This window comes from Lepidochelys kempii, chromosome 1 (genome assembly GCF_965140265.1).
Source record: "Lepidochelys kempii isolate rLepKem1 chromosome 1, rLepKem1.hap2, whole genome shotgun sequence".
Taxonomy (NCBI): domain Eukaryota; kingdom Metazoa; phylum Chordata; order Testudines; family Cheloniidae; genus Lepidochelys; species Lepidochelys kempii.
In genome coordinates this window covers 110,272,911-110,482,514 of record NC_133256.1, presented here as the reverse complement: position 1 = coordinate 110,482,514, position 209,604 = coordinate 110,272,911, and the positions used below count along the sequence as shown (strand labels likewise).

Genomic DNA, 209,604 nt, shown 5'->3' with positions numbered 1-209,604 from the left:
CCCTAATGCCATCTGTGGGATGTATGGCCTGCTTTATTTTTATTAGCAAGAACAAGGAAATATTCTATTACTCATACTTCCACATATAATATGAAACAAATATACTTACATCTTTTGCCATGTTACCTATGCCTAGAAATCAAGGCGCTTAAATGCTTGATGCCCACAGAAGAAAACAGGAACAGTGATGTTATTTTCTAAAAAGAAAGTCAAGACAACACCAGCTATAATAGTGAATTGCAGAAGTCTGTAAAAATGTAATTTATTAACTACAAGCATATATTCCTTTACTTTAGAACGTGTCTCGCAATATTTAAAAAGTTTTCTGGCATCATCAACTTACTCTCGGTGAACAGCCGCACAACCCCCACAGGGGAACGACCTCCCTGCAGCTCGGGGAAGCTGTCACAATTCGCCCCCTACCTCCAGGGGCTTCCCCACCCCATATATACACGGAGGAGCCCAGCAGGGCGGCAGGCGGCCTGCGCTGGCAGTCTAAGCCCACACCGGGCCGGTCACGGTCCAGCTGTGCCCTCTGCAACATTACTCCCACCCCCCAGGCCAGGCCTCTGCATAGGAGTGGGGGCGCCTCTATGCCGGACCTGTCAGCTTCGCCACAGACACTAGGCCTCTGCGGCCAGCCCCCTGACAGCCCCCCGTACCCGGCGGCGGGCGCAGGCAGACGGGCCGCAGCTGCGATGGGAGGCGAAGGAGGACGCGGCGCCCCTGAGGCTCCTCACAGACGGGCAGCCCCAACAGCGCCTCAGACCCCCCCTCCCCCCCCGCCGGGGGCCCGCCAGCCCGCCCAAGCTGGCGCGGGGCCGCGCGAGGCACTGGGCTCGCCTGACTCAGGGGCCGGAGGCACCATCTCCCCCACCCACCCCGGCAGATCCCGCGCCCCCTCCCCACGTCCCGCCCAAACCCATCCCCCGGCGCAGCAGCACCTCCCACCTGCCGAACGGTGCCTCCACCTGAGCGGCCGGCGGCGGACAGCAGCCTCCCTCCGCCCGCCCGCCCCCACAGCGCCGCTCTGCGGAGACACGGCGGGGGGCGCCGACTGCACATGTGCAGCTCACGGGCCTCCAATGTCGGGGGGGAGGGGGCTCCGGGGCTGTCATTGGCCCCAGGCCCAATCGTGGGGTCTCGCTCCCGGCCGCCCCCCCCCCCCACGTGTCAGTCTCACTCTTCCTTGTCCCCGCGTCCCTCCCTTCTAACCCACCCCCCCTGCCCCGCCAGCCGCCCGCTCCCCGCACACCTGCGCAGGCTCCCCCCTCCCCTCGGAGGGCTCCCTGTGTGGGGGCGGGGGCGCAGCCGCCCCTCCCCGGCTCCGACACGCGGATGCGGCCCTAGAAGAATTTTTCCGTTGGCACAAAAAAAAAATTGAAACTTACACTTTTGTACGTCCCACCCGCGTGATGCTGCGCGATGACGTCACAAGGTGTAACGTGCCTCGCACAGGGCACACGCGGAGAGACCAGTGGTCCCTCCACCCGCCGTCCGTGAAAAGCGCATGCGCGGCTTTTTCGCGCCCATGGGTTCCCCGCCCTCCTCTGGGAACAAGTGCGCGGGAAGCACGGGCGCGAGAGCTGGCGGTTAGTCAGTGAAAAGCAGCCGTTGCGCTGTGGCACGTGGCGTTACTCGAGGGGGTGGCTGGGCCCGGGCTGTGTAAGCGCTGAGCTGTCTGCCTCCCACCTGTGGGCGTCAAGCAAAGGGAGACGAGATCAAGACTGTACAGTGACCCACCTGTGCTGATTATGGCTGGGTTGGGGCACTCAGCCCATATCCCCTTCTTCCCTGGCTGCAGGCCAGGGCTTGTTGCCCAGGTGCTGGGTCTTCAGGTGTCTTAGCAGACCTAGCCCCAGGTTCACTAGCAGAACATTTCTGTTGCCCTAATGATATTGCTGGGCACACTAATGGCAGAGCTCACTGTCAAAACAAAGCATGAGGGTGTTGTCTCATGTACGGGCTCTGCATCCATTGCAACAGCATTTTAGTAACCAGCCCTAACCAACCTCTGAATAATGCTCATGTTACTTCCTCCTCACCCACTGCCTCATGATTATCAGGGCAGGAGCACTTAGAATGCCCCATTTTAAACATGTAATTTTAAAGTAGTTTAAATTAGAGGGCATATTTGCTCCTCTGCAAGCTCTGCTGGTTGAAGCAGACACAGTGAGATACTGTACTCATGACAGCTATGACAGAATTGTACTGCATAGTAAGTTCTATAGCATGGTTTGTCATCTTTTAAGACTCCTTTTTCTTCTCCACCATGCTAGGTTTTTAAAATTTAGAGAACTGTGATTTCATCAGAATAAACTATGACCTTTTTGCAAAATGGAGCATCCTTCGAATCTTCAAATCTAGAAGAATGAAGCAGTGACTGTAGAAAAAGGAGCTGGTACACAAATAAAACTGCTTTCAAAAATGTAAAAATCATGGTGTAAGGTTCAAAGACTTTGAAAAATGTTTTAGATTTTTGTGCAAGAGGAAGGCAGCAATTATTTAAGCAGCAAGTGACAGCTTAAAAGCAAAGAGGAAAAATATACGCTAGAGATTATTTTTGGACTGAGAATAACTGGTGACTGATTTATCCCCTTACAAAGAAAGAATAGGTAAGGAAAAAATATTTAGAGATAACATCTGTGCAGACTGGGAAAAGAGACCTAGCTCTAGAGGCTTTTAGATCATTGAGGGCAGCAGTAGTAGGATGTAGCATGAAACAGGTCTACTACCATGCCATCCTGCTTCTCTCCAAATGTTTGAGTCAGTTCTTTCTTGATCACAGTCAGCAAAGCAGTACCATCAAGAGAAAATATTTTTTGGTTGCTCAAATTCTTCTATTGCAGGGGTTCTCAAACTTCATTGCACCGCTACCCCCTTCTGACAGCAAAAATTACTACACAACCCCAGAAGGGGGGACTGAAGCCTGAGCCCCGCCACCCGAGGCAAGGAGAGGAGGGGGGCAAAGCCCAAAGGCTTCAGCCCAAGGCAGGCGTACTGTAACCTAGCCCTGACACCCAGTGTTGAAACCTGAGGCTGGGCTCAGGCGTGGGCTTGGGCTCCGGGCCCCAGCAACTCTAAGCCAGCCCTGGTGACCGCAGTGAAATGGGGTCCCGATCCACTTTGGGGTCCCGACCCAGAGTTTGAGAATCGCTGTTCTATTGACAGTTGTTATATAACCTTACCATATTAGTCATATCTTCCAGGCAGTCCAGTGCAGTTGCATAAACTACTTGTGAGGTAACTGGATTAACTATTCTAATGTGCTCTGAGGAGGTTTGGCACTTGTTTTATGTTGTGCTTTATGCCTGCTGCAGTGTTTAGGCAATGCTTTCCCCCCCTGAATTCTCCAGCTCCCATACTGGCATGTCCACACCTGAGTGGGCTTTTCTTTACCGCTATGGTATCTGCCCCAGAGCTCCAGTGCTTGCTTCAGAGCACGAGTCTTCAGTGTTTCTCAGCACACTAATGCCTGACTCAGAATGCTCCTGTGCTTTGTATTTCTCAGATATTTTGGAGCATCAGCACCTGGTTGTTCATGGTGCCAGAAATCTTTTAGTGTTGGCTTTTTCTATGCTCTGCCACTCAATTTTCTTTCAAGTATATTTTCAAAGGAGGAGAATAGGCCACTCAACGTCAAACTATGTCAGTGTGGCAAAACTATGTACAAAATAGCCTCTTTTCTTTGCATCATCTATCTCAAGAGTTGACCACAATATGCAGAAATGCCTGATTTGCCTGCAGAATGATGTCGCCTCATGCACTGAAGAAATATCCCAACTTGTGGCATTCCGATTAGACTGAAAGTCCAAGTGATGCAGGCACAGATTGCTTCAAAGGGTAAAGACTTGAAACTAAATTCTGTGGCAGCAAAGGATATTGAGTTCTCGAATTCAGTTATCACCCATATAAGAGCAGATCAAGACCCCCAATAAACCCAGTGGGGTAGCTTCATCACTGAAGTACCCTGTGCCAACATCAGCGAAGTTGATGACTCTGAGCCCAGGAGGGGCATGGGGCCAGGTGACACCTTCTGCCCAGGAAAGTGGACAGTGACTGGAGGAGGAGCTGGGTTGTGTGTCTGGCTAAGACTGCTGGAGGGGATTTCAGTTTTGGAGCTGGCTGGAGAAATGGAGGGAGACCCAGGACCGGGGTCTAGGCTCCCTGTCCCCCAAGATGGACCTGACTGAGGGGGTCCTGTTGTCTGTACCTACAAGCTCTGCTTTCAACTGTGTTCTTGTTGTCTAATAAACTTTCTGTTTTACTGGCTGACTGAGAGTCACAGTGAATCGCAGGAAGGGGAGAGTGCAGGGCCCTGACTCTCCCACATTCCATGACATGTGGATCTACAGCTAATTTGATGAAGTAAACCTTCCAAACAAGAGGCTGAAGTAAAAAGGACCTCAGTGCAGCTGGGAGCATTTTTTTTTATTTTTTTTTTTTTTTACTGGTGGATTCATCTGATGCCAAATAGATCTCCACAGAGGAGAAGCACCAAAACAGTGGCCCCACAGAGGATAATCCTATTTTCCATGGGCGGCAGGGTGACCCCCTGTCATAAATATAAGGGGAAGGGTAAACCCCTTTAAAATCCCTCCTGGCCAGAGGAAAAATCCTCTCACCTGTAAAGGGTTAAGAAGCTAAAGGTAACCTCGCTGGCACCTGACCAAAATGACTAATGAGGAGACAAGATACTTTCAAAAGCTGGGAGGAGGCAGAAAAACAAAGGGTCTGTGTGATGCTTTTGCTGGAGAGAGGACAGGAATAGAGTCTTAGAACTTTTAGTAAGTAATCTAGCTAGGTATGTGTTAGATTATAATTTCTTTAAATGGCTGAGAAAATAGCTGTGCTGAATAGAATGAATATTCCTGTCTGTGTGTCTTTTTTGTAACTTAAGGTTTTGCCTAGAGGGATTCTCTATGTTTTGAATCTAATTACCCTGTAAGGTATTTACCATCCTGATTTTACAGAGATGATTCTTTTTTACTTCTATTAAAAGTCTTCTTGTAAGAAAACTGAATGCTTTTTCATTGTTCTAAGATCCAAGGGTTTGGGTCTGTGGTCACCTATGCAAATTGGTGAGGATTTTTACCAAACCTTCCCCAGGAAGTGGGGTGCAAGGGTTGGGAGGATTTTGGGGGGAAAGAAGTTTCCAAACTATGTTTTTTCAGGAACCCAGAAAAAGTTTTGTGGTGGCAGTGGAAGTCCAAGGGTAAAATAGTTTGTACCTTGGGGAAGTATTAACCTAAGCTGGTAAAAGTAAGCTTAGGAGGTTTTCATGCAGGTCCCCACATCTGTACCCTAGAGTTCAGAGTGGGGAAGGAACCTTGACAACCCCGCTTTGTGGAAGCAAGCCTGCCGGCCCTGCGCTCCGCCCCACATGCTGGAGCCCCGAAACTCTCCTCTCTGTAAAAGGAAAAGCCCTGACTCTGAGGGGCCCTCGCAACAGGAGGAGCCCTGGCCCGCCCACCCCAGCCACACTGGGCAGAGCCGCTGGCACCCAGGAACCCAACGCCCCCCCGAGTGCCAGGCCAAGCTACTGGTCCCTCCGCCCTGACGTCTCTTCCCTCCCCCGAGCCGCACCGAGCCACTGGCCTCCCCCAGCACCAGGCTGGCCCAAGCTGCCGACCTCCACCAGCTCTGGGCCAAGCTGCCAGCCTCAGCACTGGGCCGAGCCACCGGCCTCAGCACTGGGCTGGGCTTAGCCAAGCTCCCAGCCCCCGAGTGCCTGCCGGGCTGAGCCACCGGCCCACTTGCCAGAGCCAGGCAGTGCCACCTACCACCAGCTCCTCCCGCCCCTGATGACCCCGCCCGCTGAGCCACTGGCCCCAGCACCCGGCCAAGCCTGCTCAGTCCACTGGCCCTCCACATTCCTCCTCACTCCCCCATCCGGAGGAGGAGGGACGCAGCGATCAGCGGGGATGGGAGGTGGTGTGGAATAGGAGGCGGCAGTGAGGGTCTCAGGGAAGGGCTAGGGCCACCACGGCCCAGGTATCCAGCAGCAGCTCCAAAGAAAGCAAGGCCTTCCCTGGTCTATTATACCCGCCGCCCATGCTATTTTCCCTAGTTCTTAGAGAAGTTAGCTAAGATAGCTGATTGAGTCAAGAATAGTCCAGGAATCTACAAGGTAAATAGTTGAGAGAGAGATCTGGGCTATTATAGGGTGTGTGTTCCCGATCCAAATATCTCTCAATTACCCTCTAGCCCCAAGAAATGTTTGCGAGGAAAATGGAAGATGTAGCTGATTCTTTGGGGAGATGTCTCAGGAAAGGATATACTTTTCACAACTGCTTTGGAAATTAGAGCAGCTATGTGAAGGAGTTGGCAAACCTTCCATTAACTGATCCAAGTTAGGAAATAAGGCTAAGATTTTTAAAGGAAATTAGACATTGCTGACCTTAGAGTTACAATGTCTAACTGATTTAGGAGCCTAAATATAATTTTCAAAAGTGCTTTTGACATTTTGGAGCCTAAAACTCATTGACAGTTAATAGGATTTTGGCTCCTATATGCCTAAATCCCTTTTGAAAATAAGATTTAGGCTCCTAAATGAGTTAGGCATTGCAACGCTGAGTAAAGTAACACCTTTTGGACCAGTTGGTGAAAGGTGGTGCAGCTCTGAAACACATTTGGACAATCTTTGAAAAGCCTGATGCTTTGATCTTTCAGCAAATGTCTTTGTTCTATCTAAATAAAAGTATAGCACTGTAAGGACATCTTGGTTCCCCTTCAGGAAGAATGTGGCTTGGGGGGAAAGAATGGTAAGTATATCATTTGATTTAGGTGAAAATCCTAAACTACTTTTGGGAGAAATTTAGGATGTGATCTAAGAGTGACCTCGTCTGTATGAAAAGTTTTATACAGTGGTCTAATCATGAGGGCTTGCAACTCCTTTATTCTGTGGATTGAGGTGATTACTACTAAGAATACTGTCTTCAAAGAGAGTTGCAGTAAAGAATTAGTAGTTAAGGGTTCAAACAGAGGACCCATTAATCCCTGGAGGACAGCATTTGTATCCTAGGGGGGATAAGGCTCTTATACTGATGAGAAGTTTGACTATTGTTGGATGAGAAAAAATATTGTAGTTTTGAATAGGTGTGTGATGTGCTGATATGGCTGCTAGGTGAACCTGGAGTACACTAATAGAGAGACCCAAATTCTTAAGTGATAATATGTAGTTGAGGATATAAAAAAATTGCAGTATGAGTTGGAAACAGGTTATGTTAAGACAACCAGACTGAAAAGCTTTTCCATTTGGTAGCATAAGTAGATCTTGCCAAATCCTTTCTACTTTGTATTCAGATGTACTGCAGCCCTCTGGAACATATCTCTTCCAAATCAGTCAACAAGACCGCATCTAGGTATTGAGTTGCGGGGATGCTGGATCTGGATGCACAGACTTCCCATTGTCCTGTGAAATCATGTCCAGGGATAGTGGTATCACTATTCGGGGAGGATGTGTGGAAAAATGGTTATTTACCTTTTCTGTGGTTCTTCAAGATGTGTTGCACACATCTATTCCATGTTAGGTGTGTTCACATCCAGTGTTTCAAAGCTGGAGATTTTCCCCATAGCAGTAGCTGTCAGGGCAATGCATGCACCTGGTGTCTGCAGAAGGTGGAGCCACTCTGACCCCCCCTTCAGTTCTTTTGCACTGGAATACAGAATGAATTAAACATAGAAGCAGATAAGGAAAGTGGATTGTGGAATGGACATGTGCAACACATGCTCATTCATTCTGTTCTCAAAGGAGACAAACAGCTGAAGAAATGCACAGAATGGCTTACTGCTACCTAAGATGAAGGCCAGGGCTCTACTCATCTAAAATATGGAGTCTCTCTTCATCCTCATGATTACGTGTCTTGAGGAAGAGAGATTGTAAGTACATTTTTTGGCTGAGGTGAAAGGTGGATAGAGTCTATCTATACCCTTTAAAAATCTAATAGTCATGGGATTAGAAAACACCAATCTACCCCCTATCAGAGGGTGGAAAACTGAAACTGCAGCCAGGTGAACCCTCAGGGAACTAACTGAGAGACCTTGTTTGTTCAGGGACAACAAATATTCCAGGATATCATGGAGTTAAGTCTGCAAGGAAAGGATGCCTCATTGCTAAGACTAGATGGAGAAACACGTTCATTTAATAAAGTAATGTATCCTGTAGAAGGTTTTCTGCTGTTTGTTACGAATTATTCCAGTTAGGACACGTACAGTTTGTTTCTAGGCTGAGGCAACCAAATAAAGACAAACTGCAGAGTATCTCAAAGTTTGTGGGTTTATTACGCTTGAGTGTCGTACCGCTCTGTTAAGCAGAACGGGACCCCGATTACAGGTTACACAAAGATTATATACTGTTGGCAAAATATCCTGCCTGTGTGCCTCGGGGGTCCTAAACCAATAAACAGGCCTTCTCCTTACCAATCCCCTGCAGCCACCTTCCCCATGCAAAAAAGCTGAAGTGGCAACTATTTCAGGCTTGTCAGCTGGTTCCTGTCTCCTTTGTTTCCCTTATCTTGAAACTGTCCTGCTGTCCACCTTGAAGGATCCTTCCTTGGTACGTGATGTGCTCGCTTCTAGTTAATGGCCGAGAGGAAACCCAAAACGGAGTCACATATGCTAACTAGGTTGATTTCCCCTAACATGTTCAGTAAAATATTTTGAACTACCACAGAGCAATCTGCTTCCTGAGGGAGGCAAACAAGCAACTCCACCACTTCAAGGAAGAAAGAAATCTTGCAGGTACATGAATTAGCATGTCCAGCAAGTGTCTTGATGAATGGTACACAGACTTCAACCACCCATACATGCACAAGAGGTCGAGGATGGCATGCTGAGTACATGCCTGCAAACCGCCATATGTTCTAGGAGTCTTAGGCAGTTTCTTACTTTCATCAGAGAGATGGGCCTGCAGGGCATTGCATAAGTCCAGAATCTCTTCCAACCTAGACTGGGGCAAATAAGTTGCTACTGTATTTGAACTGAGGACAATTCCAGTAAACTCGATCAGCTGAACAGGTTACAGGATTGACTTGCCCTTGTTGATTATCAGGCCTAAGGCACTGGATTTGTCTGATGATGTCCTCTGTCTGTTGCTTGGAGCAGCCTCAAATCAATCCTTCTGAGGTCAGCAACCACTATTGTCATGCATTTTGTGAAGACCCTGGCGGCTGATGACGGGCCAAAGGGGAGGACTATACATTGATAATGAGCATTTGCATCCGTGAAACTAGGGAATCTTTTGTGGCCTAGGTAGATAGTCACATGAAAATAAGCATCTTTCAACTTAAGGGAAACACACCCATCATTGTGATCCAGGGAAGTAATAACAGGAGCTAGGAAAACTATGCAAAACTTTATATTTTTTAATGTATTTGTTTGTTTTGTAGATCTAGGTAGGATAGGCCTCAGATCTCCTTTGGACTTTGGCATGAAGAAATTATGAGAGTAAAACCCCTTTCCCCAATGTTGCAGAGGCACCTCATCTATGGCTCTCAACTTGAGAAGACGCTGTATTTGTTGCTTGAGAACAGCCTTGTGAGATTGGCCCTTGAAAAACGGACAAAGAAGGGGTGGGTGGAAGGAAGGAATTCAGAGAAAGTGCAGAGTATAATCCAGTAGTGTTTAGAATCCATTGGTGTATTGTAACAAGGCTCCAAGCACTGAGAAACAACTGTTCCAAAAGGGAGGAGGAGGACAAGGTAGATCTGGATAGATTGATATGCTGATCTTGACCAAAGAATCAAATGGACTGCTTCAGGGTGGACGGTTGTTTAGACACAGCCAATGCAGGAGGAGGAGGTGGTGGTGGACTCCTTTGAGACTCATCCCACCTTTTAGCTTATTCAGGCTGTCTTGTGGGATAGAATGTCTGCTTCTGTTGGAATTGAGAATGGCATTGTTTTCTCTTTGAAGATGGAATGTAGATGCCCAAAGGTAGCCCTAGAATCCTTGAGGGAACGCAGGGCTTTGTCTGTCTTCCCAGAAAAGGGGTTAAGTTTTCTCAAAAAGTAGAGTTTTTTATTTATTTTATTTTTATTGTTTGTGGGACTTCCATAGACATACAGGAAAATTGCAACCAAGAGGAGTGGCACTTAGTGACTGCAATTGCCATCACTCTGGCTGCTGAATCTGCCACATCAAAGGCTACTTGGAAGGATGTTCTCTCCACCAGATGACCTATATGGACATTTCCTGGAACTCCTCCTTGGATTCCTCTGGTATTCTATCCAGGAAGTTGGATAGTGCATGCCAGTTGAAGAAATCATACCTAGCCAACAGTGCTTGATGGTTAGCTCTACAAATTTGTAGCCCTGAAGTTAAAATAAATCTTTCTACCAAATATGTCCAGCTTTTTCAAGTCTTTATCCTTGGGGTAGACTTTGAATGCCCCTCTTAAGTCTTTTCATTCACTGCAGTGAGCATCAAGGATCTTGGGAGTTGGGAGAGTAAAAATGTTCATGACCCTCTGATGAGACCTGGTATCTGCACTCTGTTCTCTTAGCCATACGAGGCATAACGAGGGAGTTTGCTGGAGAAACTTTATAGATTCCAGTATAATAAGGCTCATTAATGGGTAATGCTACGGTGACAATCAGAATCCAGCACCCCAAGCAGAGAACAGAAGGCCTGATCCCCAAAGAGTAAGCAATTGAATCAACTAGTTGTATGCAATGTTACTGTGTATAAAATATGTTGAGTAAAGGCTTTAATGAAAGATTGTAATGTTCTGAACTTGATGGTCATTATAAAATATTGTGACAAAGTTCCTCCTCTGCCTTGGTGTGTCCTGCGCTTATTGGTGGATTTGCTTACCTGCCGTTCACTCAGCTAACCTAATCACTGGCCAGCCTGGGGAAAAGGAAGGAGTCTCTGCTGGTCCACCTAGTGGGTCAGGGATCAGGCCAGGGACCTTCCCCTCTGGTGGGATCCACAGTCCAGGTCAACTCCTCCTGTATCTAATAGGGAGTTGGGAGGATGGGGGGAACCCAGGCCCGCCCTCTACTCCAGGTTCCAGCCCAGGGTCCCCTGTGGATCACAGCTGTCCACAGTGTTTCATGTAATGCCTGTGTGATAGCTACAACTCCCTGGGCTACTTCCCCATGGCCTCCTCCCAACACCTTCTGTATCCTCACCACAGGACCTTCCTCCTGATGCCAGATAGACTGTACTCCTCAGTCCTCCAGCAGCATGCCCTCTCACTCTCAGCTCCTTGCTCACCCCTCACTGACTGAAGTGAGGCCCTTTTAAAAAGAAGGTGCCCTGATTAGCCTGCCTGTCTTAATTGATTCTAACAGCTTCTTAATTGGCTCCAGGTGTCCTAATTAGCCTGTCTGCCTTAATTGGTTCCAGCAAGTTCCTCATTGTTCTGGAACTGCCCCTATTCCCTTACCCAGGGAAAAAGGACCTGATTAACTTGGGGCTAATATATCTGCCTTCTATCACTCTCCTGTAGCTATCTGGGCTAACCCTGTCACATATTCCTCCCCCCTCAACACCATGGGGTTCGGCAACTTGGGATGTCAGGCAGTGTACCTGTGATGAGCCATCTGCATTGTCATGGTGGCTTCCAGCCCAGTGTTGCATGGTGAATTGAAAAGGTTGTAGGGACAGGAACCATCTGGTCACCCTTGGGTTCTTCTCTTTATTTCGCTGCATCCACTGGAGGGGTGCATGGTTGGTCACAAGGGTAAACCATTGTCCCAGCAGGTAATAACGTAGTGTTTCCATGGCCCATTTCACAGCAAGTCACTCTCTCTCAACCACTGCATACTTCTGCTCTCTCGGGAGGAGTTTCCTGCTGAGGTAGAGTATCGGGTGTTCTTCGTTTCCAACCATCTGTGATAGGACAGCTCCCAATCCTACTTCAGAAGCATCTGTCTGTAAAATGAACTCTTTGTTGAAGTCTGGGGCTACAAGCACAGGGTTACTGCAGAAGGCTGTGTGTAGATCTATGAATGCTTTCTCTCCGGCATCTGTCGACTCTGCACTCTGGGCTTTTATCGGGTCCGTCAGGGGACTTGCTCTGGTGGCGAAATGGGGAATAAATCGCCAGTAGTATCCCACCACACCCAGGAATGCCCAGACTTGCTTTTTCCAGTTAATCTGGGGCCAATTTTGGATAGCCTCCAGTTTGTTTAGTTGGGGCTTGACCACGCCCCTTCCTACAATGTAGCCAAGGTATTTAGCCTCAGCTAGCCCTATAGCACACTTGGCTGGGTTGGCTGTGAGGCCGGCCCGTCTTAGCGTGTCCAGTACCGCTTCCACCTTTTCCAAGTGGGTCTCCCAGTCAGGGGTGTGAATAATCACATCATCCAGGTTCGCAGCTGCATAACTGGTATGGGGCTGCAGGAGCTTGTCCATAAGACGCTGGAAGGTGGCAGGTGCCCCATGCAGTCCAAAAGGAAGAACAGTATATTGAAACAGACCCTCGGATGTAGAGTATGCCATCTTTTCTTTCGCCTCTTTGACAAGGGGAATCTGCCAATATCCTTTTGTTAAATCAAGGGTGGTCAAAAATCGGGCATTGCCCAGGCAGTCAACTGACTTATCAATACAGGGTATGGGGTTTGCATCAAATTTGGATAGCTCGTTCAGCCAGCGAAAGTCATTACAAAACCTAGTGCTGCCATTGGGTTTGGGCACCAACACAATCGGGCTTGACCATTGACTATGGGACTCTTCAATGACTCCCAGAGCCAACATCTTTTTTACCTCTGCCTTGATCTCCTCCCTTTTTGCCACTAGGACCCAGAAGGGCCTTAAAGTTACCTTCGCCCCAGGGTCTGTGATAATGTGGTGATATGTTTTTGTGGTCTGGCCTGGTTTAGTTGAAAACACGTCTTGGTACTGGCTGATCATCTCCGAAACCGCCTTTTTCTGGTTCGGTGTCAGATCAGGGGATATCCTGATCTGCTCATGCAGGTTATTTCCCTGGTTTGGGGTCTCTTGGGCCACTACACACGCCACTCATGGGTGCCAAGGTTTTAAGAGGTTAATGTGATAAAGCTGTTCTTGTTTCCGGCGTCCGGGCTGCTGCACCTTGTAGGTTACTTCCGGCACAGTTTCAACCACCTCATAGGGCCCCTGCCAGTGAGCCAAAAGCTTGCTTTCTGCCGTAGGTACCAACATCATTACCCGATCCCCTGGTTGGAATTGTCGGACTTTTTCCTGGTGATTGTAATGGGTTTGCTGGGCCTCCTGCGCCTTTTCCAAATGTTCCCATACAATAGGGGTGACCCGGGCTATCCGGTCTCGCATCTACAACATATGTTCAGTTATATTTCTCCCCTCATTGGGTTCCTCTTCCCAGATCTCTTTGGCAATATCTAGTATGCCACGAGGGTGGCGCCCATATAATAACTCAAAGAGGGAAAACCCAGTTGAGGCCTGAGGTACCTCCCGGATGGCAAACATAAGGTAAGGTTGTAGGGTGTCCCAAAAGTCCAAAACAACAAGTATATATTAGTCGCCCTGAGCCATCTTCTCCAGGGATCCCACTAGCTCCATGGCTATTTGCTCAAAGGGGACCTCTATGATGGGAAGAGGTAATAAAGGTGCCCTCAGGTGGGGACAGGGACTGTGCAGCTGACACTCTGGGCAGGAGGCACAGTACTTCCGCACTTCTTCATGTACTCCAGGCCAGAAGGACCCATGCCAGGGTCTTCTCTACCCCGAAATGCCCCCCAGAAAGATGACTATGGGCCAGACTTAATACCGCATTCTGGTGTTTTTGAGGTACTAGGATCTGCTGTACCTTCTGCCCCTGTACTGGTGCAACCCGGTAGAAGAGATCCTTCTTCATTATGAAGTAGGGTCCTGGTCCCTGGGTTTTCCCTTCCAGGGCGACCCCAACTATTTTGGTCACCTCCTTCCTAATGTTGTCGTACCTTGGGTCTTCAGCCTGGTCCCATCCAAAATTTTCTCTCCCGGGGCTAATCTGCCCGAGATCTAGGGGACAAGTCTCGGTCACCGCTACTGTTTCAGAGACATTAGGGTGCGGGTCAGACTCAGGAGCTGCTCCCTCCTGGGCGGCCTCCTTTTCAGCTGCTCAGGTCTGCCTACCTATGAGAGCAACCATCTGGCTTTGGGTCAGAATTTGGGTTCCCAAGGCCTTAGCTGCCCTTCTTTCCCTTTTCGTCTTTCTATCCTGCCTGGGAGCGGAGAACAAATCTGGGAATATTTCAGAGAAGATTGGGGGTTGACAGTATTGTGGATGTCTCACTAACTCCAGGGTTTCCTCCTTTCTCCAATCTCCCTACCGGGAGTAAGTCTCCAAAGCCTGGAAAGTCCCTCCCTATAAGCACTGGGTATGGGAGTTTAGGGACTACACCTGCTGCTACTTCAGTAATGTTCCCCTGGATTTCAATTTTTATTGGGATGGTGGGGTAATAACTAACTGTCCCATGGACACATGTCACCCCTGTGTACTTTGCCTGCAGCAGCTGACTACGCTTCACAAACTTCCCTGAAATAAGCATGATAGCACTCCCCCAATCAACCAGTGCCGTGGTTTCTGCCCCATTTAGTTTTACTGGTCTGGTGTACATATGCGGAGTTAGTGTGCCCCCCACCAGGTGAATTAGGGAGCATGGGTCTGCCCAGTTCCCCAGGTTACTCTGCATAGGCTCCTCAGCTTTGGGACACTGTGCAGCTATGTGTCCCCACTCCCGGTAGGTGTAACATCTGTATGGGGCCCTAGGCATTCCCCAGTCTCTCAGTTTGGGCAGTCTAATGACACTATACTCTTCCCCCTCAGTGCTCCGACTCTTTGTGGCCTCCAATGGGCCTTCAGCCTCTCTCTTTTTCCACCTAGGCCCTCCAAGGGGCCCATTCGCCTGAGCTCTGGGGCTTGGTGCTGCTAGTTTAATCTGGGGTGCCTCTTCCTTCACTGGTTGCGTCAGTTCCCTTGCTGTCCTTCGCTTCTCTACCAGTGTGACAACCTCGTCGTAGGTGGAGGGTTGTTCTGGCTTACCCAGGCACGAAGGTCTGGCAGTAGTCCCCTCATGTATCAGTCGATGACCAGAACCTCTAGTATCTCTTCTGGACTCTGGGACTCAGTTCGTAACCATTTTCATGTGAGATGGATGAGGTCATATAATTGGGACCGCGGGGTTTTGTTTTCAAGGTACCTCCACTCATGATATTGTTGGGCCCGCACTGCAGTCGTTACCCCAGATCTGGCCAGGATCTCTGATATCAGCTTGGGGTAGTCTGCTGCAGCCTCTTCAGACGGGTCATTGTAGGCCTTCTGGGCCTCCCCACACAGGAATGGGGCGAGGATGCCAGACCACTGTTCTTGGGGCCAAGCCTCCCGCAGGGCTGTCCTCTCAAAGGCCAGGAGGTACGTCTCTACATCATCCTCCCGCATCATTTTCTGCAGCCAATTGCTGGCCTGTATTATATGCGTCCCATCATGTCAGCGGTTCAGTTCTGTAAGGGCCTCTATCTGGTTTACCAGTTCCCACAGCATAGCATGGTTTTGAGCAGTCTGGTCCATCAACAGGTGATTGGTCTCTTGCTGCAGACGCACTGCCTCCTGTTGGGCAGCTGCCTGGACAGGGGAAGCCTCCTGCTGGGCAGCCGTCGCTTGTATCAGTGTCCACACTACGTCATCCATTGTGGTGGAAAAAAATAAACCCTCTTCCCCCTACCCTTTTTTTAATATATAATAGCACCCTCCTTCTTCCGCCGCACTGTGTACTCCAAATCCCACCCCTAACACCAGTTGTGACAAAGTTCCTCCTCTTCCTTGGGGGGTCCTGTACTTATTGGTGGATTTGCTCACCTCAGCGATTCACGGTAGCCCTCAGTTTGGCCACTTTTGCAAGTGGCTCAAACCTGCCATTCACTCAGCTAACCTAATCACTGGCCAGCATGGGGAAAAGGAAGGACAACAATCCCCGCAGTCAATGCTGGTTGACCTTCCCCTCTGGTGGGATCCACAATCCAAGTCAACTCCTCCTGTATCTAATAGGGAATTTGGGGGATGGGGGAACCTGGGCCCGCCCTCTACTCCGGGTTCCAGCCCAGGGCCCTGTGGATCACAGCTGTCCACAGTGTTTCATGTAACACCTGTGTGATAGCTACAACTCCCTGAGCTACTTCCCCATGGCCTCCTCCCAATACCCTCTGTATCCTCACCACAGGACCTTCCTCCTGATGCCAGATAGCGTTTGTACTCCTCAGTCCTCCAGCAGCATGCCCTCTCACTCTCAGCTCCTTGCGCGCCCCTCACTGACTGAAGTGAGGTCCTTTTTAAACCAGGTGCCCTGATTAGCCTGCCTGTCTTAATAGATTCTAGCAACTTCTTAATTGGGTCCAGGTGCCCTAATTATCCTGTCTGCCTTAATTGGTTCCAGCAAGTTCCTCATTGTTCTGGAACTACCTATTACCTTACCCAGGGAACAGGGAACTGCTTAACCTGGGGCTAATATATCTGCCTTCTAACAATCTCCTGTAGGTTGGTCCTGGCAGAAGTCACAAGAGTCGGAGATCTCCTGGACTATGACTGGGGAGACTGGCTGGATCCCCTGATGCTTGCTCAGCGTATGGGGCTCTCCAGACCTTGTACTCCCCAGCACATACTTCAGGAGGTGAGGGCTGCTTTGCTGCCCGTGTTTACCTCGAACGGGTCCTGCACGAGGGCACACCCCTCCCACCCTCCACCCCAGGCCCACCAGACGTTTTGATCGGGCCCCTGCTCCGTGGACCCAACCAACTCCACTGCCCCTTCACCACGAGCTGGCTGCACCAGCTGCAGCCGGTCTGCTTCCAGACCGCGCCAAGGAAACATCTATACATGCTCGTGCTCCACTCCCTTCATGTCCTCACCCTCGCGTCCTGCCCCGATACAAAATGGCAAAATACCTTTATGCTTTTAGTTACACTTTTCCCCTCACCTTCTTATTTATGCACTCCCTATCCGTGGCCCCACAAAGTTACAGGATCTCCTGGTCAACCCCCTCCTGGCCCTAGATAAAATGGCCATCTATAAAACCAGAGTGAGGAGATTGGCCGATGGAGTCTCCTGTGATTGTGGGGCCTATTTCCAATCCTCTGTCCTTTAACGTATCCGGGCAGAGTTCCTCTAGGTGGCGTCCACTGACTCCCTTGATGCCTTTAAGGAGCAGTGGGCGCTGTCCGGGGTTCTCTGCTCAGTATCCCCGTCCGGTTCCCTTCGTTTGATCCTTTGACCACACTCCTGTCCCTCTTATTTCATTAGTTGTCCACTGTATTTATTTGGTGTCCAGATCCTGTGGATCCCCCTCTTCAGCTGGGGGGGATCCTTTAGCAGTGGGCGGGTGAAGCCATCTGGCCTGACCCTGTCACAATATGTATAGAGACTGTTGTGAATCTATATGTATTTATGTATATAGAATAAGATGCTCATTACTTGTACTACAATTTAAAATATACCTCACAGCAGGGAGGGACTACTCTCAGGCCAGGTGTTTACAGAAAACCAGACGCAACTAACAATCCATGAAAAGACAAATAATGTACCATTACAGTTAATGAGAAGACACTGAGACTCTGCTATCAAGTTGAGGGAATTTCCCACTTGCTCTGAATAACCATGAATTACTATAGTCTGAGAGAAAGGAAAATAAACTGCAAACCCTGTTAAAAGGGAAGGGTTTTGAAATGAAAGTCTTCCAAAAGTGAGGGACAGTCTCAAAGGCAGGGGACTGTTTGTGAATGCAATATCCCCTCTATGGCAGAGGGGTACGCTGCCAAACTGTTCAAAGGCAATAGGTAACTCGTATTAGAAAAGGGAATGTATCTAATGTATAAGTGTATAGCCTAAAGTTGCATCTTTATGTTTATTTTCTGTGTAAACTGTATGTGTTTGCTTCCCTTGCTATTTCATCTTTGAATCAGTGATTTTTCTGTTTGTGAGCAGGTGCCCGGATGGGCCACACTGAAAATGCCACACTCAGGGCAGACTGCAAGGAATAGGGTAGACAATTCTCAAAACTGTTGGTTTATTCTATTATTAGATTCACCAAGCCAGTAACAAAACAGATTCTGTAATACCACACCAGTAAACAAGAAGCCAAAATGCAGTTCCCTCTAAGTATTCCAGCCCTTGACTCCCATCTAGACAGCCAAATCTAATATAGTGAGGGGTTATTGAAAACCTGATTCACCATATGTGAGGTTCAGCAATCCCAAAGGACTGGACACTTATCACCAGGTCAATATGAGTCTCGGATCTTACCCAATAATCACACTGATACCAATTCTTTACTAACAAAAACTAAAGGTTTAATAGGAAAAAGAAAAGAGTTCCAAATGGTTAAAGATCGATATACATACAAATGTGTGTAAAGTTCTTAGGTGAGTTTCATAGCAGATGGCGAGGCTGCTGATTTGTAGAAGTCTTTCTGGAAACAATTTAAAGAGTTATAGTCCAATGGGCAGTCTAGGTGCAGAGTCTGTTCAAGGCTTTCCGTGCATTTTCCAGGTTATACCAAATCATTATATGGAAGATCTTCATCTTACAACTGGTATTTTCCCTGTTCAAAGTTTAGACTAGAGATGGCAGGATCAGGCCCAAGGCTTTCCTTTATAGCTCTCCAGCAAGCTGACAAGCCTCTTCTCACAGCAGGACCTTCCCCCAAGGAAGAATAGGCAGTGTATATTGTCTGTTAACTGTTGCTTTGAAGCTAATCTTCTATTTTCGATGCATGCACAGGTAAACTAGTTGCGTTCATTCACACAAGGCAATTAGCCAGCATTTCATTATAGCACAAATAGTTAAGCTGAAGACAATGTTAATATTATTAATTTCCTGCAGTATCTTACATCTTTGATCTTGAGGTTAACTGAAACATCTGGATGCATAATACAAGGCAATTAAGACATGAAAGAGAATTAGCATCTACAAGCTAATCTGGTTACATTGTTAAACGTCTAACAAGATACAGGTAAATATAGACAGCTACACTTTGCATCTACCCTTGATTTCTGTTACTACAAATAAATGGGTTAATGATTGCTGGTCTAGTACATCTCTTTGAAATTCACATATAAGTAGATTGCCTTGATTACATTTCCGTGCCTCTTGTTAAGTTATGGGTCATACCTAGGTTGGCTGGTCTGTCTGTGTCATACTATTAAATAAACCTTTTGTTTATTTTTACCCCAAGTGGTCTCTGTTGTGCAAACTGTATGGAGTGTATGTGCCAAAGTGAACTGGTAACTGGGGGCAGTTTCACACCTTTGGGGATGATGAACCAGAGGGGAAAAGTCCAAGTGTCTGGTAGTTAAGAAGTCAGGGTAGACGGGATTTGGAGAGACTGCAAGGAGTGACCAGGCTGGCAGAAGCCAGCATGAGACCTTTACGCTTGTGGGCTGGCTACTGGTGTCAGGATTCTGAACCATAACAGCATAGCATTAAGGCCACCCAAGGTTACAGGGCAGGGGGTGACAGAACCCTTTACTGGTCTGGGTTATCCCCAAAACATCACAGCTATCCTACCTAGAGCTGAGGTGTGGAAAATGTGGATTTTTGTGAATCCCCACTGGTTGAACACTGTCAGGGTGAGGGGGTGCTTTATTGACCATTAGTGGTTTAGCAGTCTAAGGTATTTTGTAACCCTGGTAGATGAAGGCTGAAATTGTTACTTGATAGGATATCCAATTCCACAGGATGGCCACTCTGGGGACACTAGGATGAAGGTGATGCTTCCCCCCCGTCCTGGTGGGCTTGGAGACAACTTCAGGGAGAAGCCAGCCAGAAACTTCAACGGGAAGAGCAGAAGCAGCCAAAGCAGAGATTTCAGACATTGAGAACTTTCCAGTTTTGATTGGATTTTCTCTGCCCTGTGCTGATCAGCTGTTTGCTCCATCTTCCCCACCATCACTGCTCTCCAACTTAGCTTCATTCCATACCTGTCCCTCTTACCCTCTCCTCTCCTGTTCCCCTTGCCCCTCCCCCCCCATTTAGCTTATCCCCTTCTAAGTAACCCCACCCATGTTACCCAAGAACACCTCTCTTGTACTCCCTCTTTCCCCTCCCCCCACCTAGCTCCAGAAAGTGCTGTTGCAGAGTGAATTGCTTCCCTCTGGGCTCTTGCAAATGGTGGGGACAGGGACTTTTGTGTGATGATATGGAAAAGCCACTCTGGGGGCAAGTGCCCCTGCATACTTCTCACTACACCCACCCATACCCTCTATTCCTCACCCCTTCCAAAAACAGTAGTACTCAGTGGAATTAAAGTAGCCCACTCAGTACAAAAAGAATTTAGAGGCAATTTTGTCAGACCTCTCAGGAAGGAAGGAATGACAGCAGGAGTAGCAGAGGAATGCTTCAGTAAAGAAGCAGGATCCCTAAAACTTGAGTCAGTGGCAATAGCTGCCAGGGCATTTTTTGTAGAGAACTGCTTTGAATCAGATGAATCCTGCCTATCCTGGTCTCAGGAAAGCCTCAGACTTATTTAAAAGAAAAACCTTTAAGCAAGTCTGTTTTAAAAACAAAATGTCAAAGTACATTCCTTGGTGATATGCTGCTCACCAAGATAAAATAAACATTGAGTGTCCATTATTGAAAGGAACAGCCACCTCACATAAACCGTATTTAAAAAATGAGGGATTTTTGATCAGCCATGAGACTGAAGACCCAGTACCCGGCAAAGAAAAAAAACAAGATCCACACGAATAAAGCTTACATAAATTTCCCCACACTAATTAACCCAAGCTAAAGATAACTATACAATTTCTCTTGAAGAAGCACAAGTACAACAGATGGGCACTGCTCTCTTACATCTCGCAGCCACAGGTGTAAAGGAACTGATGATCATTGGCCTTGTTCCACCTTTTATGCCCTCAGGTTGGTGGGATAGTGCAGGTGAGGCCCAATGGACACCACTAGCTAAAATTCCAATTTCAAGTGCAGGCACACCAGAAGTGGAATACTTATAGACAAATCACTCAAAGAACGGTAAATTATTTTAAACAAATGTACGGTAATGCTGCCAGTCTATTTCAATTACTTTTGTAATTAGAATGTCAAATGCTGATTTGCAGCTGAAAACTATAGCTGAAATTAATGAAAAAATTAAAATAAAGAGCCTTCAAAGTTATTTTCTGTTAAAGATGGTATGTTTATTAATTGAACAGTGCTTCAGTTGGTAGATTTTTTTAGATTTCACTAGCAAATTAAGAAATTCTACAATGCATATTTAATGTGCATTTTTCTATTTTTGACTCTCAAAAATGGTATTTCATATGGCAGTGTAATAATACTGGATCTAAAATGTTGACAAATTATATATCTTTCTATTTTAACAAAAACATTTTTTTTAAACAAAAATCACAAGCTAAATCTTCATAGTTTGTCAGAGTAAACTACATTCTGTTAGCTCATACTATGACATTTAAAGAGCGGCTTTCACAAGGTTTACTCTATTACACAGACTAAATTTTAAGAATTTGTTAAAACAGAAGCACATACGTATATCACAAATATGAATATAAAATGTTTTTAATATCACTTTAAAAAGCTTGCATTTTATTCAGTATAAATTTGAAGTTTTGAGTTATGCATGTTCTCAACACATCCAAATTGTCCCTCTTTTGTGAAACATAATTTATACAAAATCATTTTTAATGTAGAATAAGTTAACTACATTCATCCAAAAGCACTTTTAGAGAGTCATTGAAATGTTTTCACATCTATTTTCAATTCTGAAATATTTAGGCTTTCTTTTTGTACCATTTTATTTTGGTCACAATTAATTAAAAAAATGTAAACAATTAGTATAACAATAATCAGTAGCGGGAGATGTTGATAATTGGTGTCAGTCTTAAAAACAGTTTAAAAGTCAGGACACCATCTGATCACAGTTAACTTTTAGTCACAAATGTAGTCAATAAATATGTGAACAAATTAAAATGAATTAAAGTTACAACCCTAAGCAAATACATAATATCTGCTTTAAGAGGTATAACAAAAATCAAAAGTACAATATCATACAATATTGGCTGCATCATTTGGGGATATATATTTTAATGCTTAAAATAGCTGAAAGCTAGAGTTGTTAAACCTCATCTCTCCCTTAAAGGGCCAGAGTTTACACACTACTGGATATATATGTTTTGTGGCTGATGTCGGACCAGCATATTAACTCTTGAATGTTACATTTAACTTTCTCAAGAGTTATTTTAAGAAGGTACCATGGGCACGATAAAATAACTTGAATTTTCTTTGTCCTTCCCCCTCTTTTTTTTTTTTTTTTTAAAAACAAAATTTTGTGATGAATGAACAGTAGATGATGAAAATCAATGTAATAAAAAGGCACATCCAGGCAAAATATTCAAGGCGACTGCATGATGCAATATTTAAAAAAATAATTTCTACACTGTGTAACTGATTGGATCAAAATCAAAAGTTATTCTGGCAGATTCTAATATGTGACAAAGTTTCCTGTAAAAGCTGTGCCATCATTAAAATACCAACCTTTTTTATGTACTGTTTTGTTTCTTAAAATCAGTATAAGGCTCAGAACCAAGTGCATGTTTAGAGGAATATCAAAACCTCCTGTTTTCTAGCTGCATAGAAACACAATGAGCAATGAGGAGATTCTTTCCAAAGAAATTTATTATTTCCATACAAGTCTTGTCAGGTACTTGATCGTCTCTCTGGTCTTGGTACACATTTCATAAGTGCAGCTCTCCACAGTGCTGGAGCAAGCAAAAGGCTTAGAGTAGTTACACTCAAAATAAGGAGGTATACCTGAAAATTAGAGATCAGAATGCCATTACTTCTCTACAGTTCATATTCATAGTTATGCAATAAACTAAGGAAGGGTTGGGAAGGTTAATGAGATATGCCAATTAGGGAATTTCTGGACCACTTTTAATAGAGGCCTCAGACTGGCCTCCAACTCTGTGCCTGCAATTGCACATGCAAATGTATTCACAAATTAAGTAGTGAAATGCAAATAATTATTGGTATATTTTACAGGACAATTTTAAAACTGCAACCCACAGGATGCAATATTGGACAAGACCAAAAGCCAAGTATCAACTACATTTAAAACAAAAACGAACAAAAAAAAAACACCACAAACTATATTTGGTGTTAATTAACACCAAAATGTGCTAGCCATTTTACAGATAAAAATCAAGCCATAATCCATACCATAAGTGATTACATTCATTCTAAAGGCATAACTATATGACTGTACATCCTGAAGAGTTTAAAATCGTTACTTTTAATTAAAAAATTTAAAAACAAATAGTTTTTTTGGAAATTTAAGTGCTAGACCTTGACTTAAGTAAGGCTTTTGATTGTGCATGACCGTCTCATAAACAAACCACGGGAAATATAGCCTAGATGGAGCTACTCTAAAGGTGGGTGCATAACTGGTTGAAAAACCATTCTCACAGAAAAGGAGTACTTGTGCCACCTTAGAGATGAACAAATTTATTTGAGCATAAACTTTCGTGAGCTACAGCTCACTTCATCGGATGCACACACAATTGTGATCTCTGTTTGCACAGGCTGCAACTATTTTACAAAAGTGCAGTTTTTATAACTCTTCATGTTATGGAGGGGAGCATACTGCCATTAGTAAGAATGCCTATATAATACACTATGTTTTTATGTCTCCCTTATATGTAACTGGCCCCAACAACTATACAGCTTCCTGCTATCACAGAATAAAGGAGTTCTTTAGCTCAAGTAATAGATTTATTTATATTGTTTTTTGTGCTGAGACTGTGGGCTCAATTTTTATTGACAAATTTATTACAAGTTTAGAAGTGTGAGCAACAAGGGTGATGTCGTGGTGGGAGTCTGCTATAGACCACCAGACCAGGGGGACAAGGCGGACGAGGCTTTCTTCTGGCAACTCACGGAAGTTACTAGATCGCAGGCCCTGGTTCTCATGGGAGACTTCAATCACCCTGATATCTGCTGGGAGAGCAATACAGCGGTGCACAGAGAATCCAGGAAGTTTTTGGAAAGTTTAGGGGACAATTTCCTGGTGCAAGTGCTGGAGGAACCAACTAGGGGCAGAGCTCTTGACTTGCTGCTCACAAACCGGGAAGAATTAGTAGGGGAAGTAAAAGTGGATGGGAACCTGGGAGGCAGTGACCATGAGATGGTCGAGTTCAGGATCCTGACATAGGGAAGAAAGGAGAGCAGCAGAATACGGACCCTGGACTTCAGAAAAGCAGACTTTGACTCCCTCAGGGAACTGATAGGCAGGATCCCCTGGGAGAATAACATGAGGGGGAAAGGAATCCAGGAGAGCTGGCTGTATTTTAAAGAATCCTTATTGGAGGTTACAGGGACAAACCATCCCGATGTGTAGAAAGAATAGTAAATATAGCAAGCTTGGCTTAACAGTGAAATCCTTGCTGATCTTAAACACAAAAAAGAAGCTTACAAGAAGTGGAAGACTGGACAAATGACCAGGGAAGATATTGCTCGGGCATGCAGGAGTGAAATCAGGAAGGCCAAATCACATCTGGAGGTGCAGCTAGCAAGAGATGTTAAGAGTAACAAGAAGGGTTTCTTCAGGTATGTTAGCAACAAGAAGAAAGTCAAGGAAGGTGTGGGCCCCTTACTGAATGAGGGAAGCAACCTAGTGAGAGAGGATGTGGAAAAAGCTAATGTACTCAATGCTTTTTTTGCCTCTGTCTTCACAAACAAGGTCAGCTCCCAGACAACTGCACTGGGCAGCACAGCATGGGGAGGAGGTGACCAGCCCTCTGTGGAGAAAGAAGTGGTTCGGGACTATTTAGAAAAGCTGGACGAGCACAAGTCCATGGGGCCGGATGCGCTGCATCCGAGAGTGCTAAAGGAGTTGGCAGATGTGATTGCAGAGCCATTGTCCATTATCTTTGAAAACTCATGGCGATTGGGGGAAGTCCCAGACGACTGGAAAAAGGAACTACAGGCCAGTCAGCCTCACCTCAGTCCCTGGAAAAATCATGGAGCAGGTCCTCAAGGAATCAATTCTGAAACACTTAGAGGAGAGGAAAGTGATCAGGAACAGTCAGCATGGATTCACCAAGGGCAAATCATGCCTGACTAATCTAATTGTCTTTTATGACGAGATAAATGGCTCTGTGGATGAGGGGAAAGCAGTGGACGTGTTATTCCTTGACTTTAGCAAAGCTTTTGGCACGGTCTCCCAGAGTATTCTTGCCAGCAAGTTAAAGAAGTATGGGCTGGATGAATGGACTATAAAGGTGGATAGAAAGTTGGCTAGATTGTTGGGCTCAACGGGTAGTGATCAATGGGTCCATGTCTAGCTGGCAGCCGGTATCAAGTGGAGTGCCCCAAGGGTCGGTCCTCGGGCCGGTTTTGTTCAATATCTTCATAAATGATCTGGAGGATGGTGTGGATTGCACCCTCAGCAAGTTTGCAGATGACGCTAAACTGGGAGGAGAGGTAGATACGCTGGAGGGTAGGGATAGGATACAGAGGGACCTAGACAAATTAGAGGATTGGGCCAAAAGAAATCTGATGAGATTCAACAAGGACAAGTGCAGAGTCCTGCACTTAGGACTGAAGAATCCCATGCACCGCTACAGACTAGGGACCGAATGGCTAGGCAGCAGTTCTGCAGAAAAGGACCTAGGGGTTACAGTGGACGACAAAGTGGATATGAGTCATCAGCGTGCCCTTGTTGCCAAGAAGGCCAATGGCATTTTGGGATGTATAAGTAGGGGCATTGCCAGCAGATCGAGGGATGTGATCGTTCCCCTCTATTCGACATCGGTGAGGCCTCATCTGGAGTATTGTGTCCAGTTTTGGGCCCCACACTACAAGAAGGATATGGAAAAATTTGAAAACGTCCAGCGGAGGGCAACAAAAATGATTAGGGGACTGGAACACAAGACTTATGAGGAGAGGCTGAGGGAACTGGGATTGTTTAGTCTGCGGAAGACAAGAATGAGGGGGGATTTGATAGCTGCTTTCAACTACCTGAAAGGGGGTTCCAAAGAGGAGGGATCTAGACTGTTCTCAGTGGTACCAGATGACAGAACGAGGAGTAATGGTCTCAAGTTGCAGTGGGGGAGATTTAGGTTTGATATTAGGAAAAACTTTTTCACTAGGAGCGTGGTGAAACACTGGAATGCGTTACCTAGGGAGGTGGTAGAATCTCCTTCTTTACAAGTTTTTAAGGTCAGGCTTGACAAAGCCCTGGCTGGGATGATCTAGTTGGGGATTGGTCCTGCTTTGAGCAGGGGGTTGGACTAGATGACCTCCTGAGGTCCCTTTCAAGCCTGATATTCTATGATTCTATGTTTGCAGCCACAGTTCATTGCAATTCATACAACAAGCTTTCCCTCTAGAGAACAAGGTTGTAATAGCTTGAAAATGAAAATAAGTCTGATGGTCTCACTGTAGTGCATGTTTTCATAACTTATGGAAAAGCTGGCCATTTTTGCTTAAAACAATTTAAGTCAACAGGTTTTGGAAGTCAAGATTAAGGTATGCTGACAGATGTGTTTGGGAAACTAGTATGTCTCCTGTCCCCACACTCTGTAGCTGTAGGCCACTGTTATTTCATTAGTCGTTTTCAATAACTATCAGTTACATATAGATCTACGATATTTTAAAGGGTCTTCAATCTTAGCTTTAATAATTTGGGTGTCATCAGAAATTCTCCATCAAGTACAAAACTTTAGAGTTGTTATTCTTTATAGAATTAAAGACTGTGCTAAATTAAAAACAAGTTACCCAACAGGGAAACTGCATTTTAAAAATATGGAAGCCCAATATGAAATTATATGAATGATGCATAAATTATTTAGCGAAGTTACATTTATGAAAGACTTGCATGCATCAAATATCTTCTGATTTATGCAGGCCTATTTCATTTAGTTAGCATGTGCAAGATGATAGCAAAAGATTACCAATTTAGACTGTATGTTTCAGATACAATATAGTATACAAAACCCAATCAACTACTCAGTTTCTAAAAATGAAGTGGATATCTCTAAGGAGCTCACCTCTCGAGAAATGATCCCTGCTCTGCGTGCTCTACTTCCCAGAACAAAAGAAAACTCACTGACTTGAGCCAGCCCTGCTGAGACAATCCATTTGATATACTGGCTGCTCTTTGGAAGAATCAGAGAAAGGACAAGCACTGCCAAAACAAACTTTAAAAAACAAAGTTTGTTTTTAGAAGTATGGTAGATAAAACAGCATGCTCTCTGTAATCAATACAACAACAGTTACACCAGGTATTCTATTATCGTGTATTGAACAGCACAATGGTCTTCTGAACCAACAGTTACTGTGCATTTAAACACTTAAATCAGACTGTTCATTAGCAGCTGTCCTTTATACAGTCTACAAGTAGTACAGAATTGGTTTAGTGAAAACATTTGATAATGCTGGCATACATCCTGCAAAATCTAGACTCATGGATGTCAATCTAAATTTAACAGCCCCCTTTAATGTTAAAAAGTCCCATTAAATACTGGGAGTCTCACATCAAAATATAATACTAAGTAAAAATTACAGAATATATAGCAAAAACTGATATTAAACACATTCTTCAAAGTAATAACACTTTATATATTTCCCTAGTTCACAGAGGTGTTGCAAGGATAAATACATCAAATACTGTGAAGTGCTTTGAGATCTACTGATGAAAAGCACTAGGTATTAATTATTATTATTATTATATAAAACATTTACTATATTTCACAGACACTACTCACTGTATTCAGAAGAAATCTTTGCCAACATGACAATTCTATACTTACGCACTTCTTTTTAAATATTACATGTATTATATGGCATGCAGCACTTAAAATACTATGTTATCAAAAGATAAATAAAAAATACCTTCATTATTACCACTGATAATGTAAGAAATAGTAAGACTGTGAGTTCATATATTACAAAGGTGGGGAAAACATGAAGCCCTGTAAGAGAAACCGAGAATGGGTTAGAAATATTATTGCTTTACCATATCATTTTCCAGTAATAGTGAATATAACACAAGAACATTTACATGTACATTTCTAAACATACAAAGGATGATGAATTCCTGATTGGTTTTCTTTGTAATAGTTTCTCTTAAATACATCTGTGGAAATCACTGGAACAACATAGTTATGTTACAAGATAATTGTGATTTCTTTTGCTTTTGTTTAGTTGGTTCTGGGGGGAAGCTACAAGATTAGGAAAGATTTTTTAACTTGTAAAGTAACTGGAGTTCTTCAAATGTTTGTCCCTATGATTATTCCACTTTAGGTGTGTATGTGCCCCATGCCCCTTTGATGAGAGATTTTTGGTAGGTGATAGAAAAACCTGTTTGGTCCATGCACACACCCTAGCTATCCTCATGCTTTGTACCAAGGGTTACTCCTGGAGGAATTCTGTGCTACTGCACACGTGCATAATTAATGAGCTGCACATATTTTTATTTTTTTGTGCAGGGAAAAAAAAAAAGCTTCTGCCGAAATGTTGCTGCATTTCCACCTTTTACCCACCAGAAGGCGATGTGGTGATAGAACACAGCAGCAGTTCCTGGACAGCTAGGAAAGAGAAAGAACCTGCCTTCTTCACAGTGCCTGTCAGACCAGGTCAGGAGACAGGGGCTATGAGGAGACAGACAGCGTGGGGTGGTGGAGGGGGTCAGAGAGGGGCTCATAAGGGCTAGTGGGGGAGGACAGACTGGGGCAGGAGCTGAATGGGAGTGGAGGCACAGGGCCACATGGTGATGGGGGGGAAAGGATGCAGCGCCACATAGGGACGGGGGGTGGCTGAATGGGGGCACAAAAGATGCATGGGGATGGAGGTGCAGGGACACAGGGACAGGGGGTGGCTGGGTGGGGACACAGACATATAGGGACTGGAGGAAGCGCTACAGGGACACACAGGGATGGGGGAATGGGTGTGTGAGTGGGGGCTGAGGGACATGTGGACAGGAGGTGTTGTGACACTTAGGGGTGCAAGAACACATGGGGACAGGGGCAGATGTGCTTGACCGAATGGGAGAGGCTGGAGTCAGCAGGGTCTGCATGGGGGAAGCTCCCTAACAATCCCTCTCCACCCCCCAAAAAAACCTGTTCCATATTTTTCCCCCACACATACCCAACAACCCTCCAAGTTCACACCCCAGCTCCTTCCCAATAATTTACTTCCCTCTCCCTCAGCTCCTCCATTACCTCTGACTCCCCCAAGCCTTTGCACTGCTTCTGAGGGGTGTGGGAAATATGGTTCTGTATTATAGTTTAAATTAATTATTTCTCAGAGTTCTGTATTAATATGCCTTGTAAGGAATCTGTCAAAAAATATTTCCTGAATTTTTTTGTTGTCTGTATTGTTACAGACATACTTTCTGACAGGTATTTTGAAATTAATGACCAAAAATAATTGAAACTGGTGTGATTATATTGTGTTATTTTGACAAAATATGCAGAATTTGAAAATACTGTGCACAGAATTTAATTTTTTGGCACAGAATTCCCGCAGGAGGACAAGGGTATATAGGGTTGTGATGGACAAACAGCACTTGGTTCCTTCTCTATCCCATGTAAAAAAGATTTTGAAGTTGGGGGGAAGGAGTGCAGGTAATGGAGCATCCATATGAACAAACATCTTGAAGAACTCCAGGTACTGTACAAGGTAAGTAACCTTTCCTTTGAGTTATATTCTTACATGTGCTCCACTTCAGGTGCCTCATGAGCAGTACTCCTCAAATGGAGGTGGGTGTTTTGGAGCAGGGTCTAAGACTATCTGGAAAGCAGCAATTCCAAAGGCAGCATCTGCCTGAGATACATGCACTAAGGTATAGTACTTTGAGAAAGTGTGGATGGAGGCCCATGTGGCAGCTTTGTTAATTTTTACAATAGGTCATTTTTTTTTAGTAGGGGTACAGAAGTGGACTGAGATCTGGTAGAATGGGCTATAGCCCTAGGAGGACGCTGGACATTAGCAGCCTTGCAGCAGGAGAGAATTCAACTAGAAACCCATTTGGAATATCTTTGGGTGAACACAGGTATCCCTTTAACTCTGTCTGTGAAAGAGATAAATAATCTAGGAGAGGCACGAAAGGATCTAGTCCTGTCCAAATAAAAGGCTAATAAAAGGTGAAGAGTGGCTTCCTCCCTCCACCAATTAGGTTGAGGATGAAAAACTGGTACATTAAATATGAAAATACAAGGTCACCTGTGGTGAGAACAAGGGATGTGGTCAGAGAAATACTTTGCCTTTAAAGAAAACTCTGTAGGAAGGATCAGCCATCAATCCTCTTGCTCACCAACTATGTGAGCAGGGGGATAGCCACCAGGAAAGTTGTTTTCATGCATAACTAGAAAAGCAAGCAAATGGCCAGTGACTCAAAAGGGAGGTTTCAACTGAGTGTTGAAGATCAAATTCAAATCCCACGCGGTGGTGGGCTTCCTGACCTGCGGAAATATATTAAATAACCCTCTGAGGAACTTTGAAGTTGCAAGATGAGCTAACACCAAACACACTTCCACAGGAGAATGAAACCCACTGATGGCTGTTATGTGAACATTAACAGAACCCAGAGAAAGGTCTGTGTTCTTTAAAATGAAAAGGTTCTCTATAATCTCCAAGAGAGGAGAGCTGGTGGAAGAGAGTTGTTGTTGCATACCCCAGTGGTAAAAACCTCTTCATTTCTGCAGGTAAGTTTTTCTAGTTGATTCTTTTCTGGTATTCAACAGTACCTGTTGAACCTCTATAGAATAGGATAATTCTATTCCCAAGAAGCAACCAGCCGCCAAGCTTTGATTCATAGAATGTTCAGGTTGGGAAGTATTCTTCATCCCGAAGTCCTGAGTGAGAAGATCGGGCATTAACAGAAGATTGATAGCAGGGTGAGATGAGAGACAAATTAGGTATGGAAACCATGCCTGCCTCAGCCAAGTCGGCACAATCACAGTAACTTTGGCTTTGTCCTGTTTAATCTTGTGTAGGACTCTGAGGATGAGAGGTGTTGGAAGACAGCATAGAGCAAGTTCTTTGACCAGGAGATGTGAAAGGCATCTCCCAAGGAATGACAACCTAGACCTCCTCTTGAGCAAAACGGTCTCTTGGTGGTGGTGGCAAAAAGATCTATTTCTGGGAAAGCCCAAGAAAGATATATCTGTTTTATTATGGTGTTATTGAGTTCTCACTCATGATCTGGACAGAAGCGCCTGCTTAGATCATTGGCTATGGCATTCTGGAGGCCAGGTACACAAACAGTTGCAATAAGGATGTGATGGACTACACAGCAGTTCCATAGCTTTATTGCTTCTGCAGAAAGGGAAGAGGATCTCGCTTCCCCAAGAGAATGTATGTAATACATACTGATCCTATTGTCTGACATTCGGACAGATTGTCCTTAGATCATACAAAGGAAGTGTTGACAGGCAACTCTGATGGCCCTGAGTGCCAGAAGGTTAAAAGATCCCTGAGAGGTTCACGTGCCCTGAATAGTGTGCTCTTGAAGATGAGCCCCCCATCCTAGAAGGGAAGCATCAGAAACAATAGTGATGGTGGGGGGTGGATGGGTGAAGGGGACTTTGCTGGGATTCTTCCACCAGTCAAGAGACACTAGTACATGATGAGGAATGGATGATGAGGAATGGAGAGTAACTTGTTCAATCTTTGTTTGTTGGACAGGCCTGGAAGCAGCAGAGTTGTAACCTGGCATGTGATGTGGGGAAGGTACATGCTGCCATGTGGCTGAGGAGCTGCAGAGAAGTCCTGGCAGTTATCTGAGGACTCCTCTGTACTTGCATAACCAAATTTGTTAATATAGTAAATCTGACCTTTGGTAGGTAAGGTCTGGATTTGTAGCAACCAGAATGGTCCCTAAGAATTCTATTTGCTGAACTGGTGAGAGAGAGGACTTCTCAGTATTAAAATGAAGCTCTAGCATGTTGAACAGAGTCACAGCTTTCTCGATAGTGACTTGAACTTTGGTGTAGCCAAATCATCAAGCTAGGGGAAGACAACTACTCCCCATTACTGAAATTTGGTGGCAACTACCACCATAACCTTTGTAAATATCCTGAGGGCAGTAGGAAGCCTGAAGAGGAGCACTTGACATTTAAAGTGCTCCTCTGACTTACGACACAACATAGAAACATCTTACGAGAATGATGTATTGCAAATATGAAAGTATGTGTCTTGTATATCGAGGGTTGCGAACCAGTCATCCCGGATTTAGAAATGGTATAATAGCTTCAAGTATCACCATCCTAACCTTCTTCTCCTTGATGGAGGCATTTAGCATCCTGAGATCTAGACCAGTCTCCAACTGCCTTTCTTTTTGGGAACCAGAAAATATTTGGAATAGAACACTTTCCTTTTGTGCTCGGTGGGGTCTAGTTCCACCGTTCCTATATGCAGAAGGGACAAAACCTCTGGTCTCCACAGAGGTTTATGAGATGGGTTCCTGAAAGGGACAATGAAGGGGATGGGAAGAGGATATGGACTTGAAATGGATGGAGCAGCCTCATGTTATAACCTCCAAAACCTATCTATTGGAAGTAATCTACTCCCATGAGGTGAGAAAATGAGAGAGATGATTGCCAAAAGGTGGGCAGATCACAGTAGGATGATGCAATGTCAGATGCAAAAAGTGGGACAAAGGTATCAAAATGTATGGTTGGCTGACAAGGACAGCTGAGTTGTTGCTGTCAAAGTAGCCAACGCTTTTCTTTTCTGTAGTGTAAGTTTCTTTCTAGGAAGTTCTCAGGGTTCGCGGTAAGTAGAAAATTGAGCCCATTGTGACCTATCGAATATTCTCTTGCTTGCAGATGTACAGAACTCCAGTGAACAAAGGGTAGCCCTTGATTCCTTCAGAGAGTGTAAGGACTCATCTGTGGACTCATTGAGACCACCAAAGGGAAAGCCTTCCACTATATTACTCCCTTGAGATTCCTGAAGACTACAGCCATGAGGCTCACGACATGACAACAGCTGCGGAGATGGAGTGAGCTGCCATATCAGCTACTTTGAGGGAAACTTGTAAAAAAGTTATTGCTAGGAGCTGGTCTTCAGTGAAGATGGCCTTAAACTATCCTTGGAGGGGATGTTCAATAAAGGAGTTAAACTTGCTATACTTAATGTCGTTGTATTTAGCAAGGAGCACCTGATAATTCGCAATTCTGAACTGCACAGAGGCTGATGAGTAGCTCTTGCAATCAAAGTGGTCCAAATGCTTTAGATCTTTATCATGGGGTAGGGAGCGTCCTTTTTAATAATGTCTGTTGCATTCATTCACAGCATCTATAGCCAAAGAGTTGGGGGCTGGATGTGTGAAGAAAAATGCCATTCTCGAGCAGGAATGTAGTATTTTTGTATCCGCCCTCTTACAAGTTGGTGGCACTGTGGCAGGGATTTGCCAATTGTTTTTGTGGGCTCTAGAAAAGCCTCATTTATGGGTAAGGCTACTTGAGTAGAGAGGGAGTATGAAGAAAATCCAATAATCTATGTTGGAACTCTTGGACTTCTTCCAAGGTAATGTGGAGAGTGTCAGTGACAGTTCATCAGGTCCTGAAATTGTCTGAAATCATCTGTGCGGGTGTGGGGGTGAGATAAATGCTTCATCAGAGGACGACAAATATTTGTTTAAGGGGTTGCCTCATTAGCTCTTTTTTCTTGTTCTTCCAACAACTCCTCCTGTGGTGGGGACTGAGGTGGAGGGGTGGAAGGAACAGAAGAGCGCAGATTCTGGTGCTCAATCCGGGAGCTAGATGCCTTGGAGAGCTGCTGCTGATAGGCAGCCCAAAGATCCCAATATGGCCATTGAGGGGGGCAACAAGGGAAGTGTGGGGAGACACCCAAGCTTACTCATACTAAGGAGGATGTGGAACGGCTTGAGGCTGTCTGTGTCTTGAAATGTCCCTTGGTGGTTTAACAGTTCAGCCGAGAACTATTGGCTATGAATATTCCAACCCAGTCACTTGTACATAACCAACAGGTTTACACTAGCCTGCCAAATTCACCCTCCCCCTCCGTGTGTAAAACAGCTCCAATTTAATTGAGAGATTTAACAATTACTCAAGAATTGGCATTTAAAAATGCCAGTAAGAGGCCAGAGTTATTACAGATTTAATTTACACATCAATAAATAAATCAATACTGTATTTAAAAATAAAACATTAATAAGTTAATGTAGTTAGTGAATACATTTCTTAATATTTTTACAAAATAAAAATCCCATAAAACTCCCCCCCCACTTGCAGTCTGACACTTAATGAACTTCCTAAAAAAGTTACCTATAGATGCAAAGAAAATGATGGCAAGAAAGTCACGTATTGGTTCAATACAGGACATAATCTCTTCAGTAACCATGTGACCCTGAGAAGAGATCAGTGCTCCAGCTAAGAAGCATCCCAATTCCATTGAAACATCCAATAGCTCTGTGATCTGTTAAAGAAGAATGGAAAGTTTATTCCTATTCTCTGGCTGTCATCAATTATTATAATAGTTTACAGATATAGACTACAAAAATACTGCTTTGGGATTTAACATATTACTTATTGCATCTCAATACAATTTCAACAATGAAAGGAATTTACAAGATTTCAATATATTATTCTACAGTAATGTATTTACTGTGGTAATCTAGATTATTAATAAACTAGACACCCTCTAGAAACATAATTGTAAATTTTCTATCCCACACTTTAAGACTTCTTGTATGATGTTCCAGGAATAATATCTAGTCCCACTGACTCCCATTGATATTAACAGAGATAGGATTTCACCTAATTTAACTAATTTAAACCAGCAAATTTCCTGCCAATTGTTAAACAAGGATAAATACTCTGAATTTATAATCTAGGACAAGATTATGGTCTTGATTTAACAAAGGATTTGAGCATGTGCTTAAATTCTGTTAATGGGATTTAAGAACATGCTTAAGTGCTTTGCTGAATAGGGATGAATTTAAGCACATACACAAGTGCTCTGCTGAAGTGGAGCCTATCATACTTGAAAGATGTTACACATTGCTCTTCTGTTGCTGCTTGTCCGTTTATGATCCATGGCATTAAAAAGGAAAGAAAATGGTTGTCAAGAGTTCAATTTAAGCTTACAAAATCAAGGAAATTGCACCATGCAAAATGAAGACAATGCTCTGAGTGTTCAAATAGTGAGTAGCACTTTTTATCACGTATAAAAGTATTCAAAAATAATATATATAAATATAACTGGTATTTAAAATCCTGCTGCTGCAGGCAGACATCTTACTGAAAGACAATGTCATAAATATTGAGGGAACGCAGTAAACTGACAATTTCCATCCTAATTTAGATTAAGCAATAACACGTTACACAGTACATTTATGCCTTGGATGGTGTTGCAGTATAAAGTAAGAGGCCTAAACCCAAGAAACTACAATCAAAGGAGGAAAGCATTAATCCCCGAGATATGCACTGCCTAGAATGTCTTATTTACTATGAACTGGAATCAACAAATAAAATAATAATAATAAAAAAAACCAAAAAACCAGACCTGGGTATTTGTCAGTATTAATTAATTGACTGCTGATTAAACAACTCCATTTGTCCACAGTTTTGAAGCAATTCCAAAACATTGAATCATATGGATTGGTCTATCAAACAATATAGTTATTTATCAGTAATCAAACTAATAAAAGAAAATTATAGCCCATGTAGGCTGCCATATCACATCTGGATACCCCATATGTTAAGAATTAAATTAAATTTTATTTTCTAAGTATGGACTGCTCTTATCAGGAATTTAAAATTATTAGAGAAGTTTTAAAGCTTCAAACCACTTTGGCAGAGAAAAACAAACAAAAAAACCCAACACATGATGGTGGATGTGATGGAAGATATGAGTCAAAGAAATTTTACAGAATTTTTTAAAATTATTTATAAAAGAAACAGCACTGTAGGGAATAATCATACTTTAAAAACAGCATTTTCAGCACACAACTGAAATATGCTTTTGCTACTAAGATATAACACATGCTCATGCGTCAAGTTATTAAAAGAGCTGTGTGTCAAAATAATTAATGTTTACATTTTAATTATTTGCATTTGGGATGGTTAATTCAGTGTTTAAGAAAGAATTTACAATCTCTTCAACTGGATTGTCACGCTACTGTGGTGTCATGAGAATCACTGTTCAGCAAGGTAACAACTTAAAATAAAATGAGAGACATACCATCCACAAGTCAACAATGCATAAACACGATAACCAACTAGAAGTTATATACACCAAACAATACCGTGATTTTCCCCTCCAACATAAAAGCCTCAATCTATCCACTTGCTGCAGAAGTTAAAACAGAGCATAAAACACGTGTCACTGAAAATGGTAGCTTTGTCTTTCTTTTGTCCACTCTCCAGACCAGTGGTTCTCAACCAGGGGTACACATATCTCAGAGGGTACTCAGAGGTCTTCCCGGGGGGACATTAACTCATCTAGATATTTGTCTAGTTTTACAAAAAAACTTTTGTAGTTTGTAGTAAAGTATCCTCACACCTTCCTGTCAACTATCTAAATGGGCCATACTGATTATCACTACAAAAGTTTTTTTCTACTGCTGCTAATAGCTCATCTTAACTAATTAGCCTCTCACAGTTTGTATGGCAACTTCCAACTTATCTGTATGTATATATATATTTCTTCTTACTATATGTTCCACTCTATGCATCCGATGAAGTGGGCTGTAGTCCACAAAAGCTTATGCTCTAATAAATTTGTTAGTCTCTTAAGTTGCCACAAGTACTCCTGTTCTTTTTGCGCATACAGACTAACACGGCTGCTACTCAAACTTGTTTATACTGCTCTATATATTACATACTGAAATGTAAGTACAACATTTATATTCCAATTTATTTATTTTATAATTGTATGGTAAAAATGAGAAAGTAAGTAATTTTTCAGTAATAGTGTACTGCGACACTTTGTATTTTTATGTCTGATTTTGTAAGCAAGTAGTTTTTAAGTGAGGTGAAACTTGAGGTAAGCAAGACAAATCAAACTCCTGAAAGGGGTACAGTAGTCTGGAAAGTTTGAGAACCACTGCACCAGAATGAAAGCAGTATTATAAAACCCCCAGCCACACAAAATATTTACTACTATTCTACCTGGGGAAAACCTACAGTATTAGTATCACACATAAAGTAGCTAATACTGCAGGAAAAAATACAAGACAAATGGGATTTAACCAGACCACAACTTTATTACGTAATGCATCTGGTATCTATCTGGTAATAACTAATCCAGTCCAGATCATCCTTCTTTTGTAACCCATAGCACCTGGTGGAGAGTCACTGTTTGTGCCCCCACCCCATTAATCTGATCCCAGCAATGCTGCTGGGACTCCATCACCCCCACTTCCTCCATCAGAGAGCTAAGCAGTAGGAAGGTCTCCTTGCTTTATCAGTCATTAGGAGCCCCATCCCCATTTCCCGCCTTCTTGTAATCCACTTCCAATTCCAGTTCATCAGGAAATTAGATCCCCACTGAACGATAACCTGAACTGAACGCCTGCCAAACTGCAACAAAAATGAATTTTGCCACCTAATCTACACACAAGATCCCTGGGCTCCTGAGAGGAAAGTGACAAAAACACACACTGCGTAGGCCAATTGGAGGGAATTTTTCCCCCCAGCCTCAAAAAGGCAACCAGTATTATGCCCATAACAAGGTCCAAAAAACCTGATCCTATATTAATCCCAAATTGGGGTGGAGAAGGGGGAGAGCTTTTCTTCCTGCTGGCCCAAACTATCCCTCCCACATCTGAGGCTGCAGTGGAATGGTGAGGGAGGAATGGGACTGTTCTGTTTTGCTTGCAGTCACAACTGTGGCATTTGCAATGTGTTTTCTGCAATGCCAACCTCCCACCATCAAGGATTGCTACAGTGAGCCCAAACCTTTTAAGGTTTTCAGTATTACTGGAAAAAATACATATCACAAAACAGAGTTTAAGTTTTGAACTCCTGATGATAATCTATTCTAAAAAACTAAAATTCACCAGAATATCTATACAACTTTATGGCAGATGAAGGCCCAGCAGCTTCCAGACTCCCAGTTTATTTGGGGACTTGCCCTTGGAAAAGTTTTCAAACCTTGACAATTGTAATGTCACGAAACAACCTTATAAAACCGTAATAAACCAGGATTCTTCATTTGAGCAAAACTACCCCACTGAAAGTGTTTATACTAAAGCACTCATTTCACTCATGCCTTCAGACAAAAACATGCAACTGTCAAATATGACACAAATCAACGTCCCAGTATGAATGGCCAGGACGGGTTAAAGGAAAGAGAAAAGAAAATGCAAGAATGAGGATTATTTAAATACCACCGTTAGATTCCTAGCCAGAAACCTTGTATTCTTCTTTGTTCAACTGCGCCTACCAGTTCTCCTGTATCCCAAATATGTACCAATAAGGTAATGAGTTTCTTCAATTAAATCTACAGCATACTTATTTAAGTAACATATATGAGATGAAAGCTCTTTCTTAATCTCTTTAATTAAAGAATTGAGAAAGCTCCCAAAACAACACAGTTATTCAAGAAGTCCTACAGCAAAAAGGGGTTGATAAGATTTGACAATGCTAATATTTTTAATCCAATTTCCAATCCAATTGATGCTACTTCCTGTTCTACCTCTGATGTAAGGGTAATCATTCTGTTCCACATCTTATTTGGTAAAGTAATGTCACTGGCAAAGTTAAGGTTGTGTAACTCGTATCCGTTAACTCATTTTGTACCCTCTGCAGTGCTTTTTGTTGCCTCCATCATTATCCAGTGTAGTGCTAATGCAAAGAGTGTTGATGATAACACACACCCTTGTCTAACACCAACCACAATACTGAACCACTTACCCAAGCCTGTAACCAATCTTACAGTGCATCTACTTTCATCATAAAAACTCATTATTTTAATCAGCTTGCCTAGTATCCTGTAGCTTCCAGCAATATTCCACGGGGTCTCTGTGGATGCTATCAATCACTTTCTTAAAGTCAGTGAAGTTGATTAAGATGGGTTTCTGCCAAGAGGTAGCTTTTTTCGATGATCTGGCAAAGAGTGAATGTTTGTTCACAATATGATCTACCCACATGGACCCCTGCCTGTTGTAGTAATATTTCATCCACTGCCTTCTACATTCTACTCAGCCTAACAGTAGCTGATACTTTGCCCAGGATTGATAGCAATACAGCATCTCCCCCATTTGTGCATTGAGTAAGATCACTCTTTGTTGGCAATGCCACAATACCCCCATCTTTCCAGTCTTGTGGCACTGGTTCTTTCACTCATATTTCATTAAAGTTTTGTTAGCTGCTCAATCAGAATTTCACCTCCCACCTGTGCTACTTCTGTTTGAATTCAGTCAAACCCAGAAGCTTTCCCTTGTTTGAAGCCTTTGATGGTTGCTTAATTTCATCGGGTGTTATTGGTCCCTCTTTCGTTTTTAATTTAGCATTGGCATTTCTCTTGAACCTGTGGATGATCGTCAGCTCTGGACAGTAATATAGAAAGGAAATATTCTTTCCATAATTTGGCTTGCTCTTCATATGTTTTCAGTATCTGTCCACAGGAGTCCCTGATGGGCATGAGCTGTGATAGTCTGATTCTTTCTGAGAGGTCTTTTATATAGCAAGCAGCAAAAATTGGATTGAAAGTAAATGCAGAGAAAACCAAGATTATAAAGGTAGGACACTGGACAACAGATACAAAAGTGTACATGGATGGAAAAGAAATCAGATGGGTAGATGCGTTCTGCTATCTGGGGAGTGTGATGACATTTGAAGGTAACTGCAATGCAGATATTTATGTGAGATTAGGAAAACAGACACCACTACTGGAAGGATGAACAACATCTGGACAGAGGTCTTACACCAAGGCCAAATTTGATCTGTTGGGCCTTTATTAGTGGTGATAATATGCATGGCGGAAAGATTCCAGACTGAGATTGTGAGGCTGTCAGTTTACAAGTAAAAGGATGTTTTTTCCCCTAACTTGAGTACATTTAGTGGGGAGATAATTAAGAAAACAATAAAGACAGATATTCACACAATGCCATTTTCACAGCCATTTTTCAGAACAGACCTGAATTTTGAGGTACACCTGTCATCTCCCTCCAGCCTCAAACCTGACTCGTCAATATGATACATCTGATATATTTCTGTAACGACTTTTTTATACATTAATAAAATATTTGAAATAAAACTAACAGTTTTCATTCAAAAGTATTCAAAGCAATAGTATACATTTGCTTTCTCCACTTTAAGTGCTGAAAAAGGACTCCACTTTCTTTTATGGCTTAAATCCACTAATATACATCCTTGTGTATACATAGTGCTACTCCTCTTTTACTAACACTTCAGATAGGCACAATTTCTGTTAATGTTTCTAATGGAGGTCCATTTCGAATAAAATATGACCCCTTATTATAGACATCAGTGTATGTTTGTGTGATTAAGCAGATTTCTAAAGTCACCACTGCACACTTTGTTTTAAGTTTCTCTATTGCCTTTCCATTAAGAGTGCTTCACAGAAATTATGTCTGCTTGTTAATGGAAATCTACAAGAAACTACGAATAAATTCTTTTCTTACTTATGACCTAACAATCTGCTGTGCTTGTTTAGAAAAGGATTAGAATCTCAAGCACTTCTACAACAATGACATTTTTCTAAATTACACAGAAGTCTGTGAGTTGTGAAATGGTTCTCCTGTTAACCTCTTCCATGACCTAAATTATAAAGATTAAAAGATGTTCTCCCTTAGCAAAAAGTGCCGTGCATACCTAAGTCCTTTCCCAAGATACATCTACGCTTAGGGTGGTGTGTACAATACAGACAATGCATGCCCAGCAAGCAGTGTAGATGGTGAGGCATGGTTAGGCAAATCGAGTAGAGTACCCTACATGGCTCTCTACATGGCTAAGCAGCGCCTCCCACGTCTACACTGCTATATTTGGCAATGTAGTGTCCTACTGCCTCCACCCTGCTGGAACCTTTCCACACAGCAGGGAAGACTCTAGCAGTAGAGAGCTACCTGAGCCCTTCACTGCCACATGTAGATACACACCACACTTACAAACGTGGACACAACCTGCCTTGCCTTTTACTATGGCACATAACTACATGTATCCCACACCACACCGCAAGTGTAGACAAAATCCTAATGACAAGATTTTCTTAGGATGTATCTGAAAGCTTCTGTGCACATTTTGCTGAACTTAATTGTTTTCATTACTCCATCTTGATCCTGCTTCTGCTCCCTATAAAATGTCTTAGTGCCAACATTTTGCTTTAAAAAGCTCACTATATTTTCTAAATTAATACAAACAGCACGTCTACAAGCTCCTCTCACTTTTATGGTCAGTTTCATACTCTGCTTCTGTCTTACACTATTAGTTCTCAAGAATAAACTTGGAGAACTGAAACAACAATCTAAAGCGTGGTAACACCAGTAGAAATTCAAAGAGCATGAACAGATTCCGCAAATCCATATCAATACTACTTCAAACGCACCGTTCATAAAAGATTATGGGTGATAGCCACTTTCTGTTCTCCAACAGTCTGCTCTACTCAATGAGTAGAATATGAAACACTAAATTAATGGACGGGACACTGAGACAAGAGAAATATACTTCTAAGATCTATCAAGAACTTATTAAAATTTAATGTGTGTATGTGTCCTAAGAAACTACAGTGTCTTCAAGGATCCATTATAGCCTTTAAAGAAAAAAGTATGGTTAAAAAAGTCCCACCCACAAAAAAAACAAACAAACAATTTGTAGTAAAGACTAAATTTGGTCAGCCAATAATGTTAAAAACAAACAGAAAAAAAGCTGACTTTATTTCAGTAACTCAAAACCCCTCCTCAAATTATTTTTCAAATTTGTTAAAAAAAAATAAAAATAAGAACACTGCAAAGAACCCAAACAAACAAGAGCAGTTTTCAGCACTGGAAAATAGGATTTTAGACTTTTAGAAAATTGGGGCACACAATGAGGATTAACAGACCTTTAGTTGCAATACAAGCTAATATGATAATTTACACAAGCAGTTTTACTTTAAAATTATCTGTTGAAGTTCAACCTGATTTTATTTAGGTTAAATAAAATTAAAATTATTGTCCCTTAACTCCTAATCAATTACTACTTATCACTTATATTGCAGTAGAACTTAAAATGTGCTAGATGCTTTGATCCTCCATGCACTTGAGTTTTGGCTTTAATTCTTGGTTTTAAAATACCAATTACAGAACTGTGAAAATATGTAATAAAGGTTAAATGTGTCAGCGTTTTTGGTATTGATGTCATATTAATCTGTATATCAAAGATATGCAAAAATGTTTTATTATTTTAAAAGATTACCGTTAACATAAGAAAGATGAAAGCAGATATTCCTAAAACGAGGATTTCTTTATTCCCTTTACTCTCCACATGCAACTTGCGATAATATGGTCCTATGAGATAAGTCTTTATAACAAGACATATAAGAAAAACAGCAGCCAGAGAAAAGAGAATTTGGCCAATCAGTATCAGTATTCTCAGTATTTCCATGACAGTGCTAGAAAAGAAAAAAAGAAAAAAAAATGTTATTTTACCTGTTCTCTTGCCTTTAAACCAGTTTTCCTCAAGTGAAAAATCTAATGACAAAAGTTTTCAAAAAGGGTTGCTAGTTAGCTTCCCAGATTCATATTTAGGAAACTCAATACAGGTCTTAATTATCAAAACTGCAACGCACCCAGTAATTCCTGCTAAAGTCTAGAATCTACTCCCATTATGGTCCAACACAGCCTGTATTGGCTGACCTTCAGGGCACAGCATATGGCTCAATAATTTACTCAGGCTTATATTTCAACAGGATGATTATGGGATATAATGAGATGGTATGGAAGGCATTTAATTTCATGACACAAATAACTTTTTCCCCATCATTTGTTTTTACGTGAAGTATTGGGGTGAGGTGTTCTGATTTAATATTATACATATAAATAATATAAGGGTGCACATAGCATTGGATGACCATGTTTTGAGAAACCTGTAGGGACAGGAATTTATAATTGTACTGTAAGAATTGATGTAAACTTTGATTTCATTCTGCCATCCACTCTTTTTGAATAACAGAAAGGAATGACTGTCTGAGACTGAGATCCTGTTTCCCATATGCATTACAATTAGGACCTGTTATAAATTTTAGTTAGTAAAAAGACCGGATTTTGTATTGTGTCTATGATAAATAGATTAGAATTGTTGAGAGCTTGAAGCCAGTGTGAATCATTTTAGTTATAAGATTTAGCAAGGCTTAGTTTACAATGTATTCTGCTACCTTTGAAGGTTTCTGTGAAAGACTGTGTGAATGAGCAAAAAGAAAAGGGAGTACTTGTGGCACCGTAGCTCACGACAGCTTATGCTCAAATAAATTGGTTAGTCTCTAAGGTGCCACAAGTACTCCTTTTCTTTTTGCTAATACAGACTAACACAGCTGCTACTCTGAAACCTGTGTGAATGAGGAATGCATGCATCAGGAAAAGATAAAGTGTGAAGGCCATTGTTAACCAGATGGTCAAGAAAGGGGGAGTGAAGACACTTATCGAGATTTGTTGAAGCCAAAGAACCATCAATGCGTACCCATGATTGAGGAAGGGCAAATTGACAAACCTGAGGTGAAGGCTGGCCCCCTAAAGACAATTGATTAAATCGAAACCAGGACAGGATGACCCTTTCAGAGGTGTTTTGGAATGTTAACACCCATCAAGGAGTAACCGGTCAGAAACTGACACAGCAAAATCTATAGACTTCAACAGAGAAAAAGGACTATAAGAACAGGGTCCTTTGTCATGGGACTTTGGGTTCATCTTGCCACACTCCAGGAGCATCAGATTGTGACCGACAGAGCCCTGCTCCCTTCTGCGACCAATCTGTCTGGACACTAGATTGATCCAGACTCTGGACTGGTAATTATAAACATCAACTGGCAGAGGGTGTGTGTGTGTGATTAAAAAGCATACGCTAACTGTTGTATTCTCAATACATATGGCATATTTGCCTTCTCTCTTATAAAAAGATCCTGTGTGCTTTGTACAGCATAACAGACATTAAAAATTCTAAATATAGTTTTGTCATAGCCATACACAGATCCTTAAGCTTATGGGTGGTCAAATTCTATAAGCCACAAAACAATGAGGCTCTCTTCAGAGACAAATAAAGTACAAAAATAAATACATTTTTAAAACCCCTTTACCTGGAGTATGTGCTGGCTCCTGCTTGAATAAGGGTCGGCATAACAGCTATAAACAAACCAAGTTGTACATCCTGCATTACCAGCATACCAAGTAGTACACTACTGTAATCAATATCACCTGTTTGTCAGAAAAAGAAGCTGATAAAAATATAGCTTGATGCAGACAAAACATTTAATGGCATCTGTAACAATGTTAGTAGTAACCATATATCGAGAGACTTCTTCATTGACTGAAGATATAGAATACAGTGTTATATTTTTTAAATCAACTATGGCAATCTAATTACGGAAATAATTATAAGCCATTTACAGGAAGCTTTTATCATGGATTAAAAATAAGATTTTGCTAAAGCCAGCTGATCAGTTGTTGGGTATATCATTTCTATTCTGTAAACTAACTAAGATGCTGTAGAATGATAGACACAGAAGCCTGATGAATAGGCATAGCATGCATAAAATATTTATTTTAAGTTTCATGCAATGGGATGTGAATAAATCTAAGTCGATGTCCATTAAGGAGATATGCAGTTTCTTTCTTAATTAAAATAGACCTGTGGGGAAGAAGAAAGGAGGTGCTCAAAAAGCTTATGAGGGGAAAATTTTGGGAATCATTGGGAAAATAAGCAGCCATTATGCAAGGTACATTTCTCCTCTGAAATGTGTTCAGGTAAAACTCTTCTGACTTTCCATATCTATTCCATATGTGCATTCAGAATCATATCTGCTTCTTTAGAGATAAAAATAAGTTTGCTTTTCAGTCCTGTTAGCACTGTGGAGTCAAAACAATTAAGAGATTGAGCTGCATTCTATTACTTCTTTGTATCAGAATTGTTTGTTAATTTCCGATCAGTTACATCTACACAAACCCATTGATAAACAACAGTTACGAACCTTTCTGTAACGGTTGTTCTTCCAGATATGTTGCACATGACCATTCCAATGTAGGCATGTGCATGCCCTGAGCACAGCTGCTGGAATTTTTCCCCCTACTGGTATCTGCCAGGTTGGCTCCAGAACCCTCTGGTGCCACACACTCATAGCGCCAGTAAAAGGACCCTGCTCCACCTCAGTTTCTTCTTATCGACGGACTCTGACAGAGGGGTAGGAGAGTGCGTTTTGGAATGGACATGTGCAACATATCTTGAAGAACAACAGTTGCAGGAAGGTTAGTAACTGTTTTTCCTTCCAATCGAATATAGATAATTCACAAGAGGGATAGCTCAGTGGTTTGAGCATTGGCCTGCGAAACCCAGGGTTATGAGTTCAATCCTTGAGGTGGCCATTGAGGAATCTAGGCCAAAAATTGGGGATTGGTCCTGCTTTGAGCTGGGGGTTGGACTAGATGACCTAATGAGGTCCCTTCCAACCCTGATATTCTATGACAAGCAGTTGTACAGGAAGTGGGTTTGGAGTTCCAAGTCAGACCGACTGCAAGGCTGCCTGGCTGACGTTGGCATCGTCTCTAGCCTGCTCGGTGATAACACAGTACATTGAGAACATGTGCACCGACGACCATGTTGCTGCTCTGTAGATGTCCTGAATAGGGACTTGTGCTAAGAAGGCAGCAGAGGAGGCCTGTGATCTTGTGGAATGAGCAGTCAGATTATCTGGGGGTGAGATGCCTGGATACATGAAATAATCCAGGATGAAATTCTCTGAGCAGAAATGGAAAGACCCTTCATTCTCTCTGCTATTGCTATGAACAGCAGAGTTGATCTGTGGAATCGTTTGGTTCCTTTGTATGTAGGAAGCCAGAGCCCATCTAACATCCAAGGACTGTAGGCACTGTTCCTTTCTGTTCACATGACATTTAGAGTAGAATACTGGTAGGAAGATTATTTGACTGCAAGGGAATTGCAAAACCACCTTTGGGAGGAATGACAGGTGTGGACGCAGCTGAACCTTATCCTTGAAGAAGATAGTATATGGGGATTCCAATGTAAGGGCACAGATCTCTGAAACTCTTCTGGCCAAAGTGATGGCCACTAAGACAACCACTTTCCAGGAGAGATGCAACAGCAAGCAGGTTGTTAGTGGCTCAAATGGTGAACCCATGAGTTTCGACAAGACAAGGTTTAGATCTCAGAGGAATGGGTTTTCTAACCTGGGGGCATGCCATCTCCAGGCCTTTGAGAAAATGGATAACCATCTCGAGTGAAAAAATGGATTGGTTGTTGACCTTAGGATGAAAGGCTGAAATGGCTGCTAGGTGAACCTTGAACTGAAGAGAGGGACAGGCCTGGTTTCAGCAGCAGAAGGTACTCCTAAACGAGTTGCAGAGAGGACTGCGTAGGTAGAATTCCCTGTTGGGAGGACGAGCTGGAGAACAGCTTCCATTTTGCAAGGTAGGTGGCCCTAGTGGAGGGTTTTCTACAGCCAAGTAGGACTCTATGGACCTGCTCCGAGCAAGCTTGCTCCTCAGGATTCAGCCATAGAGTTTCCAGGCCATCAGATGAAGAGAGCTTAGGTTCAGATGGAGCAGGCAACCATGGTCTTGGAAGATCAGGTCTGAGTGGAGAGGAAGCAGTCGCAGGGTCTCCACCGAAAGGCCTCCGAGTGGGGTGAGCTAATGTTGCCTGGGCCATGCTGGGTCTAGGAGAATGACTTGCGCTCAGTCCCGCTTGATCTTCATCAGAACCTTCTGAATGAGCGGGGTAGGAGGGAAAGCATAAAACAAGTGATTTATCCATAACAGGAATGTGTCTGTGAGAGACCCTGGGCTGTGGCCTCCCAGGGAGCAGAACTGATGGCATTTCTTGTTGTTGTGGGTAGCAAACAGATCTATAAGGGGAGTTCCCCATGCTTGGAAGATGTCCTTTGTGATGTCCAGTTGGAGGGGACCACTCATGTTGAGAGAAGATAGATCACCTCAGCAGGTCTGCCAGCTGGTTCTGCATTCCTGGAAGGTAGGACGCTTCTAAACTGATTGAGTGTGCGATGCAGAGCTCCCACAGCCGGATTGCTTCCTGACACAAGGTGGAAGGGTGCGCTCTGCCCTGTCTGTTGATGTATAACATGGCCATCATGTCTGTGAGAACCAAAATTGTCTTGTTTGTAATGTGGGGTAGGAACACCTGACAGGCTAGGCAGACTGCCTGGAGCTCCCTGACATTGATATGGAGGAAAAGCTCTTCTTGAGACCAGAGGCCATGAGTCCTGAGGGGAGGGCTCCCCAGCTGAGGTCTGATGCATCGGATGCTAGAGACATGGACAGTTGAGGCAGAAAAAAAGGGTACCCTCACACATACCACACAGTGGTTCAGCCACCATGTCAGTGAATCGAGGACCTGAGTGGGAACAGTGAGCACCAAGTCCAGGTGAGGTCATGAGGGAGAGCATACTGCAGCCAACCAGGCTTGGAGAGGTCTGAGACGTACCCTCACGTGTTGCACTACATATGTGCATGAAGCCATGTGGCCCAGAAGACTCAGACTCTTTCATGTAGTCCTGATCAGATAAGCCTGGAGGGATCTTATCAGGGCTGTAAATTGAACAAAAGTGATCATCTGGAAGAAGGGCCCTTGCCTGCACGAAGTCGAGAACTGCACCAATTAACTCTATCCTTTGGACAGGAATAAGAGTGGATTTCTGGTCATTTACCAGAAAGCCTAGTGGCTGGAAGGTCGATTGGATGAGACGGATGTCAGCTCTGGACCGGCCTCTAACCAGCCAGTTGTCGAGATATGGGAATACGAATATGATATGAAAGGGATATGAACTCCCTTTTTTCTGAGAAAAGCTGGCACCACTGCCACACATTTAGTGAAGACCCATGGGGTGATGGACAGGCCGAACGGAAGAACTGCAAACTGGTAATGAACGTGGTTCACGACAAATCTTAGGAATCGTCTGTGGCCTCAGAAAATCAATACATGGAAGTATGCGTCCTTGAGATCGAGAGCAGCATACCAATCCCTTGGATCCAGAGAAGGAATGATGGAAGCCAAGGAGACCATGTGGAACTAAGTTCTTGAGATAGCGGTTGAGACAACGCAGATCTAGGATTGGTCTGAAACCACCCTTGGCTTTCAGGATTAGAAAGTAACAGGAATAGAACACCTTTCCTCTTAGGTTGAACAGAATCTTCCACGGCTCTGACTGAAAGGAGGATTTGGACTTCTTGTTCCAACAGTTGCTCATGAGAAGGGTCCCTGAAGATGGACAGGGAAAGGGGGTGAGACGGTGGGGTAGACAAAAACTGGATGATGTATCCCACTTCAATTGTTCTTAGAACCCAATGATCCGAGGTGATGTGGGTCCAGGCATAGAGGAAGCATGAGAGTCGGTTGGAAAACAAAGGGGAAGCTGGATCCTGTGTTGAGGGGATTGTAATGTTGACCTTGAGCGTCTCATCAAAATGAGTGCTTCAAGGTCCCCGAGTGTCTGGGGTCAATCTGTATTGGTCCTGCTGAGGAGATTGATGGAGGGAGCCCTTCATCTGAATCTCCTGCTCTTCCTCCTCTGTTGATCTTGTCTTGCTGACTGGGCAAAGCAGAAGCCAGTCTGTTGGGGCCTCTGGTGCTTTCTGGATACAGCCAGGATATCATCATCAGACAATCCCTTGATTCTCTACCACAAATTTACATATGGGTCCTGAGATGACTCAGGAGCCCTATCCTGGAACCACAGATCTGCCTGCAGTAGGTAGACATTTCCTGGTAGGTCAGCTGCCTGCTGGGAGAAAGTTTTTTTTTCCCCTTCCTTCTTTCTCTTTTCAGCTTCGAGGGCAAGGTATACAGATCAAAGATTTCAAGGTCACCTTAGAGTCTTTAAGGTTATCTAGTCTAGCATCCATTTGCTCTGAAAAGAGTAATGAGCCTTCAAAGGGGAGGTCTTGAAGTATTTGTTGCACCTCATATAGAAACCCTGAGGACTGCAACCACAAGCTCCTGTACCCGGTTACAGCTGTGGCCGTTGATCTGGCTGCAAAATCAGCAGCATCCAAAGCTGCTTGAAGGTAAGTCAGTGCCACTGTCTTCCCTTCCTTGACTAAGGATGAGAACTCTTGTCTAGACACCTGGGGGAGCAAGTCCTTAAATGTTAGCATGGACTCCCATATATTAAAATTACAGCAGCCTAGCAAGGCTTGCTATGCTGAGCTGTAGAAGTCTGTGGAGTAGGCCTTCTGAACAAAAAGGTCCAATTTCTTTGGGTCTTTCACCTTCAGCATGGACCCTGCTTGACCTTGTTGATTCCTTCTGTTGGCAGTCGCCATAACCAGGGACCCTGGGGGTGATGCAAGGAAAGGAACTTGTACCCTTTAGCTGGTACAAAATATTTACATTCTGTATGGTTCACTGTAGGAGGGATAGAGGGAGGGATTTGTCACAGTGCCCTGACTGGGTCCATAATGGCCTCGTTAAGTGGTAGAGCCACTCTAGAGGGGCCTGCTGCAGACAAAATATCTAAGAAACTATGTGTTGTCTCCTTGACCACCTCTGCTTGTATTCAAAGTTTGAGGCTTCCCACTTTAACAAATCCTGGAATGCTTGTGGTCATCTTGTGGTGGGGACACCCCTGCTGCCACCACTGCCTTGTCTGGGGAGGACGATAAAGAGGCTATGACCAGCCAAGCAGCCTCCGTCACTTCCTCAATGTCAGCAAAGACCTGTGGTACTTCTTCCTTCCTAAGAAGGAAGTGGGCGGAGTGGTGTCAGCAGGGCCCTTTAGACCAGTGCTATGAGCGCACAGCACCAGAGGGCGCTCGAGCTGACCAGACAGTTACTAATAGGGGAAAAAATTCCAGCAACTGTGCTCAGGGCACGCACACACCTACACTGGAATGGACATGTGCAAGCACTCGAAAAAGAACAACAAGTTGCACAGTTGTCTGAGGTTCTGCACCAAAAAATTAAAATTTTCTGCACACAGTATTTTAAAATTCTGCAAATTTTATTTGTCAATAAATAAATATGGAGGCTCCAAAATGGCAATGGGGAGCACGGGCCACTGGCTGCATGGAGGTGGGAGATCACCCCCAACCATCCCAGGACATGGACTCAGCAGTGAGGCTGCACCTGACCTTGACACAGCGCAAGGCCTGGACCTGCCCCCTGCGCAAGCTGCACCACGTGCGGGCAGGCAGGCTCAGCCCAGCAGATACAAGTGTGGAGTGGCTTAGTGTGGGTGGGATCCAGTGTGTGGTGAGAGGGTTTTGTGTGGGCCAGTTTGGGGTCCAGGTATAGGGGGTCTGAATGCACAGAGGCTTGTTGAGGGTTCCAGGTGCAGGGGCAATAGGACTCTTCAGGGGCTCCAGGTGAAGTTGGTTGCAGATCAGAAGGAGGGGTCTGAGTGTGTAGGGTTCAGAGGGGGGTCCAGGTGTAGGGGACTCATTGGGGTGGTCCAGGTGCAGGGGGATGCGGTTCATCAGGATAGGGGTTCGAGTGTGGGGAGCTCAGGGGGAAGGGAGGTGGTCCAGATACAGGGTAATAGGGCCAGGTGTAGGGCCCGGGTGCAGGGGGGTGTTGAATGCAGGAAGTGAGACTCGGTACGGGGGATTCAGGTGGAGGGCTCGGTATGGGGGTTCTGGGTGTGGAGGGGTGACACTTGGCAGGGGGACTGGATGTACAGGAGTTGGATGGACGGGGGGTAGAACTCCCCATACAGTGACCCTTCCCCCAGGGCGGAAGAACTATGGGGGCAGGAATCAGAGTGTGTGTGTGCAGAGTTTCCTGCAGCCCAGGGAGGTTTCTGAGGGGGGTCTGACCCAGCCCCAGCCGCTCCTTGCAAGGAAGAGGAAGTCCCATCCTCCCCTAACCCCAGCCTAGACAGGATTAACAGCTGAGTTAGGCATAGGGTAGGAGCTACTGGCTAGGGCATCCCTAGCCCTGCCACTCCCCCCGCTATAGTGATTTACTTCAAGTACCTGAAGCAGCCAGCAGTGAAGTGACGTGCCTGTGCTGCTGGGGAGAGGTACATGACCACTCTTGCAGCTTCCCTTTGCTTCCCTGTTAGAAAGTCATTTTTCTGCGGGGGAGAAAAAAAATCTTTGGGGGACATGAATTCTGTGGACACACAGTGGCGCAGAATTCCCCTAGGAGTAATCATTTGACTTGAATAACCTTTATTACTGGTCATGATTAAGGCAAAGATTTTATCATGGTTATTTTTAGTAAAAGACATGGACAGGTTATGGGCCATGAACAAAATATCACGGAAGCCGTGACCCGTCATCTGTGACTTTTGCTGATGTGGCTCCATTGTTTCCCCTGCCACTGTGGTGGCTAGGAGCTGCTGGGTTTTCACCTCCACCCCACCTCACCCCACAAGGCTGTCCCCAGTTGCTGGAACCTGAGGCGGCTGTCGCCTGTTGCTGGAACCCTGCCGGGGCCGCACTGGCTGCCAGCTCCAGTCCCACAGACCCAGGGGCTGAAGCAGAAAATGTCATGGAGTTCTCTGGAAGTCTCTGCTTCCATGACCTCTGTGACGTTAAAGTAGCCTTAGTAATGATAAATGAGAAGTAAACAACAAATTTTGATTAATAGAATCCAGGTTGACTTGTAGGGCTGACAGTTTGAAAACAAAACAAAAATCTTTTCACCTGTAAACTGAGCAAATAATTAAACATGGAATTCACACACTGGAATTTTTACAGTCACATGGAGTAGAATTACACTAAGTGAAGTGTGTAGGAATGGGAGTACATTTCTTCTAAAAGGAAAAAACTAGCAAATGCAGAACAAGTGCATAATTTAAGGAAAACGTTCAGATTCAGAGCCCTGAAATTTCCATTCATAATTTTCTTAGATATTTATTTAACCAAAAACTATTAATTGAGAATGCTGTCTTAACTTTCCATGTAGGTGGATGTGCTACAGAAGCTAAAAGCATTTGGGGGATAGACTAATTAGCAGGCCTCAGACTGCAGAAAGAAGGTGCAAGTTATTGGGTCAGGCCTTTCTGCCCTCATGGCAGATTGGTAGTAGCAGTCTTAAACTGGCGATTTAGCACAAACATGAAAATCACCTGTGGCCGAAAGGGTTAAAAATCAGTGTGGGACTCCATTACAGAGGGATGTCATAAAAGAGAACATGACACCTTATAAGTAAATGATGTTATTATCTATTCAGATATTTCTATTGATATTTTAGAGGAAGTGAGCCTGTGCAAACCATACAAAAACAAGCAAGCACCAATGCTTGGTATTATCAAATAATACTCCAGGCTCCCCATCAAGTTAGTACATTAAATAGTAATGGCAATGTTCTTTTTTCTATTTTGTGTCAGGTCATTAGTATGATGCTCAACCATTTTGAGAATTTATTACAGACATTTTTAATCAGTGCTGTCATTGGGACAATCCATATGTAAATTGCACCTACCTTCTTTATCTCCTCGAGCACTCCCTACAAGGAATCTGGATACTAAGGGTGTGCTGGATAAGGATAAACAAGTAGAAATGAAGACACTCTGTGTTGGTCTAATCTGTAGTAAATGTCCCCATAGTAAGCCAAAAGCAATCATCAGAAGTGTCATGTAACAGGGTCCTTGCAAAGATATCTTCCACACCTTGAGGATAACACAGTTAGATTTGTATTGTATAACCCGAGGGCTATTCTCTCATTGATGAATGTTACATTGGTTTTCAATGCAAGTGAGTAGTAAAATAGATCCATGTGATTTTGGGCTGCAGAACTATGCCATACAAGTAATAGCCCCCCACTACACAGCTCTGCTGAGACTATGTCCAGTGTTGGGTACCTCATTAGATGTATTAGACAAACTGGAGGGAGTTCAGAGAAGAGAAATGAAAATAATTAAAGGGCTAGATGGCCTGACATGGTAATTGTTGACAAATTGAACTATACAAACACCACATAGGCAGAGGAATTATTTAGCATGATGCAAGGAGTATAACTAGGAGTAATGGGATAAAATAAGGAAAAAAAGTTACATATCAGGAAAAACCTCCCAAATATGAGCACTACCATGCTATGGAACAGCTTTTAAGAAAAGCCCCACCCCCCAAAATTATTTAAAACTAGACAGGACAAAACACTAGAAAATATATTGTAGCAGGTACAACTTAATCCAGCAATGGCAAGGTATGGATTAGTATACGGTTTAATAGGTCTTCATCTTGAAGAGCTGTAATTTATGAGTGTCTAGTGAATATAATTTACATAATTAAACTTAGATACCCATATAATTGTCCACATATCAATAAAATAGACCTCCTTTTATGAGCTGACTTTTAACCATCAATTTAAAACAAACATAAGCCATGCAAAATGTGTCTTTTAAACTATTACTGTTATTTGTATTATTGTGCTAGTTTTAATAATTTATTTTGCAACAATATATTTTCAGTTAAAAATAATGTATCTTAACCTTGCATCATAAAACTAGCTGCAGTTTCTGACTCTCTACATTAACAAGTCAACTTTTCTTTAACATATTTGTCTCTTTTTTGCTGTAGTCTGACTGTCTCAATATATAAATTAGGTTATACTATGGTACATGTCTAATCAAGGGCCAACAGGCTCTTACAACACATTTCATCCAGTACACTTTATGTTGTAAATCCATCATATGGTGTTTAATCCGTTAACTGTGCCTTGCAGGACACATGCCTGCATCACAACATTGTGATGTCTACACCTCTACAACTGGATTCAACACCACAGTGTAATATAGTTGGATTGCCCTGCAGTAAGTGTGTGTCTTAATTTCCTAGAAATCATGAACTGTTCTGGGAAAATCAAGAGGGATATTAAAATAGGCACTAGGATAACATTTTTTGCATTCTTTCTCCTCCACCTATCTCCCCCTTCACTCTCAGTATCTGTGGAAAGAACCAGAGATATTTCTCTTACTTTTAAAGATCATGGTCAAACTACATTAAGATATATTGTAGACAGGCTTTTAAATGCTGAAATATAATTGATAACTTCATCACGACCAATCAAATCCTGAAATGCAGAAGTTTTATACAAAAATACCTTTCTCAGCCTTTCAGGGGAAAACTCCAGACCAACTAGAAACAAGGTGAAGAACACACCAAACTCTCCTAATGTCTCCACTTGTACAATAGACTGCAAAATAAGAATATAAAATGTTCAGTGTACTAGTCTGCTTACGAGAATATAATCACATCTACATTACTATTTTAGCTATGCAGTGCTATGGGACATAGGATGGTACATGTACAAATTTCTAGACAGGCAGTACCCAAATTGTGGTCTGTGGAGCACTTACTGGTAGTCATATGGTGCTGGCTCTCTTTGTTCACAACTATTTTTGAAGGTGGCCAGGCTCTCTTTTACAAAGATGACTTACAAACAAGAAGGAACCTGCCTACCTGCCTCTTTTTAGGGGCTGTTGCTACATAAGGAGTGGTGAAAACAGAACAAGAGCTGCCTTCAGGAACTGGCGCCACCAATCACCAATAGGAGACAAATGTCCCAAAGAGTGGAAAAAAATAATGAAGCAGCTGGGCAACATTTCCAGAGGAGAAGGAAACCAACCAGCAGGGAAGTAGGTGCAGGACAAAGACAAGGGGACCAGGTGGCAGAGAAGCATGTACAGGTGCAGCAAGGGGAGAGAATAATAGAACAGATTAAATGAAGAGCAAAAGTAGGTATTAGTTTTTTTCACAAGTGACTGAACACTTCACATTAGACAGCTAAAAATACATAAATACTTCCTTGCAGCAGCTACAGCAGTTACTTTGAAAAGTGATATTGGCATGTTATGTGACTGGAAACAAAAGGGTGATGGCCTGTGCAATCGCACAGAGGTGGTGTCCTGCAAGACAACCTCTCTATTAACATGTGGTGCACACTATGAAAATTATAACGAACCCCTGATCTGTTCTAAAACATCTTTATCACTAAACAGTCAAATTTTTAAAGCATGTGTCTACTGTAAGTACACAGAATTTTTTGTAATTACATATTCATTAACTACCTTCTCTCCAATTTTCAATCCCTCACTTATTGGGCAAATCTCTCTCTTGGAAACTAAAGCTTTGCGTGCTTACTCTGGAAGTGGACTTTTGCTAAGATTGGCTGAAATGAGTTTTGCCATTTTTGTTTGTATTCTTCTAGGAATGCATGAAGGAAGTTGAAAATTTGAGTTTAAGAGAAGTTTATTCTTCCTCCAACAGATTATTTTATCTATGTTTTAAGTCCCACCAAACTAATCTTCTGTTCTCCATTATTGCTACAATAGTCCCTAAACTCCCTCCCCTGCTTCGTCCTCACAGTTTACAGATTACCTGTGACAGATGAAGCAAGACAGAGATAACTAGAGAGTCAGTGACAAATCTTATGTTGAGTCAGATTACAAAATACATTTTTTTTAAAAGATTTTATTCTGTGGCTATGCAGAAAGCAAAGAAAGTTTTCAAAGCACTCAAGTTTGCAGAGGCCAATGCTGAGCATTGCTGAAAATCCCACCCATAACATTATCATCCTTCAGTATTTGACAGTGATTATAAATAAATGCACTAATATAATTTTGTAAGAACCTGACAAGTGCATGACTAACTGCATTAAAATTAATGTAAAGGTGAAGAGACCAGTGCCATTATTTAGTGGAAACATTGTGTTCTGAAAATGTAAATGGTCACTGAAGTCAGTGGGAGCAGAGTTAAGCCAATGCCAAGTACTTTTGAAAATACCATCTATAAGTTTATTTTCAGCTGTAAAGATTTGAATTCTAAAAATGTTCAATGTATTTTGTCTACAAAAGGAATTCATAACAATCCTCATGTGGTTTGCATTAAATACTTCTTCAGTGTTTGTAAAGCACTTTGAGATCTTTTGATTACAATTCCATAGATCAATTTTTACTCATCTCATTTCCCATTTTATAGCAGGGGAGACAGGCCTAGAACTCCTGTTTACACAGACAAGAATTTCACAGTGTTTATTTCTCTTGTGTTTTTGGCAATAATTCTGACAGAATTAAATTTAAAATTAGAGATTCTAAAAGGGCTGAACTTGGTAAATTTGTAAATAAATGCCTATTAATTGCACTTACTGAATATGGATTGATGTCTCCTGAGCTAAATGTACATGAAGCCAAAGGTAGTCCTAAATCACACCTCAGGGGACACATGTCTCTGATGTCTTCATAAGGGAGGGAGCCTCTGCCTAGCTACTATATTGCTTTGCAGGGTTGAATATTTTCTCGACCTATAATTCATTCCAATAGACTGAAGTTGGTGCTCTTCTCTCTGCTATTCAGAAGCCCTGTGGTTGTATCTCTGATCACTCTGCCACCTCTTTGCTTTTCATTGCAGGGAGAAAATGACACAGTGACAGCAAAGTGGAAAAGGCAGATGCCTCTCTTCCCATAGCAACAGCATCACCACCTAATACTTCTCAACAGTTAGAAGATTCAAAGCAAGAGAGGTAGATAGAAAACGGGATAAAGAACACCATTGATTATGGGGAAGTGAGAGATGTTCTCTGTACCTCCCAGACTAGAATCCGGCCTGCCTCTCCCTTCCTCCTACAGGCCGCATCCTTCTAAAACTCAGAGGCGATAGTGTGAAACAATTCTTAGGTTAGTGAATTTTATTTATTTACTCATGAGAAACATGACAGATCATAGGAGAAGACTTGAAGAGCTCTTTGTAAGCTCAAAAGCTTGTCTCTCTCACCAACAGAAGCTGGTCCAATAAAATATATTACCTCACGCATCCTGTCTTTTTAATATCCTGGAACCAACATGGCTACAACAACACAGCACAGATCACAGCAGAGCCCCTGAGTAGGAACAACTATAATACGGAAAAGTAGGGTTTTATTCCAACTCCACAGGAAAACAATTTCTCACTGTAATTAGCCTAGAGAAAACTCACTTGCTTTCATTTAAAAAAAGTAAGTTTTTACCCTTCCTGGGGCTGGAGAAAAACTCGAAAACATGAATGAATGCTAAAGGATCTGAAATCAGAAGGCAAATAAAAAGAACACCAGACGTAGTCTCCTTAAAATCCTACGATTTTCTGGGGCCTGTCTCATGATTTTCAAACAATGGAAGTTGGCAATACTGTAAATCTTTAAAAAAATTATTAAAGCAACCCTAAAAATGAAGACAGGTATTAAAAAAAAAGTCATTCTCTTACCTTAATGCTGTTTAACCCTGATGGTCCCAAGAGTACTCCACAGATGATGTACCCAAACATGGTTGGCAATCCTATCATTGTGCACAACCAGCCACACGGCAAAGATAACATTCCTATGGTCACAATATCCTAGTGTATAAAATTGATTAATATATGAATATAAAAGTCATGAGGAAGTTGTGGTGAAATTAAGGGCTATTTCCAACCCTTAAAGTTTAGTGGCAATGTAAAAATAAATTTAGACAATATCTTCCATCTGCAGAGTTCAAAGAACGTTACAGATATGAATGAACTGAGCCTCAAAACTCTTATGTGGTAAGCATCACTACTGCCACTTACAGATTAAGAAACTGAGGAACAGAGTTGTGTTTTTGTAAATGTAATATACCTTGCCCGTTTTTGCAGCTGAGAGGATTAAAAAAGTAATTTTTTTAACCTGTAATTGATGTTTCTGTATATTAGACACACAGCTCTGGAAAGCTGCTCTCAGCACACAAGTCAGACAAAAAAATCTGACACAGATCAGACAGTGATATTATGCCAAAAGTTTTGGCTCTGAGGACTTTGAATCCTGCCATGTCTCTCTTGACCTTCCCAAATGAAGCTTCCATAAGAGAGAAATACAAGGAAATATTAAAGGAAGAGCTAAATCCATAATATTAAAAAGTATCAGCCAGAAGTAGCTCATATTCCCAAATGAAAAACAAACCAACTGTCGCAAAAAAATTCAAAATGAACAACAAGAATGCTAATGAACCACGTATATCAAAGCATTAATATCTGTAATACTAATGAGAGACCTTCCAAACTGGTGTATCCAAAATACAGAAACATCATTTACATATAAAACATTCTAATTTCTGGATTCATCAGTCTGGAATTAGTCCCTTACAGAAGAGAATGGCGGGGGTGCATGCAGCAAAGTCTTTCGATAACTGATCTCAAAACTGGCCAAAAATGTGGCAAAAACATGGCCAAAAATGTCTCAGTAGTTACATAAAGTGTTGGTCTGGTGAAAAAGTATAAACTACAGGTTTGCATCTCTAATTCTATCCAGATCTATCCCCTCTCACATCCCAAAAAGGAGGCGGCCCCAGGCTTTCATACTACAAGCTCAAAATCAGATAACCTTTGCATTTTTCTTTGCCCATTTCTTTCTTCTAATATTTTAGCTAGAGAAAAACAAAGGAAGTGTTATGTCTCCTACCGGAAAGTGAATAGACAGAACAGAGTTTCTTACTTCTTGCAAAAGATTCTGCACCACCACCACCACCGATTCATTGGAACTGCAAACTGATCTGAAGATTGAGGGTCCTGGAACAAGAGGATGCTCTATGACCCTTTTAGGCAATGGTTCACAGTCCTGATGAAGGGGAAATGACTCACTACGAGGGAGGAAACACAAGAAATGTGTGTTTGGGAGAGACAGGGCAAGACCAAGGATCCTTTACACCAAAACATCTGGTACATGTTGACTGGTGCTTCTGCTAGAAGCTCACATGATGAGAACAACTGATACAAGTTTTCCAGACTGGTGGTATCAGATTGCAGAATTTTTTTTATTTTAAACTACAGTCTTAGTATGTACAGTTCAAAGGGCTGAAAGAAGACGAGTGCTTTTGCCTTGTCTGAAGAAATTTGTTTTAAAAATGTTTAAAAGATTTGTTTTTTAAAAGTTAAGGGCTGATAATAGTGTTCTGAACATGTAAACTACATTCTTTTCCTTATCTTCAGGAAGATCAAGGTAAGTGCAACACTAAGTTTTTGATAAGGGAACAAGGGTGGAATTTGAGAACTTTTCCATCTACTAGATCAAGATAGACAATACTCTAAATAAATGTATAACAATTTACCTTTATGAAATGGCGATCAGCACGAGGGATGGTTGAATCCCTGGGCTTGGTAAGTATATACTGATTGTTTTGGGAATCAATAAGCATGCTAAGACCTAAGTCATCTTCCACTTTTCTTTTTGAAATATTTCTCTTGGAGTCTGCTTCATCTTCTTCCACCCTTAAAACTGCTTCAAAGTTGACACCTCTCACCTGGCAGAAAGCAAGCATTTCTCAGTAGAAAAGTAGATATTCAAGTCTCAGACTGATATTTTTTACACAATCTGCTTTTTATAACAAACATATAAACAAGTTCAAATACTGATTAGATATTGAGGGTTTGTTACTATAAAGATAACACAATTAGGAATTTAGGGAATGAAGACACTGATGGGGACAGGCATGAATGGCACTAGAGTGATGTCAGTGTTGGAAGGGAGGCAGTATGGCCTAGTGTATAATACACCAGACTGGAATTCAGGAGACAGGGTTCTATTCCTGGCTCTGCCATTGATCTGCTGAGTGACCTTGGGCAAGTAACTTCACCTCCCTATACCTCAGTTTCCCCGTATGTAAAATGGGTCTTTCCAAAGCGCTTTGAGATTTACAGATGAAAGGCGCTATATAAGCACTAGGTGTTACTAATTAACAATGAGTGTTGAAGACTCTGAACATCTAATGGGCCAATATGAACACTTCTGGAGTCTGTCTCCTAAAAGGAGTATTTATTGTATGTGGATTGCACATGACAAGTCCTGTTTGCCTGTTTTATGTGCGATTGCTATTATCTTGCATAGGAGGCTTAATAGAATTATTTTCCTTTCCTTTTTATAAGGACATAAAAATGGCCATACTGGGTCAGACCACAAGTCCATATAGCCCAGTATCCTGTCTTCCAACAGTGACCAATGCCAGATGCTCCAGAGGGAATGAACAGAACATTCATCAAGTAATCCATCCCCTGTCGCCCATTCCCAGCTTCTGGCAAACAGAGGCTAGGGATACCATCCCTATTGTGTTATCCTAGTTGGCTATATTTTTGATGAAAACTTATGTTTAGATTACTGATTCTCTGTTAATAGTGCTCTTTTCCTTACAAAAGTCTGGTTTGTAGCCCAGGTTTGGTATTAGTTACATGTTTTGCTTTGGTTCAAGAAAAATTACAAGAAAATACTGAATGCTTCTTGCTAAACTGAAGTGGGGACCTGAGAAGGCCTCTGACTGATACTTTATTCCTTCTCCCCCACCAGCAGAAGCAGAGGGAGGAAGAGAGAAAAGAAATATATTGGAGAAAAAGGAACCATTCAACCTCTTGCCAATTAGCAGGAAATGCAGCATGAAAGGGGTCTGCAGACACACCTGGCCTCCTTCCACACAGCCTGACACCATTAGGCTGTACCACTACTAGCAGGGGTAACAGAACACAGTGCTATTGCCAACTACTCCCTGGTCACTGGTGCTCCTGCTAACCATGACCCCCCCATCTACAAGGATGGGCCAGCTTAGAGTAGAAAAAACATAACAGCTAGTTGTTTCCCAGCAGGAGGCCACCACAAAAGGGGCCTAGAGAGGCCCCGGCTCCCTCCTAAAGGACAACTTCCTGTCCCCCGTAACACAACTCATGAACTGCACAGACCTTGCACCAGGTACTGCAAGCCAACAAAAACCTTTCCCACCAGAACTTCCAAGAGTAGAAGCCAAGGCCAAAGAGCTGCGACCTTATGTTCAGATAACAGGACTGACTGGAGAGGCTCTAAGGAAGGCTGATGGAGAAGGCATGGAGAAATGGATGTGTTCCTTACTCCAACACACTCACAAGGTTAACCTGGGGATTGTTTCTTTCCCCGAGTCTCCCACACCCACAGAGCCATTGCAATTAGTCCAAGATACTGAAAACAGATGAAGTCCATGGAAAAAAGCCACTGCAAATGCAACAGAGGTGTTTCATGCCCTTACCTTGTACACTATTCCTTTTTTCAGACTGTGAAACCTAATTTCAAGGGTTCTCCTTCTCCCATTATATTCTCAACAAAAAAGGAGGAAGAAAAAAAATCAGAAATAAAAATGGAGGCTAATTTTAACAGGGTGAGCCTGTATTTTGAGAGCCTAGACACTCCAAATATCATTGGGCTAGAGGACCCTGAACGGTTATGTCAACATCACGATGTGCAAGTCTGTTCCACAACCTAATAGTTAAAAGTGGCAATCATATTTAAGACTTCCAGACCATAAGAGACAAAACACACTAGTGATATGGGAGATGACAGAGTACCTGCTTCCTGGCAAGCAGTCATAATAGCTCTAAACAAACAATTTCTTCTGTGGGAATCAAGGGACAAGAAAGATATGTAATAAGGTCAAATATTTTAAAGTTGTCACTAAAATTACCACCACCATTTATTACATCTGACATAAAAGTAGCATCAATGCAATGCTTAGTTCGATCTAAAAATGAAAGTATATGAATTAAAAAGCAGAACGATTTCTACATCACTTACTGATTTGTTGTCATCAAAGGCATGTTCTTCTATTTCCTCTTCCAGCCTATCGGCCGCTTTCCTAACATCTTCAAGAATTTCATCTAGCATGGACAGGCTTTTATTTTGATGCTGCATGTTCTTAAGGGCTTCAACCTGATGTTTTTCTGCTGCTAAAAGTTCAACATATTCTGTTTCCTCCTGTTGGATTTTACAGCAAATACGAATGAAGTTTTTATTTGATCTTTGAACAGGACAACATTCCACCTTATTAACATTTATTTATACTATTTTTGAAACAAACCATTTTACAAGAATTAGAACTTCATAGCAAATTTTATGCAAATAATTCTACTGAGACTTCAGTTATTTTTCTACCTTTTATTTATTACTTGAGAAAACTCATCTTACAGGTGGATTCCTCTGTTCTTTTATAACATTTAAAAGCAGTTGGAAAGCTGAGGACCAGGAAGTATCACAGAGGGGACACCCTAATATATCTTCTAGAGAGTTTCTTAATTCCAAAGCCAAGTACAATTGAAAAATATATATTTTAGCAAGGAAATTAGAGCATAGTGAACTAAAAAGTATGACTTCACTAGCTATTACTAAGCAAACAAATATAATGGAAAATATGCTCAAAGTTTTATAAACCTCTATATAAAATCAGGATTTTTTTTTTTTAAAAGGCCACAATTGTGCAACCATAAACAGAAAAAACATGAACATGTCAAGTGAACTCAGAAAAGGGAAGGTGAGATTTATAAGCATGCTTTCCAACAACAGAAATTAGCAGGTAAGAAAATATTTCTTTTTCAAAGATGCATCCGCTAACCCTTACAAATGGGATGTAGATAATCAGAAAAAGTGTTTACACTGAGAAAAAGCATTCTAAATAGAGAACAAGATGAAACAAAAAGGTAAGCCTGTGTTTGGTTTGGCTGTGACCTAGAGATCGCTCTGGTAAATAAAGCTTCAGATACCAGAGATCTAATTCGTAGCACGTGGAAAAAGTAGAGATCAACAATCAAGTAGCTGTGTTGCATAAAATGGTTGAGGTTCCTGCTCACTCTGTATAAAAAGACACTGCTGCATTATATGTCCTGATGTCAGAAGGCAATTAAATGCCTGATTTCTTGTGCACCTTTCCAAGTCAATGTCTTATGCTTTTAGTCTGAAGTGTTTTGGTCCCTGCACTTCAGATGTAAGGAAGAACAAAGTGCTGACATCTGGTGATTCAGTACATTACAAATATACTGTTATGGCTTCACTATCAAATTTTAGCTGTTTCTCCTCCTCTGGAATTTCAGGTGCAGAAAGATTTCAGAGTAGCAGCCGTGTTAGTCTGTATTCGCAAAAAGAAAAGGAGTACTTGTGGCACCTTAGAGACTAACCAATTTATTTGAGCATAAGCTTTCGTGAGCTATAGCTCAAGTGAGCTGTAGCTCACGAAAGCTTATGCTCAAACAAATTGGTTAGTCCCTAAGGTGCCACAAGTACTTCTTTTCTAGGTGCAGAAAGGATAGCAGAACAATGGAAGGTGCAATATTATCTATTGACAATGTACCAGCTCAAATAGGCTACTGGTCAAGGTTACAACTACTAAGATTGCAACCTTTAACTAGTAAGTAGTTACTGAAGCAAGAGATTCATAGAATGCTCTGTCAACAGGGTGGAGTGATTTAAATCAAGGCTATTTAAATCATGATTTAAACCACCAACTGGAAAGCCTTGAATTAAATAATTGATTTTAAATCAACTTTTCTATTTGTACTTGTTCTTTTCTAAAGAAAGGTGCATTCTCATTGGCTGACAACCATTAAAACACCTTAATTTACAACTAGAGTCTTTGTACCAAATCTAGTGCATCTTTTTGCTACCTAGGAGGGTACGTTATAACTATATCTGTTTTATTTAAGCAATTACATAATAAGAATATGAAAATATTAAGCTAACTGTACATTTTAGTATGTTAGAAAATGGTGAATGATATATTGCTTATTAACTAATTAACTCTCTCATGATTTGTGTCAAGGTGCCTTAGGATCATAGAATATCAGGGTTGGAAGGGACCTCAGGAGGTCATCTAGTCCAACCCCCTGCTCAAAAGCAGGACCAATCCCCAATTAAATCATCCCAGCCAGGGCTTTGTCAAGCCTGACCTTAAAAACTTCTAAGGAAGGAGATTCCACCACCTCCTTAGGCAACGCATTCCAGTGTTTCACCACCCTCCTAGTGAAAAAGTTTTTCCTAATATCCAACCTAAATCTCCCCCACTGCAACTTGAGACCATTACTCCTTGTCCTGTCCTCTTCCACCACTGAGAATAGTCTAGAACCATCCTCTCTGGAACTACCTCTCAGGTAGCTGAAAGCAGCTATCAAATCCCCCCTCATTCTTCTCTTCTGCAGACTAAACAATCCCAGTTCCCTCAGCCTCTCCTCATAAGTCATGTGTTCCAGACCCCTAATCATTTTTGTTGCCCTTCGCTGGACTCTTTCCAATTTATCCACATCCTTCTTGTAGTGTGGGGCCCAAAACTGGACACAGTACTCCAGATGAGCCTCACCAATCTAAGGATGGTAACTGGAATTTAATTAAAAACACAAAACCGTATATCCAATTTATTTTTATTAAACAAAACAACTTTAAATGTTTTGGATAAATCTCTTATCACAACATGCATCACATTTACAACTAAATGATTTATTAAAACAGCAGGATTAACAATAGCCAGTGAATTAATATTTCAAGTCAGCCTTGGGAAAAATTTCAAATATGCCTAAGTGAAAATGACTGAAGCTTAAGTTCCTACTCACCTAAGTCTATTCAAAATGAGAGTCTCCTAAAATTACTTAGGCTGACCTATTGTTCCAGATTTATAAAGCTTGACTTCAAACGCTAGATGTTTTCCCCGATTCTTCATATAGAAAAGCAGCCTTTAACTCAATGTTTTTGATAAAGGCTCATGGAACCAGCATATTTATTTTAAAATTAATGTTTTAAAACATTTTAATAAGTTTAGGCCTTAACATATTTTGTATTAAGTTTTCTTTTTAAAAATAAACCTGTTTAAAATGAAATCTGAATTTATTATAATTTAAATAAAATTAAAAAAAAATCTGATTTTTTCCAAAAGAATTGTTGATTTTAAATCCACTCTCTCGGTCAGAGCACAAAACATTACCATGAGTTTCTTTGGAATAGGGAAGAGAATGAAGGTGGTAGAGAGAAACATTTTTAAAAGACTGAGATGCATTAACTTAGTGAGAGCATGTAAGAATTTGGAAAATAGAATGTGATGCCAGGCTTCTGCTTTTGTTTGGATCCAAAACACTAGTAACAGCCACTATCTGGACCTTAATGGATCTAACACCAACACCAAGCATAAAAAATTGTATTGCATGTAGCAGAAGACATGAGCAGTTTTCTTTTATAAATGACATTGTTCTCCCTTTACACAGAGAACAAGTCCATCCCATTTAGTGACAAATCATTAATAGCTTCTTTGATGTTAATGTTGTGACAACAATCTGTTCAGAACAACCCTGTCACTTCAGATTACCCCTTTAAAAAACTCTTTCCAGTCACAGACTCCAGGTTGTGACGAAAACCCTGGCCTTGGTGTACAGATTTGTTTATTGTCATGTTTAGAATTGCCAGAACCCACAGTCTCACTGGCACGATGAAAATTACCCTTTGCCAGACAGATCTTTGACAATGTTCCTAGAATAAGTGGTGTTGGGGGAAAAATTAACAGCAAATGTGGCCAGGCCAAATGTCAATAGCTTTAGCTTTTCTATCTAGTCCCCTGGTAAAGACTATTTGCACTTTCATACTTTTCTGGGAGGCTGTATGCTTCCCAACCCTTTATAGCTCTCTGCTAGAAAGCACTGTTTGAAGGGTAAAAACGTCTCCCAGCAGCTCTGGATCTGATGCACAGACAGACACTCTCCTTGTACTGTGAGAGAAATATAGGATGCCTTTAGAATCCTGGTGGTTTTTCCTTACAAGAGGAGCAATTCATGCCAGCTCCTCCCCTAGGTCAGGACTGTGACAGGTTCGGCCACAGAGACCCCCTTGGGACTGTCACCTGATGCATTGAGACTACCGCTGAGCCCTTTTTCCCTGCCAGCTTTGGTCTTCAGAATCCTGCCTTGTTGAGCCAGACACACTAGCCTGCTGCAAACACAGACTCAGGTCTGAACCATGTCCCCCAAAGCTGCAAACTTAACTGAGAATGTCTTAGCAAGTGTTCCTGTCTCTAGCACCCAGACACCCAGCTCCCAATGGGATCCAAACCCCAGATAAATCCGTTTTAAACTGTATAAAGCTTACACAGGGTTAACTCAAATTGTCCGCCCTCTATAACACTGATAGAGAGCTATGCACAGCTGTTTGCTCCCCCAGATATTAGTCACTAACTCTGGTTCAATAATAAGCAAAAGTGATTTTATTAAATATAAAAGTAGGATTTAAGTGGTTCCAAGTAATAACACACAGAACAAAGTAAGTTACCAAACAAAATAAAACAAAACCACGCAAGTCTTAGCCTAATACATTAAGAAACTGATTACAGATAAAATCTCACCCTCAGAGATGTTCCAGTAAGCTTCTTTCACAGACTGGACTCCTTCCTAATCTGGGCCCAATCCTTTTTCCTGGTACAGTTCTTATTTGCTCCAGCTCAGGTGGTAACTAGGGGATTTCTCATGACTCGAATCCCCTTTGTTCTGTTCCACCCCCTTTTATAGCTTTGGCACAAGGTGGGAATCCTTTGTGTCTCTGTGCGTTCCCTCCCCTCCTTATAAATGGAAAAGCACCAGGTTAAAGATGGAGTCCAGTAACAGGTGACATGGTCACATGTCCTGTGAGCCCCGGCTCCTTTCCTCCAGGACTGGCCTGCATGTGTGCAGTGGAGGCTTGCAAGTAAACAGAGCCATTTACCACCAATTATCCTTCTTGATGGGAGCCATCAAGATTCCAAGCCACCATTAATGGCCCACACTTTGCATAGTTACAATTGGAGTTCAGAGTAACACTTTATATTTCTAGCTTCCGATACATTCATACGAACAGGATGAACACGCTCAGTACATGATGAGCTTTGTAATGATTCTTTACAAGAGACCTTTTGCATAAAGCATATTCCATTTACATTATATTTACACTCAAGCATATTTCTATAAACATATGGAGTGCAACATCACAAGGACAAACTGTAGAAAAAACAAGTTAGAGATCAACTGTGGTAAAGTAAATAAGGCTATAAACTGAAAACAGATTAGCTACATCTGAACAGTAACACAAAAGATCTCTGATCACTTGAAGGACAGTTGGAGGCAGAACTTCTGTAATATTTATCCAGAGAGTCCTTTACTATTCCACCCTTGCCAGAGCTTTGCAAATGCCCCAATCCTGCAATGGAGTAGAAGGAGCCATCTGCAAGGAATGGCAGGTGGGTCCATGAAAACAGGGCTGGCCCACACCATTTTGGCACCTGAGGCGGGGAGCTCAAATGATGCCCCCATGACTTGACTTGCTTGGGCCAAAACTTTGAAACGTCTCAATTCTGCCTTCTTCCTGTTCTACTCCTCTCATGGTACTGCTCTGCTACCTACCCCAATAAAGGAGAACAACTTAAAATGCCTTGTTCAAAAATTAAGTAACATTTAACTTTTAAACGCCTGAACAGTAAATGTAACTTTTCTTGTCTGCATACTAAACACTGGCATTTTTATCTGTTTGAATAATCAAAGTGGTCCTTTCCATGCCTTCTTGCTTGCAAAGATTTGAACTGCTTCCTGAAGGTCCCCAGTCTGGGCCAGCTCATGATCTATGGAGATGGTTGCAGGCCAACCAGCCTCTCCTGTGTCATTATGGAGCATAGATGTGTTTTGATTAACTTCAGCTTGGAGAAGCTGCATTCTCCACTGGCAATTGTTACAAGAAATGTTAGAAGTATGCGCAGAGCGACAAAAGCATTTGGAAAGAGGGTGGTCATCTTCTTTGTGCACATATATTCCAGAAAAGCCTTTGGAGTTGATCCTGCTGAAATGTATCTTGAAAGGGCTTTCAGTTCATCACCTAAATCACTCGCATCAATATCGCGCATGTCATCATGTGTCAACGCTGTCTCTAGTGCCTTGCTGGTGTAGGTCTTCTTCAGGTATAGCGAGGAGTTTTGGAATATCATACAACACCCCAAATACACTACTGTGTTCCTTGAGCTGCATGAAATGTTGTGCCTTACAGTCAGTTGGAGAATCTAGCACCTGGTTAAAGAATTCAACTTTGAATTGTTGTTTGGAGTCTCTTATGGGATTATCTCGTGCCGCGTAATCAAAATGCCTCCTTCTTCAGTTACTCTTATATTCTTGAATGGGTAGGAAAATAGCTTCAGTGTGAAGTTCCTCTGCCAACTTCTGTGCCCTCTTCAGAAAGTTTTGAAATCCCTCTTTTGACCGGTAAGACCGTACGTATGACTTCGCTTTGCCCAGTTGTTCCGTTGCTCCAGATATATCAAGGTCAACACCTTGGATTCTCTTGCTTACAACATTTATTTCAAACAGTATGTCATGCCACAATACTAAGCTACACAGAAATCTGAAGTTATATATGTTTCTGGTGATTCTATTTCCCTTTGCCACTGTTCTCCCACAAACAGTTCCTGTCATTGCCATTATGGAGGATAATGCTAATTATGGCATCATCTATCTTCCCAATTTGGTGTTTGATAGGCTTTATCGCCTCCACTTGACTTTCCTGTCGTGTGGCACTCAGTGGTTTCAGTGTCAGAGAGGATGTTCCCAGATGTTTCTTCAAAATTTGCCATCGACGAGTTGATGCAGAGAAAAATACATAGACGCTTTGAATTACATTAAAAAATTCAGCAGCCTCACTGGAAGCTGATGCTGCATCACTGACCACCAAGTTCAAAGAATGAGAACTGCATGGGACAAAAAAGCTCGACTGTTAAACTCTCGGATCCGTGTCTGCACTCCTCTGTTCTTTCCTCTAATGTGGCACCATTATCGTAGCCCTGACCTCTCATGTCAGCTATCGCAATTCCCATACCTTCCAGCTTTTTAAGAAGCACATTTGTCATACCAGCTCCTGTAGTATCATCAATGTTAATAAATTCTAGGAAATGCTCTCTGACAGTCACCATTGCAGGGACATTTTCACTAGGTTCTGTTGTTGTTACAGAACACACCCATTAAAGTCATTTGTTCCGTATGGCTGATGTGAGGTGTGCAGTCCAGAATAAAGTAATATCTTGCTGACTTCAGATCTGCCACAATCTTCTGTTTGACTTTTGTTGCCAGTAACTGTATGAGCTCATTTTGAATTGTTTTTCCAAGGTAGTGGTGTGTGTACATTTCTTGGGTAGGGACTCTTTTTAGATGCTCCTGGTGTACACCATCAAACTCAGCCATCAGCTCCACAATTGTAAGGAAGTGTCCATTGTTTGGCACATACAGCTGATCTGAAGTGCCACGCAGTGCTAGGTTTTGGGTAGCAAGCATTCTCACAATGGCAATGAGCCTTTTCAGAACATTTTGCCAGTAAAGAGACTCTGATGCAATCTTCTCTTGATGCTGATCATCTATGGTAGCCTTTAACCTTAGTCTCATCTCAAGCTCTTTCCACCTATGGAATGCTCTCTGGTGATTTGCTGCCTTCTCATGGCATGTCAGATTTCTAGCCAGATTTTTCCAGTCCTTTGTTCCTGTAGAACCCAATGTGGCTGGAACATTAGACTGGAAGAGTCTGCAACAAAAACAGTAGGCAGCATTTTGAGTTTTTGAGTACATAAGCCATGGCCTCTCCACTTTGTCACCATTGGGGATTTCACGCCAGTAATGTGTTGGATGGAAACTTCTATTTTCATTGTCTTTGGGGAACATGAAGTTTTTCACTTGCTGTGGTCCATGCAGTACAAGGAAGTCCCCCAGGCTACTGCTCAAGTGGGTCCACAGTCCTGAATCATCTAGACTTAAGGAACTAAACTCAGCAGCAGCTGTTTCTTGTGCCTCCACCACACTCTTCTCTGATCTACATGCAAATTCCTGAAGAAAAGTGGTTACATCCATTTGAGATGGAGATATGGATGCTGCAGTAGCTGCCAGGTCACCTGCACTCTGACTAACTGGAAGATCAGGCATTTCCTCACCACCCACTGGGGCCGGAAGGCTCACCATAAACATTTGTGTCTATGTATCTCAGGAGAGCTCCTTCCTGCTTAGATAGAAAAACTTCCTTTGCTTTCTTTCTTTTTCTGAATGCTGCTCCAGAGTGATGTATTCTTCTTTCACTCATGACTGCTGTTCTGTGCCAGCTATAGTGGCTCTCACTCAGTTGAAGGGGACAAATAAGCAGGCTGGTAGCAGGGCCTGAGTAAGGGAAGATATCAGCGACTTAAGGGCCTAACTGGCTCCTACTACTTCAGTTGGCTGCCTGTTCTCCTCAGGTGAGTTCAGGGAAGCAGCAGGAAACAGGAAGCTCCCTGAGAAGCTGGTGTTAATCAGTCCAGGCACCAGGGGTGCTAGAGAGGTACATAAGAGGCTCCTCCTCCTCTCTCTCCCTGCAGCTCCTGCTGCTTTCTGTTATTCTCTCACCTTTTCTCCTTCCTCCAGCACAGCACTCCACCATCTCTGTGCATCTAGAGCAGAGAGAATACATATGCACCAGCAGTAGACAATTTTCTACACTCTGGGTTCTAGTGGTGCCCCCGAACAGTCTGGCACCTGAGGTGGCTGCCTCAGGTCACCTCATAGTAAGGCCAGCCCTGCATGAAAAGCAAGTGCTGCTTCAAAGCTGCTGCTCTGACCAGACCTAGTCAAAAGCATAGGACAGTACACACTGCACGGTGCCTCACATTGGCTAGAATGAGACACCAGACCACAAAATGGCAGAATCTGCACCAGTATTATCTGCACTTGAAAAATTTACACCACCTACTAGCCACAGGACTGAACACCTAGAGATAGATATGCAAAATGAGGATGTAAGGTCTGAGGCATTTTTCTGAAGTCATATTAGGAGAGGAGCAGCCATAAGCCAAGAAGCACAAAGTCACATCCTCACATTCCTTCCAAATTAGAACGATAAAATCATAGAATATTAGGGTTAGAAGAGACCTCAGGAGATCTAGTCCAATGCCCTGCTCAAAGCAGGACTAACACTCACTAAATCATCCCAGCCAGGGCTTTGTCAAGCTGGGCCTTAAAAACCTCTAAGGATGGAGATTCCACCACCTCCCTAGGTAACCCATTCCAGTGCTTCACCACCCTCCTAGTGAAACAGTGTTTCCAAATATCCAACCTAGACCTCCCCCACTGTAACTTGAGACCATTGCTCCTTGTTCTGTCATCTGCCACCACTGAGAACAGCTGAGCTCCATCCTCTTTGGAACCTCCCTTCAGGTAGTTGAAGGCTGCTATCAAATCATAGAATCATAGAATATCAGGATTGGAAGGGACCTCAGGAGGTCATCTAGTCCAACCCCCTGCTCAAAGCAGGACCAATCCCCAATTAAATCATCCCAGCCAGGGCTTTGTCAAGCCTGACCTTAAAAACTTCTAAGGAAGGAGATTCCACCACCTCCCTAGGTAACGCATTCCAGTGTTTCACCACCCTCCTAGTGAAAAAGTTTTTCCTAATATCCAACCTAAATCTCCCCCACTGCAACTTGAGACCATTACTCCTTGTCCTGTCCTCTTCCACCACTGAGAATAGTCTAGAACCATCCTCTCTGGAACTACCTCTCAGGTAGTTGAAAGCAGCTATCAAATCCCCCCTCATTCTTCTCTTCTGCAGACTAAACAATCCCAGTTCCCTCAGCCTCTCCTCATAAATCATGTGTTCCAGACCCCTAATCATTTTTGTTGCCCTTCGCTGGACTCTCTCCAATTTGTCCACATCCCTTCTGTAGTGGGGGACCAAAACTGGACACAATACTCCAGGTGTGGCCTCACCAGTGCCAAATAGAGAAGAATAATCACTTCCCTTAATCTGCTGGCAATGCTCCTACTAATACAGCCCAATATACCGTTGGCCTTCTTGGCAATGAGGGCACACTGCTGACTCTCATCCAGCTTCTCGTACACTGTAATCCCCAGGTCCTTTTCTGCAGAACTGCTGCTTAGCCAGTTGGTCCCCAACCTGTAGCGGTGCATGGGATTCTTTCTTCCTAAATGCAGGACTCTGCATTTGTCCTTGTTGAACCTCATCAGATTTCTTTTGGCCAATCCTCCAATTTGTCTAGATCACTCTGGACCCTATCCCTACCCTCCAGTGTATCTACCTCCCCCCCAAGCTTGGTGTCATCTACGAACTTGCGGAAGGTGCAATTAATCCCATCATCCAGATCATTGATAAAGATGTTGAACAAAACTGGCCCCAGGACCGACCCCTGGGGCATTCTGCTTGATACCAGCTGCCAACTAGACATTGAGCCATTGAGCACTACCCATTGAGCCTGACAATCTAGCCAGCTTTCTATCCACCTTATAGTCCATTCATCCAATCCATAATTCCTAACTTGCTGGCAAGAATACTGTGGGAGACCGTATCAAAAGCTTTGCTAAAGTCAAGATATCTCTCATCCACCGCTTCCCCATATCCACAGAGCCAGTCATCTCATCATAGAAGGCAATCAGGTTAGTCAGGCATGATTTGCCCTTGGTGAATCCATGTTGACTATTCCTGATCACCTTCCTCTCCTCCAAGTGCTTCAAAATGGATTCCTTGAGGACCTGCTCCACGATTCTGGTGGGGACTGAAGTGAGGCTGACCAGTCTGTAGCTTCCTGGATTCTCTTTCTTCCCTTTTTTTAAAATATGGGCACTATTTTTGCCTTTTTCCAATTGTCCAGGACCTCCGCCAAACGCCATGAATTTTCAAAGATAATGGCTGATGTGATTGCAGAGCCACTTGCCAACTCCCTCAGCACCCTTGGATGCATTAGATCTGGACCCATTGAGTTGTGCACGTCCAGCTTCTCTAAATAGCCCTTAACCTGTTCTTTCACCACTGAGGGCTGCTCACCTCCTCCCCATCCTGTGTTGCCCAGTGCAGCAGACTGGGAGCTGACCTTGTCTGGGAAGACTGAGGCAAAAAAAGCATTGAGTACTTCAGCTTTTTCCACATCATCTGTCACTATGTTGCCTCCCGCATTCAGTAAGGGTCCCACACTTTCCCTGACCTTTTCCTTGTTGCTAACATGCCTGTAGAAACGCTTCTTGTTACCCTTCACATGCCTTGCTAGCTGCAACTCCAATTGTGCCTTGGCCTTCCTGATTACACCCATGCATGCTCTAGCAATATTTTTATACTCCTCCCTAGTCAGCTGTGCTAATTTCCACTTCTTTTTGAGTTTAAGCTCAACGAACATTTCACCGTTAAGCCAAGCTGGTCGCCTGCCATATTTGCTATTCTTTCTGCACTTCTGGATGGTTTGTTCCTGTGCCCTCAAGAAGGCTTCTTTAAAATACAGCCAGCTCTCCTGGACTCCTTGCCCCCTCATATTAGCTTCCCAGGGTATCCTGCCCATCAGTTCCCAAAGGGAGTCTAAGTCTGCTTTTCTGAAGTCCAGGGTCCATATTGTGCTAATCTCCTTTCTTCCTTTTGTGAGGATCCTGAACTCAACAAATTTCATGGTCACTGCTGCCTAGGTTGTCACCCACTTCTACTTCCCCTAACAATTCTTCCCTGTTTGTAAGCAGCAGGTCAAGAGGAACACTGCCTCTAGTCGGTTGCTCCAGGACTTGTACCAGGAAGTTGTCCCCAACACTCTCCAAATACTTCCTGGATTATCAAAACAATGTAATATTGGGCTGTTAAGAAGGACCCCTCCTAATAGTACCAACCATCATCAGATAAGCAAGGAATCTCTTAAAATGTTTAAAGAAAACTTTGTTTGATAGCATTCTAATCTGGCAAAGAATCACTTAACAACAGTGGTGGGTGTGAAATCTCTACTTCTTTATTGTTTTGCTTTTATGGTCCCCACTTCTCTATTGTTTATCTGTATGGTTTCTGTCTGGTTCTTTGATTGTTTCTGTCTGTTGCATAATTAATTTTACAAGATTTAAATAAACTGAAGTGGTGGGGTATGATTGGGTAAAGAATTATTTCACAATATGTTAGGATTGGTCAAAGAATTCTTTTGTAATATCTTAGTAAACTGATTTGTTAAGGTATAGCTAAGCAGGACTCAAGTTTCACTACATAAACAGGCTGAAGAAAGAGACCAGCTTGGAAGGAAAAAGAAAGGAAAAGGGAAGGAGGAGGAAAGACCTAAAAGAAGAAGATCTCACCCCACCCCTCCACCAAGAGGCAGCCTAAAATCAGAGCTGCTAAGAATCCTTTGCACAACCACTTTGACATGCAGCAACCAGAACTGAGATGAGATGGACCTTGCCGGGCCAACAGGGAAAGTCTGCCTACATGATCAGGATTGGTGAGCATAGCACTTTATGCTTAGCATGTGTATTTTGCTTGGTAATTGTTAATAAATAGATTATAAGGCTATTACTGCGTAAGGCTCTTTCACTGGTAAAAAGATCCTGCAAACCCATAGACAGGGCCATTCCAAGCTATTCTGGGGCCCTACACAGCTCCCCCGAACGGGGGAGGAGAAGGAGAAGACCTCTGGGGGGAAGTGGGGAGAGACGGACTGGCCCCAGGCCTCCGCTGGGGGAGGGGGCGGGGCTGGCTTGGGGGGCAGGGGGGGAACCGCCCCCCAGCACTCAGCAGCAGTGCAGCAGGGGCTGGGTTGCTGTACTTCCTGCCGCCAGTGAGTGTGGGCCCAGCCCTGCTGCAGTCCTCAGGGGCGGGGCTGGGGCACGGGCAGAGCAGGGGCAGGAAGAGGTGGGGCTAAGGCGGAGCAGGGGCAGGGGCCATGGGAAGAGGCATGGCAGGGGCTGGAGCAGCATGCAGCTGCACAGGGCACCAGAAAATTTGGTGCCCCAAATTTCCTGGTGACCTACGCAGCTGCGTACGGGTAGGGACGGCTCTGCCCACAGAAGAGTATGCCCTGAGCCCTAGGAAGTAGGTAAGGGTGTGTGCCTTTTGCCTAGAGCCCTACGAACTGAGAAAGGGTAGGGGTGCCTAAATCAACTGGGGTACTCCTTGAGCCTTAGGAACTGGGTAAAGGTGAGTGCCCTAGAGTGTGTGCGTAACAAGAATGGGACCCATAGGTGCCAACTTTTCCTGGCACCAGTGGGTGCTCAACCCCTCCCACCCCGACGCCACTCCCACCCCGCCCCCATTCCAACCCCTTCCCCAAAGTCCCCACCCCCTCTCTGACCCTATTGGACTCCTTCCCCAAATACCCGCCCTGGCCCTGCCTCTTCCCCAAGCATGCCGCATTCCCCCTCCTCCCCCCCAGTGCTTTCGCAGTGACAAGCGCTGGGAGCTAGGGGGAGAAGAGGAGCCATGGCGCACTCAGGGGAGGAGGTAGAGGCGGAGCGGAGACAGAGGTGAGCTGGGTCGCGGGGGGCAGGGAGCTGCCAGTGGGCGCAGAGCACCCACCAATTTTTCCCCATGGGTGCTCCAGCCCCGGAGCACCCACGGACTTGGAACCTATGATGGGACCCATCAGCAAGATTTAAGGGCAATCCCCTGCTGAGAACCCACCCTCTGCTGTTAGGGAAAGGGGAGAGTGGTAGAATTACTATTAGTATATGTCCCTGGACCCTGCTTGGCAGCTTTATCTTTTGTATCAGCATCTGGCTAGTAGGTGCCTGGTAAAACTGAAGTTACTGAAAGATAGAAGGACCTTTCAGTCACTTCTCTGTCCTCCATAGTTTTCTGCTGTAAGAAAGAGTCAAAGGCAGAAGAATGGAAGACATAAGAAGCCTCCAGTACTGCACCCTGTCCCAGCCTTCTCTTTTGGCTCGCCTCTGTGAATAACAAACTTTTTTTCAATTAACAACAATATGAAACTGACATGACACTCAGGAGCTAGAAGCTATATGCTTCAGCCTACTAAGAGTAAGAGGTGAAGACAGTAGGCCACAGACACCCAGAAGTTTGGCTTTTGCAGCTAACATCCCACTGGGAAAGTGAAAAAGTGCTTTCTAGAACAAATCAATATTAACCAAGGAATTCACACATTTAATACAAATAAACTAGAACAAAACCGGAATAATGTGCAAACAAGTAACCTTAAACCTACCTCATGTAAACTTTGCTCTCTTTTCAACCACCATTTTCCAGAGTCATCTCTCATTATTCTGCTTTATAAAAGATTGTTAAATCACCATACTAATATTTTACAAATATAAGAAAAGGGAGGGTTTAAAATAATCTACTTGTCCCAAGTGAGTAGTAAGCTTGACATGACACACAAGGGGAACACCTTCCACTTCAGCAGAATCTAAGCTTTCTTAAAAACAAAAAAAACACGCTTCTAGATTTGATAGTTCTAAAGAATCTTCAAAATGTGACTAAAATGTAATATAATGCAGTGATTTATTCCCAAGCCTGCAGACAGATCTCTCCAGTACCTCTTTAGCTACTAGTACCTTTGCCAAGCAGCAGGAGAGTGAAATGTGTAAGATTCTTATTAGCTTCACAGTTGCTATTTAAAACTAGATCCGAAGGGAAAACTGATGTTTTAGTTTGTTGACAGTTCCAAATAACTTTAAAAAAATCTTTTAGAGTCAGACGAAAGGTGTCATTTTAACTGAGCTTTTTAAAAAAAAAAAAAAAAAATTTTTAGGGTTTTTTGTAATTAAACTTGAGACAATTTCTAGATAAAAAGTCATTTTGAATCAAAAAATAAAAAGTTTAATTTTTAAAATGTCAGAGAAACATTTTGATTTTTCATTTTTTTAAAAAACTAGAACAGTTCACGAAATGGTTTGGTTGATGTGAATGTGCATTTTTTCACCTAAAGATGTTTTGTACAGCAGTGAAATTGTCAAAAATCATGTTAATTTCATAACGATTACCACAGCTTCAGAAAGCTATATGCTGCAGAGGCCATCTCCTGCACTTCCATTAAGCACTGGCATAGAGACATGCTAAGGGCTTGGTTGGAGAACACTGTGTTCAAGGTACTCTCTGCCAAACTTTCCATACCCCTCATTCTTCGTGTTTAGAGAACAGACTCTCTATGAGTGTCTCAGCTTGCATCCTACCCTGTGTTCACATCACCCCTTGCACCTCCTTCTTGGATACCTCAGTCTCTTGCATCATCTATGCCAGTGGTCCTCAACCTTTTTGGGCTCAGGGCCTATTTATAAATGTTTATTGCCTGTTGTGAGCCATCAAATAGTCTGGGGATAGAGGCCCTGGGGCAGAGCCATAACTAGGCATTTTAGCGCCCAGGGCAAGCAAGCATATTTGCACCTCCTACTAGAGGTGATGATAGGGGATGGGGGGCGGGTACACGGGGTCATGTGCTCACCCCACCCCCAGGTTTTTTGGTTGTGACCCCCCGCAACCCAGTCAGGCTGGGTGGCCCGCTAAGGTGAGTCGGGGATGGAGGTTGTGATGCAGGCAAACCAGCTTAGATTAAAGGCAATAGGCAGTTCACCTGTCTGTGAACCTCAGAGGAACGTCAAGAGGTATTGTAACGTGCAAAGCAACTCACTCATAACATCTGTAAAAATATTGTAAAATTTGATCTGTTAATTTTGGCAATATCCTGTTGCTTATTTGTTATTAAGCATGCCCTATAGTGAATAACCCTAGATCATAAGAAATACTAATGTTATTGTATCCACTTGGCTATGAACCTATTGGTTGCTAAGGTTATTGTATCCACTTGTTCGACTAGAACAAAGCCACACTGTGTTTACATGGCACAGGTAAACTTAGTGTAGGTGTAAACTTACACTAAGTTTACCTGTGATTGTTGTCTGTATACTTAATTAATCCTGGAGCAATATTGTGTGTTAGTGATTAGTTGTGAATTCATTTGATGCGTAAAACTGCATGAAAGCTAAATGTTTTTGGCTATCACATTGTTCCCGTTTATCTATATCCATTTGTCTAAAGTTGCTCAGCAAGGAGGAACATTGTTGAGCACACAACACCTATGCTTTGAAGTCAAAGGGAAATCTAGGGACACATGCTGTGCTAAAAACACTTCACAGGCTATATTCTACTATAAATACTGGATGCTGGGAATGATCCTGACATCTTTGATCTTTTTGGATGCTGTCTGGTAGCTTTCTAGATACAGACAGAGTTCCGCAAATCCGCTTTGGAAAAACCCTGAGAGAATTTGTGAAAAGACCCTATGAGACTGGCAGATTGCTACATCACTGCTTTTATTTTGAACCTAAAACCCCTAATTCACCTGAAATGTATTTTATTTGCTTTAAACTTGCTATGACTCTCATTGCTTTTTCCCAACTAATAAATCTTTAGTTTTAGTTTATTAAAGGATTGGCTACGGCAGAGGTCGGCAACCTATGGCATGCGTGCCAAAGGTGGCACGCGAGCCAATTTTTAATGGCACACTGCTGTCTGCCAGGGACAGCAGCTTACAATTAAAAATCCTGCCCGCCCCCTCCCACCACTCTCTCCTTACAGGGAAGGCAAGCTCCCGCCCTCAGCGTGCTGGGTTCTTGCCCCTCCTCCCCCCTGCGGCCAATCAGCTGACGGCCCTTGCTATGGAGGGGAGAGGGAAAAGCAGAGCCGCGGTGCTCTCTGCTCCGGGACGTTGGGGAAAAGGGTGGAATTGGTATATCCCCTCCAGCCCCCAGCCTTGAGCCGCTCAGGGCAGGGGGCTGGGAGCACCCCCACCACCCCAGCCCTCTGCCCTGACCCCTGCACCCCCACACACCCTAGCCCCGTGCCCTGACCCCTGCACCCCACACATCCCCACCCTGAGCACCATATGGGAGCTCCTGCACACACACACACGCACACCCCCAGCCCTCTGCCCTGATCCCTGCACACCCCAGCCCCGTGCCCTGATCCCTGCACCCCGCCCCCCAAACCCAGCCCTGACTCCGGCACCCCCCACACATACCCAGCCCCCCATCCTGACTCCTGCCCCCCCACAGCCCGTGCCCTGACTCTTGCACCCCCACATCCCTACCCCCACCCTGAACATCAAACAGGAGCTCCTGCACGCACACACACACACACACACAATCCCACCTGCACCCCTCGCACCAAATGGGAGCTGCCCAGGTAAGTGCTCTACACCCAAACCTCGTGCCCCAACCATGAGCCCCCTCCCTCATTCTAGCTCCTGGCCAGACCCTGCATCCCAATCCCCAGCCTGCTCCTTCACCCCCAGCCCTGTTCTCAGTGCACTCCCACCCTCAGCTCAGTGCAGAGAGAGGAAGAGAATGGGCCAGAACCAGGGAGAAAGTAGGTACCTACTCTGTATGGACAGGGCCAGGACCCCAGACCGGCAGCGGGCTGAGCGGGACCGGCAGCTGGGACCCTGGATGGCAGGAGCCGGCGGACGGAACCCCAGACTGGCAGCGAGCTGACTTGCTCAGGGGTCCTGGCCACCGGCCCCACTCAGCCTGCTGCAGGCCCTGGGTTCTGGCTGCCGGCCCCTTGCCAGCCAGGGTCCCAGCCACAGGCCCCGCTCAGCCCGCTGCCGGCCTAGGTGAACAGAAACCCAGGCCAGCAGTGAACTTAGCGTGCCAGCGGTGTAAGATCAGCATTTTAATTTAATTTTAAAGGAAGCTTCTTAAACATTTTGAAAACCTTGTTTACATACAATAGTTTAGTTATAGAATATACAGACTTATAGACAGAGACCTTCTAAAAAGCGTTAAAATTTAGTATTGGCACGCAAAACCTTAAATTAAAGTGAATAAATGAAGACTCGGCACACCACTTCTAAAAGGCTTCCGACCCCCGGGCTGCAGCATTGCCTTTGGTGAGATCTAGAGCATATTCTAACCTGGGGAAAGTGACTGGCCTTTTGGGGCTGGAAGTAACCAAATGTGGCTCCACAGTAAAACTAATATAGTGATCCTGGAGGACTATACCACCAATCTGGGGTGTCCGCCCTGATTTCTGACAGTCAGACCTGAGTTTGGCACTCTTAGCAGTGAGCCACTCCAGACACCAACACAGAGGTGATGCTCCCTTTCCAAGCCTTGGCCCCACCGAGCCCCACCACACACCCTGGATGGCTGCCCCGCTCTGGTTGCAGTCCTGCCCTAGAGTGGTTTCAGTCGGATCCTGTTGAGTTCTGCCTGACACACCCCACAGTACTGGCTCCTGCAGCTCCTGTGCTGTGGGGCTGACTGGACTTGGCTCTTTGCTCTGGGTATTGCAACCTCCAGGGTTGCAGCACTGCTCAGGTTTGGCCCTGCCACCCTCAACTGGACCAAAATTTGTGAGAGTGAAGTTGTGACCTGGCTCACAGGGTTGTTTTCCTTGCCCCCTCTCCAACCATTATTGTAGAAAATATAATCAGAAATGTTCTGATGTTTACAAGATAGGAGGGAAGAAAATGGGAGTGAGTTGTCGTGGAAGGGAGCAGACGAGAGGAAGAGTATCTAGTTCACAAGAGAATTAGATAAATTCACGGAAACTAGGTCAATCAATGGTGGGCAAACTACAGCCCAGGGGCCACATGCAGCCCTTCAGAAGTTTTAACCTGGCCCTTGAGCTCTAGCCGGGGAGCGGGATTCGGGGCTTGCCCCGCTCCATGAGTGCCGTGGCCAGGAACTGCGGCCAATGGGAGCTGCAGGGGCGGTGCCTGCGAACAGGGCAGCGTGCAGAGCCACCTGGCCCTGCCTCCGCATAGCAGCTGGAAGAGGGATATGCTGCTGCTTTTGGGAGCTGCTTGAGGTAAGTGCCCCCCTCCCGCACCCTGACCCCTTGCCCCAACCCTGATCCTCCTCCCATCCTCCGAACCCCCCTGCTCCAGCCCGGAACCCCCTCCTGCACCCTGAACTCATTTCTGGCCCCACCTCAGAGCCTGCACCCCCAGCCAGAGCCCTCATCCCGTCCTGCACTCCAACCCCCAATTTCATGAGCATTCATGGCCCGCCATATAATTTCCATACCCAGATGTGGCCCTCAGGCCAAAAAAAGTTTGCCCACCCTAGCCTCTATTTGCCAGAAGCTGGGAATGAGCGACAGAGAATGGATCACTTTATGATTACCTGTTTTGTTCATTCCCTCTGAGACACCTGGCATTGCCCACTGTTGGAAGACAGGATACTGGGCTAGATGGACCTTTGGTCTGACCCAGTATGGCCGTTCTTATGTGGTTGAAGTGCCATTCATTCAAATTTGCCTACCCAGGCTCCGATCATCATGACAGCTGGGCCAAAGCTGAATGGTGCTGAGACCCCAGAGGTTGCAGTGCCTGGAGCAAGGAGGTGAGCCCAGCCAGCACTGTGGGACTGGAACCGCTTTGAAACATTCTGGTGACTCAATTTTGGGTTCTGACCTATGGGCTGAGAAACCCTGATCTATGCCCCTGTTCTGCCTCCAGGTCTCCAGCACTTACATCCCCTGCAAGGATTGCCCAGTCACATAAGCCATGTCCTCCTCACACTCTTCCCCTCTTCTCCGCCTTCCACAACAACTCACTTCCATTTCCTTCCCTCCTATCTTGTAAACATCAGAACATTTCTGATTAGATGGAGAGGGGGCAAGGAAAACAAGAGGATTACAGTGAATGTGCCCAAGGAAGCACGGCATGTAACTCCACTATAATGGCACTTTCTCTGGATGGGAGACTGTGACAGGGTCAGTGGGGTATAAGCTGACCTGTAGGACTGCTGAGCCCTCCAAACTCACCAACCTGGGCTGGCTGCCTCTCACACAGTGATGCTGATGTCAAGCTACAACCCTCTGACTGATTCTGCATTCACACCGCCGTCCACAGGCAGAGACGCACCCAACTGAGTTACATAAATGATCTCCCTGCCACTTATGAACCATCAATAAAGGATCCAGCCAATTCCCCCAGGTCTCCAGCACTGCACCCCAGAAATACACCATCTTGCACTGCTCAAGGTTCTCTTGAGCAATGCAAACCCATTAATAAGTTTGCCACTTCCTCATAGAAAAGTGGACATGCACCAGCCTTTGTAATCTGAGCTGAGATTCCCCTAGCATTTCAACCAAAAACACACTGTTTTAGGTAAATTATAAAACAGATGTATTAAGTACAGAGAGATAGATTTTAAGTGATCATCAGTAACAGGCATAGAGAGCAAACTTGGTTACTTAAACAAAAATAAACTCTCAGTCTAAATTCTAAGTTAAAGAAACTAAGCAAGATTTGAATCAAGCAGTGTCTCACCCTGACAGCTGGTACAAGCAACTGACAGTTCCTCAATACCCAGACTGAGCCCTTTTCCAGACTGGGACCAAATTTCACAGTTCAAAAAGTCTTTTCCTTCCAGAAGATTTTCCAGGTGTTGAGATGGGGGCCGGGGCGGGGGGGCAGAGGCCCAGTGATGATGTCACTGTCTTTTTACACCTTCTTCTAGCTGCTAGAAAGATCCTTGCAGTGGCATTGGGGTCAGTCAGTTCCCATTGGTCAAGCAGTCTCCATTGTGTACGTGCCTTCTGTAAGGAGCCTCTGGGATAGTCGCAAAAAGAAAAGGAGTACTTGTGGCACCTTAGAGACTAACCAAATTATTTGAGCATGAGCTTTCGTGAGCTACAGCTCACTTCATCGGATGCATGCCGTGGAAACTGCAGCAGACTTTATTTATACACAGAGAATATGAAACAATACCTCCTCCCACCCCACTGTCCTGCTGGTAATAGCTTATCTAAAGTGATCATCAGGTGGGCCATTTCCAGCACAAATCCAGGTTCTCTCACCCTCCACCCCCCCACACAGCAGGAGAGTGAATTTGTGTGGGGGGGTGGAGGGTGAGAGAACCTGGATTTGTGCTGGAAATGGCCCACCTGATGATCACTTTAGATAAGCTATTACCAGCAGGACAGTGGGGTGGGAGGAGGTATTGTTTCATATTCTCTGTGTATAAATAAAGTCTGCTGCAGTTTCCACGGCATGCATCCGATGAAGTGAGCTGTAGCTCACGAAAGCTCATGCTCAAATAAATTGGTTAGTCTCTAAGGTGCCACAAGTACTCCTTTTCTTTTTGCGAATACAGACTAACACGGCTGTTACTCTGAAATCTGGGATAGTCGATTGTTTTCTTAATGGGCCATCAACGTCCATCTGGCCAGTGATGGGTGCTCCTTTGTCCTTACTGAAAGTTTCATTGTCAGTCTCCCCCAACCTCACAACATATTTCAATAGCACATATTGCAATACTTCATAATTCCACAAACACTGATAGTACATACAACCCAACAGGTTATTAATGTTCAATAGATTAAGACTTTTAAAATGATACCTCGCCAGGCATGCATTTGAACCAAACATATCCTAATCATATCACAGTAGTGAATATGGGGTTCCAGGGTGCTACTTTGAGGTAGAGTGTCACAGAGACCTGCTTTGGCTCCCCAGAGAGCAGCCCTGCTCCGACAAACTTTTCCCACAATCTGAGTAAGTTTCCGAGACCTGAAGAAGAGCTCTGTATAAGCGTGAAAGCTTGTCTCTCACCAATAGAAGTTGGTCCAATAAAAGATATTACCTCACCCACCTTGTCTCTCTAAATTTTGCCAGGTCTGTTGGACTGGGGCTCTCTTTGGTAAACCTTAAGAGATCAAGGTGAGGCTGGAGAGCCACAATAGTCAGTGAAACACTCATGCTTCACTATCACACTTCTGTGCTTTAAAGTGATTATTTTATAAAGAAGGCAATCTCAGTTGCCTTGTCTTGACACAAAGAAGTGCAGTTACGACACAGAATGCTATATTACTGCCAAAGTATATGAATAGTCTCACCTCTCATATTCCTTTGCCTTCTAAAGTAATGCTCGGGTTGGGAGTTACAGGGGTTCTCAGACTGTTTTTTATAACTAATTATTAACCTTCTCTAAATTTCAATAATGAATATTTTTAACTCCCTGTAACTACTACATTACTTCTAACTTATCTGAGAACAGATTTACTGCTAGCTTTGCTCAAAATTCCATCTTTACACTAGGAATAAGTGTTGAAAGTTTGGTATAGATCCATATTTTTCATACAAAACAAAAGAATTTAAACCTCTTTTTAATCATTAGAAATCCCTATGAAACCTTCACCATATTACCCTCCATAATGCATTAGTAAAATTGGAAAGTACTACCTTTATTGCAGCTTCTCTCAAGGCCTCCAATCGCTGTCTACTACTTTCTTTCATGTTTACAACATCTTTGTAGTCACCTTGAAGGGCTCTTTGGAGTCCATGGATTGCTTGAAAGACTGAATTTTCACTTTCATTCAGCTCCTTCTGGAAAATTTCAAATGTGTGCACCTGAAAAAGTTTCTCTTCATCTGACAGCCCCAAGTCCTTCTCCACTGATCTTATTGCATTTTTTAGTTTGTTGAGAACCACATTCTTTTGACGAAGGAGCCCAGATAGCTTTCTGCAGTTTTCTAAGACCCATTGTTTTCTCTGTGTGACAGCAGCACCTTTCCCACGATGCAGCTTTATTGCATGCTTTACTACATCTTCATGCTCCGCAGTGTTCAATAACTGGCAGCAAAGCAGTGAAATCAATATCCATAGAGAATTTAATTCAGTTGCCTTCATTGTATTACTGTATACAACCAGGAACAGTCCAAAGCCTTCTATAACATGCTTTTTGCATTTCGAATATACATGTTGTGCTGAAAGATAATACACATTAGCTGTCAAACATGGTTCAGTATTGGGCCACTGGATCAAATCCAATTTAAAAAAAAAGTCTCAAATGAAGTGTGAGTTCTCCCTGATCAATAGATAGTCAAAACCACCAAATCTTTCTGGTTTAGCAACATTTTTATTTTCCTGGGCTACCGGTTCTCCAAAACATAATACCTTGCTTTAAATCCATCAAGCTGTAAAGCTTAGCAGTACCACACTGGTCACTCATGCTTCTTTTGGATGAGATGCGGACTGTTTCTTTAAACTTATTTGTTAAGCTAAGGGTTGGACTTAGTTACTAGTATGTAAGTTTGCTCTTTTTACAATATCCATGAACCATCTGTGGTTTTCAAGCCTACATTTTAAAAAAATATGCCATTGTCAAATTACGGATACCACCTCAACATATAATAGCTGCTCTATAGAAGATACAGAAAAACAAATTCTTTGCCTCAAAGAGACTACAAATAAGTCATATAAGACTACATGCTTGCAAAATTCTCATTTCACATAGGACACATAGCAATGAGATTTTCCTGACGTTTTGTCATTTCCAGCTTGAGACAGACTTGGACCAATTTCCCTAAGCTATCCCAGTATCTCTCAACATCATTTTTCAGTGCCTTTCTGAGGAAAACATTGTAAAATGTCAGTCAATATCATTTATAAACCAAACTCCTAGTGCTGATAATAAATAATTCAAAATAAACATTTAAAAAGATAGTCAAAGTTATGTGTCTTTAGCACTAACTATGGTAGGATTTCAAATAATGGACAAAGGACGTGCACAGTCTGCATTAGTTCAGAAATTATGTGCAAACATGGTACCCAATAAAGGCCTTAGATTTCCTTAAAAAAAAAAAAAGTATTTGCCATCTAAACATGCCATTCTAGAATTGCAGAATTTAAATTTTAGCAAATTTCAGTAGAACAGGTAAATACCTGCCTTAATATTTAGCTGCAATTTTGAACTTTGGTGCAATAACCATAGTCAAGAAAGATTACAAGTACAAATAACTTGATCAGTCCAACTGAGACACCACCTCTCTACTCATGATACACTGCCAATTACAATGAGCACATTAATGATGCTAGCAGGGCTGTCCTTAGGCATACGCAGCATACTTGGCTGTGTAGGGCACCCGAAAATTTGAGGCACCATTCCCCTCACTGGCCATGGCTGGAATCCTCTCTTCTCTGGCTCCTCCTGCATACTGGGCCAATGGGCTTCCCCCCGCCCCCAATCCTGCCACCTCCCTCACTTGGTCCTCAGCTGGCCGGCAGAGGGCTCCAGTCTCCGGCTCTGCTACCCCAGCCCCGAGGAGTCCAGAGTGGCACAGCTGGTCACTGGCAGCCCAGCCCACCACCGCCCAGAGCAGAGTCCCTCCCTGGACCCTGCCTTCCTGCGCTGCTTGCTCTCTGGCGGAGACCAGGCCAGGAGAAGCGAAACGTCCAGGTGAGTCAGGGGGCGGTAGCTGGGTCAAGGAGAGGAGGGAACTTAGTGACAGTGCACTCACTGTCTCTCATGCTTCCCACACACACACACACACACTCTGTCTCTCATGAGTCACAGTTCCCCAATACAGATTGTCACACAGTCACACACACACCGTCAAGGTTCCTTCCCGACTCTGGACTCTAGGGTACAGATGTGGGGACCTGCATGAAAACCCCCTAAGCTTATTTTTACCAGCTTAGGTTAAAACTTCCCCAAGGTACAAACTATTTTACCTTTTGCCCTTGGACTTTATTGCTGCCACCATCAAGCGTCTAACAGATATATAACCGGTAAAGAGCCCGCTTGGAAATGTCTTTCCCCCCAAAGTCCTCCCCAAACCCTACACTCCCTTTCCTGGGGAAGGCTTGATAAAAATCCTCACCAATTTGCATAGGTGAACACAGACCCAAACCTTGGATCTTAAGAAAAATGAAAAAGCAATCAGCTTCTTAAAAGGAGAATTTTAATAGATGAAAAAGTAAAAGAATCACCTCTGTAAACTCAGGATGGTAAATACCTTACAGGGTAATCAGATTCAGAACATAGAGAACCCCTCTAGGCAAAACCTTAAGTTACAAAAAGACACAAAAACAGGAATCTACATTCCATTCAGCACAGCTTATTTTCCTCAGCCGTTTAAACAAAACAGAATCTAACGCATATCTAGCTAGATTACTTACTAAGTTCTAAGACTCCATTCCTTTCTGTTCCCAGCAAAAGGATCACACAGACAGAGAGAGCCTTTGTTTCTCCCCCCCTCCAGCTTTGAAAATATCTTGTCTCCTCATTGGTCATTTTGGTCAGGTGCCAGCGAGGTTATCCTAGCTTCTGAACCCTTTACAGGTGAAAGGGTTTTTCCTCTGGCCAGGAGGGATTTTAAAGGTGTTTACCCTTCCCTTTATATTTATCTCACACACACACACACAGAATCTGAAACACACTCTTTCATACAGTCCCCCAACACACACACACAGGCTCTCTCTCTGGCTCTCTCTCATACACACTCTCACGCATGCACACGCATACACACGTATTATTGTTATTACTGCTTGGTACTTCCTGTTAAAATGCTTGTGGTGAGCCAGGAGTGGCAAGGGGCTGCAGGCTCTGGCAAGATGCAGCCCTCACGTGACAGTGTGAGGCCTGCCGTAAGCCACTGCCACAGCATCTGCTGTGTACAAAGCTCGGGGTGTGTCAGCAATGGGGAGAGGTTCTGTGGGTCTGCGGGCAGGTGTGATGGCTGTGCCCCCTCGACACACTGGGGTCAGTGGCGGCGACTGGGGACCGCCTTCAGTGGAGCACAGGGTCACCAGTTTAATGCTGCGTAGGGCCCCATAAATCCTAAGGACGGCCCTGGATGCTAGGTCACTAGATATAAGAGAGGAGGAAGGGCTGGCACAGTGCTCTTCATAAGGGCCCTAAGCTTCTGGAATTCACTCCTATCCCCGTTCTAAATAGCTTAGATTTGTCAACTTTCAGGTCATGCCACAGGGACCTTTGCTTCAACTGGCCTATAGAAGAAAGATGGGGGATTGAGATATAAGCCAATGTATACATTTGACTGAGAGATTTACTACTCAGCAGATTGGTTTAACAAATTTTTATTAGGCAAAACACTTAGTAAGAAATTCTTATTTACTTACAAGTGGGAAGCTCATTAGGATAGTTTCACCACAAAGTCACCCCCAACACAGGAGCATATACAATTTCTGCTTTCCATTGTTTAGACTAACTTCTTTATATTTTGGAGGAAGGAAGGCGGGGAGGGTATGTTTATGTATTAGTTTATTTTTATGACAGGTTTCAGAGTAGCAGCTGTGTTAGTCTGTATTCGCAAAAAGAAAAGGAGGACTTGTGGCACCTTCAAGACGAACAAATTTGAGCATAAGCTTTTGTGAGCTACAGCTCATTCATCGGGTGCGTTCAGTGTATGCACTCGAATGCATCTGATGAAATGAGCTGTAGCTCACGAAAGCTTATGCTCAAATAAATTTGTTAGTCTCTAAGGTGCCAGAAGTACTCCTGTTCTTTTTATTTTTTTTTGTTAACTCTTTTGTCCTGTCAGCACAGGTTTTGTGCTAGTGCAAACCAATTTTTTCTAGCTTTGTGGCTACACTTTTTTTTAAACAAACTATTACTCTGCGTTTTTCTTACACAGGCACAATACTAAACATAATTAGTCTGCAATGTCTTTACACATGCACAGTTCTACTTAAGCTTAAGCTGTTAAAGGTTATCAAAACAGAGTCTTAAAAATCACAGCAGGCTTCAATCAGGCCTAAAGCATGCCTTCACTCACAACAATATAAATGTGCTAATATCTGACGCTGACCTTGTGTGCGGCAGAAGAGGTGTGAGGATTTAAAAAAAAAAAAAAAAAATCACAAAACCAGAATTGTTGTTCAAATAATTAATGTGCTCAGAGCCCGTGAAATGAATGTTTCTTTATTATTCTAAATATTATATATACACACAAAGAGTGAAAAATATATACACACAGTGAAAAATATCTGCGTTTGTCATTTTTTAAAATTCTGTTTTTAAACCAGAGAAAAATTGCCAATAAGGCTAGAGTTTAAAGACCATTTGGAAGACAAATGTTTTTTAAGGAGCTTGAAAGATTTATACTTGTGGACGTAATATAGTGAGTGAGGGATTGGGGGCTCCAGGTAGCAGCATCATAGAATATGGCACAAATAGGAGTTTGAGAGTAAGAGGACATGAAGAGCATAGGTAGACATGGGTCTTGAGTGAGTGAACAGAGATGACTGGAAATATACGAAGGACCTGAGCTGTGGAGCACTTTGAAAACAAGGATGAGAAACTTGATTTGATTAATAGGGAGAGAAGAAGCCAATGAAGGGTCTTAAAATTGGTGGGTGGACCTGGGTATTATATTCCAAAATTAAAAACAAAACAAAAAAATAGTGGAAAGAATTACTATGGCTAAGGCTACACTACAGCTTAACTCAACATAAATTATGTAACTCAGGGGTGTGAATGAGCCACCCTCCCCATCGACATCACTTATGCCAACTTAAGCACTGGTGTGAACAGCGCTATGTCAGTGGGAGAGCTTGTCCTACTGACACAGCTACCACCACTCGCAGGGGCTGGAGCAATTAAGCTGTGCAGCTGTAAGCTCTTTAGTGTAGCCATAACCTATGAAAGTAATGGAGTCCAGCTAACACCTCTCCAAAATGTATACTTAAAAAAAAAAAAGCTATACATTTAAAATGACGTTGTTGCAGCTGTGTCAGTCCAAGGATATTAGAGAGACACGGTGGGGGAGGTAATATCTTTTATTGGTGAGAGACAAGCTTTCGAGCCACACAGAGCTTTTCTTCAGGTCAGAAGAAAAGCTCTGTGTGACTCGAAAGTTTGTATCTCTCACCAACAGAAGTTGTTCCAATAAAGGATATTACTTCCCCACCGTGTCTCTCTAATACATTTAAAATGTTACTCTGGAATTGAACAGTTAAGAGATCCAAGCATTTAACACTGCATACATTCCTTAATTGCTCACTATAAACCAGTGCTTAAGATCTGGTCCAAAGAATAAAGAGCAGAACAGCAAACAAAGGGTGATTTGCTTAAGTCAAGAAAAAGAGAGGGACAAAACCCCAACTCCTTAACTTAGGAGACACTAGTAGGCAGAAAGACCTTCTATGTAAGCAAAATGATCGGTTTCCCAGGGTCTATTGCTTTTCAGTTTGGGAGCTTCCAAATTCTTTTTCTCTGAACTGGAAAGGAGTGGCCCAGCAACCTCTCGGGGTCAACTGGCAGAGGGCACAGGAGGTGCATAGGGTTTTACAGAGATCCCCTGGGTCAGATATATTCATAATAGCTAGGGCCCTACCAAATTCACAGTCCATTTTGGTCAATTTCACGGTCATAAGATTTTAATATAGTAAATTTCACAATTTCAGCTATTTTAATCTGAAATATCATGGTGTTATAATTGAAGGAGTCCTGAACCAAAAAGGAGTAGGGGGAGGGGTGGGTGTCACAGAGTTACGGTAGGGGGAGTAGCGGTACTGCTACCCTTACTTCTGTGCTGCTACTGGCAGCAGTGCTGCCTTCAGAGCTGGGCAGCCGGAGAGCGGAGGCTGCTGGCCAGGAGCCCAGCTCTGAAGGCAGAGTCGCTGCCAGCAGCAGCGCAGAAGTAAGGATGGCACAGTATGGTATTTCTACCCTTACTTCTGCGCTTCTGCTGGCTGGGCACTGCCTTCAGAGCTGGGCACCCGGCCAACTACGGCTGCTCTCCAGCCATCCAGCTTTGAAAGCAGTGTAGAAGTAAGGTGGTAATACCATGACCCCCTGCAATTCCCTTTGGGTTCAGGACCCCCAGTTTGAGAAACACTGGTCTCCCCTGTGAAATCTGTACAGTTTTGGGTAAAAGCACTCAGAAGCCCAGATTTCACAAGGGGAGACCAGATTTCACAGTCCGTGATATGTTTTTCATGGCCGTGAATTTGGTAGGACCCTAATAATAGCTCACCAAACGGTGACAGGTAAGGTCTCCACCAAAAGCAACCCTGTGCTCTGAGTGTCCCTAGCCTCTGACTGCCACAACCTGGGAGTGGACAACAAGGGATGGATCTTTTAATGATTACCTGTTCTGCTCATTCCTTCTGAAGCACCTGGCATTGGTCACTGTCAGAAGACAGGATACTGGGCTAGATGGACAATTGGTCTGACCCAGTATGGCCATTCTCGTCGCAATCATTGTGAAATGTATGTACAGATAAAATTTAAAGTTATGTATCTATTCTGAAAATTATGCTCCTAAAGCCTTGAAGTTATGGCAGGTCACCAGGAGGTGACAAAGCTCGGAAATGTCCCTTTCAGGCAGGAGGTTACAGATACAATACACAAATGGCCAGATGGAGGATAGGTATGCCTTACAGACTATGCCAGGGGCTAAATAAGAGACTGTGAAATCTACAAGAGAGGAAACCTACAGGAACAGCAGCAGGATGCCCTGTTTATGAGTAAAGATGAAGGATTGTTTTGGCATATCTGACAATGAAAGAGACACAGTGGGTCTTTCACCTAGGAGACAGAGTGTTTGTGTCATGAAAGGAGGGTCACAGCCATCCTAGCTATAATGATTTTGAGTGAGCAATACTTTACAAGACACGAAAGTACCTTGTTTATGAAATCTAGGCTCTAGCATGTGTGTTATGATTTTATACGTAACCATTTGTTTCCAGTACTTCCATTTGCTACTATTTGACTCTGTGCTTTGTTAAATAAACTTAATACTTGATTTCATTATAACACACAGCACTTAAATGTGTTTAAGCAGAAATGTAATCTGAGGTGGAACTGGATAGCTGGGGTGTACCGGTACTTTGGAAGCAGCAAATCTGTGAATACTAACGTGTTCAGTGGACCAGGGACTGGACACTCTAAGGAGATGCTTGGGTGGGGGCTCAAAGGTTGAAGTGTGCCAATCACTAACCTGTAAAACAGTGGTCCCCAGACTTTTGAGGGTCACACCGCCTTCCTCCTGTCTGTGCCTTCCCTCCGTTACCCCCCAAGCCAGGGCCAGGAGCGGGACTATGATGGGGGGGCAGGGGGAGACACAGACAGGGGGAAGGGGACCAAGGCTAGGGCTATAGTTGGGGGTGGGTCTGGGCTGCGGCTGGGGGCTGGAGCAGAGGCGCAGCTGGGCTGTGGTGGGGGCTGATAGCTGGGCCCGTGGCCAGGTGCAACTCCACTCCCGGCCTTGCCCCCAACTTCTGCCCCACACCACAACAGAACTGGTGGCGGGGAGGGGCTGGGTGGCGCTCCCTCCCTGCCCCTGTGTTGGCTGGCCTGAGTCCCGCTGTGCCCCCCAGATGGTCCTCCATGCCCCTCACTTTGGGGGCCTCTGCAGTAAAGTTGACTGTGGGGACTGCTAGGACTAGAGGCGAGTGCTTATGTTGCCCATAGCCACTGGAATTGCGGAGCTGACCCATTGCAGGAACAGACAAGGCTTCCCCATGCTAAAGGCACGTGATAGGGAGGTGCCTTCCAATCCCAAAAAGTGTCACAGCCACCTCTCCCCCAAAAGACCTTGCCCACTAGTCCACGGCCTTCTCTTTATAACATTGTTTCAGGAAAGCATGCAAGCATTAAGTCAAGGGGACTTGTGCACAGGCTAAAAGTTAAGCCTGTGCTTAAGTGCTATCCTGAATAGGAATTCTTTTCTGAACAGGGACTTACATCACTGCTCTAAAGAGACCTTCACTAGTCCTTTCCCTTTCTACTTAATATATCTTTGTAGTATACTTCCACTAACCCCTCAAACACAAAACACACCAAAACAAAACCAAACAAAAATACCAAGCCACACACATTAATGGGGCATCACAGGCAACTAAATGGATTTGCAATTCATAGGCCAACCTACCATGGAGATAGGATGAACCAAATATGTTAAAAGATTTTTCAAAGAGTTAATGAGAGGGATTTTTTTTAAAAACCATAATAGTGTATTAAATGATAAGCAATTTATAGAGTGGAATGATAGTAGCTACTCCATAGTTAAGGTTCAGTTTATCATCCAGTTATAAGCTTAATTCTCAACAGTCCATACTACTAAAAGAAAAGGAGTACTTGTGGCATCTTAGAGACTAACCAATTTATTTGAGCATAAGCTTTCGTGAGCTACAGCTCACTTCATCGGATGCATACCGTGGAAACTGCAGCAGACTTTATATATACACAGAGAATATGAAGCAATACCTCCTCCCACCCCACTGTCCTGCTGGTAATAGCTTATCTAAAGTGATCATCAGGTGGGCCATTTCCAGCACAAATCCAGGTTTTCTCACCCTCCACCCCCCCACACAAATTCACTCTCCTGCTGGTGATAGCCCATCCAAAGTGACAACTCTTTACACAATGTGCATGATCATCAAGTTGGGCTATTTCCTGCACAAATCCAGGTTTTCTCACATCCCCCCCACCCCCATACACACACAAACTCACTCTCCTGCTGGTAATAGCTCATCCAAACTGACCACTCTCCAAGTTTAAATCCAAGTTAAACCAGAACATCGGGGGGGGGGGGGGGGGGGGGAGGAAAAAACAAGAGAAGCTACTCTGAAATTTCATGTTATAATTCACTGCAGGGTAGTCTTCCCCTCAAAAATTTGGAAAACATCAGAAAAGTAGCTTTAAAAATATGAAGAAATCCTATATTTTGAGGCATAAGCAAAGGGAATGGAATAAGCATTCAAACTTTACTCTGCCTTTCATGATTTCAGTTTAAATTTTCAAAACTAAAGTTACATTAACCATAGCCCTTGTATGGCATTCCCTTGCTTTATTTAAAAAATGAAAAATATATATTACCAACTGAATTTGTAAATTTTATTATACTGAGACATCATATTTTAAGTCATATGAAAAAAGGAGGATTGCCTTAATTTTGAATATTTAATTCGTTAACTGTAATGTCTGAACTGTAGCACATAGTGTGGAATTTAAATTACTAGTTTTATTTGAATGTAAGTAATGAAAGACTAGGGTAGGACAGAGAAGTGCTGAGAAGATCCTATACCAATACAGCTAAAATTATAATAAGAAACTGTTGATGTTCAGTCAAGAAAATAAGAACAACCACACTGCAAACAGTCCAGCTAGTCCAGTATCCTGTCTCCAACAGTGGCCACATTGTCAATGGGACTACTCACAATAGTAAAATTAAACACATGCATAAGTGTTTGCAAGGTCATGGTCCAAGTTGCCCATATGGGAATGAGGTGCAGAAATCATCCCATTAAGGAATGTGAACTTCTAAAGAGACAAAGCTATCAAGTCTCACTAATTTTGGAGGAGACTGGGGGACATACGGGAATAGGTAGTGTAACAAACTGTCTCACTGGGAACAGATTTTAAACCAGTGTTTGACCAGGATTTGGCTGGTTTTGTCATAAATCTATTTCCGCACATGTGTGAAGGGGACAACTTTTGCTTCTGGATGTATCTGAAAGAGATTTTACCATGTTCTATACAGTTTCAATCCCTCTAGAGATAAGGAAAGGAGCAAAAGTTTGTAGTTTTCCATTACAGCAGTGGTTTCCAACCTTTTTATGCCCAAGATCACTTTTTGAACCTAAGAGCAACCCAGGATCTACCCTGCCCCTTCCCCAAAGCCCCACCCACGCCCATCATCACTTGCTCTCCCCCATCCTCACTCATTTTCACCCAGCTGGGACAGAGATTTGGGGTTTGGGAGGGGGTGCAAGCTATGGGCTGGGACCTAGAGGTTCACAGTGTGGGAGGGGGCTGGGACACAGTGTTGGGGGTGCAGGATGGGGTATGGGGGGTGGTTCTGAGAGGGCTGGGGCAGGGGGTGTCAGAGGGAGTGAGGAGTGCAAGCTCTGGAAGGGCGCTCAGGGCTGGGGTGCAGGAGGGGGTACAGGGCGCTGGCTCTGGAAGGGGGTTCAGGGCGGGGGGGGTGACCTCCCGCCGGGCAGCACTTACCTCGGAGGAGGGGGAAGAGCTGTGCATCTCACAGTCTCTCCGGAGGAGGGGGGAGCTGTGCTGTGTGTCTCACGGTCTCTCCGGAGCGGACCCCGGAGGGGGTGGGCTGTGCGTGTCGGAGTCTCTCCAGGGCGGGCTGTCCCGGCCCTGCAGCCCCGCTTTTCGCTGTCACTTGCGAGTGACCCGGCCCGGCCCGGCGCCCGGAACCCGCTCGCAGCTGTAGGGTCCGGGTCCCGCCCTCCCGGCGCAGGGGTAACCGGCCCGGCCCGCTCCTACCTCAGGGCGGCGGCCAGTCCGGGTGCCGCGGGCTCTCGCGTCCGGGTTGGGGCGAGGTGGCCGCTCTAGGCTCCGGCTGCCGTTGCCTGCATCCGCCCGGCTCACCTGCAGCGGGAGGCGCCGCGTGCCGTTATCCCTGCTCCTATTGGGCGCCCGACCCAACCGCCTCGACGGCCCCCCTGGTGAGAAATGACGACACCGCTGGCTGCCAAGCCGCTACCACCCTTAGCGCTGGTTGCTGAGTGCAGATGCGGCTCCTTTAAGCACAATGTCACACGGGATTTGTAGTTCCTCGCTCGGCCTGCGATCAAACTGCCGCCCGTTTCGCGCGCAGTGCCCTCTGGGAGATGTAGTCCCGACTCGCCGGCGCAGCCCATGGTGGGTAACAGTCTCCGGCTCGTCGGCCCGGTGCATCATGGGAGATGTAGTCCCCTGTGCCCCTCCAGTCGGGCGCTGAGTTTCCAGCGCCTGTGGCGCGGCGACGAGGCGGGGACTCGCTGCTCCCAGGGAGGCGGCCGGGGCCTAGGGCCCGCTCGCCGCTCAGCGATAGGTGGCTAAGGAGAACCGGTGCGCGCCTGCGCAGGAGGCGGCGGCGCTGGGCAGTGAAGTTGGTCAAAGCGCCGGGGATAAGATGGTAGGTGGGAAAATACCTCCCAGCCCCTCCCCGCTTCTCCCGATCCCAGCGCCCCGGCCCTGCCCGGAGTGGGCGCCGCGCCCGCCGCCCCTGCCAGCGCGGGAGCCGTGTTTCCTGCTGCCGGGGTCGGCGGAGGGAAGGTCACCGGGCGGGGGGCCGGAGCGAGAGGGACGGAGCAGCGCGGGGGGCCCCGCCAGGGCCGGGGGGGGGGGGTAGTGAGGGTCCAGCGGAGCTGGGGGGCCGAGCCCGCGGCGTGAGGCGCCCGGCCGGCAGGGTCCCGCAGAGGGCGGGGAGGAGCGAGGCTGTGGGTATTTTGAGAGCTGAGCCTGGCAGCGGCGGCACGTACTTGCCCTTCTTTGGGCTTCGGGCTTCCAGGGCAGGTAGCTGGAGCCGAGTCCCTCCCTCTCCCGGTGTCCGTCTGTTGGGGGTGGGGCCTGGAGTTCGCAGGGCCTTGGGAAGCACCGAGGAGCTCCCTGCTAGAGGGGGCGATTTAAGTCGGCTTGTGGGGTGTCTCTGCGTTTGTGCTGCACGTGTCTGTGCTGAGCGTGGGGGAGGTGGTTGAGGGAGCTCCAGGGGAACTCCCTCCGTCCCCCAAATCTCTTGGAGTGGTTCCGCCACCCTCGTTCCTCGCTGACTTGCTCGGTGTTGTTGTTTTGTTAGGAAAGAAAGTTAGACGAGAATGAAAAATCATCCATGATATGGAAACCCTCTTTCAGCCCTCACTGTGAAATCACAACTGTGACTCCATAAACTGCTGTCAAAGAAGGGTATTGTCACTCTCCTCAGGAAAGGCTGCCGTAGTTGAGCTAGCAAGTTTTCTTCCAGCCCACCACAGTCCCCAGAGAAAGTGAGCCTAGCCAGTACAAATCCACTGCACTGGAAACAGTTCTAGCAGGATAATACCAACGCTTAAATTGTATTTGGGCACCTAGATGTGACTATAATTGGCAAAATGGAAATGCATGTATAGATTGTTATTGGAATAAACATTTGATTGAGTATAGGGGGAATATATATTTGCACATGCAAAAGAAAGCAGGTTTATGTCCCACTGAGCAACATTCCAAGGCCATCACCGCTGTGCAAGTGCATAATTGGAAAGCCCAGAAAAGCAATAGGAATTTACAATTAATAAAAAGGTGATCAAAGCTATTTTACAAAGAGTCCAAATTAGGCCTTATCTTGCAACATCTGTTTTTAATAGATGATATATTTTAACAATTTGTAAAGTGGTGGTGATGAGGCAGATTGCAGTTTTCAAGTCAGAGTACATAAAGCATGTCACCTCATTGTGACCTATTACAAAATATACGTACTATGTTGCGATCATTTAGAAAGAAGACATGCTAGAAAAAATGATTTCTATATATCTTTTTTAAAAATAAAGACTCTGTTCACGTATGTAATTTAAACTGTATTTTGGAGAACGATTCTGCATTGGCAGAGAGGTAAAGTGAATGATCTTTTTCCATCTCTGTCCTTTTGAAGCAGAAAAGAGACACAGGTTACTTGAAGTTTGTAGAACTTATATATATGACATAACTTTTAGTTTGCAGTGTTGTAGCCATGTTGTCCCAGGATATTAGAGAGACAAGGTGGGTGAGGTAATATCTTTTATTGGACCAACTTCTAGTGGTGAAAGCTTGTATCTTTCACCACCAGAAGTTGGTCTAATAAAAGATACTACCTCACCCACCTTGTCTCTAAAAACTTTTAGTTGTCATGGTTGTATCACAGATTCCTATTGTGAAGTGACCCAACACTAAATTAATTGTAACTTAGAAAGACACTTGTTTAAATGTGTACACAAGATTTTATTGTAGTAAGATTTGATATATTTCCACTTCAAGGAAAATTTAGGATTTTTAAAAATATAAATAGATGTACACAGTATCTCCAGTAGGGAAACAACAAAGATAATTTAACGTTTCCTTTGAAAAATCAATTGCAATTATTTCTGTGGCTATCAAGGTGTTCCCATTTTATGAGTATCCTTTTCTGTAGTTTTTCAGTATTTAGAAAATAACTTTATGAAGGAAAGAATGAAGTCTGTATCTTCTGCATATGATGCACTTCTTGTCTTATATGACCATCTGCAATAATTTTTTAATGATATGACTATATGTAGAGTGTGTAAAAGAGATAAGGGTGGACTAGAAGATGTATGAATGTTTATACTGTAGTGTCACATTGAACATGAAACAGTGATGTGCAGTAGAATACATCATAACAGCTTGTTCTAGTACTCAGGGATCAGCAAGTCAATGCGTCGCTTTACACTGTTGACTTAAATACTAGGGTGAGCAGATGATGAAGTGCTTACCCAGATAACTTAGTTATCTACCCAGAAACATAACTTGTACTAACTATGATGAGTAAAACAGATGTATTGAAACCCAAAGAGAGTTTGGTTTTTAAAAAGTTACTTTAAGTACAGCAGAGAATAATGGTAAAACACATTGGTAGCAGATTTTTGCTCTCTTTCAAACCTCTTTCCCCTCATTCCTGTATTCTCCAGAAGTATACTCTGGGAATGTAGAGCTATGGTTTGCCGCAACTCATTGCCATTGAGAAAAACATTTCATGTTTCGTATAAGCCCTATTTTCTACTGAATAACAAAGTAACCAATTGCATTGGTTGATATAAACATCTCTTCTATTGTCAGAACATATTAAAGCTTTTGATTAGATTTACAATAACTTTTTGGAAACTCGTAATAATGAGTAAATTTCTTGCTTGGCTTCTTTACCCGTTTTATTTTCTTTTGAGTTCACTTTTTCTGAAAGCAACAATGAACAGTTCCCAGTGTTAAAATTGAAAAGTGCTTTGTAACTTTAACTGTCTTAAATAATTAACTGGAAAACACTATTGTTCATTAGCACTAGAAATTAATTAGGAAAACTCTTAAGTCAACTGTTAAACTTTTCAGATATTTCTCAAGGCCTTTATTTACAGAATCTCTGATTTTTGTATGATTCATACCTTTGAAATGTATTTTATCATTAATGGTAGACTTATTTTCAGCAAATAGACCCGATTGTCATAACAATAGTATTTTAGAGTTTATAACCAAATAAATTCTGAATTTAATGGGAAATATCTGGAGATCAAACGGTTTTCGTACAAAACAATTGTGTGTACGTGAGCAGTAACACAAATTTGAATTTATTTTTGCCAGAATATTTGCTACTAAAATGTACATACAGATGCTGTCATTTCAGTTTCCAGAAGTGCTGCCTTTTTAACTGCAGAAGAGCAAGGCTTTGTCTTCCTTTAATTCTGAAGTGAAAGTTGTCACACACGGAGAAAACTAAACCCCTTTAAAAGATAGGCATTAGTAGTAGAATGCTGAAACAAACTTCTGGATTAGCTTCATTGGCTTTCCTGCTTCTTTTGCATCCCAAAGCATAAGCTTAAATCGTCTCAGAAGGACAAGGTCCGCCAGTTTATGGCATTTACCCAGGCTGGTGAAAGGACTGCTATATATTGCTTAATGCAGAATGAGTGGAAACTAGAAGTGGCAACAGACAACTACTTCCAGAACCCAGACTTGTACTACAAAGAATCCATGAAAAATTCAGTAGACAGAAAGAAATTAGAACAATTGTATAACAGGTACAAAGGTAAGGATCACTTTTTTTTTTCACTATTTCATTTGAATTACGTTTCTACTTTACATTTTTGCCACTGATGACATCTTTTAAGACTGCTAATGCAATATCCTACTTTTAATTGTCTATCTGTATGAAGCTGTAATAGGAGGTTCTCTGGAATGTAAGGCTGGTTTTTCTTCTTCTTCTTGCATGTCTTATAACGTTCACTACGGAAGTCCAAAATTTTATTTTATAAACTATAGAACACCTTAACAATAGGAACTACTGCATATGAAGTTAGGAAAAAATGGACTAAAATCAGTTACTTTTGGACTTGACCATGGCTCTGTACAAGCACATTATGCATTGTATTTGATCTCTTGTCCATGACATTTGTTAAGGAATTTTGGTATGTGATGTTACTTTGCATGGTAAAATTATGGCTATAATTTCTCTATTAAATGTTTAAGTATAGTTCAGATAAAAGGGGGTAATCTTTTATTTTAAACCACAAGAACACTGTCAGCTACAAGAAAGGGTCTGATAACACTATCAAGCAAGGAAACTCAGAATTAAGGTTGAAACTCCATCCTTAATTTACCCTTTGTGCTTGCATATTCCATCATAAACGATATGCCAGACCACCTGCTGTTTAGATATGCTAGGAAAAACATACTCACAAGGAAGTGAATTAAAGGTGGAGTTGTGTTTTATTTTCCATTTCTTTTTTATTTTATGGTAGTGTTTAAAAGAAGAGGAAAAATAAAAGGGGAAAAAATGGCCATGGAAGTGTAAGAATTGACGTGATCCAGTGTAAGAGCTCCTTTTGAAATGTTAATATTTTATATTAATGCATGTAAATGTTTAATAAATAGAATGAAGCAGCTCTGATCATTACTATCTGTTGCTTAAAATCTAAATCTTCATCTAGAAATTCTTTTAAATGGATATTTGACCAGACTTTTGTCTAGTCTAAATCCTTTGTAAACCTATGTATGGTTATGCTTTTTGCCAGAATTACTTTGTATGTACATTAGTCTCTTTCATATTAATAAATACACTATTTTGAAAGGTTTTAAACACCATAAAGTCTTGTTCCATATTACAGACAGATGATCTTCAAAATTTCATTTTAAAAACATAAGGTTGCATTGAGTTGTAGGAGCACAGAGATTCCGGCAAAACTGGAACATTTGTGTGTACTTGGTTTAATTTTGCTTTTATTTATATCAGTCCTTTTCTTGGCTTTTGTTTGCCAATTTTAAAGGATGCTGAGGTTAAATATAATATATATGAAAAAATCCTGAACGGTTACCTATAGTTGAATACTGAAGGAATTTTATGAATCTTATTTAGCTTTCATTATTTGTGCTGTTTACTTTTCTACTTCATTTCACTTTGGTGAAAGAAAATAGTCTAGTCAGTTTTGTTGTTTTCATGCATCAGCACAATATTGCAATGTTGTTAGGACTGAAAATGCTGTTAGGGCATATGTAAATCTAAACAAATTTTCAGATAAATTAATAAGGAAAAAATTCATCATGAAAGCGTTTCTATTCATATTAGTATTTTTAAACACCTTTTTATTTTGTTAAACAGAAACTAAACTTTGTATGTTAACTGCCTGGCCAGGGTTCCTTTTTAAGCCCTTAGAAAGGGTTTGCTTATAGAACCTGAAGAAAAATGTGTAGATGCCATCATGTTTGAAATGTGAGATGACACATCTTTCATTGTCCAACTGTACTATCCTTTCTTAAGTGTTTTTTGCTTATTTAATTAATAACATCCAAATCAAATCAATGCATGTTCATTTTTATTATTCCCTCAGTTGCCCAGATATGTGAATAATAACGCTAAGAGTGGGATCTTGTCTTCTTTGAAACCAGTGGGAGTTTTATCATTGACTTCACTGGAGACACAATTTCACTAAAATATTTTAAGAATAATTTTAAAACTTAATAAATCAAGATATTCTCTTGGAGCCTGATCCTTAAAACAGACTAGATAGCTTTACTCTTTCCTTCAACGCTCAGTTCCATCGATTTCAATGGAATTACACCCGGGAGAAAGATAAGCAAGTAGCAACTGTTTGTTGCATCAAGTCCTTATTTAATTATTGGCTACTTTTAATTTTTAGTCATTCAGAAACCTCTGTGTGATGCTAAAATGAAGCTGCATTTTAAAGCCCTGATCTTGCAGTCTGATCGGATTGCAAGATCAGGGTCTAATAAAGAATAGAACAGTTGAAGTCTTTACCAGTTAGTTATCCAAAATATGAAACTTAAAAGAATATTTAAGTTGCATTTTAATTGTAGCTGCAATATAGTAAGCTATTGTAATTATAGAAAGACATAGGACTTGTTGCATCTAAATTTGGGGGAAACAGTTATGTATTTTGAGTAGTACATATTGTATATGAAAAATAGAAGGGTAAGTTTGAGGATACTACTTATGTGTTTGTAACCATAGTACATTTTTAAGAGACTCCTGTATTATAGTCGAATTCAGGGGTTCTCAAACTTTTGTACTGGTGACCCTTTTCATATAGCTAGCCTCTGAGTGCAACTCCCTCCCCCCACCCTTTATAAATTAAAAACACTTTTTTATATATTTAGCACCATAGTAAATGCTGGATACAAGGCAGGGTTTGGGGTGGAGGTTGACAGCTCGCAACCCCCCATATAATAACCTTGTGACTCCCTGAGGACTCCTGACCCCCAGTTTGAGAACCCCTGGTCTAATTGATATTCTATAGCAAAATAAAATAGCTGCCATGCCTCTATAGTACAGTAACTGCTTTTTAATAATTTCTTAGGGTCAGACTAATTAAAAATCCAATATAATTTTCATGAAGGATTTGTTTGGGGGGTTTGTTTGTTTGGGGTTTTTTGTTGGATTTAGTTTTCCGTATTTAAATGTTTATAATTATGGTAGTGACATAAACTGACACTGGCAATTACAATGTGTGGCTCTATCCTAATTAGTAACCACTTCTTATTAAACAGTTATGTATGTCACAGTGCTGCTGAATGGCCTCATCGAGGTTGAGGCCTATTGTGCTAGGCACTAAATAAATATCGTGTCTCACTGATTTGGTCACTCTGCAAGTATTAGAAAAACAAACAAAAAACAAAAAAACAACCCCTCACTTCCTGCCTCCTAAATTAACCCTGGGCTCTGACATTTAGATAAATTCTTCCCTTCTCATACATCACTACCAGGATAACGAATCTGTAGGCCAAATTTGGTGTTTCTCCTTCACCTGTTGCAGTGTTCTAACCTGTAAATGCCTTATCTTCTTGTGCATTTTATAGCACTTTGAGTATAATCAATTTCAGTATTTCCTCCCTATAGTTAGGCAGTTCCACCTGTTGTTTTTGTGGGTCTTTCACAAAGCAATGGGGAGAAGGGAAAAATATCTAAGGGGTAATCGTTATTTTTAAAAAACTAATAAAAAACCCACAAAAATTGGCAGGGGGTCTTTGGAAGATATAACTTTTAACTCACTTTTTGAACTAGACTAGATTTCAAATTGATGTCCTAATTAAGAATGAATATATTTGAGAAGTACTCATACAATAGCTTCTGCACTGCAGCATATCAAAACTGTTCAGATCATTAGTCTGAAGGGAAGTTTTTAATATGTATTGTAATACTTTTTATATTTTTGACTGCAGACCCACAGGATGAAAATAAAATTGGTATTGATGGAATTCAGCAGTTTTGTGATGATTTAAGCCTGGACCCTGCCAGTATCAGCGTCTTGGTCATAGCATGGAAATTCAGGGCAGCCACTCAATGTGAATTCAGTAAAAAGGAATTTGTAGATGGCATGGCAGAGTTGGGGTGAGTGTATCAGTTTTCTGTGTAGTTCAAAACTTTAGGGCCTGAGCCAACTCCCACTGAAGTCAATGGAAAGCTGGATCAGACGTCAAGCTTTTAAAACATTCCATGGATTTGCTCCGTGCTACCCTTAATTTAGACTGAATTGACTTGCTCTCCAGTCTCCCCTTCTCCAGTCTACATCCTCCCTGTCACCTTCCTCTAAGTTTGTTTGTTCATTTTTGTTCACTTGTTCTGGGTATTTATCTTAATAACATCTTTTTTTCACATCTCATCTTAAGTCTAATTTTTCTGCTTCTTTGCCATTTCCTCACTCACTCACTGTAGCTAGTAGGAAAATACTTCTATATGTCAGCTTCATCTTATTTTTTCCTTCCCCATACGTCTTTCCCTTTTATTTGTATGATAGTTGCTGTACCCAGTTCTGTGAAGTGTTCTCTCTTAATTCCACCTTTATGGACCATGGATCTCAGATGTTAGTATTTTTGCTAAAATGCTGCAATAGCAACATTCTAAACAGCTGCTAATGGTCTAATTAGATTAAAATAAATATTTCCATGATATTAAACTTAAGAACTCCAGCTGTAGTTATTTGTATAAGGTAGCACTAGCACCCTAGGAACTCCAGTCATGGACCAGAGCACTAATGTGCTAGGCACTGCACAAACGCATAATAAAAAGGCAATGCCTGTCCCCAGAGAGCGTACAGCGTAAGCAAAATGTAAACAGAAACAGAGGTGAAATGACTTGCTGAAAATTACATAGCAGGTCATTGGCATGGCGGGGAATAGAATCCAGTCTTTTGACTCCCAGTTCAGTGACATTTCCACTCTACTATATTGCCACTCCAATTAGGTAAATTTCTTATGCAGTCTGAAAAATGATTTTGTGAAAAGTGGTATTGTGTGGTTCGTATTCATTTTTTATTCAGTGGCTTACATTGCTGATTTGCTCAAACTGCAAATTTAAAAGATGATTTGTCTAACTAAACCTGGAATTTTAAATTGAGCTGCATTCCTGCAGTTTCTCTCAGCACTACTTGTAACTCTCTTCATTTCAGCAGCATCTGTCACTGTAATAGCTGAGTGTTCCAGTGGGATGAAATTTCTACAGCTCAAATTTAGCTGACAATTTTGAAGATAAATAAGCTACAGTAGACTCCAGCTCATGCTTTCATGACTGTGTTGCCTCTGCAAAGCTAACAATAGTAAAATAAGTGAAGAGTTTTAAGAAGCTAAACTTCTGAATGTGACTGTAGCTCATTTGTATAATGTGTACATCTGAGTTTTACCAGAATTTCACTGAAGCATCATGTGTTTTTTCTTGATTTCCTTTCCTATGATTACTGACTTAGATAGTCATGTCAGTAGTGGCCCTTTCTAATTAGCCTGCTCTTCCTGTCTGATTGATTTAGGGATGCCCAGTAATACTAGTCACTTACATGGAAATGAATAGTTCAGGAATTGAAATCTCATCTCTGCTAACTGTTGTTTAAAGCCCCTTATTATTGATTGAAAGTACGAACCCCAGCCTGGGAGAAAGGGAAGAGCTACTAAACAGTCGTCGTCTTACCTCTCCCCTTTCAAGTTAGTAGGGCTTATGCAAAGTCATTACAGGCATAGAACCTAGGTCTCCAACATGACAAAACCGAGTCTTATTCACTGCCTTTCACAGTGACTAAACCAGTTTTTGTTATCCTATCTGTATCGCTATACACCACACGCCTCCCAGAACCAATTATAGAATCCAGGATTCATGTGACCACTTTACCACCAATTTTGTACTTTGAAAACTATGATTTGTAAACTATGGCGTGAATTGCTGAAATATACATTTCACATTTCAGTAATTTGTTACACATTTTGCTTGTGTCACCCGTTAGTCAGTGTGTATGTTGACCTGTGGATGCAAGTCAGTGACAGCTCTGAGAGCCTCGCTCTTTAACACAAGAATGCTTTTAGTTCTGGAGGTCACCTGTTCAATGCCTGGTTTTGGCCAAGATGGCAGCCATCACACTTTCAGGTTCACCAAAATATTTGCCCAGACTTCGAACTGGCACTTTAATGCAAAACCTTAACATTGACCTCAGTAGGGCTGAGGCAAAATAATTTCCCAAATGCATAGAGTGTGTGATAGTCAGATGTTTTAATCTGTTGATATAAAAACATATGAGGTCATTGTTAAGGTTTTGTGTTGAGTGCATATTTGATGAAGTAGAGGGTATGTATTGCTTTTGGCTGTCAGTTGGAAAGTGGAAGTGAAAGCCTTACGGAAATTGTTGTAGCAATATAAAGGTGGAAAAGAATGTATGAGTTTTTTCCATTTTTCTAAGCAGGAAGGATTGATTTAAATCAAAACGATTTAAATCATCAAGTAGGAACCTTGGTTTAAATAATCTAATTTAATTGTGTTTTGCATTTTTACTTCAGTTATAAACCTTAAAGAAAGGTTTATTCTTATTTGTTGTTAACCATTAAAACAAGTGAATTTGGAGCTAAATAGGGCCTTTTCACTAAATTTGTGCTGCTTTTTGCTAACCAGGAAGATACACTATATCTGTGCACATTTATTTAAACAGTTGTATAGTTTAACTTGCATTTATTCAGATTCTTAATGTTTACTTTTTTATTCTATTGGAAAATGGTGAATGATGTATTTCTTATTTACTAGATGACTAATTTTTTTACTTGTGATTTGTCTCAGCCTCTATTTGGATGGATATTCAAATTCAATTAAAAATGCACAAAAACAGGATTTTAAAAAAATTAAATAAAACTACCTTAAATGTGCTAGATCAGTGGTTTTCAATTTTTTTTTCTGGCGACCCAGTTGAAGAAAATTGATGCCCGCGACCCAGCGGAGCTGGGGATGAGGGGTTTGTGGTATGAGAGGGGCTCACAGCTGGGGCAGAGGGTTGGAGTGCAGGTTGGGGCTGGGAATGAGGGTTTCAGGGAGTGGGAGGGGGTTAGGGTGCAGGACAGGTTTAGGACTCTGGCTGGGGATGCAGGCTCTGGGGTGGGGCCGGGGATGAGGGATTTGGGGTGCAGGACTGAGCTCCAGGTTTGGGGGGGGGGCTCAGGGCCGGGGATTGGGGCACGGGATTACCTCAGGAAGCAGTGCAGGGGGGTGCTAAGTCAGGCTGCCTGCCTGTCCTGGCACTGCAGATCGCTCTGCACCCCGGAAGCGGCCAGCAGCAGGTCCAGCAGGGTGTGGAGGCACACAAGGCACTGCAGGCACTCTTCCGCCCCCCCCCGCCCCCCTCTGGCTCCCATTGACTGGTTCTCAGGGCGGGGTCAGCACACGGAGCCCTGTGGCCCCTCCCACCTAGGAGCTGGACCTACTGCTGTCTGCTTCTGGGGCACATTGCAGTGTCAGAACAGGTAGGAAGTAGCCTGCCTTAGCCGGGCAGCATTGCCAATGGGACTTTTAACAGCCTGGTCGGCGGTGCTGACCAGAGCCGCCACAATTCAGTGCCTTACATTCTACGACCCACAGTTTGAAAACCACTGTGCTAGATACAAAGTTTTTTTTCTTAGACATGTTTTGCATTTAAAACATACTGATTTATGAAAGAAGGGAAGTATTATCTGTAGTTAATGAATTGAACTGATTGTTTCTGGCCACCATGTCCTTCAAAATTTTAGAGCTAGTAGATCTCATCCTCTTACACCTAGCTTTTATTCATAGATTGGAAGAGGATAGCAAGCTTTCCTTCTTTTTCAACTCCCAATTGGTTTCTCAACTTTAAATGAACTTGTCATTGAACTGAACTAGCTGAATAAACTGAAATAGAGAAAATATTCTCTCTGCACTTGCAAATAGGCTACTGCTGTCAAAAGCTACTTTAGCACTTCAGCAAACTCTGATTCCAGAGGCTTAGCCCGTGACTTCCACCATTTCAGTGGACTAACTTTCTTTAAAATATGGCAGCAAAAATGCTTAATATTATTTTTGTATTTAATGTAAATAATTTTAATCATTTGTTAAAAGGTTAGGCCTTAACATAAGGTATCTATTTTAAATGGTTTACTTTAAAAAAATCTGTATGTAATTTAAACAAAAAAAATTGGATTCTTTTTTATCACTAATTTTTAGCCATCCTACTTTTAAGGTTTTATATGGGTGGGGTTTATCCTACTGCAACCTTAGCTGTCTTTAAATGTTTGTTTGCTAACTGTGCAGTACATAAGCTCCATCTTTCTAGATGTTCTCTGTACTGGTCATTTTAGTATTCTGAGAACCTGTGAGAGATGAGGTATCTGGGGTTGAAGTTAGGGCAAGAGTAGTGGAAATAGTTAGAGCCCTGCAAAACCATGGGTATCCGCTTTATATCTGTGGATCATTTCTGCAGATAGCACAGATTCAGATACAAATTTTGTATTCACGCAGGGCTCTGATGGTAAGAGCCGGGCGGGCAGCTGTGAGGAACCGCAGCATGGATCCTCCACCTGCCCTGGGCAGGAGGTCTGGGGGCAGGGACACTGGGTGGGGGACTGCTTGGGCCCCATGCCCAGGGCAGGTGGAGGATCCACTGTGGCTCCCCACAGCTGCCTACCTGGCTCTTACCATGGCAAGGCTGCACCTCCAAGCTGCCCCAGCCAGAGCTGCACTGGGGAAAGCCGCACTGGCAGCTGTGGGGAGCCTGGGGCACCCTGGGCGGAGGGGCTGGGGGGCAGGGACACTAGGCAGAGTGGCTGGGACATTTGGCTAGGGGGACAGGGACACGGGTCGGGGGCTGCTCGGGCCCCCAGCCCAGGACAGGTGGAGGGTCTGCTGCGGCACCTCACAGCTGTCCGCCTGGCTCTTGTTGTGGCTGGGCTCTGGCTTTGAGCTGCCCACCCTGGCCGGAGTCGGGTCAGGGAGAACCACGCTGGCAGCTGTGGGGAGCCTGGATCCCTCCTCCTGCCCTGGGTGGGGGACTGGGACACTGGGCATCGAGTTGCTTGGGCCCATCAGCCAAGGCAGGTGGAGGGTCTGCTGCGGCTCCCCACAGCTGCCAGCATGGTTCTTCCGACCCAGCTCGGAGCTACAGCCCAGCCACAGTAAGAGCAGGGTGGGCAGCTGTGGGGAGCCATGGCAGACTCTCTACCTGCCCTGAGCGGGGGGCCCTAGCAGCCCCTGGGCAGCTCCACAAGTCTCCCCCCAGCCAGGCCAGTGTGGAGCCCAGCCAGGGAGCCATGGGGAGCCACAGCGGATCTGCCCATGGTGCGGGGGAACGAGGGGGCTGCGAATAGCCCGCAACCGTGTCCCCAAGATCCCTGCCTGGCCGAGGGCAGGTGGAGGGTCCGCATCTTTGCGCGGGCTCCCCACAGCTGCCCACGTGGCTCTCCCCAACTGGGCTCCGGTGGGGGTATACCTCGGAGCCTCAGCCCAGCCCTCAGAGTAGAGCCCTGCATTTATCACTGAAAGGAATTATATATTAGGGCTGTTGATTAATTGCAGTTAACTCACGCGATTAACTCAAAAAAAATAATTGTGATTAGTTGCACTGTTAAATAATAGAATACCAATTGAAATTTATTAAATATTTTGGTTGTTTTTCTACATTTTCAAATATATTGATTTCTATTACAACACAGAACACAAAGTGTACAGTGCTCACTTTATATTATTTTTATTTGATTACAAATATTTGCACTGTAAAATGATAAAAGAAATAGTATTTTTCAATTCATCTCATACAAGTACTGTAGTGCAATCTTTTTATCATGAAAGTGTAACTTACAAATGTAGATATTTTTGTGCATAGCTGCACTCAAAAACAGAACAATGTAAAACTTTAGAGCCTACAAGTCCATTCAGTCCTACTTTTTGTTGAGCCAATCACTAAGACAAACAAGTTTCTTTACATTTATAGGAGATACTGCTGCCTGCTTCTCACTTTCAGGTGACGTAAATAAGAACAAGCGTTCGCATGGGACTTTTGTAGCCTGCGTTGCAAGGTATTTATGTACCAGATATTCTAAACATTTTTATGCCCCTTCATGCTTCGGCCACCATTCCAGAGGACATGCTTCCATGATGATGATGCTCATTAAAAATATAATGCGTTAATTAAATTTGTGACTGAACTAAATGTTGGTTGAAGCACGAAGGAACATAGGAATCTTTAGCTCATCTGGCATGGAAATGTCTCGCGATGCTGGCTACAACAGTGCCATGTGAACGCCTGTTCTCGCTTTCAGGTGACAATGTAAACAAGAAGTGGGCAGCATTATCTCCTGCAAAGTGTAACCAAACTTGTTTGTCTGAGTGATTGGCTGAAGTAGGACTGAGTGGACTTCTAGGCTCTAAAGTTTTACATTGTATTATTTTTGAATGCAGTTATTTTCTGTATATAATTCTACATTTATAAGTTCAACTTTTCTGATAAGATTGCACTACAGTACTTGTATCGGGTGAACGGAAAAATACTATTTCTTTTGTTTTTTACAGTGCAAATATTTGTAATAAAAAATAAATATAAAGGGACACTATATTCTGCATTGTAATTGAAATCAATATATTTTAAAATGTAGAAAACATCCCAAAACATTTAAACAAAACATTTATTGCTGAACAGCGCGATTCATTGCAATTAATTTTTTTAATTGCACGCTTGACAGCCCATACACATGCGCGCACACACACACATATACACCTGTTTCATGGAAAAGATGTATCAAATACATTCTTCTCATATTGACTGATCCACTCCCAGAAGGGTCACATTGAGTTTCATTAATTGAGTTTGTTGTAGAGGTGCATGAAGAGCTTTGGCCTGTGACTTGACCCCATACCTCTTGTTGCTAATAAAATTTAGGTTGGTTTGAGATTGTTGTACTGCAGGAAGATACTAATAAGGTGCCAACTTCTGTAAAACACAAGTGGTTATTAGGCCCCTGCTCAAGAAACCATCTGTTGCTTGTGATCTCATCAATTCCAACCTCTTTCTAAGTTTTCCTTTTTGGGTAAGTAATAGATGTGGGGGAAAAAGGGAGTGAAAAAACTTTGATGTTATATGAAGTCCTCTGATTTATTTTATCCCTTTCATTCTTGCTTTTGGCTAGAGACTGTTAGGATAATTGCTTGATCATCTAACACTGGGCAGCAGTAGGTGTTCATGCTGATTCTTTTTAAACCTGCCAGCAGACTTCAGTGGTTTCACCTCTTCCTGATAGTATTGCTCTTCTGCGCTGAGAACTGTTTTAGACAGAATTCTGCTCAACATGTATGTGAGGCTTTGTGTGTGTAAGTGGCCAATAATCTCATGGTCTGGACTGCAGTGCCATTGATATGCTGATCATAGGTGGTTTGACACCTTTCTTGTTGAACGCAGGTTCTGCAGGCTCTTTGCTTTCCTAGCAGTAGGCATAGATTGGGATATAGATGAAAGGAAGCTTACTGAGGCTTAATCCAGACAAAATGATACTGCCAGAAAGTTTCTAGAGTATGGCACCTGTCTCCATTATTTAGGGAGTTGACCTACCCTTCAGACAAGAAGTTTTTGATGTAAAGAAGTGTTTGAATCCCTGATTGCTCACTATCAGAGGGTATTGGAAGTCAAAGATGTTATTTTAGCTGCACTACATAACGCAGTTGTGACCATTTCTCCATAACGTGATCTTTGCCATGACTATCCATGTCTTTCACCTCCAAAATAGATTTCAGCAATATGCTCTAATACACCATTAAAAATCCTTTAAAACTTTTATTAAAGAAAAAAGGAAAAACAGTTCAAGCATTTTAAATCTAAAGTATTAAATAAGGCTTTCATTTTTACAATATCTCTTGTTTCCTTTCCCTTTAGCTGGAGAAAGCATTAGAAGGAAAACCCGTGTTGTTTAACAGTCTCTTAGAAGGTATCAAAGATGGTAATAACTATCCTTTTGGGGGAAAAAGAAGAGGTTAGTTGAGATGAGCTGGAGCTGTTGTTAGTCTGATCCCATTTCATCCCAGGTGGTGTTTGGAATTCAGCTGGAGCCGGTTGAGCTGGCAATGTCATTTGGGTCCCTCTCTCTGACCTCTGGTCAGGACATCTCTCAAGATCGGATGACAAAGCGTAGGATCCCAGAAGATGGTAGGGGTGGCAGCCATGATAATGAGGCTCGCTCTAGTTGCCTGTTTTTCTCCCCATAGTCTCGTTCTTTACGGACCCAGAAACGGAGTGATGGGCAATATAGCCTGTCCCATCATTTTGTCCACCAGTCAGACCTAATTTCTGACATACCAATTTTGGTTCACTGATTTCTGGTTCCACACTTTCTTGTTTATCAAGCATGATCTTAACACAGTCCTTGAGTTATATCTGTAGCCTTTTTGTTTGGACTAATTCTCTGTCTCTCTTTCATACCTTTTCTCGTTGTTATAAGTTATTATGACATCTTCTGAACTCCTATGTACTTTTTACATTGAGTTCTCAATTAAGGCAATTTTGTAGGCTGAATTATCACAACAGTTCCTGCAATAGAAATGTTGTGGGGGATTATCTATGTTTCTGTCCTTGCTCAGCTCTGCTTCCCCCCTGACTTTGCCCGGTGCCATCCAGCTCCAGTGGCTCCCTCCCTATTGGCTGATTGACTCTCAGCTCCCAAGCAATCAGATTGTGGCCAGCACCCCCGCAATGGCTGGGGGCAGGGCACACCTCCACCAGTGGGGAGGTAGTAATTGTGTGCACACATGGGGAGACGGAGGTGACGGTAGGACCCAGATCGGCTGCAGCAGTGCCTAGGATTGGGATGGGGAGCAGGTAGGAGCTGGGGTGATCTCTTCCCCTCCTATCCGTCTATTTCCCCTCTCCGATTCAAGATGTGCTTCCAGCTCCTCTGTTGTTCTTCATTTGTTTCCAGGTTCAATTCATAGTATTGGCTACATCCAATAATCTGTCTTTTGGTTTGTGTTCTCGCTACCTGAGAAACCCTTATTCTTCCTATATGATACTGAGTCAGTTGAGGTCAAATTGGGTAATGTAACTGGCAATGCCTCAATACTATTGTCTTTAAGCAGAAGGGTCTCAATTCTGAAATTTGCTTCCACCTTGGTCTGCCAGTACCAATCTGTCAGTCTTCAGGTCACAGTGGAGGACTCGTCTTTTTCCTGGTTTTTGATTGAAGAACGTGACTGTGTGGATGATACAGTGTAGTGGTTGAAAAGTCTTCTGAAGTTAACATTGGTCACAAGCTTAACATGTAGTACAAATTCCCATATGGTGTACGTAGACTACAGTGGGTGGTTTCGTAAATTTAAAAAACCACAAATTTAGGGTAACAGCAATAAAAGTAATAAAGAAACAGTACATCACAGTTCAATAGGATTGCAATTAGTTATATTTAAATTTTACTTGATTCTGGTGGTGTCTTTAAGATAGAAGAATATTCATTAGTCCATCAGCTCAACCAATTAAGAAAGTTTTCTGATCAGCTCTAATCTGCAGTCTGAGGGGTGCGCACATGCACACATTCACATACCCATCAGTTCACACTAATGCACACACGTGCAGAAACAAACATGTTCACAAAAGTAGTCTTAAATATTAACAACAGCCAAGAAATACAATAAACAACAACTTGTAACTTACGATAGCCACAGCAACACAGTTGGGAAAGCTGTTACTTATTCCCATACATTACATCACCCTACAAGGGCATTTTGAGATCCAGTGGCTGGAAGTTGAAGCTAGACAAATTCAGACTAGAAATAAGGTGTAAAATTTTTACAGTCAGGGTAATCAACCATTGAAACAACTTACCTAGGGATGTGGGAGATTCTCCCTCATTTGGAGTCTTTAAAACGACGATGGGACATCTTTCTAAAAGCTGTACTCTTAGCTCAACCAGCAGCTCTGGGCTGGATACAAGGATTGCTGGGTGAGAATTTCTGCACTGTTATGCAGGAGATCAGACTAGATGATGATGGTCCATTCTGCTGTTGAAATCTATGGGGGGAAAAGTACCTGAACTAAATGGCTCAATCTTATTCAATCTGTATACTTTTGGTGCTTGTGTATAATATTACCCCTTGTTTCTGCTTAGGGCTTTTAAATGTTTAGTAAAGTAAACGAAAGTGATACTTTGTAGTTGAATCTTACAATAATGTTACTCATTTGTGTGTTTATAATAAATATTTGTAAGCTTCTTTTCTAAAATGGTTTATGTTTGGTTTATATACAAATATTGTCATCTCTTCTGCGGCAGGTGTGACACCACAGACAAGCTAAAAGCTCTATTGCCAAGATTGGAACAAGAGCTAAAGGATCCAATAAAGTTCAAAGATTTTTATCAGTTTACCTTTACCTTTGCTAAAAACCCTGGACAAAAAGGTTTAGGTGAGTATAAAAACCAAGAAGAGAAGGGTAAAACAACAAGCTTGATTCATGTGCTTTCAATAATATACTAGTCACAAATTGCAAATGATAACTATAGTAAAGTTCACTTAAAGAGTTCTTTGCCTCCCCCCCCCCCCCCATTTAATCTTTTCTTTAGTACTGCCTTGGGTGAGGTAAGTTAACTAGGTTTCCTACCACGTTTGACATCCTATCTACTCTATGAATTTAAATAAATTCAATGTAGAAGTGCACAGGGCAAGAAGGTCCTTAGAAAAATTAACGCAAGCCTATAACTAGTATTAAAGGTGATACTTAGACTGTAAGCTGCCCTGGTGTGAATACCACATTGTCTTCCTTGGTTTGTTCAGCACTAACTAAACTTTTGCTGCATTATTAATCCCAGAGTGGAGGCAAAACCTTGGAAACCCCACTATTCTGAACAAAAACTTTACACAAAGGTGAAATTGTAGGCTGACACTAAAGTAGGCCTGCTTTGGTATTACATTTTATTTTGATCCAATTTGGCATAAGACATTGTAGGATCAGCTCCAAATTAGTAGGTTGATATCAGCATACAGTATCAGGTTTTTTTTACTGTTCTCTTAACGAGACTCTGTCTGAGAGTTCATCCCAACCCATACCTTGCTGTTGCTCTCAGAATAACAACTGGTATTCTTTACTCACTGCCTGATGCAGTACTGTAAAGATATCTTTTCTCACCTGCTGTTTCATTATGACTTTTGTGAAGTCAAGGGTGTTTACCAAATTTATAAGTAGATAAATCTAAAAGTATCAAATCTTTGGTATTAAATAAATTCATAAGTCTTTGTCCAACACATACCAAAGGAATTTATCCATGGAACAGACAACAGCTTGGAAAAAAACAGATAACATGAGGGCTAATAAAACATTTATTGTATTGTCATCAATTTAACAATATTGTCATCATTCTCTTTTGCCATATGCACAGTATTTGGGAGAAAGTAATCACTTATTCCGGCCATTTTAATTGTGTATCACTTTGAAATTGGCGTGGATGTTAACAGACATTTTTTCGTAGTAAAAATAGCTTGAAGGGAAGGAGAGTGAAGATGGACAAGAATAGGAGCAAAAACTGTTTCAGAGAATCTTGGCTGAGGGGTTTGTTCATTTTTTCCTTGGTTTTACTTTGAGTGTATGGTTCTTGCCTTCCCCACTGGCTTTGGAGGTTTTATTCAACTATGATGTGTTTTATCAGCTTTATTTTCCTTTAGGTATTCTCCCTCTTACCAGATATTTTTTTCATGCCATGTGCTACTGTCATACAGACCAGATACCATCATGCAGCTTAAGTGTTTGGCAAAGCCCTGCAGCCAACATCATATCATGAGGGCTCCTAAGCAACTTGAATCAGTCCACTTTAAAATTGACAAAGAGTAAAGCATTGGTATGTGACTTTTACTAGAGCTAGAGATCAACAGTTAAAAGTTAATGTTCTAAAATGCATGAAGTCTTGCACACCATTTATTAAAAATCGTAGTGCTTTGAGACAGAGCAAAACTTATCAAACATAAGTTTAGTTTGCATAATATCTGACTTCTTGGAATACCTAAAGAAAGAGTATATTGCTGTTTCAGTTGGCTTAAATGCAAAAGAGGAACCAATATATTTAATATATATTACAGAAGACGTTTACCTAAATCTGTACCAAGAAATAGGAAAGTCACCACAATCAGAATTACAGCAATGGATATACTTGTGTATGTGGCACAAAAGAAAAAAGGAATTGAGCAGTTTTCTCATACCCCAATTTATCTGGTCTGAGGAGAAAGGAGTTAGCTACTGACCCTGGATAAACCCATAGGTGTATGGTATCTCTCTATCCTGAAAAATGGTATTTTTGGTAAGGAACACCCGAATGTCTTGAAATACTTATGTGACAAAGCTTAGAAGAGCAGAAATAAAAATTAATCTAAAGAGGACTCTAGAAACTGATGACTATATTGTTGCTAACTTGAGGTCTTGGGAGCTTTAACAATTCTAGTAATGGTTGATATTACTTGAATGGGGTAGTGTTGGGTTTTTTGAAAGCTGGTAGGTTTTTCAGCCTTTGGAAAATTAACTTTTTAGTATTTTTAAGAAAAGGATCAATTCAGGCAGATTTAAGCAGGTGTAATTCTTTTGATTTTAGTGGAGATACACCCACTTTCAACAGGTCTGAACTTGGTCCACTGTTGGTTTAATTGGGAGGAAGTCCAGAATCAGCATGTATATTAGAATGCACACTTTTATGTCTTTATGAAAGTCAGTGAATTCCATGATGCCAAGTGCTTCAGACAAGCAGTAATCTTCAAGAGTCAGGCTAGTTTGCAAATTGCTTTTTCTGTTAGTCTGTTATGCCTTGGGGAAATTCTTATAGCTTGTCTTCGCTGCAGTGTTAGCTCGAGTTGTAGCTTGAGTGTTGCCCCTAATTTTATTCCCCTGTACGCATACAAGTCTTGAGTTCAAGTTAAGTGGTTCTTTAAATTCAGATAGCTGGCCCATCAGAGTTGAAGCTTGAGTGCTGCTGACTCGAGAGCTTATAATGTAGTGGGGACTCAGCTACTCTGTTCTGTAGAGCTGGCAGTTTCTCAGAGGCAGTTTTAAAGGCACAGCGGCAAACTATCCTGATGGGAAGGAAAGACAGAGCCATAATGATCTCTTACTATTTTTCGTATCAGGAGCTCTTTAATGACTTGCAAATCAAAAAGTAATCGTACAAAAATGGAAACATGGACAAATTGTATGGATGAATACAAAACAATAGCATAAGTGTGTAGGGACAAAATCAGAAAGGCTAAAGCACAAAATGAGTAACACCTAGCAAGGGACATAAAAAGCAATAAGAAGAGGGTCTATAAATACATTAGGAGCAAGAGAAAGACAAAGGAAAGTGTAGGTCCACTACTTACCGGGAAATGTGGGCTAATAATGGATAACATCAAGAAGGCTGAGATGTTTAACATCTATTTTTGCTTCTGTCCTCACTGAAAAGGTTAATTGTGACCAGATATTTAACACAATTAACATTGAGTGAAAGAATAGATTAAGGAATATTTAGATAAACTGGCTGTATTCAAGAACCCAGGGCCTGATGAAATTCATCATAGGGTACCTAAGAAACTAGCTGAAGCAATTGCAGAACCATTAGCAATTATCTTCAAGAAGTCATGGAGGACAGGTGAGGTCCTGGAGGACTGAAGAAGGGCAAATATAGTACCTATCTTTAAAAAGAGGAATAAAGAAGACCCGAGGAGTTATAAACTAGTCAGCCTAACTTTGATACCTGGAAAGATACTGAAACAAATTTTACAAACTGGCTGTTTACTATACCTAGAGGACAGTAGGGTATGATCAATAGCCAATATGGATTTGTCAGGAACAAATTATGCCTAACCAACCTAATTTCCTTCTTGCACAGGGTCACTGGCCTAGTGGATGGGGGGAAGCAGTGAATGTGAAATATCTTGATTTTTAGTAAGGCATTGACACAGTCTCACATTACATTCTGAGAAGCGAACTAGGGAAATATGTTCTAGATTAAAGTACTCTAAGGTGGGAGCATACCCAGTTGAAAGACCATACTCAGAGTAATTTTCAATGGTTTGGTGTTAAACTGGGAGGGCATATCTAGTGGGGTCCCTCAAGGGTCTGTCCTGATACTTTTCAACACTTCCACTAATGACTTCTATAATGGAGTGGATAGTATGCTTATAAATAGGGCTGTCAAGCGATTAAAAAAATTAATTGCAATTAATCACACTGTTAAACAATAATAGAATACCATTTATTTAAATATTTTGGATGTCTTCTACATTTTCAAATATATTGATTTCAATTACAACACAGAATACAAAGTGTATAGTGCTCACTTTATATTTATTTTTGATTACAAGCATTTGCACTGTAAAAAAAAAAATTGTATTTTTCAATTCACCTAATACAAGTACTGTAAGGTTTCAGAGTAACAGCCGTGTTAGTCTGTATTCGCAAAAAGAAAAGGAGTACTTGTGGCACCTTAGAGACTAACCAATTTATTTGAGCATAAGCTTTCGTGAGCTACAGCTCACTTCATCGGATGCATACTGTGGAAAGTGTAGAAGATCTTTTTATGTACACACAAAGCATGAAAAAATGTGTAAGGAGAGTGATCACTTTAGATAAGCTATTACCAGCAGGAGAGTGGGGTGGGAGTAGGTATTTTTTCATGCTTTGTGTGTATATAAAAAGATCTTCTACACTTTCCACAGTATGCATCCGATGAAGTGAGCTGTAGCTCACGAAAGCTTATGCTCAAATAAATTGGTTAGTCTCTAAGGTGCCACAAGTACTCCTTTTCTTTTTACAAGTACTGTAATTCAATCTCTTTATCATGAAAGTTGAACTTACAAATATAGAATTATGTACAAAAATACTGCATTCAAAAATAAAACCATGTAAAATTTTAGAGCTTGCAAGTCCACTCAGTTCTACTTCTTGGTCAGCCAAATCGCTCAGACAAACAAGTTTGTTTACATTTGCAGGAGATAATGCTGCCCACTTCTTGTTTACAATGTCACCTGAAAGTGAGAACAGGTGTTTTCATGGCACTGTTGTAGCCCACGTCGCAAGAAGAGACCATTATGATCTAGTTTGACCTCCTGCATAACACAAGCCAAAGAACCTCACTCAGAAAATTCTACATCAATCCCATAACTTCTATTTAATTAAACTGTAGAGGTTTTGGTACAGGTGAAGATACTGTACATGAAGGGAGCTTATTTCCCTTTTGGTACAACAGGTGCTATTTTTTTTTTCCTGGTCACTAAGGAGAAGTATACTATGCCACCCAAATTCAAGAAAACACTACTACCTGTGTAGCAGTGCAGTGTTCCTGTCTTTCTTAGAGGCAGACACCAAAGTTGTCCTCTGCCTAAAATGGGGCTGAACTAGCATCTACTTCACCCACGTAACATACTCTTCATAAGACATATAACTGATCCATAAAAGACAACACCCAGGTCGTTCTTCTTGAGCCTAAGATTTCCTTTTGGGGTCAGTACTTTGGGAATTGAATCTCTTAAAGTTCTTTCTGGGATTATAAGGGAACAGACCGACTTTCTCAGGCTCAGATTTCAGTATATTTGCTAAGTCTTGAGCCTTCTGTCTTGGGGCAGGTGTTGGAGAGGCTTTACCTATAGATGTTTCTCTACGTAAAGGAGTCATGGGGAAAGGGGAGGGACCCATCCCTCCCTTCTCCCAGTGGCAGTAAAGGTTTTCCCACATGTGGGTCAATGTGATATTTTGGACCACTGAAGGGAAGTAGGGAAGACAGAGCAGAGGCACAATGACTGAGTTCTGCATTCTGTGAGCTGGGGGGAAAAAAATCATTATCTTTCTCTCACTGATTCATATTACTGGGGACCTGAACACCAAATCTATCAAATTTGCCCTGGAGAATGGAACTTCTTTAGGAGGTCTGCAAGAAATGGAGCACTCTCAAGTAGACCTGGTGATTGCCTGGGAGAGCAAAGATCAGGGACTACTATATCAGCTTCAGGGACTTTTTGGCCCTTAGAGCTGATGCCCTCTCTCAGCTGTAGGCAGGTTTCTGTAAAGGGTCGCCATAGCCATCTTAATGGCTCCAGCCTAGACCTGGCAGCTGTGGTGTTTAGAATTGTTAAATTTCATTTGAATGCTTCCTATACCTTTCAGGTGGGATTTGTTTTGTCAAGGTCTAGTTTACCCGTAGGACTTGGCAAGACCTTTTTTTTAGAGTGATTTTTCAGACTTTGGGATTCACCATAGTTCTGCCTATGTTTAATCTACACCTCATGATCTTGTTACTGAGTCTGGAACTTGGAGTATCTTTAAGGTTTGCTTGGTATAGGACTAGAGAGGTTAATCTCACCTGTGCTTCATGCCTTCTGGCTCTTGTCAAGGGCGGTCTGAATAAAGGTTTGAGTCTTAGCTCTTAGATGACACAGTTGTTCAAAGGGACAGGCTTAATTGTTCCTTGGTCAGTTTATACCCAAAGATGGTCAGGATCATAGAGACAGCAGCCAGGATCAGAATGAGGTCTTGGCCCCCTCTTTCTTCCTTGGACCTGAAGCTTGTCCTGAACATCCTAATGGATCCTACTTTTGAGCTCTAAGCAGTAACGTTTGAGAGTTTGCCTGTGCTCAGGACTATTTTCCTATGGATAGTTTATGTTTCAGAAGAATGGAGGAACTTTCAATCATTTCCTCTAGAAGTCCCTCCATTACCCACCAGGAAACAGTGATCAGATTGGTCTTCGTGGCTCTGCTGAAATCTCTTCACCCATACACCTGGTTCAAGGGGGGGTCCTTTCTTCACTCTGCCACTTTACCAGGAATGAGCAAGAGAACTTTGATTGTGAGAAGGACATTCAGGTTTGTGTTTCAGAAGTATCCTTGATCAGGAGATAGATCATCTTTGGATGAGGACTCCAACGAGGTTGCATCCTCCATAAGTAGATGGTATTATGTGCTCTTCTTTTTAATTGCAGCAGCATCTTTACCTTCCATAGTAGTAATCTCTGAGTAGACTGTTTGGGTCTGCAGCTCTCCGAAAGATTACTTCAACATTGGTGTGTGTGGGAGTCATCTCTCTACAATTAGTGACCAAGATTTTGAATTACTGACCAAGATTTTGAATTACTAGTATTGAAAAAGTGACAGCATATATGTTTTCTACTATCTTTGTCTTTTACAATGTTTGCCAGAATAACAAGACAAATGCTTGCTCTATCTAGGCACTCTGTGCACCTCCCAAGTATTTAAAAATAGAAATAACAATCTTCCTTACAAACCTATAGGAGAATTAGCTTAGAGGTTGTTTGTGAGAAGAGGCTGAGTATGTTCTGTATGTGGGTGAAGAAATTATTGAGGGAAAAGCTAAATTGAAGCAATATATTCTTTATTTAGTCCTGAAAGTGGGTAGTTCCATGATTGTTCATTTCTCTTATGTGTGAGAGTTTTGGTTATGTCTACACTGCACTTTTGTTAAAACTTTTGTCACTTGGGGGTGTGAAAAAACCACACCCTGAATGACAAAAGTTTTAATGACGAAAAGCACTGGTATGGACATTGCTTCATCAGAGGGAGATTCATAGATACTAAGGTCAGAAGGGACCATTATGATCATCTAGTCCAACCTCCCGCACAACGCAGGCCACAGAATCTTACCCACCCACTCCTGTGAAAAACCTCTCACCTATATCTGAGCTATTGAAGTCCTCAAATCGTGATTTAAAGACTTCAAGGAGCAGAGAATCCTCCAGCAAGTGACCCGCGCCCCATGCTACAGCGGAAGGCGAAAAACCTCCAGGGCCTCTTCCAATCTGACCTGGAGGAAAATTCCTTCCGAACCCCAAATATGGTGATCAGCTAAACCCCAAGCATATGGGCAAGATTCACCAGCCAGATACCCAGGAAAGAATTTTTTGTAGTAACTCAGATCCCACCCCATCTAACATCCCATCACAGGCCATTGGGCCTATTTACCATGAATATTTAAAGATCAGTTAATTGCCAAAATCATGTTATCCCATCATACCATCTCCTCCATAAACTTATCGAGTCTAATCTTAAAACCAGATAGGTCTTTTGCCCCCACTGCTTCCCTTGGAAGGATATTCCAAAACTTCACTCCTCTGATGGTTAGAAACATTTGTCTAATTTCAAGTCTAAACTTCCCAATGACCAGTTTATATCCATTTATTCTTGTCCACATTGGTACTGAGCTTAAATAATTCCTCTCCCTCTCTGGTATTTATCCCTCTGATATATTTATAGAGAGCAATCATATCTCCCCTCAACCTTCTTTTAGTTAGGCTAAACAAGCCAAGCTCCTTAAGTCTCCTTTCATAAGACAAGTTTTCCATTCCTCGGATTGTCCTAGTAGCCCTTCTCTGTACCTGTTCCAGTTTGAATTCATCTTTCTTAAACATGGGAGACCAGGACTGCACACAGTATTCCAGGTGAGATCTCACCAGTGCCTTGTATAATGGTACTAAAACCTCCTTATCTCTACTGGAAATACCTCACCTGATGCATCCCAAGACCGCATTAGCTTTTCTCACTGTCATATCACATTGGCGGCTCATAGTCATCCTATGATCAACCAATACTCCAAGATCCTTCTCCTCCTGCGTTACTTCTAATTGATGCGTCTCCAGCTTATAACTAAAATTCTTGTTATTAATCCCTAAATGCATGACCTTACACCTTTCACTATTAAATTTCATCCTATTACTATTACTCCAGTTTACAAGGTCAGCCAAATCTTCCTGTGTGATATCCCGGTCTCTCTCTAAATTGACAATACCTCCCAGCTTTGTATCATCCGCTAACTTTATTAGCACACTCCCACTTTTTGTGCTGAGGTGAATAATAAAAAGATTAAATAAGATTGGCCCCAAAACTGATCCCTGAGGAACTCCACTGGTAACCTCCCTCCAACCTGACAGTTCACCTTTCAGTAGGACCCGCTGTAGTCTCCCTGTTAACCAATTCCTTATCCACCTTTCAATTTTCATATTGATCCCCATCTTTTCCAATTTAACTAATAATTCCCCATGTGGCACAGTATCAAACGCCTTACTGAAATCTAGGTAAATTATATCTACTGCATTTCCTTTGTCTAAAAAATCTGTTACTTCCTCAAAGAAGGAGATCAGGTTGGTTTGGCACAATCTACCTTTTGTAAAACCATGTTGTATTTTGTCCCATTTAGCATGGACCTCAATGTCCTTAACTACTTTCTCCTTCAAAATTTTTTCCAAGATACTACAGATGTCAAACTAACAGGCCTGTAGTTACCCAGATCACTTCTTTTCCCTTTCTTAAAAATAGGAACTATGTTAGCAATTCTCCCATCATATGGTACAACCCCTGAGTTTACAGATTCATTAAAAATTCTTGGTAATGGACTTGCAATTTCGGGTGCCAATTCCTTTAATATTCTTGGATGAAAATTATCTGGGCCCCCCGATTTAGTCCCATTAAGCTGTATGAGTTTCGCTTCTACCTCAGATATGGTAATATCTACCTCCATATCCTCATTCACATTTGTCATCCTACTATTATCCCTAAGATCCTCTCTAGCCTTATTAAAGACTGAGGCAAACTATTTGTTTAGATATTGGGCCATGCCTAGATTATCCTTGACCTCCACTCCATCCTCAGTGTTTAGCGGTCCCACTTCTTCTTTCTTTGATTTCTTCTTATTTATATGGCTATAGAACCTTTTACTATTGGTTTTAATTCCCTTTGCAAGGTCCAACTCTACTTGACTTTAACCTGTCTCACTTTATCCCTACATGTTCTGACCTCAGTAAGGTAGCTTTCCTTGCTGATCCCTCCCATGTTCCACTCCCTGTATGCTTTCTGCTTTTTCTTAATCACCTCTCTGAGATGCTTGCTCATCCAGCTTGCTCTACAACTCCCGCCTATGAATTTTTTCCCCTTTCTTGGGATGCAGGCTTCCGATAGCTTCTGCAGCTTACATTTAAAGTAATGCTCTCCTGGCTGATGAAGCTACTGCACCCATTCGGGGTGTTTTTATTTTGTCGTAAGGAGAGCTCTCTCCGGGCACCAAAGAGCGGCTACCTTACAACGGCCCGGCTGCAGCAGCACAGCTGCGCCATTGTAAGATAAGCACTGTAGACATAGCCTCAGTCTGTTTTCTTCCATTTCACATTTTTCTTGCTGGTATTCTGAAAAGCATGGCAATCTGTGGAAGCACTGGTGTAGGACACAGTTCTTTGATACTAGATTCTGTCACAGTAATTAGGGAATGGCTTACTAATACTAGTAATGCCTCAGGTTCTGCTTCTTTGGTCGTTTGTTTATGTAAATCTTTCTATTAGTCTTTGAGAATCTGGCAGACAGGTTTCCAGAGTGGACCATACTTGTGGTGAATCTTGCCTGGCAATATGCAGAGTTTTATTTCTGCCTAGAAGATGGAGCAAAGGGTTCTTTTTTCCACATCCATCATGAGCAAGCTTGTAGTTTAAAGTCAAGTATTATGATTAATCAAAAGGGGAAGGGCGAAGGAGGGATTCAATAGCTCATCACATCTTGCACATAATCAGTTGACTTATTCTGAGAAAATCCTTTTCTTTACAGGCACATGAGCCAGATTTTACTGCAGTTTGTCAGAAAGACTAATTGAAGCAAAAAATAGATGTGACTATGCTGTGAAGCTCTTGTTTGAGCTGTAGGAGAAAGAAATGTCATCTCACATGAAGTTATAGTCATGGAACAAGAGGAAAAAGACCAAATTAGACCAATCCAGGGTACCTTGAAGAAAAAATTAACACCCAACAGTTTGAATACTTTGCAAGCTTAAGGTACATTTACGCAGGGGGGAAAAAAAACCCCGAAAAACATGGCAGCAAGTCTCAGACCCTGGTCAACTGACTCAAGCTCACCCTGCGAGGCTAAAAATAGCAGTGTAGATGTTTGGCCTCAGGCTGGATCCTGGACTCGGAAATCTGGTGAGGGAGGAGGGTCTTGGGTCCACCTAATGTCTACGCTGTTATTTTTAGCTCCCTGCTACCATGAACCCAAGTTAGTTGATCCAGGCTCTGAGACTTGCTGTTGCAGGGTTTTGGTTGGATTTTTTTTTTTTTTTTTTTTGATGTGGAGACGTACTCTGGCTCTTATGTGTGCAGACCCTTTACATGTAAGGATACTGAATGGTGCAGTATGCTTCCGTGTATGACACTTAGCCATAGGAGTCACTGTCTGACTCTACTGTTTTGAGGTTGAGGGTGTTGTGAAGGGGGATATGTTGCATGATATGATTGTTACTCTCTTTCTTTCATAGTCCTAGAATAAGTTCAGAAGTAGAGGGAAAAGACAGTCCAGAATGAAGATGCTAACATTCTCTCCTCTTCCCTGCTTCTTTCTCAAACCAGCTAAATCTATGCTATAGTCATTTTCTTAATGAAGTTGTAGCTTCTCGGGAATACATCTTTAGAATTTTCTGATAAGGTTGAGGAAATCCCATGCTGCCCTTTATTTTGTAGGTGTAAAAATAATATGTGATCATGTAATAAAGATTGAATCATATTGCACAAGCTACTCCTGAGGGCATTCTGTGTCTCCCCCCCCCCCCCCCCAAAAAAAAAATTCTGCGCCCAATATTTTAAAATTCTGCAAGTTTTATTTGTCAGTATATAAATGCAGAAGCTCCAGCATGGCAGTGGGGAGCACAGGTCACTGACTGCACGAAGGTGGGAGATCACCCTGCAGTCCTCCCCCCAACCCCCTCACCCTGGGAACATGGACTCAGTGGTGATGCTGCACCAAACCCTGACACAGCACAAGGCCTGGGCCTGCCCCACAGACACCCTGGGGCCTTGCTCCTCTGCACCAGGAGTGGGGCAGGCAGGTTCATCCGGGCAGGATCCAAGTGTGGAGGGGCTCATTGTGGGGGGATCCAGGTGTGGGGTGAGAGGGTTCTGTGTGGGACAATCTGGCTGAAGGCAGCTCAGTGCGGGGGTCTAGGTGTGGGGGGATCTAGATGCACAGAGGCTTGTTGGGGAGGTTCCAGGTGCAGGGGCAATGGGACTTTGCAGGGGCTTTCAGATTAAAGTGGTTGGGGCTCAGCAGAGGGGTCTGCGTGTGGAGGTCTCAGCAGGGGTGTCTGGGTGCTGGGGGAGTGGAGCATGGTGGGGTGGGGGTCTGAGCACAGCTAATTGGGGGTCAGTGGCGTGGGGGTCTGGATGTAGGGGCTCAGGGTGGTGCCAGGGGGTGGGGCATCAGGGTAGGGGTTTGAGTGCAGGGAGCTTAGAGGGTGGTGATCTGGGTGCAGGAGTGGGAGTCCAGAGGCAGGAGGTCTGGGTGCAGGGGGCTCCAGATGCAGGCGTTGAGGTTCAATGGGGTGGGGTTTGGGTATGGAGGGCTAGGGTGGCTCTGGGTGTACAGGATGAGGCTTGGCAGGGGTGTCTGGGTATGGGAGGTCAAGATGCACAGGGGTCCCCATATAGTGACCCCTCCCCCTGCAGCTGAGGAGCGTTGGGGGCAGGAAGCAGAGGAGGATGCTGAGCTTCCTGCAGCTGGGGGAGGTTTCTGGGGGTGGGTCTGACACATCCCCAGCCACTCCTTGCAAGGGAAAAGGAAGTCCCATCCTCTTCTGCCTCCAGCCCAGCCAGGATTAGCATCTGATCCCAGCTCAGCGTAGGATCCACTAGCAGGAGTGTCCCCAGCCCTGCGGTGATTTACCTCTCCGCCGGCTGCTCTGGGTGCCTGAAACGATGTACCTGCACAGCTAGGGAGTGGTGTGTGACTGCTTTTGCAGCTTCCTTTTGCTTCCCTGTCAGAAAGTGATTTTTCTGCAGGGAAGCAAACAAATCTGCGGGGGACATGAATTCTGCGCATGTGCAGTGGCGCAGAATTCCTCCAGGAATAATAAGCAGAAGGGGACTGAATTAAGGTTGCACAAGCAACCTAAGGAACATAAGAATGGCCACACTAGGTCTTACAAATGATCCATTTAGCCCAGTGTTGTGTCTTCTGACAATGGCAGGTGCTAGAGGCTTCAGAGGGAATGAACAGAATAGGACAGTTTATTGAGTGATCCATCCCCTGTCTTCCAGGCCTAGCTTCTGGTAGTCAGAGGTTTGGGAACACCCAGAGCATGGGTTGCATCCCTGATCATGTTGGCTTGGATGGACCTATCCTTCATGAACTTATCTAATTATTTTTTGAATCCACTTAAACTTTTGGCCTTCACAATATCCACTGACAATGAGTTCCACAAGTTGACTGTGTATTTTGTGATGAAGTACTTCCTTTTGTTTGTTTTTAAACCTGCTGCCTGTTAATTTCATTGGGTGACCCCTGGTTCATGTGTTATGTGAGGGAGGTAAATAACACTTCCTTATTCACTTTTTCCACACCATTCATGATTTTACAGACCTCTACCATATTCCCCCTTAGCCTCTTTTCTAAGATGAACAGTCCCAGTCTTTTTAATCTTTCCTCACATGAAAGCTGTTCCATGGCCCTAATAATTTTTGTTGCTGTTCTCTGTACTTTTTCCAATTCTAATATATCTTTTTGAGATAACATGACCAGAACTGTACACAATATTCAAGTTGTTGGGTATACCATGGATTTATGTAGTGGTCACTGTTCCCTCTAAGCTGTGCACGTGTGCACACGGCGAAACACCGCACGCACAAAAAATGAAATACTACATCAGAGCTAGGCTGAAATATCATTTACGGGCAACTTTTGACATTGTTCGCCCGCCATCTATCAACACAGCCAGATTCTACTAGCTGGCAAGGGGGGGAGAGGAGGGCAGTGAATCATACCCCTGCCCACCAGCATTTCGAACATGGAACGTTGATCACGTCGGAAGCGACACATCTCCATTTTCCCTTGTTTTTTGCCGCAGATGCATGGACGAGATTGGAGCTATGCATAAACTTCTGATATCCTGATATGAATGATCTCTCGTTTGCCCTTTGTCGAGTCACGCTGTTAAGCGTATTGAAATAGTAGCCATATAATAAAAATATTAATTTTATATGAACCAATCTGGTAAAAAATCAATCCCAAAATGTCACTGTCTAGAAGTCTAAAGCATAAAAGAACAGCGACTTTATTTAAATCTGGATGAGACTATAGAGACAGTTACACCGAAGTCACATAGTGTAATGCTTGTTAAACTTCGTAAAATATTCTCATATGATGAGGACAACAGAATGGTTTGTGTATATTGTCGAGATGCCAGAGCTTCGGGAGAATTTTCAACAGGAAGAATGTGGAACGATATATGGAAGTTGGATTTCTTAAAGCATCATCTGTCAAATCCCTATGTTCAGAATACAAAGACTTTCTTGCTGAACAGATTGTTATAGTCAGTCAGTACAATGACTTCAAGTTTGCAGTAGCTGAAAGAATCAAAAGCCAATTAGTTTTAAGTTTCCTGGATATGGTGACATTTGCTCACCAGAACGAACAGTTTCAGGATCTTGCAAAGTTGATGGATATTGGAGGAACATTCCTAGCATCAAGTGCAGGCTATGAGCATGGCTTTAGCTTAATGAACACTCTAAAAAACAAACTACGGAATCGTTTAAAAGTAGATCATTTGGACATGCTGATGTGTATTAAGAGTTACCAGCTGGATGGAGGACTGATAGATCTGGACAGAGTTTATATTGAATGGGCAAATGAAAAAGATCGCAGGGAAAAACAGTAAGGTTAGTTTAGCAGTCTTTGACATTTTGACCAATAAGGAAATTAAAATGCATTTGTAATTACATATCTTATTCTTGGCTAATGATCATTTATTGATATTTTTTAGGAAAATTTTCATTTAAAACACAAACTCTTGTTTTTCTTTTTTTACTTATGTTGTCTCTATCTGAAAACCCATATAAATTGACATAATGGCATATTTATTAAATTGTCTTTATTATATGTTTATCAAAATCTTTTCGGACATGTGTATAGAATGAAAGGTGAAAGTGGACACCAACGGGCATAAGTCTATGGACTGTTAATGATCATGATTAATATGTGCTTGATATATGCTCATAATTGTCTATAAAAAAAATCATAAAGTGTAATGCTTAAAACTAACTTCTGCTTCATGAAGAATGGTTAAATTTCCTTTTTCTAAGTATTTTAAAATGACATTTCTAAAATAAAATGGTGTAAAACAGGGGTCTCAAACACGCGGCCCGCATGTGGGCCGCATGTGGCCCGCAGGGCTATTTCCTGCGGCCTGCCAAGCAGCCCGGCCACGGCCTACCTCCATGCCAGCGGTGGGCAAACTACAGCCCATGGGCCGGATCCAGCCTGCAGGATTTCTCCCCGTGGACCCGTGAGCCCCATGCCACTCCCTGAAGCGACCGGCACAATGTCCCTGCAGCCGGGGGCGGGCTCCGTGCATTGCAATGGCTTCTAGGCACCGCCCCCTGCTTCTCCCATTGGCCGGGAATAGGGAACCGCGGCCAAAGGGAGCTTCGGGGGAGGTACCTGGACGAGCAGCAAGGCAGTGTCACCCCAGAGCCCACACCCCGAACCCCTCCTGCACCCCACATCCCAACCCCCTGCCCTGAGCCCCCGCCGCATCCCTCCTGCACCCCCTGGGAGCAGGGAGGAGGCAGAGTTGGGGTGGGGACTTCGGGGAAGGGGTTGGAATGGGGGCGGGGAAGGGGTGGGTGTACCATGGATTTGTATAGTGGCATTAGGATATTTTCTGTGTTTTTATCTATCCTTTTCCTAAAGTGGTTCCTAAAGTAATTTCATCTTATTTATGAAGATGCTTTTATGTCTGTACAATGTTAAAATAAATAGTCCCAAGACCTACACACTGAATCTAAGCCCACACAGGGAATGCTCTTGCAGGACATAAAACACCCATGGCCTAAGGAGTCTCATAACTTCTAAGTACTCCAAATTCATTGTAGTGGTTGTATGACCTCCCCCTGCAGCTTTTGGCAACTTTGTATTCCATTAGGAGGTATGGATTTTTTAAGTAGCCAAACATGTTTGAGGAAATAGGGAGATATTGAGTTAGGCCTAACTTCATAAGCAGGTAGTGTATGCATGGTATGTGTATTATTGAAGGTATGGGTAGCAGCTGTTATCACTGAAGTTGAGCTCCAAATTCCATTCCTATCCCCATGTTTCAGTTGCTCATAACTTTATCCAATAAATCCCTTTTTGATGTGAAGTTTTTTCCATGCTTCGATTCTCAGCCCAAAGGAGAAAAATCAGGTCAGCCAATTTTGAGTTATTCAAGTACGAAAAGACTTTTTTCCAAATTTTCTGATTAAAAATTTTTGCATACTAAAAACTTTTTTAAATATCTGAAACTACAAAATGCAAAGTTCTTTTGTCTTGTAGGTTTCACTGAGACTTCAAAAAAGCTGTTATTTCAGTGGTTTTAAAATTATGAGCATGTAAATGACCAATTTTGCTTATTTGCTGTGGAGTTTTTCTTTAAGGAGTTTTGCAGTGCATTAAAGAAAAATGCTGATGATGCCTAGTAGTCCTTTAGTTTACTGGCACAGTTAAACTGAAAGCTACGTCCATCGAGTTTAGAAGCTCTGATGAGGCTGGAAGAATGTAAAATTCCCAAATAACTTCATATCTCACTTCTACCTTTTTTTTTTTTAGGTGTGGGGGGGAAAGAGTAGATTAAATGCCACAAAAAAAAAAGCATTAATGCAACATTAAGTTTGAAAAATCAGACATTTAAGTGAGGAAAGTCCTAAGATTTACATTTCTCCCCCATGAATTTGATTTTTTAGATCTCTCCATGCATAGTATATTTTCTAGTCCTGTGTTCTCTCTTAATGTAATTTTAATGTAATTATTACTATATAGCATAAAATGTATAGGATATGCAATGTGACCAGTTAACACTGCAGGAACAAACTTAACTTTTGGAATGTTATGACTTTTGGAGAGCTTGATTTTTGCAGTGTTAGGGCTGAGGAATCTTAGAAATGTAGGGCTGGAAGGGACCTTGAGAAGTCATCAAGTCCAGCCCCCTGCGCTGTGGCAGGGCCAAGTAAACCTAGATCATCCCTGACAGTTGCTTATTCTTACTGTTGTTAAAAACTTCCAATGATGAGGATTATACAACCTCACTGGGAAGTCTATTCCAGAGTTTAACTACCCTTTTTTATATTTTCCTAATATCTAACCTAAATCTCCCTTGCTGGAGATTAAGCCAGCTACTTCTTGTCCTATCTTCAGTGAACATGGAAAACAATTAATCACCATTCTCTTTATAACAACCCTTAGCATATTTGAAGACTGTGATGAGTTCTCAGTCATCTTTTCTCAAGACTAAATATGCCCAGTTTTTTTAACCTTTCCTGATAGGTCAGGGTTTCTAAATCTTTTATCATTTTTGTTGCTCTCCTCTGGACTCTTTCTAATCTGTCCACATCTTTCCTAATGGGTGGTGCCCAGAACTGGATACAGGGACAACTGCCTCCTGTGTCTTACATACAACACCCCTGATAATCATTAATGCTAACTTTACTACCCATTATGAATTTTTCTCTTTGCTATCTGTCTCAGAAATCACTACATAAAAGAGAATTTAGAAATATGAATGTGTAGTTCCACCTTCTGCATGAGAAGTATGCTTATTGTACATTGTTATATCAAGCCTGTCCTATATTTTTGTTGCCTACTTTGCAAGAGATTGCTTGCCACATACACACAGAGAATTCCCCTCAAAGTATAGTATTAATGTTAGAATAACATTTAACATTCCCCAAAGCTTTATTTTCACCATATTAAACTAAATACAATCTTGAAATAATCAGGTTCACTTTAATTAACAATAAACATATTCATAAATGAGACATTCTATTTAAATATAGATGCTATAATCAATAAAATCACAAAGAACTTCTACCCCTGCGTCCTTTTAACTTCCTTTGCACCCCTTCCTTCGTAATAGGTGTATTTAATCTAATATTTTAAAACTTTTGTCTCATAAAAGTAGTGCTTTCCTACAATGTGCATTTCAATGTAACATGTCATATGGTTGTGTTGGAAGGTTGATTTCTCTGTTAGATGGGATAACATTTCATAATTATGAGCTGACTGACCATTGCCAAAACCAGTCAACTCATAATGAATCATTGAAACTATAATGTTGTTCACATTAGTTCCTTCCTGTTTCCATCTCTATTCATTCAACATTAAGTATACATGAGTAGTGGAATAAAATAGTTGTGTATAATATCCCCTTGCATGTACTAATGTAATTTTTGTTCTGACTATATTATATGTTAACTCTTTCCAAATAAATGTCTGTCTTGGTGCATTTTAAACACATTCATAATTTTTCTTACAATAAGTTCATGTATTGCATGATTGTGGACCATCATGTCCATAAAATGAGGAGATGAGTGCCAGATCATCACACGGCGAAGGTTGGAAATGCTCTATCAGAGTTTATGCTTTTTCTTTAAAACTTTTGTTTTATTAAATGTTACCTTAATCTCTAAGGAACATAAGATATTCAATATGTTATGTTGCAAACAAAATGCCTTGGGAAAAGAAGGCACCTTACCTAGCAAGACTTTTTTTTTCTTCTCTAAAGCCAGTCAGAGTTATAGGCTGAACCAGCTCAGTCTTAACTTAGTCTCCTCTTATGAATGTATGACAATAGTTTTTTATGACAAACTTTCTCTCCTGCCACCTCCTCGCACAGGTCCCTGTACTCATTCATTGTGTATGTCAGATAACTAAGCAGGATTCTTTGGTGTATGGGCCTTGGGTCTATAGCACCTCAGCCTTAGAGATTGTCATAGCATGATGTGTAGCAAATGAGAGGAGTCTGCTGGAAGAGGAAGAATAGCTTTGTGATCAGAGCACTGGACTGAGATGTAGGAAATACGGGCTCTGCCACAGATTTTTCTATCTGGAAATATAGTAGTTCCAGGTTTGAAAATGGGGGATAATAACAGTAAGGATGGCAAAAAATACTGAACCAGCTGTTTCATTCGTTGAGCACTTGTCTTCTACTGCACTGAACAAGGCAGGAATCTTGCAGAAAACAGTGTATGATGATATAATCTAACTGTTATGCATACAGTCAAGAGGACAGAGATGAAGGTGGTCGGGCACCTTTATCTTTGTCAATTTCTGACCTTTTAATGCTTCTGTCATAAACATACAGCTAACGGTAGCATAAAATCCCTCCTTTACCTGTAAAGGGTTAAGAAGCTCAGATAACTTGGTTGGCACCTGACCAAAAGGACCAATAAGAGGAGAAGATACTTTCAGATTTGTGGGGGAAGGTTTTTGTTCTGTGTTTCTTTGTGTTCTCTCTGGGACAGCAAGGAACCAGGGCAGGGAAAATACATCTCCTAAAGCCATACCTGAACTAAGCATCTAAGATTACAAATTTTAAGTAATAGGAAGGAAATGCTTTAGATTATCTTTTATTTTAGCTTGTGAATTTTCCCGAGGCTAAGAGGGAGGTTTATTTCTGGTGGGGTTTTTTTTGTAACTTTAAAGTTTTGCCCAGAGGGGACTCCTCTGTGTTTTGAATCTGATTACCCTGTAAAATTACATTCCATCCTGATTTCACAGAGGTGCTTCTTTTTCTTTATAATAAAGTTCTGTTTTTAAGAACCTGATGGGTTTTTAGTGTCCTGAAAACCCAAGGGCCTGGTCTGTGCTCACCTTGTTTACTCTCAAGTCTCCCCAGGAAAGGGGGTGAAGGGGCTTGGGGGGATATTTTGGGGAAACAGGAACTCCAAGTGGTCCTTTTCCTAAATCTTTCTCTAATTCACTTGGTGGTGGCAGCGATACTGTTCCAAGGACAAGGAAGAATTTGTGCCTTGGGGAAGTTTTTAACCTAAGCTGGTAGAGATAAGCTTAGGGGGGTCTTTCATGTGGGTCCTCACATCTGTACCCTAGAGTTCAGAGTGCGGAGGGAACCCTGACAGCTTCACTTCACAACTTTAATGCAGTTGTTTGTCTATTAATATACACACACATGCATATTTCAGAGTAGCAGCTGTGTTAGTCTGTATCCGCAAAAAGAAAAGGATTAAGTATACTGTAGAATAGAGGGGTGTGGGCAAGGTGACACTTCTATCATAAACCTATGTTTTCAGCCAGAACTTCTGGATAATTCCTTATGGACTAGGACTCCTGGACAAGTACGCTGTAATTCATTATTAAAACCAATCTCTCTCACAGTAGATATTTGAAAAGACGGCACTACTACTAATAAAAGTTAGTGAAATGTCTCTTAACTTAACAAACAGAACTACTTTAGCATCCAAAAATCCCCTGTTCAGGTTCCATCTGAATGTGTCATCCCCCCACCCCCAGTGAACTAAGCAAAGGACTATCACTCATTTAACACTGTGGTTACTTTGCTAAATTCTGAACTCTAGTATCCATGATATTAAAATTTGTTTTATTCTTGCCATGATTCACTTAAGCAACTAACTACTGTAGTCCACAGCCCAGAATTTCAAAAGCGTTCTTTTATTTTAGATACCTCACCTTTTTTGGGTACCCAAATACCTTAAAACATTTATACCCAACTTTGAAGGTATCTTAAGTTGAGTACTCCAAAAGTGAGGCACCCAAAATCATTAGTTGCTTTTGATAAATTGTGGCATAGGTCTTTAATATTGGGCATAGGCCTTCTTGTTATAAGTGACTTGTAGAAAAGCTATACTGTCATGAGGGTTGCTGCAGAAATATTGTGCTCCAGATGACTGAAAGCTTTTTTTTTTTTCTTTTCCTTAAAAGCCCTAAGAAATGCCTATCTAACACACAAAATGGGCAAGGAGACAAGGCATCCAGCATCTTTCAAGCTGAATATCTTGATTTTTGTGGATTTAAATCCAAACATTAATGTTAAGTCAATACCATTTTCTTCATGTGAATTGCTTTATGCATGTCTAGATGGATACTATATCAATACTTTTTATAAACTGGGGTTTAGCCAGGATTACTGATAATCACTGAGTGCTAGCTATATAGGTAAAGATACATTAGCGTGCTCAATGATAGCTTCAATGTTTTGTTCCGTCTTTTATCCTTCTCTGTATGTAATTGTGATTCCTTTTATGCCTACATTGTTCCATATGCCATTATTACTGTTGAATTGCTATCTTCAGTGGTAATCAAACCAGGCTGCTTTGATTATATATAACTTCACAGTGAACCAGTACTTCAAAATGTGAGTTTTTGAAAAGGCTTTCGTTACAAGTTAAAGGAAATTGAGCAAAGTCGCACGCAGTAGTATGACCTGTTTAACAGTTGAGTACTCCAGATCTACACTTAACAAATACATCTTTGTCACTGTGTACCATGGAGACATATCCTAGGCTTCTACATCTCAACATGCAGGCAGCTTTTTAACTGGGTCTTAAGACCATTCATCATAAAAAGAGGTTTAAAAACTGGCCAATAAATTTGTATAGTGAGATGTATGGGTAAAATCAAAACTGTGTATAAAGCACTGTAATATGTGATTTTTGTCTTGTTTTTTGCAGATTTAGAAATGGCAATTGCATATTGGAATTTAGTCTTATCGGGAAGGTTTAAATTTTTAGATCTTTGGAATAAATTTTTGTTGGTAAGTATATTTTTCTATTCCTGTATGTGTTAATGCACAATAGTCAGGTGAACCCCACAGCTTGTAAGATTGTGTTTCCACTGCACGCGCACACCAAAAAAAAAAAAGATGAGAGTACAGTGAATGACAGCAGTTTCCTTTTCAGCATCTTTGCTTTATGAGAACTGATCCGGAACATTGTTAATGGACCCTAAATGAATCCTCTCTATAATTTCTCTCACTAGGGAAAGTGAAATGGTACCTAGAGGCAGTCCCATGAGGTATGCCTGCCTCGCAGCACCCCCCCTGCTAGCTGAGCATGATGCTGCAAACACACTGGCTCAGTTTCCCCTTACTAAGGTTTTCTGTCTCCCAGGAATTCATGTGGCTCAGAGCTCCTCTTCATAACAACTTCTGGGCTCCCTTTACATCTCTTTGCTCTGGGATAGAGTGTTGACTCCCAGGGTGTTTCTTATGACTCTCAGCCTCAGCCCCTTTGGGCCACCTTTCCTCTTCTATGCTCTGGGATATAGATCTGACCCTTCTTCCCTGGAGTCCTACCAGAATCTACTTTAGGGTCTTACACAGGAGACCAACTTGCTTCTTGTAGTTCTTCCTTCAAACTGAGTTCTCTCTGCCCTTTTATGGGGTCCTGATATTTATCAGTCTGTCAAGTGACTCCAATTAGTTCAGCCGCCTTACTCTGGGAGGTAGCTAATTATGGCAAAGGGATGGGGGGAGCTGATTGAACAGGCCTCTTGGCCCTTAAGGAGCAGGCCTCCCTAGTCTGGGAACCACTTGACCTTGTGCCCTCTACTTGTAAAGGCTGAAGATACAATCTGACACCCTAAATTGTAGATTGAGCCCTCATCCTGTCTATCCTCAGGAACATATGATTCTTCTTCGAGTATTGTCCGTATGGGTGCTCCACTATACATGTATCTGCATCTCTGCGCTGTTGATCGGAGAACTTTGGTGGTAGTCCTGCCCATGCATGCATACTGGCTGGTGGGGAACAAGGCTAGCCATGGGCAGGCAATCCCTCCTCAGTTCCTTCTCAACTCCCCCTGGCTAGAGACTGAGCTAGAGCTGTCCATTTGCAGATCGTTAGTTCTCTTAGAATTGTTAATTTTAGCTTCTTTTGAAGCCCCTTTTATCTTTCTTTGCTTTGTTTACATTTTATTTTGGCTGTTGCCTTTAAAAAAAGAAAGAAGAAAAGAAAGGGACTTCATCAACTCCCTGTGGTGGGATCCCCCTCACCCCACAGGGATATGCCTGGCTCTCCGGGCTTCAAAAAGGAAGCCTTTGCAAGGAATCTATCCCAGTGACTGACAGACACTCCTAGTGCATCCGCTAGGTGGGAGAGAAATAGAAGTGTGGCCTGTGTAAGCAACTGAAGCCCAGATCCAGGAAGGAGAGAAAACTGAGGCTCAGACTCCTACTTGTGGAGTCAGCCCTTCAACCTCCGGAGTCCTCGTGGGAGCCCTCGCCACAGCCCTCCACTCTGAAAGGAGGTAAACTCAGAGAGACACCTGTGAGCCACTCACATAAGGCATCTAAGAAAAGGTCCGTGCCTCCCCATAGCAAGCCCCAATGAAGCGAAAAACAATCCTCGGCTCAATCAGTATAATCAGTACTAACAGCACCGAAGCCACTGAAATCTGGTATCCAGGGCATGTGCTTTACCGAACCGACAGGGCAAGTTGGAATGCCTGAAGACTCGATGGGCACAAGGAAAGAAGCATCAATAGCGGGGGTACATGAGAAACGTAGAATATCTGCCGCGGGGAAGGCTCCATCTGTGTGGTCATCAACATCACTACCGCTGGCGATACACCAGGCACTGACGGACCCTGCTGTCAGATCTGCATTTCCGACACTGTAGGTGCAAGCGTCTTTGGCACCAACAGCCTCTGCCAGTACCAATGCCCTCCACGCTGACAGATTTCCGGTGCATGACGGATCTTTTAGTGTCCAACACACTGGACTCTCCTCTGCTCAGTAATGGGGGCCCGGTACCAAATTCACACAGAGCCCTTGACTCACTAATGACCTCCTGCCACACACTGCTTTTTTGGTTGTCAGAATCAGAATGTGAGCCAGCTTCCCTCACTCTTCTCACCCACCATATGGAGCCCAGTTTCATTATGGACACTGGGCATATCACCCCTCTGACCTGCAGCCTCCCTGGTTTGGGCAACTGTGGTACCAATCACTGAGCCCCTTCCCATCTCAATGGCTGTACTGGGACCCCTGGCAGGCCCAAAGGTAACAGGCCTCCATCACTGCTAGTGTGGCCTACCCACAGCCAAGGAAGTACCCTCCTTCAGCCATTGCCTCAAGGACCTCTGAACTCCCTGAACAGGCAAGAAAGGAAGGCCAAAGTTGAGGAGGAAGTCATTTCTTCAGCCCACTTCTTGTCATTATCATCAGATGAGATGGTGATGCCTCCTCCGCCATGTATAGAGGATGACTTTAAACTGTTCTTGGGCTTGGCACAGAGGATGGCAGAGACACTCCAAATATTTTTACAAGAGGTGTCTGAGTCAAATTACAAACTGGTGGAAATTCTGCATTTCTCCACCTCCTCCAGAGTGGCCCTCCCTATTAATAAGGCTCTACTGGATCCCGTCAGGGTGATGTGGCAGACCCCCACATCCATCCCACCAACTTATAAGAGGGAGGAGAAGACATGTGCCAGCAAAGAACATGGAGTTCCTGTTCTCACACCTGCCTCCCAATTCAATCATTGTGGATGAGGTTTACTCTTGAAGCCACCAACACCACTTTAAGTCCACCACTTATGACTGGGATTGGAAGCACCTGGACCTACTCCTCGGCCACCCTCCAATTCATAATGGCGAACTATCAAGCCTTGTGGGCTAAACACAATTATCAGAAGTATGTTAAGCTTAGCTCTCTTATTGAACAACTCCCCAGTTCTCACAAGGACCAATTTAAAGCCTGGATTAATGAAGGCCAGCTGGTGGCAAAAAGGTCTCTCCAGTCTGCACTTGATGCAGCTGACACGGCAGCATGTTCTATTTCAAATGCCATTGTGATGTGACGGGCCTCCTGGCTTCATTGTTTGGCTTCCCCAAGGAGGTTCAAATGATGGTGAAGGACCTTCCCTTTGAGGGGATGAAATTATTTGCTGAAAAGACTGTTTCCTCCCTCCACACACTAAAAGATTCGAGGGCCCCTCTTCGATCCCCGGTATCTATACACCTGGGTACAAAAGAAGGCACAGCACTCAGTGACCACTCAAGCGCTGCTCACAATACTCCTCTCAATACTCATCCTAGTTTCCATCTCAATATACACAGAGATTGTATGAACCTCAGAGGGAGAAGCCCAGGTTCTCCAGATGAAAGACATCGGGATCTCAGCAAACTTCCTCTTAGCCCTCCACCTCAAAGAGATAGCTTTGACGGGATGGTCGAGGTACCTGTAGAACACTCTTCTCATTTCATACTGGAAAACCCCACCCATCCGTTCGGAGATAGTCTCACCCCGTTCCACAGCACTGGGAATGGATAACCTTTGACAAATGCGTGTTGGAGATCATCCGAGATGGATACTCCATCCATTTCTCCCCCATCCCAAATACCTTTCCCAGTCCCTCTTCAAGGACCCCTATCACAAGAGCCTGCTGCCTAGGAGATAAACCACCTTCTCAGCATATGAGCCATAGAGCCAGTGCCTGCACATCTAAGGGACAGAGGCTTCTATTCTCATTACTCCCTGATACTGGAGGAAAAAAGGGGGTTGAAGACCTATATTGGACCTCAGAGTGCTCAACAAGTTTATCAGGGCTCAGAAGTTCAAGATGGTCATATTATCTACAATCATTCCAGCGTTAGAAAAAGAAGACTAGTTCTCAGCCCTCAACCTCCAAGATGCTTATTTTCACATCTCAGTTATACCGAGCCACAGACGTTACCTCAGGTTCGCGCTGGACCAAGACCACTACCAATACAGAGAACTCCCCTTTGGCCTCTCCTTGACCCCCAGAGTATTCTCCCAAAGTCCTCTCGGTGGTGGCAGCCCACTTATGCTCTCAAGACTTCATGATTTATCCCGACATGGACGATTGCCTTTTAAGGGCATGGTCCTTTGCAAAAGCCCAGCAAGTCACTCAGACCACACTGGATCTGTTTCAGAATCTGGGCCTACAGATCAATGAACAAAAATTGACATTAACACCAGAACAGAGGCTAGAATTCATAGGAGCCGACCTCAGCTCCATTCAGGCGAAGGCACTCATCCCACATTACAGATTTCTTAGTCTCTCCTCGTTGATGGAGACAGTACAATCCAGTCCCCATATTTCAGCCAGACAGTGCCTCCAACTCTTGGGACACATGGCTATGGGCACATTGGTTATAGCTCATGCCAGACTACGCATGAAATGCCTCCAAGAATGGTTTGGTTTGGTTTGGTTTACAGGCTGAACAGACAACATAAGGAAACTGCTACTGATGCCCACCAGGGGCAAGCAATCCTTGGAGTGGTGGAAGGACCCAGTGAACGTCTATACAGGAATCCCATTTGTTCGGTCTTCCCCATCTCTGCTTCTGACCACCGATGCATCCCTCAGAGGATGGGGTGCACATCTCAGTGGTCGCACAATACAGGACAAATAGTTTCCAGCCGAGAGATGTCTTCACCTCAACCTACTAGAACTCAGAGAGGTCAGAAACGTGTGCACTCACTTCCTCCCACGGTCAAAGATACGCACACAAGAGTCATGATGGACAATATGGCCTGTATGTATTACATAAACGATCAGGGAAGTACCAGGTCTCATTCCCTGTGTGTAGAAGCACTAAAACTATGGAACTGGTGCATCTCCCACAATATCTTAATATCAGTGGCCTACTTACTGGCAATTCACAACACAATGGGGGACAGTCTCAGCCACCAATTCCCACATGACCACAAATGGGAGATAGATTTGGTGGTACTCCATAACATATTCCAACAATGGGGGACACTGATGTTAGAGCTGTTCACTACTTACCAGAACAAGAAATGACCACAGTACTGCTCCAGACCGGAGATCAGACAACACTCCATGGGAGATGCCCTCCTCCCTCCATTGGACAAGGGCCTTCTTTACACCTTTCCCCCATTCCCTCTAATACTGAAATACTAATATTGACAGTGAAAAGAGAGAGAGTGAACATCATACTGATTGCTCCCACCTGGCCCAGACAGATGTGGTACCCTTACCTGTCACAGCTGACACTAAGTCCACCGATGATTCTTCCAGTCACTCCTTACTGTCTGTCGCAGAATGAGAGGTGTATTTTGCATCCTGACCTGCAGATTTTACATCTCAAAGCCTGGGTCTTTCACATAGAGACATCTTGCTCTGAGGAGGTACAGGAGGTGTTATTCCATAGTAGGAAAGGAGCTACTCACTGTACCTATCTACAAAAATGGAAGAGATTCCAAATCTGATTCCAGCCCAAAGGTTTCATCCCTAATACATCCACCCTACCGGTGATCCTAGACTACCTGTTGACTCTCAAGACGTCAGGGCTCTATCAGTTCACTAAAGGCTCATCTAGCATTGCAAATAGGTCAAAAAGTACAGTGATTTCAGCTCAGAGACTCTCCAAGTGTGTCTCAGACTGTATTAAACTCTCTTACCGATTGGGTAATGTAATACCCCTGTCTTTAATACAGACGCATCCTAGGAGGTCGGTCTCCTCCATCACGTTCTCCAAGGGTATCCCTATATCAGAAATCTGCAGAGCAGCTACCTGGGCATCTGCACATACCTTTGCAGAATACTGTGCCATCCTGGGGGATTTGGCTGCAGATGCCAAATTCAGTGCCACAGTACTATCATCCATATCAGACTCAACTCCAAAGTCCCAGCCTCCAGTGGTGGGCACTGTTCGGGAGTCACTTACAGTGGAGCACACATAGGGACATTACTTGAAGAGAAGATTACTCACCTTGTGCAATAATGATGTGTCTCTCTGTGGGTGCTCCACGAACCACCCTCCTCCCCTCTACTTCAGAGTTCTAGTTGCTGACTGTGCAGTAGAGAAGGAACTGAGGAAGGATTGCCTGTGCACACTGGCTAGCCTTGTGGCACGCAGGGAGCAGCGCATGCGTGGCTGGGACGACTGCTACCAAAGTTCTCCGATCAACAGTGCAGGAAAGCTGCTGTTATTTTATTAATAAAACTTTAAAACTTAGTCACTTGGTGTGCTCCTTCATCTCCTCCCCTAATGATCCTGCGGCCTCAGCCTAATCACCTGATGCCTCAGGCATATTGGTAACATAAATCTGTCATGTTATTAATAAAATAACAGCAGTGAGCGCGGGGGCTCCCCCCATCACTCAAAGGAAGGAAGAAAGTGTTAGTGCCCGTGCCCTAACCCACTTTCATACTCACACACGCTCAACCCAAGGCTGGCCAAGCCTGGTTGTAACATAAGAAGAAGAGGGGGAAGGGTGGACGAGAATTCTGTCCTGTGCACAGGCCGTCCAGGATCCGCTGTTGATCTCTGACTTGCTTTGACTCTTGAGAGGATTTTTAAGTCCTGGGTTCTTCCAGGGGCATTTCGTTAAGGGACCTCTGTCCCCCGTGTTCTTTGTACCAGTCCAAACTGGCTTTCTGTGGCTTCCTCGGCTTCAGGGACGCAAAACCGTTGTTTTTCCCCCTCGCTGGCCTTCACCGTCTCACTAGTTTTTGCAATCCCCTGCAGTCTTGTTCAGCTTACTTCTCTTTTCTCACGGCTGGTCGGGGTTGGAATCCAGGCTCCCGTCTTTCTTGGCATTAGAGAGTCTGCTTGTGTGCATTGGCCTTGGGCAGCTGGAGTCAGCTTCTTATTTTCAGACCTAGCTGGATCGTTGAGTTAACCCGTTCCTTTCTCCCTTCCTCCCCCTTTGGCCTCTCGCAACCTGCAAAGGAATCTTTCGCTCCACACTCACACCTTCAACCCCTCCCAAAATCCTTTCCCATGCATATGTGTATATAGGCGCTAGCAATATACAATGCTGGTGCTTACCCGGGGGAGCAATTTTACTGTGCCTGGGACAGGGCCTGCTCCCCTAGGGGGGAACGGCGGGTCTTTTGGGGGTGGGGGGTACGCGGCGGATCCAGGCCAGCCCCCGAAGGGGCAGGGAGGGAGCGCCACCCAGTCCCTCCCTGCCCCCAGCTCTGTTCCAGTCCTGCCCCCAACCGTGGCCCCATCCCCAGCCTTGGTGCAGCTTTGCGCCTGGCTGTGGGCCTGGCGGCGGCTCTGCTCCCACCCCAGCCTTAGCCCCTGGCCACGGCTCCATTCCCGCCTGGGGCCGAGGCTGGGGCCAGAAGCGGGGCCAGGAGCTGAGCAGCAGTTCGGTCCCTGGCCCCGCTCTTGGCCCCCTTACCCATGTCTGCTTCGTCTCTCCCCCGCTCCCCCAGCCATGCCCGGCTCCGGGGGCGGAGGCAGCATGGCCCTCAAAAATTTGGGGACTGCTGGCTTAAATCTTGAGGTGCTCTGACCTGTGAGTCCCAGTGCAAAACCCGAAGAATACTCTTGTTTTTAAAACATATTTGTTATAGATATTTCTCTGCTGCTACTCCACTAAAAGCTGTGTGAGGCAGTGGAAAGGGGTAGTATTTTTTGAAATGCTTATGATCTAATAGGGACTCACATACATATGGAAGCACCAGAGGTTTGTTTTGGTTCCATTATAGCACCTCCCTAGTTTTTTTTGGTGGTATATCTAGCCTGCTGCCCACCCGTGACTGGGTTTCTCCCCTTTGCCATTGACTGTTTTCATCCACAATCTCCTGGCCTCTCTCCAGCAACCTTATGCCTGTCTCAGCCTGTACCCTCTGTACCCACCCACCCACATACCAGTTTTTTGATTCCTCATGCCATCTGGTGACACTATTTTTCCCCTGCTGGGCAGAAGTGGAGCTGATCTTGCAGCTTTCCAAATTGGGGAGGAAGTTAGGAAATATAGTCTGATCTCCTGCTGAAGCAACCAGAATTGTAAATGGGGAGTAGGGATCTGGACTTTGGCTGGTTGCTTGTCTGAGTGCTTGATCCTAACAGTCACTGTTCTTAAAATAATAATAATAATAATTAATTGATGTGAGTGGATCAGGAGAAATAAATCAGTACTATTAAATGTGCTCTATACAGTTACCTTTTTTAGAAATATTTTATTTAGTAGTTTTCTTAGAAAGCTTTCAGTGTTAGTAAAGAGGATTCTACAAGATGGTGTTAGTATATAACAATGTAAGTTTTTTTTTGTTTTTTTTTTTTAGTGAAATCTGGATTTAAGGTAACTGCAGAATTTGAAAATAACTTGTATCTTAAACAATATAATTTGTTTCCATATTGCATAGGAACACCATAAAAGATCAATCCCAAAAGATACTTGGAATCTTCTGTTAGACTTTGGAAATATGATTGCAGATGATATGTCAAACTATGATGAAGAAGGTAATTAATATGAATTTTAATATTTTTAAAAATTGGATTTAGCAAAATTGAAATAATGCTGTGAATAAACGCCAAAACACAATTTACACCCAATGTTTTAAAATGTCTACTATCGGGAGCAGAGCTACAAATATACTAGATCATATTTGCTGCCGAGAATGTTGCCTGTAAGTAGGCTGAACAGGATCTTGCTTTAATATGCAGATGAAGGTAAGCAGTCCTGGACAGCACCGGGATAGTATGTGCTATCTAACATGTTATGTTACAGAAGCCAAAATAATACTGTGTATTTTCATACAAAAATCTTTATTAGCTTTAAATTAAGCTAATTTAATTAAAGCTAAGCTGGTGCGGGGGAGGGATAGCTCAGTGGTTTGAGCATTGGCCTGCTAAACCCAGGGTTGTGAGTTCAATCCTTGAGGGGGCTGTTTAGGGATCTGGGGCAAAAATTGGGGATTGGTCCTGCTTTGAGCATGGGGTTGGACTAGATGACCTCCTGAGGTCCCTTCCAACCCTGATATTCTATGATTCTAAGGCTACTAAACTTAGAAAAATATCTACACAAAAATAGCTTTTTAATAGCATATAGAAGTCTGGAAGTGAAAATTAAGTTTATGAAAATATTCATTAGTTCATAATCGATGTAAATGTCTAATAATAAAAACTAAACATTATCTCCTCTAGTAAAAAAATATTAAGGACAAATATCTTTCTGCATTTTGATATTCTCACGAACATATGTTATGCTGTGGTCCCAAATCTACAAACGTGTACACATGTTGAGTATCCTTATGCATGTGAATAGTTCCCATTATATGAATGTCTCTAATAGGAGTACCATGATCTTGCTTTGAACTCAAGTTTATTATAAACATCTCATAATATGAATTATGATACAACTTGCAAATAGTTTTCGCTATGAAGTATAGCTCAGAGAGAACATGCTTTAATGTTTTCTTTTATTAGTTAGGCACGTTTTTTTTTGTGCAGATTGCCCATGCCATCACCTTGTTATATCCAGTCCAATGACTAAGATATAGGTCATGCTGCGAAGTTGATATCCCTTGTGTTTAAAAACTAAATAGATTTATTTTAAGTTTTATGACTTTTTACATTGTTTGACTTCTCTTTAGGAGCATGGCCTGTTCTCATAGATGATTTTGTGGAATATGCACGACCAGTAGTCACAGGAGTAAAGCGTAAAACCTCCTAACCACAGACACTTCCAAATGGACTAAGTTTGCAGTCTGAACTCTATCAGGTAATGAAGACCTTTTCTCCAATAACTGCACACCGTCACTGGTTTTAATAGTCGTGGCAAGATGCCACTGACAAAACTTGAAATTGCGCCTTTCTGCCTAAAGAAAATGATGGCTGACTCATGGACACAGCAAGAAGAAACTCAAGATAGCCCAGGCTGTTCATAGGATATTGGCTTCAATTATTGTGCTGGTTGTATCATATAGGATGTAGATTTTGCATGATTTTATACTTTGGAGAAGTTTAACTAGAAGCCATTTTAAAGTTTTGACAGCACGGCATGCCATTCAGTTCATGATCCAAGATGAACACCAGCAGTTACATAATTAAAACTGTATTATATTGTACTTATATTAAAAGCAGTATTTGTGGTATATAAATTAAATCCCTAAATAAAACTTATGTAGTATGGTGTATTTTTATACAAGTCAGCTCTGTGTAAGTATCTGCCCTAATATAAACTTGTAACAAAACACTTACTGACACTTTTTTCTTGGTGCCAGGATTCTAGATTTATATTTTTACGCTCTCAGAAATGTACAGACCATGACTGATTTTTTCCCCTTGTAAGATCAACTTCTTCATCACAGTGTTCACCTGATGTGTGTGTGGTTATGTTAGCTATCAATAGCATTGCTGCACAAGGACTGCTCTACATTGTTTTGACTCCAAGAATGGTTTGAATATGATTATTTACACTGTTGATTGATTAGTCTTTTTTAAATAGACCCTAAAACAACCAAAGACACATTTTTATAATTCATAATTGATAAACATAATTCAGTTTTTCTTCATCTTTACATTTTCCATTTACTTTTTTGTGAATAATGAATTGGTGGGATTTGAGGATTTTAGTAGCCTTCAATTTACCGTAAAATAGCTAGGTTCCATTTAAATGCAATATTCTGTGCATGCAGTTCCTGATATGATCTCAACCCCAAAAAGGAAGGGGGAAAATAAACACACAACCACACTATGGACAGTATATCTTAACTCCCCTTCTCAAAAACCTTTGGCAGGGGGGTGATTTTTTTTCTCTACATTATGAAGCCTCTTGCTTCTTGTTCTAAATATTCTGTAAAACAAATAATAGTTCTTCTTTGAATAGTGTCCCTGTGGGTGCTCCACTTCAGGTGCGAATGTGCCTTAAACCCTTGATCAGAGATTTTCCATTAGCCGTGTTCATTTGGCCCACACAAGCATCCTAAATATCTTTAAAACTCACACCAAGGCTACATAGGGTTGTGCAGGCAATCCACCCTCAGTTCGTTCTCAGTTCCTCCTTGGCCTGAGCTAGACCCCTAATGCGTCTGCCTGGAACGTGCCTTGGCTAACTTCTTGTTTATAGTTTAGTGTTAGCATTAAATAGTTGTTAGTAGATAAGTAGCGTGAGGATTAACTTTTTGCCTCTCCCTCCCTCTGGGAAGCCTTTCTCTCCTGGCATGGTGTACTTAGCTCTACAGGATTCAAACATCTCCCAGTCAGCGGCAGCCACTCTTAAGTCCACCGCTTGGGAGACTCGCATGTCTACTAGAAGGAGACTTCTGCCTGGCCCTTAAATCCAGGGCAAGGAAGAACCAGGAGATCAAGTTGAGGCTGCTGCTGATGGAGCACTCCCTTCGACCTGCTTTAGAGAGTCATGTCAGGATATCCCTGCTTTGGACATCTGTCTCCGAACAGATCCAATGCCCCTTTGACCTCAGCACAGATCTCCTCTAATAAGGGGAAGACTTGTGAGGCCACAGTGAAGTCTCCCAAAAAGAGGAGCACTGGATCCCATCATAAGGAGACTGTTCTCAAAAGATCTTGGTCCCCCACTAAGTCCATGGTATCAGAAGCCTCAACCTCTCTGCTTCATACCATAGAGGTGAAAGACTCTTCCAATACCAGTGAGTCCAAATAGTCCCAGAGTTCTGACAGAGCCCCGGTACTGACTATAGGGGACAAGGAGGACAAGGATAAGCGCTTCTCCAGCCCATTACCACTGAGCATGGTTTTATTGTTGGCACCTCCCCAGTTGGGACAACCCAATATCGCACAACCGAAGTGTGTGACACCACCGGTACCTACTTTGGTATGCTCAAAATCTATAGTACTGTCTGCTTCCATTGCCAAGCACGCTACCATGGCGGTACCGATCCTTCGCTTGGTACCACAGGAATTCAGATACTCAAATGACTTATCATTGGCTGATGGACCAGAATCTCTACTGCTCATGGGTACTAAATGCTTCTTGGTATCAAGAGCCCAGTCTCTGGACTACCATCGCTCTCTGGTACTGCTGGACTCTCCACCCTTTTCCACTTGTGCTCCGCCATTGGAGGATACCCAAGGAGGAGGAAGACTTCCTTCAGTCTCATCCAGGGTTCTCTTGCACATCCACATAGAAATCTGTTATTTGACTCCCATAGGGAAGATCCTCAGGCTTGACACCAAGGATGGTGGGACCAACCCTAGATGCCACTTTCTCTCCCATTTGGTTCCTCCCAATGGCCATACTGGGATCCCTGGGCTGAGTACTGATAGCAACTTGTCAGATAACCAGTTCTGACACATTGGAAGGTTAGAGATGTTCAATCCTCTACTCCCCAACCAGGTCCCCAATACAAGGAAACGTTTGAAGAACAGAAATCTAGGGCAGATGAAGAAGCCAGCCCTCACTCCTATCTCTTTATCATCTCCAGATATGGCAGTTATACCTCCACCACCGATGGTTGATGATTTCCTACAATTTCAGGACCTTATAAAGTGAGTAGCCAGTACTCTTCAGATACCACTCAAAGAGGTCAAGGATTTGCAACACAAATTGCTTGACCTTTTGCAATCTGCAACACTCACTAGAGTTGCACTACTCATTAATGAGGCGTTCCTGGACCGAGCAAAGACAGTTTGACAAACATCTTGTAACATTCCACTAACTTGAAAACAGGTGGATAAAAGGATTCTGAATTTTTATTCTCGCATCATTTACCTAATTCTCGGGTGGTAGATGTGGTGAATGAGTTGCAACACTACTATAAGCAACACTACTCAGTCTACCCCATATGACAAGGGCCAAAAGCATTTAGACCTCTTTGGATGGAAGTCCTATTCTTCCTCAACTCTGCAGTTTCAGATTGCAAACTATCAGGCAGTTATGGCCAAATAATAATTTCACAAACTCATGCATTTACAATCTTTTTATTGATTTTCTACAGGAACAGAGGAACCAATTTCATGCCATTATTGCCGAGGGTCAGTTATTAGCTAGAACTTCTCAAGCGTTCTTGGATGCTACATACACCAACGCCAGCTCCATCTGTGTGGTAGTAGTTATGCGCAGGGTGCCATGGCTCCAACTCTCAGGGTTTCCGAGAGAGGTTCAGAACACTGTTGAATGTATCCCCTTTGATGGTTGAAAGCTGTTTGCAGAAACCACAGATGAGTCTCTTCACACATTGACAGACTCCATGGCCGTTTTAAGATCTCTGGATGCACCAAACCCCCCATGAAGAGGCATATGTTCCAGAGAAAAAAAGCAGCTCCTCCTTCTTCCAAAAGTTCCAAATCATCATTGAAACAACAATTTTGACCAGTTGGTCAAGGGTTTGAATCCTCCCACACCTCTGATTCAGCAGCTTGTAACCCTTTGCCCATCTCTCCCCTTTTGAAGACTGCTTTTCCCTTTCCAGCATGCTTGGAGGTGGATCACTACAGCCAAGTGGGTCATAAAGGTCATAACATCAGGCTACCCTGTCCATTTTTTATCCATCCCTCCCTCTCTCTCTCAAGCCTTTACTGAAGCAAGAAATAGATTCTCTTTCCATTAAGAGCAATAGAGCCAGTCCCAGCTCCTCACAGGGATAGGGGACTCTATTTGAGATATTTCCTTGTGCCAAAGAAGGATGGAGGGTGGAGACCAGATTTTGGATCTTAGGCTATTAAACAAGTTTGTAAAGTCTCAGAAATTCAGGATGGCGACTCTGACTCTGATATAATCCGTATATCAGAGGCAGCGGAGAGGTGTCTTGTAGGTCCAGGGCTGAAAACCAACTTCCATATAGTGAGACACCCATTTAACAGAAAATATCTACGTTCTACTATAGCCCAGGAACTTTTTTAATACAGAATACTTCCCTCTGGCCTTTCCTTGATCCTATGGGTGTTCTCAAAGGTCCTTGCGGTAGTGGCTGTTTATCTTCGTCAAGAAGCGATTTTAGTTTTCCCATACCTCAACAACTGGCTGCTCAAGGGTCAGTCTTACCAAGTAGTGCTGTCATCTGCTCAGACATCACTCTCTCTTTTCCAGGAATTGGGTCTTCAGCTCAATGTAAGAAAATCCACACTGATCCCTGTACAGAGAATACAGTTCATACAGTGTATTTGAATTCAATGACAGCCATAGCATACCTTCCCATGGAAAGATTCTTAACTTTATTACATCTAATCAGGACCATTGAAGGGAGACTTTAATCCTCAGAAAGAAACTGTCTACAGCTTCTGGGTCATATGGCAGCTTGCGCCTTCATGACCAATCATGCAAGACTATGACTGCTGCTCCCAGGGCTGGCTCAGAACATTCTGTTCACAAACCAGACACAGTTTGGACAAGCAGGTCACAGTCCCTCTCCATATAAAGAAGTCCCTAGACTGGTGAAAAGATCAACTCAACGTTTATGTAGGCACTCCTGTTGTTCACCCAACTCCAACAATAATTGTGACAACAGATACGTCTTTGCTGGAATGGGGAGCTCACCACAGTGCCATCACAGCTCAGGGCAGAGGGAAACCAGTCTCCACATCAACCTGTTGGAACTCAGGGCAATCAGGAATGCTTGTCTTCATTTCCTACCCGTCATCAGGGCAAATGCATTAAGATCATGACAGACAATTTGGCCTGCCTGTTCTATGTCAACAAACAAGGGGGAGAGCAAGATCCCACTCCTTGTGCACTGAAGCAATAAAGCTGTGGAACTGTTGTACAGCCCATCAGATCCAAATTTCAACCGTTTACCTCCCTGGAGTTCAGTACACCAAAGCTAACAAGAAGTATTGTATGTTTTTTCTCAAGAGGGTGTCTAAGCTATCAGTCTCTGGGAGACACCTTTCTCCTATCTTGCACGAAGAGTCTATTCTATGCATTTCCTCCAACAGTGCGAATACGGAGACTAATGAACAGGATCAGACATGATACGGTCAGCGTTATGCTTATAGTACCGACCAGGCCGAGACAAACTTGGTATCCTTACCTGTTTCAGCTGTACATCCACACAGCAACCAAACTTCTTATCATTCCTCATCTCCTCTCCCCAGACAAGGGTCATTTACTTCATCCCAACTTACGGATCCTCCATCTCAGGGCATGGTTCCTTAATGGTTCGTGTGATTAGAATCTACCTGTTCTGTGGAACTACAATAAATGTTACTGAATAGTAGAAAGCAGTCAACCCAAATTATTAACCTGCAGAAGTGGAATAGAGTCAGCCATTGGTGTCGGCGCCACCGACTCGTGTCTGAATCCTTGTTGCTTTCAGCTATTTTGGACTACCTGTTGGACTTAAGTTTGATTTCTTTATCAGTTAGCTTGAATTAAGGTTTATTTGGCTGCAATATCAGCTTTTCATCCTCCAGTAGAAGGAGTTTCTGTATTTGCTCACCCCGTGTCTTTAGATTTATTAAGGTTTTGGGAAAACTCTTCCCCAAGTTAGGGACCCCACTCCAACTGGGAACTTCAACTTTGTACTTAGATGTCTCTCAAGACCTCCATTCAAACCAAGGACAATCTGCTCTTTGCTTCACTTATCCAGGGAGGACTTCCTGTTTAGTAGCTATTATGTTGGCCGGTATGGACAGAGAAATTGGGGCCTTGATGGCAGACCCTCCTTCCCACTTTATGGAGTTATTCAAGGACAAGGTCTCTTTACATCCACACCATAAGTTCTTACCTAAGGTACTATCAGAATTTCATCTTAACCAGTCCAGTTATCTTCTGGCTTTTTCCAAAACCACAAAAGTCTCAACAGAAGAGTTCTTTTCATACCTTAGAGATTAGGATGACAATGCCCTTCTATCTAGACAGGACCAATCAATTTCAGAAGTCACCTAGACTGTTTGTTTCCATTGCGGTCCATGACTTCTGCCAAGAGATTGTCGAGGTGGATCTCCGTGTGCATTGTCACTTGTTATGGTGCAGCTGGTGCTCAAATCCTTCCTTCCCCCCCCCCCCCCGGTGACTGCATATTCTACCAGATCACAACATCCAGGGCATGACTCAAAAACATTCCAGTATCTTCAGTACATACGTTTAGTACATACTACACGAAGTCTTGTTCCATGCCTCCAGTTCAGGAGCAGCACTTGGTACTGTGGTCCTGTCTTCAGTTCTGGACTCAATTCTGAAGCTCCCTGCTCCAGGTGACTCCCAAGTAGTATCTCCACAAGAAGCGCAGCACCCATAGGGACACTACTCGAAGAAGAAGAGGTTACTCACCCTGTGCAGTAACTGGTTCTCTGAAATGTGTGTTGCTCTGTGTGCTCCACTACCTGCCCTCCTTCCCCTCTGCTTCAGACTGTTCTCTGTGCAACGTTTGGATGGAGAAGGAACCGAGGGATTCACACAGCCCTACATAGCCTCAGTGCGAGGTGCAAGGATACATAAGACACATTCATAGGCCAAATGGACCATGATAATGGAAAATGTCGGATCCAGGGCTCAAGAGGAGCATGAGCACCTGAAATGGAGCACCCATTGGGATGCATGTCTCAAAGAAGCATAGTTACTCCACAGGGTGACTAACATCTTCTTATGGTGTAAATCCATGCAATATCACTGACTTCAGTGGAGTTGCATCTGTTTATACCAAGTCTGAATCTGGTCAATCATCTCTGTTTTCCTATGATCTGCACCTTTCCGCAGGTGACTGCTGTGGTTTAGCACAAGGGATTAATCTTGTCTTTCTCAACAGTGTCTTCCTATCCATAAGCACAAAAAGTGCATATGATAGAGAGGTTTCATTGGAAAGTATTCAACATATTACTTTAACATACAGGGCTCTTGTAAACACTACCTCATCCTGCTGAGTATGTCGTCATCATTGTAAAAGTTTTTGTTAAAGCAAAGAGCTGTAAGTTACTTACAACTATGATTGATCTTTCCTTTAGTCAGAGTTGAATTGTCACAAGACCCTTAAAGGCATTAGCTAATCTTCTGAGCTATGTAATTTATTGATTGATTGATCTTTAGATCATATTCTATATCAATAATGTAAACATTTCATAACCTGTTGTACCATTTTGCTTCATCAGTCATGAAGATCTGCAGGACTCATCATATTTAAAAAAAACTCTTAACATTTTGACTTATTAATAAGTACTTGACTTCTAATATGTCAAGACAACCTCCAGTAATAAAGCATCTCTCCATAAATATCATGTTGACAAGGGAAATATTACCCCATTCTTTCTTCCACTTGTATGAATTTAAATTGTGCATGCTGGTAAAAAGTGAGGATGGGAATCTGTATTTGTCTGAATCCTGAAATGTCCTGTAATAAGTTCCATAGCAGAAGTGTTCTAACTAAACCATTGGCATTTTTTTTATTGTTCTTAGTCTAGTTCTACCCGTATTGAGCATTTGTAAACACATCTTGCTTGACAGTTTATCCACTAGATGTCAGTATCTCTGTCCTTAGACAACTTTCTCCTATCTGTATGGGCAATTAGTATATAATATTTATAGTAACTAAGAAATAAAACTATTTTACTTTAACTAACCTCTGAAGCTTCTGCTTAGAAATACATTTGTATGCATAATTTAAATTATTCTACAGAAATCAAATGCAGCTAAAGCAAGAAAAGCAAAAAAGGATTGCATTGTTTTTACAAAACCAAACAGGTGAATAGTCTGTAGCTATTAGATATGAAATGTTTAACACTTTCCAATATCCTCAACTATATTTATCCAACCAAATGCAATAGCATAGTCCTTTATCAAACAATGTTGACCTGAAATATAGTTATGTACGTTACAAACTAAGCATGAATTGCGTTCATCTATAGTTCTGTTATAGGCAACTGGGTAGCTTCCGTTACAGGAGAGCTTGTGAAACATTTGGTCATGCTGAACACTTGCTAGAATCAATCTAATTGACACCCCTTCCTCTTTTTTTAAATTTATGTACTATATAAAATTCATCTGTATTAAAGGAAAACATTTTAAAAATACAGAGGTTACCATTCAGCTGAGTCTTGCAACCAGGTTGGGCTGGTCTGCTTTTGCCCTTCTGACTCTGAGAGGAAGGGGTTGCTCAGTGCTCCAGAGGATCTATAGTTTCCCTGGACACACGCACCTTTATCCACCCACTTTTAAGCCTTACTTCTATTAGGGCTCTTTCTGGAAAACAGATTCCATGTAAGGAAGACTGGACAGGAGTTCCACAGTGCAGTTTGTGAAATTAGCTGGCCAGTAGGCACTTCATTATTGCTTAGGTGGAGTATCCCACTTCCTTGTTGCTACTGGTCTTCTGCACCTCTGAGGCTGTGTCTGGAATTTAGCCTAGATCCTCTTACATAATAGCACAGAACAATACCTCTTGGCTGTTAAGCCAGACACATATTAAATATAAATACCTTGCTTTCACATAATTACTTTACTGGTTGCTTTTGTCCTTTGTTCAAACTTATTCAAAGGGGACTAGCTATGATTTGGCATTTAGGTAAAACGGTATATTGATAACATCTAAGCTGACCTGTTTATAACAGAAAAATTATACAAAAATCTGTCATCAGGTTGTTCACTGCATACAATATTAGTGCCTAGACACACTGTGTATTTTTTTTAAAGTTGGTGCCAATTTGTTTGGTTTGACTTGTTAGAATATCTTAAATTAATCATGGAGTTTGTACTTGATAGTTCTAAATCAATGTGATTTATCATGTGTCATGTTAAGGAGAACAAGCCTGCAGGCATTCACTCATGCAATGCACCTCATGAGAGTCTTGCTGCTAAGTAAGCTGTACATCTGTAAATTTTGTGATAATGGAAAAAGAATAAATAGACTTTCAATATAATGCATCAAAAACAATAAATGGTTTGGTGTTTGGTTTTCGTCTCTTTTCTCATTTGGAAATCTTGTGGTTTTACAGTTCAGCGTATTTGTTAGATCCTTGCATTCTTATTAAGTCATTCAGCAGATTACAAAGATCTAACAAAAATGAGGTTTTTAGTATTTAAGCTTAAAAGAAAATTGTCCATTTTGCTTAGCTGGGCAGTCTTATATTTCAAAAAGTTTAGAAATCCTTCTTGCGCTGTTTAACTGCAGTGATGGAATCATTAAGATACAATGTAGTTGACCAAACATCTGTCTCAGGTCCAGGCTGCAAACTCCCAAATAAACTTCCTAGCATCAACTCCTTCCGCCTCAATTCTCTATCCGCTCATAGATCTTGATTTCCAATGGCATTCTTTCCAGCACACCACCTGTACTCCTTAGGGAGCAGTTCTAGGCCCCTATCTCTTTTTATTGATCTCACATATATCTAGCCTTAAATCATGTGGACATGTTATGCTATGGTTTTTAATAATTGATATGAAAGTGCACTAATGGGAGGTGGCAGACAACTTCTTTAAAAAAGCAAGGTATGTAACTTATGACAATGGGCATATGGAGCTCCATGGTTTTAATAAGTAAACCAGGTAGTTGTTCTTTGTCACTGAAGCAGTCTTGGAGCAAGGTAGAAAATGTAATCAAGTGCCTGTAGCATCAAAGTTAGGGTGGACACTCTATTAAAGCTGGTGCTAAGGCAACACTAGAATACTAGGGAGATGGGTCTGGTATAGAAATCTGACTAGAATAATGCAGTAGCACGTGCTGCCCCTTTGCCATGGGAGCCCTTCTTGCTCATAGTGAAATGAGGAGGGTGTGAGGAGAAAACCAAGATGCTCTTTTTTTTTTAAATAGGAAGACTATTGAAGGAGTGAGAACAGTGGATGTCTCAGGAACAGTACAAGAGCCTCCTGAGAGGAGGGGAATGAGACACTGATGTGTGGACCCCTTCCTCAGCTGCTACTTGCACCTTCTCTGTAAATATGTAAGAGTGATTCCATACTCCATCCATGCTTCCACTTGTTTCACCTCTAGCACCATGGTGGGAAAAGACTCTCCCTTAAAAGTGACCTGCACAAAGCTTTTAAAATCAGATAAGGCATGTGGGAGGGAGTCACTCAACACAGAGCCTGCTCACCAGCCCCCTCTTACGGTTTACTGCCCCCATTTCATGTTGTTCACCCTTTGCAGTTTGCTGCCTCTCCTTCCCCTTCATTTCGTATTGTTCCCATTTGCAGTTTGCTGCCTTCCTTCCCCCTTCACTCCTGCACGGTTCCCCCTTGTGGTTTGCCCTTCTCCTCTCCGCCCCATGGCTTTTTTCCCCTTTGCAGTTTGCTGCCCCCTCCCTGACTTTTATGATTTCCCCCCTCCCCACACCCTGCAGTACTCTATCCCCCTGTTTTGTAGGCCCTCCTTCCCTTTCTTTTCCTTCCTTCCCCCCATCTTGGGTGGTCCCCCTTGTGATTCCCTCTCCCCTGTGATTTGTTGCCGGCCTCTGAGTCCTGTTGCTGCTGCACCTGGCCCACCTCCCCTTGCTGTTTGCCTGCCTCGCCCAATCCCACTTGCCCTGTGCACCCACTTGTACCCAGGTGTGTGTTCTTCTCCCTCCCCCCACCCCGCACTTTGATTCTCACTCAGTGCATTCTCCTCGTTTATATACACCCCCAAACTCCCAATGCAGCTGGAGAAGTCAATTTTCCTTGCCGTGCACACTGCTGCATTCCCCTCTCCCCTGTCCTCCAGCTCCCATGTGGCTTCATGTGGAGGAGTGGTTAGCGGCCTTCCCATTCACTTTGTCCCTTTATTATTGACATCCTCTTCCCCCCTGCACCCTCCCCCCAGATGTTCCTATCACTTGCCCTCAATGGCAGATACTCCAGAGGCTTCATCTGTGGGGGGAAGACTGAGGGAGGGGGATTTCCAACCACTGTCATTGCCCCACCTCAGCTTTTTCCCCATCCACTCCCACGGCCATCCCCATCATGTCTTCTGGCAGCAGAAGGCACAGGCAGGGACTTCACTGCCAAAATCACTATCAGTGGAACCCCCTCAGTCAGCAAGCAGGAGCAGAGCAGGAAAAGGGGAAGAAATTCCCCTCCTCTTTTGCTGCTGGGTCTGACTATAACATGGTGAAAATGGGCATTTTGGTTGGTGGGGGGAGTCTTTATTCCCCTCAAGCCCTTACAGGCCTATGGGTGTTTCTCACTTCCGTTCTGCCCCAGTGCTGCTCATCTGCTTCCCTTTGTGTCCCTGGGGAAACCATCAGCCATCTCCTACAGGGCTTCAGAGGCCCCACACACATTCAGGTGCTCGCATTCCACTGGAAGTTACCATCTAGCTGCTGGAGATGGCATATGGCAGGGGGAGCTTGGAAGGGTCCTTTGTGGTGCCCTTTCAGGGCCTTTCGTCATATGCATTATTCACTGGGGAGGCTGCAGGGTGGATAAAAATCAATGATTTTTTTTTATCAGATTTTTTTTTATTTAAATAGGATTTTTTGATAGAATGCTTTTTGAGGAAAAGATTATAGCTCAAAGATATCTCATCATGGAATAGGGATTATAAATTATAATTCTATAGTATAAGACAATATATTCATATAATATTTAAGAAAAGTTTTGTAAATGAGTTCCAATAGTTCATGGATTAGGGACCCAATCTTATAGTATTCCAGGGGCTTCTGTATAGATTATTTAGGTTAATCTTTCTATCTATCCAATGGGACTCAGTGCTCAGTCTAGAAGATACCATCAGAGATGCTTAGTTTTGCAGTTCTCAGACTGTGGATTTGTGTCTCCAGAGATAACATGTTTGTTTAACAGCAAAAATGTGTTTAAAAATAAATAATATATAGAGGTGAGAAATAAGAGACCTCAACCCTATTGTCCCTCTGCAAATTTGTGTACACAGGGTCAATCCCTTACCTCTTTCTAAAAGTGCAAAGTTTCAAAAAGTTCAATGAATAGAAGATTGTTGGGGGCAAGGACAAGGAGAAGAAGTCTGGAGATAATTGTGAGAAGGGAGGGACAGGCAGTAGAAACAAAAGTGAAACTGTTTGAGCAGCATGTTCCAGAAGTCTTGAGGTCTTTCTGAGTGTATCCTTCATTGATTTGAGATCTACCATACCATTCTCTCACTAGAAGGGAAAACCTATAATGGCAGCAGGCTGTAAAAGAGACCCAGTTTGGGAATATTTTAATGAAGTTCCTCTACCTGTAGGTAAGACAGGCATGCGTGCAAAATGCAAACGGTGTAACAAAGAAATGCAAGGCCTGGTTGCCCAAATGAAACAACATCATAAGAAATGTTCCTTCTCAGGAGGAAGTTGCGTTGAAGATGGTGAAAGGAACATGTCTGAACATGCAGGATCTTCAGCTTGGTAAACTTTTTTATTTTGTACTTTTTTCTTAAGGACTGTCTATCTCCCTTCTGAATTATTCTTGAATTGTCACGTTTGAGCAAAAAATAGTTTGTTACTCTATGGTACTATCATTTTAGATGCAATTGTGATAAAAAATAAATAGCTGAAATAGGCAGATCTTCCTTTTACAATTTCATCTTTAAAGTAGTTCTGAGTGTCAGTAAATGCAATGAGTAATACTAAAGGAGTAGTATGGGAATAATAATTAAATAACTGCATTGACTTGTTTTGTTTAGGAGAATCCATCCTCGACGTATAGGATTCTGAAGACTATCCACCTTCAAGATCACCATCATTTTCTCTAATTTCAGAGTTATCTGCCAATGACAGTGTTTCAGTCACATCATGTATGTCACATAGCCATAGTATATCACCTGTAGCAAAAAGAAAAAAAAATCCCCATCATCCAGAAACAACCACAGATAAGTTTTGTGATAAGAACCAGCAGATTACAAAAAGAGATGATTGATGAAAAAATTGCCCGGTTTGTTTATGGAACAAACTCTCCTTTCCATATGATTGGGAACCCACACTTCATTAACATGGTTCAGTCATTAAGACCAGGATACAGTCCTCCCAACAGCGCAGATGTTGCAGTCAAATTGCTGGATAAAGTGTATGAAAGAGAAATTGAGCAGTGTCGAAAAGGTCTAGAGCAGGAATGTCCAATCTGAGCCTGAGAAGGAGCCAAAATTTACCAATGTCCATTTCCAAACAGCCACAGTAATATGTCAGCAGCACCACCCGCTCCTAGAGCCTCCCACCCACTGGCAGCCCAACGGATCAGTGCCTCCCTGTCATTCCCCGCACCTCCCAATCAGCTGTTCCGTGGCATGCAGGAGGCTCTGGGGGTGGGGGATGAGCGAGGGCACAGCAGGGTCAGGGGAGGGAAGGGGTGGAGTGGGGACAGGGCCTGTGGCAGAGCCAGGGGTTGAGCAGTGAGCACCCCCTGGCACGTTGGAAAGTTGGCGCCCGTAGCTCCAGCCCCGGAGTTGGTGCCTATCCAAGGAGCTGCATATTAACTTCTGAAGAGCTGCATGTGGCTCCAGAGCCACAGGTTGGCCACCCCTGGTCTAGAGGGTAAAATTGTTTACCTGAGTCTTGATGGGTGGAGCAATGTCCACAATGATCCCGTTGTATGTGCTTCTGTGACAACAGAAGAAGGGAATGTCTTCCTTACAGAAACAATTGATACATCAGGAAATGCACAAACAGCAAAATACTTAAAAGAAGTAGCAGTAAAAGTTTTAACAAACTGAAAAAAATCCAAATGTCTAGTAGGCAGCTTGGTCACAGACAATGCTGCAAATGTATCCAAGATGAGAAGAAATTATTTAGAAGAGAGTGAAGAGAGTCCCAAGGTAATAACATACGGTTGCAGTGCTCATTTGATGCACCTCCTAGCCAGAGACTTCAGTGTTCCAGAAATAAAGGCTAATGTTGTTAAAATTGCAATATACTTCTGTAACAACCACTTTGCAGCAGCTGCTCTGAAAAAAGTGGGAGGAACCAAGCTAACTCTCCCACAAGACGTGTGATGGATCTCAGTAGTGGACGGTTTTGAGCACTATCTCAAGAACTGACCTAATCCGATGACAATCTGTGAACAAAATCATGAAAAAATAGATGGCACTGTCACAGCCAAAGTTCTCAACGTTGGGCTAAGAGAAATGTTGAACACATGCTGAGTCCCCTGAAGCCTATTGCTGTAGCCTTGAACAAAATGCAGGGAAATAGCGGTTTTATTGCTGACGCTGTTGAAATTGGAAGGAACTGAATGAGATCTTAAAAAGAGAAATATGCCATGTCAGAGTTAAATTATAAGCATTAAAAAAACAAATGGGACAAGAACTGTCTCCAGCTCATTTTCTTCTAAATATTCTCAATACTCGGTACCAGGGTCAAACCTTAACTGCTGAAAAGGAAGAATTGGCTATGACATAGACATCCAGCAATCATCCCTCCATAATGCCAATTATAATAAACTTCAGAGCTAAGGGTGCATCATTCAAGAAATATATGTTTGCTGATGATGTTTTAAAGAAAGTCACACCAGTGAACTGGTGGAAGTCACTTAAGCACTTGAATTCAGAGACTATTGAAGTGATAATCCCCCTTTTAACAGCAGTAGCTTCTTCTGCCGGTGTCGAAAGAATATTTTCTTCCTTTGGACTAATTCATTCCAAATTGAGAAATCGTTTGGGACCTGAAAAAGGAGGAAAGCTTGTTTTTCTTTTCCAGATTATGAACAAACAGGAAGATGAAGTTAGCAGCAGAACTGAGTTAGCAGCAAAAGCCAATATTTTAAGTTTCTCATGTTGACCTGGCTGACATAGTCAATTTAATTTTTGTTGTTGCTTTTTTAAATACTTCATTTAACTATTTTAGTTTAAAATAATTTTAACAAAAACAAACCTGATTTTAAAAAACTTGAATATTTAAATTAGAAAATGTATATGCTTGTTTTGTTGAAATATTCTATGTTTGCTGTTGAAGAAAAAAATCCAGAATACTTAACGTTGTTATTTTAGTTAAATAAAACAATTTAAATGTCTGTCTGGTGATGTTCTCCTCCTAATACAGCTTGGCAAGAAAATCCTCCAAATATTAATGATTAACCTGTTGAATTGGAGATAGTTCACCTCCCAATAGCTTCATAAATATCTGCTTCAATTACCTTTGGTAAATGAAATAACCAAACAATCATTCATTTTCTGATATAGCTGTAAAACTAATCTGAAAAGTTTTCTAAATAAATCACTTAAAAATGTCTAGTGTGTACCTTCTAAAAATGAAACCTACATCTATCTCTGAGTTGTGAAGGATATGTATTAAGGTTATAACAACTAACAAGAATGCACTTTTATGTAGAAATCCATGATTAAATCGAGTCTTCCTGACTAGTGATTTAAATCAAGTCCAACCTGGGAGGCTTGGTGCTTCCTCTTGCAGGCTCTGAGGCACCTCCAGAAGGACTGTTGCTTGGTCTGGCAAGGAGCAGTGCAAGGCACTCCCTGTGTCCTGGGAGAGTGCCAGCCCCGCCAGCACCAGTGACTGCCCACCTGGTCCCTGCTCCTCCCCAGCTAACAACCCCGCTCGGGTTCCTGGGGCAGCGCCACCGCCAGCCATCAGGGTGGGGTCCATGGCGGGGAGTTGAGGCAATGTCAGGGAGCATGAGAGTGGGTCCATCCAAGGTGGAGACTGTCCCTCGTGCAGTTGTCCCATCTGTGCTTCCTCTAATCCCCATCCTATCAGTCCTGCCTGCTGAGCCTACCCCTGCTGGCCCACCCTCAGACAATACCAATGAGGACTGGGTACTGGTAATGGGGGGGTGGGGTGGTCAGCACAACAGACGTAAGCTGTAAGCCCAGCACCTCATTGGTGACCTGAAAGGGGGGAAAGAGGCCTCCCACACAGCATCTGGGGGTGGGCACTGCTGAGCCACCTTGGTCCAGCGGGAGGAGCTGACCGGGGATGCTCTGGCAGCGGAGGGGGGACGACTCTGCTCCTGTCGCTCTTCTCCTGGCCCTCCAGTCAGTGCTGAGGTGGAGCTTACCTTGGTGGCTGATGGGGAGGATGCCTTCTTGGCGGTGTTGAGGAGGGCCTTGGGGCCATCTGAGGCCATGAGTCTGACCTCTGTAGCCCCAGGGGAAGACAACTGTCTGCCAGCAGGCCTTGATCTAGGTGCCAAGTCCCTTGCAGTGCCCCCTTCTCCTTCTTCTCTATCATGGCACCTCAGACCAGTGTCACCCTGTCCCTTTAACCCCTGTATCTGGTATGGTGCTACCAATGCCTCAGTGGCATGGCTGTTAGGGTCCCCAATCCTACTCCCACAGATGACCCTCCCTCATTGCTGCCACCTCTGGGGTTGCCATCCTCCCTTCCTTGAGAGTTCACCTTCAATAGATGGTATTTGTGTTCCCTCTGCCCACTCCACCAGGAGCTGCTGTGCTCCCTCCGCTGCTCAGTATTGTCAGGGGACAAGATGGGCCCTCTGAGCTGGGTGGTGCTGTGCTGGTGATGAGCCACTATTAAGGGAGGGGTAGCTGTGCCAGGGGCCACAGGGACATTGACAGAGGCCAGCTGGATGACAAGCAGGGGTCCCTGGGCTTCTTTGAGTCTGTGGACCTCCTGACTGCTGTCATGCTGTGGGATGGGACTCAGTGTTGTGTTTTTTCATTGCAGTGTAGACAGAGTGGACAGGGATAGTTGTGCTCAGGTGCAAGGTATTGGGTACAAAGACTGGAGTCTCCCTCCCCAAATTATGCCACAGAAGGGCTGGTCATATATATATAGCCACAGAGTGAACCAAACACTGAGTACAAGAGTGTTTATCAAAATATAAGATTATCCATCAAGTTGGACATTTTCTGGATAAACAATTTTCCTAGGGCCCCATGATCATCACTTAATATTGATTCCAAAACATATGATGCTAATCTCCTGTCACATCTAAAATGCAGCCTGTGGACATGCTGGTATGAAAAGTACATTCCTTTCTAGAGAGGAGAATACTCGTAGGTGTGGTATAAGTCATTTTGCTTGCTTTTATCCAAGGACCCAGTCCACGGTGTGGTATAAATTATTATTTTACTTGATTTTATCCAAGGACACAATGAATTAGTTAATCATTCCTACTGTAAAGGGGAAGAGCAAAAGTGTGTGTGTGTGTGTGTGTGTGTGTGTGTGTGTGTGTGTGTGTGGTGTTTTGTTTTTTTTAATGGATCAGGCAGCTTAATTTGGAGCCAGTGTTTTCTGGGTCACCTGTCTAAATTCAGTAACAAACCCAGCTGTGCCTCCAGATAATAAAACTTTGCCATTGGATATAGTTAGAAATGTGAAAGCGCTACTGAATTTTATTTTCTTTCTACCTAATTTTCCACCCTTGAATCTATTGCATTTGAGGGGCTCTGTACATCCTTTTGTAACAGCAGACTGTGCTTCTGTTTCTTAATCAGTTCCACAAAGAGAAACTAATTCTAAAATATTACAGAACTAAAGAAAAACATGTTCATTTACAAGCCATTAAAAAAATTAACACCCCACCACACATTTGTTTATCTGGGTGTAGAGTTACTTAAAGTGGATCGTCAAAGTATTTCTGGCTTGCTTTATGCTGCATTGCAGGAATGATTTTGATCTTTGCATTTCACTTCTTGCATGTTGTACACACATGTTTTTACAATTAACTAACCCCCTGTAAAATATACTTGGATTAAGAAATATTTTCTCTTCATTGGATTTGGGACAAGAGGTGGCACCTGCAAAGCCAGAAAAGGCAAGCCTTGCCTTATACAGCGAGATCTGTGCAGTGACACAATGTCTAATATAAAGTGTCAGTTGAACTCAGCTGAAGGCAAAGGAACAAAGAAAGATCCAGACTCAGTGGCTGCTTTAGACAAAAGGAAAGTGAGAAGTGTCAAAGTCCCTTGTGATGGAGAAATTTAAGGCTGCTGTCTTGCTGGCAGGGGTAGGGGATGCTCTTGGTTATCGAAATTTCACCCGAGAAAACAGTGCTTTAGGTGCAAAGATCCAAGAGGAACTAAAGGAAATTGGAGGACTTGAGAACCTGGTGCTGTCTGGAGACAAATGGCCAGTGAGTGACAATACCCTCATGCACATGGCTACAGCAGAGGCTGTCATCACAGGTAAGTAATGGCTGACTAGCAAACCTAGATTGGGAGGGAATAAAGCTGTGGAGCTGCTAGCTTTCTTAAAATAGGCACTAAATGATATGGGAGCAGTGAGCTTGGGAGAACCTATTCAGAGTCTAAAGACACAGCTTTACTGAATAACAGTATAAGCCCACAACTTGTCTCCCAGGGGAAAGTAATGTTCTGATAGCCACAAAAAATAACAAGGTTTGATTTCTTAGGTTTAGAGTGTCTCCCTATATTTTTTCTAAGGTTCAAAGCTAATAAAAATTAAATACTAATACAGTGGGGCACTTGGTACCTATCAAAGTGAAAAGTTGGTTAAATAAGTATTTTCTGTGCCCTAAGTTTCAGGGAACAGTACTGCCCTCTGGGAATAAACGTATTTAAAAGAATGACGCTCTTGTGCAGAAAAAATGCATATAGACTAATCATTAATACAGTACATCATGATGTCACTGGGCCATCTTAAATTCATTAAGGAGTAACCTGGTTAGAAAAATGTGTATCTTTGATCTACAGAGAGCCATTTTAAATTACTATATTTTCACCTAAAATATATTACAACAGTCACTGCTATTTATATGCATCGTTCTCTAAAATCACACAAGTTTGAACAAGTACTTCTGCATTTTCTTAAGTTATTACTTTTCTTCTTTAGGAAGCAATGGTTTTTATGTCTACTCTCTGCCCATTGAGCTAAAGTTTTTAAGATTAGCAAGTCCTTGTCATCAAAAACTCACCATTAAGCACATAGTAACAGTGTTTAGCGAGATCTTTTTATTCAAAATGAAGCAAATATTTATACCTCTCTTAAAATTAGTCTGTTTCTCTTAACATTAAGTAATAATATATATAATAATATAATAACATATAACTAAGTATTAGCATGTATAGATACATGTATGTATCGTCTAAGTTAATGCAATTTCACTTGTGCTCATATTTCATGTTTTATCTGCCTGCTGCTGAACTGTTCTAAATTTAGTGTCCAGAGATCAGTTGAAGAGAATGTTGGATACTTCATGTTTGGCTACTGGCTAACCAATGGTTTGAGGGATAGCTAATACACTAAAGATAAGGACAAGATGTCAGTCTAACATATTTCTGAATATGGTCAATGATTAAATGCACATCACGTTTCCTGCTTCTTAAGCTCTATAAAAGTCTAAATGATATCTGCTAGGCCTGACAAGTCCTGCTTGTAATCCTTTCATTATGCTGTAGTGTAATAGTAAATTGTATTATTAAAATACAACAGAAGCACAGCTATTCCTAAAAAACAACAACAACAACAAATCACCACAAGCACAGTATAACTTCCCCAAAATAATTCCCAGACCAGATCTTTTAGAAAAACATCCAATCTTGGTTTAAAATTTGGCAGTGATGGAAAATCCACCTCAATGTTGGGTAAATTGTTCTAAGGGTTAATCACCCTCACGGTTAAAAATGTATGCCTTATTTCCAGTATGAATTTGTCTAGCTTTAACTTCCAGCATTGGATGGTGTCATATCTTCCTCTGCTAGACTGAAGAGCCCATTATCAAATATTTGTTCCCCATGTAGGTACTTTTAGACGGTAATTAAGTCACTCCTTAACCGTCTCTTTGTTAAGCTACTTAGATTGAGCTCCTTGAGTCTATCACTATAAAATATACTTTCTAATCATTTAACCACTCTGATGGCTCTTCTACAAACTCTCTCCAATTTAATCAACATTCTTCTTGAATTGTGAACGCTAGAACTGGAAGCAATATTCCAGCATTTGTTGCATGAGTGCCAAATACAGAGGTAAAATTAACCTCTCTACTCCTACTCAATATTCCCCTGTTTATGCTTCCATGGATTGTATTAACCTTTTTGGCCACAATGTCGCACTGGGAGCTCATGTTCAGCTGATTATCCATCATGACCCCCCAAATCTTTTTCAGTCACTGCTTCCCATGCAAGTATGGCCTACATTTTTTGTTCCTAAATGGCCAATTAGAACGGTCAAGGCACAAAATGAGATGAAACTAGCTAGGGACATAAAGGGTTAAAAAAAAAAATCTACAAATACATGAGCAAGAGGAAGACCAAGGAGACGGTAGGCCTATTACTCAAGGGGAAATACAACAATAGAAAATGCAGCAATGACCGAGATGTTAAATGCCTTTTTTGTTTCAGTTTTTACCAAAAAGGTTAACAGTGGTCAGATTACTAACACAGCAAACTTCAGTGTAAATGGGGTAGGATCTGAGACTAAAATAGGAAAAGAACAACTTAAGAACTAGACAAATTAGGACTTAAGGACTTAAGAACTAGTCTTCAGGTTGGCAGGGCCTGACTAAATACATCCTAGAATACTTAAGGAACTGGCTGAAGAGATCTCTGAGCCATCAGCGATTATCTTTGTGAACTCGTGGAGGACAGGATCGGTACCCAAGAACTGGACAGGACAAATAAAATACCTATATATAAAAAGGGGAATAAGGACAACACAAGGAATTATTCACCAGTCAGCTTAACCTCAGTACTTTGAAAGATAATGGAGTAAATAATCAAACAATCAGTTTGTAAGCACCTAGAAAATAGTAAGGTGAAAAGTAAAAGTCAACATGGATTTGTCAAGAACAAATCATGTCAAACCAACCTTGTATCCTTCTTTGACAGGGGATAGGGGGACTTGTGGATAGGGGGAAGTAATAAATGTGATATATCTCAACTTTAGTAAGGCTTTTGGTACTGTCTCACGTGGTCTTCTCATAAGAAAACTAGAGAAACAGCCTAGATGAACCTACTATAAGGTGGGTGAACAACTGGTTGGAAAACCTATTCAGAGAATAGTTATCGGTAGTTTTCAATCAAAGTGGAAGAGAAGTGAGATCCCACAGGGACCTGTCCTGGGTCTGGTTCTGTTCAATATCTTTGTAAATGATTTGGATAATGGTATGGAGAGTACACTTATAAAGTCTGTGGATGATACCAAGTTGGGAGGGATTGCAAGCACTTTGGAGGAAGGGATTAGAATTCAAAATGATCTTGACAAACTGGAGGAATGGTCTGAAATAAACAGGATAAAATTCAATTTGGACAAATGCAAAGATCTACAGTTAAGAAGGAGTAATTAATTGCACAAGTACAAAATGAAAAATGACTGCCTAGGAAGAAGTACTGCAGAAAAGGATCTAGGGGTTATAGTGGCTCACAAACTAAATATGAATCAACAATGTAATACTGTTGCAAAAAAAGCAAACATAATTCTGGGATGTATTAGCAGGAATGTTGGAAGTAAAACAGAAGTCTTTCTTCCACTCTGAGTATTCACCCATGAAAGCTTATGCTCCAATACATCTGTTAGTCTATAAGGTGCCACAGGACTCTTAGTCTGGATCTGTAAAAGCAGCAAACACAGCTACCCTTCTGATAATTTCCTAGGGAGCTTGTGGAATCTCCATCACTGGAGGTTTTTAAGAACAGGTTAGATAAATATCTGTCTAGGATGGCTTAGAGAGATAATACTTAGTCCTGTCTCAGTGCAGGAGATGATCAGATGACCTACTGAGGTCCCTTCCAGACCTACAGTCTATTATATGTATATAGCTACATGTAATTTTATTAAAATACATATTGTGTGTCTACACCCAGCTTATGAAGCAACCCAGTTTGCTCTGTATCAGTGAGCTGTCTTCTTCCTTACTTACCACTCCCCCAATTTTTGTGTCATCTGCAAACTTTATCAGTGATGATTTTATGTTTTCTTCTAGGTCATTGACAAAAATGTTAAAAAGCGTAGGCCAAGAACCAATCCCTGTGGGACCCCACTAGAAACACCCGTTCAATGACAACTTCCCATTTACAATTACATTTTGAGACCTATCAGTTAGCCAGCTTTTAATCCATTTAATATGTGCCATGTTAATTGTCTATCATTCTAGTTTTTTAACCACAATGTCGCGTGGTTCCAGGTCAAATGCCTTACAGAAGTCTAAGTATGTGACATTAACACTATTACCTTTATCAACCAAACTTGTAATCTCATCCAAAAACATACTGAGTTAATTTGACAGGATCTATTTCCTATAAAGCCATATTGCTTGGCTTTAATTACATTACCCTCCTTTAATTTATTGATTAATTGAGGTTCATATCATCCACTCAACTCATTTGCCCAGGATCAATGTCCGACTGTGTTTATCCTGCACTTTGAATGCCGTACACACTGCCTGGAGAAACTATAACAAAATGCGTGACTGGACTACTGAGACAGTTGCAAATTGGAGACGGGAATTTTAGTGAAGACTCTTCAGCCCACAGCCACATGCCTGGAAAGAACACAAGCATAATGAATGAACTTTTATCGTATGACCTGAAGAAAAACAGAACTAGAGCAGTCCATAACACCATGGTGGGCTGAAAGCAAATAAAAGATATTGGACCCGATTCTCATTTCAGAGTTGTGTCAAAGCATTGAAGTCAATGGAATAAAACTCAAGTCAGTGGAACCAGGTCTATTGGGCCTATTCAGCTACTACTTGTACCTGTGACTTTGTGAAGCTGCTGCTAAATGGATTGTTTTCTCTCATTTGAAGCTTAAGGAGCAGCATTGTCAGCATCTGAAGGCTCCTGCCTTCCTCATCCAAGATGGTGGCCTTGATGCAGACTGAGGAGCATAAGGCTGAATGTACATAGAAGGGGGAAACTTCATCAGAGATTTGGAAGACCCCTGATCCCAAAAAAGTAAAAACGGGGAAAAAATCCTATTAGCTGTATTGGTTAATAACACACTTAGTGATCCTTTGTTGCAGCTGCAAGAACATTTCATTATTTCCTCTTCTTTCACCTCACCTTTTGTGTATGTGTTTTGTTATTAGTAGCATCCAGAGGTTCCAACTGGGAGTCTGCCCCATTCCTCTAAGCACTGTATAAACACAAGAGCAGACATGATCTGTGTTGTGAAAACCTTACAATGGAAGGACCTGTCAGCTTCTCAGTGCTGGTGGTCTTTTGTTCCCACACAGCCACACTGAAGTTAGGGTCTCCCATGAGAGTCAGTTGGCAGGATAGGGCCTAGAGTTTGTAGTGTGATTCTAAAAGCTGAAAGATTTGTATCAAATGGACACAAAACCAGTACTGAAGTTGAATGGCTTTTCCATTATAATGGCAGTATTCATTCAAGCATCTATGTTGATGACATAGAGCAAGTGAGTGGGGAATGAGGAATCATGAAGAATGGTAACTGTTATCAGTTATGTTACTGTATTATTCTTATACTCCTTCACATCTTCTCCAACAAAGCAATGTGTAAGTGTGATTTTTTCCCAGAGAGATTATACCAGGAAGTCAGGATTTTAATAAAGACTGGGAAGTGACAGACAAGTGCCTTTTCTTCTGTAATGTATTCACCACAACAGTCATCAGCACTTTACCTTTCAGTTGTTCCTTAAACAGGACCTTTTTTGGTGTTTAAAATCTTGATTTTTTTTCTTCTGGTAACATCCCTCTAAGGAAAAAAATCACAATGATTCTTTTTTACTCTTCACTTTGTTAAGGCAAAGCATAGAGTTTCAACATTCAAGTGCTATTTGAGTCCCATTAATTACTGCTGTCAAAAGCATAGATGGTAAAACCACAATTCAAATCTACATTTCCTACAGCAGTCAGCCTCTCCATTTGCATGACCACAGAACTGCAATCTTGCCAGCCAGAGCACCTGAGAAAGGATATGCAACAAGCAGCAATGGCAGCTGATACTCATACCGACTCAGCTAAAGCCTAGGTCCCATGAATCTGGCCAAACATCCAAGCAGAAAGTCTCATCCAGGAACAAAGGTTGAAGCAATCCCAGGAGCTCTTTCAGTGCATGCTTTATTGCATGGAAGGAAGATCAAGATACCTCTTGATATTACCAAGAGCAGGAGAAACCATACAGATATGACTGAAACCAGTCATGTCCTTCCTGACATGAACAAGCACTTAAATAATCAGGCTTCAGTTTTGAAGAAAAACAAGCTTCTATCTCTAGTGGGCTTAATTGCTGAGATAACAACTTGAAAACTTCCCCTGTGAGTCTGCAGATACAGGACCCGTCAAGATACTACTACTGAGGCGGTCCCAGGATGTTCTAGACCAGAGTATTGAAGATAGATTTGGTATTGAAGACAGCTTTTATAGTAGTAGGCAAATATTTGCCAATCTCTGTGATTTCATCTCCAAGCAGTTTATGCTACCATGTTCTTTTTAAAAGGATACAAGAACAGGCCTGGTTCTTAATCCACCTTCTGGTGGCAAAAGCCCTTCCATTAGCTCCAGGTAGCTGATGTGCAAGGAAGCATGTGCCTACCCAACTGATACATTTCTGCCTCTTGTTTCCCACCTACATAAAATGGCATCTGGCTAAGTCTGAAATGGGGGGCAGGGGGTGGCTTGAAGATGTCCTTGCTCCTCTGGGATTCCATGTGGGTTGAGGGATATGTTTTATATGATACGCTACAGATGGAAGAAGGGAAACTGCTGTTTTTAACCTTGTTTTACTGCATATATGGTCATTTAAAGAACATCCCTGGATTATGAGCCTGCATTCCTTGCCTTAAATTGACTCTCTTCCATTATTCTGAAGAACTGGACAGTGACTGAAATAGAGGTGTTATTAGATGAGCTTTCCCCACAGGATGCCTGAGGCATGTGATTTTCACTATTTGTTCCTGTCATAGAGCACCATCCTGCAGCCCAACAGGTACTCCTGCCTCAGTTTCCCCATTCAGAGTTCCCAGTAACTCAATTTCAGGTTGTCTTGCTTGAATAACAGCCCTCCTTGGGGCCAGTTTATTACCAAAACATCATTCAAAAAATCCCCAACAAAAGTCCCAAACATAATCAGTTTCCTACACCCAGTGTATACTGTCCTTAACACCCCACTCTTCCCAGTGGGCAGCCCACCAGCATCTCTGCTGTGAGTCTTTCCATACAACACTCTGGTATCTTCCACCACACTGAGGCTCCCAGTCAGTAATTTTCCGTCCCTCTGCTCTGGCCGGATGGAGTGCAACCCCTCTCTTCCCAGCAGGAATCCCCACAGCCTCTCTGCTGGAAGTGCATCTTCACCAGGAGAGCATCCCTCTGTCCCCCTAGCTCTCTCACAGTTCCCCTGGATCCAGCTCTCCAGTGTGGAGATGTCAGTGAGTAAGCGCATCAGCTGCTCCCTGCCTTCAGCCCTCTTTGGCTCTCCGCTTCAGCTCTCCAGCATAGAGCCAGCAGGTACTTCCCTCTGCTGCTTTCTGGTCTCCAGCCCTGATTCTCTGGCTTGAGGAAGTTAGCCAGCAAACCCCCCCTTGTTGCTCTCCAGCCTTCCCCAGGAACCATCTGCAGCTTCCTAAAGGGACCTCCTGCCCCTGCCCCGGTCTCTGGCAGATCTCATCAGCCCTTTCCTAACTGACCCAGGCAGCCCTGACTCACCAGGTCTCTCTTCCCTCAAGGGTCCAGGTGCATTCTTTTAAGCCCAATTGGAATGAGCTGATGAGGTGTTGGTGTACTTAGTAATTTAGTCCAACAGGTAGCCCTACTGAAGAAGCAATGTATTATTCAACATGACTAAGGGCTCTCAGTGAAGACCTCAGGTTTCAGCACAGTAGAAATAACCAACAAGTAAATGTAGTTAATGACCATATTTCAGAGAATCATTTCAGGGTGGTCCATCCATATAGGTGAACTAGGTGGTCACCTAGGGTGCCAAGTTAAATTGGGTGCCAAATTCGAGGGGAGAAAAATCAAATGAAAAAAAAAAAGAAAATGAAAAAAAAAGAAAAAGATGAAAAAAAATACAAATAAAATAATGATGTCATTATTTCAATTCCTGTGCGCGTACGGAGGAAATATGAATTATAATTCATTTCTCTACATTTCTGAGAATTTATTAATATGTCAGATCCTTTATTTACTGCAAAAATAAATAATATTTTAGTGAAATTTTTTTTAAATTTGCGACATAGGGTCAAGATGACCCACTCTGCAATTTTGATAAGCAATAACTCAGCCACAATGAAACACATCTGCCAGCAGCAAGAGCTGCAATGCTAGTGACACCTAACTCAAATATACATCAAGATCGCATAGCCGGAAATTCATGTAGAGCGGAGATGTTGTGAGTTGATACACGTCAAATGGTCATTTTAACACACGTCACAGGTAGATGGTTAAGAATCAAGCGAATACTGTGGAAAATTGTGTTTCTTAGTGCCAAAGAATAAAGAATAACATCTTTCAGTGTTATAAATCCAAAATGTGAGTATCTTTAAGAGTTATTAAACCTTAGTGTTATTATCGGGCTGTATAATTATGAACTTTTCTTTGTTATAACTGGTTCACATGTAATAAATAAGGTCAATAAAAGAAAAGTAACAGTATTAATGCTTAATAGACTACAAAAGTGATGACGTCACACTCCAAGCGGGTAACCGCGAGGAAGCGGATTACTTTCCAAACAACCGGTGTCAGGTTATAACGTCAAAAAAGGTCATTTTATTTCCATGTAAATGCTGTAACTGACTGTTTTAATAGGTAAGTGAGTGTATGTTACTAATCACTGAACCTTTAAGCAGTGAAAAGACATGTTGGGATGGCTGCAATGTGCTTTAAATTGCCAGTTATGTGGTGGGTGTGCCAGCCATCCTTAAAGCTATAATGCTTGCTGTCAGGAGCACAGTACATTACAATATTCAAATGCCCCATGTCAGAAAGAGGAAAAGAAAACCCTCAGGAGCTGAGTATCGTAAATGAAAGGCTGAGAAAGAAAAGGACCAAGCAAAACAGTAGGGATCCTTCCTGAAGTATCGTCACTTTAATCCAAATAAAGATGGAAGCAGTTCACAGCATCCAGATGAGGGAATTTTACTTGGAGAGGAGGTTAGCTCACATCCGCATGGAAGCAGTTTGGAACATCAAGATGAAGGTATATTACTTCGAGATGAGGGTAGCTCACATCCACAAAAAAACAGTTTGGAAACTCAAGATGATAGAAACTTATTTCTAGATGAAGGCAGCTCACAGCATCAGACTGATATGGAAGTTGGAGAAAATTTATTCACCTTAAGAGACACATGCAGAAATTGAAGTAAATAAAGTAGAAGGAAGAAAGGATGAGGAAGTTACAAACAAGTTACCATATGGGGACCCAGCTTCATGGCCCAGATGTGATGACAGTGTGCAGCAAATTCTCGTGGAACATGGACCCAAACCAGTTCATGATTTTCCCTTCCCTAAGGATGGAAATAAAAGAAAATTCTCTGCTCGGCATTACAAGAGGAAACTCATTAATGGGGAAGAAATTCATTGAAACTGGTTACAATATTCAGTGTCAAAGGACTCTGTGTTTTGCTTTTGCTGCAAGTTGTTTAGAAATCAAGCAATTGGTACATCACTTACTGAAAATGGTTCGAAGGACTGGAAAAACATATCTTCAATTCTCTCTTCACGTGAAAGAGTACAGAACATGTGGAATGTTTTCAAAATTGGAAAGAACTTGAATTATGATTGAAAAAAGGAAAAACTACTGATGAAGAAAATGTATGTGTGATCAAGGAAAAAAGAAGAATATTGGCAACAAGTATTAGAGTGTCTGTTTAGTGAGTATTCTCAGTGGGCAAAATTTAGCATTCCACGGCTGCAGTAGAAATGAAAAATTACACTCCAGGTAATGGAAACTTTTTAAAATTTGTTGAATACCTAGCTTTGGTTGATCCAGTCATGAAGGAGTACCTACGTAAAATAACTGATCATGAAACACAGATTCATTACTTAGGAAAAAATATGCAGAATGAACTGATTCAAATCCTAGCAAATGCCATTAAAAAGAAAATTGTAGAAGCTGCCCATTCTGCAAAATACTTTTCAATAATACTGGACTGTACATCAGATGTGAGTCATATTGAACAAATGATGATGATCATTCGTTTTGTGGCTATGGAAAAGTCTGCTGACAAAGATAATGTTAAAGTGCTCATAGGGAACATTTTTTGGGTTTCGTACCACTGAAGGAGACAACTGAAGCATTTATGACTGAAACTATTCTACAAGAGCTTGAAACAATGTCGTTATCTGTTGAAAATTTATATGGCCAAGGCTATGATAATGGGAGTAATATGAAGGGTAAAGACAAAGGTGTGCAAAGGAGAATGATGGAAATCAATCCTAGGGCCTTTTTTGTTCCTTGCAGTGTGCATTCTCTGAATTTGGTTGTCAATTATGCTGCTAGATGCTGTTTGGAGGCAAGCAGTTTCTTTGACCTGGTGTAACATGTTTATGTGTTTTTCTCGGGCTCAACACGCCGTTGGGAGATTCTGACTTGCCATGTGAATTCTCTAACTGTGAAACCACGTAGTCAGACAAGATGGGAGGGTTGCATTGATGCTTTGAAGCCTCTTTGCTATGAACTTGGAAACATTTATGATGCCCTAATTGAAATTTCTGGATCATCTGACAATGTGGTATGTTCAGATGCAGAAGCTCTTGCAAATGGCCTTTCCAAGTTCAAATTTGTGACTTCACTCATTTTGTGATATAATATCCTTTTCAAAATTAACCTCACTAGTAAGCAGCTTCAGGAAAAGAACTTGAACATACATTCTGCTATTCAAAAATTGTAGCAAACTAAAAATATTCTGGAGAAATTCAGAAGTGATGAAGGGTTCGAAAGAACACTGATAGATTCTCTTGAGCTTGCTGAAGAAATAGACTTTCCGACAGAATTTGAACCAGAGCCAGTTCGCATTCGGCAAAAGAAACCGCAGTTTTCATATGAAGGACGAGACACACCCATTCAGAACCCAAAACAAAGGTTCAAAGTGAATTTCTACTTCACAGTCCTTGATACTGCTATTCACTCGGTTGACGAAAGATTTCAACAGATGCAGCAGTCAGTATTTGGCTGTCTGTATGATATCCACAGCTTGCAAAAGAAAACAGCAAAACAGATAAGAGAATTTTGTATAAAACTGGAGTTGGCATTGACTCGTGAAAATTCAAAAGACATTGATGCTACAGATTTGTGTAGTAAGCTTCAGGCTTTTACAAGGTGACTTAAGACACATTCCACTCCTGAAGAAGTACTGAAGTTTGTTTGTGAAAATAAACTCACAGACAATTTTCCAAACATTTTTTTAACTCTTCGCATCCTTTTAACTTTGCCAGTTTCTGTAGCTAGTGGGGAACGTAGCTTCTCAAGTTAAAATTGATAAAAACTTATCTGCGTTCAACAATGGTGCAAGAGAGACTTGTTGGACTTGCGACAATGTCAATAGAGCATGAAATAGCTGGAAAATTGGATCTAAAAGAACTAGTGACTGAATTTTCAAAACTTAAACCAAGAAAAGTCATGTTTTAAGAGCCCAGAGCATTTTTTATTCGGAGTGTTTTTTAAATACAGGTTAAAATTCATTGAAGAGTTTTCTTATTTCTTTCTATATTGGATGTGGTGGTAATGGCAGTTAAAGCAGGATAGCGTAATGGATAGTTTTGGATTTGTAATAAAAAATTATAATTAACATTTTAATGCATTTCTATTTGAAATCGGACTGAAATATCATCTAGCTGTTGTGTACAAATCTATTCTGAAAATTTCGTGTCTCTATTTTATCGGATCTCAGAAACATTGGTTGGACCTACGGACAAACCGAATAATTAAGCCAATGTTTAAAAAAAAATGCTTAAAAAACATTAAAAGGAAAAAAGGGGCAAAATGTTTCCCAGTTTACCAAAAACCTCAGCCTAGATCTGCCCTTGGGGCTTGGGGGTGGGGAGACATGACTGCATGGTTCGCCTATGGCACCAGTTGCAGGCAGCTAGTCTAGGGCCGCCCCTGCATTTGCTAAGAAAATCACAAAGAGTATAGAGATTCACTATTATTATTAACCATCCTCATCATCATAATTTATATCATGGTAACACCCACCAAGGATCAAGAGTTCATTGTGTTGGACACTGAAGAAATATAGGAAGACATGGACCTCTGCACCAAAAAGTCCGCAAATCTAAATAAATGATCAATAATTATATAAAATTTACAATTAATAAAAATATATTAAAAACCACTAATTTGCCCCTGTGCTTAATTACGCATGAACCAGTAGAATTGAAAACTAGCGAGTGGCAATTTTTTAAACAGGGTAATTCAGTCTTGAACTGGACTAGTGTCCACATATAAACTCAGAGGCTCTGGTTTGTCAAGGTATTAAAGCATGTACATAATTTTAAGCACTTGAATAGCCATATTAAAGTCAAAGGGACTTCTCACGGCCTTAAAGTGAGGCACATGTTTAAGTACCTTGTTCAATGAGGGCCTAAATGGGTGCTGAAGCAACAGTCACTGGAGGGAATTAAAATAATAACTAACTAACTAAATGAAAATATGTCTCTCTAGTGTTTTCTGCTTTTGCTTGTTTATATTATTTATTGCAATTTGGACGGAGATGCAGATGTACCCTCTCCAGGACTGTTTTAATGGTTTGTATAAACGGGTTTGTATTCATTTATGTTTAACAAATCTTCACATAAATTAGAAATGAAAAATAGTAGTATTTGAAAAATGCATGATTGGGTTGCATGATTCCCCTCTTCTTTTTACCACTAATAATGGTCCTTTATTCTTTATTCTGAACAGATTACTGGTGTTTAGAAGACCTGTATCGTGACTTGGTAAAACGCTATGTTGAGATTATTGACAAACTTCCAGGGAAATGGTCAGACCCCGCTACCATTGAAGGTTGCTCACAGTTAAAACCAGATAACTATCTCCTAGCTTGGCACACACCATTTAATGAAAAGGGTACAGTATTTTCTATCTGTTATATATTGATAGTTAATAACACATTTATTTTAAAGTTAAATATCTAGAAATAGATTATTTTTCCCCTCCACAAATAAGATATTACTACTGTAACAATGCTAGGTTTGTCCAAAAATGGCAAGTGATATGCAAGAAATTCCTTTTGTAGGGCACTATGTCCTTTTGTAAATCAACTCTGGCCTGCTTAACATCTATTTAAAGAAACTTTATTCCCGGCTGTATGCTTCTGGGTCCAGAATTTTGTCACTGAATTTCATGTTTATTTTAAAGACTATTTTCCACCATGTTTCCATTTTTGTTTCTCTAGTTTTTGATCTTTTTAATGATCCCACTGAAAAAGACAAATTGTTGAGCTTGCAGTTGAGATAGATAGATAGGGTGATCATATTTCCCTATGCTGAATACGGGACACCTGGTAAAATTACTTGTATTCAAGCGAGTTCAATGGCAATCAATCACAACTATGCAGTACAAACGTTCAAATTAACATCAAGTTGACTGAGCCCCTGTTAAAATAAATGCAGCGTAGTTGGATTCTTTTTATTTACCTTCTTACCCCTAAGGCTTTAGGGTTCACACAGGGAGAGGTGACACACACACATTCCCGTACACCTCTCTCACATGAGGGGGGTGACTGACCAACCCAACCCCTTCCTGCCTGGCACTCTCCATGCTCCATGCCTGGCTGGACCCCCAGGATGGACCCGCCTCTCCTGATAACTGGCGCTGCATCTTCCCAAGGCAACACATGGGTGGGGCAAGCAGGGTCACATGCCTCCCCTCTCTAGATTTCTGCCAGGGTTCACACCAGAATGTGGCCAGCGGCAGCCTTTTGGCACTGTGTGGGAGGGAAAGGATGGGAGCTGCTTCCAGCCACAGGGGAGGTGGGGAGAAGGGATGACCTGGCTCATGTCTTTGAAGAGCTCATCTCTTCCCTCCCTCCCTGCTCTCCTGTGGCTGAAAGTAGCTTGTCTCTTCCTGCCCTCACAGTGTTGAGAGGCAGCTAACACCTCCAGGCTGCTGCTGACCACCGATATAACCCAGCTGCCTCCTGTCCCCCGTCTACAGCATGGGCAAGAAGTGGCTACGCCCTTTAGGATGCATTGTGCACCAGGGCTCGGCTCCTCCGGGCCAGTGCTGAGGGCTGGAGGGTCTTGGGCTTTCCTGGGGCGCCAGCCCAGCCAGAGGCAGTGGGGGACAGAAGGAGCCTGCCAGCCAGGCTGCTGATGAGCTGAGCGCTCTGTCCAGGGGCTGGTTCTCAGCACACCGCTGGGAATGGGACACGTCCTGCCAAGGGAGATATGGAGGAGCAGCGGGGCTGGGGCAGGTGGGGAGGGTGAAGGGGCAAAGCAGGGAGAGGACAGTGAGAAGGGGAGCATGTAAAGGGCCAATGGGTGGGCAGCAGAGGCAACATGTAGCCAGCCACTACCTGGTGCCTGCCCTCACTCCCAAGCCACCAGAGCTCGCAGTGCCCAGCCAGTGCCATCCAGAAACAGGTTGGGGGATGGGACCCTGCTGGTCAAGAGCCAACACGCAGTGGGGGCTGCACTGAGGGCCTTGCAGTGGGAGCGGCCACCCCCATATACTGCAGCTTTGCCCCGCCAACAGCCTTGCACACCCACCCCTATTGTTGGCCACTTGACCCCCCACACACAAACACACTCACCGGTGGTGGGCAGGCAGCTGGCAATCAGGGATCTGGCCAGCAACAGGACCTGCCAGTACTGATGGGGGTGAGACAGAAAATACCGGACAATTTGCCTGTTTTTAAGAAAAAGTCAGGACACCTGCAGGAGGACTTAAATACCGGACTGTCCCTTTAAAATGGGATGTCTGGTCACCCTATAGATAGATAATCTTTTCAGTGTAACTCTTCAGTGGCGGAAAACGAAAGATCTGATTATATTATCTTCGTTCAGATAGCTACAGCATTAAACTCCCAAGACCAATTTTTTCTTCACTGATAACCCTACCATCCTTTAGCACTGTTCTCTGTCACATAGTGAGAGATTGGTGTATATACATAATATATATTTGAGGGTCTCTCTGACTATTTAATTTGTGACTCTCCAGGTCTTCAAGGTTAAATAAGCTATACATTTAGTAATATATACACACATATACATACAGTTTAACCTTGAAGAACCGGAGAGCCACTTTATCAACAAATGAAATAGTCACAGTCACTAAAATATAGTAATGTAAATCTCACTGGGTTGATATGATACTGTATCGCTGTGATATGACACTGCATCAACACCACTCAACAGCATCAAATATTGATGCAATATCAGGACCAAAACACTGCAGTGCATGCCATCATTGTTTATTTTTGCCCTTCTGCAGCCAACTCTCTTCAACATGAATAGGTCTGCTCTCACATGCTCAGTTCCTCAACACAGCTTCTGGGAGGGAAGGAAAGTAATCCTGGCAACTCCAGTCCATTTACTCCTCCTGTGTGTCAGGGACTGGGCAATGCCCCTGTGATGGGCACTATGCATGCTCTAGCTGATTTTAAGTCGAGGCTGAGGAAATTCAAGCAGACGGAGACTGCATGGGTGACCCTGAGAAAGCTATATATACCTCTAGAAACAGAGTATCACCGTTACATAGTTTAATTAGCTCTTCGGGTTCCTATCTATTCTTCTCAGCCTTCTCCTTCTTCTTCTTCTCATGCTGGAGGTATGGTTCTTAGGATGCCTTAAGCTAGAATTCTCTAAAATGAAAACTTATAGATTTTAAGGTCAGAAGGGACCATCCTGATCATCTAGTCTGACCTCCTGCATATTGCAGGCCACAGGACCTTGCCCACCCACTCCTGTAATAGACCCCTAACCTCTGGCTGAGTTACTGAAGTCCTCAAATCATGGTTTAAAGACTTCAAGTTACAGAGAATCAACCATTACACTAGTGTAAACCTGCAAGTGACCCATGCCCCATGCTGCAGAGGAAGGCAAAACACCTCCAGGGTCTCTGCCAATCTGACACAGACGAAAATTCTTTTCCAACTTCAAATATGGTGATCAGTTAGACCCTGAGAAGGTGGGCAAGATGCACCAGTCAGACACCTACGAAAGAATTCTCTGTAGTAACTCAGAGCCCAATCTATCTAGTGTCCCATCACTAGCCATTGGAAATATTTGCTGTTAACAGTCACAGATCAACTACATACCATTGTAGGCAGTCTCATCATACCATCCCTTCCATAACTTATCAAGCTCGGTCTTGAAGCCAGTTAAGTTTTTTGCCCCCACTGCTTCATCTTGTGTTTTGCCAAACTATTCTGCAGATAAAAAATGCAGATCTGTATATTTCAAGAAGGATTTTTTTAAATCTTGAGAGCAGAGCACAATTTAATTGAGGTGAGGGATTCCCTATACCCAAGCATCTAAATGTCTTCACGAGATTAGAAGATTCCAGTAGAACTGAAAGTCTGGTGATGAGATTAATCTTTCAGATGAGGTTAGAACCAAATTCTTGGTTTCTTGTGGTCATTCTAGAGTGTCTCACTTTTGCAAAAGTTGCTATGTTGGCCTCCATGTCCTGGAGAAAATTGCAGAGCGGGTAACTACATATTGCCTACATAAATTTTGTGTGCTCAATTTCCTCTGGATACAGTGATCCTAGTCACTTCTTGTGATAAACTGTTGTGTGCTGTTTCTGTACACTGTCAAATAATGGCCATATTCTGTTTCAGAAGTAGCTGAATTACATTAAAGGATGAAGTGAGCTATAGCTCACGAAAGCTTATGCTCAAATAAATTTGTTAGTCTCTAAGGTGCCACACGTACTCCTTTTCTTTTTATTAAAGGATGAAGTGATTCTAGTATTATAGGCTGAACTGGCAGTGATTGTAGTTAATGTTGCCTAATGTTTTCCATTGTAAGACCCTGTTTTCAGTGACTCAGAACCTTGCTAAACTTTAATCGTTCAGGCTGAAATTTTCCATGCTGGGCATTTGCCTTGGGCTGAATTTTTTTTAAGACTTCAACAAACATGGTTTAGCTGTTTCTAAGAGATTATGGGGAAATATGTTGTTTTGCCAGTGTTAAAAAAAATTCTCCTAACCATTTAATTGAGTAGCTTTGGGCCCTCCATGCTCTAGACCAAAGACTTGAAATTTGACAGGTGGGTCACCCTGGTATCAGAGATGTACCTTTTGCTGTAACTCTGCCAATACACCTAAATGGAGAGTCTTGTTAGGGTTTGGCAGCTAAATTCTCCAAGTTTCTCTCTGCACTGAGCATGCTGTAGGCCAGGGCTACAGGCACTGAGGGGGTCTTTTCCTGCAGTTACACCACTCAGCTGCTAGAGGCCATCATGGCACTAGGGAATGGAAGTGAGATGAGGAAGACTCTCTCCCCCGTGGTCTCAATGTTCCCCCCACTGGTGCCCATGTCAGCTTGAAGGAGAAGAAGAAAACAGCCTGACTTGAATGTAGAAGAATGAAAAACAGAGGGGGACCAGAAATGGTGGGCAAAGTGGGACTGGAACAAAAGGGTGCAACCCTATGGGACAGAGCAAAAGAGTCTAAAACCACTACAGCAGTGGTTCTCAAAGTCCACTGCTTGTTCAGGGAAAGCCCCTGGCGGGCCAAGCTGGTTTGTTTACCTGCCGCGTCCACAGGTTCGGCCAATCGCTGCTCCCACTGGGAAATAAGGGAAAAGGGAGAACACTTATTTTTGTGCACCTACAGTGTTCCTTACAGGACTTTTAATGACAATTGTAATGAGGTTTCCACATGTGGAGGCACGGATCCATGTGTGAGGCTATGAAAACTGCGGTACAGTTTGACTGATAGCTTGCTGTTCCCTAAATGTTATTTGAATTAGCAAAATATGCTTGTTTCCAATGGCATTCTACATTTTGTGTATAATTATTTCCTTTTTAAAGCCTGTAACATTTTTTAACGTAGGTTCTGGATTTGGAGCTGCTACAAAAGCCATGTGTTTAGGGATGAAATACTGGAAGCCTGAGAGGCTAGAAACTCTTATTGAAGTGAGCATCGAATGTGGACGAATGACTCATAATCACCCTACAGGTAACATCCACTGAAATAAAATTATTTGCCTGTGATATGTATGACTAATAATCAATTTGGAACAGACTAGCACAGCTCCTGTTAGCTCACTTGGTTGAACTACTGCCGTATCTGGAGACCCCTAGGTTCTGACTTGAGCCATGCCATCCATGAGGTATTTGTTCAATACATAGCAACTCCAGCTGTAGGGTGGAAAACCCCCTTAAACATCACTTGTAATGACTGAAGAATTTGCATGTTACTATCCTGCTCAAATTACTGTGTAACAATTTCACTTTTATCCAGAAGACCCTGTGAACACGCAGGTTTATCCTTCAGAAGATACTGTTTTTCTGTTATGGGGTCTTACCTCATCAGATTATGTTAGCTATAGATGTGAAGAGAGCAAATTGGATATCAAGATGTTTCCAAATCCACATGTTTTAGGAAGAAATCCAAATATGTCATTTGTTTGTGTTCTGAAGGTTCATTTTTATATTTCTGTGCCACTTAAACAGTAGTAGAGAAACACACAATGAACTATGACATGGAGCAGGTGTAATGGTTTCATTTGGAGATGTAACTTTGTAAAATACTCCTGACAATTTTTACTCCTGACAATTCCTTGAAGACCAGCATTACTCTATCAGCAAACTTTTTCCCTATAGCACAGTTTCATATTTAATAAATCTAGTGCCACCAACAAAATATCAAATCAAATCACATATGAGGGCTTTATGATTGTATTCCTAACTTAATGCAACTAGTTGCATTCTGTACTGTTTTATTTCGATGTTTCATGTTGACCATGTCTTTAACAAACACACAATCTGCACCAGTGAGTGGCATGCTTCTTATTGCACCTTTGCTCTTTGACCATGCTCTCAGGAAAATGCATTCTGTGGGGAGAAGCAGAATTATGGCATAGTCTGACACCTTGAGGTGCTAAAAAGATTGAATGGCCCAAAAGGTGGGGATGTTCTTATAAGGAATAAGGCCCTGATCCAGCAAGACACTTAGGTCAGTGCTTAACTTTAAATATGTGAGCAGTACCATTGACTCATATGCTTGAAGTTAAGCACATGTTCCAGTGCTGTGCATTGGGGCTTTAGTGTCTACAATTACCGAGCTGGTTTCTTAGCTTTATTTTCAAGTTTACACTCAGTATTTTTGGCTGTGTTTGAAAAAAAGCTCAAAAATTTCACAAGTAGATATAAGAAAACAAGCAAGTCATTTTCTGACTCAGCCAACATTGCGAGTGTCTCTTAAAAGACAATATTATCTTGAACACAGTGAAATTCCATGATCCGCAACCTGCAGATATACACCATAGACTACTTGCACAGCTTCCTATTGAGGGCAGTTAGATCCCAAAACAAAATAGGAAGAACCCTGAAGTACAGAACATAGTAGCATGCACAATGTCTATGAAGAAATGACTTAGTTACTCAGAGTAAAATGAGCAAGAAACAGTATTACATCTAAAATCGTAATCAGTCTGCAAGCTGAATGATTTTGTAAACAAGTGATTTCGAGTATAACTGAATTACTTGGTCCATGTCAGTTGTTCCATGTGACTTGAGTTAAAAGATTTTTAAGTATCATATGAACACATGATATTTATTTTGGATGTCTGCATTATTTGCTGTCATGTTGTACCACTGACACCAGAATCTCCCTGATATGTCAAATAAGTCGTCATCCAGTGAGCAGCATGCTTCAGCCAAGAGTCCTGACAGACTAAGTGTCAACCTGTTAAACAGAAAGACATAGGTCAGATGGATTTGTTAAACCATCCTAAAGATATGACACAGCTAGTAATGATTTTACTGAGGCTATGTTAAAGATGTCTTTATTATTACTATTACAGTAGAAATGTAGATCACATGTTAGTAATTATTAATATTATATGTTAATTCTAGGCTTTTTAGGGTCCTTTTGTACAGCTCTATTTGTATCATATGCAATACAAGGAAAACCACTTGTGCAGTGGGGAAGGGAAATGATGAAGGTGGTCCCAATGGCTGAAGAATATTGCAAAAAGACCATTCGACACATGGCAGGTAACACTCCTAAACTAAAACTATTTTTTAAAAAAACCAGTCACCTATAAAGACACCCATTAAACTTCACTGCTCAATTGCGCCACTTTTGTTAGTTCACATCATCTCCTGTGCTAACATGTTGTCTTTCCACATTGTCTGCACATTAGACTGCAAGCTGTTCAGGGTAGGGGCCTTGTTTTCATATGGCTTGCAAGTTGCCTAGCACACTAATGGCACTATATAAACAGACAAAACAATAATGATAATGCTAAACTGCACAGATTTATTTTTTAAGGAGTCTTCCGATGTCATTACAAGGTAGGAAGAATGTTGGTCAGCAAATCATTTGCAAAGCATGTGTGCTGAGATTTAAGCTGTTTCAGCTGCATTCCATCAAATGGTATAGTAGAAGAGACCCAAGTGATCAGTACAACTTTTTCCATTAGAAATTCAATAGACACTCCTCATTTTGCCAGTGGAAGCCATAACGCATTTGGAGATGCATATATTTAGAGAACAGTTAATTCATCCTTTGTCTGCATGTTCAAATCTGGCTGTTGCTATTCCGTGCAAACATTTGGAATATGTTCTGTTGTACTCATTGTTCAAAACAGCTGAGTGAAACAGGACTCCTGTGATAAATAATGTTAATGCATCTTATACATAACAGCTTTTTAGTGCCTGTTTGCCTAGGATCACCGTATTGTAGTATTGTTGTCCTAATGTGAACAAATGTCTATAGGAGCTTGTCTACAGGAGGACGCTTCGGAAAGTTAATTGTAAGTAGCTCAATGAGTGAATTTAAAGTGGATTAGTTAAACCAAATTAAATTCCTGTGTAGATGCTTTTGCTCAGAATTAAAGGGTCCTTAATTTGATTTAACTTAATACACTTCCAAAGTCACTTTGATGTAAAAGTGTTACCTATGAAATGTTTTTTCCATCTGTTCTAAAAGGTTACAGGGGCCTGGGGAATGCTGGGGAATGATTAGACTACATATAAATCTTTACTTGGAGCGTCCAAGAACTAAGATTTATTTGCGAGATAAAGTTGCAGCTCAAAAAATTGTGGACAAACAAGAAGCTTTTCTGGAACACACTGAATTCTTTTACTGTAGCCTCTTCTGCTCTAAGGTTGTTGTTGTTCTTTTTTTTATAGACTAGACCTAACAGCAGCAGGTGCAGGATTAGTATATAGAGGTCTCTCTTTGACTGACCTTACAGAAGGGTCCTGTCACTCCACCAGGGTGAACCCACAGATGTGTAAAGATATGTGGGACTCCTGAAGAATGCATTGTATAATAATGGCATTGTGGAGCTTGGGGCTATTTTGGAAGGGGAAAAATATCTCCCACCTCAGGCGCGAGTCCCTTGGCTGCTGAGATGCACTGAAGAGAATTTCTGCTGAACAGAGCCCTACATTTTTAGAAAACCATTTCTGAGAAGCCTTTTTTTGTTTCAGTCACAAGACAATGAGACCCATTTAATCACAAAAGGTCTATTGCTCTCACTAAGTTACACTTACTCTCATGTGTACTCCATTGACTTCAGTATGACTACTCATGGCATGCAAGTAAGTACTCAACACCCGTAAGGGTTGAAAAATTGGGCCGAAAGACAGGAAGGATGGTTTTGTGGTTCAGGCCCAGGACTCTGGGAGGTCTGGGTTTAATTTCTGGCTTTGCTACAGATTTTCCATCGGACTAGGAAAATCACTTAACTTTGTTCCTCACGTCTTCCATCTGTAAAATGGGGATAATAATACTTCCCTACCTTACAGCAGTGTTGCGGAGGGGGCGGGGGAGGAGAATCATTTATGTTTTTAGCACCAGGGTACTATGCTGATGAGTGCAACAGAAAAGCAGAGATAATTGCTAGGTCTTTTGAGTTTTTAGGCCAGTTTTAAAATCACATGATGATCAAATCAATTGTGTGTGGTGGTTTATTTAAACCAGAACTATTTTTCTCTTAAAATACTCTCCTGTTTTTTAAGGGGCAGGTAGACATTTTCACTCTGCTTTTTCAAACATAGAATTTCTTTTAAGATATTAATCAACTGCTGCTTGGGCTTCCTGTAACAGAATGAAAGTACCTCATGGTATGTTCGGCATGACACCACCAGGGTCAGCAAATGCCAACAGGACCCTCTCTGTGTTGGACTCCTCCAGGTCCTGCGCCTTGGCAAAATCCTTCCCTTTGCAGCAACCCTGGGTCCTGGTGTGGGTGCAAGGGAACTCTGTGGGGGGGTTGGATTCCCTCCTGCCACCCAGCGATCTGTGGCAACTGCTGCAGCATCAGGAGTGCTGTAGTCTCTACTATCATTATACTTTCACCCCCTCTGCTGGGAAGTGCGGGGTGGGAGAGTTACCAGCAGGTAGAAAATACCAGAGTATACAAAAATAGCTTTTGTTTTTTGATATATGAAGATGAAGTGTTTTCAGGATATTAATCCCTAATGAGGAGCACTTGCTTAGCCTTTTTGGAAGAGGAAAAAAAGAAAAGAAAAAGAAACAACCAAATTGCTTCATTTAGAAAAGTGACTACTATGTGTGCACAGTTGCTAATTTTCTGTCAGGTCTGAGTGTTTGTGACACTCTCCTCAAGGAACCTAGAGCCGGAAGCCACTGTGTTACCCCTCTTGCCTCAGCAAGAGTGAGCTTTGCTGGAGATCAGATTGTGTGTCAGCTCCCTGCCACACCAGTCTCTCTTCCTCACCAGCAAACTCCTCAAGACTCTGCCAGTCTGAACCTCGCCTTGCAGGTAACAATCAGTGAACCCCAGTTCCCAACTTCCCCCCAAGATGTCTCTCTGCAGCGTCCAGTCCCTCTCACTGGACGCTTACAGAAATTACTAAGTTCGCTGCCTCCAAAGAGACAGTGCACACACCAGCCTGTTAAGTTCACCAAGCACTCACTCTACTTCAAAATAACAGCACTGAGATGGTTTATAGTAAAATTAAGAATACGTTTATAAATAAAGAACAGAGATTTAGGTGATACTAAGCAAGAGAAAAGGGAGACAGGTGTGGTTGCAAACAAAACAAAATAAAACATGCTTTCTAGTGATTAAAACTTAATTTTAGCAGGTTATCTTTGCCTAACCAATTTTCTCACTTAAATCAGGTTACCAGCAACTCTAGCCCTCCAGGTCAGAGGACCCCACTTTCACAGAATCTTAGGGTGCTGTCCTCTTTGTTCCCTAAGTGATGGATAACTAGAATGTCTTTTTGTGCTCCTTTTATATTTCCCCAAAGTCTAATGTCTTTACCTCAAGAGCCAGGAAAAATTCCGAGGGGTGCAGACTCTGTTTCCCAGTGTGCTCACTAGGCTGTTTTCCGCTAGTTAGCTGGGTGGCTTTGTTTATCTTACATGTAAATGTACTTTCATTGTCCTCTGGCTTACAACGCTTGATCCAGACATGTAAAGCCACATTCCTTTGTCTAAGGCAGGCTTGCTTATCAACTCTCTCCACAACATATTTTAGGAACATATTTCCAGAGCATGTACTTATCTCTTTACACACCATTGGTACATACATCACACAGGGATATTCATGACCAGCATGTCATCAGTTTGTATATGATATCTTACTTGATACACTTTCATAATACAATAACATCATATACAGTCATTTGATTCAGTTGCTTATTGGTTTGGGTTCCGACCCTCTGATCTCCCCCTGGGAAGTCTGTACCCTGATTGTCACCATGGTTGAAAGGGAAGGCATTAAAAAACAGAAGGTCAGACTTGGTTCGTATTTAATTTGGAGCAGCAGTGATGCTGAACACACCTGCAGTCATACTCCTATACAGAAGTGCCAACTTTCCAATGGCTTGTTTCATGGCTTTCTCCATCTCCCTGCTTTTTGAATTCTTAATTCTAGTCGTCTTTGCCTCCTATCCCTTTTTTCCACCTTTCCCCTCATGGTCGCAATCCTGCGAATAAATATGCATGTGCTTGACTTTACACATGAGTACAGTACGCCCATTGATATCAATAAGACTTAATTGCATGTTTAAGTGTTTTAGTTAATAGGACTGGATTTAAGCACTTGCTTAAAAGGTAAGCAGACACTTAAGTGCTTTGCTGAATCAAGGACATCAGTAGTCCAATTGAAGATAATGGGGCTACTCATACGCAGAAAGTTAAGCATGTGTTTGCAGTTTTCAAGACTCACTGTATTTTCTCACTGACCAGAGCAAAAAGTAGGTGATATATAAAGATGGGCTGAAGGTTTTCTCCTCCTGTTTTGTTTGTAGTGCAAGTTCTGGTCTTTGTTTACCCAGTTTTTAATGGAAGATTCTATGGATGACTGAAGAACTAGTAGGTTCATTACACTAGAGAAATCATACATATAAAATCTGAATAATTGAGATGGAAAGTGATTTATATTCAGGCTGTGTAAAAGATTTTGTATTTTGTTTGGTATCTTCAACACCTGTTTAATTCAAACAATTGGGAGAAAAGCTCTCTATTCCACACCTCTGAGTCCCCCAGCAAAACCAGGGAAGGTAAGCCTTGACAGTCCTCATATTTCTAAGGTAAAAAAGCACATTCCCACCTCCCACCCAATTATTTCATTTTAAAGAAACTCAAGCAAACAAAAATAAATGTTTTAGGTATTCGTGATTTGCCATAAAGGAACACCAGCAAACAAAGGCACAGACTAATTTTTCTCCCGTGTAATTCACATTTATCTTTTTTCTTTATAGTGTTTCAGAAGAAGGTTGCACTGTCTCAATGTCATATCATGTTGTATTTCTAGTTTGTTGGATGTTTTTAAGATAATTCTACAGTTCTTACCATTTTTAATTTTCTTTCTTTCTTTTCATGTTAATTTTTCTTGCCTTTCTGTTACCTGTTCCACTGATATAATCAAATAGAACATGCAGTTTGATCCTGCTTGAGTGTGTGAATTGTTAAAGTTATATTCCTGTAGAATACAAAGTTTTACTGGGAAAACCCTGTTTTGTTCTTTCTTTAAAAGCTATTTAAGTGCACCTGAAAGTCTTGTCAAGATGAAATATTACACCATTAGTTTGTTTTGCATTCAGAGTATCAGGAGCACTGGTTTTACTTTGAAGCCAAATGGCAGTTTTATTTGGAGGAGAGAGAAATCACTGAAGATAATCAGAATAAACCCGTCTTTCCTGATAATTATGATGCTGAGGAGAGAGAAAAGGTAAAAATCTGTAAATGTAACTTCAAGAAGAGCTCAGAAAATCTCATTACTAATAGACACATTTCCAGAGAGATAATCTGAGATGGTTGTTAAATGTCTTTTCTGCCCCATAGGATGGGGGTTCTTCTGAAAAGGTTTTTTGCTTATTTACTAACAAGAAAAATTATTCCATCTTTACTTAATATGTGAGTTAATACAAGAAATGGTTACAACTGAATCAGGAATAAGGTTCTAAGCGACAGTCATGGAATGGGAGTGAAACAGCATATACTGGCACTTTAAGGAAAAGAGGAATCAGGGCGAAAGGGGAACAGAGTAGCCTGGACCCTGCTCTCCCATCCCCCAACATGATTTCTCTTTTCTTTAAAGACAGTATAAACCATTACAGGGAGAAATACAATAATCAGGGAAGTCAAACTGGCCAGATGTTTAAACATCTAGAGAAGGGGTGAAATTGAGAAGTAAATTGCAATGAATCATGGCTATTAAAGATGGAAAAGACATACTCAGAGATCTAGGCTGGAATTTTTAAGGGTCCCTAAAGGAAATGGGTGACCAGCTCTCATAGAAATTCCCATGGGAGTTTGGCACATAACTCTCTCAAGGCTCTTTGAAAATCCCCATCCTAGTCCATTCCTTGATCAATACAGAGTCGATTCCTACACTGGTTTTGTCCAGTCTTGTTTTAAGTATCTCAAGAGATGGTGTTTCATCACTTCCCAGGGTACTTTGTTTTGTAGTCTACACTGTTTTTAATTTAATCCCATTACTTTTAGTTATTGCTTCTTGAACCAAGCTAAATAAATTCCTCTTCTTCTTTGGTGTTTATGACTTTCCAGTATTTGAAGATAGTTCTCATGTTTCCAATTTACTTAGCAGCCTGGCAATAAATATGAAATTCTTTTCAACTTTCCCCATATGTCAGTTCTTCCAGTCCCTTGGAGCATAGTTCTGTTCTGAAAAGTGACTAACATGGGGTGCTCCGTAAACTTTTCCATGCTCTGAAATATGATAGAGGGCACCCATGGATGATAATGAATAGTAGATTCATTAGTAGATAATAAGACGGCACCGGCTCACTTAACAGCTCTGTTCCCTGTGTGTATTCAGTCATATTTTCTTACTTTAGTGACAATAAGTTTTTACTAGTTTTATCTCCTACTAGTGTAAATACAACTACTATATGGGAGGCTGAGCTGAATAACATTCCTCCTCATTCATTATCAACAGAATAGTTGACTAAATTCCAGTTACAAGGACAGGAGTACTTGTGGCACCTTAGAGACTAACAAATTTATTTGAGCATAAGCTTTCATGGGCTACAGCTCACTTCATCGGATGCATAGAATGGAACACAGAGGAAGAAGATATATATAGACATACAGAGAACATGAAAAAGTGGAGTAAGAGGCTAATTAATTATGAGCTATTATCAGCAGGAGAAAAAAACTTTTGTAGTGATAATCAAGATGGCCCATTTAGACAGTTGACAAGACCAAATTCTACTTACACCTGTGTGACCACTTTGGCAGGTTGAGCTTTTGTTATTGATGATGCACAGGAAGGAAAGACCCTTGCTTGACTTGCAGCGCCTTGGCTGTCTGCAGGACTGACAGTTGGAAACTACATCTTTTTACTTGTAAACTGAGCACATTGGATCTGCATTCCCTGAATGTGAAATACATGGAACCCTCACTGTGCCACTTTCACAGCCTCTTTTCAAAGTAGAACTGCACTTTGATCCTCTTTGGTGCTTTTCCCTGCATTCCTTTCAGTTTATCAGTTGCGCGTGGAACTCCTTTTGTATTGCAACAATAAAGAGAAATGTCCGGGGCTAAATTTTCAAACAGGTCTCTAAAATCATGAGTGCATCTCCAGTCCATGCAAAGCCCCCATTTAAGCATGCACACAAAAACTGCAGAAGCTTTTAATATTAGGCAGACATAGCCAGATTTTATTTATTGGAATATATTTGAAAAGACCATTTTTATTTGTAAAAATAAATACTCTTCAGATTAACAAGGAATATACAGTAGTTTCTATAAAATTGGCTGCCATGTCTAGATACCCAGAAATTTGGGGCAATGAAAGATAAGTTAACTCTGCCTGACTGTATGGACAAGAAGCAGGCAGTGGGCACAATCAGAACAAATCATCTTGCAGTAAATATGAGTTTGATTCTTCAACTGTGTATTAAGTAAACTGCACAAATAGACAGACACTGTAGCTCACTCTCATTTTAAGACTTGATTCTTCAATCATCGCTCTCAAGCTATGGACTCAAATGTTGGAAGCAATGTGTGATAAAGACCCAAAATGAGAGCGACTGAAAAAGCGGTCATACAGGAAGCTTAAAATGTTGGAGTTTCATTCCTTGAGTGTCAATAACTTTCTATAGCCTGAGTTTCAAGATTCTTTATTTCTGAGATAAACAATTTTCAACAAAGCTCGGAGACACCAAATCTGGAGGTATCATCAGGAGTAAAATGAGTGACAACTCTCAAAGTAAAGGATACTTGAGACATATGTCTGCAGCCCTGATCCAGAATAGCACTGATGTAAGTAATCCCAATGGGACTTTATGTGTAAATCAATGCTACTTCACATGAATAAGGGATGCAGAACTAAGGCCTTAGAGTCTACTTGTGTAAGATGACAGCAGAAGCAGATAGGCACTGCCTATTGTTTGCAAACATGAAAGTAAGGAGAAAGTGATGCTACAGTCTAGCTGGATACCCCTCCCACTTTGGTATATGTGTGGGTGCACAGTATATAAATATATAAAGCTTAAGTGAAAGTTATTTTCATAGCATACAAACAGAGAAATTAGATAAAATGTATAATAGTCCTGCTGGAAGGCTGCAATGTGACACTACTTTATTTCTCAGAACACACAAGAACTCCAAAACAGAGAGAAACAAAACTGGCTGCTCCCTAAGCAGAGAGATACAGCTCATCTCACCTTACTCTAGCTGGCGGTTTGCACACTGACTCTGCTGAATGCTCCCACACTTTGCTACAGAGCCCACTAGTCTGCACATGGGACTAGAGACAGACAGACAAATACACACACACTGCTCTTAACACGACAGCTTGCAGTTCCAACACAGTCCTCAGTAAACCATAAAGGGAATAGACTGAAATGCAAGGAAAGGCCTCATGTGTCAAGAAGCTCAAGGCTAAATTCAGCCCTACTTGAAGGAGGTACAACTCAAATTGCTATATTGTATTTTATATGTTAAGGGGTTAAAAAACAGGCTTGCAGGCCAATCTTTAATCAAAATAATGTTTTTGCTTTAAGCATAACACATGCACTTTGGGTGTGGTTTGGAAATTGGGGCAGGTAAAAAAGGTAAAGTCTTGATGTACCTATTTTAGGGCCTGTTTGATGGGCCAGTGCACAATGCCCAGGGTTTTTGTTGCAGAGGAAGTATTCTGCCTCTTGTATTTGAAGATCATTTTCACTATTGTTGTTCAGAGCAGTCTTTGAGAGGAAGGGAAGCCTGGCAGGACAAGGTGAGAAAGAATGATTTGAAATAAAATATCTAGAAGTGGAGACATTTGAACAAATGTGGAAGAGGACACAGTAAAGACATATTTAAAACTGGGCAGGACAAAACATTTGAGAATATGTGGTGGGGGAATGGAGAACAATTCCTCATTGTCTGAGAGGAGACCAAGACAACCTAATAAGTCTTTTCCACCTCTAATTTCTATGAGTGTGAACTTTTAAGATGTGAAATGAGACTCTGACTTGATGAGCTTCTTGAAATTCCTGGCTCACTTGAATCCTAGAGACCTTTGCTCCTGATCCAGCCTGCAGAGTAGTTACAAGTATTTTGTTTCCTTCTGGCCTACATGACTGTTGGCATTAAAGCCTCTCTCTGTCCCTGAGAGTCAGAGCTGCTTCTGGGGGGACTATTCAGCAGAGGAACCAGGAAATTTGTCAGTGTTAGGAGGCTTTGAAAAAATATCAACTCAAATTAATATTGTGGTTGCATTTGTAAATGGGAAGATCAGAGACGCTCCTCCGTTGCTCCATACGAAATGTCACAAATACATCGAAGTGAGCTTCCCCTGAATGCAGATCCTTATCAACCATCTCAGGGTAAAAGTGTCTAACAGTATATCATTCTGCATGTGAAAAGTGGTGAGCGCTTGCAACATTTTCCGACCAACTCGACAGCTATTCTTTTAGACTTACAGGCGGTGGAGTTCTGAAGGCCGGGGTGGAAGAAGAGGCCATGATGCTCCCATGATTGCATATGATGCTCTTTTAGGATGTGGTGGTGACTGGACAGAACTTTGCAACAGAGCAATGTTCCACGGGGGTGAGTAATCCTGTTGTTCCTTTACAATATCGAGTGTTTGAATCCCCTGGAGTTTAAATGGCAAAATGGTCATTATTGTATGAGATGCAACCTTTAAGTCACAAATTTCACTCCTGTTGAAAAAGACATCTCAGCAGTAAAGCTCCTGACTAAGTCAAATCTGCCATATTGCCTATTATTGATTCCTTATCAATGTCACATGATCAGTGTTGTTATTATGTCAATAGTACCTGCCATTCAGGACTCGGAAAGTGCTTTACAGACATTAGTGAATTAAGCCTCACAACATGCTTGTGAAGTAAATTAAGGATATCCATGTCTACGGTTCACTTTACGACCACTTATAAACAGCAACCTCTGTCTGGGATGGCTGCTATAGAACCACACACAGGAAAACAACACAAGGGCATAAGATGGGGGAAGAAAAAGAATACTGAATGCAATTAAAACTGCAGGGAGTTTTCAGGCAGGTAGTATGTAATTACTTAAGCAGTAGTTTGTCTGGGACACTGGTTTAACATCCTTACTCTTATAAAAAACACCATGTATTCTTTAAGGGACACAAGTGGTTAATATCTTTGTGTTGCAACTCATGCCAAAGATAGCTCCTTCAACATCACTGTGCCCTGCCCCCTACCCTCATGCTGAATCACCAACACTGCAGATTCACCCAGCAGGATGCCATCAACAATCAACCTAGGTATTCCATGGAGACCCTCTGTCTGCGCTGCTGACCCAACCCACCCCGACTTAGCTTTGGGAGAGTTAATGGGATCTCAACACAAGATACCATGGATACATACACACAGCCATTATGTGATTTTAAATGATTAATTACAGTAATAAGATACTTTCCCTGCCCTAAAGATCTTGCAATCTAGTGGTTTCTTCTGTAGCTACTCTTCCTTTCTAGCACTGGGTTAACTGCGATGGTTTGTTGCACCCTGAGAGCCATTTAAGAGAAGGGGGATGTTTTGTTGCAGAAGCTTCCTCCCAAAAGGAAAAGAGCAGTAAGTCAGGGACTTCGGGGTTGGAGGACCTGGCTTTTCTCTGTCCCCTGGCTCCTCCCCAGCCAATGGCTCCCTTATTTGATCAGATGAGCAGCTGATATCATTGCTTTTTATTTGCGTTAACCACATTCTCTTTCTCTGAAACAATATCAAATATATTGTTTTCATTGGATTAACTATTACCTTTTAAATGTAAAGATTGTTGCTTTCACCATTTAATAATAATTGTAAAATAAAATCTGCTGATCCTGTATTTGTGAGGCAGCGCATTAGCTAGATGCCCCACGAAAAGTCCCTTCTAATCGAAATGATGCAATGTGCTGCCCTTTAAGCAGCCGGACAGCATTGCTGCTTACTGAATTGACTTTTGTCCATTTGGCAAATGGACTTGTTGCCCTCCCAGCATGATTCTAATGGCACACAGGTTTCCTTGCTTGTGAACCAACGTAATCAGTGAGGTAGAGGGAGCACGGGCAGAAAATACCAAGTTTTTTGTACACTCTCTACAGCAGCAGGAGACAGTACTGTTAGCTTGTTGCCTGCTGGAGACTCCCCTGTGGAGGGGGTATCCATAGCAAGGGAGCGACAGGTTTCCAATCCCTTTGTGCCACTTAGCACACAAAGCAAGGCAGGGATTCTGCCCCACAACATCTGCACTAAATGGAATATTGGGGCCAACCCAAGTGTTCATTTGGTATCACAATGAATGTGTCAGTACATATTAAACTCATGGTTAAGGCTGGTCTTCACTGCAGCTGTTAGTGTGAGTTAGTACACACGCGTTACTCCACGTGAGCTAGCCTAGCTCAGTGAGAGCAGCTACACTGCGAAATAACATTTGAGCCACGCAGCATGGTTTGATTAGCAGAGTGACTGATTTAACAGCTGATGAGTAGTTGTCATTTAAGCTGCAGCATACCCACTGCATTATTAGCTCAAGGGTCAGCAGCACTGAAGCTTCAACCCATGCACAGAATTCATGGCCCCCGCAAATTTCTTTGCTTCCCTGCAGAAAAATTATTTCTGGTGGGGAAGCAAAGGGAAGGCACAAGAGCAGTCACGCGCCCCTCCCCGGCAGTGCAGACAGGTCGGTTTGGCCTCCCGGAGCTTCCGGTAGAGATGTAAATCACCACTGGGGGGCTGGGCAGTCTGGGCAGTGTGTATGAGAGAGAGAGAGATACTCTATCCCTTTCACTCACTATTGCAGCATGCTTGGCATGGCAGGGCTTTGGCGTGTTTCTGAGGAGGGAGGCATGGGGGAGGCTCTATCCTGTCAGGCAGAGCAGAATGTAGCAACCTGCCTGCTTAATGAATTGTTCCGATTGTTCTTAGTGAATTTCCCCAAGAGTGTAAAACAGGTGTAAAAATGTTAAGGCTCCTTTACATTGCCAGAGTGGTGTAAAGGATCCTTACTGTAAAGGACAGTGTGGCCTTATAAATGCTTATGGTGTTTTAGAGAGTAGAACTGGTCTAAATTTTTAAAATTTCCTAGCAAAATGTGCTCCATGAACTGATTGCTACTGACCTTTCTGGAGATGGTCAGTAGCCAATATAAATTGTGAGTTTGAATACCCAGCCCTTGCTTGCTCTTCCGTTGCCTATGATGTAACACTGAGCATATGGGTGCATATATTTGTTGACTAATAACTAGAAGTAAAGGGTCAATACTCGCTACATTACTATTAGACAGAGGGGGTTTGGGGATTTCCTCCAATGCTCCTTACTCCCGAACTCCATCCATTGTATTGTAGTTTACATAAATTACCAAAATAATTGAAACCAGCCTGATTATTTTGCATTATTTTAACAAATAAAATATGCAGAATTTTAAAATATTGTGTGCAGAATTTTTAACTTTTTGGGGCAGAATTTCCCCAGGAGTACATTATGCAGTCTGACCCATTACTGCTGGCAAAGGTGGAGGCTTGAAATTCCAGTTGGTTGGTGAACTCCCTAGAGCTACCATTCTGAGAGTCTCTTTGGCACACCACATATAAGTAAAAATCTGTTCTGCAGTGGCTTAAAGCTTCCTTCTCTGTGTAGTGATATATCTGCAAAGGAGAGTGCATTTTTCACAACAACAGAACTGCACACGGTTGTGTTTAATTTTACAGGTGAGAGTGCAGCCACTGGATCTATTGCCGGCTGCTTGTATGGATTACTTTACGGCCTGAACAAGGTTCCCAAAGGCTTGTACCAGGATCTTGAACAGAGGGAGAGGCTAGAATACTTGGGCGAGTCTCTTTACCGACGATCCACAGAGGAAAAGTAAAGCAGTTTCTGCCATTTTTCTCTTTCTATAAAGACTCTGTCAAACACTGTAGATAACTGACTAATTATAATAACGCTGTTCTAGGCTGGTGAGGTTTAGTTCTAAAAGGCTATGTGGAATGTGTATAAGTGCAGTTAGCTGAGTCATTCAAGAGTAACTGGACACTGTAAATGTTCAGTTTTTCATAGATACAGGGATTTTTGAGTACCAAACTTGCTCTTATAGTACAATCCAGGTCAGTGAGATTATTTTAAATAAAAATATATATAAATAACTAAAACCCTCTTATTATCAAAATTCTGCCTACCTTACTAATGCCACCCTTAAAAAGCTATCATCAGTAGTATCTTGCACACATATATAATTAATTTTCAAAACTAATGCTTTTCTTCTGAACTAATAGTATGATCCTTTTGTGAGGATGTTCCATTCCCTGTAGATTTTAAACTTTTAACAATTCTTCCACCTCCCTCTTTCCTCCGCCTCACATCTCATGCCTCTGTAATATTTGCAACTCTACTGTGTCACAGATTATTCATTAATGAAATGTTAACCCTTTGTCAGCACTATGGTGTATATGTATTGTTATGTGAGAAGCTTCCAGAAAGGAAAGGCCAACACTAGCAACACTTCCAAGGTACAGCAAAGCATCATTGTGTTTAACATTTCTGCATTATTATGTTTTTTTTTTCACTCTAGACTCTTCAAAACTCTTTTAAAAAGTCAACTGGCTGAAATATTTGTAAATAAATTAATCTTATGCTCTTCATAAGCATCATTTCTTCATTTTCAGATCACACTTATATGTTGCTGTGTCAGTATCAGAATTTTTGTCTGAGGCCATTAAAGAGCTGTAGTACGTCACCAGCCAGGCTATAATGTGTTTCGTGTGACTGAGATTCCTCTCCCAAAGAGGCCTGGAGAGAAAACAGTTACTTTGGCTTTTAAAACAGAAAACCAACTAACTATATGGCCAGGTTAAAAACTAGTATCTGATGTGAATAAAACTAATAGTAGAATTTACTGAATCATATTCTGATCTATAATACTGGCATAAATCTGGAATAACTTCCATTAGTGGAATTATACCAGTATTAATTCTGGAGTAATTGAGAGCAGAATTTAGCCCCATGTGATTAATTCCACGTTTTAGCACAAAGATTCTTAAACTGTGGTCCACAGAGAACATTCTAATGGTCCGCAGAGAGCTGACTGGTCACGTGGTCCTGTTTTCGCCTCTCTATTTCCACCTGCTGACTTGCATTTAAAAAGGCAGCTAAAAATACATAAATACTTTCCTATTGCTTTTCCATATAAGCAATTGCCATTGGGATGTTATATGATAGAAAGGGGAGCAGGTGATCCATGTTGCTGTGGTTAGTCGGGGAGATGGGCCACACACCAATCTTTTTATTAAAATGTGGGCTAATCAAAGAACAATGTTGAGTTCTTGTTTTAGCATGCTCTCTCTTTGCATCTTTGCTATCTGCTGCTTTCTCATTTTGAGCATATGTTAAAGTTTAAACAAAGAAGGATATTTGTTTGTAACTTATGACTTTATATAAGAAAACATCAAGACTTTCTGAAAACATTTTTTCTAGTTTATGATGCCTCTAACATTTCCCATAATAAATTCAGCAATTAAGAAGAGAGAAGAATGTAGCTCTCATAAGGTACGATTTTCTTTTGTACATTTAACTTTTCCTTTACCCATGAAAAAATCTCGAGCGGAAAAGAAATCATCATTCCACAAAGACAGCATGCCTCATCATTAGACTTCGAAAGGTTGAACTAAACATATGGTTGCTGTGTTTTTAAAGTTAACAATTGTCCATATTGTTCTTCTAGAATGTATCACAGCTATCCCGTTATTCATCTTACCTTACATTCATGATGGAGAAGGACCCAAACTTAATTTCACGGACAGAAAAGCAAATCTAATTTTGCAAAGATGGTTCAGATAGACAGAAGCTATAAAGTTGGCAAATGCTAGCAAAGCATTGTTTCCATAGTTATAGGGGAAAATAGGCCATTGACCACCACTTTATTAAAGATATAACAAGGTTTAAATATCAGCGTTAATAAGAGTAACCACTACCGCAAAGGAACACAGTTGTTGCCTTTCCTTACTGTAGGCTATTCCTTGAACCAAATTACTGCAAAGCCACGTGACCTCAAAATACTACGTGTAGTCCCAAGACTAAAACAACCTTTTTGCTCCCCTGTCATGGCCATCTGACTCAAGCCAAGATTCAACTAACAATAAGTTAGAGCTGCTGATAGTCAGCTCCTGGAAACTTCTATAAGTGGGTTTATCTTGTGGTACAGACTAACCTTCATTTCCCAGTAACCAAACACCAACTACCTTTCCCAACAAACTTTGAACCAGTGTTACTGTTGAACCCTCTCTTCACTCAATGTATTAAAACTTGCTAACACTAAGAAAAAGGTGCTGAAACAAGAGCCAACTCACTGAGTACTCATGACCAGACAATAACTTAACATTACCCAATGTAGAGAAAAGAAAATACGGCTAGTGCAAATAGGATGCAAATATCCTAATTTATCAGAACTTAAACTACATGTAGCAGTTACAAACCATATGGCCAGGCCTGTCTGTCTGAACATTGCTGTGTGAGCAGGCAGGAAAAGCTTTCTAATAGGGGCAAGTGGGCATGAGAAGCAGCATAGCTCCTGCCAGGTGTTCTCTCTCCCCTACCTATAGCCGCCTTCAGCCAGGCAGTGGGAGCTTTATGTGAGTCAATGGGGTGACCAGTCATGCGGCTCATAGTGAAACAGCTTGTTTTGATTGGCTGCCCAGGCTGGAGGTGTTGTAGTCCTTGCTTGATGACCCTGGCAAGAATGGCTGGGGCTGCCTACTGTGTAGTGGGGGCGAGAATGGAACAGAGTAGTTGGAAATACTTGTTTACTTGCCTTCTTTAGTTGAGATGACAGTTTCACACTGTCTCGTGCAGCATTACTTGGCCTCTTAAAAGCTGAGTGCCTCTTCGAGGCAATGAAACCATTTGTACCCCTGCAGTCCTGCCATGTCAGCAAGGTGGCATGGGGGAAACCTGCACTGACCCTGTTCTGCACTCCCTGCTCAGCTAGTCCTCTCTGAGACACATTGAAACAATAATGCCTAAACGGAAACCCAAGTAGTTGAGGGCCAAGCGTTTGTTTTGTTTCTTTTTACAAAAGGTTTTTACAAAATCTACCGTGAATATTTCATAAAAGTTCTGATGTTGTTGTTGTTAACAACCCCTGGACACACTGTTGTTGTTGTTGTTAACACAAGCCTTCCCTTGCAGCGCTGGCAAACCATGGTGCTCCCAGTGCATGCCAGCCAACGAGACTGGGCTTAGTGTGGGTTGAAGAGCACTAAGAAGGGCAACGCCCAGCACCCACCTACTGATGGTAAAAAGGAGAGCTCCCCAAGCCTCTAAAGTGTATGTTTGCTGGAAACTACCCTCCCTCGGCAGGACCCCATAGGCACTACTGCTGGTCTAGGGCTCCAGAAACCCCTACAATCCCAGCACAGAGGCAAGAAGGGGCCAGGCTCCAGGGGTTGTTCAGAGGGTTAGTAAACGCATTTGTATGAGCTCCCTCTCCCCGCCCTACCTCCAGCAGCTCTTCCTGCTCAGGTGCTGAACACATTTCCTCTGCCCCATAGGCATAGGGTCTGACTGTCCTCAGGTCTGTGACATGACAGTGTCTGCTACAAAGGCTTTTACTGGGATTAGATTGCATTTCAGCCTGCTAGTGTATCAGGCTTTTGGCACTCACATAGTACAGTGATGAGTGTCACAGAAGTGCCTGTGAATACATAAGAGAGACAAGGTGGGGGAGGTAATATCTATTACTGGACCAGCTTCTGTTGGTGAAAGAGACACGCTTTCGAGTTTACACAGCGCTCTTCTTCAGGTCTGGGAAAGGTAATCAGTGTGTCACAGCTAACGACAAGGTGGAACAGATAGTTAAGCATAAGGAGTTAACTCATGTTGCAAGAAACCTTACAGACAACTATACACAAGAAACCCTCACATCAGCACACTTACCAGCACAGATCCAGCAACCACCCCAATCACACCAAGAAATCTGGTATCCACAGCCAGGCACTCAAATACCACAGAATATGCTCTGAGGAGAAAGTCCACGATATACACTTTAACACACGTAAAACCACCTTCACCAAATAAGGACACTCCACCAGAGAACTAGATTGCATCATGGAATGGGTCATCCTAATTTCCCGAGAGAACCTGCTTCAATACAGAAAAAAAGTCCACTGACCACACACCCCTAGTTGTCACCTATCACCCCACGCTGGAAGGCATATGAGGTAACATCAAACAATTACAACCCAAACTTGATAGGGACCACATCTTGAGAAAAATCTTTACCAAACCTCTTTTCTGGCCTTCAAACAACCCCCCAACTTTGCCAAACTCATCATCAGAAACAAGTTCCCCACAGACCAGGACACACCAACTCAATGCAGCACCACACCCTGCCAGAACAGATGCAAAACCTGCAGCCATATTTCCACTGCTACAATGTTCAATATCCCTCACAGAACCCCTTTCAAGATCCATGGGTACGACAAGTACCTATGGCAACATGTGGTATACCTCATCTAGTGCATCAAATGCACTAGCAATCACTATAGGGGTGAAACAAGACAATCACTACACTCTCAAATGAACTCATATAGAAAAATTATAAAAGACAAAAACATCACCCAGGAGTGAACGCTTGTCCCAAAATAATAGCGCCATATGTGACCTCTCAGTCTACGTCCTCAAAGGAAACTGGCACAATACCTTCAAGAGGCGAGCCTGGGAGCTTAATTTCATAACTCTGATAGACACCAGAAATCATGGATACAATAGAGATACTAGTGTATGGCTTGTACCAGAGGGGTAGCCGTGTTAGTCTGTATCCACAAAAACAACAAGGAGTGTGGTGGCAACTTAAAGACTAACCGATTTATTTGGGCATAAGCTTTCGTGGGTAAAAAAAACCCCACTTCTTCAGATGCATGGAGTGAAAATTACAGATACAGGCATAAATAATATACTGACCCATGAAGTATATATCTTATTAGGACACTCTGTAAACTACTAACTCACCTTTGTCTTGTGACGGCAGAGGTGTTAACTGCCCACTTCATTTTGAATGGTTTCTTGCAATGTGTTAACTCCTTATGCTTAGCAATCTGTTTCACCTTGTATTTAGCTGCAACATTCTGAGTACCTTTCCCAGACCTGAAGAAGAGCTCTGTGTAGCTTGAAAGCTCACCAACACAAGTTTGTCCAATAAAAACTACTACTTCACCCACCTTGTGTCTTTCATGTCCTGGGACCAACATAGCTATAACACCACTGCAAACAACTATGCATAAATAAGTAAATTGCCTGCTCGCCTCTTGAAAATATATTATTGCTGAGTGGGTGGGGTGAAGGGAGTTCATTTAAAATAAGCAAACGAACAAGATCTTTTGCAACTGGTCTTAGATCACCTAGACATACATGTGATCAACCCATTCTGACATTTAAAATCATGTAGTTAGGATAAAAATATCCAGAAAACAGCTTATCTAGATCTCCTAAGGCGGATGGCAGCCTACTTTTTAAAAATGGCTTTTGGGGAGAGGGAAGAGAAGCCAGGTACAGTAGAACCTCAGAGTTACAACTACCAGAGTTACGAACTGACCAGTCAACCACACACCTCATTTGGAACCGGAAGTATGCAATCAGGCAGCAGCAGATACACACACAACACAGTACAGTACTGTGTTAAACATAAACTACTACAAAAATAAATAAAGGGAAAGCAGCATTTTTCTTCAGCATAGTAAAGCTGTATTAAGTCAATGTTCAGTTGTAAACTTTTGAAGGAACAACCAGGGCGTTTTGTTCAGAGTTATGAACGACCTCCATTCCTGAGGTGTTTGTAACTCTGACGTTCTGTATGCGTTAGTGCTGCCATGGGGGAGTTCCAGGTTGCAGTTCCAGAATGCTATTACCTCATTCCCTGGCCTTGCTCATAGCCTGGGGTAGTGCCTTCCACTTCTCAACAGAGAACCCTCTGACTGTTTATGAAATGGTGTTAACAGCCTCCCACTATGCACAACAGCCCTAAGGGACCATTCTGCCCAGTTCCCCTCAGCTGTAATGACAGGTGGTTATAGTCCAAGGTGTGAAGGACAGTAGCTGGGATAATATTAGGGATGAAATCTTGACACCCATTGGAATCAAGGTCAAAACTCCCATTCAATGTGGTCAAGATTTCCCTGCAGGACTTCATGCAGTAGACGCTCCCTTAGGAAATGTATTGGGGGGTTTTAATGCTGTGACAAAAGTATCAGCATTCCCCCATGTCCCCACACACCTGTGTTTATTTTAGAGAAATAACTTCATATCGCGAACCCAGGATTTATATTTCATGGCACATGGTCATCCAAGAGAGCAGACTTTTTCACAAATGCATTGTTTGTGGGTGAGATCATCTTGGAAAAACTTCAGATGCCCTGAATAGGTAGAGTAGCTCTTGTTCATCTTCTGTTACTAGCTGATGACTATAGACCAGACATTCTGACATAGGACATACACAACATTATTTTGTGTACCTATAAAACAGTCTAATATTTCTGAAAATGCACCCTAATGAAAACACCCTAAAATACATCCTATTGATTTGACTTCTGGGTAAACCCTCAATAGAGTTCACTACTGTTTCTTTTACCACCTAATGATCATTGTGTCATAGTCCTCAACTGATTGATTAATGCTATTTTAACGAACTCCAAACCAATAACAAGAGGGTCTGATCCTGTTCCGATTGCAGTCAATTGGATTTTTGCTTTTGATGCTAGTGGAAGCCAGGTTAGCCCATACTTTATTGTATGTTTATGGGAATGTCCACAGTGTGGTAGGCACTTTTTAGAGAGAATAAGGAACAGCCCCTACCCTGGCAAGCTTGCAGTCAGAGGTCAGATAGACAGAAAAATAGGGCAGGGCTAGAGCAAGTTTTTCTTGAGTTTTTCTTTTTTTTCTTAATTCTCACCAAAAAAATTCAAATTAAACTGGTAACAATCAGCTCAAATGTCATGATAACAGAGTTTTCAAAATTATAAATCCATCAGAACTCTTGACTGAAACACATTGAACATTTGGCTTTTCTCTGCCCATTGCAATCCAAAAAAATATCCTTTTAAAAGAGTGACTTTACTTAATCTCCTCCTGCCTTAAATGCCATTCTCCATAATAGGAGGAGGAACTGCAATCCAATGATAGCCAATGAGGGCATCCTTCTGAAATAAACACCAGTTGTAACAAATGGAACTCTCAATATGACATCAGAACTGGCTTCATTATATTTCTGTCCTTGTGTGTGTTACTGCTTACGTGAAGGGGTATTTAATCTGTGTTACCATGTACTGTGTAGGGGAGGGCACCTGTGCTATGGTGAAATGTAGTCATTCAGAGTTGAAACCCAGAGTCTAGTTGTTTGTTATACAGACATCAGCCAATTGTCAAAATCTGTTTTGGTCTTTTAAAATACCCAGAAGGTCATTATAAATAGAACCCATTCTGTTGTATGTAATTTTTAAGTGCCTTCTCTTCTGTATACTTGAAATGTAGCCACCTGAAAGCCAGATTTTGCCACCCTTTTTGACAATGAGCAGTACCTTTACTCTGCAGGTAGCCCCATTAAAATCACAACATAGGTTTGGTTTTAATTTTCCATCCATTGAAATCAATGGTGTACAAACCTGCTGTCAGTAAAAGTGGCAGGATCTGGCCCTATAAGAATACAGTTTTGAAGATTGATACTACATAAAATGTGAACAGTTTTGCAACTTCTCTTCATTCTATTTATGCACCTTATGCATGTACATCAGGTTTAGTTTACAGAATTTGTTGTCCCACTTCTGCTCATAAATGAAGAGGACATAAAAATGAATACTCCGAATCTTCGCCTGGCATGTTGGCTGGACTCCATTCACAACACTATTTTACTGCACAGTGAAGTAATCCATTTTTTCATGTGTGCTAGAAAGCTGACACTTTTTGCGTTTTTTTCCAAAGCACTGTCTTATGTTATTGACTTCACTCTGCAGCTTTTGCACTAAGTTCTGTATTTTATTTAGTAACGAATCAGCACCATTTTTTAAGATCCTCGACTCTCTGAAGGCTTAATTCTCCAAACTGAACTGTAGAGACAGCATGCCAGAGTTCCTGCTCCAGGCTAAATACTGAAAGGGGGCAGTAGTCAAGCGACATTGCCATGGCTGTCATTACATAAAGTGCTCTATCTCTGGTTCTGTCCTACTTGTCATTGGTGTGATCCTTTTGGAAAATAGATTTAATGGGGCATTTCCCACGCACCAAATGTCCCAAATTAGATTAGACCCCTCGTTAACTGGAAAGGTTCCTGCTAATTTCTAAATTGTATCTACAGTGAAACCTGAGTTTGTGGCTGATCTACACTTTTCAGCCTTCAGGTTTTGTTTTTATGTTAAGCCAGAGGCACAGCTGTATTTCCATACTGAGTGTGTTCTCATCTTCTTTCTTGTTTATCAGGAGTGGAAATGTTTGGTAACATTTGCATACCAGGGGACAATAGTACTTAAAGAGAGTCAGGAATGGCACAGATGAGCTTTGTTCACCATTGTTAGTGTTGTTTATTCTCATGAACATTTGCCAGTTACTGTCCAATTGTCACAAAACAATTGTCACAAAACACAGGACAAATTGCAGGCTGCACAATGTAGGATTGTTATTAAAAACCTGCATACACACACACACCCCATAAGATGCTTCATAAGGCTTCTAAAATATTTTGCATGCTGTTAACAGGCAACTAACTATGACCCAGTTAAGAACTGTAGGGTAAGGTATTCTGTTTAATGCACTGTACATGTAATTAAAAAGAATAAGATTAGAAGAAAGTGACTGGTCTTGGGTCTTGTCAGTACAGCTGTAGGGACTTCCACAGACCAATTTCTAATTGTGTATTTGTGTATAATACTAAGTTTGTCTTGATTTAAGTTGTAAAAGAAGTTTTAGAAGATTTCTGTTATAAAAGAATGGATCTGTTAATAAATAAAATAAAAGTAATACAGAGTAAGGAAGTAGAGGCAATACTGATGACTTCAAAAGAGCATTCATTTTGTTTTATGCAGCACTAAATGTACAAAGTTTTGCGATGATAAGCTGCTGATAGATCCTCTGGTGCTGAAGAAGAAGCTAAATAGGATGGCAACAGAACCAGGGGCTTTTGCTGTCCTCAGCAGCCTGCTTCTTTACATCACAGACCTCGTGGCCTGCGATCCACAGATGCCGAGGAAGAAAGCAAAATGGGCAGAAGGCAAAGGAAACAAGGTGATTTGTGATCCTGACTGCCAAAGTACAAACAACAGCAAGCGCCCCACAAGATTCCAGCTTTTGCAGTCCAAGTTCATGAACAACAATCGTGAACCTTACATAAAGAAGACACGAGAAGTTGGCAAACTAATCATTAAAGAAAAGCAGTGGGCAAACAGGGGCTGTCTAAATGCCCCTGTTAACAAATCAGACAAAAATAAGGAGAAAAAAGGAAGTGGTCAAGCACCAGACGAGACCAAACAGATAATGCCCAATGAGCGGGTCAAGTGGAATGGCCTGAGTGGGAAAAATACAGTGAAAAACATTCTGAAGAAATTTTTAGCTGCAGAGGAGAAAGAAACTAAGGAGAAAGCTTCTGTCTGGAAAAAGAAAGAGCCAAGCAGTAATTTGCCAAAAATAATCAGCAAGAATTCTGTTCTCTCCAAACTGAAGGAAAAGTTTGAACAAGCTAGTTCTGTTTGTTCAGCCACAGAGGTGAAAACATTGCTGTTGCACAAAGGTGAGAAAAATAATACAAAGGTCCCAAATAGAATAGCTATTCACAAACCAAAGGTCACAGTGCTACACACTGTGACAGCCACGGTTCTAAATAGCCCTCAGCCCCAGTGTTTAGTGTGTACGACTGCTCCAATGCCTAGATTCAGTGTTGTGACTGAAATTAGCCATCCTTGGAGCTGGTTGACCAACAACACTGATAGTAATCAGCCTTTTGATCATGGCACTCAAATGGGAGAGATGAGTGACTCTGACAGCAAACATGATCTTAAGCCTGGTAAGAATGAAATGCCAGAAAATAGGGCACAAGACAGAGAGTACAAAGGACAGATGCAAACTGTACAATGTGTCATGCCCAAGGTCATGAGTGACGACAAGGATAGTGCTGAGACTAAAATAGATTCCGCAAACCAAGGACCTGATTTTCTTCCTAATCAAGACAGCTCTTCTACTTTCTGTAAAAATAAAGCCCTTGCAGACTGCATTCCTACTTTATCTAAACCCAGCCTATCTCACATGGGGAATAGCACATTAGCTGGATTTGATACATCTTCATTAGGAAATAATAAAGCTGCTCAAAATGTTAGTGAAGACAATCCATCTACTAACTCGCCTTATTCTGATGTAGCTGAAGGATCCAGTGCACATAGACCCCAGGATATTAAAGAGGTTGAGATTCCTAAAATAACAGTGAATGCGTGCAGTTCAAAGGAGGCAGAAATAGAGTTCTCAGAGTCAGAAAAGGATACTCTCTTTACAAGCCAAAAATGTTTCCCGGAGGAGAAACTATTGAAAAATATTCCATCGTTTTGCTCCCCAGTAGCTCAGGCATCGCAGAATGTAGTGCCTCCAAATGATGACCTGCAGTTAACTGTCAAAATACCAGGTACTGACAAAATGCCACCACTCATGCCAAGGCAAGAAAATGCATCAGATTTTAAAGGCAAACATTCAAAAGCAGCTGTAAAAAGAGAGAAATTTCACTATAAACAGGAAATATTTCCTAGTTCTAGAAAAAATGATTGCAAAGTCACAGCTAAGCAAGAAGAGGAGCCAGCGATAAACCCAAACAAGCTGTCTGATTGTCAAATGCAAACTGAACAAATAAACCAGGAATCACAAGCACATCAAATGCTCAGCCCACAAAATAACATTGATAATTTCAGCACTAATGTATCAAATCTGACTATGAATCAGACATACCAAGTACACTCATCAAATGATTCAAAGAAGGAAAAAAGTGGTATTGTAGAAGAAAAGCATATCTGCTCCGATATTGAAAAGGACCAAAGTTCATTGTCAAGTTATTTAGTGAAGCACAGGTGTTATATTCCAGAAGAGAATTTTGGAAAGGACCAATTATCCTCATCAAATGAAATGGCAAGTCAGGAAAACAATACTGCCAGGCAAAGGAGTACCTTGTGTCATCTGGAGACTTATCAAATGCCATCAAAGTATTTCATGAAGCATGAAAGTGACATTGCAGAAGAGAATCCCTGGCCTAATTCTGAGACATGTCGATCATCAAATTATTTAACAAAGCACAAAAACAATGCTACAGAACAAAGAATCTGGCATGCTATTGAAAAGCCCCAGATCACATCATCAAAAGATTTGGTGAAAGATGAAACTGATAGTGTAGAAGATAAGAAGACTTGTCATAATTCTGATAAGTATCAAATACCTTCTTCAAATGAGTCAGCAAAGCATAAAGATGATATTATAGCAAAGAATGCTATGTATAATGGTGAGAATTATCAGACACTACCATCATCAAGTGATGTCACAAACCATGAAAATAATACAGCCAAAGAGAAGAATATCCTTCATGTTTTTGAGAAGAATCAGTTACTCTCACCAAATGAATTGGGGAAGTGTGAAAATAATACTGCAGAAGAGATAAGTCCCTTGATTAACTGGGAAAAGTACCGACTACCCTTGCCAAATGAATCAGAGAAGCATGAAAATAATACTGTGGTAAAAACAAGACCCTGGCGTAATCTGGAGCAGAACCAACTGCCAACTTCAAATGATACTCTGAATTATGAAAATGAGATGAGAGATGAGAACTTTGAGAAAAACCAGTTTCCTTCCTTAAATGAAATGGTGACACATGAAAATAATAGTGCAAGTGAGAGAAATAGCTTACATAAATATGAAGAGTACCAAATGCTGTCATCAGATGATGGCTTGAAGCATGAAAATGATACGATGGTAGAGAAGAAAGCTATTGCAGCAGAGAGAAATACCTTGTGTAACTCTGAGATGTGCCAAATACCAACATCGGGTGATTTTATGAAGCATGAGGATAATAATGCAAAAGAGAATTCTTCTAGTTTTGAGACTTGCCAATTACCCTCATCAAAGAATAAAATTAACACTCCAGGACTGAGAAATACCTTGTGTAACATCAAATACCAAATGCCATCAAGAGATTTAGTGGAAAATGAATATAATACAACAGAAGATGAAAACACCTGTTGTAATACTGAGAAATACCAACTGTCCTCATCCCGTGAATCAATGAAACATGAAAATAATGCTGCGGAGGCAAGAAATATCCAGAGTAACTTTAAGAATTACCAAAAGCCATCATCAAGAAGTACAGGGAAGCATGAAAACAAAACTGTCCAAGAGAAGAGTACCCATCATAATTTTGAAGAGTACCAGTTACTCTCAAGAAATGCACTACAGAAGCATGGAAAGAAAGCTGCAGTAGAGAGAGATACCTTGTGTAACCCTAAGAAGAATAAAAAACCATCATCAAGTTCATTGGTGAAGCATGACAATAATGTTACGGTAGAGAAGCAACAACAAACACCATTGTCGGATGATTTTGTGACGCATGAAACTGAAACTGTGGAAGAGAAGAATAAACATCATAGTTCTGAGAAGTGCCAGTTAACCTCATCAAATAAATTGGTCAAGCATGGAAAAAATACCACAGTAGAGAAGAAGCAACAAATACCAAAATCAGATGATTTTAGAAAGCATGAAACTAACACTGTGGAAGAGAAGAATAAACATCATAGCTCTGAGAAGTACCAATTAGCCGCATCAAATAAATTGGTGACGCATGGAAAAAATACTGCAGTAGAGAAGAAGCAACGAACACCAATAGCAAATGATTTTGGGAAGCATGAAAATAGTACTACAGAAAAGAAAAATCCACATCGCAAAGCTGAGAAATACCAGTTACCCTCCTCAAGTAAACTGGAGAAGCATGAAACTAATAGTTCAGGAAAGAAAAATAGTTTGTGTGACTTTGAGAAGTATCAAGCTCCATTGCCAAGTGATCTCATGATGCATCGAAGTGATTCAACATTAGAGGAGAATACTTGGCATGACATTGATAACTACCAAAAATTACCCCCATCAAATGGTGTATCCAAACATGATAAAAATACTGTAGAACTGAGGAAAACCCAGCTTGGCTTTGAGAAGTACCGTAAACTATCATCAAATGATTTAGCAAAGCATGAAAATGTTGCTGCTGCAGGAAAGGCCAGGAGGCCAGGGTCTGACCAAACAAATGACAGAGAAGCAGAACTCCAGGACGGCACTAGAACAGCAGCACAAGCAAAATACATAGCAGAAAGTTACAGTGAAGGACCCCTAAATTCATCTTTTAAACCAATGATAGTTAGAGTAAGTGATACATTTAAGCATCATACCTGAAATATATCTACAGGTAAACTAATTACCTCAATTATTTGTATAATCAGATCTTTCTTTTTTCCTTCAATGTTCAAGACACTTGAATTAAATTATCACTTTGTAATTGCATGGATATTGATGCATATTTGTTAGGGTGGGATTCTTTTCCCTTTCTTAAACACTGGCCTGAAGATCACTGCAAATATGTCATCAGATTAATCATCAATTTATTATGAGAGGGGCTGAGAGATCATCAAAAATATAATCCTGCTCCAATCGCTCCTTGATAAATGCTCGATTTTGTTTGTACCTAGGGTATTTTGAGGACAAACATTCCTTTGTATTTACTCATTCTAACAAAACGCTGTTACTACTCCTTCTATGGCTTTAGACAATGTCAGCCTTCATTAGGTCAAAAATGACCACTTAAGTTCTAGCCTTAAAGCTGTAAATGCAAATGATCCTTTGCTAACATGAATAATGTTTCAGGGGTAATGTGCGGAAAGGTAGATGCTTTCTTTATCTGTAGGAAAGTCCTGAAAGGACAATATGTTAAATAATTTGCTATCGGGCACTTATGTTCTATCGTATAAATGTTGGGAAAATATTGATTGAACCTTCTATCAAGATATTTACACTTTCGGGTGTGTACAGTATTGATGTATGTTTGTAGAGAGAGGTTATTTCCTCATGCATGTCACTCTATAGCTACTCCTGTGTTCACAAAGGGCCATAATGCAGCAACTACAAGTACTCACAAAGGGCCCAGTCCTGTAAGGTGCTGAGCAGGTCAATGAAAACAGGGTGCTGAGAATGCTGCAGGAGGGATTCATCACTTTGCAGGATTGGGGTTAAGTTGCCTTTGTGGCATAGCAGGGGCACACAGGCCCAAGGCAGGCATTGCCACGGATATTAAAGTTACTCATTGGAAAGTCTTATCTTGCTCATGCTTTCCTGTCAAGTGTAGCAAGTGTTTAGTGTGATATGAAACTTGATAATAATGAGCAGCCAATGTCAATTGAAACGTGCCAGTGGAATGTGATGTTCAGAGTGGACAATAATAGCAACTTCTGCGTAAAGTTTGCGTGTCCCAGGCTTTGCTTTGGTAGATGGGATCGGTTTGTTATGTTTGCTTCTTTCTGCCCAGCTGCTGAACAGAATATAGCTGCAAAATGGAATCTTGCTGTTAATGCCACATAACACCCTGTGGTAGGTAGGCAGATATTAATATAATAAAGTCAACTCTCACATGTGCCAGCATATCTGCCTTGTTTTCATAAGTTGGGCATTACCGTGGAGAGAAGCCTTTTCTAATTAAAAAGGCCTTTCTTTAAAGGGCACTTCCTAAGAGCTTTGATTCGTTAAATGTTATCCACAGCCATCCACACACAGATCCTGGCTCTTTGACAGCCAAAGTCAGCCTGCCTGAAAAGCCAATTAAAACCTCAATCTTTTAAGTGGCAGTAAGCTTCTGAAAGTTGCAGA

At 42.3% G+C, this 209,604-nt stretch overlaps 3 protein-coding genes across 14 annotated transcripts; 2 read left to right on the top strand and 1 right to left on the bottom strand.

The window, feature by feature from the left end:
- Window positions 1-22,586: 22,586 nt before the first annotated feature.
- TMCO3 (transmembrane and coiled-coil domains 3) lies at window positions 22,587-94,532 on the bottom strand. Of its 3 annotated transcripts, none has more exons than XM_073350459.1 (13): window positions 94,266-94,532; window positions 83,747-84,270; window positions 61,597-61,776; window positions 59,120-59,311; window positions 57,267-57,395; window positions 54,133-54,225; window positions 52,513-52,699; window positions 44,192-44,309; window positions 42,319-42,514; window positions 34,225-34,375; window positions 27,824-27,903; window positions 26,980-27,183; window positions 22,587-22,741 (listed from the first exon to the last, which is right to left on the bottom strand). In XM_073350459.1, the coding sequence occupies exons 2-13, from the start codon at window positions 84,191-84,193 to the stop codon at window positions 22,628-22,630; spliced, it is 2,091 nt and encodes a 696-aa protein (XP_073206560.1). In that variant the 5' UTR covers window positions 84,194-84,270; window positions 94,266-94,532; the 3' UTR covers window positions 22,587-22,627. The 3 variants fall into 3 exon arrangements, with proteins under 3 accessions (XP_073206560.1, XP_073206569.1, XP_073206578.1); XM_073350468.1 differs by having other exon boundaries at window positions 26,980-27,129; XM_073350477.1 differs by lacking the exon at window positions 94,266-94,532 and adding an exon at window positions 84,461-85,076.
- A 441-nt stretch (window positions 94,533-94,973) lies between these two features.
- Window positions 94,974-152,270, top strand: DCUN1D2 (defective in cullin neddylation 1 domain containing 2). Of its 10 annotated transcripts, none has more exons than XR_012159648.1 (7): window positions 94,974-95,175; window positions 98,583-98,799; window positions 102,447-102,615; window positions 112,785-112,915; window positions 114,169-114,341; window positions 123,064-123,287; window positions 133,959-134,127. XR_012159648.1 is itself a non-coding variant. In XM_073350490.1 (7 exons), exons 1-7 carry the CDS (start codon window positions 95,173-95,175, stop codon window positions 143,690-143,692), a joined length of 780 nt encoding a protein of 259 aa, XP_073206591.1. In that variant the 5' UTR covers window positions 94,978-95,172; the 3' UTR covers window positions 143,693-152,270. The 10 variants fall into 10 exon arrangements, 6 of the variants coding, with proteins under 6 accessions (XP_073206625.1, XP_073206617.1, XP_073206591.1 ...); XR_012159650.1 differs by lacking the exon at window positions 133,959-134,127 and adding an exon at window positions 123,767-124,392; XM_073350490.1 differs by lacking the exons at window positions 114,169-114,341; window positions 123,064-123,287 and adding exons at window positions 142,383-142,479; window positions 143,613-152,270 and having other exon boundaries at window positions 94,978-95,175; window positions 133,959-134,041.
- A 9,384-nt stretch (window positions 152,271-161,654) lies between these two features.
- ADPRHL1 (ADP-ribosylhydrolase like 1) lies at window positions 161,655-195,291 on the top strand. Its single transcript, XM_073327368.1, has 7 exons — window positions 161,655-161,891; window positions 174,532-174,696; window positions 179,633-179,758; window positions 181,660-181,800; window positions 186,835-186,962; window positions 191,161-191,293; window positions 194,418-195,291. The coding sequence occupies exons 1-7, from the start codon at window positions 161,678-161,680 to the stop codon at window positions 194,573-194,575; spliced, it is 1,065 nt and encodes a 354-aa protein (XP_073183469.1). The 5' UTR covers window positions 161,655-161,677; the 3' UTR covers window positions 194,576-195,291.
- Window positions 195,292-209,604: the final 14,313 nt, after the last annotated feature.

Bases quoted from the DNA above. Each gene is read 5' to 3' on its own strand.
- TMCO3 (XM_073350477.1), bottom strand. From the start codon at position 84,515: ATGAGTGACCAGTGTGGTACTGCTAAGCTTTACAGCTTGATGGATTTA. The intron at 84,271-84,460 runs GTATTATGTTTT...ATTATCTTTCAG, and splicing joins CTTGATGGATTTAAAGCAAG to CACAACATGTATATTCGAAA. The intron at 22,742-26,979 runs GTGAGCTCCTTA...TCTAATTTTCAG, and splicing joins CAGGGATCATTTCTCGAGAG to GTATACCTCCTTATTTTGAG.
- ADPRHL1 (XM_073327368.1), top strand. From the start codon at position 161,678: ATGGAGAAATTTAAGGCTGCTGTCTTGCTGGCAGGGGTAGGGGATGCT. The intron at 179,759-181,659 runs GTAACATCCACT...TGTTAATTCTAG, and splicing joins GACTCATAATCACCCTACAG to GCTTTTTAGGGTCCTTTTGT. The intron at 186,963-191,160 runs GTAAAAATCTGT...CTATTCTTTTAG, and splicing joins ATGCTGAGGAGAGAGAAAAG to ACTTACAGGCGGTGGAGTTC.
- DCUN1D2 (XM_073350490.1), top strand. The intron at 98,800-102,446 runs GTAAGGATCACT...TTTTGACTGCAG, and splicing joins ATTGTATAACAGGTACAAAG to ACCCACAGGATGAAAATAAA. The intron at 142,480-143,612 runs GTAATTAATATG...ACTTCTCTTTAG, and splicing joins GTCAAACTATGATGAAGAAG to GAGCATGGCCTGTTCTCATA.